The 272578-nt window shown below is 39.9% G+C and overlaps 8 protein-coding genes across 9 annotated transcripts; 4 read left to right on the top strand and 4 right to left on the bottom strand.

The window, feature by feature from the left end:
* Window positions 1-11344: 11344 nt before the first annotated feature.
* On the bottom strand, window positions 11345-12210 carry HTD2 (hydroxyacyl-thioester dehydratase type 2). Its single transcript, XM_060766474.2, has one exon. The coding sequence runs from the start codon at window positions 12208-12210 to the stop codon at window positions 11746-11748; it is 465 nt and encodes a 154-aa protein (XP_060622457.2). The 3' UTR covers window positions 11345-11745.
* A 47-nt stretch (window positions 12211-12257) lies between these two features.
* Window positions 12258-19570, bottom strand: RPP14 (ribonuclease P/MRP subunit p14). Its single transcript, XM_060766475.2, has 6 exons — window positions 19497-19570; window positions 17349-17461; window positions 17143-17227; window positions 15410-15486; window positions 13621-13699; window positions 12258-12376 (listed from the first exon to the last, which is right to left on the bottom strand). Exons 2-6 carry the CDS (start codon window positions 17447-17449, stop codon window positions 12320-12322), a joined length of 399 nt encoding a protein of 132 aa, XP_060622458.2. The 5' UTR covers window positions 17450-17461; window positions 19497-19570; the 3' UTR covers window positions 12258-12319.
* Window positions 19571-27327: 7757 nt separating this feature from the next.
* Window positions 27328-44099, top strand: LOC132766711 (monoacylglycerol lipase ABHD6-like). The gene is made up of 9 exons (XM_060761018.2): window positions 27328-27547; window positions 32112-32245; window positions 33559-33715; window positions 36169-36282; window positions 37496-37628; window positions 39156-39313; window positions 39942-39996; window positions 42011-42111; window positions 42511-44099. Exons 2-9 carry the CDS (start codon window positions 32136-32138, stop codon window positions 42763-42765), a joined length of 1083 nt encoding a protein of 360 aa, XP_060617001.2. The 5' UTR covers window positions 27328-27547; window positions 32112-32135; the 3' UTR covers window positions 42766-44099.
* An 8123-nt stretch (window positions 44100-52222) lies between these two features.
* Window positions 52223-65121, top strand: LOC132766712 (monoacylglycerol lipase ABHD6-like). The gene is made up of 7 exons (XM_060761021.2): window positions 52223-52374; window positions 56207-56363; window positions 58625-58738; window positions 59080-59212; window positions 59988-60106; window positions 62382-62436; window positions 64850-65121. Exons 1-7 carry the CDS (start codon window positions 52250-52252, stop codon window positions 65119-65121), a joined length of 975 nt encoding a protein of 324 aa, XP_060617004.2. The 5' UTR covers window positions 52223-52249.
* A 4270-nt stretch (window positions 65122-69391) lies between these two features.
* On the bottom strand, window positions 69392-90756 carry LOC132769444 (monoacylglycerol lipase ABHD6-like). The gene is made up of 9 exons (XM_060766476.2): window positions 90669-90756; window positions 87444-87596; window positions 84732-84888; window positions 82530-82643; window positions 81837-81969; window positions 79913-80073; window positions 74776-74830; window positions 73811-73911; window positions 69392-70915 (listed from the first exon to the last, which is right to left on the bottom strand). Exons 2-9 carry the CDS (start codon window positions 87563-87565, stop codon window positions 70742-70744), a joined length of 1017 nt encoding a protein of 338 aa, XP_060622459.2. The 5' UTR covers window positions 87566-87596; window positions 90669-90756; the 3' UTR covers window positions 69392-70741.
* Window positions 90757-104018: 13262 nt separating this feature from the next.
* LOC132769447 (monoacylglycerol lipase ABHD6-like) lies at window positions 104019-127427 on the top strand. 2 transcript variants are annotated; one of them, XM_060766478.2, is made up of 10 exons: window positions 104021-104177; window positions 104267-104407; window positions 111823-111973; window positions 112600-112756; window positions 117402-117515; window positions 119125-119257; window positions 119990-120156; window positions 122356-122410; window positions 124283-124383; window positions 125848-127427. In XM_060766478.2, exons 3-10 carry the CDS (start codon window positions 111852-111854, stop codon window positions 126022-126024), a joined length of 1026 nt encoding a protein of 341 aa, XP_060622461.2. In that variant the 5' UTR covers window positions 104021-104177; window positions 104267-104407; window positions 111823-111851; the 3' UTR covers window positions 126025-127427. The 2 variants fall into 2 exon arrangements, with proteins under 2 accessions (XP_067319533.1, XP_060622461.2); XM_067463432.1 differs by lacking the exon at window positions 111823-111973 and having other exon boundaries at window positions 104019-104177.
* Window positions 127428-144617: 17190 nt separating this feature from the next.
* Window positions 144618-152250, top strand: LOC132766713 (monoacylglycerol lipase ABHD6-like). The gene is made up of 8 exons (XM_060761022.2): window positions 144618-144784; window positions 146075-146231; window positions 146572-146685; window positions 147909-148041; window positions 148788-148945; window positions 149047-149101; window positions 150657-150757; window positions 152045-152250. The coding sequence occupies exons 1-8, from the start codon at window positions 144672-144674 to the stop codon at window positions 152219-152221; spliced, it is 1008 nt and encodes a 335-aa protein (XP_060617005.2). The 5' UTR covers window positions 144618-144671; the 3' UTR covers window positions 152222-152250.
* Window positions 152251-162453: 10203 nt separating this feature from the next.
* Window positions 162454-254574, bottom strand: PRKAR2A (protein kinase cAMP-dependent type II regulatory subunit alpha). The gene is made up of 11 exons (XM_060766477.2): window positions 254167-254574; window positions 225599-225634; window positions 201116-201168; window positions 200141-200224; window positions 189900-190006; window positions 184341-184494; window positions 178125-178226; window positions 177643-177717; window positions 169834-169899; window positions 168324-168462; window positions 162454-166353 (listed from the first exon to the last, which is right to left on the bottom strand). Exons 1-11 carry the CDS (start codon window positions 254435-254437, stop codon window positions 166220-166222), a joined length of 1221 nt encoding a protein of 406 aa, XP_060622460.1. The 5' UTR covers window positions 254438-254574; the 3' UTR covers window positions 162454-166219.
* Window positions 254575-272578: the final 18004 nt, after the last annotated feature.

Genomic DNA, 272578 nt, shown 5'->3' with positions numbered 1-272578 from the left:
TGAGAAGGATGGAATATAAATACTGTAAATAAATAAATATGGACAACGCCCGCTCTTTGGCTTAGAAATGGAAATGAGCACCAACCCCCAGAATCGGACACAACTAGACTTAATGTTAGGGGAAAACCTTTACCTACCTTTACTATTGTGTGCCAAGGTCATAACAACATCTATTATAGAACTCCAATATGCTGATGACAACGTAATCTGTGCGCATTCAGAATAAGACCTGCAAGCCGCTCTAAACACCTTCGCAGAAGCATACGAGAAGCTCGGCCTCTCATTGAACATGGAGAAAAACAAAGTGCTCTTCCAGCAGTCGCCAGCCAATCGCTCTGCAATGCCAGAAATACAGCTTAATAGTGTAACATTAGAAAATGTTGATCATTTCCGCTACCTTGGCAGCCACCTCTCCACAAACATTGACACTGAAATACAACACCGCCTGAGCTCTGCACGTGCAGCATTTTTCTGAATGAAGCAGAGAGTGTTTGAGGACCAGGACATCCGTACGGAGATCAAGGTGCTTGTTTATAAAGCTTCAAGTCAGATCCCAGCCCAAACGTTACTCTCCCCTGCCAGAAATACACAATCAAAGCCCTCCTAACAGATGGCCATCCAGTCTCTGTTTGCTTAAAAAAAAACCTCCAGGGAAAGAGATTTCACCACACTTCCGCACACAGAAGATACACACAGGAGACTGAGTATATGACATGCACATACAGTAGAGTCCCGCTTATCCAACCGTCATTCATCCAGCGTTCTGTATTATCCATCGCAGTCTGCCTCCTGCCTGAATCCACGGCTGTTTCAATACATTGTGATGTTTTGGTGCTACATTTGTAAATACAGTAATTACTACATAACATTATCGTGTATTGAACTGCTTTTTCTGTCAGTTTGTTGTAAAACATGATGTTTTGGTGCTTCATTTGTAAAATCATAACGTAATTTGACGTTTAATAGGCCTTTCCTTAATTCCTCCTTATTATCCAACATTTTTGTTTATCCAACGTTTTGTCCGCCCGTTTATGTTAGATAAGCAAGACTCTACTATCTAGGGTGAATCTACATTGAGGAATTAATGCGATTCGACACCACTTTAACTGTCATGGCCCAATACTGTGTAATTCTAGGATGTGTAATTTAGTGTAATTTGGCAAAGAAGACCATATAAAGTGGCATTTCCTATGATTTCATAGCATTGAGCCATGGCAATTAAATTGGTGTCAAACTGCATTAATTCTATGGTGTAGATGCAGTCTTAGAGGAATCCTGTGCAAAACCCCTCTGAATAAATCTTGCTGATGAAAGCCTATGTTAGGATTACCATAAATTGCAGTATATAACAACGTAGTAATGTGTACAAAATGCCATTCTGAGCACACAATAATGCCAAATCAGCACATTTTAGTAGGAAAAGGAAATGTGCAAAGCTGCTAAAAAAAAGGGACATAAAAAAGGAAGCGAAGCAATTCTCAAGAAAATGTTCAACTCTCAGCTATCCTGGAAGCCTGGCTGCGTCAAACTGTGTGGTCATGGCAGCAATGTGTGAATGTGAAATATACTATAAGGGTGTTAATATCGTTCTGGCACTTCTGTATGAAAGGCAAGATTGACATTTTGAAAATACATTTCATGCAGAAGATCACGTCCTTATATTCCATGTTACGCAGAAAATTAGAGGCCTTGCTTCTAAATAACACTATTATTATCCCCTTCCATGCTATTTAATTTTCTGCTAGCTGGCCTACTTCTAATGTGTACTTTAGATCATTCCTATTGTTTTGAAAAAGTATGGCTGGGTTCAGTGTTCGATTCATTAGACAGACTGTCAGTGCTATACTGTTTTATGTAAGGTTGAATCTACTCTACATTGTAGAAATAATGCAGTTTGGCACCTCTTTCACTAAATGTCTCAGTGCTATGAAATTCTGGGAGTTGTCATTCAGCGAAATTGCAACTCCCATAAGCCATGGCATTTCAAATTATTGACAAACTGCATTCATTCTATATAATATAGATCTGGCATGGGCAAACTCTAGTCCTCCAGGTGTTTTGGACTTGAACTCCCACAATTCCTAACAGCCGGTAGGTGTTTTGAAGTCCAAAATACCTGGAAGGCTGACATTTGCCCATGCCTGATATAGATGCACCCTAATAAGCAACATCACATTCGTTCAAAAGATATTCTGACAGAAGAAGCTTACATCCTGCAAGTATATCATGTGGTTCTAGGTAGGTAGACATCAAGCCTACTTTTAAGTGTGTGAAAAGGGGATTATTTTTCTGTTGTTCCTCATATGGTTTTGTTTGCTAGCCTCACACCTTGCTGATCATCTTCTTTTGCACATGCCCCAATTTATGATTCCTACAATACTACTATTTCCAAATGGGTAGCTGTGCAGCCATATGATTCTTCTCTTAACATATAGCATAGATATTTGTGAACTAGAGCTATGGGTAGAATCCTAGAGTTGGAAGAGACCTCGTGGGCCATCCAATCCAACTCCCTGCCAAGAAGCAGGAAAATAGCATTCAAAGCAGACCCGACAGATGGCCATCCAGCCTCTGTTTAAAAGCCTCCAAAGAAGGAGCCTCCACCACACCCTGGGGCAGAGAGTTCCAGTGCTGAACAGCTCTCACAGTCAGGAAGTTCTTCCTAATGTGCAAGTGGAATCTCTTTTCCTGTAGTTTGAAGCCGTTGTTCCACATCCTAGTCTCCAAGGCAGCAGAAAACAAGGTTGTTCCCTCCTCCCTATGACTTCCTCTCACATATTAATACATAACTATCATGTCTCCTCCCAGCCTTCTCTTCTTCAGGCTAAACATGCCCAGCTCTTTAAGCCGCTCCTCATAGGGCTTGTTCTCCAGACCCTTGATCATTTTAGTCGCCCTCCTCTGGACACATTTCAGCTTGTCAATGTCTCTCTTCAATTGTGGTGCCTAGAACTGGACACAGTATTCCAGGTGTGGTCTAACCAAGGCAGAATAGAGGGGCAGCATGACTTCCCTGGATCTAGACCAGGGGTCCTCAAACTTTTTAAACAGAGGGCCAGGTCACAGTCCCTCAAACTGTTGGAAGTCCGGATTATTATTTGAAAAAAAATGAATGAATTCCTATGCACACTGCACATATCTTATTTGTAGTGCAAAAACACTTTAAAACATTACAATAATTAAAATGAAGAATAATTTTAACAAATATAAAAGTATTAATATTTCAATGGGAAGTGTGGGCCTGCTTTTGGCTGATGAGATAGGATTGTTGTTGTTGTTGTGTGCTTTCAAGTCATTTCAGACTTAGGTTGACCCTGAGTGAGGGCTGGGTAAATTACCTCAGAGGGCCATATCTGGCCCCCAGGCCTTAGTTTGAGGACCCCTGATCTAGACACTATACTCCTATTGATGCAGGTCAAACTACCATTGGCCTTTTTTGCGGCCACATCACATTGTTGGCTCATGTTTAACTTGTTGTCCATAACGACTCCAAGAGGACTCAACGAGGGTACATCTTTTGTTGTTGTTTATTCGTTCAGTCGCTTCCGACTCTTCGTGACCTCATGGATCAACCCATGCCAGAGTTCCCTGTCGGCCATCACCACCCCCATCTCCTTCAAGGTTAAGTCAGTCACTTCAAGGATATCATCCATCCATCTTGCCCTTGGTCGGCCTCTCTTCCTTTTTCCTTCCATTTTCCCCAGCAACATTATCTTCTCCAAGCTTTCCTGTCTTCTCTTTATGTGGCCAAAGTACTTCATCTTTGCCTCTAACAGTGAGCACCTGGGTATTATTTCTCTGAATATGGACTGGTTTGATCTTCTTGTGGTCCAAGGCACTCTCAGAATTTTCCTCCAATTTTCTACACTGTACAATTAATGCAGTTTGGCACCCCTTTAATTCCCATGTCTCAATGCTATTGAACAATAGGCGATGTTATTTAATAAGGTCAGGAGCCTTCCCTGCCAAAAAGTACTTCTGCCTCACCAACTTCCATGATTCCATAGCCTTGAGCCATGGTAGCTGAAATGGTGTCAAACTGCATTAAATCTACAGTGCATATCCACCCCCCACCCCCCCAAGTCCTCTCTTCTCTAGGTTACTTTTATGCCATCCCCACAACTGTTTTGCCTACAGATTTGGATACATTCTAACTTAGATATTTTTCCATTGCAGAACTTGACCTGGGGAGAATGATTTAAGACTATTACGTCCCTTGATCTGGAAACTTATTTCTGTTGATACATTCTTGAACTGACTTAACATTTTTCCTGCTACATCAAAGCACTTTAGCTTCTGGTCTGCGGCAGTTCTAGATCTTTTCCATAGATAATACAGTAAAGCAAGTTGCCAGCCATTCTGTGTCTGTGTATCTAAGTTTTTGCCAGTCTAAAAGTGGTGATGACTCACGCATGGCTATCGTAAGGGCAGGGCCAGTGCATACTTTGCCTTCTATTATATTGTGTGTTTGCTTGTTTTTCCATTTCATCTGGATAATTTGCTTTATAATTGTGTTGTGCAATTTTGTGGTTTGCTATTCTTTCTTCCTTCTGTTTGTATATATGTATACTCATTTACCCTAGAGCATATGAGTACAACCAGTGAGTTACAAACAAACAACTTACACATGACTCATAGTTAAGAACCAGGCTGAGACAACAGGAAATGAGAGAAATCTATCCTTAGGAAGGGAAATTCACTCCTGCAAGAGTTATTATGGGGAAAAGGTATCCCCATTGAAGCTTTATTGTTAGACCTTATTTCCACAACAAGCCATTTTTTCCAAATTCCAATTATCACAGGGACAGAAAGTGGGGTGAAATCTTCTGAACAGGGACACAGACAGCAAAACAAACACCACAGGGCTGGTAACCCTTCCTTACGCTATCAAAAATTAAAATTTGGTTGGGGTTACACTTAAAAATGTAAAGGTAAAGGTAAAGGTATCCCCCTGACATTAAGTCCAGTCATGTCTGACTCTGGGGTGTGGTGCTCATCTCCATTTCTAAGCCGAAGAGCCAGCGTTGTCTGTAGACACCTCCAAGGTCATGTGGCCAGCATGACTGCATGTACTTGTTCTTATTTACGTAAAAATTCAACTTGTGTTGCACCAGTACTGTGGCGCAGCTGGCTGGGAGTCAGCTGCATTAAGATCACTACTGACCAAAAGGTCATGAGTTTGAAGCCAGCCCAAGTCAGAGTAATCTTCTGACCAATTTGTGTAGCTTGCTGTTGACCTTTGCAGCCCAAAATACACTTGCATCTGTCAAGTAAGAAATTTAGGTACCGCTTATGCAGGATGGCTAATTTATGACGCCATAAAAATCTCCAGCAAGCATGCAAAGAATGAGGAAGTACTTCTTCAGTATCACAAATGGTCGGTGAAGTGACAGCTCCCCTAGTGGCCAGAATACCCTAATGAAAAAGCCGGAATATTAAATAGCCTCTGTTCATCTGTCTATATATGTTGTGTGTCTATGGCACTGAATGTTTGCCATGTATATATACATTGTAATCCACCCTGAGTCCCCTGCTGGGTGAGAAGGGCGGAATATAAATACTGTTAATAAATAAACAAACTTAAGTACAAAGCAACGGAACCTATGTTGTTCGTAACTTGGGGACTGTCTGCATATATGTTGACAGGTATTACCAGGACTCACTGTTTTTGAATGTTTTACAGAAAAGTTCATTTCACGATGCTATATAAATAATCAGCAGTAATGGGATCTGTTGAAGTCAATGTACTCAACCTCAACAATCACCCAATATATACTTTACTCATAGGGTGCATCTACATCAGGCATGGACAAACTTCAGCCCTCCAGGTGTTTTGGACTTTAACTCCCACAATTCCTAACAGTAGGCTGTTAGGAAATGTGGCAGTTGAAGTCCAAAACACCTGGAGGGCCGAAGTTTGCCCATGCCTGATCTACATGGTAGCATTATTGCAGTTCGGCACCACTTTAGCTAATATGGCTGAATGCTATCAGGGCCGTAGCCAGAAAAAAATTTCGGGAGGGGTTGAAATTTGGGGGGGGGGGGTTTGAAAATTTTGCAGGGGGGTTGAAACCTGCCTTCTAGGTCACGCTGAAGCAAAGAGCACAGGAGGGGGCAGAGCAGCCTTCAATAGCCTGCAGCTCCACCCCTGTCAACCACCTCCACCAAGTCTGGTCTCCTTAATGACAGCATTCAACACACACACCCCCAACTTGGTTGCTTCGCTACATCGGCTATTGCTGCAAGTAATGACAATGTGAATAAATTGTCAATATTTGCTTGAGATAGTGCTTGCAGTTCTGGAGGGACTTCTACTTTTTTGAATCTCATAGACTTAACATGAGGATTTGGTTAACCAGTAAAAATTCATGAGTAAACCAGGTTTTTTAAAAAATCTGAAACATTTCGGGGAGGGTTTGAACCCCTAAAACCACCCCCTCGCTACAGGCCTGACTATGAAATCTTGGGAGCTGTACTTTTATGGTCTTTAACCTTGTCTGCCAAAACTACAAATCCCACAGTTCCACAGCATTGAGCCATGCCAATTAAAGTGATGTCAAACTACATTAATTCTATAGTGTAAATGCATCCCTAGCTGCCATATATTTATTACCAGGTAAAGTTAATTGACTTGTGTTTAGAGTTAAAAAATGTGTGTAGGGCAAAACCGTACCAGTGTATGTAGCGGTTTATTATTACTGATCTATCCAAAATTGGAGATGCTCTCTGTTCTGAAGATAGACATGGAAACGCTTTTCATTTCCTCTCTAATACTGTAATATCACCATGATCCTTCAGCAAGTTTCATCCTCCATAACCAAAGGTTATTGAACATTATAATTACATATGAGAGAAGCAGTGACACACCCAGCCAAAGCATTACCTTAATGATTTCCTTATCTGGCATATGGGGCACTAGGATTTCTCTTATGATTGCTTTCTCAAAGGGTTTTTAATATTCCTTGGAGCACTGCCACACAACATTGTTATGAGCAGCAAGAATTAAGAGAGCCAGACAGCTGCTTCTCACTGGGTTTCCTGACTATCTGCAATGTCTCTGTAGACATATCACAAGGCATTGAAGGTAGAATCTTTATCTGATTATAAAAGATGTCTTATGGTTTCAGGATATTTATTTTCAGACTTTTTTCCCACTTATGTTTCTGTGTTCAACTGTAAGCGTGCATTTTTAATGGTCAAGGCAGCCCTCAGTTACATATTATTAGTAGTATTAGTATATTGCTTTTGTTTCTGTGATTGAGACACAAAGTGGATCACAAATTTAAAAATTTACTACCGCATGTCATTGTACTAATTATTAGCAAAACAAACTTTCTTAGCTTTGCTTTTACACGTATAGATGTTTTTTTGTTTTTAAAAGAAAACATTGTACAGGCCTATTTCTGAGACAACAGAGTATAGTGGGTCAAATGTTGGACTAGGACAAGGTTTCATCTACATTGTACAATTGATGCAGTTTGATACCAATGCTATGGAATCATGGGAGTTGTACTTCTGCAAGGTCTTTTGCCCTCCCTGCCAAAGAGTGCAGTTGTCTTACCAAACAACAAATCCCAGGATTCCACAACATTGAGTCATGACAGTTAAAGTGGTATCAAACTGCATTAATTCCACAGTGTAGTTGCACACTAATAAGGCAATGAATGGCTTAGTCACATTTCTCGGGATTCTAAGAAGGCAGAAGTATCACATTTGCCGAAACCTCACGTGACAGGATCAGAATGCAAAATGACCTTAACACAAAAATGATGATGCAAACTTAGTCAGAATGCAAAGCAATCCTAAAACAGGAAACAAGAAATTAGATGCATTTTTCTACTCCTATCCAGTTTAAAAAGGATCTTCCTGCAACACATCCCAAGCTGGGAAATCCTGGGCCGCAACTCTTTGGCCAATCAATAGTGTGCCTATTTCTAAACTGTAAGTCTGTAAACTTCATGACCTGCTGTTATCATTGGATTAAAATGGTTCTTTGGCCTAACCTTTTAAGCAACTTATTATCAAGGCCCTTACAAGAGAGCTCCTCCTGCTGTTCATCCTGCCTATTTAATGGATTCAATCAGCCTTAAGTACCCAGAAAATTGATTGCACAACTTGAGAAAGGTGGAAATTAGTAGCTTGGTTTTCTAGCATTAGCAAATGTCACCATCTGAATTATGAAAATGTATAACCTCTGTCACCTTTTATTCAACAGTACAGCTCTAACAAGTCCAGGATGGCGAGGGAAGTAGGAAGGTGAGATTTCACTATCAAAGTGGATTCAGGCTTCAGAAAGAGAGAAATGACAGTGGTCGCTTTCATGCTCCCATTTCAGCCAACAGTTGCAGAGGAGATGGGCAGGATTTCAGAAAATGAAAAGTTGAACCAAATGAAATAATTAAAAATAAAGGACAATCTGAATATGTGTATTGAGTCTTCAGTCCTGAATTCTGCACCAACTGCTAAACTAGAGGTCAGAACTGTGTAACCCCTCTGAAATTTATTTGATTTATTGATTTATTTCCAGTATTTATATCCCACCTTTCTCACCCCACAGGGGGCTCAAGGCGCATTGCAATGCACATATACATGGCAAACATTCAATGCCATTTAGACATACAACATAGACAGACACAGAGGCAATTTAACATTCCAGCTTTTGCGGCTTCATAAGGGTATGCTCGGTTCTGACCAAAGGGGGAGCTGCCACTTCACCGTCCACTTGTGACACTGGGTCCTTTCATGGAGTACTTCCTCATTCTTCTGCATGCTGCTGGAAAGTTTTTTATGGCCTCGTAATTTAGTTAAATTAGCCTCCCCGCATAAAGCGGTACCAAAATTTCCTACTTGACAGATGCAACTGTCTTGCGGGCTGCATAGATCAACAGCAAGCTACACTAATGGTTGGGAGCTTACTCCTACTTGGGCTGGCTTCAAACTCATGACCTCTTGGTCAATAGTGATTTAATGCAGCCAGCTACTAACTAGCTGTGAGAATTTATATCCTGCATCCCCCCACTTAAGGGCCCATAAACTGGGTGTTTCTATAATCCACAAACTGGATGCTTCTATGGTTCAAAAGCACTCTTCTCCAAAGCTGCCATTTATTTGGGCCATCCAAAACATGTTGAAATTGCTAACAAATGAAATGCCCTGTCACAATCTTTTCCCAATTTGGTAACTTCCAGACATGTTGGATTATAAATCCCATTATCCTTAGTCCCCAGTGGCGCAGTGGGTTAAACCTTTGTGCCGGCAGGACTACTGACCAACAGGTTAGCAGTTTGAATCCGGGGAGAGTGGGTTGCGCTTCCTATGTCAGCTCCAGCTCTCCATGCGGGGACATGAGAGAAGCCTTCCAGAAGGATGGTAAAACATCAAAACATCCAGGCATCCCCTGGGCAATGTCCTTGTAGACAGCCAATTCTCTTACACCAAAAGCAACTTGCAGTTTTTCAAGTTGCTCCTGACACGAAAATGAAACTCCCTAGTCAGTATAGCGGTAAAGTAGTATTAGGATACCAAGCTGACTCTCCTCTTCCACTAGGCATTCAATACTTCATTTTGTATTTCTGGTTTCCTTACACTGTTTTGTTGTCTCTTTAAAATTTTGCTACTTTAGCATTCTAATACTTTTCAACACTTTGTGTCAGGATGCCCAAGGCAGCCATGTGAAAAGGCTGCTCGGATCTTCCTGGAATGAAGGCTATGTTAGGAAAAGGGGGAGTTAGGAAGGAGATGGGGAATGTTGCATAGATAAGAGCATCTGGCAGTGTGTTGAGAATCGAAAGTGTAATCTGTGTTTTGGGAATTGAAAGTAGAAACTGTGAGAGTACATTCAGATCAAGGGGGTGTGGGTGGGTGGGGATTAGTTTCTTGATATATACCAGAAAAGGCGAGGGGAAAGTTAGAACTAACTTTCTTGAATTCTGGCAAGATGGAAAAATAAAGACTTCGTTTCCAGTGAACTTCATTGTGAGCGCACCTTAATTCCAAAAGCTTCTGGGTTCTGACACCTTGTTTCCATTTTAACCAAATTACTTGTTTGCATTTGCATTGTGGAATAAAGTTACATGGATATATTGACTGTTTTTGTATATGTAAATAATCAAGAAGATGGTTGGTATAACATATTTTAAATCAATAATGTTATAATCCAAATATATGGGGAAGTTGGGAAAGGCTGTTGCACAGCCTTTGGCTGAAATTCTCTTATGGAAAACACCAGGCAGATCAAAGGCAACAAAGACACCCTGTAAAAAGGTAAGGTGAGCAACTGAATGGAGAAAAAACCAATTCATAACCAATTATATGTTCCTCAAAGAAAAATATGAAGATACAGAAAATATAAAGCCCCCGGCAGTTCAGAAAGTTAAACTACTGAGCTGCCAAACTTGCTGACCAAAAGGTTGGCAGTTCAAATCTGCGGAGCAGGGTGAGCTCCAGCTTCTGGCAACCTAGCAGTTCAAAAACATGCAAATGTGAGATCAATAGGTACCACTTCTGTGGGAAGGTAACGGCACTCTATGTAGTCATGCTGGCCACATGACCTTGGAGGTGTCTATGGACAACGCTGACTCTTCAGCTTAAAGAATGGAGATGAGCATCACCCCCCCCCCCCCCCCCCCCGAGTCGGACACGACTAGACTTAATGTCAAGGGGAAACTTTTACTTACTTTTGCAGAAAAGTAAGCTTGGACTTCACAATGTACAGGATGGTGCGAAAGTATAAACATGAAGCTTGTTTCTAAAAGGTACCAAATTCATCTGAATAAATTTTACAGAGATAACAATCATACTGAGAATATGCTTTTTAAAAAACTTTTAAAAACTTTTCTTTTTTTTTTTTGCTATAAAAGGCAATTTTCCAAAGCCTTTAGCAAAGTGATTTGATACATTTTGATAGCTTTGATCTATGCATAATATTCAACTCCAAGCCAGTAAAGGGTTGCCATCTGTAACTCATTTTTTTAATATTTTGGATTTGTTACCTTTTGGAAACAAACTCCACAAATGGATTAAGGAAGAAAAAAGGGACAGTAAGTCTATCTGCAGCACGGTTCTTATTACCAGATGTTAACTATTAATGTCAGGGTTGAATCTCATCAAGATGTCTTCTCTTGTGAATTTCCACAAGGCATTTGCCTAGCAACTGTTTGTTGATTGCAGAGGTGGTGTGACCCTGTGGTCCAAACCATGATGACTGCTTCTGAATTCTATCAAAAAATCATCAAACATCAGATAAGTTCAAAATTTAAAACTTCAAATAATTTCAGAGTTATTCCTAGTCCTATCTGAACAACAGCCCTGTGAGATCTCACATTAAGAGGTCTTCATAAGAAGATGCATTTTCAATATAGTTTTATATATGTGAAGCCACTGTCAAAATGCAATACAAATTATGCCAATCTTTCGGTGAATTTGTTGCTCCCAGAAGTTTTGTAAGATGGGATAGGACTACACACAATGAATAGATGAAAAAAGACAGGACACTTTTGCTCTTGTCTAATGTATTATACACTGTTGCCAAAATGTTTGATCCTCTAAATCAGTGGTTCCGAACCTGTGGGTCCTGAGATGTTTTGGCCTTAAACTCCCAGAAATCCCAACAGTTAGCAAACTGGCTGGGATTTCTGGGAGTTGTAAGCCAAAACACCTGGGGACCCACAGGTTGAGAGCCACTGCCCTAAGTAATTAGAGGATGTTCCTATTTTTTTCTGATACAGAATATGATACACTGCAAAATCAAATCTGAGACTTGTGGTCTTCTGGCACCATGACTTTAACAGTCCCTTCCATAACAGTCTTACCACTCTCTACAACTGTACATGACACTGAAATAAAAGCAAGGCTTCTCTTCAGTTTCGCCACTTCTGCTGAGGCCAAAACCTCCTCTCCGACATATAAAGGGTTTGGAAATTTAATCTCCTGTGAAAGAAAAACACAGCCAGGCCCAGGCATTTTAGTCCCCAGAACAGCAGAGATGAGCCCATTGATTAAAACCCCATGCACAATGGTTCTACCAAATCTGGTCTTCCTTGCATATTCTTCATCCAGGTGTAATGGGTTTGTATCCCCTGTGAGATCAGAAAAAGTGGCAATATCCTTCTGCGTAAAAGTCTTAGTCAGTTCAGCCCTGTTCCCAACTTGCAGACATAAATGTTTCACATAGGGTTGAGTGAAGAATGCAGTGATGGCTTCTGGCTTCATGAGAAACAATCCTTGGAGATTTGAATACAAAGTCCTGCATCTGGGCAACGATATCAGCATCTTGGACAGCTCTGGTACTTCAGAGGCTCCAACAACTTGCCTTGTGTATTTAATCTAGCACCAGCTCTCTGCTGTTTCCAGCTAATGCAAGAAGAAATGGAGAAGTCTGGGGAGAAAGGGAAAAGCACAGGTATTTGTAAAACAGAAGCAGGAAAGGTCTTTAGTAGCCAAATCAATTTCTTTTTGCATAAAGCCACACATAAGCAACCTACGACACTGCAGAGCAGATAGTATTTTAGACACAGAAGATCTTGACTAATATGATCACAGTGCAATTTACATATTTCTACCAGCTGACTGTTCCTGGGCAACAGCCTAGCCAAACACATTAGGCAAGCTTTGAACTTTGATCAACAGGTTTGTAGTAGAAACAATGAAACACATTTGATCAAGCTGTATGAAGCAGAATACAAACCAATCAGCATCAATGTATGACTTAAATAAATGTTTCTCATTTTATGTCAGCAATTATTCTATCAATGCAGCTGGGTCTCTCTGTGAAAGAAATGAAAAGCCTAGGAAGCCTGAAATGTCTGTTTGCAGATATTGGGATGCGTTATGCTGTTGTTTACCATAAACAACTACATTCTGCATTTACACTGCAGAATTAATGTAGTTTGACATTAATGTAGTCAAACTACAGAAACATAATGAGTAATCCCTGGTAGGAAGTAGCATATCAGTGACACTGACTGGTGGAGAGGAGATTAAAAGAAACACTGAGCCTTCAAAGCGGCTACCAGGATGCCAAAGGGTCACCAATGGATAATCTCTTGGTGGAAAAGGTCATTAAGAGGCAGCACGTTGGACTTGCAAAATGGCACGAGGATTAAGGGACATCAAATGATTAGAAATGGTTATGAATCTCCTGCATGACCTAATGTTGGTATTTACACTTTTAGATGAGAAACATAGTCGTCGTATCAATTACTCTCTGCCAGAAAGGCAATTGTAGCTATCCGGGACAATTAATGTCAGACAGAAGAAATCATACATTGCAATTATTTCATTATGAAAAAGCTGTAACATAGTTCTCAAAATGTTAACCTTCACTAGATTTTTTAAATTTTCATATGATGCTACTGGTTGTAAATTATTTTTGGCCACTCCAAACAACGATTTAGAATAGATCTGCCAAAGAAAATCTACTCATAAAATATATATACCGTATATAAACAAACTCAAATGTAAGGAGGTATTATACATATTTCCCACTACCTTTGATCTGCAATCCCTATACATACTTATTTTGAAATCAGTACCACTGAAATAATTGGAATTTAATTTTGAGAAGGACTGCACTGCCAGATAGTTTTATAATCTTGACTGAATTATTTTCTTTAAGCTTACCTGTATTACCCTGAAAGCACAATCTCTGTTCTGATAGGAACCAAGCAATGTCAGAGCACTCCACAGCTTTACCAGGCCACTGTACAAATGGTAGAAGTAAGTATATTGATTAAAAATTACCAGGAGATATTCCAGTAAAAATAATAATAATAATCCACTTTATTTATATTCCACCCTTCTCCCCTAGGGGACTGAGAGCGAATTACAGCATTTACATAAATAGGCAAACATTCAATGCCTTTACAATCATATACAATGAGACACACAAGCACAAACAAAAGCAGAGGTTTATCCTTTCATTCCCAGCTTCTGGAAGCAGTGCTCATCCCTGGCTCTGGGGAGGTGCTTTCTCCATGTTCAACTCATATTTGCATGTTTTTGAACTGCTAGGTTGGCAGTAGCTGAAGCTGACAGATGGGAACTCACCCTACCTCACGGATTCAAACTGCCGACCTTCAAGTCAGCAGTTCAGCAGCACAAGGGTTTAACCCATTGCAAACTGTGGCTCCAAAGCAAAACAGCATGACACATATAGATGATTAATCTGTTTAGAATGAGATCCATAATTTCTGGAGTGTATATTCTGCTTTCTTTCAGAATGGGATTCAAGACAGTTTATGATATCATTAAACACTTATTTCATGACAGTTAAAAATATGTTAAAAATGCCTTCCCCCGAAAATTTCAATGATTTTACTGGCTTATATAAAGAGATATCAGTTTTTCAGAAATTTCTCAAACTGTCCAAAACTGGTGCCATAATGTGACAACTATTTCAAACATCTAACATGGTTTTCAGAAGGTATGCATTGGAACCTTTTTGCTTCTTTTTATCACAGTAAATGAACACTCCTAAGTATCTGAGCTGGGATTCTTGGAATTTGTATATTTTCAACCATGAACTTGGAAAGAGCAATAGAGTAAACAATGTATGAAAGAAGAGGTATGCACCTAAAGCAACTATCAGATGACATTCTTACAGCCAAATAGCATCAATATGGCATAAATTAGCCTGGTTTTCCAGGTCTTGATTAAACATAAAGCGAGTAATCGCTCATCTGTTTCCATATATTCAATTATCATTAAGTTGAAAATATTTTAAAAATTCTAAAAAGCAAAACTTTGTCATTTTATATAATGGGCACCATTTTATGAAGCCAGTTAATATAACAACAATTAATCAAGAAACAGCTTTTTAAGATCTATAGATATATTTGCAGGAACACCACAGCAAATGCGAGTCCAAAGATGGCAGGCAAAAACCCAGAACCTCAATCAGTGGATGATACCAGATGAGAGACTCCTGCCTGGACACAGAGAAGATTGGGCAACCTGGAAGGCGCTGAACAGGCTGCAATCTGGCACCACAAGATGCAGAGCTAATCTTAAGAAATGGGGCTACAAAGTGGAGTCCACAATATCTGAATGTGGAGAAGAGCAAACCACAGACCACCTACTACAATGCAGACTGAGCCCTGCCACATGCACAATGGAGGACCTTCTTATAGCAACACCAGAAGCACTCTAAGTGGCCACCTTCTGGGTAAAGGACATTTAGCATAATGCCAACTTTTTAATGTTGTGTTTTTAAATACATTATAACTGTACCCAATTTGCTTCTGACATGATAAATAAATTAAAAAGCATCAATGGGTTTTGATATCCATGGGAGTTTCTGAGATCAAACCTCAGTGGACACCAAGGGCCCACTGGATATTTATTTCAATTACTGCAGAGTCTTAGTTTCATCTGGCAGAGCTTGCTAAGAATGCATCTTCATATTTCTTACCTATTGGGGACTCTAAGTATTGCAGACAAGTTTTGTTCTTCATATGTCAATACATCAACAGGCAAAGCTGCTCCAACCTGAAAGGAAATGTATCGCTGTAATTGAAAAGTAAGTCAAATTCTCCGATAAAATATTTAAGAAAACCCTCTTCATAACACAATTTGTAGTCTCCCTATTCAAAACCCAGATACAGTGTACAGACATCATTACAAGCCTGGTATTTAGATCAAGCCAAGGAGAAAATGACTAGATTTCTTTCTCAAGCACATTTCAGTCCTAGTTCAAACAAGCTCCAAATACAATTCCCATATCAGAATAATAGAATGACAGAGTTGGAAGAGTCCATCAGAGCTACCCAGTGCAACACTATCATTATATTTATTTATATCCCACTTTATCTCGCCAAAAACTGGCCCAATGTAACTAACAAGACTAAAACAATAAAATGTAACAACTATTTATTTATTTATTATTTATTTATTTACTTTGCTTATATACCGCTGTTCTCAGCCCGGGGGCGACTCACAGAAGAACAAGGTTCAAAATTCAAGACTATTCTGCCATACAGGAAAATACAATCAAAACACTCCTAATAGATGCCCATCTAGCCTATGTTTACAAATCTCCAGAGAATGTGTTCCTGGATTTCATATGAATAGGTGAAACTGTAATAGTGAATCCTATTGAAATGAAAGACTTCTGGCCCCAAAATATCATGGATTCACACAGAAGAACCTAGAAAATGCTTAGAGCGGACATGCTTTTTTCAAAATAGCATCAATGAAGCTGTAGATATTGGTCCCAAAGATACAAGAGTTATACTTTTTTTTTCGTGTCAGGAGCGACTTGAGAAACTGCAAGTCGCTTCTGGTGTGAGAGAATTGGCTGTGTGCAAGGACGTTGCCCAGGGGACGCCCGGATGATTTGATGTTTTTATCATCCTTGTGGGAGGCTTCTCTCATGTCCCCGCATGAGGAGCTGGAGCTGATAGAGGGAGCTCTCCTCGGATTCGAACCTGTGACCTTTCGGTCTTAAGAGTTATACTGTATAAAGTAAATGTCATCCTGAACATTAGAAAGAACTTCTTGACCATGAGTGCTGCTCAACAATGGAACTCTCTGCCTTGGAGTCCAGTGAAAGCTCCTTCCTCGGAGGCTTATAAACAGAGGCTGGATGGCCATTTGTCAGGGGTACTTTGATTGTGCTTTTCCTGCATAGCAGGGGGTTGGACTGGATGGCTCACAGGGTCTCTTCCAACTCTATAATTTTGTATTCCACACTACTCCTTCCCCTCCCTTCTCACACCAATGCTGTAACTTATCAGTCCTTTAAACAGTGAGAGGAGCAGTTGTAATAGCTTGGTTGAAGAAAAACAGTATTTGGTGGTAACAGCTGCATCTTCTCTCTATATCTTGGGTTTAAAAGGCCACAGGTTTTTAATTGCAATGAATAGCTAACAGAATGGAATTGTGATTTTACAGAAACAACCCTTTCCCTCTATTGGAATCCAATGAAATCAGTCTCTTCTAATTATTCACTTATCTGATAAACTCTTTGAACCAATATTACAAAAGTGGAAATCAAGTAGCTGTCCAGGTATTGTGAAATTGCAGTTCCCAGCCTTCCTCGCATAATTCCCACCCTCCAGGCAATCAAATCAGTACTAAAAAAGAATCCACAGCAATTAATCTTAGAACAGCAAGCATTCAGCCACACAAACAGCCACAACGTACCTCACCATGTAAACGTTTCAGAGCGGAGATGATGAGTTGCTTGAACTCAACAGCATTCAGGCTAATGTTGGCGTCTTCTATCTCCCTAAAATATATGTTTATTATTAGTATTATTTGATTAGATATTCTCACATATCGAAAACACAACATGATACATAAAAACAGATGGAGCAGGTAGGATATGAAAATTTGGAACCTGAACTTACAGACGGATATTCAGATAATGATATTCAGAAGTGTTCTTGAGAACTATCCTTTCATAGGAACTAGACTTGATGCCTTCACCTCCATCACCAATTTCAACCATCTCAGCCAAATTCTGAAATAGAAAAAAAAACATGTCCTCATATCCTAAAAACCAAAATTCATAATCACAAATGGCAACTATATTAAAATGTTTACAAAAATGTATGTACAGTGGGCAGCTATGTTATCTAATAACACCCAAAGGAGAATTTGAATGCAAAGAGAAGGTTATACAGAAAACCATTATTAAAATGGTGTAAGGTGGTGCCAAACCCATAGATGCCAAGGAATCACTATACTTGAAGTATCAAGAGAAATCTGAACTAAAGTAAAAAAAAAAGTAAAGGTTTCCCTTAATATTAAATCTAGTCGTGTCCGACTCTGGAGGTGGTGCTCATCTCCATTTATAAGCTGAAAAGCCAGCGTTGTCCACAGACACCTCCAAGGTCATGTAGCCAGCATGACTGTGTGAATCGCTGTCCTGCCAAGGCAGTACCTATTGATCTACTCACATTTGCATGTTTTTGACGTGCTAGGTTGGCAGAAGCTGGGCCTAACACTGGGAGCTCACTCTGCTCCCCAGATTAAAACCACCCTTTGGGTCAGCGAGTTTAGCAGCTCAGTGGTTTAACCCACTGTGCCACCAGGGGGCCATCTGAACTAAAGCTCCCATTAATCCATAGTATTGAACGTGGCAGTTAAAGTGGTGTCAAATTCTATTTATTTATTTATTTATTTGACTTGTTTACCGCTACTCCCAATTTGTCTCGGAACAGACATAGTCCCGAGTTATTCACCCATCAAAAGCTTGTTGAAAGAGAAAGGTTTTACAGGCTTTCCGAAAAGCAAGTAGGTCTCGGATAAATCGGGTTTCAACTGGCAAGGCATTTCATAAATAAGGGGCTACAATCAAGAAGACCCTCTGCCTAGTAGAGGACAGATGATAAGTCCGGATGTTGGGGACTTCAAGCAAATTTTGGTCTTCGGACCGGAGTAATCTCTGGGGTTGGTAGGGGGATAAGCGGGCCCTCAGGTACGCCGGGCCCAGACCATATAAGGCCTTAAAGGTTAATACCAGCACCTTGAAAGTAATCCGGTACTCAATCGGTAGCCAGTGCAGCTGTTGTAGAATTGGGGTGATACGACACCTTGCCAGCACCCCGGTGAGAAGACGAGCTGCCGCATTTTGCACCAGCTTCAGTTTCCGGATCACTGACAAAGGAAGGCCAATGTAGAGGGTGTTACAGTAGTAAGCCTCGAGATGACCATCACCTGGATCACCGTAGCCAAATGGCATTAATGCTACAGTGTAGAAGCACCCAAAATCGCAAGCCACCTGATCAACAGAATTTTAGATTTCAAAGCATGAACAAATCTTCCCTTGGAAGCATGAGCATCACAACTCAGGTCTGTGAACTGCCAGATGAAGCACTCCATGGCAAATATGGGACATTTGTGAGGGACTAATAATTAAAGACTGGACAGGAAACAGACTTAATAGAATCATAGAATCAAAGAGTTGGAAGAGATCTCATGGGCGATCCAGTCCAACCCCCTACCAAGAAGCAGGAGTATTGCATTCAAATCACCCCTGACAGATGGCCATCCAGCCTCTGTTTAAAAGAAGAAGGAGCCTCCACCACACTCTGGGGCAGAGAGTTCCACTGCTGAACGGCTCTCACAGTCAGGAAGTTCTTCCTCGTGTTCAGGTGGAATCTCCTTTCTTGTAGTTTGAAGCCATTAATTAATTTTAATGGCTTAATTAGGGTTTCAGGGTAATCACTGATACCTTCAGAAAGGATCAGGTAGACACTGATATTTAGAACCACAGAGTTGGAAGAGGCCATCCAGTCCAATCCCCTTTTAAGCAGGAATAGACAATCAAATCACTCCCCACAGATGGCCATCCAGACTCTGCTTAAAACTCTTTCAGAGGTAGATGTGGTGTGATATGAATAGAATATAAGACATTTTTTCCACTAAAACCCCGAGGATGTGTTGCCAGATGGCAATACATTGGGTCAAATAGACAGTCTGATCCAGTTGTTTCCTTTTTTCCCCCCAAAGGGACAGTTCAAAATAAGCGACGGCTGTGCATGTGTGCATACCTGTGCCCCTCTTTCTCGCGCATGCGCCAAACCAACACTTTAGGTTAAACAAAACCCAGCAGTACTTCCGCTAACTTTTCTGGCCAATCGGTGAGAGCCCATCTCCCCTTTTTGTCCAATGGCAACAAATAGGCCCAGCTCTTAGCGGACCAATGGAAGGCAGTGAAGGAAATGTAAAGAATCCGATTGGTCAGAGTCTGTGTTAGATGATTGGTCGGTTTTCAACTGCCGTCAGCCAATAGCGTCGGTTTTCTCTTTTTTCGTGACGCCAATTGCTTTTTTCTACCTCTTCGCGGATTGGCGCTCTACAGTTCTAGTCCAACCCTGCAGTTTTTTGGACTTCAATTCCCAGAAGCCTCAGCTACTTTGGATAACGAGAAGGGATTCTGGGACTTGAAGTCCAAAGATGTAATTGGGAAACTGCTTTACAGAAAGCAATCGAGGGCTGTGCTTTTCCATGCTGTTTCCCTTTGGCGTTTGGGAGCTGGGGAAAATGCATTATCTGGCAGTGTAGATCCCACCAAAGATGGAAGAAGACATGACAAGGAATGCAGAAAGATAGCCATTAGCAGAAAGTGGGAGTTTAATAGATTGGCTTCAAAGTAACACCCTGTATAATTGAGTACGGGCAGACTCAGCTATGACCCCTAGTGGTCAGATGGGATCATTGCACCCAGCTGTGACTCTCCCTGTGAGTTTTACAGGATTCCTGCCATAGATGCAGGCGAAACGTCAGGAGAGAGTGCTTCTGAAACATGGTCATACAGCCCAGAAAACTCACAACAACCCACTGGTTTTACATTTACAGATTTAGGATCAACTAGAGCAGGACATTTTGAACGTTTCCACTTCTGACCTCTTTCGGCCTGAGAAATGTGTATGTGGCCCTGGTGAAAGGGTCTTTGAGTGAAATTTCCAAACGCTAAACAAGGGGCTTTGAATGAGATTAACAGCAAAAGAAATATACCCTTTCTCTGTAGAAAAAGAGCAACACGGAAGAAAATGTTTTTAAGAAACAAGATGTGACATGTAAAGGTCATACAAAGTTCAAGTCTACATAGGAAGTAGTTGTGTTGTGGTTAAGCCAAAGGTTGTGGTTAAGTGCAGAGTCTGCAGGTACAAGAAGGTACTTTCCATAAAAAGGTCAAGGGAGGGGGGCTGGAAAGAGAGTACTTTCCATGACCTATTACTTGAGTATAAAAGTCAGCAGAAACAGAGGAGGGGTGCGGCAGTCACTTGAGGGGTAGCATCTGCATATGCTGCCAGGCTGTCCGTCTTCTTCATGAAGAAACTAAAATAAACCTTGTTTTTTTGTCTTTTTTGGGACTGTCTCCTTCCTTACGTGTTCCCGTGATGTGGACCTAAGAAGACCCAATTTAGGGTCTCTAACACTGGGGGTGCATCTACATTGGAGAATTAAGGCAGCTTGACGCCGCTTTGCCCCAGTGCTATGGAATCGTGTTAGAGGGGACGTGGTTTTTTAAAAGGGGGAATTTTCAGAGATGTTCCCAATGCCCATATATCCTGATTTATTGCTATATTGGCCTATTTCTGCAGTAGACCTTTGTTTACAGAAAATGCGGATTGTTTGAGAAATCACTGCTCCAGAGAAGAAGTTACTATTCAAAGCTAACAGTACATCTGGAAAAAAACGACTAGCTGGTGGCTAGTTAGTACTCCCCAAGTTTCCCAGTCGCTCTGGAGCCATGTTAGCAACAGACTAACAGATAAGATACAGTCATGGTCAGAGAACAATAGACTATAGTTGTACTATAGTTCTGCCATTGTTAGGATGCCTTGTGTGCTATAATGTCAATCAAAATCATAAACAACCAATGAACAACTGTATAGCTAGCTTAGACCAATGAAATGATTTGTCTTTGGGAACCAATGAAAACGTACATTCTATTTACAACCAAAGTGATAAAAGCTCTGCAGCCCCATTGGGGGTGGCGACAAACCCTTTGATTGCATTCCTGTATGCTTGTTTGTTGTTATTGCTATGGCCACACAGTAAATAGTTTTTTGCAGTTGAAAAGATTCAACTTTTGTGGTGTCCTTCCTTGCCCTCCCCATTGGAAAGGGGGCTCCTGCTTTTGGGGAAATATTTTGGTTTCTTTGCCCCTACAGTGCAATGTGTTATTTGGTGAGGCACTAGCCCTCTTGGTCAGAGAAGGCGTATTGTTGTTCATTCAGTTGCTTCCGACTTCGTGACCTCATGGACCATCCCATGCCAGAGCTCCCTGTCGGCCGTCACCTCCCCCAGCTCCTTAGAGTCAAGCCAGTCACTTCAAGGATTCCATCCATCCATATTGCCCTTGGTCGGACCCTCTTCCTTTTTCCTTCCATTTCCCCCAGCATCTTTGTCATCACTAAGCTTTCCTGTCTTCTCATAATGTGGTCAAAGTACTTCATCTTGGCCTCTACTATCCTGCCCTCCAATGAGCTTTGTTGTTATTCATTCATTCAGTCGTTTCTGACTCTTCATGACTTCATGGACCAGTCCACACAAGAGCTCCCTGTTGGTCGTCACCACCCCCAGCTCCTTCAAGGTCAATACAGTCACTTCAAGGATGCCATCCATCCATCTTGCCCTTGGTCATCCCCTCTTCCTTTTTCCTTCCATTTTCCCCAGCATCATACTCTTCTCTAAGCTTTCCTTTCTTCTCATGACTCCAATGAGCAGTCGGGCTTTATTTCCTGGAGGATGAACTGGTTGGATCTTCTTGTGGTCCAAGGCACTCTCAGAACTTTCTTCCAACACCACAGTTCAAAAGCAGAGTTGTATAAAACTGCAACTCCCATGGTTCCATAGCATTGAGCCATGGCAGTCAAAGTGGTGGCAAACTGCATCAATTCTGCAGTGTAGATGCACCCTAAGACTTTTAAAATAAACATCTAAATAGTGTTAAGTGATGCCTATCGCAGAAGGCTGATGAAAGAATGAAGGATTAACTTAAATAAATATAATAATATATAATAAACTTTTCTAATCCTTGTCTTCCTCCACCTTTTGATGCTTCACTGACGTCCTGCTCTTTCAACGCTTGCAAATTTACAGACAATTTCCATTAATTTGGTGTGGGAGTCTGCTCTTTCATCAGTTCTTCTTGCCAAAGAGACTCGCTTGATTGCTTGTGCACAAGGGTATAGTCCTAAGGCTTGCTTATGAAAAGTGCAGACTCCTCATTGAATCATTTTTTGAATGCGTGCAAATGATCGTTTAGCTTTAGCACACTTTCAAAAATGATGCATAATGTGCTATGTATTTTCATGTGCCCAAAATACATTTTCAGTCTAAAATGATCCAGTTTCTGCTTTTCAACCAATTTCATTTTCTGACACCACTCTGGTCCCTCACCCATCAGTGGAGCTTCCTATATACCATAATTCACAGAGACATTTCCTAAAGCCATATTACTTCTTGAGCAGGCTGATAAGGAATCCTTTATGTATGCTCAGCTGTTGAAGGGTGAAAACTAAAAATAACAGCAAAAAGTAAAAAGTACCAGAATTACTAAGGATGTCGTAAGCGCTATACAAAGACAAGTGAGTGTAGCTGACATTTGCAAAGTCTGAAAGTATAAGGACATAGGAACAAAGGTTTAAAAAAGAAACCAGAAGAGGGCACCATTGATATCCCTTGTCATAGCTTAAGGCTATACACGCAATCATGAGAGTGGTTTGTTGAGTCTCCAGCACTCTTTGGCAGAGAAGGCTAAAGACATTGTAAAACTACATCTCCCATGATTCCATACCCTGCAGCAGCACCTGGTAAATTTCAAAATACAAATAGATACCAATAAAATCACATTAATTGAGGCATCAGTAGGATAAATGTTTTTGAATATTTATGTAAAACTGTAATTTAATGTAAGACTGTCCAAGTCTGATCGAACTATTATTCTAACCTTCTTCAGTGTAAATGTGCTTATGTATCCTTCCAATAATAATAGAGTAAAACAATAAATGTAATAATAATAACAATAGAGTAAAATGATAAATATAATAATGATAATAATAGTGTAAAATAATAAATGTAATAATAACAATAATTAATCGAGTAATATATGTAATAATAATAAATAGAGTAAAACAATAAATGTAATAATAACAACAATAGAATAAAATGATAAATGTAATAATAATAATAATAATAACAACAACAACAGAGTAAAACAATAAATAACCTTGACTTGAGTATAAGCCGAGGGGAACTTTTTCAGCCTAAAAAAAGTGCTGAAAAACTAGGCTTATACTCGAGTATATACAATAAGTCTAGTTGTTTTACACACATTCATGAAAACAGATAATATGGCTTATGGGTATTTCCATTGATTGAATTCAGTCTACTTTAATGTATGTATATAGCTTTGTACAGCAATAAATGATCCATGTTTCTATGTGATGTGATTATAGCAATAAAGAAACAACATTTAAAAATTAAATAAGAATTTTTAATGGCAATTAAGGCTAAGGGGCCCAAAGTGACTCTTGTTTTTGTATTATACCTGTCTTCTCTTTTGGAAATTATGAGGAAGAAACAAATCTCTGTACATGAAGATATAAATAAGCTGAGCCTGACCCAGAGCGCCCAATTCTTGGTTTATTCATGGAAAAATAATCAATAAATGTTGATTACTGTGTTAGTAAGCACAATGAAGACCCGATATTTGTTACACTGAATGAAGATTTACAGAAGTGATCTCTCTGCTTTGATATATCTGGAAATATATAACATTTCTGGAATTAATGAAATTCCAGGAATGCAGATTATTTTCAGAGCATAGCAAACAGGTGTTTAATAGCTTTGATCTTTCCAGTACTACTCATATTACAATTAAGTTCATCTATCAAAGGTGTCTCCTCATAAGTGGACACCGGTTGAGAGAGAAGGGGATAATTTATCTTTCCCACACCTACATACCAATCTCTTGGTTATTTATAATGCATTTTGTATGGTCAGAATGTCCTATATGGTCAGTAATTAAAAAGAAACTCATTACATTCCTCTGATTATAACTCCAAGGGAATTGTCATTATCAATTCATTATCATAGATATAACTCCTTTCAGCCTCCTTGAGGCCACAGAATATTTTGACTCTTTTAACTATGTAATTTTAAGAATTGTTTACGTTATCAAGTCCCTTGTGGGATGTCATAGGAATTGTGGGAGTTGAAGTCCAAAACACCTGGAGGGCCAAAGTTTGCCCATGCCTGCTCTAACATAAATTCATTATTTGTTTTAATTTTATGTTGTACCTTGTAACGGCGCTCCATGCAGTCATGCCAGCCACCTAACCTTGGAGGTGTCTATGGGCAACACCGACTCTTTGGCTTGGAAATGGAGATGAACACCAACCCCCAGAGTTGGACACAACTGGACTTGATGTCAGTGGAAAACCTTTACCTTACCTTACCTTGTCAAATGATAAAAGATTGTGGCATGTTACCTGTTTCTCCCCTATACTCTTATCAATTCCTTTTTTTAAAAAAATCCATAAAAAGAGAGTAAAACACATGACCCTACTTTTCAGATCTATAAAACTACCAAATTGACACAATTATATACTATCAACAAAACTACAACTAAATTACAATTAAAACAAAACAAAAAACACATATAAACTGTGCTTACTTAAAACCAACAATCAGACATACAAACAAATAGCAAAAAAAAAAAAAAAACCCAAACCTACAAACCTCACACTATCTCATGGTTATTATCCCTTATTCGTCTACTCCCTGTAAACAATAAGGTAATCAAAACTCTATCCTTGCCAATTTCGTACAAAGCCTCTTGTGTAGAAATTCAGAATGGTGTCCTTTCACAACGTCAGCTTATATCACATCCAAATTCTTAAAATAGCAGTCTTACATAATGGTTATTAAAATTCCTATTTATTTTTCGCTTTATTAGACCATAAATAACCATACCGCTTGAATCTTAAACCATTTTTTCCAAATCCAAAGGTTTCTTATTTCTTGAAATGATCCATTCCTTTAACCAGACCAAACAGCTTGTGGAAAAACACAATTTCAAATCCAGTAAAGCCAACCCTCTTCTTTGCTTAGCATGTCTGAAGATTTTATATTTCATAATAATAATAATAATAATAATAATAATAATAATAATAATTTATGTATTACCTGCCTCTCCTTATGGCTCGAGGCAGGGTACAACATCGTTAAAATACAGAATCGTAATAAACATATTTCTATAAAATACTCATATTATTTTATAGATAAGGGGCCGTGGTGGTACAACAGGTTAAATTGTTGAGCCACTGAATTTGCTAACTGGAAGGTTGGCAGTTCGAGTTTGCAGGACAGGCTGTGCTCCTATCCTTTAGCTTCTGCCAACCTAGCAATTTGAAAACATGCAAATGTGAATAGATCAATAGGTACCACCTTGGCAGGAGGTTAAACGGTGCTCCATGCAGTCATGCCAGCCACATGATCAGGAGGTGTCTATGGACAACACAGGCTCTTTGGCTTAGAATTGGAGATGAGCACCACCCCAGAGCCAGAGATGAAGGGGAAACCTTTGCCTTTATCTGTGCTTCTGTGTTTCATTGTTTCAAGACATTTAATGTTTGCCTTGTGTCTCTGTATAGGCTGGAATCCACCCTGAGTACCCTCAGGGAGATAGGGCAGAGTACAAATAAATTATTATTATTATTATTATTATTATTATTATTATTATTATTATTATTATTATTAGAATACATGGAAGAAAGATTATAACAATAAACAGAATGTGAATTTTAAATTAGATTGTTATTATTATTATTATTATTATTATTATTATTATTATTTTATATGTCACTTTTGGCTTATTTCATAGGCAGTCCCTGAATTACAAATATCTGACTGAGGCCCCTTCTACATTGCCATATAAAATCCAGATTTGATAATTCTGGTTTATAGGACCATGTAGAAGGGGCCTTAGGGCTCCCTGGTGGCACAGCGGGTTAAACCACTTAGCTGCTGAACTTGCTTACAGAAAGGTTGGTGGTTCGAATCTGGGGAGTGGGGTGAGCTCCCACTGTTAGGCCCAGCTTCTACTAACCTAGCAGTTCGAAAACATGCAAATGTGAATAGATCAATAGGTACCTCTTCTGTGGGAAGGTAATAATAATAATAATAGTAATCATCATCATCATATTTATTTACACCCCACCACCATTTCCCCAAAGGGGACTCGGGGCAGCTAACATGAGGCCAAGCCCAAAGGTACAATACAACAAAATAAAATACAAAATGCAGACAACAAAAATACATCAAAATAAAATACACACAGAAGCAAAACAAAATAAATAAAGCAAATTGATATAATCTAAAATTGAACGCAACGGGCAGGCCAAACAGACTAGGTAAAATGATAAAACCCTGGATGAGGTAGGAATAGAAAAAGTGAAATTGAGAGGAGCCCAAAAAAGATGAACAGTAGGTTTAGGATTTTAGTTTAAGACGGGGAAAAGTAACAACGCTCCATACAGTCATGCCTGCCACATGAGCTTGGAGGTGTCTACGGACAACGCCAGCTCTTTGTCTTAGAAATGGAGATGAGCACCACCCTCAGAGTCAGACACGACTAGACTTAATGTCAGGGGAAACCTTTACCTTGACTTTAGAAGGGGGCTTAATGGTTAGTGGCCATGGTGCCCAGGATATTTGTAACTAAAGGTAACTTTTCCTAGTTTGTTGTTTAAGATGCTCATCTCTTTATAGTTAGAAGCAACCAAAACAGAGGAGCATAATTCATGGTTGCAAGAGTGAAAGAGTCATTATGAATCCTCCTTAGCCTTCAGGTGACATAACCTCTAGTAGTGTGGCAATGAAATGATCCCTACCTAAACAATTCTCTGGAGGCTCCTTCACGGCCATGCTCCAGATGTTTGAGGAGGATGTGGCTTTCTGAACACCCCCACAAGCCTTCAGCATTTGTATACAAGGTCCTCCACCCAGCCTCAAGATGAAGAGAGCAGAAACTGAGGCAGCAGGAATCCCAGGAGATCGTGGACCACTGCACATCTTCTCACCCTAGGTAAGCTTTTAATCTACATTGTATGCCGGAAAGGTTTATGTATGATCCCAGAAATCGTTGGGCAATGTGAATGCTGAAAGGCAGGTGGAACAAGACTTTGGCATAGGTAAGAGGAAAGTTTCGTCTTCATTATATGTTTGCAAATTGCTGCTACTCTTGTAATTCATCACACTACTGGGATACAGATTGCTGCTCAGGTATGAAATCTCCCTTCACAGCTGTAAAGAAACATTTTAGTTTAGATTAAAATAGTTCCTGCGCACTTGCCCTTCCAATAGAATTCATAATGATGGGTCTACAGACCAATGCTGGTCTATGAGCCACTGGATGCCAGTTTGTACCAAGTTTTCAAGAAATTGTGAAAATATGATATTAATATAGGGGCCATGGTGGCACAATGGGTTAAACCGCTGAGCTGCTGATCTTGCTGACCAGAAGGTCAGCGGTTTGAATCTGTGGGATGCGGTGAGCTCCCACTGTTAGCCCCAGCTTCTGCCAGCCTAGCAGTTCAAAAACATGCAAGTGTGAGTAGATTAATAGTTACTGACTCGGCAGGAAGGTAACGGCGCTCCATGGAGTCATGTTGGCCACATGACTTTGGCGGTGTCTACGGACAATGCTGGTTCTTTGGCTTAGAAGTGGAGATGAGCACCAACCCCCAGAGTCGGACACAACTAGACTTAATGTCAAGGGAAAACCTTTACCTTTACCTTATGATATTAATATATCACAAATATGGTACCAATCCTTGGTACCTTGGGGAGATTGCCAATCCACTGCTTGAGAGGCATTGTTTTAGACTACAATATTCATCATCAACCAGCATAAATATGACTGGCCCTAAATATGAAAGGGGCCTCAAACCCAGGACCCGCCCTTTCAGAAAGTCTTTGAGAGAAACAATCATTAGGACGATGAAGAACAAACAATATTCTATATTGTCTGAAGAATATAGAATCAGAAGTAATATGTGACTTGTGAGATCTCACCATAGCCATTAAGCATGCAGATAAAAGGAGAGTATTGACTCTGAAAATAAATGAAATGGATAAGATAATGAGGTATTTATACAGCAAATTACTGAGACATAATGCAGAATAACCTGTTCCTTAGTTCCCAGGATCTCAATTCAGGAGTAATGTGGGTTTAAATTTACCACTCATGGAGTATGTAACACATTGAGGCCCCCTGTACACTGTCATATAATCCAGATTATCAAATCAGATAATCTGGATTTTATATGGCAGTGTATAAGGGGCCTGAGTCCCCATCTACAATGCCATATAAACTCCAGATCATCTGCTTTGAACTGGATTATCTGGCAGTTTAGATTTAATCCCCATCTACACTGCCATATAAAATCCAGATTATCTGCCTTTAACTGGATTATATGGCAGTGAAGACTCATATAATCCAGTTCAAAGCAGATAATGTGGATTACCTGCTTTGATAATCTGGATTACATGACAATGTAGATCCATTCTTAAAAATGTATATCCCAGTGTATGCCCTTATCTTTAGTTCCATCAGTAGTATCTGGTAGATCCATGTCTATACTTTGTGAGGCCCCAATGTGTCAGTACCTCATCAAAATGCAACAGATGCTATCAGATGGTATGTTAATGTATGTAGAATGCATCCGCTGTATGTATGATGAAATCCAGCACCACCCACAAAGTATTGTGTCACAATGTTGGAAGAAAAAGAAAGTCATACACCTATTTTCCAGCTGCTTTGTGTGTTTCTGTGGTGTAGAGGTTTGAGTGAATCCATAAGACCAGGATTTGAATCTCTGCTCACCAAGGACACCCTTTGGGTGACCATGGTCAAGTTATATTCTCTTAGCCTCAAGTCCCTTCTACATTGCCTTATAAAATCTATATTATCTGCTTGGAGATGGATTATATGACAGTGTAGTGTCATATAATCCCATTCAAAGCAGAAAATGTGGATTATCTGCTTCGATAATCCAGATTTTATGAGTGTAGAAGGGACCTACAATTAACTTTAAAGGAACTATCCAAAGTTTGAAACCTGCTTTGACATATAGGCTCATCACCTGAGATTATTAAATCTAGTTTAGTACAAAATTCATTAAATTTTGTACTAAACCTGGAGTGGATTTATTACCCCATCAATTGCCACTGACTTTATAGATTTCTTACCTCAAAATCTAAGTGGGGGAAAAACATTCAAAAATTTGAGGGAGAAAACTGAGATTATATCGACAATTCAAGTTGGTTTTTTGTGTGGTTATTTACAATTCTGTGACTGGTACAAAGGAGTTTCAAAACAGCTACCACATTAATTTCCTCTCCACAAATCTACGAGGAGCAGGATGCATTGCTGAAAGTTGTACAGTATTGTCCTGTATTGGCACCAACAGGAGCAGGGCCTTTGAAATCAAAGGGGTTTGCATAACTGGTGAATAACAAGTCCCAGAACCAACTTTTCCAGCCCATCCGAATCCACATACTCATCTCAATTGTTAGGCTATGGAAGGGTGTGTTGATGTTTTGAACTGTGTTTGTGTTGTGCCACCCAGAGATGATGCATTTTAATCAGGCCCAGTCATAGCTGCCTTATCTGAGGTCCTCCTCCTCGCTTCTCAAACCTTGTGCAAGACCTTGTGCCCATCCGCTTGGGCCATCTTACCTCCTTAGTCTCTGCATCCTTTCACCTGAGATTTCACCCTCTATGCCTAGGCTCCCTGATTGAAAGAAAAAGGGTATTTGGCTGGATTTGCACTACCCTATATCCCAGGACCTGATCCCAGATTTTCTGTTTATCCCAGATTATCTGGCAGTGCAGAGTCATATAATCCAGTCCAAAGCAGATCATCTGGAAACTGATCCTGGGATATAGGGCAATGTAGAAGGGGCCTTTGAGGTTACCATGGACTTCCTCAAGCTGTCCCAGTCTGGGAAACGTAGACTGCCACTCCCAGAATCCAATGGATGAAAACAATCTGCAACCTAAGTAGAATTTCTTCAGCAGCTAAAATAAAAAGAGCATATTGTGTAAAGCAGTGTTTCACAAACGGTGTTCCTCCAGTTGTTTTGGACTTCAGCTCCCAGAAATCCCAGCCATTTTAGCAGTTGTTAGGAATGGTGGTAGCTGATATCCGAAAAGACCTCGAGGAGCACAGTTTGAGAAACTCTGGTCTAGTAAAGGGAAGTAACGGTGCCCCTCTATTCTGCTTTGGTCAGACCTCACCTGAAATACTGTGTCCAATTCTGGGCACCACAATTCAAGAGGGATATTGACAAGCTGGAACATGTCCAGGGAAGGCCGACTAAAATTATCCAAGTTTGGAAACCATGAATCTCTATGAGAAGGTTGAGAAGAGACATGATAGCTATGTTTAAATATTTGAAAGGGTAAAATAAAGAAGAGTTTTCTGCTGCTCTGGAGAATAGAATTTGGAGCAATGGGTTGAAATTACAGGAAAGGAGATTCCACCTGAACATTAGGAAGAACTTCCTAACCGTAAGAGCTATCCAACAGCAAAACTGTCTGTCTCAGATTGTGCTGGAAACTCCTTCCTTGTAGGCTTTTAAACAGAGGCTGGATGGCCATTTGTCAAGGTTGCTTTGATTGTGTCTTTCCTGCATGGCAGGGGAATGGACCAGATGGCCCATATAGTCCTTCATAGAATCATTGAGTTGAAAGAGACCTCATGGGCCATCCAGTCCAACCCCCTGCCAAGAAGCAGGAAAATCACATTCAAAGCCTCTCAGACAGATGGCCATCCAGCCTCTGTTTAAAAGGCTCCAGAGAAGGAGCCTCCACCACATTCCAAGGTAGAGAGTTCCACTGCTGAACAGCTCTCACAGTTAAGAAATTCTTCCTAATGTTCAGGTGGAATCGCCTTTCATGTAGTTTGAAACCATTGTTCCACTTCCTAGTCTCCAGGGCAGCAGAAAACAAGCTTACTCCCTCTTTCCTATGACTTCCCCTCACATATTTATAAACGGTTCTCATTATGTCTCCTCTCAGCCTTCTTTTCTGCAGGCTAAACATGCCCAGCTCTTTATGCCACTCCTCATAGGGCTTGTTCTCCAGACCCTTGATCCTTTTAGTCACCGTCCTCTGGACACATTCCAGCTTATCAACATCTCCCTTCAGTTATGGTGCCCAGAGTTGGACACAGTGTGATTCCAGGTGTGGTCTGACCAAGGCAGAATAGAGGAGTAGCATGACTTCCCTGGGTCTAGACAGTAGCCTCCTATTTATGCAGGCCAAAATCCCATTGGCTTTTTTTTTTTTTTTTGCCACCGCATTACATTGTTGGCTCATGTTGGCTCCACAAGGACTCCAAGATTTTTTTCTCACGTACTGCTGTCGAGCCTTCGAACTCTATGATTCTGTGTTTCTCCCATGTTGGGGGCATGGTAAATCCATTCCCGGTTTCTGTATGTCTCTCGTAGAGATAGGTCTAACTCCAGAAGCAATGTTAATGGTTGAGTCCTAATTTTATTACATATCATCCTTTGTTTCCTTTTCATCATAATATTTGATTTTGATTTTGTCTCCTTTTGTCTGATATTTCTTGCCTGTACAGTAAAGTGAACTCCAACGGATAGAAATGGCTTTCGACATCAACAAGATTTTACTGATGATCACACAGTTCATTGCGGGTCTCTTTGACAGGAAATATTCCTCATGGCCTTCCTTATTGTTTAGAGTCATGATATGGTAAGTGTCTATATTGGAAGATATACAAAGTGGAACGGTTTGGTGATTTTGGACTCAATGGTCTTCTGATGGTGACAGAGGCCACTTCAACGCTGCCATAAAAATCCATATTATCTGCTTTGAACTGGATTATATGGCAGTGTAGACTCATATAATCCAATTCAAAGCAGCTAATGTAGCAGTATAGAAAAGGCCAGAGAGTACCGCTTCTTAAACTGCGTATTCTGACCCTAAGTGCGGTCCCCTTAGCTCAATGTTGGGGTTCCTAAATATTTGCCAACAGTAAAAAATTATCAAACATGCAGTGTTTACAGTGGATGCTGCAGAAGATGCTTCACTTGTACTTCACTAAAAGGGAAGTCTTCTTGTTTGGCAAGCCTTAGCAATGTTGGTTTTTAAAATCAAGACATGCTTGGTTTTTATACCTATTTTATATACCTATATAACCGGGGTCACATAAACATTTCTTGAGCCAACAGTGGTCACAAGTGGAAAAGTTTAAGAACTTTAAGGACTATTTAGATTGTAATTACATCATTTCAAATTATGGAAATTCATGTTTTCTATAGGTTAGCACAGACAAGGGCAAACTTCAAACCCTCCAGGTGTTTTTGGACTTCAGCTCCCACAATTTCTAGCATGAGGCTTAAGCGGCTGAGAGGGAAAAGGAAAGGGCCTGAGGCTGTTAGGAATTGTGGGAGTTGAAGTCCAAATCACCTGGAGGGTCAAAGTTTGCCCATGCCTGATGTAGCTGAATGCATCTCTGCCATTAAGCCATTCTCCACAGGCCATAAATGACAAAGTTGGGCAAGGAATACCTCAACTAAAATGTGGAATTTTGGAGAGGTCAACAGGGAGATGTTTTATTGTTTCTACTTGCAAAACTTCATACTACATGGTTGCTGTGAGTTTTCCGGGCTGTATGGCCATGTACCAGAAGCATTCTCTCCTGACGTTTCACCCACATCTATGGCAGGCATCCTCAGAGATTGTGAGGATGTCCTGCCATAGATGTGGGCAAAACATCAGGAGATAATGCTTCTGGAACATGGCCATACATCCCGGAAAACCCAGAGCAACCCAGCCATGAAAGCCTTTGACAATTTCCTACACTTTCCTGCTCCTGGAACTGTTCATTATTAGAAATATAGGATTCATGCCCTTTATTCAAACTGGAATTCCATGGCTGATTCATCTAGCTAGCCTCATCACCAACAATGTTTAGGGCAAGATCCCATTTTGCTCACCCAATTCCCGTTTTGACTTTAGCCACAGGTTTCATCCATTTTTCTTCTTTCTTGCTCTGCTTTTAGGTACAAACGTCTGAAAAGGGGTGTGACAGTGAAATACATTGAGAAAGATGGCTACAAGTTCTGTTACTTCTCCCGTGGGGAGCCTGGATCCCAGCCATCGGTGTTGATGCTTCATGGGTTCTCATTCAACAAAGACATGTGGTTAAATGCCATCAAAGTAAGTTTTTCCCTGTTCAGATGATAAAAACAAAGAGGATGATGACTATTTAGTGAAACACCAAGTGGATTGCCATTTAATAAATAAAATACAAAATATACTATTAAATCGCACTGCACACCCATCTAGAAGTGCAACAAGATAAAAGTACGACATAAAATAATTGTGATATGGATCTTGCATATTAAAAGTTCAATAAAATTAAAATACAATACAACACATTACTTATAAACAATGCTAACATTTAAATGAGATAAATTAGATTACATAAAAGCATCTCCAGAGCAATCAACTGTAACAATGGTGATAAATTGTGCCTGAATTTGCTTTGCTGCCAAAGCAAAGAGAGAAACCCTTTCAGTTGTCATTGGTATCCCATAGGCTTGTGCAATTCGGCTGAAGGGTGATCCCTTTTTGGTGTCCAAATTTCATTGAGTACCCAGATCCATTTTGGGAACCTCCCAAAAATTGGCTAATAGAAAAATCAGTTTTTGGCTAGGTAGCCAAAAGACCTGGGAAGATCCGGACAATTGGTGGCAACGGGGAACTTACAAGGCTCCCCTTTCTGTTCCTGGGGCCCTTTCCTTTCTTCCTTTCAAGGAAGCCTGGGTTTGAGGAATGGGGTTAAGGAAGCATGCGCCAAAGAAGCTGCTCTCGGCAGTCATGTGGGCCATTTTGGGCTAAAAAAACATGGTGGCTGAGTCCTTGCTGTCATGGCCATTCAGAGAAGCCAAAAAAGCTGAAGAAGCCAAAGGAAAACAGCTAAAACGGATCCGTGCACAAGCCTAGTATCTCACATTCCAATCATGTTTCTGAAACATGATTGGAATGGAGTTAAGATGGAATGGAGTTAAGATTGAATAGATTCCAAGAATGTCGTTATTGGTTCAGTATACAAGGAACAGAAGAACAATTTCTGGGGCACCACGAATATTGTGTTGGTCCAATGTTGATGCATGAAAAAATCAAGAGAGAGATGAGGGGAATGAAGAGAGACAAAATGGGTTCAACTCTTGGGCTAGTGAACAAGGCAGAAAATAGGGAACCAGTTTCATGACCCTTGATCAGTATTTGCAGAAATGAAATTCTCCAAGGGTTAATAGTAAACTTTCATAAGCCATAGTAGCAATGTAAGACATGGAAAAACTTGCCATGAGTCATATGTGTGCTGTTAGTAAATCCACATGCAGTGACATCTAGTGGGAATGATAGCAAACTGTTGCTGCTTTCGGGCACATTTTCCTGCTCAAAAATTCTCTTTCAACCTACTCTTGACTCTGGACTACCAAATTATCCAGTTTGTCTAGTTTTATCAGATTCTGGATCCCTTGTCCTTAACATCTATTCTTGTAATCAGTTGATCAAGGATTCTTGCAAAAGCCATGGAGCTTAATCAAAAACATAGCTTTCACACACAAAAACACAGCTGTGTTTGCAAGACGATATCTTATGCACAAAAGAATAGACTTTTTGCAGAAAAAGCCACATGCGTTTCTAGAAACAGTGTTAATGCAAAAAACAAATTGTGCACATCCTGTTTTCACAGTTGTTTTAAATAATAGTAATAATGATAACTTTATTTTTGTACCCTTTCTCCATCTCCCTGAAAGGACTCAGGGCAGCTTACATACTGCTCAATGCACCTAAAACAACGCATAAAATAAACCCACAATACAATACAAAATAAAACCAATAATTTAAGTTAAAAAATAATTTAAGTTCAAAAACAAAATCATTCTCTTTGGAACACAAAAAGTCTGTTTTTGATTCTAATAATACCCCAAAATATGTTGGGATGTGTGAAAACCATTCACACTATAGAATTAAAGCACTGTGATCCCACTTTGACTGAAATAGTTGTGTTGTATGTTTTATATGTTGTAAACTGCCTTGGGTCTGCTTGGTGAAGAAAGGCGGGTTAAAAATATCTTAAATAAATAAATAATTCTGTCAAATGCTGGAAATCATAGGTTTTTTGGACACTAGAGATCTCTGGTTGAGAATCCCAAGCAACCTTCTCTAAACTGCAAATCCCACGATTCAGTAGGATGTTGCAATAACAGTTCAGAGGGGAATCATCATACTGTAATTTTGCTGTATGAAACAGCTCCCACAAACAATTCCGGATCACTTCTCTACCAATTGACTGTCCTACTCTTGCCACACTCATGTATGAGTAGCCAGATGGCAACACTTGTGCCTTGGGATTTTGACTACTTGGATTTTTTTTTTTTGTGGAGTTTTTTAAAATGATAAATCGAACCATACAATTCACCATTCTGGACATAAAGTGGCAGGAAAGGTATAACAAAAAGCATATACAATTACTCCACTTAGGTTGAAAATCCACTAATTTGAAGACCACTGTGAAGTTATTACATGAATTACAATAACATTTGACTAAGATCAAGTGACTACGTGGATTCTTCATTCCCTCTGTCATCTTTTCTCAGCTTTTTCCTAGAGAGGTCCACGTGGTTTGCCTTGATATGCCTGGTCATGGAAAAACTACTCGCCTGCTGGCAGAAAACTATACCGCAGTTGAGCAAGCTAAAAAAATACACCAGGTAAGGCCTGAGAGGCATTATACCTTGAGATGTCTCAAGAGACAGAGTCTAGGCTGCTGGGAATGTTTTTGCCTCCACATCTGACTCTTCCCCTTCTTCATTTATTTGTTCATTTCTTATAATATGTCTAGACACATTGTCACAAATGTGACAGCTTGTTTCCAAAATTTTAAACAATGAAACTATTGATAAAATTGTACAGCGTAGTGGTTCCTAACCTTTTTTTGACCAGGAAACATTTTTTTTTTGTTAGCAGGGACCAAAGGTTCAGGAATAATAAACCGTGTTAATCTAAAATAAATATTAATCAAAACGTTTACCATATTAGTTAAACACAATAGTAACATGAATTAAGAGTACAATTATAATATTAAAAAGAACATTTTAAATAAAAAACTAAATTCAGTGTGATTTCTGAGCTTGCATCTTCTTTACAAGTTGGGTAATTCTGGGGCTAATATTATTGCTCGAAGCTACATGCATAACATCACTTACTTTCAATCGATTCCTGGATTTGTTTTTAATCACCAGCAAAGCAGAAAACCCTTGTTTGCATAAATAAGTTATGGAGAAGAGCATAAGGTACGGTAGCGTAAGGCGATTGCTCAAATTTTAATTGCTTTTTTACACCAAAACTCCTCAAGAGAATCAGGTTCAGACTCGTCCTTGCAGTTTCTATCATTTTGAAATTCAGTGATCTCTTCCTGGATTTCTTCTGCAACCTCTCCAATTTCAATCATCATTAAAAAAGTCACAAATTAATATGAATATTGAGGACTCACCGTCAGAAAAACTACTGAAGCCGTCAAATCACTAAACAGCAAAATAATAACTGACACAGTCAAGCAAGACAAAAGAATGTGTACAACTGACTGACACTAGGTGGTGTGAGTACGTGAGATGTGACATCTATCGCTTGTCCTCCCCTTGGCCTCCTGCGCTCACCTGACATCATACTCGCCAGCGCCGGCCACATAGCAATCAATTCACTGAAATTTTTAAATTTAAAATGAATAAAGGTTTAGAATTTTAAATGTTTCACAGACCATAGTTTAGTCCTTGGGAACCACTGGTCTAGAGTAATTTGTCCTTGTTCCTTTTTTTCTTACTGTTATATTTTTTAGCCATATTTGGTGTAGTTATTGATGTACAGCTTCACATCTCTTCATTTAAAACTATGATATTCACCACAGCATCATGCTTCTCATTTCAGTTCGTTGAGTGGACTAATCTAAACAAGAAGCCTTTCCACCTGGTTGGCATGTCCATGGGCGGAATGATTGCTGGCGTTTATGCTGCCCTCTACCCATCAGACGTCTGTGCTTTGTCTCTCCTCTGCCCACCTGGTAAGTGTTGAGATTCAGCTATTTCAAGGGGACTCCTAAAGCTGTTTACTGTTGAATATCAGGACCCCTTTCTCGCTTCATTTTATGAAATCCTGGGGTTTGTAGAATGAGTTCTCCAGCAGGGAATTCTACATGCTCTTCCATAAATGGCAATCCCTAGGAGTCCATATGATGTTGCTATGGCAATTAAAGTGGAATCATACCACTGCAACTGTGACCTGTGTGAAATAGTCCTAGGGTATCATATCCTGTCTCCAGATCATAAGCTGGATCTACACTGCCATATAAAATCTTCTTTGAATTGGATTATATAGTAGTGTAAATCAGCTAAAGAGAGCCACACTGGAGGTACACTGCTTTTAAACAAAGGCTGGGTGGTCATCTGTCAGGGGTAATTTGAATGCGATTTTCCTGCTTTTTGACAGGGGGTTGGACTGGATGACCCATGAGGTCTCTTCCAACTCTATGATTCTATGATTCTATGAGAGTTAAAGGAAAACTGCATACCAATATATACATACAATATAGTATGCCATTTCAATTATATACGTTGGAGGCTACAGACAATGCCTTTGCTGTTGCCCGTTTTTGGTCAAAAGATATTTAGCCGCCTGCACACCTTCTATTTTTATCAGTTTTATACTAATTTATCCAATGCTTTTGATATGAAATAAAATAAATTATATATGTAATAAATAACTAGTAAAGGAGGCCTGTAGAAGCTTGCTATTTCCACCATTTGACCTCACAGTTTTATAGACAATCTGGATTTTTGGTAAGTCCACAATCTACGAAAGCTTCTGTTGCAAACATCTTTTTGTCAGTTATTCTCAAATCCACAAGATCTTTCTGCAATCATCTCTGGAATTTATTTATTTATTTCGATCATTTCTATCCCGTCCTTCTCGCCTCCGAGGAGGGACTCAGAACGGCTGCCAACAGGCACCCTTTGGTGCCAAACAATACACAACATAAAATGCATTTAATCTACATTAAAAATAGTTATAAATACATAAAAACAGTTCACCATTTCATGTCATCCTCCAAATAATTCATAGCCGTCAGTTCAATAGTCCATTAAAATCATCTTCAGTCCATTTCAGTCCACAAAACCAGTCTGTTAAAACCCTCTATCCAGTGAATGCTTGATCCCATAACCAGGTTTTTAGCTTTTTCTGGAAGGGAAAAAGGAGGGGGCAGATCTAATCTCGTTCAGGAGGGCATTCCACAGCTATGGGGTCACCACCGAGAAGGCCCTGTCTCTCGTTCCCACCAACCATGATTATGATGGCAGCGGGACCGAGAGCAGGGTCTCTCCAGACAATCTTAAGGTCCTAAGGGGTTCGTAGACGGAGATACATTTGGACATTTAAGTTGGGCCAGAGCTGTTTAGGGTTTCATAGGTCAAAGCCAGCACTTTGAATTGTGCTCAGAAGCTTATAGATCGAATTAGATCGGACTCCCATTAACTGCCTCTAGTTTGCCATTGCTTAACCTCATTTTTAAATGGTGGATTCTGCCTCTCAGGGCTGCAACATACGGTGGAGAGTGAATTCATCAGACATTTGAAGGACCTGCGGAAATCCACCAACTCACACAACAACCCTCTCATTCTTATGACTGTACAACAGGGAGAAGACTTACTTAAACTGGGCTTGTACCAGCCCAACACCATCAACATGCAGGTGAAGGCATTGTTCTTTGAAAAGTGACACTCCTGAGAGCATAAACAGGAAAAAAGGGATGGGGAAAGGGGAACCTAGCAACACTTTTAAGACCAATTGATGTATATTTTAGTATGAGCTTTCATGGATATCAGTCCATTCTCTTAGCTGCACTGATGGTGCTATTAAATTCACTGGTTTTAAAGTATAGTTATAGAGTTGTGGGAATGGGATAGAATGTGACAGTGTATGCAGTGATTCCTAAACTCTGGTTCCCCATGTGTTTTGGATTTCAACTCCCAGGACCCCAAACCAGTTTCTCCAGTGGTCAGGAATTCTAGGCGCTGAAGTCCACAAAACACCTGGAGAACCAAAGTTAGGAAACCACTGGGATAGAGAAAGATAACTCATAAATCTTCAAACCTCTCTGTGAGAGGATGCATCTCTTTCATGCGGGTGATAGGAATCTTTTCGCATTAATGAATGAAAGCAAGATGGTATTCCCTTGGGATTCATATCTTTTCCATCAGTGGAACCACCTATTGGACCGCAGGCCTTGAAAGGAACATTTTCAGCTGCATTATGGGAGTATCTAACCACCTACTGCTCTCTCTGAACTTGATGCCTCTTTTATTTCCAACCGCTTTAGCTCCTTAAGGGGTATCTTGAAGATCGGAGACCACACAAGTCTTTTTTCTTAAAATGTAAGTAGAAGGACAAGACTAGGATCTGGGTAGTGGTTTTGCAGAGGAACCCATTTTTGCTCTAAATACAGGGCTGAACAGTGAGCTACAAGCAATGACTGCTGTCCTAGGGCAGTGGATTTGTTGCTGTTGGAAGATAAGTTTTCCACTGACATACAGTGTGTATTTAGGTGTACAGTATCTAAATTGTAGAATTAATGCAGTTCGACACCACTTTGCCATAGCTCCATGTATGGAACCATGGGAGTTATAACTTGGTAATACACCACTACTTTTTGGCAGAGAAGGCTAAATACCTTAATGATGATGATGATGATGATGACGATGATGATGCAATCCCAGGTGACAGCAGGATTGCAGAGAAACAACTGGAAAAGCTGACACGATATGAGGATTTAAAAATTGAATTGCAAAGTCTGGCAAAAACCAGTAATGGTGGTCCTAGTGGTGATTGGCATACTGGGTGCAGTGCTTAAAGACCTTGGCCTGCACTTAAACACAATCTGCGCTAACAAAATTACCATCTGCCAGCTGCAGAAGGCCACCTTACTGAGATCTACACGCATTATTCGGCGATACATCACACAGTCCTAGACACTTGGGAAGTGTCCGACGTGTGATCCAATTCAACAGCAAACAGAGTGTCTGCTGTGGACTCATCTTGTTGTGTTTCAAATAATAATAATAATAATAATAATAATAATAATAATAATAATAATAATTTATTTGTATTCTGCCCTATCTCCATGAGGGGATTTAGGGCAGATTTCAGCATACACAAACTCAAAGGCAAACATTCAATGCCTAGAAACAACAAAACACAGCAAAGCTTTTCCTTCTGGCTCTGAGGGGCGGTGCTCATCTCCGGCACCTCCTAGGTCACGCAACTGGCATGATTGCATGGATCGCTGTTTACCTTCCCGCTGAGGCGGAACCTATTGATCTACTCACATTTGCATGTTTTTGAACTACTAAGTTGGCAGAAGCTGGGGCTAACAGCAGGAGCTCACCCCGTCCCCTGGATTTGAACCACCAACCTTTGAGTCAGCAAGTTCAGCAGCCCAGCAGTTAAACTCGTTGTGCCACCACGACCTTGTAAAACTACAACTCCCCTGATTCCATAGCATACTGCCGTGGCAGTTAAAATGATGTCGTCCTGCCTTAATTCTACAATGTAAATGCACTCTGTGTCAGCTATTAATATATTTACTAAATTTATTGTTTAAACCATCTGTCCATGTATAAGGTGTAATAAAAATATTGATACTGTTAACCAAGAAACACAGGAGCAAGCAATAACATCTCAAAGTTTGTGCTATCTGTTGGGAATGCGTTGATTCTATGCCTTGCCTGACAGAATAAGTTTGGACTAGATGGCCCTTGATGGCCCTCCCTGGAGACTAGGACGCGGAACAGTGGCTTCAAACTACAAGAGAGGAGATTCCATCTGAACATGAGGAAGAACTTCCTGACTGTGAGAGCCGTTCAGCAGTGGAACTCTCTGCCCCGGAGTGTGGTGGAGGCTCCTTCTTTGGAAGCTTTTAAACAGAGGCTGGATGGCCATCTGTCAGGGGTGATTTGAATGCAATATTCCTGCTTCTTGGCAGGGGGTGGACTGGATGGCACATGAGGTCTCTTCCAACTCTTTGATTCTATGATTCTATGATTCTATTATAGTCTCCTCCAATTCTATGATTCTGTTCTAAAAAAGAAAGATGGGGTAGAAATGTCATAAATAAATAAATAAAATTAAAGAAGTGGCCCATGGAATCGAACAACCATTAATGTTCATCTAAAGCAGTGGTTCTTAACCTGTGGGTCCCGAGATGTTTTGGCCTTCAACTCCCAGAAATCCCAACAGCTGGTAAACTGGCTGGGATTTTTGGGAGTTGTAGGCCAAAACACCTGGGGACTCACAGACCGAGAACCACTGATCTAAAGCACATATGGCTCTGGCTAAACTACTTCAGAGGTCTACTGTGGTTCTAATTCTGCTTCGTTTTTTGCGGGAAAGGCTTTTTAGATATGACCAGCATGGCATCCAGGTATAGCCTTCATGACAACATGAGCAAAATCAAGGCTCCTACTCAGATCATCTGGGGAAAGGATGACAAGGTAAGGAAGAGAGCACTGCTGTTTCTGAAAGTAGTTTCTTTGATTCTTCTGTGTGCTTCTGCATTCATGTATGAACTAGTGGTAACGTATTAGTGGTAAATAATATGACTTCTACAAGTACTAAGGGCTGCTGTGTGAGGAGGAGAAAAGAAATACAGTCAACCCTTCACATTCTCTGGGGTTAGGAGCACAGGATCCTTGTAAAAGTGGGGAAAAAACCATAAAGAAATTGTGTTTTTTAACCTAAGAATACACATCTCTGAGAATTTCTAGGTCATCCAGCATAACTCTTCTACTGTAAATATAAATATTGCAAATAAATAAATAAATAAATAATATATTTCATTTCTTTTAAAAAATGTGACACTTCCAACATTGCCCTCCTTCTTTCTTTCTTAGGTGATGGATCCTTCTGGAGCAGAGATCTTAGCCAAAGGCATTCCGGACTCCCAAGTGCATATGCTGGACAAATGTGGACACTTCATAACCCTGGACAGGCCTACAAAATCAGGAAAACTTCTTCTAGAATTCTACAATTCAGTTTTTGGCGTAACTAGGAACACGACACTTCCACATGTCTGGCTTTTCAAATCATGGATTTTTAAATTATCTCTAAGACTTCTTTCAGAGCTGAGACCAGCACACAAGGATTAGGAGACATGGGATATCAGATGGGATAGCTACCTTCTGAGCCACACATCAGCCCAAGAGGCATGGATTGTACTAGTTTACAACAGTATTTATCAATGACTGAGTTCCTCATTAAACGTGCTTAGGAATGTGCAGCATGGCTGCAATTCTGTGAGCATAGCATCAGACCCTTTGAACTCAAAGGGACTTACTTCCAAGTAAACCAGCCTAGCATTGCCTTGCATGTACATAGTCAGAACTGTTGGGAATGAGTGGATATTATTTCTTGATGAACTAATCAAAGCCAAGGGGAAACTATGAACTTTCCTCCTTTTTTTACTCTTTGATTGTGGGTGATCTACAGTTCCCAAAAACATGGATCAACCCCCTAAACCCCAAAAGCATTTAAGGTTGGTCATGTTGGGTATGTGTGCCAAGGTTGATCCAGGTCCATCATTGGCTGGGTTAACAGTGCTCTCAGGATGTGGGTGAACTATAACTCTCAAAATTGTGGATCAACACCCTCCCCAACCCTAACAGCATTTTTCATTGGTCATGATAGGTCTGAGTGCTAAATTTGGTCCAGATCTGTCATTAGTGGGAGTCACAGTGCTCTCTGGAACTGGGGGCCATCTTGGAAAATAAATACATACATACATACATACATACATACATACATACATACATACTATAGATAGATATATGAATCCTTCACAAGGAGACAACAGGCTAGAAGCAAAGGAGAGCACTGGATAATTGATCTGGCAGCTTGGCATATAGAGAGACATTGATACGGAGAGAGCATCTGAGAGTGCCAATTGAGATCTCACCAGGCCAGGCAAAAGGATCAGGATTCACGAGAGCTGTGTCTGTGGATACTTCTTGTTCTATTTCCCATGAATTTCCAGAATGGCCTTCATAATAGGTTCATCTCAGGATCCTCAAAAGTCAGATATGACTTGAAGCAAAGCAACAGTTTGAAACACAGTACCTATTGTGTTGTTGAAGGCTTTCATGGCTAGAACCACTGGGTTGCTGTGAGTTTTCTGGGCTGTATGGCCATGTTCCAGAAACATTGTCTCCTGATGTTTCGCCCACATCTATGGCAGGCATCCCCAGAAGAGGGAATGGTTCTGGAACATGGCCATATAGCCTGAAAAACCCACAGCAACACGACACCTATTGTCCACCACTTTTACTCAGGGATGCAGACTACTTTTCAAGAACTGGCTCCATATCAGAGATTTCAAATCAGTCACACCTTGTATTTGTATGTTATATGTTTCTATCAACAGAGCATCAATTATTTATGTAAGACCCATAACTAACACATAGTTTAAGAAATAAAGTTTGCAATGAAAGCATCACTCCTCCCTATTCTTCTCTTTTATTAGAAGCCTAAACCTCTGACCAAAGATTTTGGTACTCTGTGGCACTTTGAAAGTTAGCTTGGGAAATAAATTAGTTGTGGTCCCAGTATTGCCAAAAGTAGCTAATTGCTATGCTATTCAAGGGAATCGATGAGTTTCCCAATTTCTGAAGTTACAAGTTACTTTTCAAATTCTTGTTGTCATTTCATTCTTTTATATCCCAACTTTCTCCCAACAATTAAATTCAAAGTTGCTGACAACACATTTAAAAACAATACAAATTATAAATTGTATACAAATCTCACCAAAATATAAATTTTGAAAAATTAGACAATTAAAGTTAAAAACATAAAAATCCCTTAAAATGTACTATATAGAAATAATAAACACGTTATAATAATAACACTTTATTTATATTCTGCCCCTCTCCCCATGGGGACTCAGAGCAGTATAAACAGATACAGTATAAACATATAGCGGCAAACATTTAATGTCTTACTGCAATACAATCAGAGAGACAAACACAAACAGAGGCAAATGCTTCTCCTTTCATTTCTGGCTTTGGAGGCAGTGCTCATATATGGTTCTGGGGTAGGGGTGCTGTTCTCCATTTCCAAGCCGAGGAGCCTCCTGGTCATGTGACCGGCATGATTGCTTGAAACATCTTATGACTTTCTTGCCAAAGCAGTACCTATTTATCTACTCACATTTGAATGTTTTCAAACTGCTAGGTTGGCAGAAGTGGCCTAACAATGGGAGCTCATCCTGTCCTTGTGGATTTGAACCACCAAGCTTCAGATCAACAGTTCAGCAGCACAAGGGTTTAACCCATTGCACTACCGTGGCCCACCATTAAATAAAAACACTTCCACTATGTGATAGTCATCCTCACCCACCATTAAATAAGAATATCCCAGAGCTTATAACATTAAAAGGAACAAAAATAGACCCAGAGTAGGTTTTCCAATGAAGATGGAAAACCTACTCTGAATTGGCCCAGGAGACCTGCAAAACGATGGAAAGACACCCCAAACACCATAACAGACATTTTGAACCATTTCAATGCAGTTTTTCATCATAATGTTTCATTGGTTTTTTTGCATAATAAAAATTGACTTATGAAAGGTCTGCAGACATGGTGGAAATGCTCTCAACACCCCCAAGAATGCATTAGGGGGAATTTTGGACCATTGGCCAAACTGTTTTGCATCTTATGCACCATATCTCCCAACTCTCCCATATTGACTAGACCATTCCTGATTGATTTTGTGTGTTCCCACTTTTCCCGCTGCTTTTGTGTGGTCCCACTTCCTCCCTTTGTCCTCAGCTCACTTCAGTTTCTGCAGCCAGGCTTCAAGTGGCAAAAATAGTTTGCATGCCATTAATTCAGCAAGCAGGAGAGAAGAAGGCAGAACCTTACCAAGAGACATTGGGTTCATCTGCACTGTGGAATTAATACAGTTCAACACCAGTTTAGCTATTGTGGCACATGTATATGGCATCTTGGGATTTGTGGTTTCATGAGGCACCAATACCCTTTGGCAGAGAAGGATAAAGACCTTGTGAAACTACAGCTCCCATGATTTTATAGAATTGAGCCATGGCATTTAATATAGAGGCCATCTGCCTTTATTCTTCAGTGTAGATGCACCCCTAAGCAAAAGCTAAACTTCTGCAGCCTCTCCTAGCTTGTTTCTTCATTAATAATGTACAATAATTAATGTGTATTATATTGACCACATTTGGAGGTTATTTGACTAGCTTCATCCCAGTTTCCATCTGTGACATATGGGAATGTTGTGTTGAGCACAGCAGGAGACTTCTGAATAGTGTTTACAGTCTTCATTGTGTACATGGTATGAGCATGCCTTTCTCCCTGTTGTTTTCCATTCACATAATTTAGTTATTTAAAAGGTACAGGCATAGGTACACCACACACCACTCCAGCAAGTAAGTGTGTGTGTATAATTATCTGGGATGGGTTAGTTATGCTATAGAGTGGTCTTTGTTTTGTTTTTTTTCCTGCTGCCACAATTGCATCTTGTGATCTATATCTTTTGAAACTGGGTGGAGGAGGCTGCAAACAAGTTCTTCAGATACCTGGGGAGGTTAATGTGCTCCACCATCTGGCGCTCTGTTGAATGTTTCCCTCCCACGACTGGTGCAAAGTGAACAAGACTCTGAACAAATTCAGGGAAAAGTCTTTGGGCAAAACATATGGCAAGAGTCCAGCTGGCTCACTTTTCCTCTTCCCAGATTGTAGCTCCACGAGAAGGTACCTAAACGTACACAAGGAGGTACCTACTACCTCCTCACACAAGCATTGGTGTTTAGGACGCATAGGTTCTGCCTTCTGTGTGTTAGTTGGGCATGTCATCCCACCTACAAGTAGCAATAGCAAAGGCCAATGACTAGCTTGGGCTGTGTGTGCCAGAAGCGCCCAGCTGCTTGACTGCTGCTGTTCCAGAAACCTCTGTCCTCCTCCTCAAGCATGGCATGCAGATAATATATGGTGGTGGGGCATTTCATTCCACCTATATTATATCAGAAGTTGATATATTAGCCAGAAGCTTTTCATAGAATCATAGAATCATAGAGTTGGAAGAGACCTCATGGGCCATCCAGTCCAACCCCTTGCCAAGAATCAGGAAAATTACATTCAAAGCACATCTGAAAGATGGCCATCCAGCCTCTGTTAAAAGCTTCCAAAGAAGGAGCCTCCACCACACTCTGGGGCAGAGAGTTCCACTGCTGAACAGCTCTCACAGTTAGGAAGTTCTTCCTCATGTTCCGGTGGAATCTCCTGTAGTTTGAAGCCATGGTTCCACGTCCTAGTCTCCAGGGCAGTGGAAAACAAGCTTGCTGCCTCCTTCCTATGATGGCCCTCCCATATTTATACATGGCCATAATGTCTCCTCTCAGCTTTCTCTTCTGCAAGCTAACCATGCCCAGCCCTTTAAGCCTCAGGGGGTTGGACTGGATGGCCCAAGAGGTCTCTTCCAACTCTCTGATTCTATGATTCTATAACCCCAATGAATGTGGATGGCTGACTATATAACCCTTTACGTTTGTTTCTCCTTGCTTTGTTTGTTTGTTTCTACATGCAAAGATATGCTGATCATAATTTCTCCAAGAAGGTGGAACAATGCTGATTTCTGGAACCAAATGTACTTCCTGTGAATGATTGTTGCCTTCCCACTACATCCCTTAATAAAGGGTTCCCAAATTCCTGTGCTAATACTTTCTAAACCCCAGTCTTTAAGAATTACTTAAAATTGTCACCAGTCTCACAAATACACAAAAATATGCTGAACACCCCCCAGCTTCCCACAGGGCATCCTGGAAGCAAACCTCACTGGATACCAAAGGCCCATGGTATGATTGTAGTAGAGGCATGCCCAAACACATACATATACAGAATAGATGACAGCAATAAATGCATGACTGTATTTGCTATTGGTGTAATCCTATGTAAATAAAATGAATATTGCTTTTTTTCATATGACGAGGAAGTCCTTTGGCTGATAGCTTTAGGAGCCCTTCAACAGGAGATGGATGGATGTCAGAAAGGATTCAAGTCAGACCAGGTGGGCAACTCTTACAGGCTTCCTGTGGTTTTTCCTAACTAGTGTATTTCCTTTGCACTGCTATGGATAGAGTGGAACATTTTCATCCATTCTTCAGTGGTTATGATTTATAACTTCTATTCTATTAAGCAAGACTTGAATGCCTGCTAGAACCTCATTGGACAAAGGGAGTCCTAAATCATTATAGCTGAGCATGCCTTTCTGGCAAACCAGTCCTCTTATCTTGACAATGACACTGCCTTAACCTGGGAGTAAGTATAATGCTCAGTTGCTTTCAGCAGAAATAGTGCTTGGTATAGTTTGGTTGTTTGAAATCTAATGTTATAAAAGTCTTACTTTGTTTGTTTTTCTCCTATTTTTATTTGCATTTTTAATTTTTTTTTGCTGCGTCCAGGGTACAGAATTTCATATTCAGGTAGAATGGTAATACTTTTGTTTTCCTTTAGTAGCAGGTAACTTATAGTGTGTTAAAAGACATTGTTACTCTACCTACATATATATATATTTAGCTAATTCAGCAATATTGTGAGAGACACCGTCAATGTCCATTGATGTTGATGCTCCTTATATCAAATTATTGCTCTGTGAAATAGATGAGAATTTTCTAGTTCTCCAGATGCTTTTTTGGGGAGTGGGGGTGTGTGTGTCAGGAGTGACTTGAGAAACTGCAAGTCGCTTCTGGTGTCAGAGAATTGGCCCCCTGCAAGAACATTGTCCAGGGGATGCCCAGATGTTTTACCATCCTGTGAGAGGCTTCTCTTATGTCCCTGCACGAGAAGCTCGAGCTGACAAATGGGAGCTCACCCCACTCCTTGGATTTGAACCGCTAACCTTTCAATCAGCAGTCCTACCAGCACAGGGGTTTAATCCATTGCTTCACCTGGAGCTCCTCTCCAGATGCTTATGTTACAATTTTGGGCTTGGCCTCATGTTAGCTGCCCAAGTCCTCGTTGGGGAGATGGTGGTGGAGAATAAATAATAATAATAATAATAATAATAATTATTATTATTATTATTATTATTAAATATAAGTCAGCCCTAGCCCGCATAGCAAAGGATAAGGAATACTGGGAATTGGAGTGCAATGACATGTGGCAGACTGCATGATTGCTCCCACTTGCAGAAATTTGTGAACAAATTCAATGGTTTTACTTGCGAGTGCAAATTATATTGCAATAGTTTGCTTATCATTAAAGGTTAAAGTCAATGGAATATATACTTTCAGAAAATGTGTTCCTATAATATGGAACCTGTGCTGGAAATACATGTGGAATATATGTGGGAAATGGTACATATATTTGCCTAATATGCTTCATATGTTATACAAAGAGGTCGATTTTAGGACCTGTGGAACTTTTTCTATGTTTAGAAAATAATTTGATCTAGTTTGGGTATACACTGCTTCTATATAATATGTTTCTCCTTCCCTATTGTATGAGTTAATGTATCAACTTTGTACACAAGTGTTTTGGTCCATAATCCCCATTTAGCAGGAAGCAGCCAGGCTTTGAAACTACAAGACTATTGAATGCTAATCAAGGTGGCCAATTGCAACATTCACACTTGCCTCAAACAGGCAAGAGTTCTTTCTCCCACCCTGGTCATTCCGGAGATATATAAACCTCCATTGCTTAGTTTCCAATATACCTCACAACCTCTGGGGATGCCTACCATATATGTTGGCGAAACATCAGGAGAGAATGCTTCTGGAACATGCCCATACAGCTTGGAAAGCTCACAGCAACCAAGTGATGGGTTTGTTCTGAATATTAAAACAAATGCAATAAAATAAGTTTGTTCTACTTAAAGGCTTCAGAGTGGGGGTGCATTATTTTTTCAGACTTCATACAACCCCCAAAGAAAAACTTCCCATTTTCATTCTGGAAAGGAAAACAAACAGTCTGTTCTAGAAATCTTCAAGAACTTCCTTTAAAAAGATCACAATCAAGCCCCTGCTCCTTATATTTAACCTTATCCTCTCCAAAACTGTAATGGGAATTTTAAAGGACTTTCTTAAAGCAAGTGTTGGCAATCATAATTGATTAAAGGTTCACTGTCTGCCATCCTGAATTTTAATTAATGTTTAGCTCTTTATTTGTTTTGCATTTGTTGCATATGACATTTGTGTTTGGCTTAATAACAAGCTTGCTCTCCTGTTGCAAACTTCTGTTGACATGACTATGGAGAGACAACGGAGTCATGCACGATCTGATTGAAATGGCAAGCATTCAAGGTTAATGAGCAGCTTATATTCAATTGCCACTTTGATCTTGCATCCTTCAACTGCTTCTGCACATTGAAATCTAAATGGGTATCTAAATTGCTAGGGAAATAAAAGGCTGGGTAGGAGGATGGCTTGAGTCATATCTTCCTTCTCTTGCCTTGAAAATGTATGTCATATACAGAGAGTCTGTATGTGATACTGTTTAGACTTCTCCACACAGTGAATTAGGGAATAACCTTGGGGTCATGAGAGTTGTAGTTTTGCAAGGTTTTTAGCCTCTCTGCCAAAAAATGCAGAATTCCATACCACTGAACCATGGCAGTTAGAATATTGTTGAACTGCATTCATTCTGCAGTGCAGATGCACCTCTAGTTTCCCATAGAAGGTCGTTCAACTGTCTGGGAGCAGCCACTGACAAGGTCCTTGTCAAATGTGCCCATTCAGTGGAGGAATGAAAAGAGCCTTCCTCAAGCCTCTCAAACTTGGCAAGTTTCATATGGGAAGATAAGGTCTTTCAGGTAGTAAAGCCTCATTGAGAATAGGTAGGAAATTGAAACATTTTAATTTCAGTCACTTAGTATTAAGCCAATATTACAGAAGTTCCTGGTTACAGGTAGATTGATATAACCAAGGAAGTCATGGCATTGAGTTTGCATGATTCAATTGGGCAGCTGATGACCGAGGCTCTTGGCAAACCCTCAACCAAAATGTCATCATAGGTTAAAGTTCATTGATGGCAAATTGCCAAACTCCTGGTACAAAATTGCCTGGGAAAACCAAGAGCTTGAATACCATTCGCATCCTTAATATCTCAGCGGCACCTTAGATCAAACACTAACATTTAGGAAACACTGTGTGAACACCAAGCACAAAGTAGCTGCACGCAATAACATCTGTGGAAACTTAGTAAAAGCGCATGGGGTGCAGACCTAAATTAATAAGATCATCAGCCTTGGCTTTGTCTTACTCAACTGTTGAGTATGCCTGTCCCATCTGGCATAAATCTGCACACGTGAAACAAGTGAATATAGCATTGAAACATGTAGAATAATCACTGGGCGTCTTAAACCTACACCTGCTGATAGACTATAAACTAGCTGGCATTGCCCCCCCCCTCAAAAAACCAGGAAGTTGCTGCCAATTGTGAGAGAAATAAGGTTGAACACTGTGAAAGCCACCCACTGTATGGCTATCAGCCTCCTCTGTTGTGCAGAAGTGAATTTTAGCCAGGTCCAATGCAAGAGACACACAGGCAAGAAGGAGGGAAAAGGAAAAGATTTTTTTTTACTTAGAGGCAAAACATAAACTTGCAGTGTTGCATACAAAATCAAACAGTGCAACAAACTTACATAGTCCTTGTAGGTAACACAGAAAAAGGTTTTTTCATCTTCATTCAAATGAGAGAGCAAAACATAAACCTTGAGTAAATAGCTATTTTACCACAGCAAAGAGCATCACTGTTAGAGCATTACAGCATATTGCTTCTCCTCAACTCTATTCTAAAATCCATACAGTTATACCCCACCGGGTGTGGCCCAAACATGCTGGCTGACCTACATTACCAGCTGCACATAATAATTAACATCATAAGGTTTTTCTTTAACACACACACACACACACACACACACACACACTTGATCCTGCTACAACTTGATCCTGCTACAACTATTGTAACATCCTCCAGTAGACTTAAATCAAGGAAAAGTTTCATGAGAACCACCATTCCTCTAAATGTTCCTCCAACAACAGCAAGAATATCTCTCTGGGCAGAAAAATCAAGCAATTCTAATGGGATGCCCCCCCCCCCGCCCCATATAAGGGTCTTCCTCCAGGGGCAAACCAAGAATGGGCTATGTGGAATTCTCTGAACAGACTCAGAAGTGGAGTGGGCAGATAAAAAGACAACCTGGCAAAATTGCACTAACTAGAAGAATCCTCCGCCTTGTGTGACTGTGGAGCAGAACAAACAACTCAGTAGCTGTATGCTTGCCTACAATGCCCTGCCTCATGTACAGGGAAAGAACTGTTTAAAGCTACAGACAATGCAGTCACTGTTGCCCATTTTTGGTCTAAAGCTGTTTAGCTGCTTGTGATCCCTTTATTTTATCAGCTTTATAGTTATTGATTTATGCAATGCTTTTGATACGAAATAAATAAACCAAAATTCCTGGCAGTACTTTCCCCCAAACTCCATCCTGGAGACAGGTCCATCACAGAGGCTATGTTAATGGTGGATTCTGATTTAATGTCCTTTTCATGTCCTCTCCTTCTTGATTGCCTTATTCTTTTCTTGCCCAGGTGATAAAGAAGAACTCCAACACCCAGTCATGGAACTGTGCTTGCACAAGATATTCATGAGGACCATGTCCTTCATTCTGTCTGTCTTGATATTTACCTTCCTCACCATGTACCACCTGGGCCCTTCACTAAAGATATTCCAGATCATGATGTGGTGAGTGTATATCTAGAAATGTGCAGGGCAGCTGTAGGCACACCAGCACTTTGCAGATTTTTGTGGCCAAAACTCCCAGTCTTCACAGCAAATGAACACGGATCATGGGGGTTGTCATTCAAAATATGTGAATGGTAGCAGCCTTTCTACTAGTGATATATTTGCCATGAAAATCAAATAAGACTTCGATGAAATAGGTAACTTCTTAAGCAGGGAACAGTATGGTCCTCAAGACAAGAATCCCAGGGAATAAAAGTATAAATTATGATAGCCAGTAAAAAAAATGGTCTAATAGAATTAATCATTTTTCCTGTCTGTTTGGGAGACAACACATAAATTCCACTTATGCTTCTTTGTCTCTGTGCTCCTGAAAGCAGAGCAAGGCAGATGTTTCACTAAATACCTGATATCCATCCGCTGAATATTAATGTTTCCTTAACAGTTACATGGGACACATCTACACTTAGAATGAAAAGGCAAAATGTAGGGTAGAGATACTGCAGGCCTCCAAATGCTGCCAGACTGCAACTTCCAGCCTCTATCACCATTGTAAGCTAGGACTCCTGAGAGTGCACCAGGAATTGTTAGAAAAACAATGTAACTATAGAAGTATAGAAGCGATTCCAAATTAAAATTTATCCACAAGGTTCTGTATAAAACAAAAAAGCAACATAACAAAATGTTGAAAGCCCATCAGAGTTTATATCTAAAACCCTAGGAGTGCTTTCTCACATTTTATTTGTTGTGAAACCATTGCTTTTTCTGCAGGAGGCATTTTGCATCAAAATGGTTGTGATTATGCACAAACAAACCTTTTACAAAAATGTCTCAGAATGCCATTAATCATTAGAAGCTGATATACAAAACATTTCTAAGCCCTTTCAGAGAATAAAGGGTCTCTTCTCAGGCTGAATTATTTTAAATGTATTTATTTACTGATCATGTCAGAAGCAAATTGGGAATACAGTTATAATGTAGAAAAAACTTGGCATTGTACTAAATGTCCTTTGACCAGAAGCTGGCAGGAGCACCCAGTGGCACAGTTGGTTAAATCCTTGTGCCAACAGGTCTGAAGACCGACAGGTCAGAGGTTCGAATCCGGGGAGAGTGTGGATGAGCTCCCTCTGTCAGCTCTAGCTCCCCATGCGGGGCATGAGAGAAGCCTCCCACAAAGATTGTAAAACATCAAAACATCCGGGCGTCCCCTAGACAACGTCCTTGCACACAGCCAATTCTCTCACACCAGAAGCGACTTGCATTTTCTAAAGTTCACTCCTGACACAAAAAAGAAAAAAATCAGAAGCTGGCCACTTGGAGTGCCTCTGGTGTTGCTATAATAAGGTCTTCCACTGTGCATGTGGCAGGGCTCAGGTTGCATTGTAGTAGGTCATCTGTGATTTGCTCTTCTCCACACTCGCATGTCGTGGACTCCACTTTGTAGCCCCATTTTTTAAGGTTAGCTCTGCATCTCGTGGTGCCAAAGTGCAGTCTGTTTAGTGCCTTCCAAGTTACCCCATCTTCTGTGTGCCCAGGAGGGAGTTTCTCATTTTAAATAAAGAGGTTTTGTTCAATGAAGGCAGAAGCTCAGATGTAGCTGCCAGGTTTGGTTTTTAAGATAAGCTGGAACAAACCTTTGGCCGTTTTATAAGACTCTTCAGCCTGAACTTCACGAGGAGCTCTCCGAGGTGCTGCTATCTGCTTTGCTTGGCATCTGTGCCTCACTAGAAACTATAAGCTGATGTCTACTATGTCAGATGCTGAGTTTTTCGTCACTTGATATTTTCTTATCATACCACATTTGCAGTTTTAAATTTCTTAGATTTGATTATTTGCAGATTTGATTAGCATTATCTCTCTGGGAATCTCTAGATCACATGTGTAAAAACTCTAGGCCTTTGCGCCAAATCCAGCCCTCCATGTCATTTTATGTGGCCCTCCAGATGTTGGATTACAACTCCTGTATTCCTCATCATTAGACATCATGACTAGAGCTGATGGGAGTTGTGATCCAATGACATCTGGAAGGCTGAACTTTGTTCTGTTTAGTCAGAATAGTGAGGTTTGGATTTAGATGCAAGGCTTGTCAGTATGATGTCTGTCTTTAAACTATTCTTTAACCTTTCTCCAACCTCAGATTCACAAAGTTTGTTGGCAATTCCCATCACCCCTGATCCTCATAGCAGATAATCAAAAGTGATGGGACTTGTCATTCAACAACATCTGGGTAAAAAGTAAAGAGCACCAACCGGTATGTTAAAGAAGTTATAGTTGGCCCTCTGTATCCACACATTCTCTGTCCATGGATTCAACAACCCTTAGAAAGCAACCTTCAGGATGAAAATGAGCTGGCATCCCTCCACATGACTTCTGACAGAAATTGTCCATAAAATTGCATTGGAAGATGTAGAAGTTTCTAAAGAGAAGATATATCTAGCCATTGGTAGGTCCTCCAGCATGATACTATGGTCAGCTTCCAGTGGAAGTTGAACACAGAATTGCATAAGAAAACCTACAAATTCCTAGAGACATGATTTCCTACTTTCTCGAGGTCCTGCTCCCCTAACTACTTCAAATGTGGAGAGTCTACTATACTGGGGAGACTGTGTTCCTTGAGATGTCACCTAACTTTTACTCCCATCAGCCATCGTAAGAGGTCAAAATGACACAAATTATAGTCCAATATCAGAAGAGTCCTAGGTTTTCCAATCCTGGTTCACTGCTACTCAAATGGGATCCAAATTCATGTCTAGCACTGCTACCTCACACTCAGCCTGGAACTCCATAAGAATGGTACTGGCAGTATTGGATCTGATTTTGAAGAGGCTGTAGATAATCAGAAGCATTAGGGATAAGCCAGGAAGGAAAAAGATGGAATGGAGACAATACACCAAACCGACAACCCAAGTATGGCAGAGTAGGAAGCTGAATAGGAGGCTAATGCAGGAAAGTGGGCAGTAAGAACCATGGGACTTAGTGGACCAAACTTGCTTTATCCCTCAGGAATGTACCAAGTAGAACAGATCGGAAGCACAGTAGGAAACGGTGTTATATTATTTTGTTTGCATTCTGGGCACGCCTGGCACCAGAACTCATGAGGATTCTGGTCCTATTGTATGTACAATCCCCAAAACTGCAGAGCTCGATTACTGAACTTACTATGGAAACAGGAAACCATGCATAATAGCAAACATTTTTAAAATGAATGATTTCCACCAGACCTTAACACAGAGACTTACTGGAAGACCTAGAAAATTGCTAAAGAGATATCCTCTAAAGGACTTTTCTAGGTCCTCTGATGAGACTCTATAGCAGTGGTTCGCAACCTGTGGGTCCCCAAGTGTTTTGGCCTACAACTCCCAGAAACCCCAGCCAGTTTACCAGTTGTTAGGTTTTATGGGAGTTGAAGGCCAAAATACCTGGAGACCCATAGGTTGAGAACCACTCCTCTATAGTAACTTCTGCTGGAAGCAGAATCATTTGGAAGATCTAGAACCATGAATAATAGCGAACACTTTTGAAATGAACTACTTTTTCTGGAAGTCTCATTCCTAGAGAGGATACCCCTCAAGGCCCTAAATTCCTGCTATGTTAAGATGTTAAGAACAGCTTCCTGCTATTGGAGGTTGTATACCATTTAAGTTGATCTGCTACAACGGGTCTAAGAAAGTCCTAAAGGCTTGCATAACTGAAGACTTTTCTGAATTATTCCCATTTCACAGACTGATCATCCAGTTTAGATAGCAAAGCTGACAGAAATCCTAAAACTTTAATAGGAAATTATTAAAGTATTCTTCCTGTGCCAAATCATGTTGCTTCTCTCTGCATTCTTTAGGTACAAACGCCAGAAAAGAGGCGTGAAGGTTAAATATGTGGAGCATGACGGCTATAGGTTCTGTTACTTTTCCCGTGGCAAACCTGGACTCCAGCCCTCCATTCTGATGCTTCATGGGTTCTCATTCAACAAAGATGTGTGGTTAAATGCCATCAAGGTATGTTTCTATTTATTTTTCTTTTGTATAGCCTTGATGCTTAACCATGGCTGATGTGACTAAAGACACAAAAGCAGAGGAAACAGTATTGTCTTTTTTCCTATCCCTTCCCACATCTCTTGTGGAGGAGTTTCCCAATGTATTGTGTCCTATCTACTTGCTTCCCACTCAGCTTCCTGAGATAATGCCATCATCCTTTCTCTTGGCAGGACCACTTCTGTGACAAAGAATACTGTACTAGATGACTCATTAGATGCCATTGTAAACAGATGCACATATCTCACCCACCAGCACCTCAGTCTCTCTAATAGTTAAGAGACACGCATATGCCCAGGGTTATTTGTACTTGACACACTTTTACATGAATGGAAAAGTAAGGTATGATATTTGACCTCCTGTAAAATCTCAACATCTTTTTTTAAGGCAACACCAGAGCATGAATCTAGCCCCCACCCAAACATGGAATGGGATGGCTTATTATTTCTTTTAAAGTGAAGGAGACTATTTGCTATGGTTTTCAACGGTGATGATGTTAGAGCAGGTATGGGCAAACCCAGGCCTGGGGGCCAGATGTGGCCCCTTGGGCTCTTTTCTCAGGCCCTCCTTTCTCTCACCATCCTATCCTCCTTTTCTTCTCTTTTCCTTTTGTTGCTCCTTCCATCCCTTTCCTCCCTCTTTCTGCTCCCTTCTTCCTTCCCTTCCACCCTTTTGCTTGTCCTTCCTTCCCTCTTCCTTCCCTCCCTTTCCTCCCTCTTTCTCACTCCCTTCCACCATTTTGCTCGTCCTTCCTTCCCTCTTCCTTCCCTCATTCCCTCTCTCTTTCTCCTTCCTTCCTTCCTTCCCTCCCTTTTGTCTTTCCTTTCTTCTCTCGTTCCTCCCTCATTCCCTCCCCTCCATCCATTCTCTTCCACCCTTTCTTCCATCCATCCTTCCCTTTTTCCTTCCTCTTTTCTTCCTAGGGGATGTTTAGCTGGGAGCAGAGAAGGTGGAGAGGGAACCTAAGAACCATGTTTCAAGATTTAAAAAGGTGTCCAACTGAGGATGAGAGGAAAAACTGACTTTCTGCTGCTCCAGAGACCAGGACACAAGGAAGCAATGGATTCAAATGGCAGGGAAAGAGATTTGACTGAAAATATTAGGAAGATCTTCCTAGAAAGTGGCATAGACTACTCTGGAGTGTGGCAGCCTATGCCACTATTTTCTGCGGGGACTGTCTATTGGGAGTGCTTTGATTGTGCCTTTCTCCATGGCAGGGGTTTGGACTGAATGGCCCTTGGGGATCTCTTCCAACTCTAGGATTCTATATCAGGAGTAGGCAATATGGCGTCTAATGGATACACTTTTTCTCTCCCATCCACCATTTCATCCTGACCAAGGCCAACCCTTTTGCGATCCAAACATTCTCCATCTTTCCTTTTTGCTTCCGAAAGAGACGAGGAAAGGGAGGAAAGTGCAGGGACTCCCTCCCGGCCTGCCCACCCCACTCCAGCCTACCATATTGCTCCCAAGTTAGAAAGTTTGTCCATGCCTATGTTAGAGGATGAGATCAAAACTTTCTACCCTCCCATAGGCATTGTTTCTGGAATACTATTTGTACAGCCAGCCTTAAACCCTTGTGCTAGTAGGATTGCCGACCGAAAGTTTCAAATCCAGGATGTGGGGTGAGTTCCCATCTGTCAACTCCAGCTTCTCATGATGATACATGAAAGATGCCCCCCATAGGATGGTAAAACAACTGGGCATACCCTGGGCAACATTCTTACAGATGGCCAATTCTCTCACACCAGAAGCAACTTGCAGTTTCTCAAGCCGCCCCGACACAAAAAAGCCAGTCTTCTACATCTACTGATTCCACCATCCATAGCTTGAAAATATTTCCTCCAAATTCTAAAAGCAAACTTTGCTTTTGACATTTTATATAAGGTACACCATTGTATATAAATAGAGATTAAGCATCCACAGATTTTGGTATCCAAAGAAGGTATGAAACCAAACCACATTAGATATCAATGGTCTGCTGTATTATGTCACAGTCAGTTCATTTCAGAAGTACAGTTACCACCAGCATGACTCTCTTTGGTCTCTACCTGTTTCATGAGATGTTGTCAGAAACATATCTGCATGCACCTGCCTATGATTTGAAATGAAATTGAATACAATGGTGTTCAACTACATTGATCACTCCACCCTTTGGTGACAAAGTGACCCAGCTAGTATTGCTCAGAGTCTTTGGTTTCACAATCCATGTTGTCTTTCCACAGCTCTTTCCTAAGGGCCTCCACTTGGTCTGCCTTGACATGCCTGGACACGGAGAAACTACTCGCTTGCCAGGAGAAAGTTACACAGCAGCTACTCAGGCTCAAAGGATACACCAGGTATATTGACTGTGGCCATCATATCTGTAGGATATTTTGAAAAGTCATAGTTGAGTGTTTCTAGTATATTATTCCTCATTTGGCCAAGATTGGGGCAGAAAGATTGAGCATCCTTTTTTTCCAAACCCCCAAAATCTGAAATACTTCAAATTTTAGAATTTGTCCATCTCCATCGTTAAACTCCTGTGTATAAGCATGGATGCACCCACCCCTTCCTCTACACATATCATAACATCAGGAATCTGTTATAAGAAACTGAGTACTTTCTTGGCAAATGACCCCATTGAGCCTTAAAGTCTTCCTCTCACTTAACATCTCTTGGTTTCTGCTTCATGTTTCAGTTTGTCAAGTGTATCAATATGGATAGACAGCCTTTCCACTTGGTTGGCATTTCCACGGGAGGAATGGTAGCTGGGCTTTATGCTATACTTTATCCATCTGAGGTCTGCTGCATATCACTCCTGTGTCCAACTGGTGAGTGTCAGAATAAATTTACTTCAAAGCCTGTCTCCAGGCCATAGAAAAATGGATGAAAAGGAACCTTTATGATGGAATATTTTGAACAGCCCTTAACTCTACCTTTCTGAATGTTTTCCTAACAACCAAAATCTGTTTACATTTGCTTGAGAATTCTGGAAGGAAGCATTCTAAAAACTGTGTTGTGACATGTTAGTGTGTTGACTGCCATGTGTAGGTGTCATGCTAACGTAATTAGAAACCTCTGAGTCTATGTGAAGAAAGTAATAAATAATATATTTTAAAAATGGAATTGACAGGTTTTCATGAGATGTTGTGTCCCCATACATTGCATTATTACAATATATTTATCTGTCCTTAACTCTTATAGGGAGTTGGTTTAATCTCTGATTTGCCAGGAAAACTGAATTATTGTGTTGTGAAATGATGCATTATTCTATCAGGAAATTCTTCCTGGTGTTGAGGTGAAATATCCCCTGATCTATTGTGATGACCTAATACATAAGAGAATCCACAAGATTGGATGAGCTCCTGTCTGTCAGCTCCAGCTTCCCTTGCAGGGACATGAAAGAAGCCTCCCACAGGATGGTAAAACATCCAGGGGTCCCCTGGGCAACATCCTTGCAGACATCCAATTCTCTCATACCAGAAGCGACTTGCAGTTCCTCAAGTCGCTTCTGATCCGATAAAAAATGGGAAGCTGTCTAGAGTCTCATGTTTTAGAACTGGTTTCCCTCAACTTTTCATCTGTGCCTTCTTGTCCAACTTTCAGGTCTGAGGTACCCAGCAGATAGCGACTTGGGCAAGCACTTGAAGAAGCAGAAGCAATCCATGAAATCGCACAACTTCCTTAAACTTGGTTTATACCATTCCAGCCGAACAAATCTGCAGGTGAGGAAAGACCCAACAATGAATGTTCTCTGGTCTGATATTGGCTAATACTGTATCTGACTTTTCGAAAACCATCCTTCTCTTGAAATCTGAGAAGAAAGATTTGGTAATAGACACTCTGTATAGGACACAGCTTCTGCAATTGTTTATATTAAGACACCTGCATTGCCAGGTGAGAGATTTAAATATCTTAAATTAGTGATTCCCAAGTTGTAATCCTCCAGGTGTCTTGGACTTCGGTTCTCAGAAATCTCAGCTGCATTGGCTAATGATCAGAGATTGTGGGGAAAACACCTAAAAGCTAAAGTCCAAAACACCAGAAAATCCAGAATTTGGGAAACACTATCTTAAAGGCAAAAAGTGCTAAACAGAATCAGTCCTGGTTAAGACTTAGGTGAGAGACAAACAACAAAGACTAGATTGTGTAGGGTAAATTTTAGAGAAAGGAACTGACAAAACCATCTTTGAATATTTCATATCTAAGAAAACCCTATGAAACTTATAGGATCAGCCTGACAAGTAACTTGAAGGCACATACCAACACATTTGTTAAGTGCTATACAAAATAGAGATGTTCTGCCGAAAGCTTTCCTGGCTGGAATCACTGGGTTGCTGTGAGTTTTCTGGGCTGTATGGTCATGTTCCAGAAGCATTCTCTCCTGACGATTCACCCCCATCTTTGGCAGGCATCCTCAGAGCTTGTTAGGTCTATTGGAAACTAGACAAGTGGGGTTTATTTATGTATTTATTTAAAGTATTTATATTCTGCCCATCTCACCCCGCAGGGGACTCAAGGTGGATTACACTGTACATATCCATGGCAAACATTCAATGCCATAGGCACACAATATATATAGACTGACACACAGAGGCTATTTAACATTCCAGCTTTTTTCATGAGGGTATTCTGGCGACCAGGGGAGCAGTTGCTTCACCATCCATTTGTGACACTGATGAAGTACTTCCTCATTCTTTGCATGCTTGCTGGAAATTTTTATGGTGTCGTAAATTAAACTCCCTGCATAAGCGGTACCTAAATTTCCTACTTGACAGGTGCAACTGTCTTTTGGGCTACAAAGGTTGACAGCAAACTACACAAATTGGTCGGAAGCTCACGCCGACCTGGGCTGGCTTCGAACGTATGACCTTTTGGTCAGTAGTGATCTTAATGCAGCTGACTCCCAGCCAGCTGTGCTACAGTCCCGGGGGAACTGTGGAATAGTGTCCAGGTTGGGATAAAGAACTCTTGTCTGCTTGAGGCAGATATGAATGTTGCAATTTGCCAGCTTGATTAGCATTGAATGGCCTTGCAGCTTCAAAGCCTGGATGCTTCCTGCCCGAGGAAATCCTTTGTTGGGAGGGGTTAGGTGGCCCCGATCATTTCCTGTCTGGAATTCTCCTGTTTCCTGAGTGTTGTTCTTTATTTACTGTCATGATTTTAGAGGTTTTTAATACTGGTAGCCAGATTTTGTTCATTTTCATAGGAGATCATCAGAGTTTGGAACTCAGTGTGATACCGCAGTTTGGGAACTGGACTAGGATTCTGGAAAACCAGAGTTGGAATCCCCCCTTAGTCTTGGGCAGGACCCACTCCTTCAGCTTCAAACCTGCTCTGGGGAAATCTTGCCCAGAAAATTTTAGAACTGGATTCCTATAAGTAGTAATCTAACAATATCAAACATGTGCTTGATGAAACTGAAGATAATCAGAGTGTGAAAAAGTTACTTTTCTGAACAACAACTTCCAAAATACAGACTAGTAGGGGAGCTGTAGTTAAAAAAAGCGTAGTTTCCCAACGCAAGCTTTACAAATTGCATACACTCTAACTGAATGATATTAAAAACAGCAGAAGTGGATCTGAATCTAGAGATCTCACAAATCAGATCCTGTCTGATTTTGGTATCTAAGCAGGGTCAGTCCATGATATTACTTGGATGGGAGGACACCAATGAATATCTGGTGCTGTGGGCTGTAGAAGAAACTGGCAAAATCACCTCTGAGTATTCCTTGCTTGAGAAAATCCTTTGCAATTCATGGGGTTGCAATAAGTCAACAGGCAGAATGGCACATTTACATAGATTGTTTAATTTTATTTCTAACACACATAGGAACAGCCAGACAAGAAACCTTTATTAAATAGCTGTTCACAGTGTAGGGAACCATGTATTAAATAAAAATGAGAGATCTAATAGGAGAAAACAGCACTTACATACGGTGGTTTGATCTTGTATTTCTTGCAATTCTGATACCATTTTTGCATCTTTTTTCACCTTAGCTTCTCAAGGGATATCTTGCAGCTTCAAGACCAGATAAAGCTTTTTATATAAACTGTAAGTGCAATAGCATGGCAACAAAGAACTAACAAAAATTTAGAGCTTTCTCCTGACACCATATGAATAATGGATGACATTCAAACTTTGCAGTGTTTGGTGTATGATAGCCTCATAAGGGTTCTCCCACTATCAGAGAAACTATATTTTCAATGATTAAATAAGGACTTGTGTTTTTAAGAGCAAAAGAATAACCATAGGGTTATATGTCCTCAGTATTACTTTGCTGTCTTTTCAGAATTGTGGCGTATGAATTTAAATATAAATACATTAAAATATTAGCATATTTCTACTTAAATGGAAAGCATCTTGTAGTACTATAGCATACTATAATGCTAGTATTAAAAACAGCAGTCCAGATTTCATTTCTGGTTATCATTGCCAATCACACAGATAAACTTTTTGTCTAGTTGGCATTTCGTATTATAGCACTATAATGCTATTTTCCTGAATTACTGTATATACTCGAATATAAGCCCAGTTTTTCAGCCCTTTTTTAAGGCTGAAAAAGGCCCCCTTGGCTTATACTTAATTCAAAGTTATTTATTATTTTACTCTGTTGTTGTTATTATTATTATTACATTTGTTATTTTACTCTTTTATTATTTTATTACATTTATTATTTTACTCTATTTATTATCATTATTATTACATGTATTATTTTACTTTATTATTGTAATTACATTCATTATTTTACTCTATTATTGTTATTACATTTATTATTTTACTCTCTTTATCATTATTGGAAAGATACATAAGCACATGTACACTGAAGATTTACTTTGAATATTGTAGTACTATAGCATACTATAATGCTAGTACAGTATTAAAAATAGCTGCGCAAATTCCATTTCTGGTTATCACTGCCAATCACACAGATAAACTTTTTGTCTAGATGGCATTTCATATTATACTACTATAATGCTATTTTCCTGAAGTACCGTATATACTCGAGTATAAGCCGGATTTTTCAGCTGTAAAAGCCGCCCTCAGTTGATACTCAAGTCAAAGTATTTATTATTTTACTCTGTTATTATTATTGTTTTATTACATTCACATTATTTTACTCTGTTATTATTTTATTACATTTATTATTTTACTCTACTATTGTTATTACTACATTTATTATTTTACTCTATTTATTATTATTGTTATTACATGTATTATTTTATTCTATTATTAGTATTACATTTATCACTTTACTTTATTATTGTTACTACATATATTATTTTACTCTCGTTATCATTATTGGAAAGATACATAAGCACATTTGCATTGAAGATTTACATTGAATATTGAATATACTCTGTTATTATTGTTTTTATTACATTTACATTATTGTACTCTATTATTTTTATTACATTTATTATTTTACTCTATTATTATTACATTTATTATTTTACTCTATTGTTGTTACTACATTTATTATTTTACTGTATTTATTATTATTATTACATTTATTATTTTACTCTATTATTATTGGAAGATATGTAAGCACATTTACATTGAAGGTTAGAATAATGGTTTATTCAGAGTTCAATGGTCTTATCTTAAATTACAGTTTTATGTAAATATTCAAAAACATTTAACCTATTGACACCTCAATTAATGTAATTTTATTGGAATCTATTTTCGTTTTGAAATTTACCAGTAGCTGCTGCATTTTCCACCCTTGGCTTATACTCAAGTCAATACATTTCCCAGTTTTTTGTGGTAAAAGTAGGTGCCTCGGCTTATATTCGGGTCAGCTTATCCTCGAGTATATGCTGTAATATTTCCCTATTTTGGTATTTTAAAAACCTAGCGAGGAAAGCAATTCAGTCTTTGACCACCAGCTAGGTATTGTCTTGGTGAAATTGGTTTGAGGCTGTGAGGGGATGCTGTGTGTGTGCCATCCACAAAAGGGCTGGAATGCTGCTCTGCGGCATCACTTACTACGTACCAATACATGTTATCTTATATTAATGAGGTGTGTCTGTGTTCTGTGCTGAGAGATGACTTGGGAAGGTCTGGAACTACACCCAGCTCTGGCACAAAAGGGCAGCCAATGCATTCAACTTGGTAACAAAGGCAAGCTTCCTTTTACAGGGAGACGAACCTTGTGTGGTTGGAACATGTGCCAAATGTCTCTGTTATCTTTACAATCTGAATTGATGGATGGGTGCTTCTCCCTACTGTTACCTTAGCTGCAATTTTTAAGTTGCAAAATGAGAATAGAAATTCCTATGTTGGATAATAGTTCTCAGAAAACTTTGACATGGATGAACTTTAGCCAAGTTGGCCACAGGATTCAGGGCACTAGAGTCCCTAACAGTAACTTTTCCAAATTCGATGAACCTAATCTTAGGCCTTACAGTCAGGAGCACTAACAATGATATCAAACATTGCCTTTTGTCTTCTTCTTTCTGGACAGACTATTTAGACATCGCCAGTGCGAAGTCCAAGTACAGTCTTCATGACAACATGAGTAAGATCAGAGCTCCCACCCAGATCATTTGGGGAAAGGATGACAAGGTAAAGGTCCTCAAGCCACCTTCCTGCCTGAGAAGCTTCTTTTCTATCCCATCCCATCCTATTTATATTATGTTATATTGCAGTTCGAAAACATGCAACTGTGAGTGGATCAATACATACCGCTCTAGTGGGAAGGTAACAGCGCTCCATGCAGTCATGCTGGCCACATGACCTTGGAAGTGTCTATGGACAACATCGGCTCTTCAGCTTAGAAATGGAGATGAGCACCAACCCCCAGAGTCAGACACGACTGGACTTAATGTCAGGGGAAAACCTTTACCTATATTATATTATATTATATTATATTATATTATATTATATTATATTATATTACTGAATCCCAGTTCACAGAGAATGGGCATTACAACAGCAGCAGCAGCAACAATAACAATCTTGTCTTATTGGTTTCAGGTGCTCGACTCTTCAGGAGCTAACATTTTAGCCAACATTGTTGTCAATTCCCAAGTCCATATGTTGGAGGAATGTGGACACTTCATAATGCTAGATAGGCCCAGAAAATCCGCAAAGCTCCTCTTGCAATTCTACCATTCAGTCTGTGGCAATGTGGAAAGTAATATATGGGCATAATACCATTAAGGAATCAAAGTGATGGCTTATTCCTGTTGGAAATAGCAACCTTCCGCGCCTCCATTAACTGTTTGTAAATATGTATAATTGTTAGCCTATATTGTATGTACATTTTTGGTTTGCCAGTTTGACTGTACCTCTTTGGTGTGGGAAGGGCTTCAGACACAGGACTCCATTTTGTATTCAGTTTGCATCAGACCTCAGTGGAGGTGGATGCATGTTGCTCTTTGGACTTAGTAGAGAAGTATGATTTTCAGACTTTAGTGAGTACAGTTATACAGTTTGGACTATATCTATATGCTTAAAGACATGGGACTATGGACTTGCATGCTGAATATATACAAGAAATGTGTTAATAAACCTGAAATGTTATTCTTAAAAAAGACCACTTTGTTTTTGTCTCTTGAGTGCATGTTTTAAACAAGGGTTTTTAAAAGGAGAGTGGATGGGCACCTTCAACTTCAAAGAAATAACCATCCTCTGCTAAACCAAATATATTTCTGTATTGGCATGTGTTTATCCTTGGCACACAGCCCTATATCCAAGACTATCAAGGCAGAAAATCCCACAATATTTGCTTTGAACTGGATTTTCTGAGTCCACACTCAGATAATGTGGGATTTTCTACCGTGATACTTTGGGATATAGGGCTGTGTGGAAGGGCCCATATAAACCTCACTTGCCTAGTTTCCAACAGACCTCACAACCTCTGAGGATGCCTGCCATAGATGTGGATGAAATGTGAGGAGAGAAAGCTTCTGGAACATGGCTGTACAGCCTGGAAACTCACAGCAACCCAGTGATTCTGGCCGTGAAAGCTTTCAACAACACATTGAACAAGTTATAAAGCATGTTGTTATGAACGGCTATCAAATTCCAGGTCTTCTCTGAGCATCTCCACTGAGAGGCGCTCTTGAGACATTAATATGGATAACTTTCAGTAATTCTGGTTCATAGTGTGTTAAAATGCCTACATGAGTCATAGGAAAGTGTCATTTATTGCTAGAAGAAAACCTGAATTGGGTTGTTGTTTTCGGGTTGTATGGGCATGTTCTAGAAGCATTCTCTCCTGACATTTTGCCTGCATCTGTGGTAAGCATCCTCAGAGGTTGTGAGGTTCGTTGGAAACTGGAAAATTGAGTTTATATATCTGAATTCTTCCTACAATCAACTGCAGGCTTTCTGTTCTCCCGTCCATTTTGAGATGGTGTTTGTAGTTTAACAAGCATATATCTCAGCCTTAACAGGTATCTCGGTCATATTATATTTGGTTGATATGCTATATATATATATATCTCAAGCACATCGACCAAATAGAATATGACCGAGATACCTATACCTGTTAGGGCTGTTATTCTTCACAAATCCAGTGTCCATGAACTCCTTAAAATTTGATTAGCAAGAATGGTTGTGAAAAGGAGATTCCACCTAAACATTAAGGCCCCTTCTACACTGGCATATAATCCAGATAATCAAAGCAGATAATCCGCATTGTCATATTTTAATTGTATAATTTGAGTCTACACTGCCATATAATCCAGTTCAAAGCAGATAATATGGATTTTATATGACAGTGTAGATGGGGCCTTGGACAATAAGAGCTATTTGATGGTGAAGTTGGCTGCCTCAGAATTTAGTGGGCGTCTTCTCTGGAGATTTTTTAAACAGAGGTTGGATGGCCATCTGTCAGGAATGCCTTGATTGTGTGTTCCTTGCATGTTCCTTGCATGGCAGAATAGGATTGGATTGTATGGCCCTTGTGCACTCTTCTAACAGTATGAGATGTATGTTGTTAAAGGCTTTCATGTTGGGTAACACTGGGTTATAACCCCCCCCCCCTCGCCTAGTTTCCAACAGATCTTAAACCCTCTGAGGATGCCTGCTACAGATGTGGGCAAAACAGAACACTTCTGGAACATGGCCATATAGCCTGGAAAACTCACAGCCACCCAATATGAGATGTAATTCTCCTGTCTTACATACTTGTTTATATTCTTTACCACAAATGTATTCCATGTTCAAGTTCTACAAGCACCACGTTTCTTTTAAGATATACTGTTCTTGCCACTTCATCATACTAGAGAATGAATCCTCTTTAAATCCGGTTTCTGCCTCCTGCAGAATACTGTGGTTTGTAGTTTAGTCGTGAGGTCAATCCTCTGCGATTTTTCTGGGTGAACAGGGACTGTGATATTATATGCCAGTCTACAGAATGTAGCTGTAATTTCCAACATGGGGTCTGTAGTTTAGTGAGGCTGTTAAAGGCTCCTCCCTAAACTACTATGAGGTCCATTAGAAATGATATACCTAAACGATACAATGTCTATGAAAGACAATCTGCCTAAATTTAATTGTCAGATCTCCCTTAAGGGTGTATAATGATTTAAGCTCATAATTAAACATAATGTGGATTTTTCTCTAATTTTGAGAAATGTCAGGATTGCTCTTCACAAACAATTATGAATCTTGAAAATATACTGGCAGTGCAATACTTTTGAAGTAGACATATTGCTCTTCGCAGATGCAGACATGTACACCATACTTTATTAACAGAAATGCTTCCTTACTATAACTTTAGTAAGACCTCCTACTTGCCTATCAATAGACATACATATGTGCTGTGTTGTAACTTTGTTTTAGGGAGTTCATTCAGGCATCCACAAAGATTGTAACCTTTTATGAAGGGAGGGACCAGCCCCCATGAAAGGAGAGGTGTAACAAATTAGTTAATTTTAATAGGAATTTTAATAAATGTTTTATTAAGTAATATATAGTGCAAGCAGGCCAGTTTAAACTGTAGCTGCTTGTTGGCTGTGTTGCCATAGCAACATAGGTTTCATTAGAAGTGTATCCATATCTCTCCAGGCAGGAGCCAAAAGGGGCGGAGTTAACTGCCAACTAGAGTGGAGCAGACATGTTAAAAATTCAGTCTTTGACCAGGGAGTCAAAGTGGAAGGTTGGTTCTGGCTAGTTGGGAGTCGAGCCAAGTGTTCGAAGCCTTCAGCCTGATTTGTTTAAAGTGTCAATTGAAACTGTTTGAATTATTAAATAGCTGTTTAGCTAAAAGGGGAAAGAAACCCCTGGATTGTTCTGTAACTTCAGTGGGATGGCTGAAGGGAAGAAAAGGCAAGCCAGTGCCTTGAGTATCAGTCAGGAGAGAAAAGATACTTTAAAGTAAAATAAGCCTAAACCAGTCTGGTAAAAAAAAAAAAGCCATTCTGGAGTTATATTGGTAACTGTTTCAAGTGCTTGTGACAACACTTGTCACAAGCACAAGTAAGTGTAACAACATCTAAGAAATACTGAGCAACCAGCAAGATTTGTACTGCCTGAGAATTCTTGAATAAATATTTTCTTGTTCAGTTAATCATAATAAAGACTTGTGCATAGTTATTGGGGAGAAGATTTACCTCAAATGAAGGTGGCTGAAGATTTTGAAGAAAGGATCCAGGTTATGGTAACGGTTGACTCCTTTTAAGTGCCTCGGGCAAAGCATTTTAAAAGTCAAGTCTCACACCAGCAAATACAAGCTTCACGCAAACATACAGACTTAAATAAATAAATTGCTCAGTCATAGTTAAGCTACCCACACTATCATTTTAAATCTCCCACAACAGCTCTGGTTGCTCTATACAATATTTTATTGGTGGCAGTGGTGGGATAGAAAAGAAAGTTCTCCCCCTGCCACATCAAACTGCCTATGCCTCCACAGGAGGGTATAAAATTGTGCTGAGTTTTGTTTGAATGTGCTAGAAATAATCTCTCCTTAAAGTAATTAGAGGACCAAACAAATGAAGTGTCCAGCCAATTTCTGCAGAACCTGGTGCTCCCAACATTTGTGTCAAATAATGTATCTCTAATCACACACACACACACAGAGAAAGTGACTATTTTTTATTATTGCGATGAAAAGGGAAATCTGATAGCACACCTGGCTGCAATTGTGGCCCCAAAATGCATTGCTTTCCCCTTCTCTCCTCCTTCCACTGACACAGGGGAGAAGCCATATAAATGTATAGAAAACGGAAGGGACTTCTCTCAAAGGGAACATCTGCGCTATCATCAAAGGACCCACACAGGGGAGAAGCCATATGAATGTATACAGTGTGGAAAGAGCTCCTCTTAGAGTAGATATCTGCATCCCCATCAGAGAACTGACACAGAAGAGAAGCCCTATACATGCATAGAATGTGGAAAGAATTGCAGTTCAAGTGACCATCTGTGTTCCCATCAAAGGACCCAAATGAGAGAAGCCACAGAAATGCATGGAATGTGAAAAAGAAGCTTCACTAAAAGTGGGATAATCAAAGCAGATAATCTGGGATAATCAGATAATCTGGGATCAGCTCCTGGGATATAGGACTGTGTAGAAGTGACCTTGGAGACCTCGAGGAGGAACAAACTCAGCCACAGATGCCACTTATGGGACAAAGAGAAGCAGGAATTTGTGTTAAGTTGATTTGTTTTAAGTGGTCTTATTACTATTAAAAAGTGTAGATTGTACATTATTAGCTATTACTATTTTCCTGTGCAGAAACGTGTAGATTGTACATTCTTAGCTATTACTATTTTCCTGTAATAGTAATTTTGCTGTGTTTTCTGTCTTTTGCCATCAAGCAATAACCATTTCATCCAGAGAGGTCTTTGGCTGTTAACTGCTTGTAAGAGAAGGTCCTTTTTAACATTCATGGTGTGCTTTTCTCTTCTCTACTCTCCTAAGAACACTGTGTAGGTCATTAGGAATCTGTTGTTTGAAACCATTAGAAAAAAGAGTGCTTGGGACAATCTTTAATTCAGTTATCAGTTTGACTTAGAGTGCATCTGCACTGTAGAATTAATTGAGTTTGATACCACTTTATTACTCAGTGCTAGGGAATTCTGGGAATGTTTAGTTTGGTGAAGCACTGACACTTTTTGGCAGAGAAAACTAATAGCTTTGCAAACGTATAACTCTCAAGATTCCATAACATGGAGCCATGACAGCTAGAGTGGTGTCAATCTGCATTAATTACACAATGTGGATGCAGCCTGAGTGAACTTAACAACATTGCAAAAGGGGGAAAAAAAGGATCAGGCTTAACAAATAAATCCTAGCTGGGCAAATTAACTGTGCTCAGTCACATTTGATCTTACACAATCACAGTGACATTTCGGTGTTTATTTCCTTTAGATCATTTGATGCATGAAATGTTTGATTCTTGAATTATGCCAATTTCTTATTCATTGTGTACCAAACCGAAGTGTGGAAGTCCATGATAAGGTCTATGGGTATTTTGGGTGAATCGAATAATAGTAAATGTCCGCATTTATCCAATAAGTGCACTTGGATACCAGGAATAGCCCTGGCTAAAATTTCTGCCCCAGATGGATCCAATACCTGAAGAACAAGAGTTGAAATACAGAATATCAGTACTTGATCTCAATGTATTTTTTTAAAAAACAAGCAAACCTTGTTTTATCTCAAAGTATTTGTGGAATTGTATAGTGTGTCTGTCCAGATGGCATTAGTCTCCATATGATTATGAGTTTCAACCAACATAGACCCATTAAATCAACAAAACTGTCATGAGTGTGGCACAGAACCTATATTGGGAAATGATGCTACGAGACGTAGCAACAATACTCTTTTCTCCAACCAACCACCTTTCACAACAGCAGTCTCCCCACAAGCCTGTCCATTTCCTGGTCAGTGGACAGCAGGGAGCAGCATACAAACATCCAGGCTGGACAATCTCCAACAGCCAGCCACAGGGACCTCTAAGGCCCCTTCTACACTGCCATATAAAATCCAGATTATCTGCTTTGAACTGGATTATAGTGTAGACTCAGATAATCCAGTTCAAAGCAGATCATCTGGATATTTTTTTTGGTCATGTCAGGAGCGACTTGAGAAACTGCAAGTCGCTTCTGGTGTGAGAGAATTGGCCGTCTGCAAGGATGTTGCCTAGGGGATGCCCGGATGATTTGATGTTTCTGGATGATCTCATTTGATAATCTGAATTACATTGTGGTGTAGAAGGGGCCTAGGTTTTACTCCACATGACCATGCAGATAATGTAATTGCTCTGCATACAGCTATAGGAAAATGGCTGGATACATGTCTGTCTCCTCCCTGGTTTCTACTGACCAGGAAATGTCCAAGTTTTAGGGGCCCAGAGACAATTTTATACAACATTTTAATAATTCTGTATATGACACACTGAACCTTTAGAAAGCAAAGGCGTCCTGACTCAGGCTGGATCTACACTGTTCTATATCCCACGATCGGATCCCAGATTATCTGTTTTGAACTGGACTCTATACTGCCAGATAATCAGGGATAAACAATCTAGGATTAGATCTGCATGATAGGACAGTGTAGATCGGACCTCATGTAATCCAGTTCAATTCAGATAATCTGGGATCAGATCCTGAGATATAGGGCAGTGTAGCTCCAGCCACAGCCACCCATGTGGATGATTTCGGAGCATTTGGGCTTTCAGAATTCTGGATAAGGGATGTTCATATGAGCCAACTCCATAACACCTTCTGCTTAATGCACTTGAAGATGACTGTTTGGAACCACTTTGGAATTTGAAGATCTGCAGGATGGCAGCACTTGGAAAATTCTCTTTTTTAGATGACTGTTCCCAGATTTTGGCTTTTGACATGGCTGTTGAAACTGAAAAATAAGTTCTGCCATGTACAGATTTTGCAAACAATTCTTGCCCATCCTATATGATTTTTTATATTATAAGTGCCCCTTCAACTTGTTCCTGTTGAGGAAAATTTCAGGGTTGATGAATCATACAATAATAGAAGAGACCTCGTGGGCCATTCAGTCCAACTCCCGGCCAAGAAGCAGGAAAATTGCTTTCAAAGCAAAGTGGGGGAAAGAAGACGGTGATATAAATTACTGAAGTCCAGCTATAGCCCCTTCCACACTTCCATATAATCCATATCTACTTTGAAGTGGATTACATGGCAGTGTAAACTCATATAATCCAGTTCAAAGCAGATAATGTGGATTATCTATTTTGATAACCAGGGCTATAAAGCAGTGCAGAATGGGCTGATGTCTTTCTTGGGCAGTCTCATTATATGCCCATTGTAAAAATGGTTGCATTTTTAAAACAATGATAATGACATTGAAAATTGGAAATCCTGCATAAAGATTTTTTAGCTCGGAGGAGTTCAAAACTGCCTCAAGATGGATGAGAAAAAGAAGTTGGGCTCCTCAGGAGTGTCTTCTCTAGCTGCCAAGGGAAGCGGCCTGGTTGGAGAGCAAAGAGGAGCTGTCCTCCTGCATCCAAGGCCTCTTCCACACAGCTGTATAAAAACACATTGAGCAGTGTGGACTCAGATAACCCAGTTCAAAGCAGATATTGTGGGTTATCTGCCTTGATATTCTGGGTTATATGGCTCTGTGGAAGGATCCCAACTGAGTCAGACTCCCAACTGTTCAGGATGCAGAAGATCCTTCCTTGTTCCCACAATCAACACCAGTTATTGACTCATCCCACCACCCTTCCCTGGAAATATTGCAGACATCCTCACTTGGAGGTCCAGTGGGGAAGCAGAACCCCGGGGTCTCTTCTTGGCGTATAGGAAGTCTAAGAGAGGGCAAGAGAAGAGTTCATTCTTCAGATTCTTCTCTATGCATAGCTAGGACAGCAGTCTGGAGGCAACTTCATGGCTGACCTGTGGTCATCAACCATGTTCTTCACCCATGTTCTTCACCCACCACATAAACATGCTGTTGCTGAACAGGTATGGGAGCTCTCTGAATTCTGTCTCCTCCCCCCTCCCAATTTGGGGTCCACTCTTAGCAGTCCTATTATTCCTTTGTCATAAAAAGTTGATAGAAATAAAAGAATGAAGTGTGTGTGTGGTTGTATGTACAGGAGAATAAATCGATATAGAATAAAGCTCTCTATTCAATGTCACCCTTTTAGACCCCGACACTCATTTAAGAAATGAATTGTCATTTGAACCAAATATTTCCTGGGTTTTGACAAGTGCCAGGTTTCGACAGGTGGCTACTTGTCCTCCGGTCCGCAATGGAGCCCTCTTGACCCTGTTGCCATCAGCATCCCAGCATGGCTGACTCCTCAGTTCCACAACCAGCACTGCATTGGACTCTTGACTGTTGCCTATTTAGACTACCTCTTTGTTGTTCCAGAGACACCAGTTACATTTTCGCGGGTTGCCAGTTGAACCTTTATCTTTAGATGACTCTCCTGTATATCATTCTCACAACTAAGAAGTGCTACAGCTATATTAAATAACTTACAACATCATCCTTTCCCCAGATAACCTGCATTGGAGTTGTAATCTTGCTTATGTGGTCATCAAGGCAGTACATGTTGTCATCCTCAGCCATGTCTAAAAAACCTTTGCAATGAAAAGTAGATTTGTTATCAAAAAGGCTTACATAAAATTTCATTCTTGGAGCCAAAGTGGTCCCATAAGATCTCTCACCTTTTCATTTTCTCCTCCTTCTCAATTTTTCTCTGAGCTTATCTGGACCAACACCACAAAATAAAGAGCATAGGAGCCCCACAAAAATTGGGGTGGGGGTGAATTGTTTTGGTTTTTCTTTTGTTTGAACACCACTTTAATTGCCATGCCCCAATACTATGGAACCTGGGGATTTGTAATGCACAAGCATTCTTTGGCAAGAAGGCTAAATACCTTGAAAACTACAGGTGTGCAACTTCTTTGTACAGGTTGAGCATCCATTATCTGGAATTCCAAAATCCAAAAGATTCCAAGATCCAAATTCATTCTCATGGGTGGTTGAAATATGACATCTTTGCTTTCTAATAGTTCAAGGTACCCATAATTTGTTTCACTGACCGTCAGGTTATGTATATAAGGTGTATATGAAATATAAACAAATTTTATATTTGGACTTGGGTCCCATCTCTAAAATAATCTCATTATGTATACGCAAGTATTCCAAAATCTGATGGAAATATCCATAAATGGGGCACTTCTTGTCCCGGTATTTTGGATAAAGGATGCTCAGCTTATAGAAAAAAACTAAGAATGAGAGAAGATTGAAATTTAATAGAAACATTGCAAGGCATTGATTGTAACACTGGAAGGGCATAGGAAGGATTTTGTATTAGAGGAACAAAGCATCCCATATTTCTTGCAATGGGTATGCTTGCAAATGTAGTGACCCCTGATCATTGAAACCAACATTTCTTCACTTTGTGTGTACATTCCCACATCACTTCATGTTGTACTTACATTTTGAGTAAAATTTGTTGTCATGTTCATTCAGTTCGAGTAGTCCTTTCATAACCTAGGAAGGAAAAAGAGTGCATCATGGTCAGCTAAAGATTAGGCAATACATATGTAGGGTTCTTATTTGAAAACAATGGTCAAAATCCTAGATGAAATCAAGTGAAGGATAGCCCTCCACTGAGGCAGCTTCGTCCCTTGCCTCCTAGGCAGCTACCAGGCCCTTTTTGGGCATTACTATCACTGTTAGTTACTGGTGGAGAAGTATGCAGACACTGCTGGTTTTATATGAGATGTGACAGTGACATTTCTCCACCACCACCGGCAGAACTGGCTATAGAATGGGTGCTGTCTGAATGCCTGCTCACTCCCATCCAGTGAAGGGTGCTGCAACAGGAGCTAGTACACAGTAGGTTTGTGCATTTCGGCTGAACCCCAATCTGTTTCTGCTGGCCAGTTACCAGCAGACCCCCATATCTGTTTTTGTGCCTCCTGAAAATGGGCAGGTAGTTGAATAGCCGTTTTGTACTGCAGCTGGAAAATAGGGCTAGATCTGGCCCATTGGCAGTAATTGGGGTGGGGGGGGGGAGCTCCCCTTACCATCATTTTGGGCAATGGCATTGTTTGTCCTTATATCCTTCATTAAGACATGGATTAAAAAGCATCAGAGTTAAGATACCACTCTTTCTGTGATCCTTTCCCTATGGCCTGTAGAGGAGACTTGGGCTTAATGCTTTGTTAAAGCTGTTTCTACTCTAGAGAAGACAGGCGCGCAAACTCTCTCCCCACACACATCTTTCCAAGGCATTTTAAGGATTCTTCTCACTTCCCAGAGAAGGAAGAGCAATGACCTGGAGCTATCCTACCCAGGGCTTCCTTTAAAAAGCCCTCTCTTTTCTCTTGATTTGCACTTGATTTGCACTCCTGCCTGGAGTGGTGCCTGCCTTTTCCCCCCTCTCGTCTTTCTGCTTTGGATGTAATGCTTCCTTAAAGCTTGCTAACATCTGAACGTGCTGCCTGCATGACCAGCATGAAGAAGGGCACAATCCCTTTTTCCATCTTCTTAATCAAATGGGCACTGTCCCCTTTTTCAAGTCAAACATAGAAGTGCCCTGTTTTGATCTCAGCAGTAGTGGCTGCAATGGCCTGTGGCTGACATGGAGCTCTGTGGCCAGCTAGGAGTGGTGGTGATGGGAAGACAAAGGAGGAAAGCTGAGCACTGACACAGCAGGGCTATATTTTCCAACCACAAACAATGATCCTAGATCTGGATCTTCTCCAGGGAATATTTATACTGGGCTAAACTACCCAGTATAGACATGTTCTAAGAGACAGAGGTCCCTATTCAGCAGTAGAAAATGCATGGAGGAGATCCATGCTGCTTCACACACAGTACACACATCTCAAATAATATTAACTTTACCATACACTTGTATGCTCTGCAGAACAGAATGGTTTGGGATGACCTTGAGTAAGAAAACCCACCTGCTTCTACTAGTACTAGAAGAAATGTTAAATTATTTATATACTGAGTGTTGCAACAACAAGAAGCAATGTCAACAACTATATGAACAGTCCTTATTATTTTACATTGCCGTATTAATTGATAGAATCATAAAATCATAGAGTTGGAAGAGACCTTGTGGGCCATCTTGAAGATAGGGACCATATTTGGCCTCCTCAAATCTGTTGGGACTTGTGCCGTTCTCCAAGAACTCTCAAAGATGATTGCCAGTGCTTCCGAAATGACTTTGCTAGTTCTTTCAATACCCTTGGATGCAGTCGATCTGGTCCTGGGGACTTGAATTCATTTGGAGCAGCCAGGTATTCCTTGATTACTTGTTTCCCTATTTGGGGTTGGACTTCCCCTAATCCTATATTTTATGTTTGTGATTAGCACGAAAATGAATGCATGTTGTGAGAAGGTGAGAAAGACAGGGTACAAATGTACGAAATAATAATAATAATTATTATTTATTATTATTTCGTGTACTTATACCCCGCCCTTCTCAACCCCCGAGGGATGACTCAGGGCGGCTTACAAAAGGCACATCTTGGTGCCTACACAAATACAATAACATATAAAACCAGCAATTAAATGGTCAACAATTAAAAACACTTAAAAACAATATATCACATAATCGATAGCCAATCTCAGACACAGCGTTCACCAACTCAGAGTTCATATTTCGTTCCACCATTGTCCAATTCCTATCCATCGTCACAGTCCCTTATTCATCTGCCAGAGTGCCCAAACGCCTGGTCCCACATCCACGTCTTTAATTTCTTTCTGAATGAAAGGAGGGATGTTGCTGATCTGATCTCCCCGGGGAGTGAATTCCATAGGTGAGGGGCCACCACCGAGAAGGCCCTGCTCCTCATCCCCGCCAATCTCACTTGTGACAGAGGCGGGGTCGAGAGCAGGGCCTCCCCAGAGGATCTCAGACTCCGAGATGGGACGTAAAGGGAGATGCATTCGGACAGATATGCTGGGCCGGAATCGTATAGGGTTTTGTAGGTCAAAACCAGCACTTTGAATTGTACTCGGAACTGGATCGGCAGCCAGTGGAGCTGACATAACAGGGGGGTGATATGCTCCCTGTATGACGCTCCAGTGAGCAGTCTAGCTGCCTCCCGCTGGACTAATTGAAGTTTCCGAATAGTCTTCAAAGTCAACCCCACGTAGAGTGCGTTGCAGTAATCTATCCGGGATGTAACAAGAGCATGGACCACCGTGGCCAGATCTGACTTCCCAAGATACGGGCGCAGCTGGCGCACAAGTTTTAATTGTGCAAAAGCTCTCCCGGCCACCGCCGAGCCTGGGATTCCAGGCTCAGCGATGAGTCCAGGATCACTCCCAAGCTGCGAACCTGCGTCTTCAGGGGGAGTGTAACCCCGTCTAACACAGGGTGTAACCCTATACCCTGTTCGGCCTTACGACTGACCAGTAGGACCTCTGTCTTGTCTGGATTCAGTTTCAATTTGTTAGCTCTCATCCAGTCCGACACAGCAGCCAAGCACCGGTTCAAGGTCTGGACAGCCTCCTTGGTGACAGGTGGGAAGGAGTGACAGATTTGGACATCATCTGCATAGAGATAACATCTCATTCCGAAACTCCGAATGATCTCCCCCAGCGGCTTCATGTAGATGTTAAATAACATCGGGGACAGAATTGAACCCTGTGGGACTCCACACAACAACGGTTGTGGGGCCGAACAGGTGTCACCCAATAACACCTTCTGGGACCGTCCCTCAAGAAAGGATCGGAGCCACTGCAAGGCAGTGCCCCCGAGCCCCATGTCTATGAGGCGTCTCAGGAGGATACCGTGATCGACGGTATCGAAGGCCGCTGAGAGGTCCAGCAGAACTAACAGGGACACACTCCCCCTGTCCAGCTCCCTGCGAAGATCATCTACCAAGGCGACCAAGGCTGTCTCAGTACCATGCCCCGGCCTAAAGCCAGACTGTGCCGGATCTAGATAATCAGTGTCTACCAGAAACCCCTGGAGTTGTGTTGCCACCACACGTTCCATGACTTTGCCCAAATAGGGGAGATTGGAAACTGGCCGATAGTTGTCTAATTGAGTGGGATCCAGTGATGGTTTCTTCAACAGCGGTTTTATAATAGCTTGTTTTAAGCTCGCTGGAAACTCTCCTTCCTGTAAGGAGGCGTTAACCACCACCTTCACCCACTCTGCCAAACCCCCTCTGGCTTCCTTTATCAGCCAGGATGGGCAGGGGTCTAGGATGCATGTGATAGGCCGCACCTCTCCAAGGATCCTGTCCACATCCTCAAGCTGAACCAATTGAAATGAATCCAACAAAACTGGACAAGCAGATGCTCTTGTTACATCCCCAGGGACTGCCATTAATATGGCGTCAAATCCCGACCGAATCCGCGCAATTTTATCCACGAAGAATCGAGCAAATGCTTCACAGCGAGCTACCGTGTTATCAGGGGCCTTGCTTTTCGGCGGATTTAACAGACCCCTGACAACTCGGAACAGCTCAGCTGGACGGTTCTTCGCAGATGCAATGTTGGCGGCAAGAAATGTTTTCTGTGCCGCCGCTATTGCCACGCCGTAGGACCTTAGGAAGGCATTCAGGTGTGTTTGGGCAGGATTGGTGGGGTTCTGGCGCCACACGCACTCTAGCCTTCTCTTCTTTCGCTTCATCGCTGCCAGCTCCTTGGTAAACCAAGGATCAGGTTTAGCTCAGTTACTCGAGAGGGGGCGTTCCGGAGCGATTGTGTCGATTGCCCTGGTCATCTCCCTATCCCAGCGAGAGACCAAGACATCGACAGAGTCGCCAGCCAAGAAGGTGGAGAATTCCCCAAGAGCCGTCAGGAAGCCTTTTGGCTCCATAAGCCTCCTGGGGCGGACCATTCTAATAGGTCCACCACCCCTGCGGAGGTTAGGAGGTGCAGTGAGTCTAAACCTGATCAGATGGTGATCGGTCCATGGCAATGGAGCGATGGTCAGCTCCTCCACCCCGTCACTTTCACCCCATCCTTGAGAGAATCCTTCATCCACTCCATATTGCTGAGATTTAAGATGACTTTCTTTTGTGAAAAGACTGAGGCAAAAAAGGCATTAAGTAGTTCTGCTTTTTCTCTATCCCCTAGCATTGCCCCATCTTCTCCTTGCAAAGGCCCTATCGCCTCCTTGTTCTTCCTTTTTCTACTGACATAAGCAAAGAAGCCCCTTTTCTTGTTTTTAATGTCAATGGCAAGCCTGAGCTTGTTTTGCGCTTTAGCCTTGTGAACCTTTTCCCTACAGAAGTTGGTTATTTGTTTGAATTCTTCTTTGGTGATTTCTCCCCTTTTCCACTTCTTGTGCATGTCTCTTTTGATGCACTGTTGCAGACCCCAGCATTAATGGCCTTCCAACAAGCCCTTCAACAATGTTTTTTTCCAGATTTTACTGAACCAAAACCCTCATAATTCCTCACAATTGGTTATGTTGGTTAGAGTTCATGAAAACTTCAGTCTCCCACATCAACTAGAGTGCCAGATTTGGCCACTCTTGACCTGAAGACCAGTCTGCTTACTTTACCTATAATTGGGTTAGATGCCTTATTAATTAAAAACAAATCCACAGTCCAACAAAAGTAGTATGAAAATTTTTCAATTGTTGATTTTTACCTGACGGGGTACGAGCTTGGAACTGAACGTGGCAATTTTGAAAAGGTGTCTTGATTCCTTTATATTCAAAGGTATGAGAGGATTACTGCAAGCAAGTTTTTGGTTTTTCTTTAACTCCTTCAAGTGCTTTATGAACTCATTATCTTCTGGATACTTCACACCTAAAAAGAGAAAAATGAAAAGGAGCTGAGGACAAGTAAATACACACAATCACATTTCAGATTTGTACCCAATTGAGGGAGGGAAATATTATGTACATGCTGGAAATAGGCAGAAATGATAATTGACCCTCCTTCACTGAGGTTAGGAGCATAAGGCTATTGTGAAAGTGGAGAAACCACGAATTTTTAATAAATGCAGTTTCAACCCAAGACAACCCAAGACAACAGCTTTCTAGGAATCTCTAGTTATATCAAATTCATAAAATTGAAAATAGTCAAATCTGCCAAAGTTAAAACCACAAATGTGGAAAGCTAATTGTAATTTGAATGAGTGAATAGAAGACAGGTATCTGTGGTTATAATTCCTACTCTTCCCTCAGACAACTCCTATAAAAAACAGATATTTTAGGGCCCTTTCATACTACACAATGATAGAGCTATGATTTCTCTTTAGCTGCCATAGGTGCATCCTATGGAATCCTGGGATTTGCAGTTTTGTGAGGCATCAGATCTCGCTAAATATCGAAATATTTCAGCATCACCTTAGACTAAACGCTAACATTTAGGAAACATTGTGCAAACACTAAGCACAAAGTAGCTGCACGCAATAACATCCTGCAGAAACTTACTAATAACAGATAGGGTGCAGATGCAAAATTAATAAGAACATCAGCCCTGTCCTTGTCTTACTCAACTGCTGATCATGCCTGCCCCATCTGGCACAAATCTGCCCATGCCAAGCAGGTGAATATAGCACTAAATGAGACATGTAGAATAATCACAGGATGTCTTCAACCTACACCTGCTGATATACTTTAGATGGCATTGCTTCTAAAGCTGAACATTGTGAAAGGCAACCCACTATATGGCTATCAGCCTTCTCGTTTTAATGTCCCTCCAACAACAGCAAAAATATCCCTCTGGGCAGAAAAATCAGGCAATTCCAACTGGATGGCCCTCCACAAGGGTCTTCTTCCATGGGCAAAACAAAAATGGGCAACTTGGAAGCCCCTGAACAGACTCAGAAGTGGAGTGGGCAGATCAAAAGACAACCTGGCAAAATGGCACTACCCATACGAATCCTCCACCTTGTGCGACTGTGGCGCAAAGCAAACAACTCTGCATCTGTATGCTTGCCCACAAAGCCCTGCCTCATGCACAGAGGAAGAATTGTTTAAAGAATTGTTTAAAGCTACAGACAATGCAGTCACTGTTGCCCGTTTTTGGTCTAAAATTATCTACCAATTTGTGATCCCTTCATTTTATTGGTTTTAGATAAACTATTTTATCAGTTTTAGATAAAAATATTTTGTGCAATGCTCTCTTTAATCTCCCTCCTGCGTCTCAGCTTTGCCTAGCCAATTTCCTTTGACTACAGGAGTATAATCTACAGCAGTGGTTCTCAACCTGTGGGTCTCCAAATGTTTTTTGACTTCAACTCCCAGAAATCCTAACAGCTGGTAAACTGGCTGGGATTTCTGGGAGTTGTAGGCCAAAACACTTGGGGACCCATAGGTTGAAAACCATTGATCTAGAGCATTGTTTGCCAAACTCAGCTCTTCCAGATGTGTTGGACTTCAGCTCCCACAGTTCATAACAGTTGGTAACTTGGTTGGGATTTCTGGGAGCTGAAGTCCAAAACACCTGGAGGAGCAGAGTTTGGCAAACACTGGTCTAGAGATTACACCAGACATCTTGGCTTCTTCACCTAGAAATAAAGTGCTTCAGGAGTCCCTTGAAATAACTGAACTGAAGATACTCACCTGCGGGGCAAAGAAGGGACAAGGCACAGAGGTCTGATGGATAGAGAGCAGCATAAACCCCAGCAATCATTCCGCCCATGGAGATGCCAACTAGGTGGAAAGGCGTTCTGCACAAACCTGTACATTCAACAAACTGAAATGCAGAGTACAATTGAAGAGATGCATTGCACTGTATCTTGTAGCTATAAAAAGTATATTTTTTGTAAAAAGCTTTCATCAATCTCTTTCATATCTAGCACTTTGATACAATTTTAACTACTTTTACTGCATCCCCTAAAATCCAGAGATTTGTAGACTTGTGAGGTACTTAAATTTCTAAGCCAGAGAGCTCTAGTATTGCAATAAACTACAATCCTGAGGATTTTATAGCCTGGAACCATGGCAATTAAAGAGGAATCATGACACCATAATTATGTTAAAGAGACCTCAGGACAGAGAGGGAAGAAGGCTGGAGATGATGGGTCATCCCCTCATTTCTTCATAAGAGGAAGTCCACATGAAATGGAGAAAAAGAGGGGATGCAACATGTCTAGCCCAAAATTTTCTCTTCTTATTACAAATAGCTTCCTGAAACACCCTGTTTCTATAAATACTCATTTCCAGAGGGATACAACAACATGCAATTTCACTTTCCCACTCCATTGTAACCAAATCGCTCTCAATCTCAAACAGGGCTTGAGAGGAAGGACTTACCTGGCGTAACCTTTTGGCTTGATCCACTGCCTTGTAGTTGTCTCCTGGCAAACAAGACGTTTCCCCATGTCCAGGCAAGTCCACAAAGATCAAGTGGGTGTCCTTAGGAAAATACTTAAGAGGGGAAAACACACAGAAACATTGCAAATTGGGATTTTTGGAAACAAAGTGGTTATTTTGCAAAGTTCTCTTTTCTAATAATAATAACAACAACAACAACAACAACAACAACAACTAAGACTGACAAAGTTTTGGAACACAATACACCAGACATCACAATTGTAGAAAATAAAAAAGTTTGGATTACTGATGTCACCATACCAGGAGATAATCACATTGAGGAAAAACAACAAGAAAAACTCAGCCATTATCAGGACCTCAAAATTGAACTGCAAGGGCTCTGGCATAAACCAGTACAGGTGGTCCCAGTAGTCATTGGCACACTGGGTGCCATGCCAAAAGATCTCAGCCAGCATTTGGAAATAATAAACATTGACAAAATCACAATCTGTCAACTGCAAAAGGCCCCCTTACTTGGATCTGTGCGCATCATTCAGAAATACATCACACAGTCCTAGACGCTTGGGAAGTGTTCAACTTGTGATTTTTTGATATGAAATCCAGCATATAGATCTCATTTGCTGTGACATACTGTGGTTTTGTGTCAGTAAAATAATAATGCTTTATTTATATCCCGCCCCCTCTTCCCAAAGGGACTCGACATGGCTTACAATGTGAGAAAACAATATACATGATATTTACAATAAAAAAATTAAATCAATATACTGTACAATTGTCCAACTGTTCCCCTTTTGTGATACTTTAAAAATACTGTATTGCATATTGGATGGGACCCCACCAATGAATCCCAGGTGCAATGGGCCATATTTCAGAGGAAGGAATTGGCAAAATCATCCCTGAGACGCCATTTACTCTGCTATATTTATTTATTTATTTATTTATTTACCTCGCTTATATACCGCAGTTCTCAGCCTAATGGCGACTCATTGCGGTGTACAACATAGAAAACAGGTGCAAGTACAAACATAGTGTAAAATAATCCGCAGTAATCATTATCAAAACATCTCATCAAAAAACATCAACATCAATATAATCCATCTTTTAAATCCAGATTATCAGCTTTGAACTGGGTTATATGGTAGTGTAGACTCCTATAAACCAGTACAAAGCAGATTATCTGGATTCGGAAACTGGGACCTCTTCTACACTGCCATATAAAATTCAGATTGTCTGCTTTGAACTGGATTATATGGCAGTGTAGACTCATATAATCCAATTCAAAGCAGATAATCTGGGATCAGATCCTTGGATATAAGGACAGTGTAGAAGGGGCCTTAGAGTCCCCAACCATGAGGACTAGCAGAGTATTTGTGTATGCTAAAGCTATGGTTGAGTACAATGTGTTCAGCCCTGGAAATATAGCTGGAGAGGAGAAGACCAAGTAAAGGTCACAGTTAAACAATTTGTGCAAATCAGCAATGAGTGGCACTTTAAGGACCTCTTCACACATGCCTTTTCGCCAGCGAAAGGGCAGGCATGTAGGGCATGTTGTAGCACCCTGCACACCCTCCCTCTTTACCCATCACATGGTGGGGATGGGACAAGGCGCGTTGGCGTTGCCGCATTGCCCTTTCCCCCATCTGATGGAGGAAAGGGCAACAAAATGTGGATACTACAGCTCCAATGGATATACACTTTCATCTCTATGTAGCCCTAAAATACACTTTCCTCTCCATGGTGGCAGAGGAAGCATCTTACAATACTTCCCTTCCACTTCAGAAGGAATTGTTTTCATGTCAGGAGTGACTTGAGAAACTGCAAGTTGTTTCTGGTGTGAGAAAATTGGCTGTCTGCAAGGATGTTGCCCAGGGGACACTCAGATGTTTTGATGTTTTACCATCCTTGTGGGAGGCTTCTCTCCTGTCTCCGCATGGGGAGCTGGAGCTTGACAGTCTGGAGCTTACCCCGCTCCCCGGATTTGAACTGCCAACCTTTCAGTCAACAAGTTCAGCCAGCACAAAGCTTTAACCCATTGCACCACCGGGACCCTGGCCTGCCCCATCCAGGAGAAAAGGCCAAACCAGCATCATGATGGATCTCAGCAAGCCCCGTCCAAAAGAGGTAAAAGGGGCCATTTGAAGCCCAATGTGATGAGGTCGTAAGAGAAAGAAGGAATCATACTGAGATGCTCATTAGCCACATGTTCTTGTTGAGCGAGAAACCGTGCAGCAACAGGATGGAGGGCTCAAAACTGGGCTTTCCTCGGGAGAAGTAACAGAACCGGTAACCCTCGTGCTTGACATAGTTCTTCTTTAACCCATATTTCTTAGCTAAATACCTAAAGACAAAATGAATGTTCAGACATATAAACAGAAGAACATGATCACATGGCACCATTATCAAATATAGTGTTTGAACTCCCATTTGCATCATCCCCTTGCCAGCATTTTGCTGAACCTTTGGTGCTTTGTTGCAATTCTGCAACTAAAAACTGTGTCATTGGCCCTCCACTTTCGTTGAGGTTCAAGGGACAAGATCCCTGTGAAAACTAAGTTTGCAAACTTTTAAAACTCTGTTTTTAAGAAATTGAATCATGACTTCTCTAGAAATTTTTGAGTCCTTCACTGGAAGCCGACCATAGAATGGCCCCTTCTACACTGCCCTATATCCCAGGTTCTGATCCTAGATTATCTTCTTTGAACAAGGCAGTGGAGACCCATGTAATCCAGCTTCAAAGCCTGAATGCAGCCAACCATCCACATGTGTGAGTTTAATTTTTCCGATTTGATTAATAGGGTCTCTGTTGAAATCACTAGGTCCTCTGGTACAACTCTATGTTTCTGTTCTTCTGTTCTTCTGTAAACGATCAAAAAATATCACATTGAAGAACCTAGAGATTCTTTGGCTGGATCTACACTGCCATATGATCCAATTCAAAGAAGACCACCTGGATTCAACGTGTTTAATTATTCAATTTTTACGAGGGTTGAATGAAAATTAATGCCTCCATCTTCGTGACTCCTCAACAGATGGCAGTACTGGTATGTGGCAGGTACTGGCTTGTTCATTAGACTCTCCTCTATAGTTCCATTTTGGCAGGAAGCCTTAGCATTGAACAGTTGTGTTGTTAAAGTGTGAAATATGGAACCCTGTGCAGATGGTCAGTCAATGCGACTTAAACAACGTGCAGTCATTGAATTCTTGACTGGAGAAAGTGTCATCCCAAAGGAGATTCATCAGATAATGCAAGCTGTTTATGGTGATTGTGTTGATGTGAGTACTGTGCATCGTTGGGCAAGAAAGTTTAAAGATGTTGAGGTGGGAACCTCTGACTTCCATGACAAACAAAGAGTTGGACGTCCTGTGGCAGCAGCCACCGAGTTTCACAAGCAAAAGGTTGACAGATTGATTCAGGACAGTCGTTGTATCACTCAGAGAGAAATTTCAAGCACAATCAGCATTTCACAAGAACGTGTGGGTCACATTATTGATTTGCTTGGCTATCGGAAGATCTGTGCACGATGGGTTGCGGAAACAGAGTGTCAACTTCTTCCGTGACGGCTTTAGAAAACTTGTTCATCATTGGCAGAAATGTATCCAATTGTCTGGTGATTATGTGGAAAAGTTAATAGGTGTAGTTAAAGAGCACATTCTAAGGATTATTTCTGCATTTGATTTATTAAAATATTCCCACCCAAATCCAAGTAACGAAGGTGGAGGCATTACTTTTCATTAAACCCTCACAATTATTAAACATTAATAATTAATGTTTAATTGTATGGTTTTAATTGTATTTGTTTATTTTTATATTTAAATGTATTGGCATCAAATCGCTGCCTGCTAAAAGGACATCCCATGTCCCCTTTTAGGGTGAGAAGGGCGGGATACAAATATGTGAAATATATGTGGATTATATGGCAGTGTAGATGGGGTCTGAGAGAGGTGTTCTATCTAAGGACACTTCCAGAAAGTTTTTTTTAAAATCACATTTTCCACATTTAGAGGGGGGGGGGGGTCCTGAGCCCCTACTACAAATGAATATGAAGGACTGAATGTAAATACATAGACCCGTTCACCCTCCCTCCTTCCCCTATCACATGTGGGGGAGAGGAAAATGCAGGTTGCTCAAACATTTCCCTCCTCATCTGGGCCGAAGAAGCACTTTGCAATGCTTTCTCAGCAGTTCAAGGATCAATGGGGTGTAGCCTGCTGAGCATCATTTGATGGCACTCGGCAGGCCTCATTTCCAAAGTTTGCAAGGGAGCAATTTGCCCCAGTGTGATGAGGTCACTGGAGAGTCTTTGTAACATCAATTAAGCTTTGCAAATTGTAGCCAGCTGCTATTCTGCCACGATATGCATACATTCCTTTCCTCTTGTCCAGAGCTGAATCCACTAAGGACCTCTTCACACATCCCTAGGTGCTGTGTCATTTTACCAGCAATTGCAAAGGAAGCCTTATGATGACCCACCCACCCTCCCTGGTTCCCCCATCAGACGGGGACAATGGGACAAGTATATTGGCATCCTATCCCTACCCCCATCATTGCTGTATTACCCTTTCTCCATCACATGGCGGAAAAGGCCCAAAAATGCAAGTAGCTCCATCAGAGCTACCTGAAAAATACTTACCCAAGTGTGGTGACCAAGGAAGCATCTTGTGATACTTCCTCGGCACTTCCAGAATCAATGGAGCAGGGACTGCCAAGCGTCATGTGATGCCGCTTGGCAGGCCCATCCCCAAAGTGCTGCAAAGGGGCAAAATGTCCCAGTGTGATGATGTGGTAAGATTAGAAAATGTTCACCCTCGTCTCCCATCAAAAAAGTTACTCAAAAAATCTGTACTCCCCCAGCATTCTTTACACACACAAAACCCTCCTAGCTAGCTACTCACCAATTTGTCATCTCCAACAGCTTTGAAGGCCACAGGAAATAGATGGCAAGAAGACTAATCAATAAGAAAAAGATGCATGTGCCCAGGTTGACCAGAAATATTTTGAGTAAAATGAGATCCATTCTGCCAAGTTAATATATTTCTTGAGCCTCTCTATGAAAATGAATAGCACAAATAAATCAATCAATAAATAATCAGTAGACACACTCTGGATTAAAAGTAATGAAGCATGGTCATCTCAAAATCCATAACTTTGCCCCCCAAACCTGTCCTTGGTTTATAGATGAGGCAGACCTGTACAAGAGTACATAGGGGTACTCTGAAAAGAAGTTACTCTCAGTTACACTCCCCCTGAGGGTGCAGGTCCATAGCTTGGGGGGGGGGGGTTCTCCTAGATTCAACACTGTCGCTTGATGCTTAGGTATTGGCGGTGGCTGGGGGGGGGGGTGCTTTGCACAGTTAAAAATTGTGCGCCAGCTGCAACCATACCTTACGAAGTCTGATTTGGCCAGGGTGATCAATGCCTTGGTTCCCTCCAGATTGGACTACTGCAACACACTCTACGTGAGGCTGCCTTTGAAGATGGCCCGGAAATTTCAGTCGGTACAACGGGTGGCAGCCAAGCTCCTAACTGGAGCAAATTGTAGGGAGTGTACAACGCCCCTATTAAAACAGCTTCACAGCTGCCAATAAGTTGCCAAGTCAAATTCAAGGTGCAGGTTATGACCTATAAAGTCCTAAATGGCTTGGGCCTCGCCTATCTCTGTGGTCTCATCTCGGGGAGGCCACCTCCGTCTCAAACACGGTTGGTGGGGATGAGAGAGAGGGCCTTGTCAGTGGTGGCACCCCACCTCTGGAACATTCCCCCTAGGGAGATAAGACAGGCTCCATCACTTTCCTCTTTTTGTAAAAACTTGAAGACTTGGTGGTTTCATCAGGTTTTCAAGAATTACTAGCTATTAGTCCCAATCCTCAGCCTGGGCTGGACTTTTTTTTTTGCACTAGTCCAGCCCAGCCCAGCCCTCTGAAATTGCCTAGGCTTTTCCCAGAATTTTGCCCCCTTACAGCTCATTTGCAGGGAAGAATCGTGAGGGATTGATTTTAATATATATGCACGCGTTGATAATTTTTATGCCTATGTTTTGTTTATTCTGTATGTGCCTGTATATGGGGTTACATGGAAACCATCCTGCGTCCCCTAGGGGAGATATAGCAATATACAAATAAAGTTTTATTATTTATTATTATTCAGTTTCATCTGTAAACTTCATTGTTCTCACTTTCTCTCTTTCCAATGAGCTCAAAAGCAAAAATGCTCTGCTAGAGAAACATACCTGTAGCAAACCGTACACGATTCCTTTGCCTTACTTCCCGAAGCTTGAAGGGCTTGACAGAAATAATTTGGGGAATTTGCTCAGCACTGTTTTAGGTAAGCAGTTAATCACATATGGGGAGACTTGCAAAACATGTATTGATCACTGGCTGTAGGAGAGAAAGTGGGGCAAAACCAAGAGAAAACAGAAGAATTCCACTCTCTGAAAATGCAGAGAACAGGCATGGGCAACTCTTCTAACTTTGGGGCCAAATGGCAGGCGAAGCGAAGTGGGCAGGCCAGGAATGAGGGGGTTTTCCCCAAGCCCCCTCCCTGCCCTTTCCTCCCCTCCCTCTTCTCTTTCGGAGGCAGAAAGTGAAGGAAAGACAGGAAATGTTTGGATCCCAAAAGGGTTGGCCTTGGTCAGGATGAGAGGGTGGATGGGAGAGAAAAAGTGTATCCATTAGACCCCGTATTGTCTACTCCTGATATAGACTCCTAGAGCTGGAAGAGACCCCCAAGGGCCATCCAGTCCAATCCCTGCCATGCAGGAAGGCACAATCAAAGCATTCCTGATAGACAGCCACTGTGGAAAAGCCTCCAGAGAAGAAGACTCCACCACATTCCCAGGCAGTTTATGCCATTCTCCAACAGCTCTTACTCTCAGATAATTCCTAATCTTTTCAGTTGACTCTCTTTCCCTGCCATTTGAAACCATTATTCCCTTGTGTCCTGGTCTCTAGAGTAGCAGAAAGTCAGTTCCTCCACCCCCACCCTCCTCTCCTCAATGGGACACCCTTTTAAATCTTGAAACATAGTTCTTCGACAATACATAGTTCTCATGTTCCCTCTCTACCTTCTGTTCTCATAACTGAACATCCCCCAGGACGAAAGGAGGAAGGATAAAGAGAAGAAAGGGAAGAAGAGAAGGATGGAAGGGTGGAAGAGAACGGAAGGAGAGATTGGAGGGAAGGAGAAATGTTTGGTTCAGTTCCATCATTGGCGGAGTTCAGAATGTTTTTTGATTTAGGTGAACTATGAATCCCAGCAACTACAACTCCCAATTCACAAAATCACACACACACACCCCAAACCCCACCAGTATGCAAATATGGGCATATCAGGTATTTGTGCCAAATTTGGTCCAGTGAATGAAAATCCATCCTGCATATCAAATATATTTACATTACGATTCATAACAGTAGCAAAATTACAGATATGAAGTAGCAACGAAAATAATGTTATGGTTGGGGATAACCTCAACATGAGGACCTGTATTAAAGAGTCACTGCATTAGGAAGGTTGAGAACCACTGGAGTAAGCTGTAGGTGTAGCAAGGAAGCTTATGAAAATGGGAAACCCTGTACTATCCACCTTTTTGTTTATTCCATGATGAGGAGGATGATAAGGATTGCAGAGCCACTCCTCTCTTCCCACATCACCGAAGCCTTGTTTTAATCCTGAGCGTTTGGCACCAACCTCAAATGAATGCCCCAAAGGCTAAGCAGATGGGTAGATTGCCTCTTCCTGGTAAAACTCTCTCCCTTGTTTTCATCCTGCTTTCCCCCAACACTTTCAAAATCTTTTTGTCCCAAATCCTTTTACCCAAATTCACAAATTGTTCCTCTCCCTTCTTTTTAAATGTGCCTGGTTCATTGTTTCATTGCCTGCGTAAATTGATGATATATAATCTATGAAGCAGTGCACTTATCTCATCTTTTCCTGGTGAATTTCATGTATTGTAATTTTTGAATTCTCTTAATATTTGTTTCCAAGCTTTTACCAGGCAAATTAAAATGGAATTAGAGTCTTGGTAGTAACATTTCTATTCCCCCCCCCCCCCCAAATAATGTCAATTCAGCTGTCTTTGCTCAAGTGGAGCTTTGTTGTCTGAGATAACAAAAGTTACTTACTGTAACTCTTGCTGCTCTTCAAATGATGCTGTGGACTCCGTGTGCATGGCTGATTACCACTCTTATAAGCGCTGAAGGTGTGGTGGGGCACCTTTAAGAGGAACTATCTAGACTTTGCAATTGCAGTTTGATCAGTGATTATTCCCGTAAAAGGGGTCACGGTGTTTCATCACAGTTGATGATTGATACAAACATGTGTGTGAAATGCCATCTTACTAGGGCAAGTCTGGAAATTGTACACGTGTACAAATTCTTCTATCATCCCCTAATACAACAACATCCCCTTAATCTCTGTTTTAGGCCCCTTTTACACGGCTGTATAATCCAGATTATCAAACCAGATTATCCATATTATCTGCTTTGAACTGGATTATATGAGCCAACATTGCCATATAATCCTGTTCAAAGCAAATAATCTGGATTTTATACAATGGTGTAGAAGAGGCCTTAGGGGCTTTCCATACAGCCATATAACCCAGAACAGAAAATCCCACAATATCTGATTTGAACTGGGATATCTGAGTCCACACTGTCCTATAATCCAGTTGAAAACCTGTTGGTTCTTATTCAGCAACTTTCACTGGTGAAGTCTCGTTACAAAACAGTGTGTGATCGGCTCCAAAAAATTTCCATCGAGAAGCAAGAGTCCATGTGCTCGATTCATGCCATCCTTGCCAAGACAATGAAGCTGGTTCAGGAAATACAGCATCATGGAGACCTCTCCTCTTTCTGAAGAAGAACCGCTTGCAGTGCAGCACTTAATGCTCCACACACCTAAAGTTACAGAAGATCTGGCAAAACAGGACTGTCCAATTGAACACAAAACCCACTGATGACAAGTGACGTTAAAAAATGAGGACATAAATTTAAGTGGCTTATTTGTTTTTGCCTATATAGTTTTTGTTGGTCATTCTATTTTTGTACAGAGCCTAAAGTGTTTGTAAATAAGTTATGTGTTGATGTATGTGTGTGTGTGTGTCTGAGTCCCCTTTGGGGTGAGAAGGGCGGCATATAAATGTCGTAAATAATAATAATAATGTATTGTCGAAGGCTTTCATGGCCGGAATCACTGGGTTGTTGTAGGTTTTTCCGGGCTATATGGCCATGTTCTGGAGGCAATTTTTCTCCTGACGTTTCGCCTGCATCTATGGCAAGCATCCTCAGAGGTAGTGAGGTCTGTTGGAAGTAGGAAAAAGGGGTTTATATATCTGTGGAATAACCAGGGTGAGACAAAGGACTTTTTATCTGTGGTCATTCCACAGATATATAAACCCATTTTTCCTACTTCCAACAGACCTCACTACCTCTGAGGATGCTTGCCATAGATGCAGGCGAAACATCAGGAGAAAAATTGCCTCCAGAACATGGCCATATAGCCCGGAAAAACCTACAACAACCCAATAATAATAATAATAATAATAATAATAATAATAATAATAATACTTTATCTATACCCTGCCACCATCTCCCCAAGGGGACTCGGGGCGGCTTACATGATGCCAAGCCCAACAACACATCAGTAAAACAACAGAGCAATAAACAAATAAAACAATACAATTAATATAACTCACATATAGGCAATAACACACAAAAAATTAAAAACCTATGGCCAGGCCAGATGTAATAGTTTATAATTTTAAAATAAATAATGGGCATGAACAGAGGTAGGAAGTATCTAAGCAGGAGGGTTTAAAAGGAAATATAAGGAGAGCAACACAATGGGTAGTTAAAGTGCTTTTGAGGACATTTTGCAGGGAACTGGACAGAGCAGGACATTGTTTCCTTTATTCGGGGAAGGCAAATAAATAAATAAAGCAGATAATATGGGATTTTATCCATCTGTGTGGAAGGGGCCTTAGATTACAGCCATCTTTCAGTTTTACTTAATGCTATATTTGACTTCTTTTTAAAGCTCAAGGCCATTTTGCCCTAAAGAAGTAGTTTGCAAATTTTTGCAAGCAACTGAAGTGAAATTTTCATTCCTCTATAATGCCCAGTCAGTAGATATGGCTGTTTGGGGCGATAGAGAGATCAATAGTTTGTTTGCTTTACAATTACACTGAAAGTCAGTGTGTGATATAGTTGTTTGAGTGTTGAACAAAGATTCTTGGAGACAAGGGTTCAAACCCTCAGTTGGCCATGCAAACTCGCATGGTGGCCATACACACTCTCAGCACATTATCACATGAGGATTGGGGATGTCCAGTTTTCCGCTAATTGTTTGGCTGTACCTTTTAATATATGGGGAAAGACCCTCAAAAACTTTCTGCCAGTGCTTTGTTCCATTGCGATAAGTTGTTAGTGCTGTTGCAGCGAGATTTGGAGAATCTGTGTGATCTTGTGGGCATCACTTTTCTCCACTTCCCTGTTCCCAAGCTGCAGCCATTCAACTTCTTGAAGCAGGTGGAGAGGACCTCCAGCTATATAGTCACTACTCCCTGCTTTTGCCCTTTTAAAATTATTGCTGTTGTTCAAGATAACTGTGATTTCGTAGTTTTATCTAGGCGCTGATATGGATTCTCTTTGTTGTATGAAAATTGTATCCAGGTGCTGATATGGATTCTTTTTGTTGTATGGATCCATGTGGATCACAGTCACTACAGACTAACCACCAAGACTCTATCTTTGGAAGGCAATCATACTCGAGTGAGTATTTTGAATAATACGAATTATATGTCACCACAGGAGGGGCGGGGGTCAGGATTTTAGGGATGCTTAAGACAAAAAATAGGTTGGGAATCACTGTACTTTTAGCTTGGATTGCCTTTTGAATGTGAACACACAACTAACTGTGATGTTTGTGTTGTATTCAAACTGCCAAACATTGTCACCTATAGCAACTCTTGGAGTTTGTTTGGGCCCAGATTTTCAAAACAAGGTTTGACACTGATAACCAGAGGATTGTAATTAGTGTATTTATGTCATCCGAATTTATTATGCTGAGAAGTATGGAGAGATTAACATGTATGTGGCATCCAGGAAGTGCATTACTGTGCAACTGTGAAATGGCACAGTAACGAAAACATCAAATGGTGGGCACTCATGATAACAACCCAAATTATCAGTTCTTGTGATTTTTAAAAAAATTAAAGAACATGATATAATGAAGGGCAATGTATAGGTTGAGAGGAGTGGCCTATGAGAAGCTGAATTAAGCAGAAAGCACGATCGGTATTTGAGAGAGGACAATTAGGACAATTGTGCAATACCAAGAAGGGGGCTATACCAGAGTGTTCTACCTTTCTACAAGGATGGGTTTGCAACATCTAAATTAGCTATCAGACTGTGGTGCAGTAATCTCCTCAGAACAAAAGGAGAGCAATGGTAAACCCACTCTGGACAAATCTTGCCAAGGAAATCCTTGAATGCACACAACAATGACGATGACAACAAGCCTAATAATGTCCCTCCTTGAATGGATAGAGATGATCTGTCACTCCCTTGGTTATACTGATTTCAATTTCTTTCAGCCACCCGATAATTAAGGTTGCCAGTTACCTTTTGATGTTTGGAGAAGGGATTTCAACACAATAAAGACGCATAGATGAAGACATTAAAAATGATTCTTCAATATGTACTGGGTTGCAATTACTTTGAGTACAAGGTGTTCAGAAACTGAGTAGAAGATCAATTTGCAGATTCGCTTGGGGCTATGAGGTCTATCAATGTGCAAATCATTTTTAATGTCTTCATCTATGCATCTTTATTTTAAGGTTTACATATCTAACAATGTGATGATTTCACTTCCTTAATATGTATAATTTTAAGACATCAACCACTGGTCACATATTGTAAGAACTGGTGAAGTCTGACCATAGCAAGCTAGAGCAGTACTATTTCTTCTTTCTATCTTAATACTATACTTCCGTTGATGCAGCTTAGAATTGCATTGGTTATTTTGGCTGATATGTGACACTGTTAGCTCATGTTTAACTTGTGTTTTTTTCAATGCATATTGTTTTGTTACTCATCACCTAAGGGTCGACCTCCCGATATATCATACCGGTATATGATACCTTCTTCTTGCACTATGTACTTGGGCTTAGCACAGCAGACTGCGCCGCTGTGCTGCAGAAAATCTTTTCAATCGGAAGGTCAACAGTTCAAGCCTGGCCGGGTCAGGGTTGAGCACCCGCTGTTAGCCCTAGCTCACCTCCCCACCTAGCAGGTTGAAAGCAGAAATACAAGTAGTTAAAATAGGTACCACTTTTAGCAGAGAGGTAATAAAAGTGTCCTTAAGGACATCGATCGGAGGAAAGCTCCTTGGCATGGAAGATGGAGTGACAGCACCCCCCGTGGCTGGGGGGTGCAGCCTCCAAGATGCAAAGATGCTTGTGGAGAATTGGTTTCACTCTGGGTTTTCACCTGCATTGCAATGGAGCTAACCAAGATATATCCCAAAAGCTACATCCCCAAAATTGGATATGCACTCTGTGTAGTATTTTTAAAGTTCAGACTTTGGAGCGGGTTCTCTGCTCCAACAATATTAGTGTCAAGAGCCACTGACATATACCATCCATCCCTCCAATCCAGAGGCGGCCCTAGGTAATTTTCAACGGTAAGCAAACAGTATTCCTCCCTCACAACCAATCACTGATATATATTTTCTGTTCATCGTGAGAGTTCTGTGTGCCATATTTGGTTCAATTCCATCACTGGTTGAGTTCAGAATGCTCTTTGATTGTAGGTGAACTATACATCCCAGTAACTACAACTCGCATATGTCAAGATCTATTTTCCCCCAAGAGTGCCTCAAGAGTGCCCCTGGGCAAAATCAACTAAACTGCAAATGCTTACTTTGCATAATAGGTTGAGCCGCCCCTGCTCCAATCTGTTGTCTTCCAGAACATGGTCCCCTTTCACTTTAACCACATGCCTCCTCTCTTGTCTTGACTTACCTATGCTTTTCTGGAAGTATTGGAATTCAGAAATGAAGGAATGAATGAACTATTGATAAATACATATAAGTGCTTCAACATATTTGCAAAAGTAATGCACACCTTAATGGAAGAAGGGCCAAGATTCACAGTTAAAACACAGTCCTGTTTTCAGTTTAGTTCCAAAACTAGGGCAAAGCCAGATATACATTGAAAGTAAAGTACAGAAGTGGGCAATATGTGTCCTATGAACCTCATGTGATGCCAGAGCTATTTCTGTGGCATCTAAGAATTTTTTTAAAAGTTAACAATGTTCTGAAATGCCCCTAAACTGTGTCTAGTGAGCATTGGGGGATTTTCACTGTTTAGACTCCAGGGCGTAGAAAAGCTTTTTGCCTCCTAAAGTAGAAAGTGGTCAGGAAATGATGCCTGAATGATTTCTTCTTGCAAAAAAGGTTTCACCTCAGCCTAAAATGGCACAGGGACTAAAATATAGTTTTAAAAGAGTACAATCCTCAGTCCTTTGAGAACATTTGGAGACAATTTATTTGGTGGCAGAGTTCAATAGGATACATTCACCCAAGTTCTCCTGGAAAATTAATGTAGCCCCTACCCCCCCCCCCCCCCCAAGCACCCACCTATTGTTGGTCTACAGAAATACACTGAAGCCAGGTATGTCCTGCAGATAACTGGGCCACTGAAAAATTTCAATTGATGTCATAGCTGTTTTCTCTATCAGCAGATCAGAGCAACCACATATTCCCATGACCAAGGCTCATCACTGAGTATTCCGTTTGCATCACAAGCTATATTCAATGATTATCTGACCTAAAAAGATCAATATAATCATTGTATGATCAGAGGTCAGCAATAAGTTGTTTGTTTGTTTGCACAAAAGTTGCTTAATATATGAGAGAGCGCTCCAGCATGCAGAAATTTCTTTTGGCAGACCTGGACCTGGTTTGGAGCTGTCCTCCATCTAGATTCCTGAACTCAGTGGTCTTTTCCTTGTTTCATGGGCCCTAAACAGTATATTATCTGAATGCAGCAGAATACTATGTCTGACTTTGAAAGCCAAGAAGTTTCTGTCCTGCTTAGCAATCTAAAAATGCTACTCAAAGTCTGCAGATTATGGTGGTCCATTGGCTCTCTGTTACTGGTTCCAAGGAAGGAAGAATTGGAAACAATGGGAACAAATATGGCACATCCCTTCGGATCTGTAATGCTGTGTTATCTGTAACCCTCCTGTCTCCTCCACATTCCTTTCAAAGCCAATCTCTGGCCAATTCTCATGAGAATCACTGTCTGCTTCCCTGACAATAGATCCACCCAAAACATTCCCATCATTTTGAAAAACACTTTCACTTTCCCTCTCATAAACACCAGGCTCAATCAGAAAATCCTTGTCCTCATCCTCAGAAATCACAGGCTTCAACACAAACCAGAAGTCCAGAAGTCAAAGCCAAGAAGGCAGTCCAAAATTCAGATTCAAGGGTCCAGAAACAACAAGGTCCAAGACAAGGTTACAGGAGTGGCAGAGTCCAAAACAGAATTGCAGGCACAAGGTGAGGCTTCTAAACCAGGGATAATAGCCAAGGTCCAAGACATGTGTACCAAACTCTGTCGTTATCTGTTACCGAAGAACTATCTCTTCTAGGCTCCGTATTTTTCCCAAGGCTTCAGCTAATACTCATTTCATCTAGCCTGTTCATCACAGAAGCCTGTGAGGCATTCCTAAGGGAGAAAGGTCAGCTTGGCCCTTTCCAAGCAGTCACGTCAGATTAACCCCTTTCAAGCACCCAGCAGCAGCCGAGTCAGGTCAGACTGGCCATAACAATTAGGCACATTGTCATCTAAGGACATTACCATTGATGACCTTCTGATTTTTTATTATAAACACTGACTATTCCTTTCTAGGTGGATTTGTGCATAGTACACAATCTTCCCAGGCTCTTAAACTGTTTCAAATGTACACCATCACCCAAATTGGTAAAATTCAGTCACCCAGTCTGCCTTATCTCTATTGCTGGAACTGAAAAGGAATGCCATCTTATCTTTTGCCTTAGGCAACAAAATGTTTCAACAGTAGCTAGTTGATCAGAGCCAGGAAAAGATACAGGATAAAATGCACTTGTCTTATCTGGAAAGTTGCTTGCAACTAATTGAACTTTGTCGTCGATTAAGTAAGTGATAAGAGAGAAAGAGAAAGTGGGAAATTATCTTCCCCTTCTAGTGTGTTTCCTATTATGCTCTGATTTTAAAGAGCACAGAACATAATAGGAAACACACTAGAAATATGACAAGGACTCTCAATGTAAAGGAATCACTAGATTTCACAAACATAGACACAGTCCTATGTGCATGCCTCTTTAATCTGGAGAAGAGTTTCCTCATCTTTTAAACCTCTGAAACCTTAGCTTGCACACCAGCCACCTGAAACCATTTGTCTGATCTGATCTATCTAATTCCATTGCAAATTAATCTTACCTTATCCAGGATTTCAAAATTCAAGAGACTCCAAAATCCAAAATTGTCCACATAGGTGGCTGAGATAATGACACCTTTGTTTTCTGACAGTTCAATGTTCACAAACTTTGTTTCATGCACGAAACTGTTAATATTACCTTAAGGCTATGTGTATTATATATATATATATATATATATATATATATATATATATATAATATTAAAAATGTTGTGTTTAAACTTGGGCTTCATTTCTAAGATGTACCGTACATATGTGCCACCACATTTTGGAAAGGCATGACCTTTGAAGAGCTCATAACCTTTTGTAAAACCAGAATTTCCATAAACTTTTGGAGAAAAAAAGCATTCACAATCATTTGTAAATCATAACCTTTTGAAGAAGTATGATCTTCCAGAGAAGAGCCAAAAACCCGTTTGAGTAAAATCTTCTCTTCAGTGGTATATATCCACATGTACTTGTGCAAGGCAATTTGGCTTTCAGTCGTTAGACTGATAACCTGGTTTCTCTGATCTGTTGGGAACAAAGATTATGCCAATGCACAAAATATATAGCAGAGGTTTAGAAGTGTTTCTTTTCAGTATCCAAAAACATCTACTCTCCAAAACAAGTCTTGTTTCTATATCATGCTCTCAAGAGAAAAAAACAAAGTAGACTTCATTAAAAGTAACATATCTGGTTTACTCACAGCCTTCATGTATTCAGCATAACTTGTCAATCCGGTTACAGATAAGTTTGGAGTAGTTTCTCTGTGCAGATAACACAGGCCATCTTTCTTATAATCAAGAGCAACATGAGTTTGCTCTTAACAGTCCAAAATCTCATGGTGTCTCGTGGAGTCTGTGCTCTAATGCAGTCTGAAATCTAAAGCATTTTTGCGTTCTAATGGAGTCTAAGTCTAAAAGTTTTTGTGGCTAAAGCATTTTAGTGTTCTAAAATGGAGTCTCTGCTCAGAGTAGTCCTAGATCTGATCATGTGGTCTGCAGCCCCTCCACAACCTCAAGAAATATAGAGTAAAGGGAAAGCTGCATACCAAAACATACATATACAATACACTAAGCAAAGTGAATCTTATTTATTTATTTATTTATTTATTAGGAGCATTTCTATCCCATCCTTCTCACCTCCAAACAGGGATGCAAGGCTGGCTACCAACAGGCACCATTTGGTGTCGAACAGTAAAAAAAAAAAAAGCATAAAATACAGTTAGGATACATTAAAAACAATTATAAATACATTAAAACAGTTCACCATTTCACGTCGTCTTCCAAATCAATCCATTGCTGTCAGCTAAAACAATCCATTAAAACAATTCATTATGCAAACGCTTGATCCCATAACCAGGCTTTGAGCTTCTTTGAGAAGGTTATGAGGGAGGAAGCAGATCTGCTCTTTTTAGGGAGGGAGTTCCAAAGCCGAGAGGCCACCACTGAGAAGGCCCTGTCTCTTGTTCCCACCAAACGCAACTGCGGTGGCAGTGGGACTGAGAACAGGGCCTCTACAGACATTTTTAAAGTCCTTGGGGGTTCGTAGAGGGAGATACATTCAGACAGGTAAGCAACTAAATTATTAGTGGAGACTTGAAGAAGGTTGTTGTTTCCAACACCACAGGTATTCCAAAATCTGGAAGAAAAATCCTAAATTTTAAAAAATCTGGTCCTAAGCATTTTAGATAAGGGAATCTCACATTGGCTTCAACCGATATGTCCCAAACCAGACTGTTGTCCAAAGTGCTGAATTAGGCTGTCAACTTGATTTCATAATTGCTATATGCCACCAGTGTACTTGTTTTCTCTACCTTTCCCTTTATATATCTCCCTTTTAATAATAATTGTACTGAGTGTAAAAGTTTAATTTTATACTGTGAGATATATATATTCGGTATATACATATTTTCATATAAGAAACCATTCTAGTCTTATTCACTGTGTATAGTGCTGATATTTTAATCGTGTTATGAAGTGGCATTGTGTTGTTATTGTATATTCTTTGTATGTTAACACATGTTGTGAACCGGTCCGAATCCCTCTTTGAAGGTGAGAGGGTCGGTATATAAAACCTCGAAATAAATAAATAATAAATAAATTATTCATACCTTTCTCCCCTAAGAATCCCTTTAAAAGAATCCCCCACCCAACTACAATAAAATAAAATAAAATAAAAATACTTAAATTTGAATTCCTGCCTTCTCATATAAAGACATCTTAAATGCTCCATTGTGCATCATCCCATTTACACTAATGGGGGTTAAGAACTTTCATTCTATTTCATAATTTCAATAATTTATTATAATAATTTAATCCAAACTTGAAACTTCACATTCTCTTTCTTTTTAATGTAAGTCATAAAATGTCCTAATCATTTCAAAGAGTGTCTATTTATTTCCCTTTTGTCAAACAAAAAGTTTATTCATTTCTCCTGTTACCAAGTAAGGCAATATTTTAGTAGTCAACCCTCCAGTTTGTTCATTCAGTAAATCCAATGATGATGATATAATAATAATAATAATATATCCATCACTCACCTCTCCTCGTGGCTCAAGGCGGGCCACAACATAGTTAAAATACATAGAACAAAGGACCATAAAAATACATGTATTAAAAATACAGAACAAAGACTAAAACACCAATACTAATAAAAGACAAAGTTAAATGCACAGTTTAAAATTGACTGGATAGGACTCCCTGACTCTGGAAAAGAAGTGAGGGAGGTAGAAGATGCTAGATTGTTGCCCATAACTCAGCGTCTTCAGTTACGGTGAGATAGTGCCAAGCAGAAGCAATTAAGGTTTTCTCAGCATTTGAAAGATAAACAGAGAGATTCCAGTGTTGGTTAGATAGTGTCTCTATTGTAACCAATTCAGGTTCTTAAACTAACCCCTTGGATTGCTCTGTGGGAGAACAACTTTGTATTTTCCAAAGGAAGTCAGCTTTTTCTTGCACTCCATGAACAGAGATTCTGGACTTGCTTTCATGTCATGTTTTGCTGTTTGGGATTGGGGAATCATGTTTTGATATAGTTCTTGGTCTAAGTTTTGTGAATTTTGGCTTTACTGTAAGTGTGGGATTTTCTTTATTGCTGCCTCAATAATACTCTGAGTATAACCTAGATTTTGGAATGACTTTTGAAGCTTATACTTTGGGTGTACTTTCACTTTTGCCTTTTACGTATAGCTTGGAAATACTTTTGTACTCTTTACCTGGCAAACTGGCACTACTTAAAAGAATCCTCTACCTTTTGCAACTATGGAGCAGAACAAACAACTCTGTATCTGTATGCTTGTCCACAATATCTTGCCTCATGTACAGAGGAAGAATTGTTTAAAGCTACAGACAATATGGTCGCTGTTGCCTGTTTTTGGTTTAAAAAATGTAGCTACTTGTGTTCCTTCTAATTTTATCAGTTTTATACTTATTTATAAAATTAATTTTATCAGTTTTATACTTATTTATTTATGGAGCCCCCGGTGGCGCAGTGGGTTAAAGCACTGAGCTGCTGAGCTTGTTGATCGAAAGGTCACAGGTTCGATTCCGGGGAGCGGCATGAGCTTCCGCTGTCAGCCCTAGCTTCTGCCAACCTAGCAGTTCGAAAACATGCAAATGTGAGTAGATCAATAGGTACCGCTCCGGCGGGAAGGTAACAGCGCTCCATGCAGTCATGCCGGCCACATAACCTTGGAGGTGTCTACGGACAATGCTGGCTCTTCGGCTTAGAAATGGAGATGAGCACCACACCCCAGAGTCAGACATGACTGGACTTAATGTCAGGGGACTACCTTTACCTTTACCTATACTTATTTATGCAATATTTTATACAGAATAAATAAACTCTTTACCTTGAAACATATTTTTGAACTAGTTTTCTCTATAGAACACTCTTTTCTTTAATAAACTTTTGAACAGTTGATTGATTCCTGTTGGCTGAGCTATATTTGGGCTAAGTACAGTAGCTCTTCATTTTGGGTGAAAAGGAGTCACATAGGTAGATGGGCTGCAACAATTTCAATATTATGTCCAATTTTAGGGCCCATTTTACCATACATCTGTTGACTTGTTCTTCTAATTTCTATTTCTTTATCTCCTGTGGAATGTTTGCCAGCCTGCCACAGAGCCCCTGTGCAATGCAATGAATTCTGGCGACACAGAAGTCATTTAGAGTATTGGCACCCAACCATTGGTCCTCCAAGTGTTTGGGACTTCTGCTCCCAGAAGCTAGTCCAACTATCAGGATTATGGAATCAGAAGTCCAAATCACCTGGAGGACCAAAGCTTGGAAAACACTGAATTAAGGAGTTCACTGTTCATGTTGAGTGTCAGCCAGATCCTTCTGGTCCTCATCACTGCATCTCATGAATCAGAAGCATTTTTCAGAAAACACCAATTTGCTTTTGGAGGATTGACCATGTTGACTGGCAAATTGTAGGACATGTATTTTTCGCCACCCAATAAATGTTTAAAAGCTTGAAAGGAAGACATGCTGCATGGGCAATGGGGTCTTTCACTTAAAAAAACAACAAGAACAGAAAAGAGTTTTCCCCAATTTTTTATACAAATTTGGCCTGAGAAGCACTGTCTCACCATTTTGCCAGGTTGTCTCCAGGGATATAACGAGGAATCGTATCAAAAGCTTTTCTGATAATTACAAACACACTGCACATACAATGTTTGCCTGATCTAGTAAGCTTGTGAGAGGAGAGGTACAATCAGTCTGGTGTAGGTTGTTTTTGAGAAATCCCTGCAGGCTCTTAGTCATCACAGTGTTCTTTTCTGAAAGGTGATAAAGGATTATTTAATTACCTGCATTAGAGCCTCTCCTGGAATTAATGTTAAGCTGACCCTATTTTATTTCTAGGAACAATATTTACCTTCATCTAGGGATATTGCTTGTTCAGGAATTCTAAAGAATGTAGAGATAAATGCTGTGAGATTACATCTGGAAGTTCTTTTAATACCCTTGGATATTCAGCTCATCTGATCCTGAAGATACGGTCACATTTAGAGTAACTAAATATTTCTCTTCTGCTTTGTGATAGAACCCCCAATGTGCCATTTATTCCAACAGGATGCATGTGGGCCTTTGGGGGATCCAAAGTGACCCTTGGGCTCTCCATTAGCCCCAAGGCACCATCAACCTCTTAACAAAACCAAAAAAAAAAGGTTAAATCTGGGCTGAAAAAAGACCTCAGCAGGACAGTATAAGAGTTTAAGATAGTCCAGGGATGCCCTGCACCACTGAGAAGGCCCTGTCTCTCATCCCCGCCAGTGGCACCTGTGAAGATGGTGGTACCGAGAGATAGGGCCTTCTCAATGGTGGCTCCTCAGTTATGGAACACCCTCTCCAGGGATATTAAATCAGCCCCCTCTCTCTTGACCTTCCAGAAAAAGTGAAAATGTGGCTATTTGAACAATCTTTTGCAATCTAATGCAACAGTCAAACATGGTATTAGATAAAAGTAAACATTGGTACAGCTCAGACAACGATTTATGGACAGTGAAGGCATTGGTATTATATGTTTTAAAGATTTTATTGAATGTATTTTTAATTCTGTTAAATAAAAATATAATGTTCGTTTGTGGGATTAACATAACATAACTCAAAAACCACTGGACGAATTGCCACCAAATTTGGACACAAGACACCTAGTAACCCAAGGAGTGACCATCACTCAAAATTTAGATTTTCTTTTCATTTGGGATTTGTAGTTGCTGGGATTTACAGTTCACCTACAATCAAAGAGCATTCTGAATCCCACCAACAATGGAATTGAACCAAACTTGGCACACAGGACTCCCATGGCCGACAGAAAACACTAGAAGGGTTTGTGGGGGGGGGGGGGGGGGAATACTGTTTGCTTACACTTGAAAATTACCTAGGGCTGGCCCTGGACATATCTTTACAACTGGAGGTGTACTTTCAATTCTGGTCCTTCCAAGAGTGTCGTAATATGTATGGGCATTGTGTTTTTCAGAATGGCAGCAACAACGGGAAAGGAATTTGTACTCTCATCTACCGTGGGAGGCAGAACATTATTCTTTGGTATACCTGAAAGACTAGTTTACAGACTCCTCCGCCCAGGTTCAAAATCCAGGTGACAACAACAGAAGGGAATACTTTGAATGGCAGCACCTTCATTGCAGCCCGTTTCAGGTAAGATGAAATATATAAATATATCTAGCTATCTGCATATACCTATAAATATATTACATCTTAATTGGTTCAAAACTGTATTTCTAAAGACTTCTAGGTGTCTCACAACAACCAAATGATTTCACCATTTTGAACATGGAAAGAGAGTCCCGATGATGAAATACCTGGCAAGGCAATGAGTGTAAGGAAGTGTAATATATGAGTGTAATAAGCACCCAAGTCAGCAGAAGGTAAGCACTTTTATCATTCTAATTATTGATTGATATCGGTGTTCATTTCGCTTATAGATCATTAGCTGAAGCTCAAACGAGAGAATAGCAATAGGATCCAAATCCCAGGATGAAACTTCTTTAAAACTTCCCCATCCAGTCGCTAAATTCCACCTTTACAGGTATTTACAGGTCTTGCAATCTTGTTCTAACCAAAAATTAAGGTGGCTGTCAAAAAAAGGAAGGTTGGGAGAAAGGCAATTAAAAAGAAAGTCCTGGGTCTATTCCAGGTATGGGGAAACTTTGGCCCTCCAGGTGTTTTGGATTTCAACTCCCACAATTCGCTTAAGCGGCTGAGGGGGAAAAGGAAAGGGCCTGTTAGGAATTGTGGGAGTTGAAGTCCAAAACACCTGGAAGGCCAAAGATTCCCCATACCTGGTCTATGCTGACAAAGGCCATTGGAGAGACCTAGAGAATACAAAGATCTGTTTACTCACAACAACAACAACAACTTTTTTCTATCTATTGTTAGCTTCCTGGAGTCCTTGTTTCAGGGGAAAGGTGGTGTAAAATAAACATAAAGTTAATGATAATGACAACAACAACAAATTGTAAGCTTGGTTTTCACTTAAGTTTCAATGTGCATTCAGTCTGTGGGTCTTTAACTACACCTCAGGAATGAAAGTTTGGGATACAGACCTCAACTCAAGAGTTCTGCCTTTTGTACCATTTTAAATACCAGTTTACAAACAAAGCTCTTCAGCAGGGAAAGTGGATTACAACACCTCCACCCCTACTCACACCCAGAGGCAGGAACCAAGCACAGCTTCCAAAATGCCAAAGATGGGGAAAGCCTATATATATACCTTTATCTATGTACAGTTGGCTATCTTGTCCATGTATAATGACTATGAATGTTCGCCATATATGTGTTCTGTGATCCACATTGAGACCTCTTCGGGGTGAGAAGACTGAATATAAATACTGTAAATAAAATAAATATATATGGAATCGTCAAAAAGCACAGGTGTCACTCTCTCAGCCACCCAGATGGACAATTTTAGCTTTAGTGTCATAGTTTGAAATTCCGGCTAAGGGATGTTCAACCTTCATAACTTACAGCACCTAGTATTTGTCAGTGGTCCCCATCCAAGTTTTACCAGGGATGGCCTTCTTATCTTCCAAGATAAGATGGAATCAAACTTCCTGTCTACAAGCCTTGTGTCTAAATCCAAACCCCACTCTCCTGCAGAACAAACTGCAGCCTTCCAGATGTGATTGTATCACAACTCCCATCAGTTCGTCATGGTGCCAAATGATGAGGAATACAGGTGCTGTAGTTCAACATCTGGAAAGCCACATAAATTACATGTCTGAACGTATCTCTCCTTATGAACCATCTAGGTCTTTAAGATCATCTGGAGAGGCCCTGCTCTCACTCCCGTCTACTTTACAGATGCGCCTGGTGGGGACAAGAGACAGGGCCTTCTCAGTGGTGGCCCCTCGGTTGTGGAACACCCTTCCTAGCGATATCAGATCGCCCCCCTCCCTTTTAACATTACGTTAAAAAGTCAAAACTTGGCTTTTTGAGTAAGCGTTCACAAATGCAGCATAACAGACAAATATAAAACAACTGAACGATTGGATAAGTGATTGGACATGGATTTTAATAAGGAGACGCTGTTGATATATGTTTTATATGTTTTTATTGGCTTTGTATGGTTTATTTTTATATTATATGGTAAATGTTTTTAACTGCATTTTATGGTATCCGGGCATCAGATTGTTGCCAACTGTAAACCGCCTTGAATCACTGAGGAAGGTGGTAAATAAATAAATAAACATGGCTGGTTGGGTTTGGCCTGCAGGTCTTGAGTTTGACACATGTATATATATATATAAAACCTATAGCGTGGCATGAATGAGTTACCCAGAAAGGAATAATTCACTTATTATCATATTCTGAACCCTCCATCAATTTATATTGAATATCTATGTTCTTTTCTCCAGAGATGAAAGGCATATCCTTGGGGTAGTGAGTTGGGGGCTGGGATTCAAAATCAAATCAGGAAAGTTAGAAACAGGCTGGAAGAATTGGAAATTAATCAGTGCTTTAATTATTATGGAGTGCATGCCGCCAAGTGTTGAGAAATATATATTCAAATGTAAGGGTGGGGAGGCTTATTTTAGCTTCAGGGATGAATTCAGATTGAGATTAAAAATTCCCAGAAGCAGTAGGAAGGGTGAAAGTTGAAAAGATGTAACCAGAAAAATGAATATATTTTAGTATGAGGTTCTTACTGCTGGGAAGAAAACCATACATAGCACAGGAGCTCCAGTCTTTCTGAATGGGGACTGAGACCATTTTCTCCATACTCTCCAATATTTCCTAATGAAACTGGAATGTACGTGACCCAGCAAACTTAAGAGAGTGGCCAAGGCGGCCAAGCTCATTAATGGGGAAGGACGCAGGAGCAAAGAGAGAGACAACTGCAATTTGCTTTTGCTTGAGTCTTCAAGGAAGAGAAAGATTTCTCCCTTCTTCCTCCTTTCTCCTTCTTCTCTTTTTTCCCCTTCAGCTGCTTTAATTGACTTTGTACTGTACTTTGAACTCACTCTGCAATAATAAAGACAAGCAGAAAAGAAAGTAACAAAGCAGAGGAGAGGAAAATTGAACTTTTTAGAATGAAAGTGGAATGACTGAAGATTAACAAGGAGTACAGAACAATTGGGAGTACATCTACACCTGCATTTCTCAACCTGGGGGTTCAGGACCTCCGGGGGGGGGGGGGGGTCAGAGGGGTCACCAAAGACTATCAGAAAACACAGTATTTTCTGTTGGTCATGGGGCTTCTGTGTGGGAAATTTGTCCCAATTATATCATTGGTGGGGTTCAGAATGCTCATTGATTGTAAGTGAACTATAAATCTCACCAACTACAACTCCCAAATGTCAAGGTCTATTTTCCCCAAACTTCACCAATGTTCATAGTTGGGCACATTGAGTATTTGTGCCTAGTTTGACCCAGATCCAGATATAGCCCAAAAAAACCTACAACAATGCAGTGATTCCGGCCATGAAAGCCTTCGACAATACATTGATCCAGATCCATCATTGTTTGAGTCCACAGTGCTCTCTGGATGCAGGTGAACTACAACTCCAAAACTCAAGGTCAATGCCCAACAAACCCTTCCAGTATTTTCTGTTGGTCATGGGAGTTCTGTGTGCCAAGTTTGGTTCAATTCCATTGTTGGTGGAGTTCAGAACTCTCTTTGATTGTAGGTGAACTATAAATCTCAGCAACTACAACTCCAAAATGACATAATCAACCCCCCAAACCCCACCAGTATTCAAATTTGGGCATATCGGGTATTTGTGCCAAATTTGGTCCAGTGAATGAAAATGCATACTACATATCAGATATTTACATTATGATTTATAACAGTAGCAAAATTACAGTTGTGAAGTAGCAACGAAAATAATTTTATGGTTGGGGGTCACACCACAACATGAGGAACTGTATTAAGGAGTTGCGACATTAAGAAGGTTGTGAAACACTGATCTACACTTTAGAGTTAATAAAGTTTGGCACCACTGCCATGGAATCCTAGGATTTGTAGTTTTACAAAGTCTTTAGCCTTCTCTGCCAAAGAGTGCAGGTGTTTCACCAAGCTATACATGCCACAATTCCATAGCATTGAGCCATGGAATTTAAAATGGTGTCAAACTACATTCATTCCACAGTATAGATCAGGCATGGGAAAACTATGGCCTTCCAGGTGTTTTGGACTTCAACTCCCACAATTCCTGGCCTCAGGCTCCTTCCTTTTCCCCCTCAGCCACTTAAGCAGTTGAGGGGGGAAAGGAAGGAGCCTGAGGCCAGGAATTGTGGGAGTCGAAGTCCAAAACACCTGGAGGGCCGAAGTTTGCTCATGCCTGGTGTAGATGCAGCCTAGAAGAGTATCTCATGGTATTTCACAGATGTGTGCATTTTCTGGATTTAATTTAAGAATATTTTTCACACCTAGGTAGAAAACACATGCTTTCTACATGCAAATTGTGTGCTCCACAGTATTTTATTAAGGCTCCTTTTCAAGAAAATGTATTTCAAAAGCTATAGTTCCTTTATTTCAAGTAGGTACCTAGCTTAGATTCCTATACTATGCATCTCCTCCTTTTTTATTTATTTATTTATTTATTTATTTATTTATTTATTTATTTATTTACAACTTTTATATTCCGCCCTTCTCACCCCGCAGGGGACTCAGGGCGGATTACAGTGTACACATATATGGCAAACATTCAATGCCAATTTTTGACATACAAACATATACAGACATAGACAGAGGCTTTTTAACTTTTTCTGGCCGCCAGGGGCGCTGTCGCTTTCATCGTCCATCTGCAATGCTGATGAAGTACCTCCGCATTCCTCGCATGCTTCCCCGCTGGAGTGCTTCTTTATGGCCTCATAAATTAGTTAATTTAGCCTCCCCACGCTTTTAAGGTGGCGCCTTATTTTCCTACTTGACAGATGTAACTGTCTTTCGGGTTACAAAGGTCGACAACAGGCTTCACAATGGTTGGAAACGCACTCTAACCCGGGCTGGCTTCGATCTCATGACCTTTTGGTCAGAGTGATCTTAATGCAGCAGACACTCAGCCAGCTGCACCACAATCCCAGTGCTTTCTTTTTTTTTACTCTTCCTACTTTCTTTGCAATTCTCCTTTGAAATCCAGTAATGTTTTTAGAAGCTTGATTCTCTTGCAAACTTTACATGTATTGTCAAAGGCTTTCATGGCCGGAATCACTGGGTTGTTGTAGGTTTTTTGGGCTATATGGCCATGGTCTAGAGGCATTCTCTCCTGACGTTTTGCCTGCATCTATGGCAAGCATCCTCAGAGGTACTGACCTCTGAGGATGCTTGCCATAGATGCAGGCGAAACATCAGGAGAGAATGCCTCTAGACCATGGCCATATAGCCCGAAAAAACCTACAACAACCCAAACTTTACATGATTTGGAATTACCAATTATTCCAAATTTGAGCATTACGTGAAGCAAAATTACTCATGTTGGTTTCAAGCTCTGTTCTCAATTCATAGCAACCTGATAAAAAGCAGCTCAGCCAACATATGAGAAACCAGAGTCCATTTTGAGCCCTCAGGCAGAATACTGTACCTGTCAAAGGTATTATCTCTTTACCAATATAAAGAGGATGTTCCATCTGCCAAGAATGATACTCTGTGCTTCGCCATTTCAGTGACTGGTCTGATGAAAGAAGGAAGCTTTCATGTTTCAATCCATGAAAACAATGGTTCATACTGTAGGTATACCAACTCTAAGCTTAAGATATAACTGCATATTGCAATTCTGTGAATAATTCTTATAATCCTGATAATTATAATCTGATGTACCAAAACAAAAGATCATAACATTGAGTTGATTGTAACCCAATGGGTACTTAGAATTTATTTATTTATTTATTTAGAACTTTTATATCCGTGGAGGGACTCAGAACAGATAACAACAGCAAAAATTTAATGCCGCACAATAAATAACATTTTAAAACCAACATACATAATAAATAAGTTATAAAATACATATAAAATACATCATCCAACTCAATCCAACATTGTGATCCAATAACTCTTAGTCTTTATCGGTTCAATCCATTAATCTGCAAATGCCTGGTTCCAAAGCCAGGATTTCAGCTGCTTCCTGAAGGTCAGGAGGGAGGGGGCAGACCTAATCTCGTTGGGGAGAGTTCCATAGCCAGGGGACCATCACAAAGAAGGCCCTGTCTCTCATCCCCACCAAACCTGACTGCAAAGGTGGTAGGACCGAGAGCAGGGCCTCTCCAGAAGATCTTAAAGTCCTGATAGTTTATAGGGGAAGATATGTTCGGACAGGTAAACTGGGTCGGAACTGTGTAAGGTTTTATAGGTTAAAACCAGCTCTTTGAATTGTGCTCGGAAGCTAATTGGCAGCCAGTGGAGCTGGTGTAAAAAGGGAGTTGTGTGCTCACTGTATCCCGTTCCCGTGAGCAGCCTAGCTGCCGAGCGTTGAACTAGTTGGAGTTTCCAGGCAGTCTTCAGAGGCAACCCAAACAAACTTGAATCACACTTTGAGTTTGTTTATACTATTCATGTATAATAGAAAATGGAAATCTCCATAATCCTTTTGGAGATTTTATGATCTTGGGAAGGGATGACCTTGTTAGAAGTCTTAACTTTTTTGAAAATGATGCCATAACGTCTTGGTAAAAGCATGACCTTTTAGAGTCATAACCTTTTGGAAAAAATAGCATTCACCAGCATTCATGCAAGGCAATTAGGTTTCTCAGCTGTTAAACTGATGTACCTAGGTATGTCTCTGAACTGCCAGGGACAAAGACATGCCATTGCACAAAAGATATATAAATAATATCCAGCAGTTTCAGATGTGTTGCTTTTAGTTGCCCCAAAATAGTGGTTTAAACTGCTAAGTTGCTAAACTTGCTGTCCAGAAGGTTGGCAGTTCTAATCTGTAGGTTGGGGTGAGCTCCCATTGTTAGCCCCAGCTTTTGCCAACCTAGCAGTTTAAAAACATGCAAATCTGAGTAGATCAATAGGTACCACTTCGGCAGGAAGGTAACACCACTCCATGCAATCATGCTGGCCACATGATCTTGGAAGTGTCTACGGACAACGCCAGCTCTTCAGCTTAGAAATAGAGATGAGCACCACCCCCCAGAGTCAGACTCAACTAGACTTAATGTCAAGGGGAAACCTTTACCTTTATCTTTATGCCTGACCAGGTAAGCTCTCAGCTGCAGCACCAAGTCACAAGTTTTGCAATAATTTTATAATATAATTCTCAACAGAGCAGATTGGAAGACAGAGGCTGAAAAAGAGGGGATTGTCAAAGGTGAATTCAAGATGACAGGAATAATATAACAACATAGTTAATAACATGGTTAAAATATTTAAAACCATATGACAATTAAAACACATATATTAAAAGATACAGACATAAGATTAAAATACATTGAAAACATTCTTACCAATAAAATTGACTGAGTCATTCTGCCAGAAGAGACAGGTCCTTAATTTTGTTTAGCAATCAAATCCAGCAATTCATTCCAGCCAGTGAAAAGGTCCTTTGAGTGATAGTTGATAGAAGTTAGACTTGAACCAGAGACTTCCTGAGTTATAGCCCTGAGTTATAACACCATACTAACATTTACTTAATTTTCTTGTACCCGTGTCACTCAATTCATGCTACATATTGATTTGGACATAAGAGCAAAAAATCCAGTTTTGTAAGAGAAATAAAACTTAAGCAGTAGAGTGTGATTTGTCTTTCTGTGTGGACTTGAAGCATTTTAAAGTGCAAGTCATACTGTATTATATACCTCCCTTCATCACATTTGATTTTAATCCTTTCTTTCTTTGCAGGCAAGAAAGAAGATTCTTAGCTAGCAGACATGGATCTGTCTTTGATCCAGAAATCCTTGTTGATCGTGGGCTTCTTTGGAGGCATAGTATTGATTTCTTTTCTTGCAGTGTACTATTTGTGGCCATCAGTACTCATCAGGGTTGGGATATGGTAAGTGTGCTTCTTAGATGACCTCACCTAGTTGGTGCCTGAACTATACTATATATAAAAGATTAAGGTTTCCCCATGACATACAAGTCTAGTTGAGTCCGATTCTGGGAGGTGGTGCTCATCTCCATTTTGGAGCCAAAGAACGAGTGTTGTCCATAGACACCTCCAAGGTCATGCGGCCAGCATGCCTGCATGGAGCGTCATTACCTTCCCGCCGAAGTGGTACCTATTGATCTAGTCACATTTGCATGTTTTCAAACTGCTAAGTTGGCAGAAGCTGGGGCTAACAATGGGAGCTCACCCCATCCCACGGATTCAAACTTCCTTTCAGCAGGTTCAGCAGTTTAGCTATTTAATCTGATGTGCCACCATGGCCCCTTATTGTACCATATACTGTATAATTGAACCATATTATATGTTGGTTGTACCTAAAGGAAAGCAATAGTTTGTGCACTTTAAGAAGTGCCTAGATCATTAACTTCAATACCAGAGTTTACCAAAACAATGTTTGAGCAACTTTTGATTAGGCAACACGGTTGGCTCTCTTCATTTGTGGTTTTACTGCTAGATATCTTTTCCATGCAGAATCTCTTAGCCAGTCATCTTTCTTCTCTCTTTACCCATAGGTACAAACGTAAGAAAAATGGCGTTAAGATAAAATATGCCAAGTGCAAAGACTACACGTTCTGTTACATCTGCCGAGGGAATCCTGGACCTCAACCATCTATGTTGCTGCTTCATGGGTTTACAGCCAGCAAGGACATGTGGTTGGAGCTATTCAAAGTAAGTTTCCATTTTCCCCTTCCCCTGGTTCAACCATTATTGCTGGTGAAGAGAAACAGTGATGCTCATGCACAACCCCCTTTCTTATTTATTTATTATTTATTTACAGTATTTCTACCCCACCCTTCTCAACCCCAAAGGGCGGCCTTGCAAAAGGCAACAATTTGATTCCAGTAACAACTATTCCAGAGAATTTTCCTGTGCATTGTGCTCATACTCAATGCATTCTTTTTAAGTAAATGCCGTATTTCTTCCATGGTAAGGCGCCATCAATTGTAAGATGCACCCTAATTTCAGTACCAACAGCAAAAATAGATAAGATACACCTGTGTTTCTAAGATACACCCCGTTTTAGATATGTTTATATTGAGGGAGACATAGTTTTACAAAGGGAATTTTCATGGATGCTTTCAATGACTGTAAATCCCATATGACCTGATTTGCAGGGGCCTTTGTTTGCAGAAGGTGTTGACAGTTTGGGAAAATGTTGCTGCAGAGAGGAAGTTATGAGTACAGCAGGACAGAACTAGTTAGCTTGAACTCCCCAAATTTCCTAGCCGCCTGAAGTATCGACCTATAGCAGTGTTTCTCAACCTGGGGGTCGGGACCCCTGGAGGGGTCCCAAGGGGGTGTCAGAGGGGTCGCCAAAGACTATCAGAAAACACAGTATTTTCTGTTGGTCATGGGGTTTCTGTATGGGAAGTTTGGCCCAATTCTGTCATTGGTGGGGTTCAGAATGCTCTTCGATTGTAGGTGAACTATACATCCCAGTAACTACAACTCACATGTGTCAAAGTTTATCTTCTCCAAACTCCACCAGTGTCCACATTCGGGCATATTAAGTATCTGTGCCAAGTTTGGTCCAGATCCATCATTGTTTGAGTCCACAGTGCTCTCTGGATGGAGGTGAACTACAACTCCAAAACTCAAGGTCAATGCCCACCAAACCCTTCCAGTATTTTCTGTTGGTCATGGGAGTTCTGTGTGCCAAATTTGGTTCAATTCCATCATTGGTGGAAATCAGAAGGCTCTTTGATTGTAGGTGAACTATAAATCCCAGCAACTACAACTCCCAAATGACAAAATCAATCCCCTTCCCCCAACCCCACAAGTATTCAAACTTGGGTGTATTGAGTATTTGTGCCAAATTGGTCCAGTAAATGAAAATACATCAGATATTTACATTACAATTGATATCAGTAGCAAAATGACAGTTATGAAGTAGCAATGAAAATGACTTTATGGTTGGGGGTCACCATAACATGAGAAACTCTATTAAGGGGTCATGGCAATAAGAAGGTTGAGAACCACTGATCTATAGATACTTTCCAACTGAGTGTTCATGGCTGGAGAACAACAGACTATAGTTATGCCATTGTTAACATCCCACGTTTGCCTACCTGTCTGTTAGTCATGGAGAGCCAATGAACATCTGGATAGCCAGTTTAGACTAATGAAATGATTGATTACTGTACACCAATGAGAATGTGTCTTTAATTCTCTGTCAAAGTGATAAAAGCCTTGCAGCCCCATTTGGAGGTGTGACACACACTTGTGGTGTGTCTTCCATTACATTGCCCTCTTCAGCCCAGGGGACTCCTGGCAATGTGCAGAGAGCAGGAGGAGTGCCAGTGAGCCATTGCTCCTACAATATAAGGAAAAGTGTGTCTTAGAATTGAAGAAATATAGTATTACTCTGTCGGGAGCGCCATCTGTTGAGGGTGCTTTGAATGCAATTTTCCTGCTTCTTGGCAGGCGTTAGACTGGATGGCCCACGAGGTCTCTTCCAACTCTAGGATTCAATGATTCTACTCCAGCATTTTTTCTAACAGCCATCAAGGTGACATACAACTCCAGATAAGAGCACACTGTATAACAATTAATAAAATAACACATTCTTTTTTTAAATGGCCAAAACCCCCTTAGATTTCTGCATTGGTCATTGCATTTTTTTAGAACTATACAGCAGTGCTCATTCTAGGTAAATGATGGCCAAGGTCCTTACACTATTTTCTTATTCATCCGCCAGCGGAATTACATTATACAGCCCTATTTGATTCTTCACTTAGCCATGGGAACCCACCGGGCCACTTTGGACAATTCCCATTCTCTCAGAGGAAGGCAATGACAAAACACTGGGAATGTGCCATGTTTATATGAAGCAGAGTCAGCAGAGCCAATGTAACACGAGCTTGTGGTAGAAAACAGGAGAACAATAATCTTGTAAGGTTAAGAAATGTAAAAGTTGCAGTTATTGTTGCAGGAAATCTATCTGGGATAGAAAAGGAAATACATAAAATATTACTTATATTTTAGGACTTCATCATATGTAATGTTTTTTCCCCGCTTCTGCCCATTTCTATACAATTCAAAGATGTGGGTTGTTGTAGTTTTTTCAGGCTATATGGCCATGTTCTAGAGGCATTCTCTCCTGACGTTTCACCTGCATCTATGGCAAGCATCCTCACTACCTCTGAGGATGCTTGCCATAGATGCAGGCGAAACGTCAGGAGAGAATGCCTCTAGAACATAGCCATATAGCCCGAAAAAACCTACAACAACCCAGTGATTCCAGCCATGAAAGCCTTTGACAATACAATTCAAAGATGGACTCCCATGGAGCCCACCAAACCATGTAGGACTGCTTCCAGTGGTTGTTCTTGAAACTCATGTACTAAGTTGTTCATGAAAGCTCATGCAGCATGTAGAAATGGACAGAAATCAACTCCAATCTCCTCCCCGCACATAAAAATGCCTTTAAAGGGATGGGAAGTGGTGGATTTGTCCAATTATTTTGTAATGTTTCATTGTGGGTGTTCATGTGCACAGTCTGCTAATGCTCCTTCTATTTCCATTAGTGGTTTAAAGACAGTGTGGGTCCCATTGAAAGAAGTGTGCCTGTCTCCTTTAGTGTAGTGGCTTTTGGGGAACGATTCCATGGAAAATGGTGTTTCCAAAACCATGCCTGTCTCCTTTAGTGTAGGGCAGTAGTTCTCAACCTTCCTAATGCCACAACCCCTTAGTACATGTTGTGGTGACCTCCAACCATAACATTATTTTTGTTGCTACTTCAGAACTGTAATTTTGCTAGTTACAAATCGTAATGTCAATACCTGATATGCAGGATGTATTTTCATTCACTGGACCAAATTTGGCACAAGTACCCCATACACCCAAATTTGAATACTGGTAGGATTGGGGAGTTTGGTTTTGTTATTTGGGGGCTGTAGTTGCTGGGATTTATAATTAACCTACAATCAAAGAGCATTCTGAACTCCACCAACAATGGAATTGACCCAAACTTGGCACACAGAACTCCCATAACCAACAGAAAATACTGGAAGGGTTTGGTGGGCATTGACCTTGAGTTTTGGAGTTGCAGTTCACCTACATCCAGAGAGCACTGTGGACTCAAACAGGGATGGATCTGGACCAAACTTGGTACAAATACTCAATATGCCCAAATGTGAACACTGGTGGGGTTTGGGGAAAATAAACCTTGACATTTGGGAGTTGTAGTTGGTGGGATTTATAGTTCACCTACAATCAAAGATATTATTATTATTATTATGTGTGTGAAATATGAATAAATTTTGCATTTGAACTTAGGTACCATCTTCAAGATATCTCATTATGTATGTATATGCCAATAGAGGTAATAATAATAATAATAATAATAATAATAATAATAATAATAATACAGTTTATTTATATTCCGGCCTTCTCCCATAGAGACCTCAGAGCAGATTACAACATTTACAGTAGACATAGGCAGACATTCAATGCCTTACAATCACGTACAATGAGACAAGGCAAAGGCTTCTCCTTTCATTTCCGGCTTCTGGAGGCGGTGCTTGTCTCTGGCTCTGGGGGAGATGTTTTTCTCCATTTTCAAGTCGAGAAGCCTGCAATGTCACCTCCTGGTCATGTGGTCAGCAAGACTGCTTGCAGAGTCTTTTTTGCCTTTTCCCACCAAAACAGTACCTATTTATCTATTCACATTTGCATCTTTTTGAACTGCTACATCAACAGGAGCTAGGGCTACCAGTGGGAGCACACCCTGTTCCACGAATTCAAATTGCCAACCTTCAGGTCAGAAGTTCAGCAGCACAAAGGTTTAATCCATTGCGCCACGGCGGCCCCCTATTCAGATATTCCAAGATCTGAAACAAAACAGAAATTCAAAACAAGTCACGACTGGAGTCCAGGGTTCGAATTCCCATTTGGTCATGGAAAACCTCAGGGTGACTTTGGGCAAGCTCTGTTCTTTCCATCCCAGAGGAAAACTAAAGCAAACTCCTCTAAACAAATCTTGCTAAGAAAACTCCATGACAGGTTTGCCTTAGTGTAGCCAAAAGTCAACATTACTCGAAGGCACACAACAACAATGTATTAGGCCTGTTTTGTGTGTTTGTCACTTGCAGACACATGGAAACATCACCCCAGAACATCAAGGATCCTCAGGACAAAAGCCTCTCCCATGTTTTGATGTGGCATGTCTTCTGTTCTGAAAGCAAATCAGCTGGTCTTAGACCAATCCGGATATTTAAATATGTGGAATCCACCCTGTCCGTTGATACTAGAAGGAACCAATTGTTATTCCTTTGAAGCCTTTGCTTCCTAATCGGTGCTATCTTTCACACAGGGCTTTCCTAAGGATCTCCACGTGGTCTGTATTGACATGCCTGGTCATGGAGACACTACCCGCCTGGAGGGTGAAAGCTACACAGGAGTTGATCAGGTTGCAAGAATACATCAGGTAAGGTCTTTTTCTAGCTACCCACAAAGCATTTCGTACATTGAGGGCTGGTATTGAAAGCTCTAGGAAGAATGCCACTCTCCCTACCCTCCTGTTGTCACCCAACAGGTGAGTGCCAAAATGACCATGATTTTGAGTGGTTGAGTTGAAATAATTAGACTTCTGGATGGTTTCAGCATTGGACTATGACTTCTGTTCAAATCCTCACTTGAACATGGAAATTCACTGGGTACTTAGTTATCCCTCGTAGCCCAAGGTTGATGGTCCTCCAAGTCTGGTGCCTTTGCGGTGGGTCCGTAGGTGGTTGTGGAGCCCTGTTCTTGATCCACATGTTCTCCTGCAGTGAGAACGTCAATTTCCAGGTGGAAGGCAGTCCCAGTCAGGTTTGGCATGATGTGCCTTCCTCTTGGCACATTTCTCCCCTTCACCCTCCATTCGTGCCTCTTCAAATTCTGCAGCACTACTGGTCACAGCTGACCTGCAGTTAGAGCACTCAAGGGCCAGGGCTTCCCAGTTCTCGGTGCCTATGCCACAGTTTTTAAGCTTGCTATAAGCCCATCTTTAAATCTCTTTTCCTGTCCACCAACATTACATTTCCAGCCAGGCCCGTAGCCAGGATTTCGTTTTGGGGGGGGGGGTGATTTTTTTCCAGGGGGGGTTGGGGGGGGCTGAGTTTCGGGGGGGGGCTGAGTCTGAGTGAAAGAGGGTCTAGCCTAGCAAACCTTTTGTATCATTACCCCAATACCCCCATTCATATGGGATATATTGAGCATGGTGATCAGATCATGATATGAATAAACATAACAGTTTAAATAATGCACCATTAAGGCCTTTTCGCGAACCACCATGAAAATTTCGGGGGGGGGGGGGGGCTGAAGCCCCCCGAGCCCCCCCCCCACCCCCACCCCCCCGGCTACATGCCTGTTTCCAGCTCTTGAGTTGGGAGTATAGTAACTGTTTTGGGAAACGGTGATTGGGCATTTGGACAACGTGGCCAGTCCAGCGGAGTTGATGGTGTAGGATCACTGCTTCAATGTTGGTGGTCTTTGCTTCTTCCAGCATGCTGAGGTTTTTCCACCTGTCTTCCCAAGAGATTGGCAGGATTTTTCAGAAGCAGCACTGATTGAATTGTTCTAGGAGTTGAGTGTGACTTCTATAGAAAGTCCACGTTTCGCAGTCGTACTGTGAGCAAGCCATGTTCTCTCAGTGTCAGAAGAAGGCAAAGGCAACCTCCCTCTCAAGAAAACTCTGTAAAATCACCTTAGTGTCACTCTAAATTGGAAATGTCTTGTTGGCACACAATAACATATTGCAACAAGAGATACTTAATGTTTCCTGTCACAATCCTTTGTCAGCTCAAGTCTAAACTGATCACAACAAAGTTTGGGAATGCCTCCCAGGTGAAGAACTTGATTTGAGTTTTTGAGATGTTAATTAAGGGGAACTATTTAGTGTTTAGGTATAGTCTAGAAGGAAATCTTTCCCAAACTCTGCTGCTATCCTTCTCACATTATCCAAAAAGTCTTACAATAGCCCCAGTAAGAACCTTTCAATCATTCCCTAAATGAGTACTGAAGAAATAAAATCTCCTTATTCCTTCTCATTTCAGTTTGTTGAATGTGTTGGTCTGAACAGAAAGCCCTTTCACTTGGTTGGCATCTCCATGGGTGGAATGGTTGCCGGGCTTTATGCTGCATACCATCCATCAGAAGTTCACTGTTTATCCCTCTTTTGTCCAGCTGGTGAGTATTGAAGGCCAGAATTCTTTGCAACAGCAACTATTAAGTTTGTTGTGATTTACTCCTACTATAGGAGATCACTCAAGGAGTATAATTTTCTCCTAAGGGTAGAGTCTTGGCATTGGGTCCATAAGTGACTGTAGAAACTTCTTCTGAATCTACATGGTCTTTGGCAATGAGGACATACTTTTCCAGATGGAAGGTGGTTCCAACAAGGGTTTGCTTGACATGCCTTCCTCTTGACACTTTTCTCCCTTTTGCCTTCCATTTTGTGCCTCTTCAAAATCCACAGCACTATTGGTAACAGCTGACCTCCAGTTAGAACACTAGGGCTCCCTAGTTTTATGTGTTTATTCCACATTTTTAGGTTAGCTTCAAGCTCATCTTTAAATCTCCTTGCTGTCCACTTACATTCTGTTTTCCATTCTTGAGCTGAGAGTAAAACAACTGCTTTGAGAGATGGTGATTGGGTGTTCAGAAAATGTGGCCAGTCTAACAAAGTCAATGGCGGAAGATCAGGGCTTCAATGCTGGTGGTCTTTGCTTCTTTCAGAATGCTGACATTTGTCCACCTGAGGCAATACTGATAGACTATTTCCGGAAAAAATGTGTGCATTGCATAATTTATGAATGTGGAGAAGGTGTTATTTTACAAAGAACAACGTGTAGAATACCGTCTTGGTTGGCCAATAACTTCCTTTCATTCAAGCTGTGTATCTTATCTCCCATATCTTAGGTCTGCAGAGTCCAACCCCTTCTGAGTACATGAAGCACATGAAGGACATGAAGAGTCAAGAAAAATCAAGCGCTGAGAACAATCCTCTCATTCCTTCATCCTTGGAGCAGGCGAAAGATCTCATCAAGTTGGGAATCTACCAGTCCCCACCAAAACTGGACACGCAGGTGTGAAGGAAGGCATCCTGTAGCTAGTAGTCCTCTGTCCCAAACGTAGGGGGACACCTGGATGTTTTGATGTTTTACCATCCTTGTGGAGGGCTTCTCTCATGTCCCTGCATGGGGAGCTGGAGCTGACAGAGGGAGCTCAACCTGCTGTCCCTGCATTCGAACTGCTAACCTGTCAGTCATCAATCCTGCCGGCACAAGGGTTTAACCCATTGCACCACCGGAGGCTCCTACTCCCATGGCCAAATGCTATGAATTACTGGGGCATGTAGTTTGGTGAGACACTAGAACTCCCTGAGAGAGGATTCTAAATGCCCCTTCCTAAAATGCAAAGGCCGGCATTTCACAGGGTGGAACTGTAGAAATTAAAGTGGAATTACAAGAAAGGAGATTCCATCTGAACATTAGGAAGAACTTCCTGACTCTGAGAGCTGTTCAGCAGTGGAACTCTCTGCCCTGGAATGTGATGGAGACTCCTTTTTTGAGGCTTTTAAACAGAGGCTGGATGGCCATCTGTCGGGGGTGCTTTGAATGCAATTTTCCTGCTTCTTGGCTTCTTGAATGGCCCATGAGGTCTCTTCCAACTTGATGATTCTATGATTCTATGATTATAGCACTGCAATTTATTTAGATATTTATTTATTGTTTAATATATTCACCAGATGACACCTAAAACAACTTTGAAAGCTACAGTAATGTAAAACTCAGGTCCCCAAAGCCATGTTGTACCTTGGTGATAGAAACTCTGTTGCCAGTCAAACTTCTTAATGGAAGCTCTCCCACAATTGGGGTGGGATGTGGAGAAGACCCTTGTGTAATGTGAAAGGACCTCTCTAATGACTCAGTATGTCTGCACATCTGAGCTTCTGTCATTCTTTTTCTCTCTCCCACTTGAACCGTTCTGCCTGTGTAGGTAGAAGAAGCACAGATTGAAATCTGTGGATCAGAGGGAAACTGGGTCATAGGCTTCATTTGAGCAACTTCTAACCTTTCACCTGGAACTGGGATAGCATTCATGGGAACCACATTGCGTGCAACCCTTCTTCAGAAGCCCATTGGGGCGCACTGTGATACCTGCAGCTCTTGCATCAATCCCTGTCTTTATCTCATTATGGTTTTAGAGACCTAGAAATTGACACACCCTGCACAAAAGTAAAGAGTGGCAAACTGTCCTGTTCTAGAGCAAGAATGAACAGCAAATACAATAATATACAAATTAGTATAGAATGATTACATTGAACTAAAATCAGAATAGGTCCTCCATTAAATGTGTTTTTTGCTATCTGTTTTCAAAGCAAAGAAAAGTCCATCAGATTTCAAGAACATGATCTTGCTTTGTGTTGTTGAAGGCTTTCATGGCTGGAATCACTGGGTTGCTGTGAATTTTCTGGGCTGCATGGCCATGTACCAGAAGCATTCTCCTCTGATGTTTCACCCACATGTCTGTGGAACGTCTGGGGTGGGAGAAAGAACTCTTGTCATTTGATGCAGGTGTGAATGTTGCAATTGGCCACCTTGATTAGCATTCAATGGCTTTCCAACTTCAAAGCTTGGCTGCTTCCTGTCTGGGGGAAATCCTTTGTTGGGAGCTTACTCCGACCCAGGCTGGCTTCAAACTCATGATCTCTCGGACAGTAGTGATTTAATGCCGTTGGCTACTAACTAGCTGTGCCACAGCCCATTCCATCATTACAATCCAGGTAGCCTCAAATCCAATTCATGCACTTTGGAGATGAAGTACCGTAAGAGGAGTAAAAGGGAGGATTGCAGAAACAATGGTCCCTACCATTGTTTCTGCATGAATGGGTGGATGGTTGTATGTTTGATTGATTAATTGGTCTGTGGGCGGCTTCTTTTGTTTTTGTTTTGTCTTTTGCTTCCATAGGCTGGATGGCCATCTGTCAGGGATGATTTGAATGCAATATTCCTGCTTCTTGGCAGGGGGTTAGACTGGATGGCCCATGAGGTCTCTTCCAACTCTTTGATTCTATGATTCTATGTTTCAGTTTTATTTATTTATAATTTATTTATTTACTCTATTTATACCCCACCTTTCTCTATCCCTAAAGGGACTCAAGACAGCTTACATTCAATTCCAAAAAATTAAAATTAATTTAGATTACAATTAAAATGAATTATTGCCTGTAATAGCCATGTTCTTGTCCTGCAACTAACTTCTATTTCTCTTCTCCTCCTCAGTTAATAAAAGGATATCTTGACTATCAAAGGCCACATAATGCTTTCTACAAGAAATGTAAGTATTCGTCTTGTTGCTTCAAAGAAGCATAACAGGTTTCTCTGATAAAATCACATCAAGTAAGAGATGCAATTAAGGGAAACGCGTATGTTTTTGTTTTAAACTTTCAGTCACCTTGACTCTTTGTTCAGAGGGGGAGTTGGGATAGAAAAGTAGTTAATGAATGGGTGGATGGTTGTATGTTTGATTGTTTGATTGATTAATTGGTCTGTGGGTGGCTTCTTTTGTTTTTGTTTTGCCTTTTGCTTCCATATGTTTCGGTTTTATTTATTTATAATTTATTCATTTATTCTATTTATACCCCACTTTTCTCTACCCCTAAAGGGACTCAAGGCAGCTTACATTCAATGCCTTAAAACACATAGAATTCCAAAAAAATAAAATTGAATTAGATTAAAATTAAAAACATATTAAACACTAGCTGTCCCTGCCACGTGTTGCTGTGGCCCAGTCTGTGTATATGTTTTCGGGTGCATATATGTGTGTGTATATATTTGTGTATATGTGTGTTTGCGTTTATATATGTGTTTTTGTGCATGCGTTGCAATGTAATTTTTGTTTTTTGGCTTTTTAAGTCTCTTCTGCTGTATTTTTCAGTGTTTTTTTATGAGTGATTGTCACTTGTTGGCCTGATAGGTGTACTGTGTCCAAATTTGGTGTTAATTCGTCCAGAGGTTTTTGAGTTATATTAACCCCACAAACGAACATTACATTTTTATTTATATAGATTTAAAAACATTACATTCCATACTAAAATCACAACATCCATAGTCATAGTCCAAGCCATTCCTTAGTCGTTCCATATATTCCAGATCTGTTGATTGCACTACACTATTCTCCAGAGGCCTAATCCCACAGCCAAGTTTTTACCTTTCTTCTGAAGGCTAGGAGGGAGGAAGCTGATCTAATGTCACTGGGGAGGGAGTTCCATAGCCAAGGGGCCACCACTGAGAAGGCCCTGTCTCTCACTCCCACCAGTCGTGCCTGCGAAGGAGGTGGGACGGAGAGCAGGGCCTCCCCAGACAATCTTAATCACCAAGACGGTTCATAGAGGGAGATATGTTTGGATAGGTAAGCAGGAATTTATAGGCTAAAGCCAGCACTTTGAATTGTGCTCGGTAGCAGACTGACAGCCAGTGGAGCAGGCATACCAAAGGAGTTGTGTGCTCCCTGTATGCCACTTGGTGAGCAATCTGGCTGCCCCTTGTTGGACCATTTGGAGCTTCCAAACAGTCTTCAAAGGCAATCCCACACAGAGGTTTTACAAGTACAATTAAAAATCTCTGAATCTACTTTTGGAGAGCTATTTGCTCTCTTAAAAAAAACATGGGTTATTTTCAGTTTTCTGTCTTGAATGAGCTACTAAAGCATTTATAATTTCATATTTCATACAGGTTGAATATCCTTCATTCAAAATTACCAAAAGAGTTTTGGAATTTTGATTTTTTCAGATTTTGGAATAATATAATAATAAACTTTATTTATATTCTGCCCTATGTCCCCGAGAGGATTTAGGACAGATTACAATACACATATACGGCAAACATTCAATGCTGTTATACAATTAACAAAGCCAGACATTACATAAACAGAGGTAAAGGCTTCCTAACTTTTTCCATCTCTGGCATCTGGAGATTGTGCTTGACTCTAGCCACTAGGGGGTGATGTTGAATTCCTGACTATTGACAAAGATGGCTGGAGCTTCTGGGAGTTGAAGTCCCAAACACTTGAAAGACACTAACCACTGTCATAGTTTGCTAAGCTGCAAAACAGACTCACTTCTTATATGTGGTACATTTCAGGGTACAACTTATAAGTACAACGACGAAAACAAACAAATCTTAATTTTCATTTTTTTGACTGGTAAAGGTTTTGCAGATATAAGTAGTGAAGAGTCCAGATTTCTCCTTCATGACAACTTGACGAAGATCAAGGCTCCTATGCAAGTTATTTGGGGAAAAGATGACAAGGTAAGATGTATGCATTCTTATATCTGCAGATCTGTTTTTTGTTTTTGTGACTTCCATTTAAAATTACAGCAGGCCCCCTATATCCACATATACTATATCTGTGGCTTGAAAATCTTTTTTTTTTAAATGCTCAAAGGCAAATCTTGATTTTGCCACTTTATATGAAGAATATTATATTATTGTGTCATTGTAAAATAATATTCCTTATATAAAATGATGATTCATGGATTTGATATCCTTGGTGTGACCTGGACCCAAACTCCAGCCTCCTGTAATTATTTTATCAGATATTTTTAAACATTTTTATTACATTATGAATTGCTTTAAGGCCTCTTAATTACCAGCTGCAACTTTCACATTTTGATAAGAAATATTCAGGACATGTAGAGGCAGGGATCCCTATAAAACTGCAAAAAAAGTGATCCAATCTAAACATGAGGAACAATGTTGCCCTAAGGACAAGTCTGTTCAATGTTGGAATAAAGGAATGGATTTTCCTTCCTTGGAGATCTTTAAACAAAAGATGTTTGGGAATTTTTAGAAGTACTATAACAACAACAACTATGTACAGTAGAGTCTCGCTTATCCAACCTTCACTCATCCAACCTTCTGTATTATCCAACGCAGTCTGCCTCCCACTCGGATCCACCGCTGTTTCAATACATTGTGCTGTTTTGGTACTAAATTCGTAAATACAGTAATTACTACATAACCTTACTGTGTATTGAACTGCTTTTACTTTCAATTTGTTGTAAAACATGAGGTTTTGGTGCTTAATTTGTAAAATCATAATGTAATTTGGTGTTTAATAGGCTTTTCCTTAATCTCTCCTTATTATTCAACATTTTCCCTTATCAGACATTCCGCCGGCCCATTTATGTTGGATAAGTGAGACTCTACTGTATTTCTGAATGCATAGGGTGGGACTAATTGGCATTTGTGAACCTGTTCATCTCTACAGTTCTATGGCTTTTGAATATTCAGAGAAGGAGATGCAAGTTATGATTTATCCCCCTGTCTACAACTGGCATGTCCAAAATGGATCGTGTTTTAAAAACAAAATGTGAAATGATCAGTATGATGTTGTTGTTTGATATTTGAATTATAACTATTAAAACTGTAGAAATCTCTCAACCATGGAAATCCACTTTGGCATTCTCTCAGCCTCAGAAGAAGACCAAAGCAAATAACCAGAGACAAGAAAGGAGATTTCATCTGAACATTAGAACTTTTTGACTCTGAGAGCTGTTCAGCAGTGGAACTCTCTGCCCCAGTGTGTGGTGGAGGTTCCTTCTTTGGAGGCTTTTAAACAGAAGCTGGATGTCCATCTGTCAGGGGTGCTTTGAATGCGATTTTCCTGCTTCTTGGCAGGGAGTTGGACTGGATGGCCCACAAGGTCTCTTCCAACTCTGTGATTCTATGTTTCTAGGTTGCATCATATTACTATGCTCATTCTTTCTTTAGATTATTGATCCTTCTGGTGCTGAAGTTTTTGCAGCTGCTTTTCCCAGCTCTCAAATCTATATCCTGGAGAGATGTGGACACTTCATAGTAGGCGACCGGCCCAGAAAATCCATCAAGCTCCTCTTGGAATTCAACAATTCCTTTTGTAATCCAGCTGAGAGTAAGAAGATGGCATGATCCTCATTGAAGAGCAAACATCTGGAAAATATTCAATGCAGAATTCCACTCTGTAAACAAGGGGGAAATGGTATTGTGAATCCATGAAGTACTTCCCACTGGTTTTTACAGTCTGATTTTTGGATGTTGGATTGATTGGCCTTGACTGCCCAGCCTCAAACTGAACCTCTTTTCTTGATAATTACAACCTATATTATAGTGCAAAAACCTCTCTTGAGTACTTGAGATAGATGGATACATGGATGGATGACAAACAACATGAAACATATACTTCTCTGGTTTATGATCCCAGAACCACCATAGATTGGGCAGTTGGGGAAACTTGAGTCATAAAAAAATAATGTCTGGCATCCTATTCATGAAATATAGTACTGTAAGCCAGATCTTAGCCATCACAACTCACTTTTTATTGTTGCAGAAGTTGGAACTCTGTTCTATTCATGCTATGACCAGAATCCCCATCAAAACCTGCCCAACCACAACAATGGCACAGCCATTTCCCCATTGTAGGAGGGAAGAAGGATCGGCAAGGAAGCCATCAGGTATTTTCCTCCATGTGTCCGCATTGCAAGTATGTCATCTGTAAAGAGGTCCTCAGAAACCCTGGAGGTTTCTTGCCATTGCCTGCTGCAACTTCTCCAGCTCTGGAAAAACAACTGGGCACATTGTCACAATTCCCTTGCTCTCCAATGTACTGATCAATGGTCATGCTAAAGGGCTGCACGGCTTAAAATGTGAGATTTTTGGGAGTCATAGGCTATCACTCATGCTGAATTTGATTGTCTTCTAAAGGTAGAGTCTTGTTGGTGGTGGATCCAACTGTGAAGTCCTATTGCTGATCCACGCAGCCTTTCACACAGAGGACCTAGATTTCCAAGTGGAAGGTGGTGTTGACAAGAGTTTGTTTGATGCACCTTCCTCTTGGCACATTTCTCCCTTTCATCCTCTATTTTCACCTCCTCACAATCCATAGCACTGTTTGTAACAGCTGAGCTCCAGTTAGAAATTTTAAAAGTTTGTCTAAACTTTTAAAAATCCCCCAAAATCTGTAGATGTGTGACTCTTTCTGAAACTTATGGGGATCTATGTCCTGGTTATCTTGTACATTCTATATATAATTCAAGTAGATAGCTCTTGGCAGGTTTTTTAAAATGTTGTTTATAAAGATTATGAAAATTCCCCAAAAATCTGTGGATAAGTGAAACATTCTGAAATTTGGTGGGCTAACTATGGTAAATGTGTTCTACCATTGTATCAAGTTTCATTCCAATAGCTTTAAAAATGAGGGAGAAAGGAGCCCCTGCAATTACTATAACAAAATAGTAATACTCTCCTTATAGTAACCATTTTTCACAAACTATACTTTAGAAACAGTTTAGAAATGAAGCACCATCACCAACCCACCCACCCCACCCCCCAGTTTTGTAATGACTATTGAACCATTGTTTATGGATCACATATCCCTAATAGCCACCATGCCTAATGGCCACTAATCTACTTGTCCAATAAGAATTTAAAATTATCAGTAACAGAGTGGTTTCCAAATTTTGTGACTAATCTATTCCACCAGATAATTTTGCCATATGAAGAAATTTTATTAATCAGGTTTTTTATTGAATTGACTGCAAATTCTGCTTTTGTAGTAAAGGCAAAGGTTTCCCTGACATAAGTATAGTCTTGACCGACTGGAGAATGGTGCTCATCTCCACTTCTGAGCCGATGAGCTGGCATCGTCCGTAGACACCTCCAAGGTCATGTGACACACATGACTGCATGGTGCACTGTTCCTTCCTGTGGAAGCGGGGCCTATTCACACTTGCATTTTTTTCGAACTGCTAGGTTGGCACTGGCAGAAGCTGGGCGTAACAGTGAGAGCTCACGCTGCTCCCCAGCTTCGAACTGCCAACCTTTCGGTCGGCAAATTCAGCAGCTCAGTGGTTTAACCTGCTGCACCACCAGGAGGCTCTTGTAAGAAACCTCTATTTCCCCAATCACCCTCTCAATACAATTTAAACACTAGGCTATGAAGCAAAATAACCTCTAACAAGTACACCTTTGTTCAGGCCCGTAGCCAGGATTTCGTTTCGGGGGGGAGGGGCTAAAAAAAATTCGGGGGGGGGGGTTTGGGGGGGCTGAGTTTTGGGGGGGGCTGAGTCTGAGTGAAAGAGGGTCTAGCCTAGCAAACCTTTTGTATTATTACCCCAATACCCCCCATGCATATGGGATATATTGATTATGGTGATCAGATCATGATATGAATAAACATAATGGTTTAAATAATGCACCAGTAAGGCCTTTTCGCGAACCACCATCAGAATTTCGGGGGGGGGGGGGGCTGAAGCCCCCCAAGCCCCCCCCCCCCCCTGGCTACATGCCTGCCTTTGTTTATTGATTTTACATAGAGGTACAGCTCAAGTTCCAGGTTGGACCTATCTAACAGTGCCCTAAGGTATTTGTCACAGGTTTTGTGTTTCTAGGTGGAAATGTTATTCTTTGATCTTATCAACAGCCCGTGAAGTCAGTGAATCCTGCTGTTGTTGTATCCTATATACACAATCCCTTTTAGCTATCCGCATTGTACTCATTCACATTTCTGTCCAGCATTTGTTCAGGGGATTATACCAAAGCTTCTTGAACAAAACCAATATTTACAAGTTCCTAGGACTATACCAAGAGTGAGGAGTGTTGATTAACTACAGTGCAATAATAACTACGAAATATGTGCAACGATGCTTGGCTCCGGATTGCAATTGTGGATAGTGTGATTTTAATAGCGATTATAATGTTTATATGTGCATTTCAACTCTAGTTTTAAATTCTGACTTAAATGTATTTAATTGTCTGTTGTCTAAAGGCATCAAATAGTTGCTATATGTAAAGCTGCCTTGAATCCCCTTCGGGGTAGAGAAAGGTGGGATATAAATAGAGAAAGTAAATAAATTAATGAATTAGTCCTTCAGATGTTTTCAGCAATAATATCTGGGAATGCCTTACTACTGGTCATGTTGACTGGGACTGCTGAGAATTGAAATATGGAAAATGTAGGGGCGGGAGGAGGTTTCCCCATTCCTACTTTACAGGTCTAGTGTTTTGAGACCTGGATTATTTAGGATTTAAGGATTATTAAAGAGAACAAAAAGACTACAGAGCAACAACAAAGAAGGAAATACGCCTGAAAGCTGATTATTGTCATCCCTGGCACAGTGACCCTTGGGGCAATAATTATATAAATACAATTCTTATTTGCATTTCTTTGAGCTTATGTTTGCCACTTGATTCATATTCCCAATTGGCTTGAAGATCATGTATTTATACTCTTAGCAGGTAGTGAAACAAAATAAGATAATCCACCAAGGATGTTAGGAATAGGAATGGGATTATATATAACCATGGTTCTAAATTATATTAGAGCAGTATTTTTCAACCTTCCTAATGCCGCGGGCACTTAATACAGTTTCTCATGTTGTGGTGACTCCCAACCATAACATTATTTTTGTTTCTATTTCATAAGTGTAATTTTGCTACTGCTATGAATTATAATGTAAATATCTGATACGCAGAATGCATTTTCATTCATTGGACCAAATTTGGCACAAATACCCAATATGTCCCAATTTGAATACTGGTGAGGTTGGGGAAGGGGTTGATTTTGTCATTTGGGAGTTGTCATTGCTGGGATTTATAGTTAACCTACAATCGAAGAGCATTCTGAATTCCACCAACAATGGTATTGAACCAAACTTGGCACACAGGACCCCCATGACCATCAGAAAATACTGGAAGGGTTGGGTGGGCATTGACCTTTAGTTTTGGAGTTGCAGTTCACCAGGGAGCACTGTGGACTCAAGCAATGATGGATCTGGACCAAACTTGGCACGAATACTCCATATGCCCAAATGTGAACACTGGTGGAGTTTAGGGAAAATAGACCTTGACATTTGGGAGTTGTAGTTGCTGGGATTTATAGAGCATGACAAACAGAAAATACTTGAAGGATTTGATGGGCATTAACCTTAAATTTTGGAGCTGTAGTTCACCTAGATCCAGAGAGCACCGTGGACTCAAATAATGATGGATATGGACCAACTTGGTTCTTAAGACCATCAGAAATATGGTCTTTGGCAACCGCTCTGACACCCCCTCGGGACTCCCTCAGTGGTCCTGACCCCCAGGTTGTGAAACACTGTACTAGAGAAAGGAGTAAAAAAATCAATAAGTACAAAAGAATTAGAATAAACTTAAAGCACAAGTTTATCTTTTGGAATAGAGTTTGTTTAGAGAAAAGCAAGCTTTTGATAACTTATATTTCTAATAAACAAACAGAAAACTTTAATTAGAAATATCTGTAGTGTAAATTGGGAAGTTTGTTGTGAGGTACATACATAGGATTCAGTTTTACATATATCACTGACATGTTTCGAGGAATCGGAGACAAAGGTTGGAGTCAGGAACTGTATGCCTGTCCAGTGGTTCTTAGCCTTTTCTATAACACAGTCTCCTTTCAAATATCTTTGGTTGCCCTGGACTAGCAAGACTGAACTCAAGACTGAAGATCCAAAACACTTAAGTGGCGGATGAGGAAAAGGAAAAGGCCTGAGGCTATTAGGAATTGTGGGAGTTGAAGTCCAAAACACCTGGAGGGCCCAAGTTCGCCCATGCCTGGTATACATGGTAGCAAGAAATGCCACTCTGCATAATTCACTTGCAATTTCTTATAGCTCTTGAACAGATCAGGGCATTGAAATTTTGAACAAACGAAGCCTATAATTGAGAAAAGACTCCTGTCCATTGCGATCAATGTATAATCCTCCATCTGGCTGGCTGGCTGGCTGGCTAGCTAGCTGTCTCTTTAGCCACAAAGGTCCTGGGCCACACCTCACTTGATGCAAAGGGCTTGCTGTAGTACAATTTTACATTGGATAAGTAAATAAATAAAGCAAAAAACAGAACCCTGTAAGTCTCTTTTTTTTTCTTCAAAGGGCAAAGTTCAGAAAAGTTGCTGTTTTGATCTACAATTCCCAAAATCTGCTCGCCATTCTGGCTAAAGGATTGTGAGAGCTGTCAGAGAGGGGGGAGGGGGAACCCAAATCTGACAGCCAGAGCCCTGAAATTATTTACACTGGCATCTTCTTTCACCTCTAGAGTAAATATTGAATATGTAAGCACAAACACTGTCATTTTCTTTTCTGGATTGTTTACATATCTGGTTGCCATAACTGATCCCTGGGCAATTCATACTACTAGAATATCAAAACAGTAAAATGACATGATTTTTTCAGTCACCAAAATAAATGGCTTACAATTTAAAAAAAACCTGTGAGCTTTGCAAAGATTTCAATGGATGACTTAGAAAGAGTTATTGAAAGATAACACAACTGGGGTGTTGTGTGGTTTCTGGGCTGTATGTTCATGTTCTATCAGCTGCTACACAATACCCCAGTGATTCTGGCTGTGAAATCCTTCGACAATACAGATAAGATGATTAATGTGAAAAAAGAAATAGTAAGGTAGAAGGTAAGAAGAAAGGGAGAGGATGGCCTTGCAAGCAGAAAGACTCAAGCAAACAAGCCACAGCTCTTCATTTGCAAAACCTGCGCAGGCTATTGGTGACCAGGCGTCCTGGAGGTCTCTCATCTATGAATGGGAGACCATAAATCAATTTGATGGCAAACAACAACTGTAAGAGGCGTTGTTCCTAGCTTTACTCAGAACTTTTTATCAATTACCCAAGTTCTTCATCCTTGATAGAAGTAACTAGTAAGATGTCTCAGGATTCTGTCCTGGACCGAGTAATGTTCAACATCTTTATAAATGACTGGGACAGATAAATGAATTTGACTATAGTGTCTAGATCAGGCACGGGCAAACCTTTTTGGCCTGGGGCCACATGCTGGGCCCTGCAAGGAGGGCTGGGCCAGGAGAGAGGGTGGAACAGGCTTAGCAGGAGGCAGGGTTGGGGGCAAGGTGGGCTCAGAGGGAGGTGGGGTAGGGGCGGGGCAAGCCCGGGAGGGAATGGGGCAGGGGCAGGAGAGGTTGGGCCAAGGGCAGATCACCCTCTGGCTTTCCTCACAGCATAAGGATGGAGCTGCTTGCCCCATACTTATGCTGGGAGGAGGTTGAGGCTTTGAAACTCCCTCAGCCCCTGCCTGCCCCTCTTTTTTGCCAGCATGAGGATGGGCCTCACCTTGTCCTGACACCAGGAGAAGGGAGAGGCAAGCAGCAGACAAAGCAGCTTTGGAGCTGCTTCGCCCTCCACTGGCCTCTTTGCCCTGTTGCTCCCACCTTTCCTTGGGCCGTTCTCTCCGCCAGAGCAGTGACCCTTGCCCATGCTTTGGCTGAGAGAAGGGAAAGGGAGGGAGGGAGCAACAGAAGTGGCTTTAACAGTGCTTCTGTTGGTCCCTCCTTGCCTTGGGCTGTTCTCTCAGCCAGAGTAGGAACCCTTGCCTGTGCTTTGGCTGAGAGAAGGGAAAGAGGAGGGGGCAATTGAAGCAGCTTTGCTCCTGTTGAGGCCTCCCTTCCTCAACTGTACTTATGTTGGAAGAGGGTTAGGGTTAGGGTTAGGGTTAGGGTTAAGCATGCGGTGATGAAGAGGGCTCCAGACAGCTCCCGTTCGCCGTATGCCTTCCTCCCTGGCCTTTCGGCATAAGGATGTGGTGGGCCTCTATATACTTATGTCCAGATGACAGCGGGAAATAGGAGGGCCAGACATAAGCACTCAAAGGACTGTGTCTGACCTGCGGGCTTTAGTGTGCTCATGCCTGATCTAGATAGAGTGAAGTAATAGAACAACTCTTATCCTACTTCAATCAGACCTCACTAAGAATATGTGTCCACTTATAGGAACCGCAATTCAAGAAGGATATTGACAATGGAACAAGTCTAGAGAAGGATGATCAAAATGGTCATAGGTTTGGAAACCAAACCCTATGAGGAACCCGATGTTTAACTTGGAGAAGAGAAAAAGAGGAGACGAGAGAGAAAGAATCTAACATCTTTGACAATATCTGATTTATCTTAGCCAGAACAGATATCAACCCACTTCTTCAAATCCACGGAGATATTAAAACCATAAGTATTTAATCACAGTTGCTCTGGGATAGAATGTAAGAGGATAGAGAAAGATGCAAACTGTGAACCTGACCATAAATCTTCAAAGAGCTGTGTAAGACTAGACAGGCCTTTCAAGTAGCTGGCCTGTTAGCAATTCAGCAGGAAAGCAATAAATCTGCTTATCAAATGTCAGTCAAAGGCCTTCTCCAGCTTTATGTGTGGTTGGTGAGGATTTGAATATTAAATCCAACACCTTGGAGAGCTCCTTCAGAGTTTGAAGCACGTGTCTCACTGCACCGCCATCTACTCCTAAAGTCTGAATTACAACCAGGATGGATCTATCACACCCCGACCTGGAAGGTAGCAACTGCCATGGCAATGATATGGGAATTATCTGTGTCGATATGGAAGCCAGGAGGGCAACCTCTTTCTCCTTCAGCAGACTTTGGGTTGAGTTCCTCTTTTCTTCAATTTAGCAGAGCAATAAGGATAGTGGGGCTGCGGAGAAACCAGTAAGGTGGATGAAGAAACACTACATATCCAATTGCTTACTCTGATCACTTTAGCAAGTTCAGGTTTTCATCACCAAAACAGCAAATAAGAGGGATCTGTTTGGGAATGTGAGGATTTTCTCCTGCTTCTGAGTAGGCAATGGTAATATAAACCATTGCTTCTACTGTGGGTCCTGACCCCAGATGGACTTCTCTTAGCTCAATGTTGTGGTCTCAAAAATTTGACAACAATAAAGTTTTCTGAATATCATCTGGTGGCTGTTTTAGACATTTACACAAATCTATTAGCAACAATATACAGTGTTTAGAGTGGACTCTGAAGAAGATGCTTCAGCTATGCCTCATAAAATGGGAAAGTAAGACTTGAAATGCTGATTTCTTATCAGTAAAATGTTTTAATTTTTCCTATTTTATATGCCTATATACCCAGAGTCACACAAACATATCTTGAGCACAAAGGGGTCACAAGAGTGGAAAAGTTTAATAAGCCCTGATCTAAACTGCCTCCACCTGACATCTTTAAGTGGTTGCCCCAGCTTTTACCTGCTCTGCTAGCCAAAAATGGACACACATTAGAAAACAAGAATTTATTAGAAAATTTTGTGAAAAATGAGTACATACATTGAGATCAACCCACGAAGGCTTATTTTCACAATGACGATAATGTCAGGGCCTTGTTTTGATCTTGGGCCAGATCAGGAGACACTGACTTGAAAAATCATCTTCAAACTGCAAGAGCAAAGACAAGGAACCACTGACTACATAGGAAAGCTGATGAAAAAACACGACCTACAAGGGTTGAATGAAAAATAATGCCTCCACCTTCGTAACTCCTCAACAGATGGTGGTACTGATATGCAGCAGGTACTGGCTTGTTCAGTAGACTCTTCTCTACAGTTCCATTTTGGTGGGAAACCTTAGCATTAAACGGTTGTGTTGTTAAAGTGCAAAGTATGGAACCCTGCACAGACGGTCAGTCAATGCGATTTAAGCAATGTGCAGTCATTGAAATCTTGACAACAGAAGGTGTCACCCCAAAGGAGAATTATCAGAGAATGCAAGATGTTTATGGTGGTTGTGTTGATGTGAGTACTGTGCGTCGTTGGGCGAGTAAGTTTAAAGATGTTGAGTTGGTAACATCTGACTTGCATGGCAAACCAAGATTTGGATGTCCTGTGACAGCAACCACTGAGTTTCACAAGCAAAAGGTTGACAGATTGATTCAGGATGATCTGTGCACAATGGGTACACAGCAGAACTTCAGAGACTGGATCTCGCCACCGTACAGCATCCTCCATACAGTCCAGATTTAGCACCGTCTGACTTCCATCTGTTCCCCACAATGAAAGATGATCTGCAGGGACATCATTATGCTTCTGATGAAGACATTGAGAGAACTGTGAGATGCTGGTTGCAGAAACAGAGTGTCGACATCTTCCGTGACAGCTTCAGAAAACTTGTTCATCGTTGGCAGAAATATATCCAATTGTCTGGTGATTATGTGGAAAAGTGAATAGTGGTAGCTAAAGAGCACATTCTAAGGATTATTTATGTGTTTGAGTTATTAAAACATTCCCATCCAAACCCAAGTAACAAAGGTGGAGGCATTACTTTCATTCATTTAACCCGTGTACAAACTATCTACAGACCCACTAAGAAAATCTTATGCACTTATGCACACTTTTAGGAATATACAGTTTTAGTTGTGAAGCTTGACTTGTTTAGAGCCTGAAAAAAGAGGCTATTGAACTCTCCTTTGCTCATACACTGTGCTGAATCCTTCTCATCATCCCAAATACAATGGCTCACTTGAACAAATATGATTTACTTAAGTGTTGGCTCAGCATTCATGCACTAAGTCCATCCATAGGTCTTCACTAGGAACTATCAATCAGATGTAAGCCACAGTTTCTGCTTAATGGGAGGTGGAAAAGATACAATTTTTCTAGTAACAGTCTCACAGACCACAAATTAGATAATTTTGGTTGTTTTAAATACTATATTAACATCAATTTTATTTCCATGCATTTAGTTCTTCAACATAAATTAGCAGAAAGGAAGACAACCAGATAGCTTCTCAGATATGAGGAATATTATTCTTCATTCGCTGGGTGTGCCCTTCTTTTAAATAAGGTGTTGTACTGTTTAAGAGGCAGGATCAACCAGGTTGAAGGGTGTATCTCCCAATCCAGAGAAAGCAACCAGATCTAATATTTCCATCTCTGGCCGTCTAAAATGCACAGCATCCACGCCAGAAGATCCACATCTCACTACAAAGAACAAACATATTACAGAATCTTCTAGGAGCTGTCTGGACTCAATGCAGCTATATGATTTGAGTGTAAACAATGAATCAACAAAAATGAGTACCCTCTATACCAGGCATGGGCAAACTTGGGCCCTCCAGGTGTTTTGGACTTCAACTCCCACAATTCCTAACAACCTCAGTCGCTTTCCTTTTCCCCCTCAGCCACTTAAATGACACTCAACTTATGCACCAGTCAAATCATTTATTTTGACCTTGAAACTGGCCATCAAATTATACATGAAGTTAATTAATATGTGAGTATATATGGCAACTTCATTCCTGTATGTCCTTTGCTTCCATTAATTTCTTATAAAGACATATGAGCACATCTTAATATTTCATTGGCTGAATCACACAGGTCCACTAAAACTATTTGTTTGCTTTTAAATAAAATATGTCTATAAAAATATAGTTGGTCCTCAGCAACCATGGATTCTGCATCCACAAATTCAACTTTCCATTGCTTCTATATATTAAAGGATCCCAAAAGCCAAAGCTTGATTTTGCTAATAGAGTTGAGTCTTGCTTATCCAACCTTCACTCATCCAACATTCTGTATTATCCAACACAGTCAGCCTCCTGCCCGGATCCATAATTGTTTCAATACATTGTGATGTTTTGGTGCTAAATTCATAAATACAGTAATTACTACATAACGTTACCGTGTATTGAACTGCTGTCGACTGGGCTGTGGCACAGCTAGTTAGTAGCCAGCTGCATTAAATTACTACTGACCGTGAGGTGATGAGTTCGAAGCCAGCCCGGGTCAGAGTGAGTCCCAACCATTAATAGTCTAGCTTGCTGTTGACCTATGCAGCCCAAAAGACAGTTGCATCTGTCAAGTGGGAAATTTAGGTACTGCTTTATGTGGGGAGGCTAATTTAACTAATTTACGACACCATAAAACCTTTCGACAGTGTGTGTAAGAATAAGGAAGTACTCCATCAAGGACTCAGTGTCACAAGTGAACGCTGAAGTGGCAGCTCCCCCTGTGGCCAGAATTAAGCATACCTTCATGAAGGCAGAAAGCTGGGATGTTAAATTGCCTCTGTGTCTGTCTATATCTGTTGCATGTCTAAATGGCATAGAATGTTTGCCATGTGTATGTGCATTGTAATCTGTCCTGAGTCCCCTGTGGGGTGGGAAGGGTGGAATATAAATACTATAAAAAATTTTTAAAAAAATTGACGTTTAATAGGCTTTTCCTAATCCCTTCTTCTTATCCAACATTTTCACTTATCCAACATTCTTCCAGCCCATTAATGTTGGGTAAGCGAGACTTTACTGTATATATAATTGCTGTCATTTTACTATGCTTTTGTATATATTGGACTTGAGCATCCATGCATTTCGGCATCCATGGGAGACCTTGAAGCAGATACCAAGGACCTGATGTACCTATAATTAATTAATAGGATAGCATGATTTATAATTTATAATTTATGCATATAGAAGTGAATATCTTCTATCATGTAATGGGGCATTATATTCTGCATGTGCAGAACTGTACCCCTTGGTGCACTGAAAAATTGCAGAATGAATGCATTTGACTCCACATGAACTGTCATGGCTCAATGCCATGGAATCATGGAAGTTGACATTTGTTGAGGCACTAACCCTCTTTGGCAAAGAAGGCTAAAGGCCTCTTAAAACTACAAATTTTAAGATTTCATAGGAAAGAAAAAGAAAAAAAACAGAGGGGGGCTCCAGTTAAAGAGCATCCAGATGGAGCCCATCTTTATTTCTCTTCCTTTCATTGCTCCTTAGTTCTTCTTGCTGAGGTGTTCCTGTAACACCTCAGCAAGCGAGAGTCCAAAAGTGGCAGACTGAAGCCCAAAACTTCAATCCATGGCTGACACCAGATGAGAGACTCCCTCTGGGCACACAGAAGACTGGAAGGTGCTGAACAGACTGCCCTCTGGCACCATGAGATGTAGAGCCAATCTTAAGAAATGGGGTTACAAAATGGAGTCCACAACAGGTGGGTGTGGAGAAGAACAAACCACAGACCACCTATTACAATACAGTCTGAACCCTGCCACATACACAGTGGAGGACCTTCTCACAGCAACACCAGAGGCACTCCAAGTTGCCAGCTTCTGGACAAAGGACATTTAGTATAATGCCAAGTTTTTAAACTTTCTTTGTGTTTTTAAATACATTACAACCGTACCCTCGATTTGCTTCTGATACAATAAATATAAAAATTGCTCCTTACTTGTCTGATTTGGATTAGGGTTATGGTAATGTGGCTCCAAAACATTTGCAAGACTTTAGTTTCCCAGAAATTGTGTCTTGAATAGAAGTTCAGAGATAAGCAATACTATTTAACAAATTATTTAAACAGAAAAGTACTTGGAACCCTGGAAATCTGGCCAGAGAATTATAACTGGGAAAGAGAACGTTTAGATTGTCTTAATAGCATTTTATCTTATTCACCTTTCAATTGAAAGAACAATCAATGAGGAAAAATATAAATGCTGGTGCAAGAAAATACTATTCTCATTTCGATGTGTTGTCGAAGGCTTCCATGTCCAGAATCACTGGGTTGCTGTCAGCTTTCTGGGCTGTATGGCCATTTTCCAGAAGCATTCTCTCCTGATGTTTCATCCACATCTATGGCAGGCATCCTCAGAGGTTGTGAAGTCTTTTGGAAACTAGGCAAGTAGGGGTTATATATTTCTGGAATGTCCAGGATGGGACAGGCATGTTCCAGGGTGGGACATTCCTGTCTTACCTATATCTATCTCATTTCTGCATCTTTTTAAAAAATCTGCATTAAAATCAATAATTTTTGTGTGTATTTTTCATACACAAATTTTCATTTTCGTACACAATTGCATTTAATATAAGTATTATTTGCAAGCAAGATTTACCTCCTAAAATGCAACGTATATGACTTTTTATCATTATTGTCCTAAAAGATACTTTTTATGACCTCTTAATGGGAGACCTGCATTACATACCAAAACATAACTGTGTTTCAGTTTGTATACCAGTTTGGGAAGTATCAATCAAACAGCGCAAAAGTTATAAAACTAAATTAATTTCTCCCCCTCTTAAATGTGGAGTAATGAAACCAATTTTCCATATCAGATGCGGCCTGAGCAGTGAGCCGTAAATGACTCCTAATGCTGCCACATTAATCAAGATGAGTTAGGGTTGGGTTCATTTGCTCTTTTGCTGATTCATTATTATGATTATTATAATTATTATTGTAATTATTTTCAGAATTATAATTACAATTATTCATTAATTGGTCATGTTGCCTGCTTTTGAAGTATCGTTACAGAACAAATCCTTCCAGTGTTGCCTCATCTGTTGTGATTCAGGCCTGTGTGTAGATTACACTGGCCAACACATGTTTTGGTGACTCAAAAGTTAGTCCTGTTTCTGGGTATATTTGACCTGCTGATTCCAAAAATTGCACCAGCCCCCCCCCCCCCCAATCAGCTGTATTTTTTGAGATACAGAATATACATAATCTACCAGTTGCCATCTGTTTGCCCATAGAAAATCATGACTATATATAAGAAACTAGAACTAATGCAGTCTACCCAGTGCAATTTTCTGAATCGGTGCCCTAAGTAATCCCTGGATTAGGCCTAAAAACCAAAACATCAAGAAATGTTTTGTTGTTGGGCTGTGTGACAACAGGAGAGCTACAAAATAAAGGCAATCTTTAATACACCCCTTGAATTCCATAGGGTTTTCCTAGGCAAGAAATACATAGAGGTGGTTTTGCCAGTCTCTTCCTTTGGAATATAGTCTGCAGCATCCACTATTCCTTAGCGGTCCCCCATCCAAAGTTCAACCACAACTGCCTAAATGTTATTCCATTCCATTTCAATATCAGGTTGTAAGAAGACTGCTCTTCCAACTGCACAATGTCTTTCTTACATATGTATTTAAACAAACAATAAAGTCAACAAAGCAATCAGAAAGACCAGCAAAGGATTATGGAAGTTGTTGCAGTCTATCAATAATTGGCAATGCGCCAACCTCAAAATAGTTCCTCTTTTTACTGGTCCTAGACAAGGTTGTGTTGGTCATTGCAAAGATGGAGAGTTCTTCCAGAAGTTTCTACACTTTTAAAACTCTGTTTGGTAAGAATTTCAAAAACAAATTACGCCACTTTTCAACATAGTCACCTCCCTTTGTGATGCATTTTCCTCAGTGTCACACTAACTTTTTAATGCCACCAGCAAAAAAAGGTTTTGTTGAATACATTTCCATTGATGCACCACTGTTTTCACACCATCATCACATGAAAATCTTCTACCTCTTAAAGCTTCTTGAAGCAGTCCAAAAAGAGTGGAAATCAGATGGTGCAAAATCCATACTATAAGCTAGGTGTTCCATAACCTCCCATTTCAATTGCCTAAGGGTTTCCAATGTGTGGGCTGCAGTGAGGGGTGGGCATTGTTGTACAACAACATAAATCCTGTGTATCGTTGAAGGCTTTCATGGTCAGAATCACTGGGTTGTTGTAGGGTTTTTTGGGGCTATATGGCCATGTTCTAGAGGCATTCTCTCCTGATGTTTCACCTGCATCTATGGCAAGCATCCTCACTACCTCTGAGGATGCTTGCCATAGATGCAGGCAAAACGTCAGGAGAGAATGCCTCTAGAACATGGCCATATAGCCCCAAAAAACCTACAACAATGCAACATAAATCCTATTGACATATCTCCTCTTTTTTTTTTTTTTTTAGGGAAGATTGCCCCTCTGTAATTTGCTTAGGCACCCATCTGGCACACACTTTACTGAACTTAAGGTACTACAGTATTTTTAAACCCTGGGGATGTAAACTTAAGACAAGGGAGAAAGTGAGAGGAGGGAGAAAGTGAGAGGAGGGAGAAAATAGTTGAAAACATGGACAACAGAGGATTAATCAGAACTGTCTGTGTCAAATTAGAACAGTTGTAAGGTATATGATGGGATTTGTACACTGGCAACCCCTGAAGGACCTCAAGTTAGGTAACGAAAACATCCCTCTTTAGGTTATAGCAGTGGTTCCCAAGACCACCAGTGATCCCCAAGAACTAAAATATGGTCCGAGGCCTCACCGTTACTACACCGTTGCAACTAGAGTCTTGCAAAACCCTCTTATAGTTAGAGGCAACGAGGATGTCAGGAGGGAAAAGACTGACTACTCACAAAAGGCACAACAACAAGCCTCCTGACTGCTGCTGCTGCTCCTCCTGCCCCCTTAACGGAGCTGTTCCATGTGGCATCTGGAAGCGAAGGCACCTTGTTGCCATCATTTTTAGGCCTGTTCTGGGGTTATTTGTAGGGCTGATTCAGAAAATTACATTGGATGGACCATATCAGCTCTAGATTATTAAATATGGTTTTCTGTGGGCGAACAGATGGCGACTACTGGATGGCATATGTTCTGTATCAGAAACTAGAGCTGATATGGTCTATCCAATGCAATTTTCTGAATCAGTGCCCCAAATAACCAAACCAAATCTAAAGTTGAGGAAAAACTGATTTGTAACCTTTTTGGTACTAATGTTGGAGAGTGGTTCCTGGTCAAAGTGGCCCATGGTCAAGTGGTCTCTGGTCAAAAACAGGTTGGGAACCACTGGATTGTAGGGAGAAGGGCTCTTGCCTTTAGGATTTCTTTGCTGGAAGGAAAGGGATAGAAGCTGTCCAAGACTGATAAGAGTCTCAAAGATTTCCGACTAGTCTTAGGCTTTGAAATTTCATCACAGAACTCTGTTGGTTTTCAAGTGGGAGGACAATAAATATGAACCAGATTCTAGGATGCTTCTTTAGTGGTCAAAAGATCCCAAATGTGGGAGGAAGAACTGGTTATCTTCACTCCTCCACCTCAATGAAGAGCATTTTTAAAGATTCCTCCACCCAGCTTCAAGATGTGGATTTGAACAGCTGTGTCGGCAGAAAAGATGAGAGTGAAGACCACTTCGTGTTGATTCAGGTAAGGCTCCATGGAAGCAACACAGACATTTCCAGATAGGGTATAGGTTTGGGAATGAACCTGGGTCTTTTGGGTTGCAATCCTAAACCCTCTGAGGCCCCTTCCACACAGCTGAATAACATCCCATATTATCTGCTTTGAACTGGAAAATATGGCAGTGTGGACTCAGATAACCCAGTTCAAAGCAGATATTGTGGGATTTCTGCCTTGATATTCTGGGTTATATGGCTGTGTGGAAGGGCTCTGAGAAAGGCATATCTGTCTCTGGAGACACTCACGGGATTGCAGTCTAAGTAATTCAGATCTGGGGATGGCAAAATAGACTAGGGGTGTATCTACACTGTAGAATTAATGTACATTGACACCACTTTAGCTGTCATGGCTCAATGTTATGGAATAATGAAAGATGTAGGTTTACAAGGCCTTTCTCTGCCAAAGAGTGCTGGTGCCTAACCAAACGACACCTCCCAAGATTCCATAGCATTGAACCAGGGCAGTTAAAGTGGTGCCAAATTGTATCAATTCTATAGTGTAGATATGACCTATGATTCGAGAGTAGCTAAAGAAACTCTATTTTGTACAGAGCTTTAGACAGCATTCATGGTTTTTCTTTCTCTTTTTAATATCACCATGTGTTTTAGAGCTTGTCCTTTGCATAAGAAAATAAATATTGACTCAACAGAACAAAGCTGATATAAAAACTCAAAAGGATGAGATCAAAACAAAAGATGTCAAAGAAATAGTTGCATTTCAGTACAACTAGATGGAAAAGTTGCATTTTTTAGATTAATAATAATAATAATAATAATAATAGATCTTTATTTGTACCCCATCACCATCTCTCCAAAGGGACTTGGGGTGGCTCACAGAAGCACTCCAAGTGCCATATACAGACAACTATACATAAATATAAATACATTCTGTTAAGAAACCTGCCAAAGGTGGATGAAGATAAATGGTTTTGTCATCTTGGGAGTTGCTTGGAATTGTTTTTTCCGGAGTACTACTCCTTCTTTCTATATCTGTTTAAGATCTAGAAAGAGGTTTCTGGAAATTCTTGAGATTTTGCTCCAAAAACATGAAGTCAGATATCAACGACCCACTTTGTTGTACTTTGTCTATAGATCTGGAAATAGTTGTTATATTAAAGGAGCACCAAGTGCCTACATCATAGTAAAACATTAAAATAAGTCCCAATAGCAAAAAATTGATGGTGATCAGGGAATATCTCCAGAGTTTGAACATTTTAATAATAATAATAATAATAATAATAACAACAACAACAACAACAACAACACTTTATTTGTATTTTGTCCTATCTCCCTGAGGGGACTCAGGGCGGATTCCCACAGATACAGACACAAGACAAACTTTCAATGCCTCGAAAGTATGAAACACAGATACACAAATAAAGGTAAAGGCTTTCCCTTCATCTCTGGCTCTGGGGGTGGTGCTCACATCCATTTCTAAGCCGAAGAGCCTGCATTGACCATAGACACCTTATAGTCATGTGACTAGCATGACTGCACGGAGTGCCGTTTACCTTCCCGTGGAAGCAGTGCCTATTGATCTACTCACATTTGCAAGTTTTCGAACTGCTAGGTTGACAGAAGCTGGGCCCAACAGCGGGTGCTCAACCCGCTCCCTGGATTTGAACCGCTGACCTTTCGTCAGCAAGTTCAGCAGCTCAGTGGTTTAACCCACTGCACCACCATGAGGGGTTAATAATATTAATATTATTATTAATAATAATACTTTATTTGCATTCTGCCCTATCTCCTCAAGGGAACTCAGGGAGGATTCCAGCATACATAAGCACAAAGGCAAACATTCAATACCTTCCTGCCGAAGCAGTGCCTATTGATCTACTCACATTTGCATGTTTTCGAACTGCTAGGTCGGTAGGAGCTGGGCCCAACAACAGGAGCTCAGCCCACTCTCCAGATTCGAAGTGCCAACCTTTCGGTCAGCAAGTTCAGCAGCTCAACAGTTTAACCCGTTGTGCTACCACAACCCAATGAAAATTGTGTTTTCACTCTGATTAGCTGTTTCGTAAAAGTCATTTTGGAATTTATGTCACTATTTTGTACACAAAATTATACAACAAACTTAATACTATTGCTGTTACTGTGTGCTTCAATTTGTTTCTGACTTGCGGCAACTCTAAGGCAAACCTATCACAGGGATTTCTTTAGCAAGATTTGTTGTGATGGGATTCATCTTTCCTTCTTCCAAAACTAAGAGAGTGTGACTTAACTAAGATCACCTACTGGGTTTTCATTACTGAGTGTGTATTTGAACCCTAGTGCCGAAGGGCATAGTCCAAATCTCAAATCACTAGGCCACACTGTCTGCATTCATGTCAGAAGCGACTTGCAGTTTCTCAAGTCGCTTCTGACATGAAAAAAAAACAGTGGGGTTTCCATGGCAGAGCAGAAATTTGAACACTGGTTCCCACCATCATGGAGTGAATCTAATACTGCAGAATTAATGCAGTTGGACACCACTTTAACTGCTATGGAATCCCAAAAGTTGTAGTTTTACAAGATCTTTAGCCTTCTCTGCCAAGGAGTATTGGTTCCTCACCAAACTACGAATCATAAGATTCCATAGCATTGAGTCATGAAAGTTAAAGTGATGTCAAACTGCATTAAATTCTAGTATAGAAGCATGCCATAGTCCAATACTATGACACACTGGGTCTTTTGAAAAAAGGAACCTAAACTGATTTATGAATTTCAATCTGTTTTTTTTTTCAGAGGTTGTGATGGAATAAAATATTCAAGCCATATCTTATATTCCACATTGTGAAAAATATAACTTGCAAGTATGGATTTCACTGTGATCAAGACAATCATCCGCATTGCCCTGAATATTGTGTCAACCTCCTTCATCACCAAATATGATCATTTGCCTTCAATGATATTCAGGTTCATGATATGGTAAGTATATGTCTAGTAGGATATGCAATGTAATTATTTTCATTCAGGATTGGCTATGGAGGGACCTCCAAACCAGGAAAAAGTAAGTGGTTGAAGGTAAAAATCTGGAATTCCAGAACATGGAGCACTAGCAAGGCAATGTCTGTCCAGCTAGAAAGGTTTGTTATTTATTGATATGTGCCTTCAAGTGGACTCTAATTTAGGGTAACTCTAATCATGTGGTTTCCTTGACAAGATTTATTCAAAGGACATTTGCCCAGTGAGTCACCCAGTGAGTTTCTGTGGCTGAATGTGGATTTGTACTCCAGAGTTTCAGACTCTTGATTGAGCACTCAAAACTACTAGATTGCACTGATTCTCAGAATGGTCGAGTTTTGGATAATCCACCTGAACATTTGAAAGAACTCCTAACTGTGTGAGCTGTTCAGCAGTGGAACTCTCTGCCCCATAGTGTGGTGGAGGCCCCTTCATTGGAGGCTTTTTAAACAGAGGCTGGAAGGCCATCTGTCGGGGGTGCTTTGGATGCGATTTTCCAGCTTTTTGGCAGAGGGTTGGACTGGATGGCCCATGAGGTCTCTTCCAACTCTATGATTCTACGAATATTATGGTACAGGGTGACCAAGTGGGGCCCTGAGCTACCAGAAGTCTCGACTCTCTTTCTTTTGCCCCATGACTCACATAAACAGTCATAGATTGCCCTTTTTCTGGCAGTTCCAATTGTCCAAACACACACATTTAGGGGCTATTTTTTATAGTCTGTGCACTCTGCCCTACAGAAAGGTCTAGAACCAAAAATCATTTAGACCTGACTATCGTGTCCCCTCGCAAGCTTCTCTTATCCAAGCTAAACATGTCCAGCTCCCTACGCTGCTCCTCATGGGCTTGGTTTTACCATTTTAGTCATCATCCTCTGGATACATTCAGGCTTTTCCATATTCTTCTTGAATGTGGACAAGTTGGAACTTGGAAATCTTTAAACTTACCTTTTACAAGTTGAGTATCCTTTATATAAAATGCTTGGGATCAAAGTGTTTGGAATTTCAGATTTTTGGATACTTATATCCATGGGCACATACACGCCTAATGAGATATCTTGGAACTGGGACCCAAGTCTAAAAACAATATTTGTATTAGTTTTGTTCATTGGACCATCAGAAAGCAAAGGTGTCACTGTCTCAGCCAGTGGATTGTGGATGATTTTGGATGCTCTATCTGTACTAGAAATCACTGGGCAGAAATATTTCCAGAGCACCCTCCATCTATTAATCTTGAGTTTCTGCATTCTTTTAGGTGCAAACGTCTGAAAAGGCATGTAATACTGGGACACGCTGACAAGGAAGACTACACATTCAGTTACTTCTCCAGAGGGAAACCTGGGCCTCAACCATCCATTTTGATGCTTCATGGGTTCTCTTTCAACAAGGATGTCTGGCTTGATACACTTGAGGTAGCTCTCAATTTTTTATTCAGTTGACCCTGAAGAAGAGGAAATTGGATGGTCAGCCAGAAGTTGTTGGATTCTAGGCCTCACCAACCCTAAGCAGCACTGTTGCTGCTAAGGAATCATGGGAGCTGTAGTCCAGCAACATCTGGAGGGCTCCATAATTCCCTCTACAGTTATAGCCCTAGCAGTGCTCGCCCATTTGAATGCTGAAATATTGGAAGCCCGTGACCATGTCACCTCTCAGTCTTCTCTTCACCAAGTTGAACACAACTAAATCTTTCAACCTTTTCTCATACGTTTTGTCCTCTATACCTCATATAATTCCTCCTTGCTCCTTTCCCAGTTGTTTCCTCAGGATCTCCATGTGGTCTGTGTGGACATGCCTGGTCACGGAGATACTACTCGCCTCCTGCAAGAAAGTTATACAGCAACTGCTCAGACTAGAAGGATACATCAAGTAAGTCTTTTATTTAGCTGTCCATATAGAAGTTTACCTAAAATATGAAGCAGTGGTGGAGAAGACGGTAGAGGGTGTTATAAGGGTCTGGGATACTTTTCAGAGCAAAAACCATGATATATGTAGGAACCAGATATGTTATTCTCTTTTGTATCCCACCCTTGCGTCACTGGGCTTTCAATGGGACAGATGTGTTTGTGGGTTACCCAGTTTTCTCAATACAATGAGCTTGTAAGGTAGACTAAGCTCAAATAAGACCTCACTTATGATCACCCAGAGAATGTACTGGCTGAGCAGAAATTGAACCTAATGGCTTCTAAGCCAAATCTCAACAAATGATATGATTATTAGTTAGCTATGGCTATCAACTAATCCTATGAAATTAGGCATTGGAGAACACATCACTTGGGAAGTATGCAATGACAGCTAATGGGACCCATGACTTTGAACCTACTCTGGCCATTTGTTGGAGTTAAGCCTGTGATTGTGTCGAATGATCAGGTCACTCTGGATGTTGGGAGTGACAATGAAGTTCATGTTTCTAATGACAATGGGATTCCTGTTCAAAGTGATTTTTCTGATGAGAATGTTCCTAAAGTGTTTGGGGATGATGGTATGTTCCCTAGGCTGGAATTGCTACCAGAGAATTCTCAAGGCTTTGAGCCTGAGAGAAGCTCAGCACCTGGGCCAGCTGCAGAAATTAATGAGCCAGTAGATAGGAGAAATGCTTTCAGTCAGCACAAACAAACAAACCAAGCTCTCAGGCGCTCTGCCAGATTGTGAGAGAGATTGATAACAGAGTCAAGGCTGAAAAGAAAACCATTCCTGGCCACTTAGGATATAGAGTAGATTAGGGGATAAAAGTGCCAATACAGAATCTGTAACCAGATGAAGCAACGTTTGAATTGAGTCAAGACATGGTCCCAAGTCCCTGGAAGCCTTGCCTTGGATAGATTCCTGTGCTAAGTGCCTTGTTTGATTCATGTTCAAATTTCGGGGTTTTACCTTGGAAGTTTTGTTTTGTTTCAGTCTAAACATTCAAGTGGAGCTTTGAGTTTCTGTAATGCTTCAAATTTGGGGAAATTGAATGGGAATTTTATTTTATGGGTCAAGTTCTTACACATGGGGGAGGTGGAGTGTTTTAATTCCCCCCCCCCCAATAGTAACTTTAACTTATTATAATGTATGTCACAACCTCTCTTCATTCATGCTTCCTACTTCAGTTTGTTGAATGGATTGGTCTGAACAAAAACCCATTCCACCTTGTTGGCATGTCCATGGGTGGGATGGTTGCTGGGCTTTATGCTGCTGAGTATCCATCAGAGATCTGTGCCTTATCCCTCCTTTGCCCAGCTGGTAAGTATCTGAATCCATTTACTTCAAGCTCTTTCCCAATGTTATTTTCAGTGAAAGGACCAAGCTGGGGGGTCCATCTTAGAAACTATTGAGACATGAATGAGAAGGAGAAGGGATTGTTATACTACTCCAAGTACAGTAGAGTCTCGCTTATCCAACCTTCATTCATCCAATGTTCTTTAGTATCCAATGCATTCTACCTCCCACCTGGATCCACAGCTGTTTCAATACATTGCGATGTTTTGCTACTAAATTCGTAAACACAGTAATTATTACATAATGTTACCTTGTATTGAACTGCTCTTTCTGTCAATTTGTTGTAAAACATGATGTTTTGTGTAAAATCATAATGTAATTTGTCTTTTGATTGGCTTTTCCTTAATCCCTCCTTATTATCCAACATTTTCACTTATCCAACGGTCTTCCAGCCCATTTATGTTGGATAAGTGAGACTCTACTGTAATATAACATTTGACGAGATATGATAGAAGCTTGCAAAGGGCTCTGGCATGCTCCAGTTCTGCATCTCCCAACCCTTTCTGTTCCCGACCTATTCCAAGAGGTCACATTTCCAATGGACACAGCCTTTCTTTGCATGCAAATAGCATGGAGTGATGGGATTTAGTCTTCTCCATTTGATGAAGTAGACTCTGCCATGTCTTAAAGTACATCTACACCAAGAGTTGTCTTATTATGTTTGTGATACACCAATTTTGACCATTGGGGCATTCTGTCTTAACTCTTAGGGTTGAGATATCCAACAGAAAGTGAGTTCTTTGTGTGCTTAAAAGAGTTGGTGTTCTCCAAGGATCCTTCAGACAATACTATTGTTTCAGTCAATGAAAAAGAGGGAGAAAAGTTACTCCAGATTTGCTTGTATGATCCCAGCTTTATAAAGACACAGGTGAGATAATGCAGTTCCAAATAATGTATTGCAATTTTTAGAATTATCTCTCCCCCCATGTTTTCTGAACTCTTGCTCTCTGTTTTCTCTTTCACTTCTAGCTGGTCAAGGGATATCTTGATGACCGGAGACCACATAAAATGTTCTTTGTGAATTGTGAGTACCAGAGGGGATATGGGAGCAAAAATATTGTACAGGGAATGTGAAGAGCACCCCTCCAACATCCAGGATACTAGTATGAATTCCTAGCATCCCACAGTTCCCTTCCTTTACTACATGTTTGTGCCTTAAAATGCATATGAAGTAATCTTGTGATGCTTAATTCTGGATAGCATACACTGAATGGGCTTCTAAGGCTTTCCTTAACTAGCACACACACTAAGGACCTCATCACATTGGATTATATTCTGTTTTAATCAGCATGCATCCCATATTTTCTTAGGACTGGATGCATACTGTATAATAAAAATAACAACACTTTATTTATATTCTGCCCTGTCTCCCCAAGGGGGCTCAGGGAGGTTCACAGTACACATATATGGCAAACATTCAATATCGTTTTGGATAGACAGGGCAGAGACAGACAGAACAGAAAGGAGGTGTGTTGTGTCAACATCTAGCTTTTTTGGGTGCCTTTGAAGTTTTACTCAAATCCAGCCACAGGGGGTGCTGTCGCCCCATCCTCTATGATGAAGAGCCATCAGGACTTCCTTCTTCCTTTTGGTCTCTGGGCATTTTCTGATCTTTTTCTTTATGGTGTTGTAAAATACTTCCCCCACTTGTTTTAGGAGTACCTAATTTCTGTACTTTCAGCTCAAGCTGTTTTGGAACTGCTTAGGTCAACAGTAAGCTGGGCTAACAGTCAGGAGCTCATGCCAGCCTGGGGGTTTGGACTGGCAACCTTTTGGTTGGGAGATCTTATCATTGCTAGTGATTTACCAGCTGTGCTAAAGCCCGGCCCAGTCTGAAGCCCTGTATCCAGATGGGGTGCATACTGACCCCAACACACCCGATTCTTACAAAGTGAAAATCCTCCGAATCCATTCAAATGGCTCCCTACAACACTTTTAAAATTTATTTCCCCCTAATATTGTACAGTAACATAGCCTGGAAGTCTCAAACTACTATTCTTGCAAGATTTTAGTTAATGGAATGAATCCTGATTCACACATAAAAACCACATCTCAGAACCATATTAAAAACACACACACCCACACCCACACTTAGAATCCTGTGCTCAATGACTCCATTTTGCAAATGGATTCAGGCAGATTACTGACAGCCACAAACATCATATGACAAGGCCCATTTGAAATCAAGTTCAAAGAGTTTCAGAAATAGAATAAAATGCAAAGTGATAAGGTCCTAAGCTCCATTAAACTGCAAAATGTTTGAAAGAAGAATGAGTTCTCATGTTGCAGGTCCTTGAATCTAGTCTGTTGTCATCACCTCTACATTTGGAGCAAGTCTAGGGCTTTTTCAAGTCAAAATTTCCCCTCTGATTTTTTTTAATTGAGTTATAGTACTATTTGTAAAGTTTCCATTATGGACAAACAGAAGCTTGGGGTGAATATTAGCCAAGAAAAGTGAGGTGTGAGAATGATAACTGCAGAAAATTGTAATTTGGAATCATTTTTACACATTGAATTGAAATTTGTAAATGGTGACAGAAACAGCCTTCACTCTCAAACTCTGCTTCTTACCGAGAAAGGCTTCTTAGATGTTTCCAGTGCCCTATCCAGGTACAGCTTTCATGACAACTTGAGGAAGATCAAAGCTCCAACACAGATCATTTGGGGAAAGCATGACAAGGTAAGAGACAGGTGTGCTCTGTGGTTGGGTGTGCGTTTGCCTACATGTGGAGGCATAGTGTTTAGAGCAGTGGTTCCCAACCTCTGGTTTATGAACCATCAGTGGTCCATAAGAATGAAAATATGATCTGCGGTCTCACCATTACTACATTGTTACCTCAAAACCACGCAGCAATGAGAGCGACTGGTCTCGTGAAACCCTCTTATAGTGCCAAGGCAACAGCGATGTTGGTAGGGGAGAGGCTGACTACCCACAAAATATTACTACTACTACATCAGCTCTAGATTATTAAATATGGTTCTCTGTGGGCGAGCAGATGGCGACTATTGGATGAATTAAATGCTTTATAACCTTGGAAAACCAGTAGCTTCCTCAATCTGCTATCAAGGGCAGGCAACTGGTGGTAAACTGTTCCTTTCTTCCTTAGGGAAATCTTCTGACCCCTCCCTGGGCAATCTTTCTTTACCTTGCTGGCGTGAGGCCCTACTCCCGGCTCCAAGCTACTTTATGGATAGCCCGAGTGATCCCTTAACAGACAAGGTTGCTGTAGATCTGCCAAGCCGAAAGGTGTCCTTTAGTTTTACTCCACAAAGGCTGTAGGAACTGTCCTGTTGCCCCAGCAAAGGCTGGCTGTATTCCCCCAGCAGAGCTGTCAGTAGTGAAGCCTTTGTACAGGTGGGATAGAGAAACCCACACGTCCTGCTGTTAGGCTTCAAACAGTGAGACTGAACAAAGGTCCTCCTTTGCCTCCAAATGTCAAAGGATGAATCTAGAATGTATTATATGATCAGTGTAGACCTATATAAGTCCAAAACACCTTGAAGGCCGAAGTTTGCCCATACCTGCTCTAGATACATTTACTGGGGCAATAAAAATGTAAAATACATAATTTAGCTACCTTTCAAAGTGTCGTGAATTTCTTTATGAGGTAGAGACAGAAAACATGGGCAGGGGAAATAAAGTGATGGCGTTTTAGTCCTCAGGTCTACATTCTGCTTTGGGTGTTATGAGATGAATTGTATGCATACACAAAACTGAGCTTTCCATGACTATAAACTAAGCTAAGTTGGGTTCAGAGTTTGCCCATGCCTGATCTAGAGGGACAAAGGTTGATAACTGCTGCATTAAATCATCCTTCCCCAAAAATAATTAGGTAGCAAAATAGAAATGAAATGTGAAATGTTTGAGAGTGATAATGCTGAATTGGGCTCTTTATATGGTTTCCCCCACAGCCTTTTACAAATGTGAATATCAGGAAAGGGAAATAACTTGTTCTTTCTTACTCAGGTCTTTGATTCTTCTGGTGCAGACATCTTAGCCACCACCATTCCCAACTCCCAAGTGCATTTGTTGGAGAAATGCGGACATTTGATAGCACTTGAGAGGCCCAAGAAATCTGCTCAGCTCCTCTTGAAATTCTACAATTCTTTTTGTGACCTTGCAGACAATAAGAAAGTGGCATAAAGGAAGCACTAAAGACTCAAGCAGCTGAAGAAGTAAAGGATCCTTATTTTGCTTAAGCAGCTGAAGGGGGAAAGGAAAAGTCCTGAGGCTGTTAGGAATCGTGGAAGTTGAAGTCCAAAACACCTGGAGGGCCCAAGCTTGCCCATGCCTGTTCTATAATGATGAATTCTCTTTGGGATCAAAGCCACTACATGCAAGTTTTGTTTTTGTTTTTAACCTGTTGGATGAGTGTTATGGGAGAGGAGACAGAAATGATGATTGAAGCTGATCTACAAATGCAACTCAAGTGTCAGGTATACTTGACCACATTAAGAAATGCATTAGTATAATGAGAATTACAGAAATCCCCTTTTCAATGGCCACAGCGAGCGGCCTGCATTGTTTCTCTTTGTTTCAGCATTGTTCTTTTTGTGATCCTAATCCTAATCCCTAAAGCCTGAATTAATCTCTATTTAAATACACCTCCCCTGTAAAGAAATAATTTGCAGTATAAAAACAGTAATATATGCAATATTTGAGAATATGCCTTGAGTCTGATGCAAAGCAACCAGGACTACCATGGGGTGCGGGGCCTCCAGTGACTCCGGTGAGTCTGGGATGGGGTGAGTATGGAGATGGTGTCACAAAGTAATAGAACAACAGAGAATCATAGAATCATAGAATCAAAGAGTTGGAAGAGACCTCATGGCCAACCCCCTGCCAAGAAGCAGGAATATTGTGGCAGCAAAGGTTTTGAGAAGGTCCCTCATAATATTCTTTCAGATGTTGGTATCCTGTTGTCTAGGTTGGATTACTGTAATGCACTTTATGTGGGGCTACCCTTGAAGACGGCCTGGAAACTGCAGTTAGTGCATAGGTCGGCGGCCAGGTTGTTAACTGGAGTGAACTACAGGAAGCGGTCAACCGCCCTGTTTAAACAGCTTCACTGACTGTTGATAAGTTTCCAGTCTCAATTCAAGGTGCAGGTTATCACCTATAAAGCCCTAAACGGTTCAGGACCTACCTATCTTCGCAATCGCATTTTCCCCTACGAACCTACACGGTCTCTAAGATTCTCTGCGGAAGCTCTCCTCTCACTCCCACCTCCGTCACAAGCACAGTTGGTGAGGACAAGGAAGAGGGCCTTCTTGGTGGTAGCCCCCTGGCTCTGGAATTCTCTCTCTGGAATTCTCTCCCCAGGGAGATTAGGTTGGTACCCACCCTGCCCATCTTTTGTAAAGATCTAAAGATGTGGATGTTCCACCGTGCATTTGATTAGACAAGTTCCCCAGAAAATTTTTGGCTCCCAGTTATGACCCAATTTTCCATCTCTGCACTTTACCACTGCCCCCTGCTTAGAGAAATAGTGTTCCACCTTATACTGCCTGTTATCCCCCAATTTTTGTCAACCGGCACTTGCACTTTATCTATCAACCCTTCCTCACAGTTGATTGTATTGGCCCTTCGCCCATTCCTAGTCCTGCATTGTTATCTCAGGTTACTGCTTGTCTGTTTGATGGATGTTTAATATTGTGGTATGCCATTGTTGTTTTCTTTTGCTTGTTGCTGTTTTATGAATTTTAATGTGTTATTTTAACTATGTTTGATAGGGCTTGTCCCCATGTAAGCTGTCCCAAGTCCTTTTGAGGAGATGGAGGTGGGGTACAAAAATAAAGTGATTGTTATTATTATTGTCATTGTTATTATTATTTGAAACACAACTAGATGAGTCCACAGCAGACAAGATCACTCTGCTGGCTGTTATATTGGATCACATGTCTAAGTGTCTAAGACTGTGTGATATATCCCAAGTGTCTAAGACTGTGTGATATATCGGCAAATGATGCAGTGGGTTAAACTGCTGAGCTGCTGAACTTGTTGACTGAAAGGTCACAAATTTGAATCTGGAGAGCAGGGTGGGCTTCCGCTGTCAGCCCCAGCTTCTGTCAACCTAGTAGTTTGAAAACATGCAAATATGAGTAGATCAATAAGTACCACTCCGGCGGGGAGGTAACAGCTCTCCATGCAGTCATGCCGGCCACATGACCTTGGAGGAATCTATGGACAACACCGGCTCTTCGGCTTAGAAATGGAGATGAGTACCAACCCCAAGAATCGGACATGACTGGACTTAATGTCAGGGGAAAACTATTATTATTAGAAGAAGAAGACAATGATGCAGTCTGCTGTATCTGTCATTGATGGACAGACCAAAGCTAGAGACTGGTCAGCAACAGTTGCTCTTCATCCTGGGGAAAAATGCCTGTTAGGATGCCATAGGGTTCTTTTCCAGCCCTCATGCTATCCAACAACTTTATAAATTATGCAGATGATTTAAAAAATGATTATCCAATTTTCAGAAATCACCAAAGGGCAAACCCGCTGCGCCACAAGGAGACCCTTTTGTGGGTTTTTCTTGGCAGAATTTGTTCAGAAGTGGATTGGCCATGTTTTCCCGAGGTTGAAAGAGTGTGACTTGCCCAAGCTCACCCAGGGTTGAGTGGGGATTCAAACCCTGGCCTTGCAGCACTCAAAATACTGCACCATGATGGCTCTCTAAAACCATAAAGTAGACAAAAAGTTTAATAGGCTCCACTAAACCGGTATTGAGACAACAGCTTAAAAAAACCTCTGGACTGGTAGATTAATGCACAGGCATACATTTGTTAAGTTGCATAGTTTCCTGTACTGATAGTAACCTGGGAATGCAGACAAAAGACAGGTTGATCTGTACTGGATCAAAACTCCTACGCAGTCGAGCAGTTGCTTAACCTGTTGAAGTGGCTCAAAAGGAAGGGCAGAACAGCATGAAAAGAATGAAATTGGAAATAGAGGCTGAAACATAATAGACCACGCGTACTGGTTTTCATACATATTAAGGGAGGAGGGCACTATAAATGCCATTGGTTCTTGTTATTTGCCATCAAATTGGCTTCAAATTATGGTGACTCTATGAACCAGAGCTCTAGTCACCAACAGACCTGCTTCGGTCTTACTAATTGTGGACTGTTGGAACTTGCAGAGGAACCATTTCTGGAGAGGCGCACAATCCCTCAGCCTGTTGCAAAATTATTTGGTAGTTGTTTGCAGGACCTTACTGGATTAATTGCCCGTTACTCATTCACATTATATCAAACTTATTTTCCAGGTCCTCCAGAGTGCGAAGACCGGTAAGACATTGTTTCTAAGACCTTAAGATCGTCTGGGGAAGCCCTGCTCTCATTACCACTTTTGTCACAAGTACATTTAGCGGAGATGAGAGACAGGGCCTTCTCAGTGGTGGCCCCTTGGCTGTGGAACCCCCTCCCTATAGATATTAGATCGGCCATCTCCCTTTTAACATTCTGAAAATGTTATGTGTATCAAAGCATATACTGTATCAGAGGTATCATCCTTTTCTCAAATGCAAAGGTGGAATGACTCCTGAAGTTAAAAGGTTTTTAAATGCTTCTGTAGAGCAACACAGCCCAACAACAAACAAAACCATGATGTTTTGGGTTTTAGGCCTGTTCCTGGGGTTATTTGGATTCAGAAACATTGCATTGGCTAGACTGCATCAGTTCTAGTTTGTTAGATATGATTAAGTTTTATATTGTCAAGTAGATGGTGATTGGTAGATTGTATATGTTCTTTATCTCAAAAACTAGAGCTGATAGGAGGAAACTGGAGCCGTTTTTGGAATTAGCAGATAAAATATACCCAGAAACGAGTGTAACATTTGAGGAACCAAAATCTGTGTTGGCCAATATGATGAATGCACTTTAAGGTGTGCTTTTGCATCAATTTGTACTGTTTTACTGTTCTACTGTTTTATCTGCATTTAATTGTATTAAAATATTACTGTGAATTTTAATTGCTTTGGAAGCTGCCTTGCATTTCACTTTGGGAGAAAAGCAGCATACAAACGCAGTAAGACAAAGCAAAAAAAATTTGCAGCATCCTGCAAAATATAATTTATATCTTCACATTTGAGCACAAAAGCTTTTGAAATAATACTTAAAGACATTCATGGAACTTATTTAAAGGCATTATGTGGAAGCTATCACTTATTAAATTATCATTTTTATTTTGTTTCAGGGTAGAGAGTGATGGCAGGTAAGTCCCTTTGCTAAAGAGCATGATTAAAGTCAAATACACCTCTTTAAACACATTGAGGTGAATATAATTTGCTCCATTTTGAAAAAAATAAATAAGATATCATAAATAAAATTATATTAAAAATTCTCAGTAGGATAAACACGGGACAGAAGATATATAACATAGTAGCCAGACATAGGAATGATGAAATATGAGCTTGGAAGTTCTTAACAAGTCACTCTTACTGACCCTTAGTTCTTCTAAGGGTCAATCAGGGAGGATATTAATACTTAATGTCCAAAGCTGTTGAAAGTGCTAGAGATAATATGTGAAGAACTCTGAACACCATAGTTGGATCCCTGTATCCAAAGATTCTAAACCCACAGATCTACTACTTAAAATATTACAAATCCAAAAAGTAAACCTTCATTTTTCCATTTGACATCATACATATACTGTGCCATGATGTTATAGAATCGTAGCAACCACCTTTTTTTGTCTCCACTGCGATTCCTGGAACCAACCGCAGACAATACCAAGGGGGCACTATATATATGAAATAGCAATTATTAAAGAGCTGGGCACAGAATCTGCTAGTTTAATGAATTACAGTAAGGTAAAGTTTTCCCTGAGAGTGCCTTGGACTGCGAGAAGATCCAACCAGTCCATCCTCCAGGAAATAAAGCCCGACTGCTCACTGGAGGGAAAGATACTAGAGACAAAGTTGAAGTACTTTGGCCACATCATGAGGAGACAGGAAAGCCTAGAGAAGACAATTATGCTGGGGAAAGTGGAAGGCAAAAGGAAGAGGGGCCGACCAAGGGCAAGATGGATGGATGGCATCCTTGAAGTGACTGGACTGACCTTGAGGGAGCTGGGGGTGGTAACGGCCGACAGGGAGCTCTGGCGTGGGCTGGTCCATGAGGTCACGAAGAGTCGGAAACGACTGAACGAATGAACAACAACAACAACAAAAGTTTTCCCCTTGACATTAAGTCTAGTGAAGTCCAACTCTGGGGGGTGGTGCTCATCTCCATTTCTAAGCTGAAGAGCCAGCATTGTCCATAGACACCTTTAGATCATGTGGCCAGCATGACTGCAGGGCGTGCCTTCCCGCCGAAGTGGTTCCTATTGGCCAACTCACATTTGCATGTTTTCGAAACTACAAGATGGGGAGCTCACCCCATCTTGTAGATTCGAACCACCGACCTTCCAATCAGCAAGTTCTGCAGCTTAGTGGTTTAACCCACAGCGCGCACCATGGCCCCAACTAATTACATTATACTTGCACAAATTATTCCCATTTGAAGACTTTAGCTTCAAATGTTAGGTCTTGAACAGAGAAAGCAACTATGAAGAGGGCGAGGGCCAAAAGTGATGCAATATCACTTTCAGTTATGTCAGGAGTGATAGCACAACCCAAAGTGCATCACTCTGGTTCTACAATTCAACAACAAAAAAGACAAAATTTAAATTTTTGAAATGGAGCAAGGACTGATGTCTTTGTAGTGGGTGGGGTTCCCATTCCCCTCTGATACTATTTTTCAAATAAAAAGTCTTGGGTCCTGAAATTGACTGCAATTTCCCCATCCCTGCCGGAGCCTAATTTGTGCTAATACAATTTTTACTCATGTGGATTTCTCTAGTTAAAGCACAGGATTCAAATGAGTGCAAGCTTCACTCAGATACCACAGGGTTCTTGGTCCAATTGCAGCACTACCTCCGAAATGAATGACAAAATATAACTTTCCCCTCCTTCCTTCCTTCCTTCCTTCCTTCCTTCCTTCCTTCCTTCCTTCCTTCCTTCCATCCATCCATCCATCCATCCATCCATCCATCCATCCATCCATCCCAATACATGTGGGCTCTTGATCATGAGGACATATCCTAACAATGTCGATAACTTTGTGTGAGAGTGAAGCAGGCAGACAGAATTAAGAGGAGAAATGGGGGGAATGCAATAATCAAACTTCAATATCATGTTGGCACTTTTTTATTACCCTTTCATTATATTTCTTCCCTCTGCGTTAGACCACCAACGCAGAGCACTTACATTGGGCAAGGATCAACAGCAGACATTCAAGAAGAAATAAACAAGTGAGTATTTGTTTCCAACATCTCTGTCCTAAGCACCTATTTCCCTTTTCTCCACCACACATTTTTCTTCCACATTATTATCAACTGATAATAAGAAAGGAATGGTCTAATATACATTTGTACCCTCCTGATGGAAATGGCACCTCACTGACGATCTGGAACTAAGTAATGAAATGGAAGCTATTTTAGGAAGTCCTGTCCAAATATAACTTGCATCAAATGGATACAGGCTGAACACCCTTTATACAAAATGCTCATGATGAAAAGTGTTTTAGATTTTTTTTTTATTCGAGGGGGTTGGGGTTCCTGTATTTACATATCATGATATATTCTGGAGACAGGACCCGAGTCTAAACATTGGAATTTACATAATCATAAAACTGGAAGAGCTCACAAGGGCCATCCAGTTCAACCCTTTGCAACACCCAATTCAGTCATATACATGTACGCATAGCCTGGAATAAATGTTTTTAATAATTTTGTGCATGAAACAAAGTGTGTGCACAACGAACCATCTGGTGGCAAATCAGGTCACTCTCTCAGCCACCCATGAGGCAGTATTGGTTTTGGAATATTTCAGCTTTTTGAACACCATATAAGACAGGTATGGGCAAACCCAGGTACGGCCCTTTGGGCTCTTTTCTCAGGCCCTTCTCTCTCTCACCATCTTATCCCTTCCTTCCTTCTCTGTTTCCTTCCTCCTTCCCCTCCCTCTTTCTCTCTCCCTCCCTCCTTCCTTCCTTCCCTTCCACCCTTTCCTCCCCCCTTCCCCTTCCCTCCCCTTTTGTCTTCCCTCCCTCCCTTCTCTTCTCTTCCCTCCCTCCTCTTCCTCCCTTCCTCCTTGGGGATGTTTAGCTGGGAGAAGAGAAGGTAGAGAGGGAACATGAGAACCATGTTTCAAGATTTAAAAGGGTATCCCATTGAGGAGGAGGAAAAAACTGACATTCTGCTGCTCTAGAGATCAGGGCCCAAGGATGCAATGCTTTCCAATGGCAGGAAAAGAGATTCAACTAAAAAGATTAGGAAGACCTTCCTGAGAGTAAGAGCTGTCGGAGAGTGGCATAGGCTGCATGGGAATGTGGTGGAGTTTCCTTCTCTGGAAGCTTTTCCACAGAGGCTATCGGGAGTGCATTGATTGTGCCTTTTTGCATGGCAGGAGTTGGACTGGATGGCTCTTGAGGGTTTCTTCTAGCTCAAGGATTCTAGGATTCGCTATCAGGAGTAGGCAGTACGAAGTCTAAAGTCTAACTTTCTCTCTCCCATCCACCATCTTATCCTGACAAAGGCCAACCCTTTTGGGATCTAAACGTTTTCTGTTTACCTTCACATTCTGTCTCCGAAAGAGAAGACAAAGGGGAGGAAAGAGCAAGGAGGGGACTTCGGGAGAACCCCTTCCCTCCTGGCCCGCCCACCCCACTCCAGCCCGCCACGTGTCCTCCAAGTTAGATAGTTTGCCCATGCCTGATATAAGAGCTGCTCAACCTGTACACAAATATATACTGTCCAGGAAAGTGAATCCAAATCCAATGTGGCTTTTGGGAAACTTAAGGTGGGTGAGAGAGAATCACAGATAGCATGTACAACCACCACTTGGGTTTTCAAAAACAAAAACCCTATCACAATCATTTTAGGATATATTACTGAGTCACTATTTCCTTTTTATTGTTAGCCTGGAATAAAAGTATGAAGAATGGACAACCTGATCCCAGAATCCTTGCCACCCAGAACACTTTGCATTACCATTTAAACAAAGAAGGATTTGTGAGTCTGCATAAGCCTGGATTTTTTTTTTAGATCTACAAAAGGCTTTTTCACGTTTTCATCATGTTTGGTAAGATAGCCTTCACAGGGGATGTTCCAAGACCGTGGAATCTCCCCAATTCTCCTTCTAGCCACAGCTAGGCTTAAAATATAGGCAGAACTTTGACTCTGAATACCTGTGACAGAAGAGCTTTAAATGGAGTGTGCTATTTTTTATTATTTAAATATGCTTTAACTTTTTCATTTAATAAAATTTGAAACTTTAGTACTAATGAGGGGTTTAAAACTGTACTTTGTTTCAAATTCTTGTAAGCCACCTTGGATCCTGGGAGAAAGGTGGGATAGTAGTGGATAAAATAACTAATTTGGTGTTTATTAGCAGAAAACGTGGTTGGCCATGGCATGGTGGCAACGGCTGTCTCCATGATAACACACATGACGCCGGATGAGGACCAAGTTTTGACCAGGCCAGAAAAGAATTTTAAAAGCTCTAAGCTATGTTGTAATGTCATGTGGAGACATGGCCAAATAGAGGTAGTGTCAGTTACAGCTGCTTTCTCTAATCCGCTTTGGGTTGTATTTATTATTGTGCTTTTAAAATGTTGATGTAATCTGCCTGGGAAGCTCGGGCTGAACCTTGAAAGCAAATAAATATAAGGATCTACCCGGGTTTAAAGACAATCTCGCAGTGACAGCATGTGTTCAGAATCCGGTCTGCCTCATGGTTTGTGTAACATTTTGGCCTCCCAGGAGACTCCGGTTACTAGCCTTAAACTGGATAATGCTTGAAAAGGGGAATTTCAAAAAGAAACTCCAAGGATAAATGCTGAATTACAACTCACCAGGCATTTGGTTTTATGAACTAAGAAAACTATTTTTTTTATCACATTGTAATCAGTGCACAAATGTCTGGAAATGTGTGTTATCAACACTACATTTTGAACCAGTACTGTGACGACTTAACAGACACTTAAACTTTAATATACTTGTAATAATATGCATTTGTTCCATTAAATTCCACTCTCGCCTCATGGATGTATTTGCTTTTTTTGCACCATGTGTAAACGTACCTGTTAACTTGGGAGTTCTTCAAATATCTGATGAAGAACACTTTAGCCCATAAAAGCTATGTAAGAAGAATGGGAGTAAATTTTAACATGTCACAAACTGATTACGATTCATGTAATTTATCCTCTAAAATGTCAGTTACCTTTTTTGGAGGTGGGGGATGGAATCCCACTATCAGGTAACCTCAATTCAGAAAGCAGGTATAAGTCACCAAACTATTTATTCTAGCTATACATTTTGGAAATTCCTTTGTATGTGGGGGGTGGGGGAATCCAAACTCTTAAAAATAAAGTAACAGAAGTAACCAGCACATGACTTGGAGAACAGCAGCAAGAGGGGTACAGAAGTATTTCCGGGTGGGAGGTTATACCCAGAAGGTTTCTAATGACACATATAAGTTTGGCCATATCCAGGCTTCTCAAGGCTAGAAGTTTCAGGCTGAAGGACACATTCCAAAATATGTATTTTCTCCGCCTAACATGCTAATTACCAATGTGCAAGGATTCTGATATAAACCACTCAACTGTATCATTTTCCACCTACATTCTGAACTAGTCTGGCCTCGGAAAGACTGGACAATGCAGGAATATAGGAAACTACACTAAGTCAGGATAGATTTGCCTATCGAAGTAAAGGTTTCCTCTTGACATTAAGTCTAGTTGTATCCAACTCTGAAGGGTGGTGCTCATCTTCATTTCTAAGCTGAAGAGCCGGAGTTGTCTGTAGACATTCCCAAGGTCACGTGGCTGACATGACTGCATAGAGCACCGTTACCTTTCCGCCGAAGCGGTACCTACTGATCTACCCACATTTGCAAGTTTTCGATCTGCTAGGTTGGCAGAAGCTGGGACTAACAGCGGTAGTTCACCCAGATCCCAACCGCTGAACTTTTGGTCAGCAAGTTCAGCAGCTCAGCGGTTTAACCTGCTGCGCCACCAGGCTCAACACTATTCCGACTAGCAGTAATTCTGAAAGCTTTAGGTAGATCAATGCAGTTCCTATCACCTGCCGAAATCTTTTTAACGGAAAAGTCAGGGCCATCATTCAGTGTGCTGCGCTCTTTTTCTGGCTTATTGTCCTTCACCTTGGAAGCAGTAACATTCTTGCATCACAGAGCTGTTTATTTTCAGTGTTCTCAGTTCTCACTTAAAAACCACCATGTCATGTGACCTGTAAGGACTGAAAACAAAACAAAAAAACCAGCATTTTCTGAAACAGGATTAAAAAACACACTCGCACACATACACAAGTCTGTAATCAAGAAGGCTTGACAATGGCATGTCAGTTTTTATTAGTTGGAAGTGAAATCAAACCCCAGATCAGACCAAGACCAGCATCTTATATGGCGGATGTTCTCTCCCCAATATGGGCAAGAACTGCTCTTCTCTACAAATCTATCCAAACTTTTTAAGGGGAGGAAATTAAATACTAGTCAAAAGGTGAGTTAAAATGAGCCCCTCCCCAACTGATTTTTAAAAAGAGAACGTCTCACGTACTTGATGCAACAGACCAAATTGCTGGAACCAACTTGTGGAATTCTCACAGGCAAGACACATTTAAAGCACTTGGAGCCTTGAGGTAGGATCTTTACGCAAAATTAAAATGATCTTTGTGACTAGAGGGATGTATTCATAGCACATAGTTTATGTTTTAGTTAGGCTCAGCAAATCTGTGTCATGCTACTCAGAGTTAAGGGACCACTTTCTTTTTCCTCGGTGATCAAGCTTCATCGCAGCCCAATAGCCTGCCCAGGGAGAACCCACAGAGAAGGCCTCTTCAGTGAAGTACCTGGTTGGAGCAACTGGAACGCACTCATTCACCAGTTGTACTCATAACAAAGGATAAGCTAGGAAGAGAGATACCCAGAAATGTTGTATTTTTCTTTTTCTGACAAAACCAGTTTACAACTATATGTCAAGAAATGAAAATCATGAGAAAGGGGTTATCCTTCTTTCCTTTGTAAAACTCTCTTGCTGATTTTTTTTTCATAGACAGGATTTTGTTTAATACATTTTGTAAAAACTTGTGCTGTGACATGAACAGAAATATAGTAATATCAGGACACCGTAAGCACTTCCTGGCAACCTCAGAAATTACACATTTTTAAGTCACTCATTAGCCACTTTGCTGCTGAGTTCTCTTATTAAAGCTAGACATTGCTATTGGATGTAGGAAAGCTTATGACAGATTTCATTTCCCTTTAACAAAGAGAGACACCAAAAGTAGAAAGAAAATTCTTGAGAGCTGTTCATACAAGCCTTAGGGAAGTAATGAAGCCAAGGGACCCAGCAACTGAGTTGAAATAGTTTGTGTGTACAAGACTGCTCTAACTAGCTTCCATTCTAAATTATGCACACAAAAATAATTTATACAACTGTATACCAAATCATTTTATACTTTGACAAAGCCTAAATGTATGTTTAAAAATCAGTGTTGATCTCTTCCATGTGAGGAGCCATCCACACAACCACAAATTGGCCTATTTAACTGTAACTGGAAAAAACCCTATCTGTCCTGACTTGAATGTACAAGTAGAACTTTCACACTATTACAGGAATGCCACTAAATTGTGCTCATGATAAAGTGATTCATAAAACCAGTTCATCATCCATAAATACAGATACATAATAGTTTGTACAGATTGAAAAAATATGCCCAATTTGGGGTTGTGCAATTCAGCCCTTCAACTGCCCATTTTTAGGATAGCACAGAACATTATCTCCAGCAGGAATTCTCCCTAAATCTGCAGCAACTAACATAACTCCATCTATTTTACGCATCCACTTTGAGTTCTGCACATGGCTTCCAGCACATGTCTCGAGTCTTGCCAGAGAGAGAAGATGCCATACTGTAAGCACTGGGCAGTCAAATATGAGACTGCACCCAATAGACACCAAACCTTCCAGGATAAGGGTCCAGAAAAGGATGAAGGACTTGAGGGGGAAACCTCTTCTGCCTGGCCATTGTGGGCACAGAATTAACTTGTGTAGTTCAGATGAAATTTTAAACAAGTTAAGGATCTCAAGAATAGCTTTAACTTGTACCAGCTCTACAAGCTTATAGAAGCACAACTTCCAAAAAAACGTACACAAACTAAGAAATGTACAACAAAAACAATATCTTTGGTGCAAAATATTATGATGAGTGGAGTGTATTTGTTTCTGGGCTTTCAAGTCTGTAGTAAATATGTCTCCTAACACATGGCTGAAACTGAGATGCTAGAAAAAGAAAGCTGAGGGTGTGAACATCAGGGCTTGAACATTATTTCCAGTGGTATTCATTTACAAAAAAAGTCAATTATTATCATTCCCTGATTTAGCAATGTATTAAAATTAAGTCTTAAACTATGAACAGAGACATTTGTAGCACATTGGAAAACGGTTACTGACTAGGAGTCAATCAGTGTGCGGGCCTTTGGGAAAGCCAATAAGAATGAATTCAGAAAGGGTAGAATTATTTCAAGTTTAGAGGGCAGAGCTACCATTTTTTTAAAAAAAAATTGCGATTCCATCAGATGATAAACCACAATTAGTGGAAATCTATTTCCAAACTAGACATGGTCTTAACATGCTTAGAAAAACTAATAATGAAACAGGCAATTCACATTACTACTTATCAATTTAGGACCTTATCCTTTGAAGAATGCTGTTTCTAATGCTATGAAAAGACCACTGCTAAGGTCCATTTCATACAGACATAATACTTGCATAAAATTTAATCAAGATAGTATCTTGAATACGAAGAGCTAGAGAAACACTTTTTTAAAAATATGCTGTGGATCTAGAAGGCATTTTAAAGGAAAACAAACTGACTGGATCTGAGTACAGAGTTACTGCTTCAACTGTGTTTCAATTGCCTGGAGTGTAAATGACAAGTTTTCATTTTAGATAATTTTTTTGTATAAAAACATTCATTTTGAAGTAAAATGCTGCGAATTTTCACAAGAGATTTAGCAAAGAGACTTGGCAATTAGAAAGTGTAGACTTAATTGTGTTAGAATGTTGTAAAATATTAACTGAAGGGAGCCCACTTTAGTACATAAATATTAAGATACCCAAAAATCAACTCTTTTCTTTAAAAAGAAGAGCATTAAAACTCATTCTGCCAAGGGTCATGCAAAATCTAGAAGTATAAAGAATCCCTACGTGCAGGAATTTGCAATATGTTCTATTGTTTCCATCAGACCACAAAAATCAGTCCAATTTAAGAAACACAAAAAGGACAATGCAACTGGAACTCTTGGGCCATTGAACTCCATGGCCTATTCAAATTCACTGCAATCTAAAATGTAAAAAAAAAAAAACATTCTGTTTACTGTTACATATACTGCTCATAATTTGATATTTTGCTTTAGTATTCACTTAAAGGTCCCTTGAACCTTTAAGCATTTAGAGTTGCAGTGTCTGCCAAGTCCAGCAGGTGGTAGGAAAAGCTCAGACCTAGCTATTCCTAGATTTGAAGCCTTCCCACCCCCTTTGACATTACCAACTATTTCAACTTATCACCACCATCATTGTCATCATTATTATTAAAAGCAGATTCTGATACTCTAGTCAAGAAATTCAGTGTCAAAATGAAGTCACTGTTAAGGAGGTGGCTGTCCCTGAGGGAAGGAAGAGCCACCTGCTATCCAAAATCACATCAAAGTCCTTTCTTTCCTCTTTTTTTTTAAGAGCAAGAACAACCGACACAGGGCGCCGCATCTTTCGTATCAGGCACTTGAATTGTTGGAGAGACATGCCATCCTGAACCAAGCAATAAGAAAGGAGGTCTAAAAGACTCAGCCGTAAGCTAGGTCTAATAATGAAATTTCAGCAGCAAAGTGGAGGCCTGGAGCAAGCCTTGACCCATCCAGCTTTGCTGAGACCTATGAAGGTTTCTAAAAAAAATGCCCAAGAAGACACCAACAGCCACTGTCCCGTAGTGTCCTTTTTTTTTTCATTTTTGATGCTGCTTTGTTGCTATTAGGAGACTTCTCTGTATCTTGAACTGAGAAGGCACTTAGGTATTCTGTGCCTAATTGCCTGGATTTGTCAGGTCCATGCTCGAACCAAACAACGCCACCAGCTGCTCCTCATAATGTGTTATATTCCTCTTCATAATGTCCATGCAGGGGCCAAGTAGCCGCTCAAATGCTTGCACATCCATAACTGAAGAAAAATACAAAATATATGGAAGGATCAATGCTGACTTCAAAAGAAACACGCTAGCATTATTTATTTACAGCATTTATATTTCACCCTTTTCACCCCAAAGGGGACTCAGGGCAGATCACAAAACACAGATATGCAGCAAACATTCAATGCTGTTTATACACTGACAAGACAGACAATTGTACATAGAAAGAGCTATATATAGGCTTTTCCCATCTTCGGCATCTTGGAGGCTTGCGCTCGGTTCCGACCACAGAGGGGTGCAATAGCACTCCTTTGAAGGACAAGAAAACAAGGGAATAAGTAACACGGGAAAGCTAGTCCATGGGAATGTTAAAAGTAAGGCTACAGGAATAGCTCCTGAGTTATTGGTCAAGCCTGAAGCACTGGAAGAAGGGTTAAGAACTGTACCTAGACAGATGGTAACTTGATGATTCAGAGTGCTCTTTCTACATAAGTTCTGTTTGTGTACTCTAGTGCAGTGTTTCTCAACTTGGGGATCGGGATCTTGCGGGGTTGCAAGGGGATGTCAGAGGGCTCATCAAGGACCATCAGAAAACACAGTATTTTCTGTTGGTCATGGGGATTCTGTGTGGGAGGTTTGGCCCAATTCTCTCAATGGTGGGGTTCAGAATGCTCTTTGATTGCAGGTGAATTATAAATCCCAGCAACTACAACTTTCAAATATTTTGGAAGTTTTCCCCAAACTCCACCAGTGTTCACATTTGGGCATATTGAGGATCCGTGCTAAGTTTGATCCAAATCCATCATAGTTTGAGTCAACAGTGCTCTCTTGAAGTAGGTGAATTACAACTCCCAAACTCAAGTTCAATGCCCACCAGACCCTTCCAGTATTTTCTGTTGGTCATGGGAGTTCTTTGTGCACCAAGTTTGGTTCAATTCCATTGTTGGTGGAGTTCAGAATGCTTTTCAATTGGAGATTAACTATAAATCCCAGCAACTACAACTCCCAAATGACAAAATTATCCCCAACCCCACCAGTATTCAAATTTGGGCGTATCGGGTATCTGTACCAAATGTGGTCCAGTGAATGAAAATACGTCCTGCATATCAGATATTTACATTACGATTCCTAACAGTAGCAAAATCACAGTTATGAAGTAGCAACAAAAATAATTTTTTGGTTGGGGGTTTCTACAACATGAATTGTATTAAAGCAGCATTAGGATGGTTGAGAACCACTTCTCAAGTGCAAAACTAGATTGTGATTCCATTTGGGTTCTCTTAACTAATCTTGAAGTGGCAGAATATGCTTGGTTGCTCCAGAATATGCTCCTTTTTTCTCCTGGATTAAAATAATGTCTAAAATACCCCTATACCTTTTTTTTTTTCAGCTTGCCATCTAAAGGCTGTTTTATTTATTTATTATTATTTATTTACAGGTTTTATATTCTGCCCTTCTCACCCCGCAGGGGACTCCGGGAGGATCACAGTGTACACATATATGGCAAACATTCAATGCCAATTTTGACATACAATATATACAGACATAGAAAGTGGCTATTTAACTTTTTCTGGCCGCCAGGGGAGCTGTCGCTTTCATCGTCCATCAGCGACACTGATGAAGTACTTTTTGCTGGAGTGCTTAGTGGAGTCTTTTTTATGGCCTCATAAATTAGTTAATTTAGCCTCCCCACACTTTAAGGTGGTACCTAATTTTCCTACTTGACAGATGCAACTGTCTTTCAGGTTGCAAAGGTTGACAACAGGCTACACAATTGGTTGGAAACCCACTCCAACCCGGGCTGGCTTCGAACTCATGACCTTTTGGTCAGAGTGATCTTAATGCAGCTGACACTCAGCCAGCTGCGCCACAATCCTGGTTTTAGATGTTTACATGAATCCAGGAGAAAACAAAATAGCCAATAGAGCATATTCTGCCACTTGAGACCAGATTTGAGGGTATTTAACAGAAGGACGACATGAAAAAAGAAAGGAGTCCTTACCTAAACATTTTACTTCTCCAACAGCGTAGGCAGAGGCTGCTCTGGGTTTGTTGGTAACAAGTGCAAGTTCTCCAAAATACTGTCCTTTCTGACACCGAGCAATCTCTATCTCCTGGTTTGCATCCTTGCCAGTGATAGTCTAAATAAGAAATGTTACACTTGGGAATGATCCTTGCTTGCAGGCATAAATTATACTCTTAAATTTCCCTGTTCCAATACTGTTCTTCCCAATGATCACCTATAGATACCCTGTTCTCAATTTCACAGTCACCACAGGTAAGATTGAGGATGACAAGAACTTTGCTGGGATAGTCATATAGTCCCTGATTGTTGGCATATGGAATAATTTGTGTATACCACAGCTCAGCTTGGATCCAAAATTATTTGAAGAACTTTAACTCTCTTTATTAATCTGTTAGAAATCTGCAATCATCTAGGGAGGGCCTTCTCTCTATCCCACCACCCCCTCAAGCCCGTTTGGTGAGAACCTTTTCGGTGGCTGCTCCAACTTTGGAACTCCCTCCCAAAGAAGACGAAGATGGATTCATTCCTACTTGCTTTTTGCAGACTAGTAAAGAAAAATCTCTGCTGCCAGGCATTTGGGGAATGATGGGATGAGGGCGGGGAAGCTTTAAATATAATTTTAATTGTATTTATTGTATTTTAACTTTATACCCATGACAAAATATTTAATTGTTTTTAAATTTTTGTATTTGCTTTGTTTAAAATTTTTTTATGGTGTCATGGTATTGTTAGCTGATTTGATTCCCTATGGGGAGAAAGGTGGGATAAAAATATAGTTAATAGATATATGTAATTAAATAAGGGAGTCACAGGCTCACAAGCACCCTTCCTCTTCCTCTCTGTTGAAAGCATTCTCTCTCTTATGTCTTGTTAGCAAGGGGCAATGTCACACTTACATCTATACTAATCATCGCGGACTCTTAATTTGATTAACCAATTAATATTAACCATGCTGAATGCTGCTACCAGGATGATTATGAACAGATTGTTCCAAGAATACAAAAGTATTTACTCTTCTGTTGTTAAGTTGCCAATTCACTGGGCATTAAGCATAGACTAAGACTTTGTGACTCCTGTATGACTTGAAATTCAGAGACTGAGAAGGAATATCCTTTGTTTTTTGCGACATTGGTCTGGGGCATTTGTAGCCATTCCAGAATTTCTACTAAGCCATCCATCCATGTGACTTGGTTAACTTCGTGAAGGACTCGTCTATATAAAATTCTTCTATATAAAATTCTTCTATATAAAATTTTACTGGGTTTGTTTATTTATACTTAAATACTTCGTTTATTGATTCACCTTTTTCTATAAACATGGCTAGGGTCCCTGTAGCATTAAGTATAAAACTGCTTCCTCTGCGGGACACTGGGGATACTTACTTCACTATAATATCTACATTTTGTTATTTTAACTGGCTATTTTTCTTGACATATTCCTATCCTGAATTTTAATCAATCATTACCATGAAAATATTTCAACTCACCTTGCTTTTAATCAAGATTTTTACTTCACCACACTCGACAATGTAAAAGCTGTCTGCCTTATCACCCTATGAAGACAAGAAATATTTTGATATGTTTACAAAAACTGCAGTTAAACATTTGCTTCAAAGCCAGAATTGTGTCATTTCTAAAGCAGCTGCTAGAAAAGACAGACAACAACACAGAGGGAACAGGACTGGTCTGAAAGGGATCTAAGTACATGGTGTAAAAACACCCAGAAAAAAATACAGAACTGTTCTTAGAAGTGAAAGATGAAAGTTATGCATTGTCATGATTTGAACAAAGGTCACTCAAAGGTGTAATCTCTCTTTGCTTTTTAAAATCTAGTATAAATAGCAAGGCATTATAAAAAAAAAAGTAAGCAAACAGTTTTGTGATGTGGCAAGTATCTCCTTAAAATTACTTCCCCATAAAGGATCGAAAGAGCACTTTAATCTTTTTAAAATTAAACCTTTCCTAATTTTCCATGAGCACCCCCTTTGACCTTGGACAAACAATCTGTGATTACATACTCCCACACCCTTACCAAAGAACAGAATGTAAATCATCAGGCTTCCAAGAATGGCAACTAAGTTTTATAGGCCATGTTTTATAGACCATTTATGCAATTCATTTGTCTAAATTAGTACTTGACTGTGTTTCAGTCATAGCATTTTAAGTCTGAGACTGTTGGAAGCACTCTCAAGCTTCGGAGGGATTGGGGCATATATGGTTAAATGAATAGCTAGGATATCCTAACAGCTGGAAGGGAGTTTCAGATGTGTGTGAAGCAGAGAAGAAGGTACCATTCTCATGAATGGAACTTCTGACAGTTCTGGGATGGGTGTCAGCACCAATACACACCAAAAAGTAGTGTAGCAAATCATACTGATTTGAATTAGCTACCAGTGAGAGAATTTGACAAGTCTATCAAGTCCCACCCTGCAAGAATTCCAACAGCTATCAGCCCAGCCATCTATTTTATTTATTATTTATTTCTAGTGTTTATATCCCATCCTTCTCACCCTGGAGGGCATGGGGATGGGTGACTAAGGGGGGCTCACAACCAGCAACCATTTGATCCCAAACACACCAATTATAATAACTGGGTTATTGTAAGTTTTTTCCGGCTGTATGGCCATGTTCCAGAAGCATTCTCTACTGGCGTTTCGCCTGCATCTCTGGCAGGCATCCTCTGAGGTTGTGAGGTCAAACCTCACAACATCTGGGCTTTCCACAGAAGTTGAGCTTTCCACAGCTGGGCTTTCCACAGAAAGCCAGCTGGGCTTTCCACAGAAGTTGAGGAAGCAGGAACCCATTTTGTTTCCTTCTGCTTCAGGGTAAGCTTTGTTTGAATTTAACAGCTTTCAGGGCTGCTTTCTTTGAGAGGCGGGGCTTCCTGAGTTTAAAAAATAACTGCTGAGAGGCGGGGCTTCCTGGTTATCCTATATAAACCAGTGTCTGAACCCAAGGGGCAGCTGGGCTTTCCACAGAAGTTGAGGAAGCAGGAACCCATTTTGTTTCCTTCTGCTTCAGGGTAAGCTTTGTTTGAATTTAACAGCTTTCAGGGCTGCTTTCTTTGAGAGGCGGGGCTTCCTGAGTTTAAAAAATAACTGCTGAGAGGCGGGGCTTCCTGGTTATCCTATATAAACCAGTGTCTGAACCCAAGGGGCAGCTGGGCTTTCCACAGAAGTTGAGGAAGCAGGAACCCATTTTGTTTCCTTCTGCTTCAGGGTAAGCTTTGTTTGAATTTAACAGCTTTCAGGGCTGCTTTCTTTGAGAGGCGGGGCTTCCTGAGTTTAAAAAATAACTGCTGAGAGGCGGGGCTTCCTGGTTATCCTATATAAACCAGTGTCTGAACCCAAGGGGCAGCTGGGCTTTCCACAGAAGTTGAGGAAGCAGGAACCCATTTTGTTTCCTTCTGCTTCAGGGTAAGCTTTGTTTGAATTTAACAGCTTTCAGGGCTGCTTTCTTTGAGAGGCGGGGCTTCCTGAGTTTAAAAAATAACTGCTGAGAGGCGGGGCTTCCTGGTTATCCTATATAAACCAGTGTCTGAACCCAAGGGGCAGCTGGGCTTTCCACAGAAGTTGAGGAAGCAGGAACCCATTTTGTTTCCTTCTGCTTCAGGGTAAGCTTTGTTTGAATTTAACAGCTTTCAGGGCTGCTTTCTTTGAGAGGCGGGGCTTCCTGAGTTTAAAAAATAACTGCTGAGAGGCGGGGCTTCCTGGTTATCCTATATAAACCAGTGTCTGAACCCAAGGGGCAGCTGGGCTTTCCACAGAAGTTGAGGAAGCAGGAACCCATTTTGTTTCCTTCTGCTTCAGGGTAAGCTTTGTTTGAATTTAACAGCTTTCAGGGCTGCTTTCTTTGAGAGGCGGGGCTTCCTGAGTTTAAAAAATAACTGCTGAGAGGCAGATATATAAACCAGTGTCGCGCGCGCCTCACGGCGCGCGCGAACTCGTACACTCAGTAACCTATACTTTCACCCCTGCATACAGACAACAACATCAAACACACACCAAGAGCATTAGCAACCTCCAGATGGAACAAACACGAAAACTTCCCATCTCATGCACTAGCTGTGGCATGTTCAGCTTTTTCACACTACAATTACTCAATTACATCTGCCCCAAGTGTACACAGATCACTCGCATGGAACACAGGATACGACAACTCGAGGACCGTATTAAGACCCTTAAGGACATTCAGGAACTTGAGCTCTTCTTAGATACCACACACCACACTGGCCTAGACACGCAGCCCATATCACACCAACATTACGGGGAGGCTCAACAGAACAGCACCTCAGATGTCGACAACCCTCAGGCTTGGAGAAATGTCACCCTTAGAAGGACACATAGGACCCAGAAGCCTCCTCAGAATACCTCTGCTCAGCTGCAGTTACACAATAGATTCCAAATTCTCACACAACTAGCACCTGACCAAGAAACACAACATATTGGGGAAGACCAGAATGGCTTAGATACTGATCAGTGGCTCATCCTTGATCAGTGTGCGGGGGACAGCCCTGACTGGGACAACACTTCACAACATTCACACTTGCACAATCCTGCAGGTGTACCATCCCCAACCATAGACCAGGAGCAACAGGAACACATACAGGAGAACCATAGGCTCTCGGACGAATCTCAATGGATTGTCCTTGACGAATACACCGGGGATGTCGAGGAGGAGGACAACACTTTTCACCTACACAATTCACACCAACAGGATCACTTTTCTGGAGACCTACACACTACATTGCACAAAAGGGGCGCTGTCATTCCTGAAAGTAAACAGGTCTTGGTAGTAAGCGACTCCCTCCTTAGAGGAACGGAAGCTGTCATTTCCAGACCAGATGGGATGGCTCGAGAAATATGCTGCCTACCGGGGGCAAAAATACACCATATCACTCAGAGGCTCACCAGGCTCCTCAAGCCCTATCACCGTCCTCCCCTCATGTTGATTCATGTAGGAACCAATGATACTGCAAGGCATACGTTTCAAAAGATCACAAATGATTTTCGAGCTCTAGGAGCAATGCTAAAAGAATGTAATGTACAGGTGGTCTTTTCATCCCTCCTCCCTGTTGTAAGACACGGACCCACAAGAGCCAGAAAAATAGTACAGGTCAATGACTGGCTTAGAAAATGGTGTCAGGAGGAACGCTTTGGCTTCCTCGACCATGGCCTGCTATTCCAGGAGGATGGCCTACTGGCAAGGGATGGGGTGCATCTCACACAAGTAGGAAAACACTTTTTTGCTCACAGACTCGCAAACCTCATTAGACGCACTTTAAACTAGGTCCACCGGGGGAGGGGGACAACAGCCTTGCGAACACTACTTTACCCATAATGTCTGGGAATCGCCAGAAGGCTAAACGGAGGGCTGCACAAACACAACAAGGACCACGTACCAAAAGCACAATAATACCAATTAAACAGCTCAAGGGAAGATCCCAGGGGCTCACATGTCTTTACACTAATGCACAGAGCATGGGAAATAAACAAGACGAACTCCAACTTCTAGCACAACACCACAAATATGATATCATAGCCATCACTGAAACCTGGTGGGATGACTCCTATCGCTGGAATGTAGATATCGAGGGGTATAACCTCTTTCACAGAAACCGAACAAAGGGGAGAGGAGGCGGAGTAGCCTTATATGTCAAAAACTCTTATGCTGCACAAGAAATTCAAGACAGCAATCTGGGAAACCAGCTTGAAATCATCTGGATAAGAATCAAGGGAACTGGGACTCAAAAAGATGTCGTTGTAGGCGTCTACTACAGACCCCCAAGCCAGGAGGAAGATCTTGATGAAGTCTTCTGCCAACAGTTGACCAAACAGGCACAGAAAAGAGATGTAGTAGTCATGGGCGATTTCAACTATCCCGATATTTGCTGGAAAACAAACTCGGCCAAGAGTACAAGGTCCAACAAATTCCTCGCTTGCCTTGCAGACAATTTCATGGTCCAGAAGGTAGAAGAGGCAACAAGGGGATTGGCTACTCTTGATCTCATCCTAACAAATGCGGAGGACCTGATCGATGCGGTCGAAGTCGTAGGATCCTTAGGGGCAAGTGACCATGTGCTCCTGCAATTTGAGGTACAAAGGAAGGCCGAAACTAAGACAAGTCAAACCCGCATTTTGGACTTTAGGAGAGCTGATTTCCAAAAAATGAAGGAAACGCTGAGCAGCATTCAGTGGACACAGATACTAAAAGACAAGGGAGCTACGGATGGATGGGAATTTCTCAAGAGTGAAATACTCAAGGCGCAATTGCAAACCGTGCCAACAAAGAGAAAAAATAGGACAAGTGCAAAGAAGCCAGAATGGATGTCCAAAGAGCTTCTAACTGTGCTAAGACACAAAAGAGACATGCACAAGAAGTGGAAAAAGGGAGAAATCACCAAAGAAGAATTCAAACAAATAGCCAACACCTGTAGGGAAAAGGTCCGCAAGGCTAAAGCAAAAAACGAGCTCAGACTTGCCAGGGACATTAAAAACAATAAAAAGGGCTTCTATTCTTATGTCAGTAGAAAAAGGAAAAACGAGGAGGCGATAGGACCTCTTCGAGGAGAAGATGGGGCAATGCTGACAGGGGATAGGGAAAAGGCAGAACTACTTAATGCCTTCTTTGCCTCGGTCTTCTCACAAAAAGAGAGTCTTCAACCTCAGCAAGATGGAGTGGATGAGGGATTGGAGGACATCCAACCCCAAATTGGGAAAGAAGTCGTCCAGGAATACCTGGCCGCTCTTAATGAGTTCAAGTCCCCAGGGCCAGATCAACTACACCCCAGAGTATTGAAGGAACTAGCGGAAGTCATTTCGGAACCATTGGCAACCATCTTTGAGAGTTCTTGGAGAACGGGAGAAGTTCCAGCAGATTGGAGGAGGGCCAATGTGGTCCCAATCTTCAAGAAGGGAAAAAAGGACGACCCAAACAACTACCGTCCGGTCAGCCTCACGTCGATACCGGGCAAGATTCTGGAAAAGATTGTTAAGGAAGTGGTCTGCAAACACTTAGAAACAAATGCAGTCATCGCTAATAGTCAACATGGATTTATCAAAAACAAGTCATGCCAGACTAATCTGATCTCTTTCTTCGATAGAGCTACAAGCTGGGTAGATGCGGGGAATGCCGTGGATGTAGCGTACCTGGATTTCAGTAAGGCCTTTGACAAGGTCCCCCATGACCTTCTGGCAAGGAAACTAGTCCAATGTGGGCTAGGCAAAACTACGGTGAGGTGGATCTGTAATTGGTTAAGTGGACGAACACAGAGAGTGCTCACTAATGCTTCCTCTTCATCTTGGAAAGAAGTGACGAGCGGAGTGCCGCAGGGCTCCGTCCTGGGCCCGGTCCTGTTCAACATCTTTATTAATGACTTAGATGAAGGGCTAGAAGGCATGATCATCAAGTTTGCAGACGACACCAAATTGGGAGGGATAGCCAATAGTCCAGAGGACAGGAGCAGAATTCAAAACGATCTTGACAGATTAGAGAGATGGGCCAAAACTAACAAAATGAAGTTCAACAGTGACAAATGCAAGATACTCCACTTTGGCAGAAAAAATGAAATGCAAAGATACAGAATGGGGGACGCCTGGCTCGAGAGCAGTACGTGTGAAAAAGATCTTGGAGTCCTCGTGGACAACAAGTTAAACATGAGCCAACAATGTGATGTGGCGGCAAAAAAAGCCAATGGGATTTTGGCCTGCATCAATAGAAGCATAGTGTCTAGATCTAAGGAAGTAATGCTACCCCTCTATTCTGCTTTGGTTAGACCACATCTGGAATATTGTGTCCAATTCTGGGCACCACAATTCAAGAGAGATGTTGACAAGCTGGAAAGTGTCCAGAGGAGGGCGACTAAAATGATCAAGGGTCTGGAGAACAAGCCCTATGAGGAGCGGCTTAGGGAACTGGGCATGTTTAGCCTGAAGAAGAGAAGGCTGAGAGGAGATATGATAGCCATGTATAAATATGTGAGAGGAAGCCACAGGGAGGAGGGAGCAAGCTTGTTTTCTGCTTCCTTGGAGACTAGGACGCGGAACAATGGCTTCAAACTACAAGAGAGGAGATTCCATCTGAACATGAGGAAGAACTTCCTGACTGTGAGAGCCGTTCAGCAGTGGAACTCTCTGCCCCGGAGTGTGGTGGAGGCTCCTTCTTTGGAAGCTTTTAAGCAGAGGCTGGATGGCCATTTGTCTGGGGTGATTTGAATGCAATATTCCTGCTTCTTGGCAGGGGGTTGGACTGGATGGCCCATGAGGTCTCTTCCAACTCTTTGATTCTATGATTCTATGATCTGAAGATGCCTGCCATAGACGCAGGTGAAATGTCAGGAGAGAATGCTTCTGGAACATGGCCATGCAGCCCGAAAAACTTACAACAACCCAGTGTTTCCGGCCATGAAAGCCTTTGACAATACAATTATAATAACAATTACAATTAAAATATTAGTTAAAACATGAATTATAAAATATTCATTCAAAATTACACAAATCCAAAGTTACAATCTGAGCCTGTCCATTGTCAGTCACATAAGTCATTTACATTATTATTGCTGTGTCTGCTGCTCAAATGCTTGGTCCCACTGCCATATTTTAAGTTTTATTCCTAAAAGATAGGAGGGAGGGGTTTCAAATCTAAGGAAAACAACTCTGTTCTCTTGACCGAAACATTTCTGTTTCTCAATTTAATTTGGACTGTGGTGTGTTGGAGGGGGGGATGCTTCCCGGAACAAAACATTATCTGTCCCACTAGTTAGGCCAAGACCGTAAACCGGAGAAGACCAGAATTATAAAGTAAGAAGTTAATGGTTTTTTGTTCTTCAACAGAAAATCATGTGGGTTAAAAGCATGTGGGTGCTTTTAACAATTTTGCAAGAATGCCTGCAGACCTAAATGGTGACCTGAAGACTCTGATGGTGGAAAGGAGGGTTATCTGTCTAATAAAAGACTACAATTAAACAATGTGCTGTTTTAAAGAAGCACCCACTGCAGCCTAAAAAGGAATGCTCAGCATATGAAGCTTTGATGTGTTGGTCTATTTCCAGAGCATCAATAAACCACATCTCTAGATCAGTATGTTCCTGCTGTTTCCAAGAAATAAAAGCATTTAGATTGCCCTCCCCACAAAATACAATGTTTTTGTTGTTCTCTCATCAAAAAAATTAACATTAAATGTATCAACTGTAGAGTAAAAGGTAAAATGTATCAGTATTTATAAATCAATATTAATGGAACCAAGGAACAACAGTTGAACACAACCACCTGTGTTGCAGGCCAACAATGTCTACATACCTGAGAAATGATACGCTCCCCATCTTGAAATATTTTCTCCCCTATTACATCAACAATTTTCATTCGTTCTGATGGCTGCAACATAAAGAGAAAGTGAATTCCACCTTTCTTGAATAATCTGCTGAATTAAATACTTTTATAACAAGTAAATGCAAATATTTATGAAGACAAACACAAAATGCTCTTGGGTTGTTGTTGTTTTTTTTTGTTGTTTGTTTTTGTTTTTGTTTTTTTTGTATGCTTGTGGTATTCCAATAACTCATAATTTTGGCCCAAATGCTTTCGTGGTTTAAACAGAAACAGACTACCACATAACAAGTGTCCACAGCAGTTTGTTGCTCAGGTACTCACCAGGAAAATGATACCAAGATTAGTAGCAACTCTACTCTAAAATGTAAGAAGTCTATGGTTTTCAATATGTGCAATGAAGAAAATCCCAACGCAATCATTTTTTCTAAACTTTTTTTTACAAAAATAATTACCTCCAATGACTTAAGAAGTGGTACTGACTCAACAAATAGTTCATATGTCTTCCTTTTCTTTGCATTGTTTTTGAGGATAATTCTTCTGAATGTCACCCGGTCCTTTAAGAAACAGAATGAGAAGGCAGGTTATTGCCTTTGATCATTTCTATCTGGAGTAGCCAAAACAGGACCCCATAAAAATCAAAGAATTCACTTACTTTAACATTGGAATTATGTCTCAATTATTATTTTGAACAAGAATCATAAGCATCTATAATCACTGGCACTATTACTAACTCCTGAAAATGCCAACAGTAATATTAATTTTTTGGAAGGGAAAAGGAAAGGGGAGTGAGAAGCAAAAATGCCCTTTTCTATCACTTTTTTCACACATCTATACATCTGATGCAGAGAAAGCAGTCAAGAAACTCCCTTTTGAGATTGCACAAACATTTATTTAGACAAACATTTATTTAGGCAAGCAACTGGTTTACTCTGGGGCAAGCTTAGGAAACATGAGCCTGTTCAGCTAAAACAAACCCAAACCTAAGCAAGTACATGCAGAAAGATTGACCCAGAACACATTAATGTGTGCCTCACTGCATTCAGTGTTCTTGCATTATTGAACTGGTTACCGTTCATAAAATATATATTTTAATGCATCCGTCCTCAGAAATTCAGGAATGAACTATAGCATTTTAAAAAGGCAAAGAACAATATACTCTCACGCACCAATTTTCCACATAAATCACCACGAAGCTTTGTCCTCTGCAAATTAACTACTCGAATCAGGATCCACTAAACAGTCTTAGAAAAGAACTTTGTAAGTTATATAAGAGAGAGTAATGTATTGTAGTGGTTTGAGTGTTGGATGATAACATTATAGCCCAGTGGGTTGTTGTAGGTTTTTCGGGCTGTATGGCCATGTTCTAGAAACATTTTCTCCTGACGTTTCACCTGATGTTTTGCCTGCATCTGTGGCAGGCATCCTCAGAGGTTGTGCCAGGTTTGTATCCCTGCGCAGCCATGGGAACCCATGAGCTAAACTTGGGCAAGTCACACACACTCAAGTCTTAGAGGAAGACAAAGATGAATAGATCTTAACATGAAACCCCTTAGGTTTCATGTTTCTTGGGTCTCCCTGACATTAGAAATGACTCGAAGACACCAACAACAATAGTCCAATTGGGGCATAGCAACCTAGAGCTTTCTAAATGTATCAACTACAAGAAGGGAAAATAATGGGCAGCCACAGCAATGTAAGCTGCCATGTTTACCTTCACCTACAGATAAGCACATATGTTTCTCCATCCACTAGGTGGCAGTATATAATGGATTAAGTAAGCTTGACATTTCCTCTAAATTCCACTCACATTCTTGTTAGCTTTCAATGTTAATTGTCTTACCCATGCCCAAACAGTGTTACTTGTGACAGTCAAACTTCCAATTTCTTTTGCCTGAATATATATTCAAGAGGACTATTTTTTCAAGAACACATTTCAGTCCACCTGTGTCATAAAAATACATATGCCCTTACTCATGCTGTGCTATGCATAAGAATCAATGCTTACAGTGTTCCTGACCAGTTTTGTGCAAATGGGTGCAAGTTTCATTTTAATCAACAAGCCCACCTATTGTAATTTTCTATCGGCTCCTACACTTCGTCACTGTCCACTGTCCTATAGACCCGGCATTCAAATGACAAATTATAGTACCCTTCTGTTACATGTTACAGAGTGAGGTCCCAAAACAGTGGCATAGTTATACCATTACATAGTAATGGTATAAGATTTCCTTTTTGGAATTTTAAAAAAAATATTTTCAAGTTGTCGATGACTAGATCCATGGATATAGGGGGGAGACAACAATAAAATTATAGCAAAAAAGAAAAACAGGAAATAAAAATGACTCAAATTGCAGGGAAATAAAACTTCCACCTAAACATTAGAAAAAACTCCCTAGTGGTAAAAGCTGTGACAGTGGAATATGATGCTTCAGAAGGTGGTGGGGTCTCCTTATCTGTTCCTGAATGGCAGAATAGGTATGGACTGGACGACCCCTATGACACACAGGAAAGCACATCTGTACATTATGTGGGAAGGAGCACTCAATCACTCTAAGAATGTGACTCTATAATCAATGGAGTCACAAACGACATCTACAAATGCCATCCAATTTTGATTCAACTGTGGAAAAGGTCATGTCAGCAAAGGGTTTTTTTTCCTTTCGAAAATCAAGGAAGCAAGGTTAACACAATTAGCATAATAAGAAAAACGTGCAAGGCCCACTGTTCTGTGTTCACAAAGACATTATTCAATAGTTATGTTTCTTTTCTGTAAGTGTTTTTTGTTAATTTCCTGAAAGATAGAAAAATACTGTTAACGGCCATTAAGTCAACTTGGTCTTAAAGCAAATGAGGCTCCAAATTACCCTATCATCCAGAGCCCTACTCAGGGCTGTGATTTTACTGACTGGTTCTATCCACCTGGAATGCAGTGTTTCTCTTTTTTTAACCACTTTCTAACTTTTCCACATAGTATTCTTTTCCAGTGAATCACATCTTCTCATTATATGTCCAAAGTACAACAGTCTCGGTTCAGTCATCTTAACTTTTTAAGGAGAGCTCGTGCTTGCCATATTTTAAATGAGTTGATTTCCTTCCAATCAGCTATGTTTACTGTGCAGCTTTCACAAATATACATACAATTTGGAACGATGATGGCATGGACAGCCCTAACTTTAAAATTCAACTGTGTACCCTTACAGTTCAGAATGCTATCTACGTTTTTTAAATCATTTCAAATCCTAGGATTAACTATGTTTACACTTATCAATCTTTAAACTCTGCAAGATGTTTTACGCTGTATTTTGGAATGATGGTTAGATTAGGGTTCTCACTACATTGCTGTTCATTCTTACATGCACTGGTAACATTTACTGGTTACATGAATAAACTTTTCCACATCCGTGACCAGAATGTGTTAAATAAGATTCAAAAGAGTTAGTGTGGTTTAGAAACCTATGGACAAGGTTCAAAAAAAGGAAGCAATAAATTTACGAAAGCTCAGATAAATGAACTCTCCCTTGAAGAAGAAGGTATTTTGAGATCCACGTACTACATTTACATGCAGCCTTTATGCAAAGGAACCCAAGATAACCCACAAAGGTGATACCTTACAACAGTGGTTTTCAACCTGTGGGTCCCCAGGTATTTTGGCCTACAACTCCCAGAAATCCTAGCCAGTTTATCAGGTATTAGGATTTTTGGGAGTGAAGGCTAAAACATATGGGGATACACAAGTTGAGAACAACTGCCTTACAATGTAACTGTAGCAATACAAAGAAAGGGGGGGGGGAGAGAATAAGATTAATATAAGCAGCCACTTGCTCTGCACACAGCTGGAGGAAAGGAAAGGAGCCACACAGCAGCTAGTCCCAGACAGACATATGGAGGGCAACCACTACCTCAGTCACAGTTGGGTAGGATGACTAGTAGAGACAGAGTTCTAGCTAATTATAAAGTAAATTGCTTCCATGACACCTTTATCTGTAAACACAGGAAATATGAGCCTAACTTTGTTATTCGAACTGCTCTCGACCACAAAAAGGGGAGAAAAAGCAAGTCCTAAAAACACTTTAGAAAGAGAGAGGGAAGTGAGTCTGAATTGTGTGGTTCTCTGAAACAAGTTAATTAATGGAACCAACAAGAAGAAATGTATTTAAAAATAAACAGAATTAGAAACAATAAAATTGAGAAGAAGCAAAAATAGCGAGGACAACAAGAATGGAAGAATACGTATGGCTACAGAATTGCTCCAGATGTTGCAAACTGTGGCAAATAGAAGGCAATATCTAGCTGTGGAAGAATGACTGAAAATAGTACAATTTCCCATTTTTACCTGCACAGGCATGTAATGCTGCTAATAACTGATGGTTTTTGGATCTGATGGGGGAGGAAGAAAGGTATTTCATTCAAAAGTGCCTAAGGGCTTTAATAAGGAACTGTAAATATGGTAATTGAGAGAACTGTTCCAAGGCAATGGAGATATTATGAGAAAGGAAAGGGGAAGTGATGCAAATAATCATGTGGAAAATATACTTATGCTCAAGGAACAAATGAGCTGCTTATATCTCTTGCCGGAATTTGATCACTCTACCTTAAAAATAATGTGCACATCGATCGCAAAAGGGATTAACAGATAGCATCTTGCATTTGAAACAGTATCTAGAATAAAATGTCATCACTTGTTTTGCCTTTCTCTGATCACTATACTTACATTTGTATAAAGCATTTGCCCTTATTGGTTTTAATTGGCATTTCCAGTGAGGAGAAAGGAAAGGGAGAGCAAGCTGCCAAATCCACACTGAAGGCTGCGCAAGCATATGGATGTACACCACGTGCTCAAAATTATTGCATGGATTTAATACTGGCTGCCATGCAGCCTGGAGAATATAGTGTGCATATAAAATCCACAAAACTTCAAAGCCTCTCTGACGTCAAGTCACTAAGATAAATGACTCCAGGCAACTATGAAGGGCTCAGAGATTAGCAGCTGCATCGATACCACAGATTAGGGCTTGAAGAGAAGTTCCTCATTTTAGGAAGGGGGAAAAGCAATAACACTGTCAGTCAACGCTCTTTTCACTCTTTTGCAAAGAAGAGTTTCTCCACATACAGATAACTACTAAGGCAACGAAGTAATTACCATAGATAATGCTGGCTGAGATGTAAAGAAAGGCACTGACAATTTGGTATGCTATGGGGGCTTCTGTTTCTGGAACAACAAACCCTAAGACAAAGACAAAGAGCTTTTGACAATAAGGAGGCTTTTAAAAGTTGGAATATTACATAAGCAAATCTGACATTCAAAAAAGATACAATTAAGCATGCCAAACGGCAGCCATCCCTCCACATCTGTGGGGGTAAGCATTTGCAGATATGATTATTCATGGATTGTTGTATTTACAACAGAATCTACTGCCATTCTACACATGACCCAAAAAAAAAAAATTCTAGACATTTGCCAAAACTCCACCACTGGGGGATCTACAGATGCCCAGAAAAGTGTTTTTTAACATAAGGAAAATATGATCTGCATTTTTTATTTATATTCACTTTTATTTTTACTTTCTCAGGGACTCTACACTTCCAACCCCTGCAAAAGTGAATGGACTACTGCTCAACCCTACAAGCCATGTTTACAGTCATCATGCTTTTTACATGCTGATTGAGGTTAATTGTTTTTCAGAAGTCACATAACTTCAAATATTTATTTTTTCAAATCTTCAAGTTGCAGTCAACGTGAACACTTTGGTCACAAACTATTTTGTGTGGGTAAGCTAAAGTTCTAGACAGCCGAGCAATAAATTTCTCATGTACAGAATGGATTAAAACAAGTGTGGTATAGTTTGGGGGGCCAGTTCTGAAAACCCACTGGGTGATGATGGACAAGTCACTCACTCCCAGCTTTCAAGGAACACAAAAATGAACACAACTAAAACCAATCTTGCCAAATAAACCCTTTGAGAGAGTCTTAGAGTCTCCATAAATCAGAAACACCTGGAAGGTACACAACAGCAACAGCAGCAACAAAGAAACTACAACAACATTGGAAGACCACACATTCTCCACCTTAGTGCTAGAGCTTTTGGTTCAGAGAGGCAGTTGCTAGGTGAGATTATTAAGGCTAGCAAAACAGTATTTCTATAATCATAGTTTGGGGAGTTTAATGAGCAAGTAACTATATTCTCTGTATAGTCTAAACATTGGAAGCTGTAAGATAGCACAAAAAGTCTTTTTTCTGTGAGGCTCATATTCTTGTGGGAGTTATTCTTCTAAGACTGTATACTGGGGGTATGCTGAGAAGGTCTTGTGAAGGGTGTGGCATGAGACACAAAAAAATAGGAACCATACCAGGAAGGTAGTACATAAGAGATACATAATCATTTCCTTCCCATCTCTGTGCCCGCTGGAAATAAACCCTTCCTGTAAAAATTAGAGGCAATAGGACAAGACTTGAGCCAAACTAGAAACCACATCACTTCTCTTTTTCCACTCAAAATAAATAAGTAAAGTAAGTAAATGAATAAAACTCACCAGAAATTAGCACAATTCTAAATATGAAAATGGATGTAAGAAGAGCTAGGAAGAGTGAAGAGCCCAAGAATACATATAACATTTAACACTGTAGAACATAGGCAAAATGAAAGCAAATTTTCCCCAAACAAACTTACCAATCCCCAAAGGGCTCCTTCTGTTGTGGCAACAATTGTCGCAGCTCTAGGAGTGTTGTACATCAGGGCCAGCTCCCCAAAACTGCCATGGTTATCATAGCGACCAACACAGCGGGTTTGCCCATCTCGTGCTACAAAGATATCATACAATCCCCTAGAATGACAGGAAATACAAACCCTGGGCATTAGAACAAATGGCAAACACTACTAACTACAAATTCAAGTTTAGCAAAACGCAAGAAAGGAAGGATCTCTTCTCCCTGATAAAAACCATCTCTCTTCTGTGGTTTCAACAGAACATGTTCTGTCAGCATGTATCCTGAATTGCTTTCAAAATAACTTTGAATTTGGTACTCTAAATGAAATACAAATGTATTCTAAATATTCTGAAAATATCTTACAACATATTTTTATTAACAGATCTGAAACAGTATTATATAACATAGACCACCTAACTCTTCAGAGATGGTAAAACTGAGAGTGAGAGAAGAACTTGCTGAAAGGTTCACCAAAAACTGGTTGACATGCTATTTGAACCAGTATTGCCAGAATTTGGCACAGAGCAAAATTCACTGAGTTTTCTTCTTCAGTGCCACTAAAAGCGGTAATACATATTCCTGATCATATTATATTGGTCATTTGATATCAAGTATTCATATCAGAAGATAAAGGCTTTTAGTTTACAGTGTCATCTGGATGGGAAGGAATGTTTTCACCTCTCTCGCCATGAGCACATCTTATTTTCTGACTTCAAAACACGTAATGACTTGGAAAGAAGGCCAGTGTCTTGTCTTTATTGCCAGTTTGGTTTTGTCAAATATAGATAGATGTACTATTCAAAAGCTTTCCAACTGTGAACCAATTATTTATCTCAAAATCTCATTCTAATTGCCTTGGTTTTTTATTTATAGATACACACAGAGAAAGGTTGAATGTCTGCAGATAATACTGTGCTACATTTTATAGTCTGTCAGCCTTCAATCTGACCAATTTCCCCAAAGCATAGAACTAGCTGACAAAACACTCCCCTACAGAAAAAGATTATGATCACTACAAAAGAGCAATACCTCTTAGTCTCTAGAGATTTTGTATCTTCAAAGTGTTTATAAAGACTGGAATGAGCACAGAGTTGCCAGAGTCTTATTGATAATTGCCTCAAACTTTTGTCTTCTCTTTTTACATTTTTGTCATTTCTTTTATTGTGTTCCAGCAATAAATAAATGTAAATAAATAATAAAAATAAGACAGTACTTCAGTATTTTGACTAGACTTCCTTCCCTTTGAGGTAGATGTTCTTCCTTAGCATTCTTGCATTCCATTTGGTGAAAAGAAAACTTAAATACTATGTTTTTGTTTCTTCACAGAGACGACTACTGCTTCCTTATTTCCTCTAACTTTGAAATTTTAAGACTTTTACAGTTTTACTTTTTATATAGATATTCACTATTCCCATGAATTTCTCATTCATATTTTATTTATTGGTAGAAATTGTCTGCCCTTCATGTTATAAGACATATTCCTTAAGATATTTCTCTACTTTCTCCCACTCTTTCCACACCTTGTTTAGAGAGCTCCCTTTCATTATCCTAGTGAACCTGCCCATTTCATAGAATCATAGAATCAAAGAGTTGGAAGAGACCTCATGGGCCATCCAGTCCAACCCCCTGCCAAGAAGCAGGAATATTGCATTCAAATCACCCCTATCATTTCTCTTAATTTCAGTTGCCATTCATGGATGGAAGGTACTTCAGTTATTTTCAACCTTTTTGCCAGAACTATTCTTACTGTTGTGGTGATAATAATAATAATAATAATAATAACATAATAATTATAACACTTGTAGGTTTATTAATCCATACTTCTATCATGTTGAGAAGACACAGCTGCAGTATAAATTCTAGTTCTAATTGTAAAATAACAATAATTGTATTATGTATCTTCTTCCAATAATTCTTAACCCTTTTACATTTTCATAACATATAGTAGAGGATACCTTTCTCACATTTCCAGCATAAATCTTTCCTTGTTTTATATATTTTAGCTAAGATATGTGGGGTTAAATACCATCAATAATGGGCTTTATAGCAATCTTCTTTAAAATCGCTAGAATACATAAAACTCATCATGTCTTCCTAGGCTCTTTCCCACTGATCAATGTCAAATCACACATCCAATATTTTTGCCCAAGTCAGTATGTATTCTTTTATTGGTTCTAATTCTTGTTCTTTCTGTAGCAAAAATTTGCATATTTTGGAAATAGACATTGTCTCTTTATCACATATCAATTTATCAAATTCTGTTTCTACCAACTGTATTCCTTCTTGGGTTGCTATTAAGTTTTTCAAGTTGTATGCCCATGTTCCAGAAGCATTCTCTCCTGACATTTTGCCTACATCTATGGCAGGCATACAAGCAGGCGAAATGTCAGAAGAGAATGTTTCTAGAACATGGCCATACAACCCGAAAACCTTAAAACAACAAGGTGATTCTGGGCATGAAAGCCTTCAACAATGTATTCCTTCTTGTTTACTACAGTATCCATTTTAAAATGCTCTGTTTGTTAGCTATATATATAAAAAAACTACTGCACTTTGACGCCCCTTTAAAAAAATTTCTCTAGTTTTTAGTCTTATAGATCCTTTATCTTTATCAATATATCTTTATATCTCAACCATCCTTTGAGGTACTGTGTTTCAGTTCTCATTAAAGCTTTGTGTGGTGATAACCATTGCAGTATTTTAATCCAAAATCTTAACCTTTTATTCTCTTTTTTAAATGAAAGTAGGAGGACTTCAGGTATACTGCAGCCTCCAAGATACTAGATAGATTCTAATATAGAAAGGCAGAACTACTGAATAATGGGTCCAAGTAACACTTTCAACCTGCAACTCCTAAATAAAATGGACCTTGTTAGCCTCTGAAATTTAGTTCTAGGACACACACCCCTATGGATAGCAAACGCCTGTGGCAAAATCAAGGTTTGCTTTCATCTGCATAGCTTTCAGCTTGGTTGAGTCTGTGAATGCAGAACCCATGGATATGCACACATATATGATTTGGGGCTTTTTACTCTGACTATTTCAGCTTTGAAGCTTTAAAAAATTAATATTAGGCAGGATTTCTGTGGTTGTTTTGTTTATTAAAAAAGGCAACAATAGTCACAAAGCTAAACAATATTTACAAATTACTTTCTATGCAAATCTGAGTATATAATACACATCATTCACTTCCTTTCCATAAAGACTAAAGATTAAATATTGACATATTTTCAGCAGTATCCGGAAATCATCCAAGAAGCATAACATGGGAACTGACTTTTATTAACATGCCTTAAATAGCAGGTGTCACTGTTTTTCAGAGATAAGAAGGAGATCCATATAAAGTAATATCTGTAAGCCAGACATACAAAATGCTAATATGTGAAACAAGCTAAACAGAATCCCAGTTGAGTTAAAAATCAGCAGCAGAATTCCAAGCTGCTGCATTTTAAAATCTTTTACATTTTTTTCAAATGCATGCTTCAGCAGTTTAAAGAAATCTCTATGACATTCTTCGTCCCTAGTGTTTTTAGAGTATAGATTCTACCACTTTTCCTCTGCACATATCCTTTTGAATGTTTTATTGCACCTTCTATTGTAAGTCACCATGAGTATTTATTTAAAGGACAGGATATGCATGCCAATATTAATGAAAAAATGACATTCATCTAGAAATCTCTGAAAATAATCTTGCAGTGACTCAGACTATGGCTGGTTTGGAGTCCTGGGAGATTCAATTCCCACAGCCATGTCTCTGTCACATTCTTCTGGCTAACACTTGTTAGCATTCCATTTCCAGAGGAAGTCATAAACATACATAATTAAATTTATTTTTATTAGAATTAAATAGGTGTTTACCATTATGCTTAGTGCAAAAAATATTTAGAGGAAATATTAGCATGGTTATTTATATTTTTCCAAACAATATAAATATTAGGCTTGTGCATCAACGAAAAAATGTTTTAATACTCATTACTAAATTGGGGGGGGGGACAGTATGACTTTTCTAAAGTGTTTCTAAAATATTGTTAGGGGTTCGTATCATAACTATAACGATGTAACGATTTTTTTGTTATTTTTTCATTACGTACTTACATGAGGGAGGGAACTTCCAGGACTTCCTTCTCCCTCATTTTTAGAGCTATCAGGATGAAACTTGCGACAATGGTTGAACACATTTACCACTTTTACCACTCCCCCCCCCCCCCCCAAAATTCAGAACATTTCACCCATCCACTAATCTTGGGGATTTAAAAAAAAAGGTTTTTATTAACAACATTCTTTTTAAAAACTACAAGTGCTATCTCCTTGAATTTCTATTTCCAATGATACAAAAGAACCATGGCATCATTCCCTTGCCCCCCGGGGGAAGGCTTCAGAAAGATCTGCACATCCAATAATTTTAGGGAATTTTAACCAACATTGGGACCATCCAGTCCAAACCTCTTCTTCCAGGCAAGAAAAGCACAGTCAAGCTACCTCCACCCTTCATCCCCGCCAACAGATGCCCATCCAGCTTTTGAAATAACAACAACAACAAGAAATCTACTAGGTAAACGTTGGTTACTGACTCTCAACTTTGCCTACCTCACAGGGTTGATTCAACTCACAACAATCCCTTTTTATCTTGAAATCTCTTTAGAGAATGAACACGGGTTTTCCCCCACCAAAATTTTCAGGGAGGAGGGGGGGAGGAGGCAGCACAGGCCAGTAAGCGGAATTCTGGGAAATGTAATTTGGAAAGGTGAGATGAATTCCTGCCCTAAACTACATTTCACAGAATCCTACTCACTTGCCGTGTTAAAGACTCAATGTGAGTGTGGCCTCTGCCAGTCTCTCTCTGGGCCAGTCATGTGCTGGAAGGGCTTCTTCATTGCCCAGGCATCCCTCCCTCCCCACCCCTTTTGGGGAAAGAGCAGAACTTCTTCCTCCACTCTGGCCTCAACCTTCTTCCTTGGGGCCCTTTGGGGAGTCAGGGAGGGATGGAAGGAAAAAAGAAAAGCTTTTTGTTTTTTGTTTGGAGGAAGAGGAATTTGGCTGCAGTGGTAGTGTGATCAGAACAACATCAGGGAAATGAACTGAGAACCTAGAAGGTTGCTTTCCCACTAGAAGTGGCAGATTGAACTTTACCGGTCCATTTTTCTGACTGTTGGAACATGTATGAAGAACAATTCATTGTGAGGATGCCTTCCTCCACTACATGGTAACGATTGTTTGATGAATTATAAAACCCATAATATCAAAAATAATGCAAATGCAAGACACCTACAATTCAAGGGTTTCCAATGAGCTGTCTGAAAATGTCATTTCCAAGGGATTAAAGAACCAGAATGTATGGTATTGCCCGTTATTATGCTTTCTTTCAATCACAGCATATGACTAGACATATTATCTCTCCTTAATTTTAGAAAGTTTTACTTTTCTAGGTGTGCATTCCTGGCTACTAAAATTAAAATAGTGATATAATATTTGACACCGTAACTCCTAAAACCCATGACAAACCACACCTTTGATTTCTTACCGTTCAATGACATAAAAGTTGTCACCATCATCTCCTTGGTCAATTACATGTTCCTGAGGTTGAACTTTTCTTTCAAACATGGCATCAAGAACTTGAGACAGCTGCTCCTAAAAGCACAATAGTACTTTGATTAACGTTGTTTTCTATAAACATTGGGCATGCTTATTTTATGACCCAAATCCGCTTGTTTATGACTAGAGTTCTGAGCACTCTGTTTTTTGTTCTTTTGCCAACAGCTTGCTTCATATAATTTTTGAACACATGTTGAAGAACAAGTTTCTAAAAATATTAAACATTATTTTAAATCTAGTGTAAACTTCTCTTTACAACACACATACACACCACATTCCACCAAACATGCTTATCTTGTTCTGAATTTAATCCATTGCAGGATATACATAGGATTTTCTTTCCCTACACACAAAAGAATGTAAAGCATGAAGCAATCCAACTGCAAAATTTTGGAGTCACCGCTTGTTTTAAGTCAGAAGAGAACACTTAGGTCCTCTGGGGGACAGCTACTCCAGCCTGCAAGAAACTAACAGGCAACTGTCATCCAGAGGACCTTTCCATCAGCTGCCCAAGACTATGAAATAACTCTGTATGTCTTGTTGTGTCTTTTAATAATGTTTTAACTCTTGTTTTAATGATGTTGAAGAGAGGCAGGTAATAATCTTCATCATCATCACCTCTAGATGTTTTGGCCTACCACTCCCATTAGTCTATCGACTTCAGAACAACCAAGAATAAGAGACTGTAAAACATCCAGAAAGCCAAGGATCTCTTTCCTGTTCACAGCAGTTAAAAGCTAAAAAACCAAAGAGCTTCCTGAACTAGTTCTTTTAGCCTCCATTATCCATATGCAAAATGAATGTATGTTCTGAGTTACCCTCACAAGGGATGTGTGAGAAAGAATAGGTGAGAGCAATAAAATACTTTAAAAACTCAATTATTTAAATGAGAGTATATTTATTTATTTATTTATACTCCGCTGCTGCCATCTCCCCAAAGAGACTCGGGCGGCTCACAGAAGCACTAGGAAGTGCCGCATATAAACAAATAGTACATAAGGAAACAAACAGCTTAGGTACTATTTGTTTATATGCAGCACTTGAGTATTCAGTAAACACTGAATACTCAAGGCCAAGAAAAATACATGCTATATTGAATAAGACATTGTTTTGCATAACACATTCTTCTGAACACTATAGGACAGTAGTCTAAACAGATAATTAAAGAGCTCATTTCGATAATTTCAACATTATCCATACAAATTGGAAAAGGTTCCATTTTGAAGAACAAAATAAAACCAGCCAAGAAATAATTTATGAAATGTCTGAACAATCACAATTCTTAAAAAAGCTCCAAATACAGAAATGTAGCATGTTCTGTAAAAAAAAAACATTGGTCAAAATCTCCTTGATAAATTACCTACCTAGGAAAATATAATCTGAAGTAGGACAAAAAGGCATTATACTTTAATCAACTCAAAATACAAAGGAAAATTTAGTAAAGGAATTTTGAAATGTAGGAGAGTTTAGAATAAAACCACCTATTCACCATTGTGATCTAAGTTATTAATATTCCTATTTTAATAAAATGTCAAGATACTGTGACATATCATTTTATTTACTCATTTGTGAAGCTGATTGTATAATGGGTCTGGGTTCAAAAATGTGAAACTTTACAGAATTAAGACTATATGCAAACAAAGAGAATAAAATATTGTTCAATTTCACATGGTCTACCCTCTGAGTTTTCCTTTTGCTCCTAGGCAAAGCTTTCTTATAATTAATGCAAAGCACGCCTGTTTATAATTAAATATGATCTCCCTAAATTAAGTTCATATTGTTCAGGTGGATAGCAAAGAAGCCTAGTATCACACATAACCTTATATACATTTTACTTGTTATTAAGAATTTGATTGATGTTGGCACTTCATAGAATAAGAAGAAGAACTTTATTTTTCTACCCCGCCTCCATCTCCCCGAAGGAACTCGGGGCAGCTTACATGGGCCCCAAGCCCAAGACAGAATATAATTAAAAATAAAGCAATAACAATTAAGACAGCATAAAACAGCGTAAAACAGGTAAAGGTAGTCCCCTGACATAAGTCCAGTCATGTCTGACTCTGGGGTGTGGTGGTCATCTCCATTTCTAAGCCAAAGAGCCAGAGCTGTCCGTAGACACCTCCAAGGTCATGTGGCTGGCATGACTGCATGGAGCACCGTTACCTTCCCACCGGAGTGGTACCTATTGATCTACTCACATTTGCATGTTTTTGAACTGCTAAGTTGGCAGAAGCTAGGGCTGACAGCGGAAGCTCATGCCGCTCCCCGGAATTGAACCTGCGACCTTTCGATCAACAAGCTCAGCAGCTCAGTGCTTTAACCCACTGCGCCACAGGGGGCTCCAGCATAAAACAACATAACAATAATAGTTAGCAACAACAATAACAGCAGACTAATTTTGGAGGGGAATAAAAAAGCCACTACGTGTTTTTTAAGTGTTTTAAGGTGTTTTAGTAAGGTGGATAACAATGTATAATGGCATAGGAAATATCATGGAAACAGAACAAATTAACAGGATCAGAAACAATTAAGTTAATATAGTGTAGGACATCAGATTAAATGACGATTCAGGTCATGATACAGGCCATTTGTCATAGGAGTCGTCAATCAAAAGCACAACGAAACATCCACGTCTTTAATTCATAGCTGCTGCTTTATTTCATTACTGCCAACTTTTAAATTATTTAAACCCTAAATGCTACAATGACTAATTTAAAATCAGAGAGGATTATCCCAGTACTCTCTAAGAGCTGTGACATAAACTCTAGACCTACTTCTGTAGCCATTTTGGAACTACAGTCCATTTGCAGAACAGATATTTAGTCGTAAAATTGCTTCTCCCCATTCAAATCCTATCAAATAAAGTTCCAGGGTTTTTAGGATAGTGGGATTCCCATGCTCATGCTGGTTTTTCCCCCCGAATCATCACTGAGAGGATGCATACTGTAGTTAAAGAACTTATAATAACATAAAGAAAAGCTAGGGAAAAAACGGGTTGCAAACATTTAACAAAATCACAATTTTCTAACAGCTAACAAGTGAAATAGGCATTTCTCTGCAGGTCAGGAGAAAGTCTGTATGCTGCTGGGAACAAAGTGGCAAGTTAAGCTGATCAATTTTCAGTGACCAAGACCAACATACTGCCTATCAACTTTCCTGGCAGATACCACTCCAGTTTCTAGCTAACCTTTTTTTAAACAACATAGACAGGTTCACCTCCAATATCATCCTATTCTATTACTAGGAGGGGTAATCAAAAGTTTAGTAGGCTGCCATGCTATGTCTCTCCATTCTAAGACAATAATACTATCAGCAATAATACTTTTCTGTCACTGCGGGTAAGAAAAGCAAACATGATTCTCCATAAATTAGACTCCCATTCATTGGGATAATGACTATTCAAACAAAATGTCTCCTATCTAAAAAAGAGGACATGATGGCAATCTTCTCTCTGTGTGAAGGTTTCAGTGAAACTGATAAAAATTTCCATCCAATCCCCTTTATCTAGCATAACTGACACTTCGCTAAGTCCAGGACTAAACCCTTAATACAGTTGATGTGTGAGGTGTTGAAAGATAAGGCAGAGCTCTTTTAAGACACATGTTCACATTTCTTAACTTCTAACCTTTTTGTTTTTGTCTCATTTACAATTGCAAAGTACCACACTTACCATATTTTATGATGTTTACGTGTATAATGTTTTAATGTTTTTAATTTGTATTTATGTGTCTGTTGCTTTTAGTTAATTTGTTATGTATTGCTTTTTGTATGTATACTGTGGTACTGAATTTTGCCAAATTGTAAGCTGCTCTGAGTCCCTCTAGGAGTGAGAGAAAACGGGATAGAAATATAGTAAGTATGTAAGTAAATTAATGCTCCCCTTTTTTGGCTAAATTACCTTGCCAAAATTAGGGTGCACATTGGATTTGTGTAATATGATGATCCTACTGCTGAGCCATGAGCCCCTGGTGGTGCAATGGGTTAAACCCTTGTACCGGCAGGACTGAAAACCGACAGGTCAGAGGTTCAAATCCGGGGAGAGTGTAGATGAGCTCCCTCTATCAGCTTCAGCTCCCCCATAAGGGGACATGAGAGAAGCCTCCCACAAACATGGTAAAACATCAAAACCTCCAGGCGTCTCCTGGGCAACATGTTTGAAGACAGTCAATTCTCTCACATCAGAAGGACTTGCAGTTTCTCAAGTCGCTACTGACATAAAAAAAGAAGTGCTGAGCCAAGGCAAAAGGGAAGCTGCCTCAGGATCACCTGGAGCTCCCATTTGAGGGACATCATCTCTAATTTAATTGTCATGGCTCAATGTTATCCAATCTGCAGTTTGGTGAGGCAATTAAAATTGACTCAGTCTATAGCATAGATATACCCCAAGGTTTTCCTTTCCATTGTTGAAAGCTTAGGTACAGAGGCTGGATGGCCATCTGTCAGGGGTGATTTGAATGCAATATTCCTGCTTCTTGGCAGGGGGTTGGACTGGATGGCCCATGAGGTCTCTTCCAACTCTTTTATTCTATGATTCTAGGTAATCTTTAACATTTTTGTTTTTAAAGAAGGAATTCTAAAACCATGCAGTACCTAAAATGGCCAAATTACAAAGAGTGCATTTCTTGCTGTTGCACTTTACATTTGGCAGCAAATTAAAGTTTTGTTTTGTTTTTTTCTTGGTTTCAGGTGTGCACTAGATTGGATGGCGCATTAGACTTGAGTAAATATAGATATACACTTACATGCTGGTTAAAAGATTAGAAATACTGTAAGTAATAATGTAACTATACTGCACAAACAAAATTATTGAAACTCCTAGATTCCAAAGTGTTCGATGTCTAAGTTCAACTATACAAAAACATGTGAAGATGCACCAGCTAGCTCAACAACAAATTCCAAAAAGTAGCTATGCATTCCTGACAGGATTTTGGAGACAGAGTAAATTTCTGTGCACCAAAACACACTTTTGTGCCTACCAATTCAGCTAACTAATAGAATCACCTAAACTCTAGAACAGTGGTTCTCAACCTGTGGGTCCCCAGAAATCCCAGTCTGTTTAACAGTTGTTAGGATTTTTGGGAGTTGAAGGCCAAAGCATCTGGGGACCCACAGTTTGAGAACCACTGCTCCAGAAGGTATATGTGTAGATGATCCTTGTTGTTTACTGCACTGTTCCCACACCGCATATTGGCTTCAGTAGTGTGGACTCATCAGCGCAAAACACACTATCCTCAATATTTTCAGCAAGCTAAAATAACCAGAACTCTAAGCAATGCCACTTTGAATTCCATCTCCCAGATATGTTACCATTTGGACACTCTGTTGAGAGAAATAAGAAATCTGGGAGAGCCTCCAACGAGAGCTAAAGACAGCCTCCAACACGATCTAAATTGACTCCTTCTCCTCCACCATATTTCTGCATCCCCCAAATGTGTATTCCTGCAAGCCTCTTCTTACTTAAAACCAATGAATAAACAACAGTCACATATAATTATGACTAACTCGCAGGCTGTACTTATGAGAGATTCAGCACAACTGGGGATAGTGAATTCAAGGACAGTTTGTTCCAGTTAGGTTAAAAAGCCAATTCCCAAAGTTCAAATTCTTCTGGGATGTGTAAAAGAACAGAGTGGCAAGAGAGGCTGAAGAACATTCTATTACAAGTTTTAATTGTTGTACGAACTCTTATGCCAGGACAATACATTATCCAAACATAAATGGCAATTAAAGAACAGAATGAACTCTGTTCTCACACAAACTGGTAAAGAGGTGGATCTGACTAGGATTATGGTGGAAGAAAGCAGTTATGGCCTTCCAGGCATGAATCAGAAAACTCTACGTAAGCATCCATCTTGTACTATTCTACCATTTTGTTGGTTTTCTCCACTACTTTCTAGATCTCTAAACTTTTCTTTGTTGTTATTATTATTATTACAACTTTAAAAATTATGCCATTTAAAAACCTACAAATATAAATATTAAAATATAATTAAATGTTAAAATTATTAAAACAATTCAGTTTAAACCTCATTTAATGATTACGCAGGAATGACGAAACTTACAGGTACTAAATTGCACTCACAACACACTCTGTACTCTCTAAGATCTTCAGGCATTTTGGATCCTTAATAGTCTTCTATGAGTGGAAGATCTCTCCATTGGATTGCCCCCCCCCCCCTTTCCTCTATTCACAGACAGGCTCAATGCATAACAGAAGAGAAAATGCAATTTTATCCTCTCTTCTTTGTCTGTGAAACCTTTATATTGTTTTAGAGTGCCTTTTAATCATCCAGAGCAGCTTTAGGAGGAGAACACAAAAGACTATACACAGAATCAACGAAGGTATCCCATTCAGGGATTGATACTCCTGCGAATGGGAGAAAACAGCAAGTCTGTCTGATATTAGATCTCCTATCTATCCAGTACAGGGTGAAATCACTGGTGCAAAAAAGAATATTTGGAATTTCAGTAAGGGAAACTGTTCTCTACACATCTCCCTCTATGTCCATCAGGACTGAGTGGAGAAAGATATTTAAAAAATCTACTCTCCCCACAAGAATATCCTTTGTTCTTTTTCTCACTAGAAAAAGAGCACCAGAAAACTTGGGCGGGGGGGGGGGGGGGGGGGGGTATATGATCCACTACATTAATTCTTCCATTTCCAATTAATGACAAGGATGACATCAGTAAAACTAACTGCTTAAATACCACTACAACCTTAAAAGGCATCAGCAAAAGAATGTTTACTTTTGAAGTAGATGCACTGGATGAATCTCAAGGCTTAGGAAGAGCTTCTCCTTCTCTCACTGTTTATCCTAGGCTTAAATATCTTTCCTGCTTGACATATATAGAATAAATAACAAAGATTTTGTTCAAAATGTCAGTTGAAAAATGTTTTGCTGCAGTAGCATCCAACAGCCATAAATAATAGAAAGGATGTATGTAGAGAAGTTTAAGGCTGTTGAATAAAAAGTTTTTCTTTTTTCTGTTAGCATGGCACATTTCAGTCTGTAATAGTTAATGGCTTTCTTCTGGTGAAGGCAACTTTAAAACCTCCTGAAACTTTACAAGAATAATATGATATATAATATATAAACATTTCTTGGGATTCCATGAGAAACTTTTGCTTCAAATAGGGCTCTGCGGCTAAAAAAGTTTGAGAACCCCTGCATTAGAAGATAGCTCACTGCAGAAAACATGGCAAACGTTCATAAAATTTTGCATGATGTTGGGATGTGAAAACAACAAACTTTTTTCTTCCACTAAGATAAATGACAGCAGAAACAGGATAACCAGATACCCTCTATAACACATAATAAAATACATGGCTAAAAATGGGATGATACTCCAACAGCTTTAATTGTTTCAAGAAAAAAATCCTTTCCCCACTACAGCAAACAATAACTACAAGACAACAAAAGCAACAAGCAACAAAACAATAATTACCACTAATAAAAGGTCATGGTCCGCTTAAAGCAAAAGACTTTTCCCAAAGTTTTGTACAACATAGAACTATATTTTTGTTATCAGTACCATCAGAGAAGTTACTGGGATTTGTCACTTCTCACTAGCATAGCAACTATTTATAAGTATCACCAGCAGTATAAGTTCTTAAACAGCTTTTTGGCAGTTTGCTAACAGCTTTAGTGAAAAAATGTCAAGGTAGCTGGCAGTGGTTTGGAATTACACCAGAAAACAACTGGCAACATTGTTAATAAATATGCCTAAAAGGCTCCTCTCCACTGTGCCTGGGTTTGGAACTGGCCAAGTAATAAACTGCCTTATGCATGACTTCTAGCTTTGGCAGATTAAATTATATACCTCCAATACCAGCAATTGGAGGAGCAATCCCTAAAACACAATTCTTCCTTTCTTCACTCCCAGTGGCTAGGGAAGAGCTGCCATGCAAAGACTAATTCTGAATCTGGAGAAGGAGGCTGCCAACATGAATAGCTTCCTGCCATGTTGTGAGACGCTCCATTTTATCAAGAGACATTTCTTACAATTCTTCTTGTAAAAATGGCTTGGGGCTCATTCAAGTTCACCTAAGCAGATATTTGAGATGGCTGCTGAACCTGTAATTCTGTAAAATAAAAGGAACTGTATTGCAGACAATTGTCAAGGCCACATAGTACACACAGACCTGACACAGTGTAGTCTAATAGTGAAGAAGAGTCAACAAAAAGTCTGATAGAACTGGAAATATGCCCCCCCCCCCCAGAAGAAAACCTGTGACATATGATCACTGATAAGTCCTACTAGTAATGAGGGCTGGGCTGTAGCATAGCTGGTTAATCACCATCAGCAATAGATCTCTGCTGACTGGAAGGTGGCAAGTTCAAAGCCCGAGTTGGATTGAGCACCTGACTGTTAAGCCTAGCTTACTGCCCACCTAAGAAGTTCAAAAACAGTTGAGCTGTGAGTACAGAAATTTGGGACCACTTAAAAGCAGGGAGGTATTTTATGACACCATAAAAATGCTGGCGATCAAAGAACAAGGAGGAAATACACGATCAAAATGGCTCAACGTCATGGTGGATGAAGTGACAGCAACTCCCTGTGGACAACATCGAGCATAACCTCCAGGCACTGAAGTTCAAATGCCAAAATACCTCTATCTGTCTGTGTCTTATATGTCTAAAAACGGCACTGAATGTTTGCCATGTATGTGTGCATTCTGATCGGCGCTGTGTCCCCTTTGGGGTGAGAAAGGCGGAATATAAATACTGTAAATAAATAAATAAATAAATAAATAAATAAATAAATACAGAACACTTACAACATAAACTTTCTCACTACATTCTTTTATCTAGTCCATTTTATTGCTTTAGGAAGATTATATCTTACCAAAACTTGGTATAGCATTAAAACCATAAAAACATATGGATCAAACTATGTCAAATGTAGCAATAACAGCAACAAAAACTATTTCTGGAAAAAATAATTCTAGTACATCACCAATAATTCACAAATTCAAAATTTAGTTTTTAAGCCCTCTTTACCACAGACATAGATTGAGTCATAACATGGGATAAGGGGCACTGTTGAACAAGCCCAGTCTTTATTGCTTGTCAATCTTATTGACCTTAGCAAACAGGGTGTCCAAATCTGATCTTAAAAGAAGGGTGCATTCACAAATCTGCAAAAAACCTATATCCCTATATTTATGATTTTAACTGTAAGCAATTTTAACTAGGCATAAATACCTACTTTCAGCTACTGCAGGAAGAAGAGAATATGTGCAGTATCGTCTGACTATCTGATCATCAACAAGGGCTCATGTTTCTAAAATGTCTTCAATTACAGTAGCCCAGTCCTGCTTAATTGGCACATGCACTTTCTTTGGATCACATCACAGCTGCTTATCAATGAAAGCTAATAAAAAGGCATTCTGGTTACTGATGTAAATCAGCTATGAGTCAAGAAGAACCACCAGATCACAATGTCAAAGGTACAAACCAATACCAGTTGGATCATTCTATTGAGATCAACAGAATCCCCCATCAAAAGAATAACTGGACGATATAAGGCGGTCACCACTTTTTGTTTCTGTAGCATGACTGGGGATGGACAAGAGCTGCTGCCCCCTGGAAATGCCAGCACCATAGAAGCAGGTCCTATCTGTGGGGACTCATGGCATTCTGCTGAGAACTCCCTCATCCCAACAGTCACATCCAACTCCCCTACTCTTCCTTTTTTAGGCAGAAAAGCAACTCTCTGGGTTTTTAGGTTTTGACAGTTCTTCACCTAATCTTTCACACATTTGATTACATAATTACAAACATGGGTTCTAACCGAAGCTTCATGCTTAAATCAACTTGCTAGGTGGTTCTAAGTAAGCCATTATGCAATCTCTCATATCAATCCCAGGAACAAAATTAGAGTTAGAATGAAAAAATGGCCTGTTTTACAGGGATGTGAATTATTGCCATAAAATAAATGCAGGATAAGTATTTAAACAACCTAAAGTATTGTGTAAGTTCTTCCTTCTCACAGAACAGTTTGTTTTGTGATGCTCTGGGAAAACTGAAGTTGGTTAATTCTACTTTGTTTTCATATTACTATAAAATAAATCAACATGCTCTCGTGTTTGTATATTAATAGTTTTGCAGTGATTAGTTTAGAAATCATTGATATGCAACATCAAATTAAATTAACAAGCAATGCTACCTGATCTAGGTTTTTGAAGAGGAGGATATCTTTACAAGCTTCCTGCAACCTGCACCTTTGCTCATCTGTTTTGGGGTGGACTACCTGCAAAACATAACAAAGCAAAATAAATATTTGAACGCTGGAAAATTGATTATAATCAGGATAAATAAATAGTCATTAAATGTCCCTTATTATTCTGTGCTCCAAGCTTATTTGGGAATATTGAGGGAGGAAATTCCAAATTATAATTTTATTATTGCTTTGACAGTAATTGAGTAATATGTGAACAATCTTGGAGTTATCACAGTTCTGCTCTCCCCTAAATAACATAAAAAGGATGATCACAAGTTGGATATGCATTGGATGTGATTTTCCTGCTTCTTGGCAGGGGGTTGGACTGGATAGCCCTCGAGGTCTCTTTCAACTCTATGATTTTATGATCAAGCTCATGCAATGGAAAAGCCTCAAGGTACAATTTCTGGAGAGCTTTTGTCCTGAATTTGTAACAATACACAAATATGTCAAATAATAAAGTACTAGCCGTCCCTTGCCACACGTTGCTGTGGCCCAGTCTGTGTTTATGTGTTTTGTGTGTGTATATATGTGTGTGTGTGTGTATATATTTGTGTATATGTGTATAAATGTGGTTTTGCGCATGCATTGTAATGTATTTTTATTTTTTGGCTTTTAAAGTCTCTTCTGCTGTGTTTTTCAGTATTTTTATGAGTGATGGTCACTTGTTGGCCTAATAGTTGTATTGTGTCCAAATTTGGTGTCAATTCACTCAGTGGTTTTTGAATTATGTTAAATCTCACAAACGAACATTACATTTATATTTATATAGATTATTGCTTCATTTTGTTTTATAGTTGGAGGTGTCTGATGTTAAAGAAAGAAAAAAGGCAGACTGGGTATAAACTGCATATTACAGAAGGAAATTCTATTCCATTAATCTATGCAATAAAATGCTATAGTTTGTTTCTTTTCTCTTACCCTTGGTTCTGTATCTTCATCTTCTTCATCTGGGTTATATGCTTCTGCACAGACTTTAAAGAAAAGGAAAGACTTGTTTAAAAGGTGCTTTTAAGATTGACACCATGTACATGACAACAATAAACTTTGTACCCATACATCAATGCCATGTTGCACTCAATACAATGAGTATGGTAAGTGTGGCATGGACATTATTTCAACAGCATTGTTTCTATGTTCAGTTAAATACCTTAATATGGCAGTAAAAAAGAGAGATATTTCTCTTAGCTATCAATATCCCATGTCACAATTATGACAGATGAATTCAGAACTATAAGTTTGAATGCTCTGGTGAGTTACGCTGAAATGACTAGTCCTGATAAAAATGAAAATTAAATTATTACCAGATGCAAAAGTCCTGCTCTATGGAGAACATGGATGACTGTACTCTAAACTATTGGAAATAATACTGGCAATGAATGTTGTATCTTTATAACATTACTATCCTGGAGAAATGAAGATTAATAGGAATTAACTATGACAAATCAGTCATGACAACTAGGTATACATACACTGCTAGACACAAACTGACATATGTTTTCTATCATTGGACAACACTGTGTGTTTCCCAGGAATACATGGTTAGCTAGTAACCGAGACAAAATCAATGGCCTAAATGCCTTTTTGGTGTGATCCAGAATGGAAAGCCTTAAATTAGGTTGTCAGACCGACTTGAGAAGTGTCCTCTCTTTCTAAAATATTCTCCCTGCCAGCCTTCTACAACAACGCACAAGGCAGTACAATTGTAAAACCAGCATAATATAATATTTCCTGCCAATTATTTTGCAAGGACAAAATGTTTCTGATCTTTTCATATGCAGTTTTTCCCTAACCAATATTTTTCTTTTCATTCTTCATGAACTTTCCTTACATAGTAAATGGAAAAATGTCCTAAGGATGGTCAGAGCTAGAAATCATATTTGTTTTCATCCTATTCTTCTATTCTTCTTCTCTTTAGCCTTTGCTACTGAGTCCGCACCATTAAGGATTTCCCAGAAAACCTAATTTGCATTATATTTACTGATCTGACAATACAAAAGTCTTGGCAGACTGCCCAGTTTACTACAGAGAATAAGCTTAAGGAAAAGGAGCAGAGGAAAGTCGTCTCTTTCTGAAAATCTGAAATGAACTCTACCATCCAGAAACTTAAACACAGATTGCAATTTTGACAAATTATAAAGATGTACATGAAGGCAGATATGTTTTTTAAATGTTCATATATACTCCCCTATGGAGAATAATGAAAGCACTGTCAATCTGTTAGCTAAGAACTCATTCATTCAGGAAATAAAACACTTAATTCAAATATTAGCAAATACAGATAATATTAACAAGAGAGAGAAAAGGTTATTAAAAAGTAACTATCTTACCAAAAATTACTGGCAAGATTTACTATTAAACTGCTTTTTAGGTAAATAATTATAATGATTATAATCCCTGTGATTTCACTTACGTAACATAATTTTTGAATGAGTGCAGGAAAGATACAAGAACAGACATGATACCAATTCATTATCTAGCAGAAAGGTAAATATTGTCATTACTGCCATCTAAAAAGAAATTACTTTAAAATGGGTTGACGAATTAAAATCTAACAGTTATTCTAAGTGACACAGCCAAAAGCCAAAACATCTTTCTCAATTTTGTATTTTTTCCCTACGTTTCACAGAGAATGTAAAAAGGTAAGCACCTTTCAATCTGAATAGATATGTTGACCATTCCCACTGCCTTGGCAGCCATCTCTCCACAAAAGTCAACATCGACACCGAAGTACAACTTGGTCCGAACTCTGTGAGTGCTCAAATGTTTGAGGATCAGGACATTTGTAGGGATCCCAAAATGCTTGTTTATAAAGCTATAATCCTTCCAACACCATTATACATGAAACATGGACCATCTACAGACGTCACTCACAACTTATGTAACAATTCCATCAGCGTTGCCGCCAAAAAATCCTGCAAATCTCTTGGGAAGACAGGAGGACAAATGTCAGCATTCTAGAAGGAGCAAAGACCACCAGCATTGAAACGATGATCTTCCGCAATCAACTTCGCTGAACTGGCCACATTTTCCAAAAGCGCAATCATTGTCCCCAAAAGCAGTTACTTTATTCTCAACTGAAGAACGGAAAATGGAATGTTGGTGGACAGCAAAAGAGATTTAAAGATGGGCTTAAAGCTAACCTTAAAAAATATGACATAGTCACGAAGAACAGGCCTGTTGGTAACTGGAGGTCCGCTGTTACCAACAGTTTTTTGGATTATGAAGAGGCAGTAATAGAGGATGAAAGGGAGAAATGTGTCAAGAGGAAAGAGCATCAAGCCAACCCTTGTCGGGACCACCTGCCATCTGGAAATTGATGTCTTCACTGCGAGAGAATATGTGGATCCAGAAAAGGTCTCCATAGTCACTTATGGACCCACCGCCAGGGCTCTACACTTGGAAGGCAATCATACTCAGCCACAAGTGATAGCCTATGATGATGACTTCCGGCAATGATGGGCTGAATATAGTTGGTCTATAGTTCCTCTAACCAAAATGAAACTGATAGAGTCTTACCAGAGTCTTATAGATTTTTTTCCTTCTACAGAGAATTTTCCACATAACACTGAGACACACCATTTGCTTTCTAATATGTTAAAATCTTGCCTACCTCTGATCCCTATCCTCAGAGCTAAAAACTCACATGATAGTCACAACCCACTTTGGCTTTGCAAATTCAAAACATGATCTTGTTCATGTGGAACCTGAGCCTGGGGCACGATCGACAATTTGCCAGCATTGATAAAAGTTTCTAAGAAATAAAGTATTTATATTATTTATTATTTATTTAAAACTGTTATATACCGTTCTTCTCTAACCTCTGTAGAGGGACTCAGGAGGGACTCAAGTAAGTAAAAACTTTATTTCTATCTTGCCCTATCTCCCCATAGGGACTCAGGGTGGTTTATAACATAAAAGGCAAATATTCAATACGGTAAAATACAACAACAGACTAAAACTATTCAAAATAAACAAAACAGAGCATTCAACAATAAATAGAAGATATATCTCTCTTTCCCTTTCCCCTTTTCTCCCCGCAAATTTGACATGTGTTCAGTCCAACAGGAAAGCACAAAGATAAAACTAGCTAAAGCACCTTGGCTACGAACCTATTTACCTCTTGCTCAGATATATGTGTAGTAAACTATATAGAGGCACAGAACATAATATTCAGTAGAAAAGGACACAACAGGAGTACATGAATTAGCAGTTGAACTACCTGAAGTGCTTCATAATTAGACTGATTTCCCCATGAAGGCTTGAGATTAGCCAATGTTTTGTATGTTATCCAAGGGTTATGGTGGGAAAGGAGTCTATAGCATATGATTGTAGGTAGTGCTTGAGTTTTCTCCATTTTTTTTTTATTTTCATGGGAGTCCAGTGTCCCTAACCTCCCACAAAGGTGGATTGCTGACATCATTTTCCAAGAAAAAACCTCCCTTTAATTAAATCAAAGAGGAATTGTATGAAATTAGTGTTTTCTACACTGCGGGTCCATCTACAGTGCAGAATTAATGCAGTTCGGTATCACTTCAATTGCCATGGCACAAATTCCATAGCACTGAGCCATAGAAGTTTCCCTAATGTATCATGCATTAATTCTATGGTTCATATAGGCCAGGAAATCATTTTTAATGGATATAATTCCAAGATACATAAATGGCTACGAATTGTAACTTAAATCTAACAGAATTGCTGTTGACCAGGAAGATGAGGAGATAGAAAGAGATAACTCATTTCTGGATGGTCTTGCAAACTCCTTCAGAAACAGCAGGTATATAATGTGAAGCCTTTTAAAATGCTTTCAAAATAATTTTGTTCAATCTGGTTCTGCAAGTTTATTTTAATTCTTAACTGTTCTCTTTCTTCTGTTTTTAACAGCATCATTTGTAATGTTTTCATATATTTCTCCTTTTTTCTAATAAAAATAATGAATAAAAGTACTTTTTTCTCTAATATAGTTACATTTAAGATAAATAAGTCTGTTTTATTGTTCCCCTATTCAGAAAGGGATAACTTTAAAATGAAAAAGAGTCTCTTTCTTCTCACATCTGTCCACTACATCACATCACTGAAGAGCTGTTGGTGCATTGTATTTTTGGTGCCCAGCCACCAATGTAGCGTGAAGAAACTAAAGCATCCTTTCAATGGATAATAGACTGCTCCAGTTGTGCTACTCCACAGCTGTGCCTCTCACTAAGGTGGACATTACCACATTTTAGGCCCCCTTTCCATGTGTGTGTGCCTTCGATTTGCTTGCTGACTTATGGCATGAATTTCATATGGGTTTCTTAGACAAAGGATACTCTCAGGGGGTTTTGTCACTTCCTTCCCCTAATACACAAATTGCATAGAATGTAAAAGGACAAGGGCTAATATAAAGCTCCATCTGAATGAGGGCCACAGCTTACATCTCCCTGTGTTTTTTTTTTAAAAAAAATGCCTTCAGTAGTGCATTAAATGAACTTTATGCATATATTCATAAAGAAAAATAATGTGTGAAACCACAAGAGATAACATATCCATCATCAACTGTAAAAACAAAGCTTTACAAAATCTGTGATCATGTATACAGGTACTTTTTCTTTTTCAAAGTTGTCATTTAACCTTAGCCCGCAAACTGTTCAATACATATAGCATATTTACATATACGTTACACTTCTTGAGTGAACTATTTAACACAAGGCCTTTCTCACAAGCATTTCTGAAATGCATATGGACTATTTTCTCTAATTTCTCTCTGGGGCAGCTCATATTCGAAATTTCCAAACTATCTTTAGCATATTATTGTACACATACTAAGCCTACTTTCTGTTAATACCTGTAACATCTCTATGTCTCTACGTGACAGTCAAAAATAGCTATTTGAACATGTTCTGCACAATACATTAAACAAGGCAAGAACAAAGGTAAACATATTTGTTGATCTTATGCCAGGTCACTCCATCGAAGGAGAATTTCTGAAGAGGCCTTTGGATTAGATATCTAGCCACTGGAAAATATGAGTCAGCTACACAACCACTGCTTTACAAACTGAAAGCATGGTCTTAACTTTCAGTGATCTACAGTATTTTATGCTCTTTATTTACATAAGAGTTTAAATCTGTATGATTAAGGAAAATTCAGTATTGCATGACTCCAATTTATCTCAAAAATAAAGTTCAATGATTGAATCAGTTTTTAGCTGGAGGACAGAAGAAGAGGGTTAGTGTTTCTTTAAGCGGGTGGTTTTTTTTTGACAGTACAATGTATTAAGATTGTTTATCCAACACATGACTTCAACTTCGACATATGATTCAGGGTGCACTGCCAAAATTGCTATGTATCTTCTACAAGTCCTGATAAATGCAAGTGCTGGACAGGAAAATAAGCTTCAAAATAGAAACAGCTAAAATCTACTTTTACACACAGGGAATCCTATTCACAAGTCAGTTTTGAATTAATCTATACATATTGCTTAAAGAAACATCAATTGAAGAGATCAATTGAGTTATTAACAAGGATTAGATAGTGTTCAAATCCTGGGTAATAAAAAAGTTACTAAAACATAGAAATCTATTCCTAAGTCATATTTACTTTTTAAGGAAGCAAGACCTCACACACATAATTACTGCATACTTTCTGCCCCACAGAAACTTGGCTAGTATGTAATGGACAAGGCAGCTGATAAAAAGAAGGTTGTTGATTGATTAATTAATTTATGTAACAATGCTTTCCTAATTTAAAATCACTGTATCCTCTTTTTTTTTACGCTTGTAACAATATCGTTAATGGTCATCAAAATTCAATGTGGACTACAACCATTAAGAAGAAAGCTGAATGAATATGTGTAATACAGAAGAATAGTAAAATCCTCCATCACTGTTCCATCCCAAGGCAAAGTTATTCCAATTTAGTGGACTTCAGTGGTTGTAGATTAAACCTCTGTAGGTCCCAGAGTTCAACCATATCTTTCTGAATTTAAATCCTTCCGGGCTCACATCATTTCATGGTGCATCGCAACTGCAAAATGTACCAGTAATTAACATTGTTTAACTCGTCTTCCCATTATTAGGCTCACCAATTTGTGCAATTTTTACTTTCCTTCATTTGCTGCAAGTTTAGTGAGAGTACACTCAATTTGTTTCAGGAAGGCTAAAACAAAACAGGGTTCAGCCAATTTCTTTATTTTCAAAGTATCGAGCCGCTACAATACTTTCAAACTAACGTTCAAGGACAGCTGGGATATACTAAACATAGGACAACATATTACAAAACCTTTATAATACTGAAGAAATTTTTAAAGGACTGTATGTATGAGTTCTAGCTAGATATAAGTTCCATGGAGGACTCTGCACAGAGGAAATAATCCTAGCTGATTTTCAGAGAACTCCTATCTCCCCCTCACCACAATTCACCCATTCCACAGGACCCCCAAATTTTGATATATAACTGTCCCATGGAAAAAAGGAGCAAAGAGATCAGTTACTGCATCCGCCTGAATCTGGATCCAACCCAATGTGCTGTATATATTAAGAACCAATGGGAATTTTCCCAAGTTGTTAGCTGTTCTCTCTACTCAGTTCAGTTCATGTGAAATATGTAACATTTAACATTTTGGTTTTTAAATGTTTATTTAAACATAACAAACCATACATAATATTTTTTCATAAAGAGCCAAACAAGTAAAATACATCTAGAAAATATATCATAGTCAACTTGCTATATTTTAGTGTTGATACATCTATATAGGGTTAATTTAGTGCTGGCATATTTGAAAACTATTTATACTTAGCAATGAAAACCTATGGCATTAAATTAAAAGAGTATTAATACTGTCTTAGAATAGAATACAATATGTTTCTGCATACAATAAGATCCATATTCAAGATTCTACAAAAATATAAAGTTCTACTGATTGCTTATTGTTGCTCTGCTAATCAAGTAACTCCATCTTTTTCCAGCCTTTAACTCTTCTGCCATTATCAAATGTAGCAGCATAAATTAATAAGGAAAATGGTTAAAACAAATGTTCACTGTTCACAAATAGAGAATGCCTTGAAGGAGAAAGCTAGTGAAAGTTGACAGAAAAATGTTAGGTGGACTCTGGGAAATGTAAATTACTTTCCCAAGTATTGTGGTACAATGACAACAGGCTTAATACAGCCATGTGCTAATCTATAGAGGAAAGAAAACATTGCAGCCTCATTTCTAGCTCAATATTGATGCACTACATTCAGTGGCTCCTGACTCAAACTCACATTTCTTTCTTCTCACACAAGTTCAATTTGGGATAAAAAAGATTGTGTTTTAGTCTATTGATTTTGTTTATTTTTGTTATTCTTGTCCTTTTTACATATAGCTCATGTCTGCATCAGGGAGGAGGCAAAGGATATGTTGATGACTTTTTAAAAGGGTAACTATCTTTTCTTTTCCTTGCCAGCTTCGAAATGTGTTTACATATGCATCATTGCATATTATTTGGCTCAAACTACTGAGAGGAAGGGATGCATCTTCTCCAACACAGACACCCCAAGGTCCTGTTGCTTTGGGGTGATCAATGGGGACCCAGGGTATGACTGGCTCAGATGTGATCCTCTACTGTTGCTGATGGCTCTTGGTGAGCCAGACCTTAAGTCTTCCATTGCAACATTTTACTAGAGTCTAATGGTATTTGGAGCAGTCACTTCCAACACTCAATGTTTGATAGGTGAGTGAGGATAAGAAAATCTAAGCAGACTCCTTCACACCATTCAACTACTAAAAAAAAAAAATCCAGATTCTCTTCTCCACTTTTTGTATCACAACAAGGCGAAGGGATAGTGATAGCAGACTTTACCTGAGAATAAGTCACACTAAAGTAAATTAGTTTACTTCTGAGAAGGCACATATAAAATTATACTATATTAAACTGACAAAGCACAGAATGTTGTAGTTCAGCGTGATGGTAACATTGCTACTACTGGTAGAAGGGAGAAGAGGGCTGCGCAGGTGTTGGAAGAGGAGCAGCAGCGAAAGCGGATTAGGGAGATAATCATGGCTCCGAGGGATTCTGAAATCTTTGAGGGTTTCTCCAACTGTGAAATGGGAGATGGGGAGGAAAGCAGGGGAGTCAAGTGGGCTACTCGCGAACAAGAGTCCAACGAGGAGATTCAAAGGAAGCGTATCCGTGATATACTTTGCGCTCCTACAGAGGACTTCATGGGGTTTGAAGGGAGTGATGGGTCTGGGAGTGACACGGGGAAGGAGGATGAGCTGGATTGGACCCGTGAACAAGAAATTAGGGATATCTGTAATCAACCCACCTCCAGCGAGGACTTTGAGGGGTTTACTGGGGAATGGCAACCGGGAAGCACTTGGCAAGATCTAAGTCTTGACAGACTCTGGCAGAGGTGGAGGGATGGGTGCTCGGGTTCAGCTGCGGGGAATAGGGCAGCTGAGAGTGATGATGAAAGGGTGGGGAGCTCCTCAGCTTCTGATGAGGAACTTTAGGATAAAAGTGGGGTTTTGTTGTATGGATCTTTGCAGAAGGCAAAGTGTCTCTTTTGAGGTGTGAATCTTTGTTGCTGCCAATTCTCGAGTTTGGGTCCTTGAACTACAGATTCCTGTGTTCCTGTGTTTACTTCTACTCTGCCGTTTGACTCCAGACTGCTTTGACCAACGCTTTTTTGCCACTTGGATTTGGACAACTTGCCTACCATGTGCTTCGACCTTGGACATTTTCTGGACTCTGTTTTTTGGCTTCTTTGTACTGTGCTTTTGAACTGTGTGTGTTTTCAGCATTTTGCTGCAATTTTGAGTTAAACCGGATTAAAACGCCAGGATAATCCGGGTTATATTTCAGTTTCTCATATCGCTTTATTTTTGATGCCAAATTGTTGGCTGAGCTTGGGGTACTGAATTTAAGTGCTCCAAAGACTCTGTTGTGAACAATACATTTGTGTTTGGACCTTTTACTCTGTGTTTGGCTTTACTGAGGCTTCTGGGTCTTGACACAGAAGATTTATGAATAAGAAAGAAAAAAAGCAACCTAGGTCAGTACAACTGGTTTACTGTAAGTAGTTCTACGATATGTTTATTTAATACTGTATACTGCTTTCCTCCCAATACTGAAACCCAATACAGATCAGAACATAAAGAGATTAGGGAGTCAGTTACCAAAAGGCTGCTTGAGCAGAAAGGTTTGTATGTAACGAATAGATGTTTGAATGTATGTAGAAGAGCAGAAGAAATAGGCCTGAAGGAAAACCAACATGGAGTTCGCGCAAGGCATGATATGGATCAGACTTGGCAGCGAGAGCAAGGAGCCACTAAGGCATAGCTGAACAACAATGGACAATAAGGTGTGCATGTAAGGAGTGTGCAGGTGTACCCCATAAGTCAGTTCTTTGCAGACAAAGTCGCTTTGATCCGTTCTGGTCTGGTCACCATGTTAATGGCAGTCTCTGAGGATGTAAAATGAGTACCTGCTTGTCCAGTTTTGATGGATTCATCAATTGGTGAAACCCGAGGATGTGGACAAGATACTTGGAGGAATGAGGCCAACCACATGCATCCTAGACCCCTGCCCATCCTGGCTTTTGAAGGAAGCCAGAGGGGGATTGGCCGAGTGGGTGAAGGTGGTGGGGAATGCCTCCCTTCAGGAAAGCAACATTCCAGCGAGCTTAAAACAAGCTATAATAAAACCGCTGTTGAAAAAACCATCACTGGACCCCACTCAATTCGACAATTATCGGCCTGTTTCCAATCTCCCCTTTTAGGGCAAAGTCTTGGAATGTGTGGTGGCTTCAGAACTCCAGGTATTCTTGGACGACACAGATTATCTGGATCCGGCACAGTCTGGCTTTAGACCGGGACATGGAACCGAGACAGTCTTGGTCGCCTTAGTGGATGATCTACGTCAGGAACTTGACTGGGGAGTGTATCCCTGTTGGTTTTGCTGGACCTCTCAGTGAATGAATGAATTGTTTATTGTACTAGCCATAGGCCATGACATCAGTAAAATACTAACTTTATAAACACTTTCCAATATAAACCTTAAAACGTAACAAGAAATAAAACTAAAACAAGTTCTTTAAAATTATGTTGGTTTTGCTGGACCTCTCAGTGGCATTCGATACTGTCGACCACGGTATCCTTCTGGGACGCCTCGCAGGAATGGGCCTTGGAGGTAATGTTCTGCAGTGGCTCCGGTCCTTCCTAGAGGGCCGATCTCAGAAGGTGTTATTGGGAAACACCTGTTCAACCCCACAACCATTGTCTTGTGGGGTTCCTCAGGGTTCAATATTGTCTCCCATGTTGTTTAACATCTACATGAAGCCGCTGGGGGAGATCATCCGGAGTTTCGGGGTGCGGTGTCATCTGTACGCAGATGATGTCCAACTCTGTCACTCCTTTCCACCTGCTACTAAGGAGGCTGTTCAGGTCCTGAACCGGTGTGCTTGGCCGCTGTGACGGTCTGGATGAGGGCGAACAAATTGAAATTGAATCCAGACAAGACAGAGGTACTCCTGGTCAATCGTAAGGCCGAACAGGGCATAGAGTTACAGCCTGTGTCGGATGGAGTCACACTCCCCCTGAAGACGCAGGTTCACAGCTTGGGTGAGATCTTGGACTAATCACTGAGCCTGGAACCCCAGGTTTCAGCGGTGACCAGGAGAGCATTCGCACAGTTAAAACTTGTGCACCAACTGCGCCCGTACCTTGGGAAGTCTGACTTGGCCACGGTAGTCCACGCTCTGGTTACATCCCGTATAGACTACTGCAATGCTCTCTACGCAGGGTTGCCTTTGAAGACTGCTCAGAAGCTTCAAATGGTCCAACACTCGGCAGCCAGGATACTAACAGGAGCAGCACTCAGGGAGCATACAACTCCTTTGTTGCACCAGCTCCACTGGCTACCAGTCTGCTACCGGGCACAATTCAAAGTGCTGGCATTGGCATATAAAGCCCTGAACGGTTCTGGCCCAACTTACATGTCCGAACGCATCTCCTCCTATGAACTAGTTAGGACATTAAGATCATCTGGGGAGGCCCTGCTCTCGGTCCCGCCTGCATCACAGGTACGTCTGGCGGGTACGAGAGACAGGGCCTTCTCAGTGGTGGCCCCTCGGCTGTGGAACGCCCTTCCTACAGAAATTAGATCGGCCCCTTCCCTATTGGCATTTTGGAGGAAAGTGAAGACCTGGTTGTTCAAGCAGGCATTTGAATAGGCAGTGTAATGAACATAGGAATATGGAACAACGGATGATGAGATTGGATCATGATTTTACTTGAGACGTTAATGAGATGTTATATTGATGTTTAACTGTTTATTATGTTATTATTGTTTTCGTTTTTTTAACTGTTTTATGATGTTAAGCATTAAATGTTTGCTATTGTTAACCGCTTTGAGTCGCCCGAAGGCTGAGAAAAGCGGTATATAAATGAATAAATAAATAAATAAGAAAAATGGATTTTGGCCTATAAATGCAGGGGATCCCAAGAACATACATGCTTCCTGATCCGCAGTAACAAGAACGTCCACACCTTCTCAGAGGAAAGCTGATCATCTTCGTCTGGAGAAGGCCTGTGTGTGTGTGAGTACGCGTGAATGTGTGTGTACACGAGAGCTCTCCCTTGATGTGATTCTGACATGATTCTGTGATGATTGTATTTCAATAAATATTACATGAATAGTGTTAAAACCAAATTTGGTCTCTAAAGTGTCTCAATGGTCTAAACTACCTTAGTATTCCTTGAACACTCTGCACAAAAGAAACAGGAACCTCTTGGGGTTCATAACATATAAATTATTTTAATAAAAATATTTTAATAAAAAGTGATGGCAATGAAACTGTAAGAACCAGGTACCTATACTTCAAATAGAAGAAAAGAAATACATGACATTACATGACCGGTCAGCACAGAGGATGGGAGTACAAAGCATCTACTGTCCATATCTTCCATTCTATCAAAAGAATCTTCATGGGGAATAAAAAATAAGAGTTCATTCAGTTTCTCTAATTTGTCACAGCCCCCGAAAAGTAAACCTCAGTATCAGTGTAAGGATAATCTGCACTGAAGAAATGATAGACTCTTTAGTGAATTAGTGGTGCTGGTCCATGTTCATATGGTCCTCTTATATTTCCTCTCTGCTACAGGAATCCCAAAAGTGACTGTGTTATATAGCTCCAAGAGGGAGCTATATAACTTGGTAGATGCTGCAGAATTGATGATTTGTCAGAAACAATATGGATGGTGACATATGAATCCATCTCAGATCAATAGGGGGGTGACTGACACAAATCCCCTGGGCAATAGTTCTAAGATGGGATTGCTAGAGAATGAAGTCCAACAACATCTAGCATGCATATGTTTTCCACTCCAATTTTACAAGCCCAGTAAGGACCTAACTATGCATTTATCCCTGTTGCCAGTAGTGTTAAATTCTCAAAAGAGAACCATTATTAGTCAAGTTTGAAGCTCTATCAGTTACTCTTCCTGAGATGTCAACATTCACTTATTTTCTTCAAAATGTCAGAGTTCAGATAATATGTGGCCTATTGTGTTTTGAAAATCTTTGCAACAGATTGAAAGAAATTATCTTTGGACCTATACTCTAAGATACTTCCTTAAATTGCATTTTCACTAGGTACTGTGATACTGTGATTGTGTAAGATTACACTAAACAGCAGAATATGTTATTTATCCAGCTTCAGAAATATTTTCTTTCCTTTAGATTTAAGTGCCATGGGATCTCCTTTAAAATAATATTATTTAATATTGTTACAGGACAGCCAGCATGGTGCAATGGGTTTGAATGGTAGATTAGGACCCTGGGAGAATAGGATAAGAATTCCTGCTTAGATGGGGAAACTCAAACAGTGACCCTTGGACAAATCAAAGTACTTCAGCGTAGGAGGAAGATAAGGGCAAAGTTCATCTGAATAAATCTTGCCTTGAAAGTTCTCAGAGTTGTCATAAGTCACAGCTGACTTAAAAGCACATAGTAACAATTTTTTTGTTATTACAGTACTGTGCCTTTGCTTTTATTATTCTTGAGCCCTAGACTTAACTGGCATTGTACTGTCAAACAATACTGAATAGGTATTTGGGGGAGTGTTTTTTCTTTTTCTTTTGAAGTATATACTACACTTAAACTCTGGGGAGTGGCAACCTGCAACAGTGAGGTTTCTGTAATGATTACAGACAATGTTTCTTTTACCTAAAATTACATAAGCACAAAATTGCAATGATTAGCTACAAAATATGATACAATGTTCAATGTTCAATGGATAAGGAGGTTAAAGAGGGACAACTAATATTTCTTTAAGGTTTTTATTTGAAAATGTTAACAATTTAAAAAGAGCCAGCTCATTTCACACTTGAGGAATCTCCAACTCAATGAGCGATTTGATTAAAGTGTGTCAAAACAAAACTAGCCCCTATTCTCAACTGATAGCTGCTTTTCTTTTTTGGCATTAGAAGAAATTGTAACTGTAAAATTGCTTCTAGACCATTGATCTGATCTAAACTCGGAAGCTTCAGAAAGAAACTGCACAATACGCTTGCTGAATTTGTGGCAAGCCCTCTTGAAGATCCACAAGCACATGGACAATTTAAACAAAAAGGAGGAAACCATGAAAATGAACAAAATCTGGCTACAATAGTGTTAAAAAAAACTCTAAAACTAGGACAATAAATAAATAACAACACTCTGAAAACAAAGGAATTCCAGACATCAATCAATCAGGGCCAGCTAACACCTCCCAACAAAGGATTCCCCCAGGCAGGAATCAGATAGGCCTTTAAACTACAAGGCCATTCAATGATAATCAAGGTGAATAAGAGCAAATTACAGGGAGCAAATTAAACAGCTCTAGTGGCTGCGGATAAGTTTCTGGTCCCAATTCAAGGTGCAGGTTATTACTTATAAAGCTCGAAACGGTCCGGGACCTGCCTATCTTTGTGACCGCATCTTCCCCTATGAACCCACCACATGATCTTTAAGATCATCAGGAGGAAGCTCTTCTCTTGCTCCCACCTCCGTCTCAGGTGCGGTTGGTGGGGATGAGAGAAAGGACCTTATCAGTTGTCGCCCCCCAGCTCTGGGACTCCCTCTCATGGAAGATTAGGCTAGCACACACACACCCCGTCCGTCCATCCATTTTCCGCAAAGATCTAAAGACATGGATATTCCACAGTGCCTTCGACTAGACAATTGCCTTGACAGCTGGCCCCAACAAAGATCTAAAATCTGTCCTCGCACTTTACTATTGTTTTGTACCCAAAGCTATATTGACTTATTTTATATTGCTCTATCCTTACTACTGCTATATGACCTATGCACTTTATTCACCAGCCCTATTCTCTAAATTGCTGTTGCACCAGTCCGCCACCCGTGACGAGAAATGAATGTCATTATTGGTTGTTAGTTTCTAATGTTTTATTTTGTATTGTATTTTACTGTGTTATGTTTTTAACTGTGTTGACCGGGCTTGGCTCCATGTAAGCCACCCTGAATCCCTTCAGGGAGATGGAGGCAGAGTACAAAAATAAAGTTGTTGTTGTTGTTGTTGTTGTTGTTAATAATTGCAACATTTACACTTGCCTCCAATAGACAAGTGTTCTTATTACCACCCTGGACCTCCAACAGATATACAAACCTCCCTTGTCTAGTTTCCAATATACCTCACAACCTCTGAGGATGCCTGCTATAGATATGGGCAAATTGTCAGGAGAGAATGCTTCTGGTACATGGCCATACAGCCTGGAAAACTCACAGCAACCTAGTGATTCTGGCTATGAAAAACTTTGACACCCTCATGAAGAATTTGGTTGAGAAATGAACAAGATCTTTCGCCAAGAATCCTACATAGTGAGACAAAGAAATTTCCTCGAGTGATGTAGTGATTACCGCTACAAGAACCTATAAACAAGATGCAATCTTAAAATAGCACTACCTGAAAAACTTGACAATTGATGACCAAAAGGTGATACTGTTCCAAACATATCTCTCCTAGAATCTTAAAGAAAAGACAAATATTACACAATCCTGATACAAAAGCTGAAAATGAAAATAATTCCATTCAGATGGGAGAAGCTGGAAGGTATGTCCTTTAGATTTAACCAAAAGAGATTTAGATTAAACACAGTGTAAAAAGTGACAGAATTTATAAGGAAATATGGAGAAAAGTGAGCTTCAATCAAATGGAAAGAGGAGAAAATGGACCAAGTACAGGAATAAGAAATGGCAAAGGATAAGGAAAAGATAAACAGTGATGGACCCAAGACTGCCCTAACTGGACTAAACGAAAGAGATATGGACTTGGGGGGGGGGGGGAGTAGAAGAGTGTTATTATATGGGAAAAGGACTTTTTTTTTCTTTTGATGGGCATAGAAAATGAAGGGAATAAAACTATTAGGCAGAGAATACAGAGCCCACAGATTAAATGTTTTAGATTTGTATGTAGATTTTATTAGAAAAATAGATTTTTACTTTTTGTCCTTGTATTTTGTCTTATAGTTTTCATTTTTGTTTTTTATGTCTGTTGTAAATTTTGTGTCAGTTGTTTTCTGAATAAAAATTATTTTAAAAAGAAAGGAAGGAAAGAAGGAAGGAAGGAAGGAAGGAAGGAAGGACCTCACCCGAACTGTCATTCAAATGGAGTAGATCAAACTGTATTATCTGAGGTTGCCCACCTCTTCAAAAATCTGCGGATATCCAAAGCGAACAGGAATTGTGTGTGAAAGGAATTCTGGATTAAGAAATGCGGCAGCAAGAAAGATTATATTTACATATAATCTCAATATACACATTTTCTGTATAGGAAATTTAGTATGTTTACAATGAAGAACTACAACAGTTTAGATCTTAACACTGAGATCTTTATGAAGGTTGCCATGACATTTAGAACGGTCTGGCAAGCCGCCTCAAAAGTACAAGGATGCATTGCTTTTAGTCTTTGTAAGAATACCAATCACTAGTTGAAATATAAACTTGGATCAGACTTTTGAAAGCTAAGTGATTCATCACATGCCTTTCTGAAAGAGAAGGTCACCTTATCACTGCTACATGACTGTATACAGCATGATGGATGTTTCTACAACAAAACCTTGGCCTTAACAATGCAAAATAAACTCCGTTTTTGTCCTAATGTACAAAGTAAAAAAGTATTTTGATCTCTCTATAGTTCATTCTGCCCTTTAAAAAATTACATTTATATAGTGTATTTAAAACACATGAACACACTACAATTTCAAACCTAGTCAAACAGCAGGTGCAAATTGAAGAAGAGGAATAAACTGGAACTGGATTCATAGCATTACCTCTGAAGTGCATGCAAAATCATTCCACCTACTGCCTACCAAACCGGTGAAATGAACCTTTAAATCAGAGTTTCCAAACTCTAGTGTGACACCTGTAGTCCCTAAATGTGTCGCATGAAAAACACTGTCCCCCTTCCTGCCCCACAAACAAAGGCTGACTGGGTGTCCTTCCTTGAAGAGGCTTGGGAGCCACTTGGGCACAGTGTGTCAGCCTCCCCTGTAGGGAGAGAAAGCAGTAGGGACAATTGTGATAGGGGTCTATATTTTACTAGAATTGGAGGATATCTCCAAATAGCATTTTATCTAGCTCTTTTCAGCCAAGCAGGAAGGCACACTCAAAAATCTCATAACAGATGGCCATTCAGCCTCTATTTAAAAACCTTCAGAGAATTTTAATCACTACAGAAGTAAAGTGCTGGTGCTGTTCAAGTGTAGGTACTGTTATAACATTTATAATTTGCACTACAAAAATAGATAACCTTCTAATTAAGAAAAGAATATCTATTGTCAATGATGGTTGTGATTAACCAAACGGAGCAGCTATAGAGGAAACTACACAAGAATCAACTATAGTACATAAGAAATGTAAATGAAAATTTTGTGTGTGTGTGTGTGTGTGTGTACTATATGTTGTATATATTATATGAAACTCTTATAAGAGGTCGGTTTAACCTCCGGTTTGTTAGTAAAATTGAATCACTGTGTTGCGAAAAGAAGCATGTCTAAAAATGTGTCACTAACATGAAGTTAGGGAAACTCTTGATTGAAAGTATTGTGAAGAAAAAAATTAATAGCAAAAATTCGGAAACGAGAAATGGAAATTAAGATAGAAGAATGGTATAAGAAATTTGGAAATTAACAATAAATGATAAATTAGCATGTAATCTAAAAGTTTTAAAAGGCCTAAGGAAGAAAAATGATTTTGAAAGTATATGGAAAAAATTATTGAAGAAACATTTTAAAAAGAAGATGGAACCACCAGAACCTCATTTCTTCCCACTAGATCCCACTGGAGGGATCATAAAGAAAACAAGGACTCCGGAGATGGGGAGCACAGCGGGTAGCACAACTGGGGAAAGGAGAAAAGTAACTATATGAATTGTAGAAATTTTTTATTGTAATGAAATGAACAGAAATGTAATAAAAATTTACTATTAGAAAACAAAAATAAAAAAGCAAAAGAAAGGAAAGGAAAGCTCTGCTCTAAATACTGTAATATAAGCCTCTATTCACAAGTACCATATGATTTTTCAACAACTACCAAAACTACCCAGAGCACTACAAATGTGAGATCAACCAAAATTAGCACATGCCTACAACAATAATAGTGAGTGGTGTTTTCTGCAACCTCTAATTGTATACATTTATTCATCTTCTATCTATGAGTAACTGAACACAACAAGCTGCTCAGGGTCAGAATGGCATTTTATGTAACACAGAACAACCTAAAAGCCATTATTCAAGCCTAATGCCCATATAGAGATTTCCCTTAAGTTGGTTAAAAGTTGTTCACACACAATCAATGAAGTGTATTTAATTAAAACAAATGTAACTTTTGTTTTGCTTAAACCTGCCAGTATTTGTATGCATACCTAGTTCAGTCAACCCAATACAGAAATTAATTTTAGTTTAACACTACTGCCAGAATTTTCAAAATGTCACAGACATGTTTACTAGCAACATCATGTTATACAAACAGCTGAAGAGAACGTAGATAGAAGAAGAGAAGCTTTGAGCATCAAAAAAGGAATCTAATTTGACCTTTCACTCCACATTTTTTAAAAATATTTTGAAAGTAAAATGTGTAGTGCCCATGTATGTATTATAAAGCAGTCCTCGTTACTAAAGCAGAAGATGTGGTTTGCACAAACACTGCATTATTGTTAAATAATGGAAGCTAACATATGCTCAGAGGCTAATGTCACTATCAAAGGCCTTCCAGGGGGAGACTGTCTACATGGTTAATATTTCACTTGAGTTTGATGAAGTGCCCTAATGCTGAAAGCAAGACCACACGTACTACTGAGAAGAGTTCAAGCTGAACAATAAGGCTATCACACCTGAGCAAATACAGAAAAAATGTCACGTCTCACTCCACTTCATTTTAAATGCACAATTAACCTTTTGTTCAAGAAATGCCAGAAGCAAGTTATCTCCATAATGTAGGTATGTTGCCAAGATTTTCTGCAATGCAATTATTTATGGCTTCAGCCTTCCTTTCATGAAGAAAATACCAGGATACCATTTAACAGCTTCTTTCAGGCTAACCTTTGGGCTGATTTGTGTAAGCCTATTATAATACAATACAATAATATTAACCATGGATCATTCAGGAGCATTTCAGCATGCTGGCCTAGTACTTCAATGATTCCCTTCAGGAGACCTTTGGTATTAGCTGAGGCTTAGTTCCAGAAAAGATACACCTTTGTGGGTACCAAAATCAGTAGATGCTCAAGTCGTAGATATACAGTGGCATTGTAAAATGGTGTCTCTTGCATAAAATGGCAAAGTCAAGGTTTGTTTTTGAAATGTTTCCTTAATATTTTCAAGCCATGCATAGTAGGATCCATGGATAAGCGTGGCCAACTGTACATACAAATGAATTTCTGAAAGTGATACTGGATAGTTACCCTTTGAAACCTTTGGCGATTTTGAGGCTGCCAACATAATGCAATGACTTATTGTGCATGAATTACAAGTAGCTATCTCCGTTAACATCTTAGTTGTAGCCATGGAAGTCCTTGAGTAGATCTTGGATTGTAATGGATTCAATGAAGGCTAATATTCTAAATTTTGTCCCTGTTAATGGACAGGAAAAAGGATTATAACTTGTAGATGGGACAACAATTCTTCCAAAATACGTTCTCAAAATCTTAGATTACATGTTCCCAACTTAATCCAATATTCCAGGTACCCTAACCACAATGGCACAAATGCTGACAATTTCAAAATCATCATTATATATGTTGATGACCTCAAGATCTGCAATGTAGAATATTACACCAATGCAGTAATTAAAATATAACAATACTTTCTCTTCATATTGACTCTTGAGCACCTAAGCTTTGAGACACCACATTCTTGAAGCCCCCGGTGGCGCAGTGGGTTAAACCCCTGTGCCGGCAGGACTGAAGACCGACAGGTCGCAGGTTCGAATCCGGGGAGAGGCGGATGAGCTCCCTCTATCAGCTCCAGCTCCTCATGCGAGGACATGAGAGAAGCCTCCCACAAGGATGATAAAAACATCAAATCATCCAGGCGTCCCCTGGGCAACGTCCTTGCAGACGGCCAATTCTCTCACACCAGAAGCGACTTGCTCCTGACATGACAAAAAAAACAAAACCACATTCTTCAGTTACTAACAGTACACAACCAAATACATTAACTGAAGGAGGAGAGGATATGCAATGAGCAAAGACAATAAAGAAAAGCCAGAGAAACCAGCATTAATTGAGATGGAAGTAACTTTCTGACAAGACTTCAGATATCTGTCAGGGACTATTTTCTTAAAAACATGGCTTAATAAACAGTAATCATCTACAATACATTTTGAGATCTCAAGACAATAACTTGTGCTTGATACAACACAACACTGAAGATTGTAATGCCTAAAATATTGTATTTGTTCTAATTCTTCTATGCTGACTTAAGTTAAGAAATAATTTTTAATTGCTTTGGAGAATATTTGGTCACTAATACTGCTCTCAATTTTCTCTGGCACACACAGAAACATTGAAAATTGTAAAACTTCAACATTTATCTCAGAACAGGCTGAAAAAACATGAATGTCTCCTAAAAGAGCAGGGCAATTTAAGAACTGAGAAAGAGCATGATGAATCAATTTGTCTGCAGTGTGTTGTACCGTATTTAACATTCAGTGGAAAATAATTTGTATTTTAGAAGCCTTAGATTATGAGCTCACATTTTCAACTACATGCTTAATAAAAGGCATATATTTTTTATGAGAAACTGAAATTATCTTTAAAAATCCAAAGAAAAAAAGGCAGCCAAATTAGATGTTCAAATCACAGAAAGCAATTAATTTGACAGCTGCTATTTTTTTTTTACACAGCAGGAGAGAAGCACAAAAATGGAGAGAGGTTCCTGAAGATTTCTAATCATTTTAGGTGGAAGAACAGATGCTATACAATTTTTGTTTGCTGACAGCCTGCCCTTATCCTAAAAGACTGGCCATTATGTTAGACGAATATAGCAAAAGTGGATGGAAGCTTACTTTATGAAATTATGAAAGGTAACAAAATTCACGCTGGTACAAAGCTCATTATAATGCTATATAGTTCTGTTTAAACCACCAACTACCATGATGCACGTGTATAAAATAGTAATATATCTGTCTTGCAAACAGATTACAACCAACCTATGAGTAAATGACTGAAGAAAGCCAGGCTACTGAAGTTTTAAGTGTTCAATCTCCATTCACGAAAAGAGTTTCTAACACAGGCACCCATTCATAACAAATACATGCAACTAACGTATTTCTGTTAATATATTTCTTCTTTCTTCATTGGCCTTCCAGTTGTTGTTTTTGCTGTTTTACTGGACCAATCAGAATGTATGTTATACATTTTGGAACTGGTCAGTTTAAATATCTTTGTAGTTTTATTGAATTTTTTCTCTATAAAAACTTGATTATAAACTAATATTAGTTAAACCTATACAAACAATAGCTGCAATAAAAGCAATCTACAGCTGGACCATAAAACAAACAATCCCCATTGACCAAAGTCAATTTCCTTTACATTTCAACACACTGGAACAAAGCAGTTTAATTTAGTTCTAAAAACATTAACAAAAATTTGTCTGTTTCTTCTTGTTACTATCACTCTGTCTTGCAAAGGGAACAGGTAAACAAACCATGGATGCTTCATAAAGTGTCCAAAGAGACAAAAATGGGAGAGCATCCAATGTAATTCCCAGGAAAAATTGGAGACACGTCTCAAAGTGCTCGACATATGATTGCATTATTACAGATAAATCCCAACATGTTCCAGCCCAGGTATGTTTTATGGTCTTCTTCAAGGACTATGTAAAAAACAGAAAAATAAAAAAGCCAAAATAAAACACATAACATTGCATTAAAAATCATGTAAATTTTTGTATATTGCCTAAATCTATTAATTTTAAATTGGGCTGCAGATATTTCTGAAGCAGTTACAACGTTCCTTTTGAATCTATTCAAATGTCTCGAGTTATTCTTATGAAGTATCCTCCCATAAGCATCTTTCCTTACCCAAAAAAGAAGATCGTTTACTCATGACAGGCCAAGGTTCCAAAATTCCTAGATTATCAAATCATGCAAAAGTACGTACAAAATGTGCCAAAAAAAACCTCATGGAAATGCACGTATCTTTTCATTCCATATACTGTCACAGAACTGTCAGAAACATGGCCCATGTGTAACTGCATAGTTCTAAGAACCCAATACCTCTTTAATCTTTATTTCTGCATTTATGAAAATATATCTATTCCACTCTATATGGACATATATGAGGACAGCAAATCCCAGAAGATAAGCAAACATGTCCTGAGCATATTAATATGCTATGCCTACTCTTCGAAAATCCAGTTTTTTTCCTCCAAAATCAATCCAAATTAGTATAGAGAAGATGTTCACATGATGGTTTTCTTCTTAACGCTTTACCATTATTCAAGGAATCATATAAAAGACAATGAGAAGGCAGTCTGCATATGCACAGAAATACATTCTACTGTTAAGAAGTCCTGAAAGAAAGTTATTCTGCCTACACTCAATTGTATCTGGTAATATGAAAAGTACCATCTTTTTCCAAGAAATCACAAAAGTGCTTCTTTTTAAAATGTGTATTTTTGACACAAATTGAACTAAAAGATACTGAAAATAAGAAGTATTTTGGCGTTGTCTATTAAAAAGTAGAAAAAACAAAAACAAAAACATCTACATTAGTGAAACACACAAAATAATATAAGGCAGACCTAAAGCAAACTAAATTAAGACGAGGAATAACAATGATTTGATAATGTACACAGTCTCCGATAAAAGGCTTCCTATTACATCATTTTTAGGGGGGAAACTGGGGGAAGCAAATATATGAAAAGCTTGTTGTTTTTCATCATTCTAAAAAAATAGCCCATGCAACTTTTTTTTCATTTTCATGTTTTAGGGTGGAGAAAGGGCTAGGTTCCCCCATTCCCCACCCCCAATGTTTTCAGTTTGTTTGGGGGGAGGGCTTTACATCTTTAGGACTTCCAAACAAAGCTATACTGTCTGGGTTAGAGCTACCAGAGATGGCAATCTATCCACTCAATTAGGTGTCAGCCAAACAGTTTTCACACAAGAACCAAAAAAATTCTCAGGCAACCGAAAAACACAACCAATTAGATAGAATCACAGATTTGGAAGAGGCTTGATGGACCATAAAGTCCAACTCATGCAAGATCTTCAGCAGGTAGCTATCAAAGCTTCTTTCTGATGCTATCCAGGTAACAGCTGTCCCACAATTTCCCAACTTTCCTTTCATCAGTCTTCATCCTGCTGCTGCGCCTCCTCCATATATTCAGTAGGCTCATTCTCAAAACAGACACAAAGTGCAGCAGACTGCACAGTTACCCTTTTCATTGGTGAGTGATGAACTGTAAAATTCTAATCCAGATGGACGAATTCAAATTGCTGCCTGTTGTAAGGCCACCTTGAGTCCCCTTTGAGTGAGAAGGGCGGGTTACAAATATTGTAAATAAATAATAAATAAATTCAAACTCTGACACCTTCTACTCCAGAGCATCATTAGGACCTCACCAAGGTGGAGATGAATACTCCTCCCTTTGCATTGCAAACACTAAATACTCCTTCCTTTCCTATGCTGATTTTGAAACTAAATCTTCCCTGTCTCTACTAAGCAGAGGTGGGACGGGACTCAAAGTAATAAGGAGCTGTTGTTCGATTGTATCTTACACAATAAATGTATTGGTGTGACTAGGATTAAAATTGAAATCATTTCTGAAAGCAGATTTGCACAGCCTTTCCGACCTTTAGCAGATGATTTCTAAGAAAGAAAGTGAAGGTGTCTTTTAGGGCAAACAGCAGCTAGGGACATTACTTCCATTGCAATTGGGCCCTCTCCAAATAAACCATTCCTCTGCTCCAACCCTTGTGCTGAAGTGATCACCAGTTTGCCAGTTGAAATTTACACTTGGATCAAAGGATAGGTAAGGGCATATGGAAGTGGTTGAGGAAGACTCGGGCTACTAACCATTAGGACTGAATGCAAGACCTGAGCAGAGCAGCTGATAACATAGTGACTTCGGGTCTCTCTATTGCTAAATGGACTTGATGGCTCTTAACTGCATAAAAGTTGTCATTTTTAAATAAAAAGTCACTGTAGGGTGATGACAATTGAGATTGTAATATGAAAGTGCTTTTCTAATGTGGTCATGATTCAAGTCAGGAACCTAAAAATTTGATGGGCAAAAAAATAAGCTTTTCACCTAAATAGACATTTGTGGATGGAGAGGAGCCAGACTATAAATGATGACTGAGGCCAAAAAGTAGATAAAGAATTAATACCCTCTTTTCCTTCCTGTCTTTATGGCAGTGAAGTTTACCACCCCGAATGGTAATGATTGGGAGAACATTTGCTAATAGATGCAATTACTAATTGCACAAAGAATATATCTCACCCACTTATCTGAGCAACATTAACACAATAACTGATTGCATAATGAGTATTACATATTTTGGGGCCCATGATCAATTTCTAGTAATGTGCTTCATGAAGTTCAACATATGACTGCGTATAAAGGCCTCATTAGGTGTTTTTTAGCACTCTTCACAATTATAACCTTGATTCCTCCCTCACTTTAACCTACCAAAAATCTGATGTGCTTCTCATTTTTCTTCACAAGTACATTAATTCCCAGAAAATCAATTCAAAGAGAGGTAAAACATCCTTCTATTACCATTTTTTCACAAAAACAAGAACCAACATATAAAGATTCCATCTTCAAACATACCTACTAACCTTGCCAAAAGAATAAAATGCTTACTTATTTGTTGTAATGTAAAATTATTTAACTCTTACTGTACTGGAAAATGATTCCCCATAAAGGAATTCTTACCTGATACTCTTCTGTTATATCTGTTGACAACAGGAGCTGCAACAAAAACAAGAAAAAGGTATAAATGCTTGTTGAAATCACTAAAACACAAGTATATATTTTGAGAATTCAGATTCTTATCTCTGTCATTAAAGCAAATCTTAATTCTTTTAATTACACATTGGAAATAAGGTTTCAAAAAAACCAACAGTTTTAAAAACTGTATGCATCAAAAGTAAATAAAACAGATGCATGTGCAGCTTTATTCAACATAGAAGCAGCACATTTAATCAAGGGCTGCATTTGAGTAATACTACTCAAAATAGCGATCCCGTAATTTGTGCTTATCCCTAGTGCAGTGGTTCTCAATCTATGGGGCCCCAGATGTTTTGGCCTTCAACTCCCAGAAATCCTAACAGCTGGGAAACTGGCTGGGATTTCTGTGTGTGGCAGTCCCAATCCCTGCTACACCTCGAGGAAAAAAAAAAGTCAGGGCTCAACTTCAGAAAGCTTGACATGTATTGCATTAAGGCACATAATCAACAGCATCTAAATCAGCCTTGTAAAGTAAGAACACAGAAGTTACCACCTTGAATATGGGTTTTCTTGACCTAATAGGAGGAGATTGACAAAGTGCTACATTCTTCTTCCAACAGCTAATTCAGCCTATACTTAAAGACAACAATTTGAGGCTACAAGAGCAGAGATCACACAGTACATTCGAAAATAAAGCTATTTTGGCTGTTACCACTCATGAGTTACGACTGTTGTTATTTAAAATCCCAGAGGCAGTCTAACTACTACTACAGGAAACACAAGTGGCAAGATGCTACTTCCTACTTCAGGAATAGAATACTTGACTGGACAATAATTGACAGTTTAAATACTTAACCGATTCTGTCAATCAAGTATTTTCAAGTAAAATGATAATTCCCTTTCCTTAGCATTTTCATCATGTTCTACAAGATGCTAACCTTCCCCTAAATAAAGTTTGTACCACCAGCTATCTACCAAGAATATCACTTGGTGTACTTTTGAATGCCACAAAAGGAATATGTGTAATTTACCCAAGAGAGAGATTGACACTTGTGTTACTGTCTACCCATCTCTTGAGTAAAATACACATATTCAATTTTAGTAGAATTCAGTCCATTTTGTCTTCATCAAAGCAAACCTTACTACAAGTAGGGGGGTATCTATCTGTCAGAGACTAATAAAGCAACTACAGAACATGATGAGTAACAGGATGATATCTACAAATCTCTTTTTAAAAAAACAAAACCTAAGATATGAAAAGAGACTCCTTTGAAAGAATGACAGATGACTAGCAAAATCTGCACATATCAGAAGCAGTCACTTCCTGATAATGTAATTTTCTTTTAATCCAATACTGGGGGTAAAGTGAGTTTTTAATAAAATAAAAATAAATAATCAGCCTAGTCAATTTAGACTTGTGGTTGACTTGCAGAAGCAGTCCCATTTCAAGATGTTGTAAATACAAATCTATTGCCCCTGCAACACAGAGTAAAAAGGTTTTCTGGCATCTAGCAACGTTCTTTACAGAAATTTTACTGAGCTAAAACTATGCAGCTCCTGAGGGAAAAAACAAACAGCTGACTAAAGCCCTCAAGAAATGCTATTTTATTTCTAAAATTGCAGGAACAACACAGAAGCAGAATGCAAAAGCACTGATATTTCCTTGAAGGCACTTCTTTGTTTCTCAGAACAATTCTTAGAAACAAGGTTTCCAGGTAATTGAGGGGAACTTATCTTTTAGAAGTCTACAGCAATTAACATTGAAGCTGAATATGCAGAAACAAATATTTTTCAGAATCACAGTCTAAATTATTTCTCTTTATAAATATTCCACATCCAGGTTTGTTTGGGCATTTTTGTTGTCAGATGAGTTGAACCCAGAGCACATGGGAATATGATGAAATCTCTCTTAATGGTGGTAGTTGTTATGGGCCTTCAGGTCACTTCCAACTTACGACAATCCTAACATGAACCTATCAAGGATTTTCTCGGCCAGATTTGTTCAGCACATATTTGCTTCTGCCGTCTTCTAAAGTTGAGAGAGTACTTTTTGCCCAAGGTCACTCAGTGAGTTTTCATGGTTGCGAAGTGATTTGAACCCTAATCTCCAGAGTCATGGTCCAACATTCAAACCAGTATATCACAGTGGCTCTCAATTCAATGGTACTCAGCTTTATTTGTGAGAAGGGAAAGTCATAGAACCAAAGAAATACAACTGCAAAATGAATTGTTATTCTGCCAACTAACAATCCTTATGTCCAACAACCCTTGGCTCCTTATGTCTATCAAGTTTTATCTGGCTTAACTTCCATGATTTCTATGAAATTTATCTGGACAAATGATGCCAAATAAATTTTATTCAGACTTTCTGTTCCTTCAAGGTGGTTTAGAACTGACAGCAGCCATGCTGGATCACGGCAATGATTTTCAATGGTTCCTTGAAGTCATAAGGTTAGCAACCATTGGTATTACCTCTCTGCCCTGATAAAAAAAGGGAGTATCCTGTGACTCCTCCATGATGACAACAATATTGGACAGCAATGGCTACAAAAGTGATCAATTTAAGGTAGGATCAAGTGCCAAACAGAAATGAATTACTGACCAAACTTATTTTCCATCTCCTTAGCTATGATTCTACACCTTGTTGACAGGAAGCTTCCTGCCAGTTAGGAAATCACATATCAAACAGGTAGCAAGCTCTTTAATCTCAGCATGCTGAAAACCAAAAGGTCGCAACAATTTCTGTTATAGAACTACAATATGGTGATGATAATGTAGTCTGTGCCCATTCAGAGAATGACCTACAAGTCACTCTAAATTCCTTCGCAGAAGCATATGAACAGCTTGGCCTCTCACTGAGAAAACCAAAGTGCTCTACCAGCAAGCACCAATCAATCCCTCTTCAATGCTAGAAATAAGGTTTAATGGTGTAACGCTAAAAAATGTTGACTGTTCCCATACCTATGCAGCCAACTCTCCACAAAAGTTGATACGGATTGCCGAAATACAACAGTGTCTGAGCTCTACAAATGCAGCATTTTTTCAAATGAAACAGAAAGTGTTGAGGATCAGGACATTTGAAGGGATATTGTTTATAAAGCTATTGTTCTTCCAACCTTATTGTACACCTGCAAAATATGGACCATCTACAAACGTCACTCTTTACTTCCAAAAAGATTCCATCAGCGTTGCCTCTGAAAAATCCTGCAAACGAACATTACATTTTTATTTATATAGATGGGTTTTCCTACATTCAAGTATAGCAAAGCCTCGCTTATCCAACATAAACGGGCCAGCAGAATGTTGGATAAGCGGAAATGTTGGATAATAAGGACGGATTAAGGAAAAGCCTATTAAACGTCAAATTACGTTATGATTTCATAAATTAAGCGCCAAAACATAATGTTTTACAACAAATCGACAGAAAAATGCAGTTAAATACACAGTAACGTTGTGTAGTAATTACTGTATTTACAAATTTAGCACCAAAACATCGCAATGTATTGAAACAGCTGTGGATCTGGGTGCGACAGACTGTGTTGGATAATAAAGAATATTGAATGAGCTAAGTTTGGATAAGTGAGACTCCACTGTATGTGCATTTAATAGTTCTGGTTTTATGGTAACTGGAACGTTGGAATGTTATAATGAAAAAATGCTGAAAAATCCTGCATAATCAGGAGAAAATGTAAGCGGTTTCTACACCAAACCATTAATTTAGGAGGGAGTTATGGCAAACTATGCTTTCAGTCTCAATTCATTACCATAAAGTTCACTGAAAGCATCCCCGCTACAATCCTCTTGGCCAGAACAATCTTCTAACAAACTATTCAAGCCAACTTCATATATGCTGATATATAAACATAAATACACACACATGCATATCACTGTATGTGTTAACAGAAAAGTACTAAAAAGCACTGTGTATGTGCCCTCAAGTCACCTGACAACATATGGCAATCTCATGAATTTCATAGGTTTTTGCCTTCAGCGCTTATTTATTTGCAGACTCTTATCCAAGTACTAACTGTACATATCTTTCATGATCAGACAGAATGTGAATTAAAATAAATAAAACAGCCCACCATTTCCAGGTCTGTCAGGAAATGCAGACTGGTACTCAGAAATAATATTTTTAAGGGACAAGACATGGTGGTGGTGGTAGCCATAATTATGACAATGATGATTGTACATATTACTCATGGAAAATACACGGTAATGGTGGTGATGGCAATGATGATAGTGCATTGCCCAAATGAACCGTTGCTCATTCTTCACTAGAACACTGTACCATATTACACTGTAGAAATAATAATTATATTTTCGCAGCCAATCACAGAATTTGCACAATTTTCTGTACTTCAGAACAGCTACCAATGAAAGAACTATAAACTTGATTGTCTCACCGCTACCCACCCACCCAATGTTTTCCTGAATTTTATTCCAGTAATAGACCAAGGGGGAGGGAAATTTAGTCACTAGTACCCTAATGTTTTGTTAAACCTTGCATGTATGCAAATAAAGGATTATTGTTAAACAAGGAAGACAAAACAAATCCACTATTCAATTTCCTTAAGCATTCATTTAACTTATATGAAAACTTTGGATCATATCTTATGTGATCAAAGAGTGAAAAGACCACTAAACAAAGAAGTGAAAGATTATTTAAAGTACAGGGAATAAAAGCACTTCAGTAGCTGTCATCCTCACATTTCATCATCAAATTGCCCTTCTGATCTTATATACCATTCCTCAGCTTATTTAGAGAGCCAATGTGACGTGCACAACAGGCTATGTCAGAAGCCCTTTCACTTGAGAGATGACCTCTTGATGCTCAGCTACAGGGTGAGTCAGCACAGCAAAGAGCATTCCTACTCCTTTTCATATTCCTATTGTGCAGCTGTAGGTAATGGCTTAAGAGTCCAAAAAAGGCTATGAATTTGAACAGTACATCCGTTCACCATGCTATTACATTTCCATCCCCTACCCCAGATAAATTTAAACTGCCAAAACTAGTGTTGGTAACACTACTGATTCATCAATGTAGACATTACATATCAAATTATGCCATAAGCTTTTTTGGTATTGAAATAAATGCTATTAAACAGGCAGCTTTTGGAACAGAGGAAGAGGAAAATAAACCAAACTAGAAAACATTCTGGTTCTACTTTAAAAGGGAGAGGATGAGAAGTGAAAGTAAATCATTTCAGAGAAAGTAAATGATATTAAGATACATTCTGATACTTCAGAAAATCACAGTACCATGCTTGTAAGCACATACATGCAAGCTAAAGAGGGCCTATTTATACTCTGATCCCCCATTCCAAATGGGGGGAAAGTTTATGTGCAATCCTTCTCAATTAATAACCTGCTTGGAAACACAAAAATTAGGTTCTTGCATACAAACTTTGCCTGAAGAAATTCATTCAAAGTATTGATACTTATCCTCATTGATAATGACTGTAAAAGGCTGATTTGATCAAGGGCTGGTTTATATTGCTACTGATGGATATTACTGCACATAAGCAAATATTTAAGAAATTAGCTAGTCTAACACCTTCAGGCACAATAACTTTTCAGTTATATATATTGTATCATATGAAGTTGTCCTATTCTGAGTAAGGCATACCATGTATACTGTTAGCAGCACTGCAGGTGGGTACATTTCCAACACTATCAGCCGGAATCCTGAGAAGCAAGTGAGTAAAACCGGAATCAAGATAGAGATCGAATTAGACAAAATTAGCTCTTGTTACCCTTGATGACTGGTCATACTGACAGTGCTGATGGGAGCTGAAGTAAAACATGTCGAAAGAGCTACCATCTGCCCATGCCCACTGTAGTACACTAGTACATTACATACTAAACTTTCTACAGATCCCAGGTTCAATCTCTGGAACCTCTAAATAGGTTGGGAAAGATCCATCTCTCAAACTCTAGGAAGTCAATAAATTCAGGCAATATTGATTTATCTGAAGAACTCAGGTCTAACTCAATGTCAGGTAGTAAAAAATATGACATGGTTACATATGGAAAAACTTAACATCTGTCCCAGAACTATATATTCTCCCAGTTATTTACTGTATAATGACTAACATAGTCTGATTACAGCTCTGAAGTCTGCAAGCTTAAACTGTGAACTAACTACAAACAAGGTTTCATGAATAGCTATTGTAACCAAATTGTCCAAGATCATGATACAAGCATCACTTTGCAATTGAACACACTGCACATTGATTGCTATTGGAGGGTGACCAGCTTGAAGCCTAGGAGCTAAAGTGTCAGATAAAGGATGCAGCAGGAATTTATGCTTACACTCCTGCTGTCTCTCCAGTATCACATCATTGTCTGCCTCCTGATAACAGCAAACAACCAGCAAAGAAACAGAGGCACAAACAAATATTGGGCTGCATGATCTCACCCTTAGAATCCTGTTGTAGAATACATGCTACCACTGATATGCAGACAGAAAAAAGACAGGGGGTTGGTTTCCACTTAGTGATAAAGTGTGGTAAATACCACTTTTTCATGCTTTTACACAAGTATATATGCAAAAAGAGAAGCAAACTAGAAGCTCTATAAGCCAGTTTCCCAATATGTATATGTTGACTTGTTTAATCAACTTATAATCCATCTCTCTCCCAGTTGCTATTTGCAACAAAAATGTAAAAGAATGTAAAAAAAATGTAAAAATCCATTAAGAATGTTTTTTAAAAATCAATTAAACAAGCAATCTTTTTTTAAAAAAACACTATTGTAAAATGATTGCTACTATATTTAAAATCCATTTAAATAAAGTAGCAATAATAAAAGTACAATGGATTCTATTAAAGAATCCTCCTATCACATTCCATTGCAATTATCAGTCACTGATAGAAGATACAGAAAGTTTCATCTATGCTGACAATCATGCCGTCATTACTCAAGTAGAGAACTTTGAAAATGGTTGAACAAAAGCTCTCTGAAACTTTAGATGCTCTTACTGCTTATTAAAGGAAAAACCAGCAGATTCCTAATCTATCTAAAACACAGACATGTGCTTTTCATCTTAAGAACAGACAAGAATCTCGAGCTCTGGGGATTATCTGAGAAGGAATCCCACTAGAGCATTGCACAGCACACCAAAATACCTGGGAGTTACTCTGAACCATGCTCTGACTTACAAGAAGCACTGCTTGAGTGTCAAGCAAAAATTGGGTGCTAGAAATAATCCAAGACAGATGTAATCAAGGAATATGCCACTGTAGTCAAGTCTGATATGTCCAGAAACAAGTTCAGCAACCAAAATTCTTTTAACTGTACAAAAACACTCAATTGAATTGCTTAAAAACCAGGCTTAGTGGCCTAAGAATATGCCCAAGCTGCAGAGTTAAGATTTCAAGAGGACTATACCCCAATAGATTGAATCCTATTATCTAATCTCCCTTTTGATGGACCAGGAACACCTCTGCCATATCTGGATTAAGCTTCAGTTTGTTTGCCTTTATTCAGTTAACTAGTAACAGTTAATACCAGTTTAGTACCAAAACGGCTTTCTTGGAATTAGATGAAAAGATAGAACTGGGGGTCACTCAACTAACACTTCATTAGAATTCTATAAAGCAGGAGAGTTGGCTTGGGGAAATGTCAGTATTTTTGTGCCAAGAACCGATAAATGTAAGTGAACCATGACTGTCAACTGATTTCCCACATGCCAGTGGATTGCTGAATGTCTAAGCAAATGCAGTGAAGAGGGTGAGAATATCTGACCAACACATTAGGCAGTTCCCAGATACCAAATAAACAGGTCCAGTCATTTCATGCCACTTACAAAACCACACATTTCTGCCAGAAGCAATACAATTTTCTGGGGAGCACTTTTAATCAAGTGAAGTACAAAGAAAGTGTTGTAGTTCAGCGTGATGGTAACGTTCCTACTACTGGTAAGAGGGAGAAGAGGTCTGCGCAGGAGTCAAAGGGGGAGCAACAGCGGAAACGCATTAGGGAAATAATCATGGCCCCAAGTGATTCTGAGACGTTTGAAGGCTTCTCAGATTGTGAAATGGGAGATGGGGAGGAGAGTAGAGGAGTAAAGAGGACTACTCGCGATCCGGAGTCCGATGAGGAGCTTCAGAGGAAGCACATCCGGGATATACTTAGTGCTCCTACGGAGGACGAGGATTTCATGGGGTTTGAAAGAAGTGATGGGTCTGGGAGTGATATGGGAGAGGAGGAGCTGGATTGGACCCATGTTCAACAGATTAGGGACATTTGTAACCAACCCACTGCCAGTGATGAATTTGAGGGGTTCACAGGGGATTGGCAACTTGGCAAGATCTAAGTCTTGGCAGACGCTGGCAGAGGTGGAGGGATGCACGCTCTGTTTCAGCTGCGGGGTTGGATGCAGCTGAGAGCGATGAGGAAAGGGTGGGGAGCTCATCATCCTCTAATGAGATGATCTAGGATAAAAGTGGGTTCTGTTTGAATGATACTTTGCAGAAGGCAAAGTGTCTTTATGGGACATAAATCTTTGTTACTGCCAACTCTCGAGCTTGGGTCCTTGGCTACAGCTTCCAGTGTTCCTGTATTCCTGCATTCCTGAGACTCCTGCGTTCCAGTGTTTACCTTTTACTACGGCTTGACCACGGACCAGTTTGACTTTCGCTTTTGGCTTTTGGAACTTTAAACTCTGCTAACTTTGTGCTTGAACATCACATCATTTTTGGGACTTTGTTTTCCATCTTCTGTGACTGTGTTTTTGTGCTGTGCTAATTTTTAAGCAGATTGCTGAACTTTGAGTTTAACCCAGATTAAACAGTGTTATAATCCGGGTTATATTTTTGTTACTGATATTATTGCGTTTTTGATGCCAAATTGCTACTCTGACTCTATGCACTGAAGTTAAGTGCTTTAAAAGACTATTTTTGTACAATAAAGCTGTGTTTGAACTCTTTATCTTGTGTTTGGCTCTACTTGAGGCCTCTGGGTCTTGACAGAAAGTCTCCATTAAGTTTTAAGAACAGCCAGCCACAATTAAAATTAAAGGTTGTTACTCCTAATTCATGAGTTATACACTAATACTGTTATGAGATTAATTGATTTACTTTATTTACTTTATACTTATTCTGCCTTTGTCCCGGTGTAGGGGCTCAAATTAGTTAAAGGTAAGAATTCACACAGATGGAAAGTTAACAGAGGAAATTCAAACAAAAGGAGTCAGACAAGAGCACTTATTAGTACCTCTCCTGTTTAAACTCTATACAGAATTAATATTGTAATTAACCTGATCACTTCCTTAGTAGTAAGTTATAAAACAGCAATCCTAATATATTCAGACAATATTATTTTATTCTCTGTGAACAGAATTTGTCTGAAGAGAAGTCTAAATAAACTTTAGGACTTCTGTCAAACAGAACTTAAATCTTAAGTGATTATTTTTGGCATTTATATATTATTGGAACCTAGGTGGAAATACTCAATATTTACAAACACTTACCTTTTGCCCCTTTGCAAATTACATTTACAGCACTATGTTTTCAAACCACACCACCATCTGCTTTTTCATGGCAGATATATATAGAAGCTCAGTTTTTGTGCCATGGGTGAGGTAGAAGAAATTGTACATTATTCTATTGCCAGTTTTATCAAAATCCCAGGAAGAGATTCTTGGAACAAATTCTGGCTTTTGTACAGGTGAGAGCTCTTAAACAAAATGATGTCAGCTACTATCAGGCTGTGGCTCATACATTACAGATAAAACTTGCTAATGCTGCTAAAATTGTTTCTGCAAATTACTTGAAAGATATTGCTATAGACTATTATTTTGTAACTCCTGGAGGAGACAAATTATCTAAATCCATTTTAGTTTTGTTTCAGGCCTAATTATGTGATTGAGACCCCTTTGGTCAATGACCTACACTAGAAATGGGACAGGAGGAACGTGTCTCAGTGACTTGCAATACCATTAACCACGGTATACTTCTGGTTTACTTTACTAAGATGGGGCTTGGAGAAATTGTTCAATAGTGGATTTCTTCTTTTCTTCTTTTCTGGAAGGGTGTCCACTTGGACATAGGCCTACAGAGTCCATTGAGGCCCTATCTTGCCCTTTAGGCTATTTAACATCTGCACAAAGCTGCAGATGTTAAATCTGCAACTTTGTGAGGTTATCCAGAGTTTTGAGGTGTGGCATCACCCAGTATACTTATGACACCCAACCTTATTACTCCTCTCAACTGAATTCCAAGGTATGGTGATACCGTCCCTGAAATTACAGGTTCGCAGCTTTTGTATTTTCCTGGATTCAGCCATGAGCATGGAATCTCTGTTTCAATGGAGACCATGAGTGCATTTGAACAGTTCAAACTAGTGTACCTACTCCATTCTTTCCTGAAAATGTTGGATCTGGCCATATTAATACATGCTTTGGTTACATCCCATTTGAATTATCGTAATGTGATCTATATGGGGCTGCATTTTAAAAATGCTCAGGAACTTAAATTAATCCAAAGAGCTGCAGCCAGATTGCTGACCTGGGTTGACAACAGGGAGAATACAACTCACTTGATGAAACAACTCCACTGGCCATTTCCCAGCATACTTCAGAGTGCTGGTGATGGCATACAAATCCCTACATGGCTTAGGTGCAAGCTATTTAAAGGACCATATCTCCCTTTATGAGCCCATTAGAGCTCTAAGATCTTCTGGTAAGCTCTTCCCTCTGTCCCACCAGCTTCTCAGGCTCTCCCAATTTTTGAAGCTGTCTCTTTCGAAAGAGGGGGGGGGGGAGAGAGAGGGAGAGAGGCCAGACAATAATGACTCCTTCCTTGCTCTCCTGTCAGCAACTGAAAACATTACTGGACCACGTTTTTAGAAACTCAACAAGATGGACTTCTAATAATGTGCTTTATTGTTTTATGGTTTGCATAGTCTTTTGATGAATTTTAATATATAATGACAATTGTTTTAACTTGATAAAGTGTATTTAAAATATTTTACATTGATATTTTTATCAATGTGTCTACAGTTTTTAATCGGGATTTTAAAAAATGTTAAGATACATTGGTCCCATTACAAGGAGAAATATAGTATACAAATAACTAAAATTATAATCATCACCATTGTTGTTATGCCATTTGTTCCAAAGTAAGAACTACATATAGAAACAATATAGAAACAATATCAATGTAAGTGGACAAGCCAAAACCAACATAACACTAGCTCTATGCCTAAAATTACTATTTCATGGGATTAATTTTCAATGGTTTCAGCTATTCCTAGCAAATCTGTATATAAAACACTAACTACACAAAAGAACTCTTTCTAAGTTGCTTTCAGGTATCAAATGACCTTTAACAGACAATATTTTATAAAATATTTTATTTTGTAATTGTTTGTGCTACTGTTTCGTTGTTTATTTGTGTCTTTAATATTTACATTTTATGGCTAAATGATAAATGCACAAGATGCTCTATATACGTCAGAATATTTGTCACTAATTAATATTTTATATGGTTGATTTTTTTTCAGCAAAACTAAACAGAACAATGACAATATTTTTTCTCCAGAGTTTAATATTACTCTTTAACAAAGACAAATTGTGAACTCAGTTGCACACATTTGCATAACTTTTCTCTAATTTGTTTCTCTTGAAATACTTAATGTGAAAGATATTTAGGAAGTGTTTTAAAAGGCATCCCACAAGATAGGGGAGAACAGCTGTTAAAATAAGATAATGTCAATTGGTGGTCCAGGTTAACCTATATGCCGAATGGCAGTGCACTCATCCTGATAGAGCATTATGTGGCTTGGAAATTTTTTTAGATACTTTCTTGTCATTGAAAGTCCAAGCAAACTTTGAGACTAGGAGTGCTTGGGTCAGTGTTTGACTAGGTCCCCCAGCTATGTCCTTTCCTGGACAGGGATAACTGAGCAACAGTAGTCCAGGCATTAACCTGGTTATATTAATGTAATGTATTCTGAGCTTCAAATCTGCAGGAGGGGTCCTTCTGTGTGTTCGATCAGTTTGTGCAATGTGCTGTAGGTATAGAAAAGGATGTACTCTGTGGTGACATCCTAGTTATGGAAAATCCTTTCCTCTGAGGCCCAACAGGCACCAACACTATTGTCATTTTTGCATTAAGTAAACATAAGGTTAAAATCTTGGGGGCATAACTGATTTATCCAAATTTGTTTTCAGAGTCAGTTGGTTTAATTTGCTTTAAGTCTTTAAGTTATTTTACTGTTCTGAACTGCATATTATATGTTATTGTTGCAAACTTAGATATAGGCTGGGATATAAATAGCTAAATAAATAAAACCAGGGAAGCCACTTGTTCAGATTGTAAGTCTAATGAATTTACACAAGTCAGTCTTAGGACAAGATATTCCCGTCATCCTCAGAGTGCCCAAACACCTAGAATCATAGAATCAAAGAGTTGGAAGAGACCTCATGGGCCATCCAGTCCAACCCCCTGCCAAGAAGCAGGAATATTGCATTCAAATCACCCCTGACAGATGGCCATCCAGCCTCTGTTTAAAAGCTTCCAAAGAAGGAGCCTCCACCACACTCCAGGGCAGAGAGTGCCACTGCTGAACGGCTCTCACAGTCAGGAAGTTCTTCCTCATGTTCAGATGGAATCTCCTCTCTTGTAGTTTGAAGCCATTGTTCCGCGTCCTAGTCTCCAAGGAAGCAGAAAACAAGCTTGCTCCCTCCTCCCTGTGGCTTCCTCTCACATATTTATACATGGCTATCATATCTCCTCTTAGTATATTAGTTCAATCACGTATACTGCGTGATGAGATAAAGGACATTTTAGTTATCAGACAGAACAAATAGAAGGACAATATTTTTTGTCAAAACACAAACTCAAAGTTATTCGATGACCGATACTTGGTATTTACCAAAAAAAATCCTATTAAAATTGGTGCACAGAATTAAGTATCACACAATGAGATGGCAACCATGTTACAGTATCATGTCAGATGTTGTCACTAAGATTATGCATCCTGCAAAAGGAAAATATAAGTATTTTCCACATGAAGTAAAATGAAATAAATTTAGACAGTTTCCTAGTTCTTTTGTATGGGGAGGGGGAGTTTCAAAAAATTTTCTATTGTTAATCATTCACTAGTCCAAAAATGCATTAGGAACAATGAATAAATATCAATACAGTATTAAGTAAACGTAAGCTTTTTGAAATACTAATTTATATTTCCCAAGATCCTGATAAATATATTAATATTTTACTGATCTGTTAAACAAGGTTCAAATAAAACTCCAAATACACATGGTAAACCAAATAAAAAATAAATGTATTAGTATTGACTTGAGCAGCCAAAGACAATAAAGAAACACCCAACCCCTTTTTTAATTAAGCATCCCCTTCCTCTTTGTATGATCGGCTCTCCATATCCACAATTTCCGTACCCATGGATTTGTTGTAGGGCACTGAACATCTGCCTTTTTTGTGTGTAAACCGCCCTGAGTCCCCTTGGAGGGATAGGGCAATCTATAAATAAAGATGGTGATGATGATGATGATTATACAGAACAATCCTTGAACATCCACATATTGGACAGCTGGGGTCCGGAACCAAATCCCAGTGGTTACCAAGACCCTGCTGTAATTCGTGTGCGTATGCGAATATTATTCCAAAAATTGTGATAATCCTGAGCAGATTGAGGGTATGTGGGCAGCTTCAAAATGAAAAGAAAATATCAAATAAGCCTGCTTCTCATTCCACTGAAGGAAGCATTCAATGAAAGGAAAAACCTGGTAACACACAAAAATGGCCAAAATAGTGGTGGCTACACTTCACATACCCAAATATTATCTAAATCTTCTAATATTGAATCCACCAATATCATATATATAAGAAACTAACAGAAAATTAATATGAGGAGAGGAATGGAACAGGAATTAATACATTTATTTCTCCTTCATTAAATAGTTTTTTAAAACAGATCTTTGAACTATCAATAGTTGTTGACAGGAATTGAGACTGCAGAAAAGAGGAATCATGTCTTAAATACATGTGAACATATTCTGTCTTTAATAAACCACAGAGTTCAGCTGTTCTAATAAGATTAGAGATTAGGGGAGAATAAGGACATGTAAACAGAGCCTGGTATAAGTGCTTGAGAAACTTTCTAAGCAGCCTCTCTACCTCTTTTTAGCCACACAAAGCTGAAAAGTTTTCCCATTCATATGAATCTATTCTATTACCAGGCCTAAGAGGAACTACCAAAAGCATAAAAGCAAGGTCTCACAAATAAATGACTCTTAATTTTTCACAAACACAGTCTTATTTAACCCTGTGCACATAAATGTGCATAATGTTGGTGCATTTCTCATCTCATGATCATCTGAATCCCTGAAGCTAAAGGGAAAAAGTCAGTTATCTGCCAACTTCCAGCTGTATGAGCTCGTGGTACAGTAGTCATAAGAATCTTCAAAATATTTGGAAAGAAAAAACAGTCAGCCCCCAAAAAAGGAAAGTTGCTCTACATATTTCACTATATAAATTACTGGATATAATGTAGAAGCAGAATCAACTAATTATAATGTAAACATAATTCAGAAAAGCAATACAAGAAGCAGGATCTGGTATGAACTAAGAACCACCAGAGTAGTATACCCTAAGTAAACTCTTCCGCCTTCCAAAAATACTGTTTTTTGAGACCATTTGCTAATTTTCAAAATTACATAAAATGCAAACTACAGAATAAAATGAATATGATGTGGATCACATTAGTGATTAAATGGCAGATTGCACAAAAATACAAACCCAAACATTTATTAAGCTTAATATTTCACAAGTTCAGCCACTTATTTCATTATACTTGTATCCCACCCTTCCACCAAGGTTTTTACAGTGGCACAAAAGAAGATTATCCCATATTAAAATCCTGCCTGACCTAAGGTCACAGAGTAAGCCAGAAGTTCAGCCAGGACATCAATGAGTATCTTTCTAATCTAAATAGTCTCAAACATATTTTCTCCATTATCTAAAGGGGAGAGGGGTCATTTTTATAAACTCAACTTGCAACTAGCACTCCTTTGTACAATGCAATTCAAGGAGCCTACTCTATCCCTGAAACAGAAGCAAACCATCAGAAACGACAACATATAAGAAACCTTTCTTCCATGCATTTTATTTCTGCTCTATTTACAAACCATGTCTTTAACTCAAATTTCTAGCCTAATGGGGGATTAGAAACAAGCACAACAGAGGAATTTGGTTTGACTAGAAACGGGCCAGGCAATTTACAATCATGCCCAAATAATGTAATCCAAAACATTTATCTTATTTACACCTATTTACTGAATATTTTATTATTATTATTTGTTGTGTAAATAAAAGAAGAAGAAAAAGAAAAAAGAAATATTCTAGTACTTTCTCTCTCCAATCTTTAATAGTTAACTCCCTTCCAAAATGTTGCTATTGTTAATCTTGCTGCAACAAACCTGTATTGGCAAATTTCTTTGTTTCCTACACAAATAATCTTCCTGAATTATCCTAAAATGCACATTTCCGGGTTTTCTTAACCTTTTGGTGATCATATTATTGTTCCTATAACCACATTTTAAAAAAATTGTACTATACTGCAGGACCACCAAACATGAAAAAAAAAAGCTTTTCTCTGTCCTACATCTCAAGCATTCCCCTCAACAAGTTTTATCTATTATGGCCATTTGCTCTGGGATTATACAGCTTCTGTAAAACATTTTATACATATTTTCTCTTAACTGAACCTACTATCAAACATTTAAACTCCTTTTCCAGAGATGTTCCCAATCCTCCAAATCAATATTTCTCCCTAAATCTTTAGCCCACAAAATCATCCCAGTTTTTATTCGATTGTCCTCCAAGTTATAGTCTAAAATATATTTGTATAGTCTGGAGATTAAGCCTTTGTTACCCTTTTCAGAAATGTTCTCTAATTCCGATTTCCTAGTTGAAAACCCTACCCTTGCTTCTTTTGAAAATCTATCATGTAAATGATAGAAGCAAAACCAGTCATATATCCAAAATGCTATTTTCAATTTGCAGAAAATTAAGTTTTTGATGAACACATCTGGGAGATTTTCTAGTGTATAAAGATGGCGATTTGTTGAAGGTTTAGTTTTACTACAAAAGGCAAATATGAATGCCCATCAAAATTATCATTTCTGTACTCTCTCTCTCTAGTGTTGTGGTGCCGATTTCATTTCCTAGCAGTATAGGGAACTGCAAGCAATGAAATACATCCTAGAGCGCAAATGAACCGTGATACTAAGTAACAGGGCACATGGATACTAACCAACAGGGCATCATGCTTATTAAGCAAGCAGTGGTGAGGACATCAAAACTGTATTTTACCATTGAAATAGCCAGCCAGTTCTGCTCATATGAGTAGCCCAAGAACTATTTAGTGTACTCTAGTTAATGAAAGCCCAAGTCAAGAAAAGTTCACTCTAACCTACACATGAGGAACTTCAAAGAATAAACCTATTCACCTCCACTGTACCTTGATACTGACACTGCAATCAAAGAGACCAATTTTTATTTCTGTATTTATCTTATTTCTGTCAAATTATTCTTACAGACTCACCAGCTCATGACAGAGTTTTTAAAAGTTCTCCCAGAACTCTTTAAGTTCACTATGTTGTTTATGAGTGCTTAAATATTAAAACACAGGAAAGTTAATAATAAAAAAAACCCACTGAATAAATATCCTTCCTAGTGAGTCAGTTCCAAAAACCTGAATGAGAAAGCATTTCCCTCCTGGAAAAAAAGCACCATAGGGTTGAAGACAGTTCTGTATCTTCCCTAGATGTGTCTTCCTGAGGGTTGCAGGCCAAGAGAAAGCCTGACCTCTGCCAAGTCTCAAACACTGTGAAATCCAAGCATAACTCAATTAACAAAGTCTATAACAGAGAAGCTCTTTTCTACAAAGGGTTGTGTGTTTTTTTTGGGGGGGGGGATTTTTTTGCACACCCTGGCTTTTTTTTTCTTCCTGCCCTCATAGTAGTTAGAAGAGTTTTAACAGCATCAGCACTACAAGGATGGAAAAGGAGGACAGGAGAAGCAAAGACTTTTGGTGATAGATTGCTGTAGTGTGGCTGCAATAAAAACACTGTAATAAAGCTTGAGCTGTGAAAGAATCTGCTGCTATTATATGTGGCTACCTTGAACAGGCAAGGTAAACAGCAAACAGAGTTGATAACAGTTAAAAAGAGTTAGACCTGTCTAACTAATTATCTTGGCATATTTTTAATATCATAGATGAACAGACAAAAAATTAAATAAATAAATAAGAAAATAAAAAATAATCCATGAATATATTTTCAAAATAAAAGTTCAAGTGGTCTATAGGAAGTTCAACATATTTTTGTTTACTTATACAACACTTACCTGACCTAGCTGTTTTATTTCAAATGTGCATATAGTTTAGTTTTAAAAACATGCTGAATTACTCTTCTATGGGGTAAGAACCTATAGCTATTTTCCCTGTTGCATCTTTGGAAATTCATTGGAAAAAGCAACAATGGCTTCTTTTAATATTTCCAAAGTATGGCAATCTCAATTTAGTCATTTTAGGTTCTAGGCAAAGTTTAGGCCTGATTTACTCAAGGAACTATTTATTGTCTTTTTTAGTAGTCTGTAATATCCATAGAGCCCTTCTCTTGTACATTTCAAAGGAATTGCTTTTCTTCCTACCAGTTATGTTCACTGCTCAACTTTCACAATCACACATAGAAACTGGAAATATGTTGGCATGGACAATTCTAACTTTGAATAATGTAGCTTCACATTTCAGGATCATGTCTATTTTCTTCATAGTGGCAGTTTCAAGTAGCTTAATGAAAGAGCCAGAATAGATGATAAAAACATTGAAATATGTCCTTGTCTTCATCATCTACACCAAAGTTATGTAAACTATCTGTGGTCATTACATTGTAAACCTTCCTTTGTGCTTTCTTCAGTAATCGTTTAAAGTCTTTGCAATTTGCTGCTAGTAGTATGGTATCATCTGCATATCTTAAGTTGTTGATGTTCCTTCCTCCAATTTTCATACTTCCTTCCACTGTGTCTAATCCAGCTTTACATATGATAGGTTCAGCATACAAATTGAATAAACAGGGTGATAAAATGCCTTGCCTTAATATTTCCCAATTAGAACCCGTTCAGTATTCAGTCTTGTCAGTAGCCTCTTGTCCCGAGTTCCAGGTTACGGATCATGACAACTAAATACTGTGACACAACCATTCTTTAAGAATGATACATAGATTTTCCTGATCTGCATAATTAAAGGCAACCTTATAACCTATGAAACATGGGATTTTAAAAAATATAATGCTTTTGTTGTTCAATCCCTGATGTCTCTTTCTTTCCTGAACCCAGCTTGAAAATTCCTTTTTTGTTGTCATATTTTTATTTATTGGTTATGATAGTTCTGCATACAAGCTGCTATACAATTGCATTCAAGGTCTGTCCTTACTGCCAGAAAAGTTTCACATATCATTCATTGAGACTTCTCTTCCTTTTTCACCGCGGACAGTCTCCTTTGCATTCCTCCTTCATAATGTCCCTCGCTTCAGTCCAAAGTTTGTTCAGTTTCTGGTAAACAAAGCTTAATAGTGCAAATATTCAGTATCTTTAAATTCACGAAGGCTGTTCTTCAGATTGTATTTTGGCACAATGGCTGATTTAGTGTTCTTTAGAATTACTCTAATGTTGATGTTAGTTCTGATGTCACTGGGGAGGGAATTCCACAGCCGCAGGGCTACCACTATAAAGGCCATGTCACTCATCCCTCCAGCTGCACCTGCGATGAGGGTGGGACTGAGAGCAGGGCTCCCCAGAAGATATTAACAGTCACACCAGATCATAAAGAGAGATACATTAAAACAGGTAAGCTGGACCGGAACCATTAGGCAACTAAAGTGTCCAATTTCTCTCCACTTCAGTATTCTCACTCCAAGTATTGTGGTGTTTCTATATCTAGATTCTCCTGATTCATATCTCATGTTCATATAATATATATTGAATAGCTTTGAACATGTCATTAGCTTAACATCCTTTTCAGCTTGAGTCCAGTTGGGTCATTAGTCACAGCACTACTCACAGTTGTCCCTTGTTCTAGCTTGTTGAGCACCATGCAACCTAAGAGTGTCTCTTCTTCTGGGACTAACATACATTTCATTTTAGACTGTGACATCATAGGGTTTTCCTAGTAATATTCAAAAGAAGTATCTATGGTATCACTGCCACTGAATTTGAGAGATACTCTGTCAGTGTTACCTACCTGAGTTTGATGCATCTGGTCTCACCCTGACTGAATGGAAGATCCTACCAGCAATACTGCTACTATGAGCATAGTCTCTTGCATCAGAGGAGCACACAATCCCACCACCACAGAGAGAATGCCGTTCTTGAGTTAATGGAGGCATATGTGTAATATTTGCCACAATATTAGAGACGAAATACATCAAAGCCTGCTTATTTGTGCATATCATTCCAACATAGTTTAAAATTACACATGCATTTATTCTTATAGGGCAAATGTTGTAAACCAATATTATATTGAATGTATTACTATTTGCAAACATTATTTTAATTTTTTAAAAATGAGTATTTTATGCAGAAGTCTTTAAGGGCATTAATGATTTGATTTTTCATATGTTTAATGAAAAAACACCTCTTACCTGTGTATGAGTATTAATATGACTAAACTATATTTGGAAGGTATGAACTATGCAAATGATAGTTTAAAGTGATCTTTAGTAATATTCCCAAATATATTTCGAAGGCATAGTTTTATATGACTAAGATTTTAAAAACTGATTTTTTTTAATTCTATAGAAATACCAGAAAACAGCTAAAATTCTTGCTTCTTCCTGTTCTTGAAAGCTTTGCAGATATCAAGCATATCTATTGCTGTCTCCATTTCACTCATATGGAATTAGATACATCATTTAATGGATTAAAGCAGTCAGAATAATGTATGCTGCTGATTGACTACACAGGAAATTAAAGTTCTGGATTACAATAGAGTTTTATATTTCACTACACTACACAGTTCAGCACAGGAAACATTCTAGATAAAATATTAATACAGAAGGCAGTTTTTTCCCAAGAGAATGGTAAGCTACCTATTAAAGTCAATTATACAATATTTAATGAATTAATATAAAATTGCTGAGGGAAAACAATAATCACAAACTTACAATTAAAATTCAGATGGTCGAGTCTGTCTTTTAAAACTAAACATGGGAGAGGTCATCCGGAGGTTTGGAGTTGGGTGCCATCTCTATGCAGATGACACCCAACTCTACTATTCTTTTCCACCTAACTCCAAGGAAGCCCCTTGGGTGCTGGATGAGTGCCTGGCTGCTGTGGCTGTCTGGATGAGGATGAATAAACTGAGGATCAATCCCGACAAGACAGAGGTCCTCCTGGTCAATCGTAAGCCGGATCGTGGTATAGGGTGGCAACCTGTGCTGGGTGGGGTTGCACTCCCCCCTGAAGTCACAAGTCCGCAGCTTGCGTGTCCTCCTGGACTCATCACTTACGCTTGAAGCTCAGGCGACGGTGGTGGCCAGGAGGGCCTTCGCACAATTAAGATTTGTGCGCCAGCTGTGACCGTACCTCGTGAAGTCAGATCTGGCCAGGGTGGTCCATGCCTTTGTCACCCCCAGATTGGATTACTGTAATGCACTCTACATAGGGCTGCCCTTGAAAACAGCCCGTAAATTCCATTTGGTACAATGGGCGGCAGCCAGGTTACTAACTGGTGTGACTTGCAGGAGCGGTCAACGCCTCTGTTTAAGGAGCTACATTGGCTGCTGTTCATCTTCCAGTCCCAATTCAAAGTGCAGGTTCTTACCTACAATACCCTGAACGGTTTGGGACCCGCCTACCTGCGTGACCGCATTTCTGTGTACGAACTCACCTGATCTCTTCGATCATCCAGAGAGGCCCTGCTCGCACTCCCTCGCAGGCGCGATTGGTGGGGACGAGGGAGAGGGCCTTCTCGGTGGTGGCCCCTGACTCTGGAACTCACTTTCAAAGGCATGCCCCAACATTGGCAGTATTTAGGAGGAGCCTGAAAACATGGCTGTTCCAGTGTGCCTTCCCGGAATAAAAAAATAATTCCCAGCAAAATGTCCTTACAAATGCACTCTAACTACTGGATTGCGTTGGACTGCGCCCCTCACTTCTTTAAAACCCTCCTACCAGATACATCCTACCTTGTTCATGCCCAGTGTTTATTTTTAAATTTTAAATTATTACATTTGGCCTGGCCATAGGTTTTTAAATTCTCGTGTGTTATTGTTATATGTGATTTATATTAATTTGTATTGCATTGTATTGTTTTGTTTATTGCTTTTCTTTTTTATTGATGTGCTGTTGAGCTTGGCCTCATGTAAGCCGCTCCGAGTCCCTCGGGGAGATGGTGGCAGGGTATAAATAACGTTTTATTATTATTATTATTATTATTATTATTATTATTATTAGTCACACCTATGAACACACAGATCACAAAAACATGTGGCCAAAGAATTGAGCAGCAACATTTGCACTCATTTAGTTCCAATATCGGCAAGTCTCCAGGACATCAAAGGATACCACTTATTTTCAAAAGCAAGAGCTCAGATTTCTTTTGAACTGCCATGCTAAAGAAAGCAACTCAATGCATCAGCTGGACAATGTTATGGATGAAAATTGTGTGATATAGGCTCCCTGGACCCCTCCAGGGTTGGAAAGCTCTTCTATCAGTCCTCAACAGATTAGTAAAAATTTGTTCGGGTTAGGAAACATTTTGGTTTTCTTTGTATTAAAATAATCGTGTTTTTTCTTTACTCCAAAAGCTTATTCCAGTCTGCAATAAAGTCACATTAACAGTTACTAAGCAGCTATGTATTTTTCATTCTCCAAAGCAAGCACTTCCTGCAACAGGTAAAGCTAAACCATATTCAATAAAAGCACCTGTTTTTTCCATAACATTTAACTGTTATCAGACAGCTTTTCTAACAGCCACAGCAAAGTTTTATTTTACCAAATGACAGACATACAAAGTATCCAGGAAACCATTCTGATGCTATCACCTATCATTATTTGTGCCATTTGGAACTACGTGGCTGCTAGGTACCAGTGATCAACACTATCTGTTCACTGTTATGGATGGAACACCCTTATTCTCTTTATTCTAAAGTTGAGGATTCTCAAACTCTCCTTAGGGTGTGCTATGCAGTCCAAGAGGCCTACTACAAGGCCTCTTACCCACAGAGAAAAATGTAACAGAATAGGTTAATTTGTCATTATGGTATTGCACAACAAAATTACATGCCTTCCTCTGTACACACCACAAAGCAACACACCCATCCCTCTACATCCCTACCCCCACCATATAGCCCCCAATGCCACATTTATTTATTTATTTATATCCTGCTCTTCTCACCCTCACAGGGGACTCAAGAGTGACATACAAAACTGCTAAGTTTAATGCTGCATATTCCACATCATAAAATACAATGCATCAAAGCAACAGATAATTAAAATATATAAATATCATAAAACTATTAAAACATAAAACCCAGTCCTAAGGTCATTATTTCCATGCTACATTGTGCTGGTTTTGTATTGCACTACCCAAATACCTGATTACAAGGCCAGCTCTTCACTTTTTTTCTAAACATCAGGAAGGAGGGGGGCAGACTGATATCACTGGGGAGGGAGTTCCATAAATGAGGGGCCACCACAGAGATCCTGTCTCTCATCCCCATCAGTCACACTTGTGATGGAAGTGGGAACGAGAGCAGGGCCTATCCCTTGGATATTAACACTCTAACAGGTTCATAGGGAAACACACGTTCAAACAGGTACATTGGACAGGAGCCATTTAGAGCTTTATAGGCCAAGGCCAGCATTTTGAATTGTGCTCGGTAGCAAACTGGCAGCAAATATCAGTATGAAACCACAGACTTCAACTTAGCCACAGCTCTAGGATAAAAGCTATCCTTCAGTTTGTCCTTGACCCCGTACTGTCTGCAAAGCAGCAATAATTCAAAAAAGGAATATGCTGGGTGAAATGGATACTCAAGAATGCTCTGAGTTTTCTTATAGGAGCGGGAATTATAAAGTTCTTCCAAAGAGGGAAGAAGGCAACCAATGATTCACTATGCTGAAGAGGTGACCCTTTGGAGTGCCTTCCTATCTGCCACTGTGAAGCTACCAAACCATCCGCTGGTTAGGACACTCTCTACAGCACAACGATAGAAAGTTACCAGCAGTTTTTCATTCAGTTGGTGGTTCCTTAGGAGTCCCAGGTAGTACCGGTCTCTGCAGGGCCCTCTTAACCAACACTGCTGTATGGGTGCCCCAGTTCAGATTCTCCTTTACAGTGACACCTAGGAATTTAAAACTGGCCACATGCTCCACTTGGTCTCCATTTATGACCAAGGGCTGAATTTCTGGTCTGTCCTTCCTATAATTCACTATGAGCTTCTTGGTCTCACTGATGTTAATAACCAGATTATTGTCCCTGCACCACAAGAGCAGCTGATCCACCTCATCCTGATAGGCAGACTCATCCCCTTCAGAGATAAGCCCCACCACAGCTGTATCTTCTGCGAATTTTGTAGATTGAGTGGCTGGGGTTGGAAGATTTCTCCTTTTTAAACTTTGTACACATATGATTGCATCCCATCCACCATGATATTGCCATGGTGGACGGGATGCAATCATATGTGTACAAAGTGAAAAAAGGACAAATCTTCCAACCACAGCCACTCAATCTACATTTCACTCCATCCTGGCAGTTTACAGGAACAGAAGTTGTGGAAGGAGCTAAGCTAGCTCCACAACACAGGGATGAGATGGAGAAGTGCTTTGTCAACCAACATCTTGCAAAATGCAAGCAATAACATAAGGGTACAACACTCCATACTCTCATGATGAAAACAAAGGAGAAGGAAAACTGTGTCCAGTTCTAGGGACTACAATTCAAAGATATTGACAAGCTAAAATGTGTCCACAGAAGGACAAATAAAATGATCAAAGGTTTGGAAATGCAAGTCCTATGGGGAATGACTGGATATGTTTTGATTGGAGAAAAGTAGGTTGTCATGTTTAAATATTTGAAAGGATGTCACATTGAAGAGGGGGAAAACTTGTCTTATGCTGCTCTGATGAATATGATATGGAGCAATGGATTCAAACTGCAAGAAAAAAATCTACTTAAACATTAGGAACAACTTCCTGATGTTCAACTGTGGAGTATTCTGCCTCAGAGTATGATGGAGTCTCCCCCTTCTGAGGTTTTTAAGTAGAGGCTAGGTGATTCTTGTGGCCTCTTCCAACCCTATGATTCTATGACAACATGACATTTTTAGCATGGTTTTTGTGGATTTCCATTTACTTTTTCTAAAACACTGGAGAAAGGCAATTAAATGCTATTGAAAACCAGTTACATAGGTGCCATCTGATAATGGAAGCTAAGTAGGGTCATTCAGCCCTGGTCATTCAACCCTAGTATTTTAGAGTCCATTTCAGAGGCATTAACTCCCAAAGCTACCTCAAAGTGCTCCTTGCTTAAGAAAACCCTATGAAATTTATAGGATCATCATGGGTTTACAAGCAACTTGAAGGTACACAGACATACATACGTAGTAGTTGCATCACAGTCATGTTGTCTGTACACAAATCTGGAAGCCAGTTTGGAAATATGTCTAGCCTCTGCATTTTACTTTGCCAAATAGGTATCCGCTTATTACATTTCCATTCACCAGAAGTGAAAATTAGTGGCTACTTTTGTCAGTCCTAGGGAATATTACTGTCATGTTTATCTGTCAAATTCTATCAGTATCTTTTTATTAAAAGATTACAGAAAGTGTATGGGGAATAAAAGCACAACCTGTACTACATAACAACACAAAGCACAATTCCTGCCAAATCCTCTCATCTTGTACAGATTCTACTGAATCTCTTAAAGGAAAAACGTCCCCTAATGAAAAATGTAAAGGATAGTTCATTCAATACTCATTATAATTCTGTAAGATCGTGATGTTTTTCCTCTGAGTTTAATTAATGTGCATTTTAAACATGCAGCACTGTACCAATCACACCAGGGAATAAACCCTGTATCATTTCATTTCTTCAGTTTGAAAACTGATTATATCCTACTACTTGTAGTCAATAGTTCAACAACACAGAATTCCATTTTTCTTATTCTGGTAGTTTCAAGTAATTTCTCTACCTTGTTCTCTCCTTTAAGCTACCTTCAATTCTGTTTGGAGAAAGGGTAGGTATAAATTAAATAGTATTTCCATTTCTCCCCACTATACAAAGTCATAACTCTTCACTCATACTTCTATACTTCCAAATCAAGAACCAAAGCCATACACAACCTCATCAGTTCAACCATCACCAGTCAACAATTTATCTAAAAATTACTTTCTTTTGTCTTATTATAATTTGAAATGAAGAATACCATGAATCAAACATATCCAAGGTTTGTCAACAGACATGGGAAGTGAACAGTATTCTCCAAGAATTCCTGGTCCACAATCCTGGCTGCCAACTACTGTATATCCTTCTTTACTCTTAAGAATAATCATCAAAAGTATGCTTTAAATTTTGACATAACGAGGTCATGGGAATATCCTGAAGCCTAATCCAAACTTTGTCCTGAAATTGGCTCTTCCATCCTATCTAGTACAGAACTAGAAAGTAAATTCTCTGAGCTTTCAGTCGATTTTTAAGTTCTATGTCTACAGTTGAACTGTAGACATAATCCCATTGGTACCTGCTGGGATTAGATTCCAGCACACTCCTGTAGATAGGAAAATCCACACACGCTCAAGATCCTTTATATAGATTGATACAGAAATATATACTTTAATATTTTAGGCAACGGGTGATGGAATCTGTGGATACAGAGAGGTGATGACAATCTAAGTGATAATTGTATGCTTTCTCTTTGGAAAGTGAGATTTAAATACATAACCCTCCCCCCTTCAGAATATTCTAACAGGACAAGAGAGATGGGAAAAATTAACACAATTGTTCTCTTTCTTTAAAATCTACCCAACACACTGTTATACATTTTCCTAAATGCTCAGAAGTACAATTTGCAAGAAGTTCCATTATTACAAGCCAGAGTAAAATTTATTTATTTATTTATTTACGGCATTTATATGCCGCCCTTCTCACCCCGAAGGGGACTCAGAGCAGCTTACAAGATAGATAGATAGATAGATAGATAGATAGATAGATTCCGACCCGGGGAAGTGAAGAGATTCCCTAACTATTCAACCTTTCTACAAAGAAACTGCTACTTGTGCGTTCCTCTCCAACCTCCCCAATCTCCCTAAAAAGATTCTAACCACATTAGTGCAAACCCTGGGGGAATGAGAGTCTTCTCTACTACATATGAGAGAAATCTATTATATACACACCCATCCAACAGGGATTAGGACAACTATACAACATGCAGGACCCATACCACACATAGGGATTGTTATGTACATTACTGCAGCACTGAGGTTAAGATTCCCCACTCCACAAAAAATAAGTGACAGACAGAGAAAGAGCATGCACGTGGGTGTGGAAATAAAATCCACATAGGACACATAATGAAAGGACTATGGAACAGGGAAGGCATTATTTCCTTGGACAGAATGGTGAGTCAAAAAAATAAAGCTTGTTAGCTGGCTGGAGAAATAAAGGGGACACACACGCACACACAAAGCATCCATATTCACTGCGCTTTTTCTCATCATACAGACAAGGTCACACCTCCTATTCCCTGCGCAAAGAAACCACTCACACAACCGTCTAGAGATCTTGCAGTCATTCCTCAACATTACTTAGTCAGCACATATAATGTGCATATACACCCTCTTTCCACCATATATGTATACACACACACACATATACACACACAGCCCTCTCTAAACATATATACAAACCTCTATATATACACATATACACATCTCTATTTATATACATTCGTACACATACCTTCTCTCTCCCCATATGTATATGTGTGTGTATACACCCATATATATATATATATATATATTACACATGTACACACCCCTCTATTTTATAGTCATACACATACCTCCCTCGCACTTTCTATCTATACATACTATTTCCTTTATAATCACCTCTCTCGATTGATATATATTCTTACACATACCTCTTCTCTCTCTCTCTCTCTCTCTCTCTATATATATATATGTATAAACAGACACCTCTATATATACATATACAGCTTCTTCTTTCTCTATATAATCACACACACTATTCTCTCTATATATAAATTGACACATCCTCACCGACCCACTTTTTAAGCTTCACGTAAATCTATTTGTCAAAATATATGATCTGGTGCTATACACCTCTATAGGTCTCTCTATATAGACACCTCTCTCTCTCTCTCTCTATAAATATATATATATATATATATATATATATACATATACACACACAGATATATAAACACACACCTCTCTCTATATATATGTGCGTGTGTGTGTGTATATATACACACACATCTCCATACATACCTCTTTACATAAATACATTCATACACCTCTCTCTCTATATATATACACATTCATGCACCTCCCTCTCTCTCCCTCTCTCTCTCTATATATATACACTTACACCTCTCTCTCTCTCTCTATATATATATATATACACACATACATCTCTCTACATATTAATAGATCCATACACCTCTCTCTCTCTCTCTCTATATATATATACACATACAGCTCTCTACATATTAATACATCCATACACCTCTCTCTATAAATATATACATGCATACACCTCTCTCTATATATGAATACAACCATATACCTCTCTCTCTATATATACACATACACCTCTTTCTATATTGATACATTCATACACTTCTATCTCTCTCTATATATACGCATACACCTCTCTCTCTATATAAATACATCCATACACCTCTCTCTCTCTCTATATATATATACGCATACACCTCTGTCTCTCTCTATATATATATATATGCATACACCTCTCTTTATATAAGTACACTCCCCCCCCCTCTCTATATATATATATACAGAGACACATACACCTCTCCCTATACATATAGTTTTAGAGAGATACACACTTCCCTCTCTCTACACACACATACAAACATCACCTTTCTTCCACCGTGGAGCTCTGAAGAAGTCTCCCCCAAGCCCACAAACGTGCAGGCCTTTTTTCTTTGAAAGCCACCGGTCTAGAGAAGGCAACCGAGTTCTCGTGGCTTTCCAGAGGCACATTTCCGAGGCGACCCGTTTGGTCCAACAAGGGACTTGAGAAAGGCTGCCTCTCTCCCGCCTCCCTCCCTCCCTCCCTCGCCCGCCTGAGGCAAGACGCAATAATGAGAATGATGATGAGGATAACACCAATAATAATAATAATAAAGAGTGCGCCATGAAATAGCCGCGAGGAGGGGAGGGAGGCAAGCAAGCAAGGAAGCAAGCAAGCGGGGCTATTTTCTATTCTGAGCGCCCTAGGCCGCCCTCCTCCTCCTCCTCCTCTTCCCTGACTCACGCTCAAAGTCCGAGTCCGAGTCTTCGGCTTCCCTGCGCTCTTCCTCGCCGTTGGACTCTGTCTGCATGGGCTCCCCGTCGAAGAGGACGCCTTTGCCCCGGGCGGAGGCCGCTGCCGCCGCCGCTTCCCTCAGCTGCTGGTCTCGGCTGTCCCTCAGGCGGCAGAAGTAGTCCGCGGCGAAGCCCAGCAGGTCCGGCGGCCGGTGCCTCAGCACCTCCACCGTGTAGCCCTGCAGCAGCTCCGTCAACCCCGGCGGAATTTCGATGCTCATCTTGGCGCCGTCGAAGGGAGGCTCCGCGCCCGCTGCTTCTCTCTGCCCTTCCCTCCTCAGACTGAGCCGTTACGGGAGCCGGCACGCGCGCGACGGAGAGAAAGGGACGGAGCGGGGGAGGGGCCAAGCGCGGGCGCGCAACAGCGAGCAAGGTCTGCGCATGCCCAGCAGGAAGCCGCGGCGCGCGCCCAGGCAGGGAGGAGGTGTGTGAGATGGGCGGGGCTACAAGAGGAATAGGGGGCGTGGCCTCCTATGGGGAGAAGCAAAAGGACACTAAGGCATGAGGGCTACATGCGGTGCGCATGCGCAGGAAAAAGTCGGCGCTGCGCTTGGTGGGCGGGGCTAGGGAGGAGGAGTGGGCGTGGCCTAGAAATGGAGAGGTTCCTCAAGCTGTAAAAGGAGGCGTGAGCGCTATGTGACGGGTGTGCTTGCGGTGCGCATGCGTAGGAAGAAGCCGCGGAGACGGTCTGGAGAGGCGTGTGGTGGGCGGGGCTAGAGAGGAGGAGGCGTGGCCTAGACATGGAGAGGCGCGTCAAGCTGCAAAAGGAGGCGTGAGCGCTATAGACGGAGAGTATGCTTGCAGTGCGCATGTGCAGGAGGTAGCCGCGCAAAAGGTCCAGTAAGCTGTGTAGCCCCCAGTGGCGCAGTGGGTTAAACCCCTGTGCCGACAGAAATGAAGACCGACAGGTCGCAGGTTCGAATCCAGGGAGAGGCGAAATGAGCTTCTCCCTCTATCAGCTCCAGCTCCTCATGCGGGGACATGAGAGAAGCCTCCCACAAGGATGATAAAACATCAAATCAGACTTGCAGACTGCCAATTCTCTCACACCAGAAGCGACTTGCAGTTTCTCAAGTCGCTCCTGACAGGACAAAAAAAAAGCTGTGTAGTGGGCGGGGCTATGAATTAATTGGAGGCGTGGCTTCGAAGGGGAGAAGCGAGCACGCTGAGAAAGGACTAAGGCGTGAACGCTATAGACAGCGAGTGTGCTTGTGTTGCGCATGTGCAAGAGGAAGCCGCGAAGATATACAGTGGTGGGCGGGGCTAGGGAGGACTGAAGGATTGTGCGTCACGGGACAAAAGGAGGCGTGAGCGCCACAGAGAGGCAGAAATGTTCTGCGCATGTGCAGAAGGAACCCGCGGAGAGGGGGCGGAGGATTAGAGGTGTGTCTGTGAGCGGGGCTATGCAGAAGTTGTGGGCGGGGCCTCGAGGGAGGTGTGAAATGGTGAGCAGGGGAAAGAATGCGTCACCAGACAAAAGGACTAGGAGGCCAAGTGCGTAGTGCGCATGCGTGGAAGGTTTGACAACTAACTCATGGCTCAATCAATGCTATTGTATTGGAGTGGTTTTACAAGGTGTTTAGCCTTGTCTCTCAAAGAGTGCTGGTGCCTCACAAAACTACAAATCCCGTGATTCTATAACCATACTGCTCGAAAAACTCACAGCAACCAGTGATTCCAGCCATGAAAGCCTTTGGCAACACATTATTATTAGTATTTCTTTGATTCCTTGCTTGAGTTCAGGTTAACTATTCTTATAATATAATATATTTTATATACATATAATATTTATAATATAATGTAATGCATTATAAAACTAATACTAATAATATATTATAATTTTCTTTGTGTGTGTGTGTGTATATATATATATATATATTTGTCGGGTCAGGAGCGACTTGAGAAACTGCAAGTCGCTTCTGGTGTGAGAGAATTGGCCGTCTGCAAGAACGTTGCTAAGAGGATGCCCGAATGTTTTGATTATTTTACCATCCTAGAAGGAGGCTTCTCCCATGTCCCCGCATGAGGAGCTGGAGCTGATAGAGGGAGCTCATCCGTGCTCTCCCCGGATTCAAACCTGCGACCTGTCGGTCTTCAGTCTTGCCGGCACAGGGACTGAAGCCACCAGGGGCTCTGCGCCACCAGGGGCTCCAATTATATATTTATATTACATGTCATATTACTAATAATACTACAATATAATGGTATAGTTGTTGTTGTTCATTCGTTCAGTCGTCTCCGACTCTTCGTGACCTCATGGACCAGCCCACACCAGAGCTCCCTGTCGGCCGTCACCATAGTACAATATAGTATATGGTATAGTACAATATAGTAATATTTAATACTGATATTGTACTATGCTAATAATATAGTGAGTGTGTGTGTGTGTGTGTGTGTGTATGTATATATCTTATAAGTCACCCTAAGTTCCCTTCGGGGTGAGAAGGGTGGCATATAAATGTTGTAAATAAATAAATTAATTAACTGATAATCTACTGTATAGCATTTCTGAATATGTGATTAAGCTTAAAAGAACTTTTCCAAGAAACAGACCAAAGAGCAGACCCTTTGTCAAATTAATGGCATTTGCCTGTAATGTGCAAGCTGGAGGAGCTTTTCCCTGCAAATTTGGACCTTTCGGAAGCTCCTAATTTTCCAGATTTATTTCACAGCTTTAAAATCTGAAATTTTATCTCACAAGAGGAGAATTGCCTATATTTTCAGTGTAGCATTTGACATGAGGATGACACATTGGCACACTTCTGGTTTTTAATCATTAGGTCTCAGAAAACCCTTTGAAATTCATGGAGTCGCTTTAAGCCGACAAGTGACTTGAAAGCATAGTATTCATAAGAATTCATCCCAAATCACTCTTCTTTGTATTCTGTTTTTTCCCTTCCAGACTAGGACTCAACTATTGTGTATTGATGGATGCCTGGTATTCATCTTGAACCAAGCAACCAGAGTGGGTGCAAAATATATATCTGTATATTTAAATCTATTTGAACATTTATATTCTGCAAGTTTTTAAATTGGGTCTTTTTTTAAAAGGTTGTGTGTCATTTAGGATCTTTGTGCCTGAGATGAAATAAATAAATAAATAAATGATGTATAAATAATTATATTTATAATCAGTTCTTAATAATAAAAACCCAATTCAGCACTCAGAGGAAAGATTTTCGAACTGTTTGTCATGACACATTCGTGTATTTGTTGCAGTGAGTAGATGTGTCACACAAACATTTGAGTTATGTGAAATAAGCCATAAATAAATATAACTAAATATAATGAAATGTTTTCATGAGATACGTTGTGTGCTGGTACAGTTGTACCAGGAGCTCCAATTCTGTTTGCTTTGCATTAAATGTTTGTTTGCAATCCCAGGCTTGGGATTTTGCAGCAGGGTGGCTTCCTGTTATCGTTTGCAATCATAGGGCAAACCACCTGTCAATTATCGTTAGGTTCCCTGGTCCCGCCCCTTTTTGAGTTTTGGAGGGAATAGGAGCCTTTTTGAGTTCAGTCCACACAGAGCAGCTTTCCATGCAGGACATAATACCAAGAGCTCCTGTAGAAAGCTTCGTCTTCTACGGCTTGGCCGGGGAGATATACAGCCTACAGCCTGACTGGAGTTATACAGCCTTGCAGCTCCTTCGCTGGGGGACTTCAGTCAGCCATCACGGAAGCCTGAATCCTTTCCCCCTGGAAGTCTACAAAGCTCTGCTTGGTAAGGGTTGCTCGCAGAAGCCAGACGCAGTTGGTACCGGGTGCAGGGGCTCCACACCAACAGAGGCAAGTACAAACTGCCCAGATTAGAAGTTAAGGATTTCCCCATTAGTTAGTATACAGTTATGAAGATAGTGCCTGTTCCCAGTGAACAAGATTGCAAGAGCCAATAGACTGTTAAGAAAGCTTGAATGTACCTGTTTGTTTTCATCAATAAAGAACTTTGTTGGACTTACTTTAAGCCTCTACAGAACTTTGTTTTGGGGAGGTCCAAGGGCCTTTAATCTGAGGCGTCCCCGACGTCCCGTTGGGCACACAGAATTTATGTCCTGTCTACAGTCATATGCACAGGCCCAGCGTGCGACAGCACACGTATCCCCATAGATTTCGTTATTACAATTCATGTATGTATCTCTTATAAGGGGTTGGTTGAACCTCCATTTTGCTAGTCTACCTGAATTACTGTGTTGCGAAATTGCATGTGCCTGAATGGTATGAGTAGATCAATAGGTACCACTCTGGTAGGAAGGTAACGGCACTCCAGGCAGTCATGCCAGCAACATGATCTTGGAGGTGTTTATGGACAACACCGGCTCTTCAGCTTAGAAATTGAGATGAGCACCAACTCCGAGAGTCGGACATGACTGGACCTAATGTCAGGGGGAAACCATTACCTTTACCTTTACCTTAAAAGGTGTGCCACCAACATAAAACGTTTTTAAAGCTCAGGTTTAGAGGATACTAATGGTACGCATATTGTTGGAAATAGCGACCTTCTACATGCCTCCTATAATAGTTATTTGTTATGTATATAATTCAGATTGCTTACTGTACTGTATAGGTGTGTTGGTATGCAGTTTTCCTTAACTCTTTGTTATGGGAGGGGCTGCAGACCACATGATTAGATCTGGGATTGTTCAGACTCAAGACTCCATTTTTAGAAGTCTGTATGCTTGCATCAGAAGGAACACAGTACAGTTTAGAAGTCAGTAGAAACAGAATGTTTTAGAGCAGGAGTCCTCAAACTAAGGCCCAAGGGCCAGATACGGCCCTCCAAGGTCATTTACCCAGCCCTCACTCAAGGTCAACCTAAGTCTGAAATGACTTGAAAGCACACAACAACAATCGTATCTCATCAGCCAAAAGCAGGCCCACACTTCCCATTGAAATACTAATAAGTTTATATTTGTTAAAATTGTTCTTCATTTTAATTATTGTATTGTTTTAGGTGTTTTTTGCACTACAAATAAGATATGTGCAGTGTGCATAGGAATTCATTCATTTTTTTTCAAATTATAATCCGGCTTTGAGGGACTGTGACCTGGCCCTCTGTTTAAAAAGTTTGAGGACCCCTGCTCTAAATTGATGATGTAGGTCAGGGGTCCTCAAACGTCCCTGAAACTGTTGAAGGGCCAGATTATAATTTGAAAAAAACATGAACGAATTCTTATGTACTCTGCACATATCTTATTTGTAGTTCAAAAAACACTTTAAAACAATACAATAATTAAAATGAAGAACAATATTAACAAATATAAACTTATTAGTATTTCAATGGGAAGCGTGGGCCTGCTTTTGGCTGATGAGATAGGGTTGTTGTTGTTGTTGTGTGTTTTCAAGTCGTTTCAGACTTAGGTTGACCCTGAGTGAGGGCCGGATAAATGACCTTGGAGGGCCGTATCCAGCCCTCGGTCCTTAGTTTGAGGACCCCTGATATAGGTGAATAGGAAATGTTTCCTTATTGTATTATTCTACTCTTCCTCCAGTTAACCAGTGGCTGTATACATTGCTTCCTCATGTTTTATCATTGCAACTATGCTGAAATATTGTTTAAAAACTCTTGCTGAGTTATCCAGTGAGCTTTCTCATTTTGAATAGAAATTGGACTCCTTTCTCCTGATCCTAGTCTGACTAGATAGGGATGCATCTACACCAGGCATGGGCAAACTCCAGATGTTTTGGATTTCAATTCCTACTGCCGAAACTGCTTTTAATTACTGCACTACAATATTAATATCACGTCACTGTAGAGTTGATGGTATGGTATAGTATGCGGTATAGTTAGGCCTTTTTTAATAGTAACTTTCAAGCAAGCAGAAACTACATTAATCCAGCATCTGACAATCCCCATAGGAGAGTCTATAAACAAGTACTGTTTCCCTAAGAGAGAGGAAGAAACTACAGAACGAAGTCTGAGCCATTCTTAATATCTTCCTGAGAACCTTTGAAACAGGGTTATGAATCTTATTAGCCCACAAATTATTTTTACTAGGTCATTTGCCCACACAGAACTATGCCACTCATTTGCAGCATATGAAACAATACAGCTAATAAAAGCATCACAGCGGGGGATGCCGAGACGATTCTGGCTCACTGCCGACTCCAGCTGCCACATCAAAGCAATCCCAAAATCTGAAATTCAAGAGGCTGAGCTTGACGATGTCATGAAGGAAGAACTGTGATGTCATGAAGTTGCAGACAGTATTTTTCTCTCTCCTTTTACCATTTACCTTTTAAGGAAGATGGGATCCCAAAATACTGTTTCTAAATACAGTAGAGTTATCTGGCACCCATGAGGATTGGTAATGTAGTTTCCGGTTGCTTGAGGGTTACTATTAAAAATAGTCCTAAGTAATGCTATGCATCATATTATGCCATAAACTCTGTATTGAATTGATATTAATATTGACATACATTAAAAGAAAATAAAGACAAACTTCACTCAAACTTCGATTTCTGCGAAATTGATTTTATTTATTTAATTTAAAGTCTGGTTAACTGCGAGTCTACTGTAGTTTACATCATGACACCTTTTAAAAAATATCTTTCATAGATATTTTCTACTAAAACCTGCTTCCATTTTTTCTTTTTTTCCTTCAGTTACACTCCTATGTGTGCATTTATATGTGATGCAGTGACAGACCATTAAAACACAGAAACAACACCATATGGAACATAATTCATCAAGTAAAGAAAATCAATAGTTTGAAATGGGACAGGACCCATATCAATTCAGCAGATAATAATAATAATAATAATAATAATAATAATAATAGTAATAGTAATTAGCATTCGGCTAATCCGGTGCGATGAAGTTGATGATCAAGGACTGGTAATCACAGACGATGAAATTGGATTATGGTTTTTAGTTAAGAGATGCATTGGTTTGTATTGGTGGCCCAATACTGTGTATTGTATATGTGTTTTATGTTTTTAAACTGAATATTGTTGTTTTTAAGTGTTGTAAACTGCAATGAGTCGCCGTTTCAGGCTGAGATATTAGCGGTATACAAGCGCATTAATAAATAAATAAATAAATAAATAAATAAATAATACACATCACACACTCCTAGACGCTTGAGAAGTGTTCGACTTGGGATTTTTTGATACGAAATCCAGCATATAGATCTCGTTTGCTGTGTAATACTGTGGTTTTGTGTCAATAATAATAATAATAATAATAATAATAATAATAATTTATTTATATCCCACCATCATCTCCCAGAGGGACCTGGGGTGGCTCACAAAACACTCAAGGTGTGACATGCAAAATACAACAAGTGCAAAATAAAACATACGAGTAGACAATAAACAGTCAACACAACATCATAAATTCACAGTACCCCCAGTAAAAACAATAAAATACAGCAATTGCTGTAGATAAAACGACTGTATTTGATATCAGAATTATAAAGTGCTAATAAAGAATCTAAAGGTTCTCATAGATATTATTAGAGAGTCTAAACATGCTTGAAGGCTTGTTGGAAAAGCCAGGTCTTTAATTGTGTTGAAGGTTTGGAGGGTAGGGACTAGCCTGATCTCCAAAACCGGGGGCTTTGGTTCAGACATGAAACCCAATGGGTGACCTTGGACAAGCCACACTCTCCCAGCCTCGGAGGAATCATAGAATTAGAAGAGACTTTAAGGGACCATTCAGTCCAACCCCATTCTGCCAGGCAGGAACACACAATTGAAGCACTTAAGACAGGTGGCCATCCAGTCTCTGCTTTAAAAACCCAAGAGAAGGAAACTCTACTGTGCTCCAAGGCAGCACATTTCACTGCCAAGCAGCTCTTACTGTCAGGAAGTGTTTCCTAATGTTTAGATATAGAAAACAATGGCAAACCTCTCCTGAACAATGTTGCACTCCAAGCCTAGGAGCATCTATGACCACAGCAACACACAAGAGTCCAGCATATAAGCAAACCGTTTATTGTAGAAACATTTAAAAAGTTTAGGAAAAAATCAGGAATAAAGAAAGTAGATATATAATCCAAACAGTAATCCAAATGTCTCATGCAGATTCCAAGGTAACACAGTCCAGGAATAGCCAAAAAGTCACAAGTACAGCATAAGTCCACAAGCAAATATATACTCAGTAAAAATTGAACAAGAACATAAAACAAGAGCATAGAATACTTCCAGAAAATTAAAATCCAAAACCAAAGGCTTGACTCAAAACAAGAACCAGAGAACTTGGGCTAGTTTATCATTTGAATACTACATTGCCTGAACTAACTCTTAGATAAACAACTTGCTAATTAACAGGCACCCATGAAGTCATGTTTTTTCCCCACAAAATCTCTCAAGTTTTCCACATAAGCGCTCAGACTTACGATGCCTATTTTCTGCTCTGATGTGTAAACAAAGACCTTTGTTGATCTCCATAACTCCAGGTGTTTTCTCCTGAGAGCCCTCTATATCACTTATCTCTTCAGCCAACTCCTTATCTAATGTTGCAGTTTCTGGCTCCTCTGACTGACCTTGAAGGCCTGCACTTTCCAAGTTAGATTTCTCACAGCGCAAAGCATCATTCCCCTGACTCGAATCTTCATCACTTCAAGCCCCAGGAAATCCCACAGGCAATTCCACAATCTCTCTAAATCATCACTGAACCCATCATCCTCAGGAGTCTCAGGCTGATCTCCAACAAAGAAACATTATCAAAAATCCTCTGTGATAAGGTTGTTATAAATAGGAAGTGACTTGAAGGCACACAACAACCACCTGATTTTCATTTATCTGGGAAGTGTAGTGAGTACCTGAACTGTACAGTTACACATGTCATACTAATTTTCACACAGAGGATTAAAATATTTCAACTTCTTAGTGAGCAAATACAAGGAAGCAAAATAGCCCTAATGCAAAAGAAGAAAAGATTTGACAGTCCTCCTAGGTGAAATCCAAATACTGCCCCCCCCCAAAAAAAATGTTGAGTTAATGCCAACCACAATCATACCATAGTAAGTCAACTTGCTGTATTCAGGACTTGCCTTATCAACAAAATAAAATGCCTGTTAACAGTAATGAGTGAGGATTCCCAAAGCTTAGCCACCACCTGAACCTGTGGTATCTTACAATTTTAAATTGCGAAGTCAGATGCAATTGTAGGATCAAGAGGAAACAAAAAAGAATAAAAAGCTACTGATTTTAAACATGTTTATCATTAGCACAAAGGAGTGGTGAAATTTATGGAAATTGCTTGTAAAATCTTAGAAAGGTAAAATCTTAGGAGGTGGGGGGGGGGGCTATGCCTTACGAATATTTTTGACAGGAATATGATCTCCAACAGTTTACGCGAATGATTTGCTTTCTTTGGTATTTCTGGAAAGTGCCGTGTGTTATACAAATTCAGTTTGTTTCCCCTATGAATTAATATCTTCTATACAGGTGTGTCTCCAAATGAAGGTCGTTGCCAAATGGGAATGATAATACTCTTTTTAAGGTGCAGTGTGTTATTTCTGTACATAGCGTAAGAAATGAAAACAACTAAACAGTAATACAGGCGTTTAGCAGATATACGTACAAGGGCTTGACACCTGCCTGCCCTTAAGACTCAAAGGGATCAACCTAAGGACATGTTGTGGGTTTCGTGACGTTTCCCTGTGTTTTGAATGTAAATATTTATGTGTTGCTGCTCTTGCTCCAACAATAGATCCGTTTAAAGTTCCACCCACAAATATAGTTCGGGCTGAACTTGTTGACATGCTTTTTTTTTCCAAGATATCAAAAAGCTTATAGTCTTCTGTCTTCCAATTAATAATCCTACTTGCTCCGAAGAAATAAAAACCCTGTCTTACACTCCTTGATCATGCATTCAAGAGCTGAAGGGTGCATCAACACTGTAAACTTAATGAAGTTTGGCACCACTTTAACCACCATGGCTCAATGCTATAGAATCCTGGGATTTATAGTTTTACACTGTCCTTAGCCATCTCGGCCCAAGATGTGCTGGCACCTCACCAAACTACAAATCCCAGGATTCCATAATAGCCATGGCAATTAAAGTGGTGTCAAATTGCATTCATTTTACTGTGCAGATCAGTGGTTCCCAGCCACCAATGGTCCTCAAGAACTAAAATAAGGTCCACAGCCTCACCGTTGCAACAAGAGCGACTGGTCTCGCAAAGCCCTCTTATAGTGCCAAGGCAACAGGGATGTCGGGAGGGTAGAGGCTGACTACCCATGAAAGATTACTACTACCACATCAGCTCTAGATTATTAAATATAGTTTTCTGTGGGTGAGCAGATGGCAACTATTGGATGGCTTATTTTCTGTATCAGAATCTAGAGCTGATGTGATCTATCCAATGCAATTTTCTGAATCAGCACCCCAAATAACTAAACTGAATCTAAAGTTGACCAAAAACCAATTCATTAGTACTACTGTTGGAAAGTTGTCCCTGGTCAAGTGGTCCTTCATCAAAAAAAAAGGTTGGGAACTACTGATGTTGATGCATTCTTATACTGAGGGGAATATTCACTTTGCTTATTTTTTTTTTTTTTTGCACTTGTATTGGATCTGATGAAAGAGTGGCCAACTAGGCATTTTCTTGGCATCACCTGCAGAGCCAGTACCCTTGGCATTGTGTTCATTTCCTGTGTTGTTTTCATTGCACCGTGTCAGGTACATTTCCTCGAAACAAGACAGAACATGCCTTCGTTTTTCTGATGTCATGGAATATTTGCTCAGCTTGTAACCACTGAGGGAGAACATAATGTTTGCTGTACAGTTGAAGACCCAGAGGGAAGTGGAAACCAGCACAAAACCAAATGCATCAGTTGGGTTTGGGAATTTAACCTCTCCTGATACAGAATTCCAGAATTCCTCACACGTCATACCATAGTTCTCGTTGGTGGATTTGCACAGTTATAATCTGAAGAAGTAACTTTTAAGAGTTCTCTCCTGTCAATGTAGATGGTGGAAATGAAGGAAATTAGAAGACAAGAAGACTATTTTATTTTTTATATTACATATGTTTTGTATTATTATTTATTTATTATTTGCCTCCATTCTCTCAGAGGATGACCCAAGGTGGGCTTCCAAAATCAATAGGTTAAAACCATGTGTTGTACAATGTAAAAAAAATGTTGTTTGTTGTTCATTCATTCAGTCGCTTCCGACTCTTTGTGACCTCATGGACCAGCCCACGCCAGAGCTCCCTGTCAGCCGTCACCACCGCCAGCTCCATTATTATTATTATTATTATTATTATTATTATTATTATTATCTTTATTTGTACCCTGCTAACATCTCCCGAAGGATTCGGTGGGGCTTACAAAGGCCAAGGCCCTCAATAAAACAACAGCATAACAAATACAACAATAAAACTCATAAAGCAAACCAATAAACATTAAAGCAATAACAATAAAACATCAAACAACACATCATGACACAATTAAAACTAGGGTCAAGCCAGTCACTTCAAGGATGCAATCCATCCATCTTGCCTTTGGTCGACCCCTCTTCCTTTTTCCTTCCTTTCCCCCCAGCATCATTGTCTTCTCCAAGCTTTCCTGTCTTCTCATTATGTGACCAAAGTACTTCATCTTTGTCTCTAATATCCTTCCCTCCAATGAGCAGCCGGGCATTATTTCCTGAAGTATGGACTGGTTGGATCTTCATGCGATCCAAAGCACTCTCAGAATTTACCTCCAGCACCACAGTTCAAAAGTGTCGATCTTCCTTCATTCACTCAGTCTTCCCTATGGTCCAGCTCTCGCATCCATAGGTTACTGCGGGGAATACAAGTAAAAATAATTAAAATCATATAATACATTTTAAAAATCAATAAAAACGTCTAGAAGTTAAAAGATAGATAAAATATGGCCAAATAAGAAGCTCTTCCTGCTTATACATTAATATTTTTTAATACAAATGTCTTCATCAGCCAGCAAAAGGAAAGCAATATAGTATGAATCATAAGACAAAAGGGAAAGTGGGTTCTTCATGTAGTGATTGTTTCGAATCAATATGTTTTTGCCTCATCTAGAGCAATTTTATAAATCCCAACATGTTCAGGTTAATGTGTATGGGACTTTAGCTTAAGCAAGACATCTTGAAATGCTATTGGAAATGTATCCGTTTTATTACGACTGTCTTCCTCCCCACCTATCATTTATCATTTCATTTATTTCCTGTAACTGACGGTATTGTACACTAATTTGTGCTTTATGTTAACATTCATTGTTTAAACTCAACTAGGTAGGTAGACCGGAAGAGATAAGTCTTTAATTGTGTTTTCAATGTAGACAGCTTATGTAGGCAGCTTATTTAGGTGTCGGAGCTCTTCTGGCAGGTTGTTCCATAGTTCTTGTTGGGGGATTTTAAGGGTTTTTTTCCATGTCAGGAGTGACTTCAGAAATTGCTAGTCGCTTCTGGTGTGAGAGAATTGGTCATCTGCAAGGACGTTGCCCAGAGGATGCCCGGATGTTTTGATGTTTTACCATTCTTGTGAGAGGCTTCTCTCATGTCCTCACATGGGGAGCTAGAGCTGACAGAGCTCATCCACGCTGTTCCTGGATTCGAACCTCTGACCTGTAGGTCTTCATTCCTGTCGTCACAAGGGTTTAACCCATTGCGCCACTGAGGGCTCCTGTTCCATAGTTGTGGGGCAGCCAATGAAAGGATCCTCTGGGTGAAAATCACCAGTCGGGTTCCGGCTGGTGGAAGTAAACATCCCCCAGAAGACAGATTATACAAGAGAAGGAGAATCCTGTAGGTCAGTGTTTCTCAACCTGGGGGTCGGGACCCCTGAGGGGGTCGTGAGAGGGTGTCAAAGGGGTTGCCAAAGACCATCAGAAAACACAGTATTTTCTGTTGGTCATTGGGATTCTGTGTGGGAAGTTTGACCCAATTCTATTGTTGATCAAGTTCAGAAGGCTCTTTGATTGTAGGTGAACTATAAATCCCAATAACTACAACTCCCAAATGTCAAGGTCTATTTTCCCCAGACTCCACCAGTGTTCACATATTGGCATATTGAGTATTCGTGCCAAGTTTGGTCCAGATCCATCATTGCATGAATCCACAGCACTCCTCTGGATGTAGGTGAACTACAACTCCCAAACTCAAGGTCAATGCCTACCAAACCCTTCCAGTGTTTTCTAATAGTCATGGGAGTTCTGTGTGCCAAGTTCGGTTTAAATTCATCGCTGATCTAGTTTAGAATGCTCTTTGATTATAGGTGAAGTATAAATCCCAGCAACTACAACTCCCAAATTACAAATCAATCCTCCCCCCAACCTCACTAGCATTCACATTGGGGCATATTGGGTATTTGTGCTCAATTTAGTCCAGTGAATGAAAATCCATCCTGCATATCAGATATTTACATTACGATTTATAACAGTAGTAAAATGACAAGTATCAAGTAGCAACGAAAACAATGTTATGGTTGGGGGTCACCACAACATACAGAACTTCATTAAGGGGTCACGGCATTAGCAAGGTTGAGAACCACTGCTGTAGGTAATCTAAACCAAGCCATATAGGGCTCTCAAAGTCAGAACCTGCACTTTGCCCAGAAACTAATTGGCAATAACAAGAGTGGCTATTCTGACGTGCTCCAGCTCAAACTCTCGACTGGTTTGCAACACCAGAACTATTTTAGAGCCTCCTATGATATTGTCTTTAGCATACAAAGCAAAACTTCAAGGCAAAGGCAAGTCGATTCAGAAAATTCAGAGACATTTTGTTGACATTTCCTTAGTATTTCTACATGTCGTTTCTGGTTTGTTTCCTCTTTGCATTTGGAACCATTAAATATTTATACTGCTTACTTGGAAGTCTTTGTGGAAGTATCCCGCAGTTTTCAAATGAAGTGTGATGGAAGCACTCTGTTTGGAAGCCAGGAAAAGAAGCAGAGTCTTTTTGTTCAATAAAAAGCCAAAAGAAATATATTTCTAAGTCTTACACAGAAGACAGATACTTGGCTTTCTCATTTTTGGCATTAGTCCATGCTTGCATCAGGTCTGTATGTCTGTTAACGACTTTTGTTTATTTTTATTTTATATCTAAGTCTGGTAATTTATAATAGGAAGGAAAATACGTGTTGCCAGGAAGTATGAGAGAGGCTCTGGTGAGCAGGCGTACTGGTGTTTATATGTCCATAGATGGGAAGTGATGCCAAGCAGTGAAGCTGCAAACTAGACATAAACACCATTTTTCTGAAGGTTATTTAAACACATATTATTTCAAAGGTGTTTCACTTCTTGTATGCCCACCTGTTCACAGAAATCGCAGAAGTGGTAGCACACTGATGAAGTTTGTTCAGGTTGTACATTTAGAACAAGCCTTGCTTTTCCTCCATGAAGCCCAACCCAGTTTAAAATTCAGTCCCAGATTCTTCAGACAACTACTAGTGCTCAGATTCAGCAACAGAAATCATAGAATCATTGAGTTGGAAGAGTCCTCATGGGCCATCCAGTCCAACCCCCAGCCAAGAACCAGGAAAACCGCATTCAAAGCAGCCTCGACAGATGGCCATCCAGCCTCTGTTTAAAAGCCTCCAAAGAAGGAGCCTCCACCACACGCCGAGGCAGGGAGTTCCACTGCTGAACAGCTCTCAAAGTCAGGAAGTTCTTCCTAATGCTCAGATGGAATCTCCTCACTTATGTATTTTACTGTTGTTGCTTGTGTTTTGGTTTTTATTTTATTGTAATATGTTGCTGGGCTTGTCCTCATGTAAGCCGCCCCGAGTCCCCGCAGGGGAGATGGTGGTGGGGTATAAATAAAGTTTATAATTTTATTGTTATTGTAGTTTGAAGCCATTGCTCCGAGTCCTAGTCTCCAGGGCAGCAGAAAACAAGCTTGCTCCCTCCTCCCTGTGACTTCCTCTCACATATTTATACATGGCTATCATGTCTCCTCTCAGCCTTCTTTTCTTCAGGCTAAACATGCCTCCTCTGGAGACATTCCAGCTTGTCAACATCTCCCTTCAATTGTGGTGCCCAAAATTGGACACAGTACTCCAGGTGTGGTCTGGCAGGATAGAGGGGTAGCATGACTTCCCTGGATCTAGACACTAGACTCCTATTGATGCAGGCCAAAATCCCATTGGCTTTTTTTGCCGCCGCATCACATTGTTGGCTCATGTTTAACTTTGTGTGAAAAAGACTCCAAGACTCCCAACATCTTTTTCACACAATGAGTAATGCATATTTATAACAACAACAACAACACACTTTATTTATATTCCACCCTTCTTCCTTAGGGGACTCAAAGAGTGGATTACATAGGCAAACATTCAATGTCTTTACATTCAAATGCAAATGAGACATACAAACAAAGGTAGAGGCTTCTCCTTTCATTTCCTGCTTTCTAAAGATGTTGCTCATCTCTGGTTCTGGAGAGGTGCTTTTTTCTCCCATGTGGCTGGAAAGATTGCTTGGAGTGTCTCTTTGCTTTTTCCCGCAGAAGCAGTATCTATTTATCTACTCACATTTGCATGTTTTCAAACTGCTAGGTTGGCAGAAATTGGAGCTTACGGATGGGAGCTCACCTCATCTTGCGGATTTGAACCACCAACCTTCAAGTCAATAGTTCAGCCAACCTCAGGTCAACAGTTCAGTGGCACAAGGGTTTACCATCTCATTTATACCATTATCTCATACAGCATATGCACATAGAGTTGGCTTTGGTATCTGCTGAGGCTTAGTTCCAAGAATCTTCTATAGATAGGAAAATCTGTGAATGCTTGAGTCCCATTATATACAATGGTGTAGTAAATAGTGTCCCTTATATAAAATGGCAAAGTTAAAGTTTGCTCTTTGGAGTTGAGATTGAAATAGTTTTAAATATTTGGATGGTGGAATCCATGAATGTAGAATTTGTGGATACAGAGGGCCACCTGTGTGTGTGTGTTTGTCCTGTTCACCTATCTGTCTGACTTCACACTTCAACTTCAAGCATGTGCTGAAAAAAAATGAAAAACGCCTTAAAAACTATCACATGTATTTCACTGTATGCTTTTATAACTAGATGAACTAGCTGAATGAAGTATTATCCCTAGTTTCAGATCTCTAGACACCGAGGAATAGGTGCCAAATTGTAAACAGGCAAGAGGAAAATATAGCGTAGAAGTCTTTCCTAATACCCTTATAAGAGTATATATTGTGGGGGGGGGGGGTGTGCAAATAGTTTCTAAATAGTTTTTTAAATATTGTAAGGGGTCCTTATCATAACTATTACGATGTAACAACATTTTCGTTACTATTTTGTTACATAATTGCGCAAGTAGGGAAGCTTCTGGGACTCCTTTCTCCTTCATTTTTAGAGCTATCATGATGCAGAATACAGTACTATCAAAATAATCCTAGAATGAATATTGGAGCCATGCTGTGATATTGCTTTATACGAAATGACCTAAGCCTTGCATGAAATCTAATGCTGACAATTTATTCATAGCTCTGAAATCTCTCTTTTGGCCTCGACTGGTGCACGTTTGCCAAGTCCGGTTGATTTAGGACACCCACACAAAAGAAAATGGCACGGCTTCAGAGTTCCCCATAATCTCATACGTAGTGCCATTCTTGGTCAAACCCAGTGTGTATATTTAATTTGGTCTAATATGCCTAATTCATTCTACCTCCTTGCACTTCACTTTCCAATGATTTCTTTAATGCCTTTATTCTATGTCGCACTACTTCTGCCACCACTCTATTATTCATTTTACTAATTAGCCCTTGTCTTCATTATGATGCCAATCTTTTCTGCTGCATTCAGCGATGAAAGAATTAACCAGTGTTGCCTTTTCTTTATTTTAACTCTTGTTTTTGTCAAAGGCTTTCATGGCCGGAATCACTAGGTTGTTGTGAGTTTTTCGGGCTGTATGGCCATGTTCCAGAAGCATTCTCTCCTGACATTTCACCTGCATCTGTGGCAAGCATCCTCAGAGGTTGTGAGGTCTGTTGGGAACTAGAAAAATTGGGTTTATATATCTGTGGAAAATCCAGGGTGGGAGAAAGAACTCTTGTCTGTTGGAGCTAGGTGTGAATGTTTCAATTGGCCACCTTGATTAGTATTTAATGGCCTAGCAGTTTCATGGTCTGACTTCTTACTGCCCAGGGGAATCCTTTGTTGGGAGGTGATTAGCTAGCCCTGATTGTTTCTTGTCTGGAATTCCCCTGTTTTGAGTGTTGTTCTTTATTTACTGTTTCTGTTAGGATGCCTGCCATAGATGCATGCTAAACGTCAGGAGAGAATGCTTCGGGAACATGGCCATACATCCCGGAAAACTCACAACAACCCAGTAACTCTTGCTTGTTTGTTTAATATTCTTCTTCTTGGTTTAATTCTACTAAATTAAGAGGGCTCCCCCCCCCCCCCTTAAAGCAATTTTAGCAACTGAACTTCATGCATTTCTTTGGTTTTGATGGTGTCTTTTCTTAATCTCTTGCATGAGCTCCATTACACCTGTTAGAAGTCACTTTAATTAAGCTTGTAACACAGCATGTTGTCCAATTCACCAATAATTTAAGGAGCAATTTTGTGTCATTATAGCCATTTTCCCCTGAGTGAATATTAACGAGAGATCCCTGGAGCTTTATTCTTGACAGCCAGCACCTGCTGGGGTTTTAGCATACATAATAAATTAAGAGTTTGTGTAGGTGAATTAATGGCTCTGAAGTATTGTCACAAAGCATAGAACCTCCACTTTAAGAAAAAATCTAGCTCAAGTCCCTGGCTAACAAAAAACAATCCTGTGTTTCTCTCTCGTGCTCAATGAAATTAGTTTAAAGTCTAATTAAATCTCCTAGCAAGGGGGTAGAATATCAATAACCACCACTGATGGGGTATTACTGCCTGGAAATTGAACTGCAGGCTCAGAGCATCCCTCAATCTTAGGCTGTGAAGGATTAACTCATCTGTTTTGATTTCTGGGCAGGTTTCCCATTATCAGATAGAGGAACTGAATTACATTGGCAGTTGGGTGATACACTAAGGACCTCATCACACTAGAGAATGAATCCACTTAAAATCCGGTTTCTGCCTCCTGCAGAATTCTGGGGTTTGTGGTTTAGTGAGGCTGTTAAAGTCTCCTCCCTAAACTACAAACTCCACAATTCTGCAGGAGGCAGAAACCGGATTTAAAGTGGATTCTTTCTCTAGTGTAAAGACCATCCCAGGCAGTGTTCTTTTGTTTAGAAAAGATAGGTAAAAAAGGCACAAAAATCCCAAGAAAACAAACAAAAAAATCTCCCATCTATGCAGAATCAGTTTTGTTTTGTTGTTTTTTTTACTTGTCAGGAGCGACTTGAGAAACTGCGAGTTGCTTCTGGTGTGAGAGAATTGGCCATCTGCATTTATGTTGCCCAGAGGACGCCGGGATTTTTTATGTTTTTTACCATCCTTGTGG

The sequence above is a fragment of the Anolis sagrei genome, chromosome 2, assembly GCF_037176765.1.
Source record: "Anolis sagrei isolate rAnoSag1 chromosome 2, rAnoSag1.mat, whole genome shotgun sequence".
NCBI classification, from domain to species: Eukaryota; Metazoa; Chordata; class Lepidosauria; order Squamata; family Dactyloidae; genus Anolis; species Anolis sagrei.
The sequence above is the reverse complement of the archived record's forward strand: the minus strand, read 5'-3'. Positions and strand labels throughout refer to the sequence as shown.

Excerpts from the sequence above, each read along its gene's own strand:
- HTD2 (XM_060766474.2), bottom strand. The coding sequence starts at position 12,210 with ATGAAGCCAGAAGCCATCACTGCATTCTTCACTCAACCCTATGTGAAA.
- RPP14 (XM_060766475.2), bottom strand. The coding sequence starts at position 17,449 with ATGGTTGAAATTGGTGATGGAGGTGAAGGCATCAAGTCTAGTTCCTAT. Across the intron at positions 17,228-17,348 it reads CATTATCTGAATATCCGTCT|GGAGATAGAAGACGCCAACA; the intron begins GTAAGTTCAGGT and ends CATATATTTTAG. Across the intron at positions 15,487-17,142 it reads TGAAACGTTTACATGGTGAG|GTTGGAGCAGCTTTGCCTGT; the intron begins GTACGTTGTGGC and ends ATTTCCTTTCAG.
- LOC132766711 (XM_060761018.2), top strand. The coding sequence starts at position 32,136 with ATGGCTTTCGACATCAACAAGATTTTACTGATGATCACACAGTTCATT. Across the intron at positions 39,997-42,010 it reads CAAGTCTTTTTTCTTAAAAT|GCTTTTTAGATATGACCAGC; the intron begins GTAAGTAGAAGG and ends TTTGCGGGAAAG. Across the intron at positions 42,112-42,510 it reads TCTGGGGAAAGGATGACAAG|GTGATGGATCCTTCTGGAGC; the intron begins GTAAGGAAGAGA and ends TTTCTTTCTTAG.
- LOC132766712 (XM_060761021.2), top strand. The coding sequence starts at position 52,250 with ATGGAACTGTGCTTGCACAAGATATTCATGAGGACCATGTCCTTCATT. Across the intron at positions 56,364-58,624 it reads TGTGGTTAAATGCCATCAAG|CTCTTTCCTAAGGGCCTCCA; the intron begins GTATGTTTCTAT and ends GTCTTTCCACAG. Across the intron at positions 60,107-62,381 it reads CCAGCCGAACAAATCTGCAG|CTTCTCAAGGGATATCTTGC; the intron begins GTGAGGAAAGAC and ends TTTTCACCTTAG.
- LOC132769444 (XM_060766476.2), bottom strand. The coding sequence starts at position 87,565 with ATGGATCTCATTTTACTCAAAATATTTCTGGTCAACCTGGGCACATGC. Across the intron at positions 74,831-79,912 it reads CCAAGCTCGTACCCCGTCAG|GTTATGAAAGGACTACTCGA; the intron begins GTAAAAATCAAC and ends TTTCCTTCCTAG. Across the intron at positions 73,912-74,775 it reads CAACAAATTTTACTCAAAAT|GTTTTTTAGACATGGCTGAG; the intron begins GTAAGTACAACA and ends TTCATTGCAAAG.
- LOC132769447 (XM_060766478.2), top strand. The coding sequence starts at position 111,852 with ATGGATCTGTCTTTGATCCAGAAATCCTTGTTGATCGTGGGCTTCTTT. Across the intron at positions 111,974-112,599 it reads CTCATCAGGGTTGGGATATG|GTACAAACGTAAGAAAAATG; the intron begins GTAAGTGTGCTT and ends CTTTACCCATAG. Across the intron at positions 117,516-119,124 it reads AGGTTGCAAGAATACATCAG|TTTGTTGAATGTGTTGGTCT; the intron begins GTAAGGTCTTTT and ends TTCTCATTTCAG.
- LOC132766713 (XM_060761022.2), top strand. The coding sequence starts at position 144,672 with ATGGATTTCACTGTGATCAAGACAATCATCCGCATTGCCCTGAATATT. Across the intron at positions 148,946-149,046 it reads CCAGCTTTATAAAGACACAG|CTGGTCAAGGGATATCTTGA; the intron begins GTGAGATAATGC and ends TTTCACTTCTAG. Across the intron at positions 149,102-150,656 it reads TAAAATGTTCTTTGTGAATT|GCTTCTTAGATGTTTCCAGT; the intron begins GTGAGTACCAGA and ends TTACCGAGAAAG.
- PRKAR2A (XM_060766477.2), bottom strand. The coding sequence starts at position 254,437 with ATGAGCATCGAAATTCCGCCGGGGTTGACGGAGCTGCTGCAGGGCTAC. Across the intron at positions 184,495-189,899 it reads AACTTTTATGTCATTGAACG|GGGATTGTATGATATCTTTG; the intron begins GTAAGAAATCAA and ends CTGTCATTCTAG. Across the intron at positions 166,354-168,323 it reads TGGAGAAGTAAAATGTTTAG|TTATGGATGTGCAAGCATTT; the intron begins GTAAGGACTCCT and ends ATTTTTCTTCAG.